Here is a 222965-nt window from a genome sequence, read left to right as displayed (position 1 = left end):
AGGAGTTCTGGAGTCGGCCCAGGTTCACCAATCGGTGTCGCAGCCGAGGAACGAACCACTACTACGCTCTATCGCCACACTGCGCGTTTATTGGCCGTGATCTGAAGCATTTGGTCTGTGACCACTATACGAAGTCACGTCGGAATACACCCTTGTGACGTCACCTAGACAACAAACATCGTGGGCACTCCTTGACCAGCACCCGATATTGTCAAGAGCCGTCACCGACCAGATCTCTTGTATGATCTAAATCGAATTCGATTATAGTATTATATATACAAGTTAATATAACTCGTCAAGCAATGACGCAGGCTCAAATTGTATCCCATGGATATGTAGTTCGGTGATGTATCATATCAATTCGTTCAGCCTATCTGAGGTTTCGTATTCTACGTCCTATATTGGCGGATAATTAAAGACTGCGAGTAAACAGCAGTTACGTATTTTAGTAGTACTACGCATTCGTGAGCTATATGCAACGCCGTTTTGCATGTATATTTGTTTCTATATTAATCCCTCGATTTAAAATATATGGTTACTCAATATGAATTTCGAACAGCTCGCAAAATGCAATGACTTAATCATGCCTCGTACTTCGAAAAGACAACTTGACTTGAATTGTGACTTGAGTCACTTTCAAAAATCGATTGACTTGACTTGTCTCGAGTCAAAATGTGCATTGTGCAATGACTCGAGATGACTTGTGACTCGAAGGCAGTGACTTGATTCCAACAATGTGTATCTCGCCGCTTAAATCGAGAATTCAGTTATAAAACATGCTCTTAGCACAATTTGCACAATATATATTCAATGCCAAACCGTCAAAAAGTGGAAGAGTAAGGTCTCGACTCTGCTCACGGCTTTACTTGAAAATCGCTTGCTCAAAGCCGATTTGAAATTTCTTTGTCCTAATCCAATCCAAATCCGAATCTTGAAATCCAGAAATTTCGTATATTCCAATCCTTATCCTAATCCTAATCCGATATGAACTTGGAATTCCTCTAAGAAAGCCCACATCTTACTCCACTCCAATGCACACTCCAAGGCACAGCGATGGAAGTATGAGCGGCCCCTCCCGATCACGCGAAATCTGTGCGAAAAATTATCGAGACGACCTTTATCAAAATACATTAGCCCGAGTTTTGTCTACAAAAGGATCTCGTGTACCATCTTAAAATAGTACATATAACGCTCTTTTATTTGAGATCTCATATCATGCTGGTGACGTCATATTTCGTGATACGATTGTTGATATACAATGTTCTTTCCAATTCTCTACTAGTTGCTGACGATTACCCCTGACGAGTATCAGCCGGAAATATTCGGGTTCATTTCAATAATCCATTGAGAAAGAATCAGAAGTCATAATCCAATCCTAATGCCACAAAATTTCACAAATTTGAGTTTCCCAAATCCTAATCCAAATACATGCTCATCTCTATTGCTCAAACGCCGCATTTTGGGTCGACTCCAACCTCACCACGATTGCATGCCATAACCGCAAAAGTACAGCTTGCGAGAGCGTTAGACACGACCTCGGGCGAACTCACACTCGTTCTCTCGCTTCGCTTTATGAATACCGATTCTTACGCATTGTTGACGCAAAATGAGTTTGAGCTCCGAGTAACCTTGAATACGGGCCATGACCTACGCCAGGGGTCGGCAACCTTTTGGTAGTCACGGGCCAAATTTCGAGTGTACAACTTTTTCGCGGGCCGGAATTTTTATAATACAATATTTTATGCTCACTTCGGTATATTATCCTACATTGCTGCAATCTCAATCATACCATTAACAAAACACATTTATTTACACTTCAACAACGCAGAATAAATGTGACAATTGACGCAGCTTGATTTGTGATATTGTTTACATACGTACGTGCTACCAAATATCGATGCAATCTCTTTTGCATTGTTGGTCAAGCTGGGATAAAGACCAATTTCAATAAGGCACTCTTTGTAAAGTCATGCAGCGATATGCTCTTTGTATGAAATTTGTCATCCAATTCAACTGCATCGCATTTCAAAACGGCCCATTTGAAATTTTCAGGAAATGGTATTGGCGTCCACATTAAACGGACTACTGAATAGTCGGAATTTATTTTATAGAGAAGGAATTTAGGAAAAGCGGGTGAATATTCAGTAATTAAATTTCATATCACAGTTACAAATGCAGTGTTGGTACTAGGCTTTCTCTCCTCCAGTATAGGAACGTGAGCATAATTTCTTTGTATTGTTGACATTCCCAGGGTCGCAGATTTGTTTCGAATGCGCCTCAACATCTCATGTATTCAGCTGTTTTCCCCCGAAGTTGCAAATTTAATTTGTTCAGATGTGACGTTAAATGTACAAAGAAAGCAAGATTAGATAACCATTTTCGATTACAAGATTATGAGTCGGCGATATTCATATTTTCGAGGAGACTTTCTATTTCATTTCTCGGTTCGTACACTCGTGCAAGCATAGCTGCTCGACTTAATGCGCCAACATAGCATATATACAGGACATCGCCACATTAATTCTCTGCTTCTAATTTATCCGGCGTAAATGTTGGTGATTCAGTTTGTAAGACCAAATCATATAAACAGTTCATCATTGTGGCCAAAACACTATTCAGGTTTGTTGTCTTGGCGCACAATGCCTTCTGTTGAATTTAACTATAAATAACTAACCTACGGAGGCTAGTCATTTGTAATTAAACAGTGTACGTTTTGAGATTTTGTCATTGCGTCTGAGATGTTCCAAGCGTATTTGGCGGGGGGCATAGCTTATAGTGGCGATAATAAGCGCCTACCAATCTGGCGGCCCGACTCGATTCCCGTCGGAGGTTTATCTGGGCTCCTCTTCCCCCGCCGTCGTCGTTCTTACGACGACAAAAAAAGCCCAGAAAAAGACGCGAGAGAAGAAAGAAAGCACTCACTAGGTACGGAAAGAACTAGTAGAAAGGGCCGCGGCTTCAACAAGATCAACATCGAAAAGAACTGTGACATCGGGCACTCTAGGCCGAGGTGGATGTTAGAATGATAGGATCGCAACTGCGTGTCGTTCGACCTCCTCCTATCTTTTCATGACATCGCATTGTGTCTTATCGCATTGCACATTCTGTATGACTTGTTCAGATGAAAAATATAACTCAACGATTGATTGATTGATTCCAGCAAGCAGAGGAAGGACACCTTTATTGTCACACCCCATCAGAGTGGTAAACCCTTTAAAAAGTATGGTACACCTTCGGTTGCGAGATACACCCGATTGATAAGTAGCCTACTGATGTAGTCTACTCTGCAGACAATCTCCATCTCCTACTACTTCAACCGCCTTCGTTTTATGGCGTAACAGTAGACTACCATGTAGGCTACCTATATCGTAGATATGCCGCATTCTTTCCAAGCAGTGCTATGCACTGCAGATTGAAACTCATTATGAAACGGCGGGCCGTATTCTTGTGATAACGAATTATGATGTCGCGGGCCGGATCCGGCCCGCGGGCCGTAGGTTGCCTACCCTTGACCTACGCGGTCTACGCTGAATCTAGAATTCTTAAAATCCAGCCTATGCAGTCAGAGAGTTGGCGGGAATCAAACAGAAGTTGGATTTGAAAATACTATAGGTCCATTTCATAAACAGTATTCCACTTATCACGCAGATAACATAACGTACACATCCATATGTTTCTACTCAATATTAGAATAGGTTCCTAGTGTCACACATTCATATTAGAGGGAGATTTGAAATTCCTATACTTCGTATCAAATTTTGAAATGTAATTTTTAGGACGATACTTCCAGTTGCGAGTGATGAAGCGCAAACTAATTATGAATGCAGACTTATGGTAACCAAGGGGTATTACAACCTTGAGGCTATACCGATGTCACAATGCTTGCTTTTATATATATGGTAGGGATGGTGTGAACGTGAGGTTTACGTTCGCGTTCTGTGCGTGAACCTCAGAAATCGGGAGGTTCACGCACACAAACGAACCTTGGTAGGTTAGGCACTGAGAACCATTTTCATGTATTAAAATTTATCACGTTATTATTACATCTATGGTTCAAATTGTTTGCATTTCAGCTTCAAACCACTATGCAAAGCGCTGGCAGGATCACTAAACGAGCAATAAGCACACATCTTGCCAATTCCAAAAGCTTTACTTGCTATGTTACAAAGGTTTGCTTGAAATATTCAGCTTTCCGGCTGTGAATATTAAGTGACGCTCTGCTGTGAGCTTGACCCGCGATCACATAACACCACGAACGAAATACACTTCGTGTAAGTAGTCTTCGAATGATGATTATTCAACCAATCATTGAAATTGATATAAAAAATACGTCGTTGTCCATTGTAAAAAATCAAACAGGCGTTCGGTATCCATCTGCGCAATATCAATGTCGCAATAGTCCGACTCCGAATACACTGTTCGGTATGGCCCGACCGTTAAGGCGTAGCTTACATTCCCTTGCAAGTCCTCGTCAAAATTGTTGGCTAAGCGACAGACGATATTGATTTTCTGGGATTAATATAGCATTTGATTGCTTCAGTCGATACATTTTGTGACGTTTAAAAAGTCAGCATGTACTTCAGTATTGTGGCATAATGTGAACCGAGTCGTCGATATGGTATGAATGTGTACATTAATATATCGCTTCACTGAAACGTAGGGCTGGAATTAGCAATGTGACGTCACGTGACGTCATAAGGTTCACGTTCGCGTTCACACAGAACCTTTCAAAAAGGTTCGCGTTCACACGAACCTGAACGTTTCAGGGGTTCGCACCGTCCCTAATATATAGGTGTAGCTCTAGCTATGTTTTATTTCAGACTAAGAGCACCATCACCGAGGTGATGGAAGTATCGATCGAAAAAAGAGAGCATCAAATATTTCAATTAAAAATTAAATTTCGCGTGAAAGTGCTGCTTTCGAGAATGTCCTGATGTCGGTATCGTCCCGATTAAGGACATTGTTCATCAGCGTTGCAGAGGGTCCTCCTTTTTTTGGTTCCTTTCGTTATCATTTTGTACCTCGTCGCAGCTTAGCGAATTGACAGTTAGTAACGTATTTCAAGTTAAAAATTTTGCTGCAGTGTCAAAATGGTCGAAAGCTTGAAGGAGAATTTTGGAGTGCTCGACTTCGCCTTATTTTTTGGTAAGTTGTTGATCAGGCATAAATCATTACCAGCTTTATAGCGAAATTCAAATACTGATGGCAATCTATGAGAACTAATGGGACATATTGGCTGTAGCAAATACGTTTTTAGTAGGCCATGCTCGTAGTCATCCTACATTTGCAGTCGCCATCTTCGCATATTAAATTATGTCAAATAAATTCCACTAGTACGTGGAAATTTATTGAATGTAATCGAGACCCGTTAAAGGAGATTACGGAATGTAAGATATAGGTGAGTAGCCTATAGGTCTTATCTTCATTATGCTTAATGATAAGGCCTGATGAACCACTTCGCGAGGACCTCAGTGCTACACCTTCTGTGATCGAATTACAGTTCAACAGTGAATTTAAGATGCAGTGACGTAGAAAATTTAAAACAAATAGTGTTCCTCCTGGCAAACTCTCTATCCACTTAAAAACGACTATAAGCGATGGTCTGTGCTTAACGGTACCGCGTACAACACGGAACGCCGCGTTAAAAGCGTGGGAAATAGTGATCCTTAAAGATGGTACAGGGAATCGTTGTATTCACGATTGTTCATATTACATTTATTACTTCTCTTTATGTAGGATTCATCGCTTTATCACTTGGAGTTGGAGGAATCTTTGCTTTCCGCGACAGAAAGAAGAAGTCAACAGAAAATTACTATTTTGGCGAGAGGAAAATATCGCCGGTCAGTATATCAATATATATATTAAGCCGCGGGTCGGGACGAAGTTGATACGTTTCACAATCTTGACAGAGATCACAGTGATTGTATCCATTACTCCAGTGAATTGGAGTAGCGGCCACCTGTTCAGATCACGACTTTTTCCTCATTTATATTAACGACATTATTAATGCATCTTTATTCCGCACAACCCTATTTGCTGATGATACTCACCTCTTCATAACCTACAACACTGTCCATGATTTGCATGCATCCGTGAAAGGGGAACTCCCAAAAGTGTCGAGATGGCTGCAAGCAAACAAACTAAGTTTGAATGCAGATAAGACCGAGATGCTCCTTTTAAACAATGCCAATCATAGCTTCACTGTGAACATCAATCATAAACAAATCTCCATATGTGACTCAGCAAAATATCTCGGTGTCGCCATTGATGCCAAAATGTCTTGGAAGCAGCATATTGAATGCACAATATCAAAACTAGCTCGGTGTGTGGGAATGATGACCCGTCTGCAATCTTTGGTTTCCAGATTAATACTACGAACCATATATTTCTCTCTTTTCCACTCTCACCTGCAATATGGAATCGTAGTATGGGGAAGTGATGCACAATATTTCTGTGCAGAATTCGAACCCTGCAAAACCGTGCGATACGGCTGATCTCATCTGTACCTTTACGTACCAAACTATCGCCTTACTATCGTATCCACCGAATTTTGCAAGTTGACGACCTATATCGCTTCGAAGTATCAAAAGTCATTCACAAATATTTTTCCAATAGTTTGCCTCCTGTGTTTGATGACTTTTTCATGCCTGCTAAAAAATGTCCACTCCCATTACACGAGATCCTCGTCTAAAGGAAATATCTACTTACCCCCACCCAATAGCAACCTAACTAAGAGGTCCATCGACTACTCGGGACCTATCATCTGGAATGCATTACCACCACATATCCGTGAATTGCCCTATAATAGATTCAAAAAAGCCCTACTTGATCACCTCTTGTCGTTACACTAACACTGTTGCCCTACCTCGCCGAGACATTGCTTCATTGATCATTTGCTACCACCGTTTAATTTTTCTTCTATTTTTTTTTTTAACTACCGTAACATTTTTTACAGCCAGACTGTTTAGAGTCAAGTGTACCTGTTTGATGCTGGTGTGATCAGACTAGATGACCTTCACGGTCTTATCGATCATTCCTATCTAATACCGAATACTGTGCATGCATATTTTCTGTACCAACACCACTGCCGTGTGTTATGTATTTTGGTTTGATGAAAATAAAGACTCTCTCTCTCTCTCTCTCTCACGGCCCAGATGACAATCCATTAAATCTTTCTTGCCTGTTATCGTTGGTCACCGGATTCATAATTTTGGAATATATGAGTACCGGGGCCTACGATACTTATACCTAAGTATCGTAGGCCCCGTGAGTACTCTGATGACTCACAGTGCCTGTCCTTCAGCAATGACATCCAAGGTACACGAATGAAGTTTTGCGTGACAATTTAATCCTGTGCTAATGCAACCTACATAGGCTCGCGGATGTATCCTGTCAGCTGGTAGCATTTCTCAGATGCATTGCATGCAGTCCATATCTGCCAGAACTTATTTCATGTTAAAATATGGATTTTCGCGGATCGAAACCTTTTTACTTCAACCCATGATTACTAAAGCATCAAGTTTTATTTTGGGTCAGCGGTAAATAAGAATTCGGGCTCACTTTTTTCTGCCTCGGCTTGGATGATTTGTTCATTTGTTGCTATACTGGTGTCTAGTTATATATATTTATAGATATGTGATGTCACAGATGATTGGCTCCATTTCCAACCAAGTAAAACCGATCTAGAGTCGCAAACTCAGTTTGACCCCTTGCTATATAGTCTGCCGATAACTCTTTTGTCAACAATATGAAGTGTACACAATTTACAATTGTACATGCGTAAAGTTTCATGACATTTGGTAGCATTCATAAAATTAGAGACTGCAAGGAAGACGACGCACATTTTGTTCTACATAGTGTAGTGAATGGATAACACCAAGACTTCATATATAATCCAATAGTCCTCCCTTGTTAATGGATTTGAAGACTATCAACCTACGAAAATGTGGGAGGGCATGGTGCGTGACTGAAATTTGGATTTTCATGTTCGAACGATTGACGGACATTTGATCAGGCCGGAATCGGTTCGGAATGTACAAGTATCTTGGAAATTAGTTATGCTGCTGATTTTGATCTTAGTTGTGATATTTATAGTGCTGCCAATAGGGTTCTGGTAACAATCGTTTTGCCTCCCATTAAAATCGCTTTTAATCGAAGCAATAATTCAAATCATTATGTCTTTTAATTTTGAGTTTTTTACTCAAAATAAAACAATAAAAACCATAGGATGAATGACGAACATGCCAATGAAGGTAATGAAGCACATCGCATCAACTCAATAATGCGCGGCTGAGAATCACCATTCCCAAGGTTGAAAATGTACAACCTCACTGGTAATAATAATGGGTCGCTAGAATCACCATTATTTTATTCCGACACATGTTGAGTAGGGCTGGGGCTGGGTTGTAACCATTAGGTCACAAGGTTCCGAGTCACACGTCAATTTCACTTTCACAGAGTCGAGTCAATTTCAATTTCAATAAAAGTATAGCCTACAATAATCAGTTATTGTTTTTGCTCTGACACTGAATTGCTGGTTTGGTGGCGGTAAGCTGCAGCCGCGTGTCATATTGAATATCCAAGAAACTATAGCCTCCTTTGTCTTCGGCAAAGACATTGCTGTAACCCACATTCACGACGATATGTTGATGTGAAAGGCAACAGCTATGGCTCGGCAATTTAATTATTATTTACCTAGTTATGTTAAGAAAAGAAAGTAAACCCAAGATCAAGAAGTAGCCTATTGCTGCAATAGTATTTTTATTAAATCTTCTTTTCTTTTCTTTTGTCATCATGGAGTAGACTTCTGGATGATTTATATTTAAAAAATTTCATACGGCTACAGGTTGGTAAAACCCCTGCTTGACTCGAAACATGGTTTTCCAGGTAGCAGTTGCTGTCTCCATATCAGTGTCCTACGTTTCAGCGGTAACCGTAATCGGCGTTCCAGCTGATGTATATCTTCATGGGAACGCATTTGGCTGGCACCCGTTGGTTGTACTTATCATTGACTTTATCGCCATTGCTTACCACATTCCGCTGTTTCATAGACTAAAGGTGCTAAGCGTGTTCGAGGTAGGCACGATCGGTCTTCCATCTAAGTTACGGATCATTTACAATATCATTGCTTCGCTTTCATTCAGTATCTGGAAATGCGCTTTCACAGATATGTGAGAAGGATTGTATCGGGACTCGAGATACTGAACATGGTAGGTCCGTTTTTCACATATTGAGTCGCCATTTATGATGAATCCAGAAACCAATATATAGGGCCGTATGCACCAACATGTTTTGAACCCAAACTGGAGCTCAAACAGGGGTTCAGGAGATATTTCCAAAGCACCAACACCGAAACGTCGATGATCTAGCGTTCACTCGCGCCGAATTTGATCGAAAAGTAAACAACCGCGGGAGGTTGTTTAAAACGTAGATCAGTGCTTTGGCTTGATTGTCGCTGATCGTGGTCTCCTGTTTTTCGCGACTGGTTGACTGTAAATTGGTTCATGGTGAAGACGTAGGTGCACTATTTTCTATCTTTCCGTAAATTAGCAGACTTTCTAAGCTGTAGGAATAGATTTTATATGTTTCCGAACCCAGTTTCATCAATGTGAGGCCGAATGGATTACAGTTTACAGTTGATCGGTATACCGGTATTAGCGAGTTTAGTGGTGAACCAGGAAATCCATATGCCTGCCTCAAGTTACTGGTAATGAAGATGTGATATTCTTGTCTTGTGCCTTGTAGGTTTGAATGAAAGACCTTTGGGTCAAAAATATATGGAAATTATGACCAAGTCTGACGTCTGTAGGTATACAGTGTACAGTTTTTGAAGTACCCTACGGGGTGCAATGGATGAGGCGTTTTCCCTATAAAGCTTGATATATTTCACCATCATTGAAGCTATGCCAGTACAGCCGATATTACAGTAGATTGTCATCATAGCCCAAATGACCGGGTTGGAATCCCGGTACGTTTAGCGTAATATATTTGGTGTACCAAGACGGTTTTCAGCGTCACACCTGTTTGTATTAGTAGAATCTTTGATGTACACGAGACACCGATTCCATATTGGCGAAATGGAAAGCACGTAGCTGCCGGCTGCCAATGTCACGGCATGTCATGAATTGCTGAATCCTCTTTTATGTAACTGTTTTAAGTTTAGTATGAAGTATGAGTACGGAATTTAGTAAAATGGACCTAATACAAAACTGAAAGTCGATTTGCTTGATAATGATGTAGGTTGTCGATTGAGTAGTGGGAGCAGAAGTTGTATGGATTTGTACTAGACGTCAGGAATCGTGGTCCTGTGATTTGCGCTCGCGGTCGGCTGTAGATAGGTTGGTTTTGGAGCCGCATGTCTTGCAAATCTCTATATTATAGTAATTTTACAGGTTTTAGGTTACATGAGTGAAATATAACTACAAAAAAGCGTTTCACTAATCTGGAGATTCTCGGAATAGGTCACAGTCAATGAGTACCGGCATTATCAAGTGATGTCGGCCAAGAGACCATCCTCAAAAATGTGCATAATATGCAAAAATATTATGTTGGAAGAAGACCCATTTACAGATATAAAAGAATCACCATCAAACTCAAGGTTATAGATTCCGATTTTGATGTACTTCGCAAAGAAGAGGGGCCTAACTATCCTGAGTAGTATGTCAATCGCTAGAGATTTGGGCTGAATATCAGTACAAAGTTATCTGTCTGAGTCAAATTCCCAAAAAGTAAATGACTGCAAGAATACTCTACTGGTAGGACCGAGAAATCAAGAAACCAGTCATGGAAATGTGCATAATATGACTGATTTGGAATTGAATCATGTCGGGGGAAGGTAGCCTACATCAACATGGACCACATTCATCTCGATTTCTACAATATCATCAACATGCAACTGAAGGTCATCCATTCTGATATGGATTTACTGCTCAAAGAGGCGACAAACTGCTCTGGGCCGAACGTCAATTGCTAGAGATTTGGGCTGAATATCATTACAAAGTTTGCTGTCTGTGTCAAATTCCCCAAAAAGTCAATGACTACAAGAATAGTCGAGTGGTAGGACCGTGAAATCAAGAAACCAGTCATGGAAATGTGCAAATATGACCGATTTGGAATTGTACCATGTTGGGGGAATGTAGCCTACATCAACATGGACCACATTCATCTCAATTTCTACAATAGCATCAACAATTCAACATGCAACTGAAGGTTGTCCGTTCTGATATTGATGTACTGTGCCTGTGTAATGATGGGACTAACTAGCTTGGTACGAAAGTCAATTTCTTTAGATTTTGACTGACCGTCATTCCGAAGTTTGATGCTTGAGTCAACTCGCCAAAAATATGAATATACCACCAATCAAAATATAGTGAATGATTAGATCGACTCTGAAAAATGCTTCGGTTGGCACTATGACAAGGGATGTACCATGACAAATAATCTTTTATCTCTAGCAAGGTGCTGACAATAATGCTTGAAAGAATTCGGTATGTATAGCATGGTATTTTATCATGTCTAGCAGAAAATGTTAGGTGTGCACACTGTGCAGTACTCATGATTGAAAGAAAAGGTTTTTACTTGGATGAGTTTGTCTTTGTAGACTATTTTCATTTCATGTGTTTGGCTATCATCATAATTTATTGTGTGATGATGAAGACCAGACCCTGGAGATTCCTATTTACTCAACAAAAATGCAAATTGAAGGATTTCAGTTCTTTTCACAAACTGTTCAAGTATACAACATGATCATGAACAATGAAATAAGTCTGTCGATTTGTGTTACTTTATCAGTTGAGAATGTTGAATATATGCTGTGCAGATATGGTAGTTGGATTGGATTGTCGGGCTATTGAGAGAACACAGTAATGGTGGAATCTCGGCAAGTTTTGCGCAATTGATTAGGGGAGCACTGATGATTTCCAAGGTGACAGTAAGGTACTCCCAAGGAATTAAGGGAGCACAGGACACTCATTCCGTTCGGTTTAGATTCGAATGTGGATAAAACAGCAAAGGTGACATTCCGCACTGTGAACATACAGAACAAGTTGTGCGTGGTGAAGACAGCGGGTGAAAAGCGCCATTGGCCCCTCGATTTTTACAGACAGTGTGGTGTCAAATATATATTCATAAGCCAGGATATTGTAAATTTTCGCCCTGTCCTTCAATTTACCTCCTGGCAGGGCATCGCCAGTAAAGTCATGACTAAATTTTGGAACTCTGAAAGCATGATGGCAAAGCTAGCCATGGTATTTGATTCGAAAATGGTTACAGATATATAGCCGGAGTTTTTTTAATGCGCTCAGCTGCTCATCATTGAAATAGACATCGCGCTAGCGACCGCTGAGTTCCACAAAAAACTTGTTTTGTTTACTATTCCGTCGGCCTTGAGTAGCTTTTCAGGGTACAAATTGAGCATCTATTTACTGAACGCTAGCTCGTCTCAATGATCATCAGTTCGTCTGAACGGCGTTTAAATATTGATGGTGCATCGCGAGAAATTTTGAACTGATGTTCCGTTTGAGTTATGTTCGAGCGAACAGACGATCAGACTTGAACGTGTTCAATGTTGGTGCATACGGCCCATAGAGTTAACAATTACAATAAAAAGGCGCTGCGTCGCTTAAGCAAACTGCTAAACTGCGTAATTGAATGTATGAGTTGTGTATATCTACAGTTTTGAATTTCCAAGATGGAGGATCGAATACGAAACCCCGAGAAAATGGAGCGAATTGATATGATGCAATACTCCCACCACTTATATTTACACATCTGTTAGGCACAATTTAATCCCGTTACTGTTGAAGAGTAATATAAACTTGTAAACTATATTCGCTCGATTTAAATCATGCAGGAGAGCTGGATACCTGTGCCGAGACCCGCGGTAACTTGCGTCACATTACGTTTACAATATGGGAAGGCCGACGCTCGCGAAAGAGACATAAAGCCATCGTTCATGATGTCGCTTCTCGCTACCGGACGCCTCCCATGAGATTAGTCTAACGAAGCCTTATAAATTGAGAATTAAATATTTTCACGTGTGAATACGAACAATTACGAGTGACAGCGTCGAAGATAAAGTTATCTACCAATCACAGAAATAGACTATATATACAGCGAGAATCCCCTACTTGCTGATCTAAAATATTTTATTGCATGATAGAATCAATTCAAGTATGTGAAGCAGATTTTATAATGAAGTAGGCCCCGAGTAGGCCTACTCGCTAAAAGGAATACCAAGCTCATGGTCATACAAGCTTCGATCTCATATCCGCGAATCAAGTGCATCACTGAAAAATGCGAGCCAGGTCTTGCTCCAGTCATGACTGAGCAATGAGCATCCACAACACTGAGTTAGTTACCAGCTATCAGTGTTGTGGATGCTCGTTGCTCACTGTTGTTCACAATTAATCCTCTTTCTTTACAGACCATATATATGGCCGTAGCCACTTTTCTGCCCGCTCTTGCCTTGTACACAGTCACGCCACTTGATCTCAGATGGACCATCGCCTTGACAAGCATAACTTGTACCGTATACACTTCCCTGGTAAGCAAAGCATTGACCCCCATATCACCCAATGTCCACCATAGTCTTTTCAACTATATGTTTTCTATATACAGGGCGGTATGAAAGCTGTAATTTGGGCCGACGTAATACAGGCGTTTGTGATGATAGCAGGAATGATCGCGATGTTCATTCTAGCCCTCGGCTACCTCGGAGGATTCCGCGCGGTTGAAGAATCGATGCAACGTGGAGGGAGGATGACTCTTTTCAGGTAGACTCTGAAGACAAAACATCATAGAAATCAACTTGTATTGGTATATTACCTCTAGAAGTCCAAGCATGGCAAGTCGGCAGAATGGAAACGACCTACTCATTTTAATAAATAAATTCCCACGTCCAAGCGCTGGCGCTTAGATATTTAAACGATATACTCACTCCTTGGGAATGAAAAATGTTGAAGTACAGAAATACAGGTGATAGTAACCATATAGGTATTAGGTCTGCTTACCGCTGGCTGTCCATCATAACCCTGATACTGTCATTAAACCCAGTGGCGGTACCGATTAGGGTTAGTTCGGATATCAATAATTTTCACTATCCGGATAACGGATATATCCGGATATTTTGGAATTTATCTAACCGGTTAACCGGATAATAACTGCCGAGTGAGACAATCGATTTCATTAGGTCTGCATGTAAAACGGATCGCAAAATCATTACACAGTGTTATTGTAGAGTAGGCCTACCTACCTACGCGCGCAGTATGAGCGAATACAAGAAACCACGCAAATTTAATGTTCACTGCTTCTGCAATGCCCTCTTTTTAAAGCACAGATGCATCAATTGTGGGATCCTGTAGCCGGGACCGGAATTTTGTAACAAAGAGTCCACGTTCATTGAATGCTTTTTCAGCTTCCACAGAAGTGGGCTGAATAGAAAGCAGCGCTTCGTATAGAGTCAAAAGGTTGGCAGGTCGTACGCCGGAAACTTCAACGGCTTTACATCCTTTTGACCATCCTTATGTTTAGGTTTGGAGTACTAGAAGGACGACTAGCTGATACTGGAATTGATGTCGACATGATACCTCGCTCTAATTCACGTGATCAGGCACGCAGCCAGCCGAAAATGTAGGGGGATTGAAATAAAATCAGGGGGTTTCGATTTTTTTTTTCGAATTAATCATCAGCGGAAATCAATTACGCTTGCACGCACGCACATTTTTGCGAACATTCGATGTCATTCAGTTTCGCGGTGTCACTCTCAGAATCACCAATTAGAATACACTTAACGGCATATCGTCAACAAGCCATCGAGAGATAGGAGCTAATGCATGCTGGGTCCGAGATGGTTAGGCCAGCGATTATATCGTTCGTAGGCCTATTGCAGATGCGATTGTGTAGGTCAACGATAATATCGTGAGCACCAAGCCAATGAAGATGCGATTGTGCAGGCCAGCGATGGAATAGTGTGTACACTGCACAGTGCACATGGCCTATTGCAGATGCGATTCTTCAATCCAGTGGAACTATCGGCTTGTTGAAGACGCGATAAATCAGGCCAGAGACGATAGCCGAGTGCGCAGCAATCAATGACCTAATTTAACGATCTTCTCAGCAGGAGATCGCGTCACATTACATTGTGCGATGTGTACAGACGCATCTCGCTAATTGGCAACACGCTTCTCGTTAATCGGCCGCGCCAACACTGAATACGACTTATTGAAGCTTACTAAAACGTGTAAAATCCATTAGCAACGATTCTTTTTTATCCGGTTAACCGGCAGAAAAATATCCGGATATCAGATAGTGAAAATACCTGCGGTTAGCCGGTTAACCGGTTAACCGTTATCCGGATAATCCAACCCTAGTACCGATCCCTGGAAGGCGGTTAGGGTTGCGGCAAGATGTAGTTAGTGATCACATCAGCCTATAATCAGAATAACTCAACTGTTTCCCGCTTGATTTAACCAGATTTGACGCATGTAACCTAATGTTTAACGTATTTACAGAACGGATCCAGATCCCAGAATAAAGTACACCGTTTGGAGCATGATATTCGGGATATCAATCAACGCATATCAGGCGCTCCTCTGCAGTCAGGCATTCGTGCAGAGATGGCTTTCCTGTGAGACTGTGCGAAAGGCTAGAATGTGAGTCAGTCACTCTCTGCCATATATCATATCTTATAGTTTTACGCACCTTATCCAATTGAATATTGCTGGTTTTGGAAAATGTGTCTTCAGTCGAGCTGGGCGATCCGGGGCTAACGATAGAAAGGAAATGACGTAATTTATTATTGTCATTGATGTTTTTTGCGGCATATACACCGACTCATGATATAGTGATGAGTGCATGATGTGCATATGCCGCTGGACAAGGAAGGTGCACATATAGCCTTGTACGGCTTTCTAGGTCTTGCACCACCCCTCCATGCTATCAAAGTAATGCATGAGCGCCAAGTGGGGGCAGTCATGGATAGCAGTGTAACTAATCAGGTCTTTGGGCTGGACCCGACCGCGGATCGAACGCACGACCTACCGGTCAAGCAGCCGGACGCTTCACCATTACGCTATCTTGTCATTCCTATTTTATTTGATATGCGGTGGTAATGTGATTACGGGCACTAGGTGTGTTCGAAATAACTTTTTTTCGGACTCCGGTGAGTGACCGATTACGGTAAATTCATAGGTTGCCTAAAAACGCTTCACAACATATTTGGCTCAATTCCAACCAGTAGAATCGGCTGCAAAAAATCGAAAAAACATGTTTTCAGACTTTACTGTCAACCTCAAGAAATTGTTAAGTTGCCTAAAAGAACGATGCATATAGGGTTAGTTCGGATATCAATAATTTTCACTATCCGGATAACGGATATATCCGTATATTTGGAATTTAGCTAACCGGTTAACCGGATAGTGAATCCTAAGTGAGATAATCGATTTCACGAGGTCTGCATGAAAAATGGATCGCAAAATCATTACACAGTGTAATTGCAGCTCCCTCCTTATTAAGCACACCACATCAATAGTGGCATCCTGTAGCCGGGACCGGAGTTTTGTAACAAAGAGTCCACACGTATTAAATGCTCTTTCTGATTCCACGAAATGGGCTGAATTATAGTAAGCAAGGCTGAATATAGTTAAGCAGCGCTTCCTTTTTGCCCATTCTTCTGTTTAGGTGTCTACTACTGGAAGGACGAGTAGCTGATACTGGAATTGCGGCCGACATGATAGCTCGCTCTAATTCCTCCATGATAAATTCACATGATCAGGCCCGTAGCCAGCCGAAAAATAAGGGAGGTGTTTTAAATAAAACGAGGTGGTTTCTTTTTTTTTTCGAATTTAGTATCAGCGGAAATCAATTACGCTTGCACGCACGAACATGTTTCCGGAATGCGAACATTCGATGTCATTCAGTTTGGCAATGCCACTCATTAATCACAATCGCTGATCATAATAATCTCAGCGGCATATTGTCTCCAAGCCACCAAGAGGTAGGAGCCAACGCATGCCAGGCCCGAGACTATGGTTACGCCAGCGATGATATCGTTCGTACCATGCCTATTGCAGATGCGATGCGATTGTGCAGGCCAACGATAATATCGTGAGCACCAAGCCAATGCAGATGCGATTATGTAGGCCAGTGATGGTGATTCTGCCAGCGGAAAAATAGGCTTGTTGAAGACTCGAAAAACCAGGTCAGCAACGATAGCCGAGTTCGCGGCAATCAATGACCTAATGTGGCGATCTTCTCAGCGGGAGATTCCGTCGCGTTACACTGTGCATAGACGTATCCCGCTAATTGGCGACACGCTTCTCGCTAACTGGTCACGCGAAACACTAATAATACGACTTATTGAAGCTTCCTAAAAGTTTAAAACACATTATTAACGATACTATTTTATCCGGTTAACCGGTAGATTTATATCCGGATATCGGATAATAAAAAAACGTTCAACCGGTTAACCGTTATCCGGATAATCCAACCCTAGATGCATAGCAATTTCTGGTCACTTTCAACGAGTAGGAGAGACGGTATTGCAATTGAAACGTGTGCATATGCAAAAATAGCACTGACGGTGGAAAATCCCAGCTAATTTATTGAAGAAAAACTCAAATAACTTCGCTTCTATGGGTTGGAATTGCGTCAAATTTGTTTTGCATGGTTTCTGTGGATAACTCGATAATTTGATGGGGTTGGCAGTGAAATGTGAAATGTTTTTTTTTCCATGATAAATTCGAAAATTTTAAATGGCTCTGCGACCGCTCCTACAGGCTGTATTTGAGCCAAATTTGGTGTGCAGTGTGTTTTAGGTAGGGCTGGGCAAAATCGAGTACCGGAGTGATTCAATTCTGAATCACGTAATACGCTTCGAGTAGAGTCGAGTATTCGAGTATCACTCGTTATGACGTCACGTACTATGTAAAAGTTGAAGTATTTACCTTTTATGCCACCACAAAGAATATAATGCCTGTTCTCCGTCACATTATAGATACTTTGGTGTTTTTTCGACCAAACCGATTTCATTGCACTTCGTGACAATGTTGTGGAATGATCATGACTTCGGAAATGTGTTATTTCCAGTAACGTTCGCAGCTTTGTACCATTTCTCGTATGCTGCGACACGGCCACTTAAGGTTTCAAGGCTTCCTCAGTGAAAAGTAGTATCTAAACTATAATTCTCGTTGGTAAATTAACTTTCAGTTGCGAGAGGCGAATAATTTCAGTACTCGAAAAAATCGTCTTTTACTACTCGACTCGAATCAATAAAATTAATACTGGATTCAGATTCGAGTAATCGAATCATTGTGCCCTGCCCTAGTTGTGGGCAAACTAAAAATTTAAGCAGTGAATCCTGGAATCGCAGCTATACTGGGCAGTAGGGACTCACTGATGATCATACGAAAGAACGATGATTCAAAAGTGGCTCTGAGAATATTTATCGGATTTCATCGAATACTCTTCAAGCGTCAAATAAGTATGTTCCCTAAACATTCCTAAACAATACTGTCACGTGCATTCCAGAGCTGTTGCATCGAGTTTTATTCCGTTGGCTTTGATGAACATATTCGCCACGCTGATTGGCTTGACCGTGTACGCGTACTATGAAGGATGCGATCCGTTGCTTTCGAAGAAAGTATCCAAGAGCGACCAAATTGTTCCGTACATGGCGGTCAACATATTCCGCAATATGCCTGGCATGGCTGGACTCTTTGTTTCAGCAGCATTTTGCGGAACCTTAAGGTAAAGTTTGCCTGATACAGCAGACAAGAAGTCTGTACATCTGCATATATTGTGTAGATATCATGAAGGTTTACAGCAGTGGCTCCCAACCTTTTCGACTCATCGCCCCCTTATCCACCTCGAGAAAAATTTTTACCGTCCCCATATCTATGGATCCAAAAATGAGGACATTTATTCACCTAACTCTGATCGCTTTTGAATTGACGAAAAAACATCATTTTTCCGAATAGGTGCTCGGAAATACGGTCTGCGCATCTATTTGCAGTTGAGGTGACCTTCTTTTCGCGTCACATGCAGAATAAGCCGTCTTCAAGTGCACTTTAGGCCATGCTAGTAAAATGTATCTCACTGGACGCTCTAACATTTTCGCAACCCATCGCTCCCCAATCGCCCCCTTTGGTATTTTACCACATTGATTCTCAAAATAACCCACTGAGGGGCGATATCAGCGACGTTGGGAACCACCGGCTCCAGCTCCCGCTACGTTGAACACCATTGTAAAACTATCCATTGAGTCAGTAATACTCAGTATCATCCGCTACATCTATGAACAGGTGACTGTTCTGCTATCAAATCTCCACCAATGTGGTTATAGTTTGAAAAAGCGACCCAAAAGGGCAACGGTTTTTAATTCTGCGAAAGGTTGCCGTTGAATTATGTGAATTAAGCTAACAATAGTTGAATAACATCTTATTAAGGACATCGGAACCGGAGCTATTCTTCAGACAACTGATTCAAGCTATACTGATCCGGCTGGATTTGAATTTTACATGCAGCACCGACTGCGGTGAAAATTAACGGCTCCGGGGCTCCTGCTCCGAGGCCTTTGGTACAGATCCGTGCTAAACCATGTTGTGGATGACTGGGCCCTGTTCCACTATGGCAAACTGATACACGTGGCAAGCCGAAACATCCACTTTATCATATAAGCGCGCATTCATCAGTCGCGTATATTAAATACTATAGTGATATCTGGTATGCGATAAACGGCTTATTCCACGGGATTATCTAGAGTGAGCGTATATAATGAGCATGAACATGCGTAGTTACATTGATTTCGTGTTATTCCATGCAGCTCTGTATCTTCGGGCATCAATGCATTATCTGCCTTGGCATATTCTGATTTCATTGTCGTCTGGTGGCCGAACATGTCACAGCATCAAAGCATCTGGATAAGCAAGGCTTCAAGTATGATAGCGCGGTAATGTGCCTTCAACGGATTCATTCGAAATTGAAAGCGTTTTTCAGCGTTCTTCTTCGGGACATTGGTGATGATATTGGCATACTTGGTCTCTCTGATGTCATCAAATATTCTGGGTATTGCGCTCACTATTTGTGGACTTTTTGCGGGACCGACGGTTGCAATCTTCATCATGGGCGTTTTTATGCCGTGGATTAATTATAAGGTAAGCGTATTGTATAGAATATAAATATAGAGGCTGCATTTGAAACAAATTGTTTCAGACCAGGGGTTGACAAATTTTTAAGATAAGTGTTAAGGAAGTCTTAAAATGGAACGGAAGAAGTTTTTCCGAAGTCATATCGTCGCCGTGGAATCAAAGTACAGTTTATGTCTATTCAACACATTTTTAGAGAATAACTTGATGTAAAGTTTTAATTTTCTGCTGGTGATATCTCGGTCTTGATTCACTTTGAAACAATGTGAGAAACATGAACATGGCCAAAAAGTAGCCGAAATGCGCGTGAGCGTGAGGTCGATCCGCATCAGAATTAACTGACACATATGATACCGTCGACGCTCTCCTCTCCTATTTATCAGCTGCATCACGCATGCTGTATATCCATTAATGCAGCGGCAGACAAATTACCCAACCTCGACGTTATATATAGTAGTGTACGGGACGCAACAATGGCGTGACTATTTGTATTCATTTTGACGTAGTGAAAACATTCCTCACAATGGTTGGATTTATAGGATTTTGAAATAGGATAATGGGGTTAAGTTCACGGATAGAGTAGCCAACTACATATTTTTTCCTCAGCATATACATTTCAGAGTGTCCTAGTTGGAAGCTGTACAGGATTCCTATTTGCATCGTGGATAGCAATTTCTGCAATGGTAGTACCGGTTGATGAGAGCGGTTGGCAGCCGCTACCTCGATCTGCAGACAATTGCACTTTTCTCGAAGATGGGAACATTACATACGCAAGCAACTACACTACTGCTGCACTGCTGACCGCACAATCACCACGGCAAGACGGGCAAATGTAAGATGAATTTGTGAATCTTAATCCCCATTCGCTGTGGCTTGCACGCAATGCCACTATCGGGTTTTGACAATTCTTTGTCAATGCTGCCCATCGCTAATGGCTCCCTAATTGCTGGACATTGTGTCATGGTGCGGACATTGGAAAATCAATTGACATCTGGTTTACGGGTACCACGTTAAAATAAATCAGGAACTTATTTCATGACACACACGTTATTCAAAATTTTCACTTCTACTCGGATCGCACAATTTCTCTTTAGGGGTCACATTTGCCCCTGACATTGCCTTTTTCTATACTATCTTCTTTACTTTTCATTCAGTGTGCATGCCTCCTCTTTACATCGCCTAGGCCAAGGTGGGTGTCGGATTCAATCGACTACCCCAAGTCGCTTCGACACCTTTTCATTGTATCGCATTTTTGTGGTGTATTGAACCGGTAAAATTGCTAATTAACCAATGATGATGACATGCAGGTTCCGAATCCTGGGCCTATAGTCCCTAGTCCAACATTATTTTAAAACGGCAAAGCGGACTAACCTTCACAGTGCTGGATGCCTACTCCGTGCTGTATCGTCGCAATCAAAACGTTTTCTTGTGATGAGAATAATAAACGAGCAAACAAATTCGGATATAATTCAAGGCAAGTGTTTTATAATCGATTGATCTATATGAAAATACAACTGAAGATTTGTGACCTGGATATTTGGTTGGCCGTAAGGCTTTAGGGTTGTAGCGGAGACCATGAACAATTGTAACACTTTTTGTATTTTCCAACATTACGAGTTTTCTCAATGAAATTTCATTTCCAAAGATTTATATAAAGGAGCCAACAGCAATAATTGAAGAAAAATGGAATTCAATCAACAACCAATCATGGAAATTATGGGTCGCGAAAATCGCTGCTCGAATGTTACGATCGCCCCGTACCTAGGGGCAATTGTAACGCCCATGCGGGGCTATTATAACAGTGTTATTTATAACTAAAAACAAACGAAATGAACAACGAAAACTGGAGCACAAATTATTTTATTGCATTAAACTAAAGAAAGAGAAGTTTGAACGCTTCCAGGCGACGGCGAGGAAAAGATATTTTAACGTGGCAAAAGTAACAGAGTGTTACAATTGCCCCTGACAGGCTCAACAATGATCAGCGTCTCAGTATGGTACCTTTCCGGCAATACAAGTCCCAATTTTCTTATCATCAGGGTAGACTATGGTAACATTGTTCCAGCTACGTATATTGCGTTGTAACTACTTGAGGTGTTATAGGGTTGCCATACGTTCGGAATTTCCCGAACATGTCTGGAATTTCACTGTAAAAATTTTGAAGGCTCGAAGTCAGCTCAAAAAGTTTTGGTAAATGGACATGAACAATATTATATTTAAGCAGATTTATGCAACATGAAATCACAACTAATTATAAATTTTACAATCCACAATATTTGTTATTAACGTATACTAATCGCGCAAAGTGTTGAAACCGTATCCGATAGAACTTCTTCGTATTGCTTTTCGCCTGAACTTGGGGCCTTATGATGTGGAGTCGGGCGCCATGCCATAACATTCCTAAAACGGGATCTTCTAGTAAACAAAGGGTTAGTATCGCATTTTCAGATCAATACTATGATTTGCATCCCATGGTGCGAAAGAATGCTTATTCTGTCGAAAATTGATACCTCCTGGAATGCATCAATACGAATCAAGCTCTCTGCACCTTCCGCATATAGCTCAATTTGCAGCTTTTGACAGTTCATGTGAACGAATTAAGACTGTTTTCAAAACTACACTCTTACTTGAGTAGATTTAAAGTCAGTCAATTCTACTTCTACTTCAAGTAGTTTTAGGTGACTTATGGAAGAAGTACTTCTACTCGTCCTTGAGTAGATATTTTCCTCGCTACTTCCACTTCTACTTGAGTAGCTTTGTTGACTACTTTGACCACCTCTGGTCAATAGTGAGAAAATAAATATATTATGAATGTGAGTTTTCGATCCCACCCAAGTGCAATTGTAAAAATATGAGTTGAACTTGACTGGAACTGGAACCGAACATTGACCTAGCACTTGAGTCTCAGTACTATGACTAGCACTTTACTCCCCGCATCATCACATGGACTGGGACTTGACTCGGCGACGAATTGAAAGTGACTACACTAGACTAGACTGAACACAAAAAAATAATATTGACTTGTGACTTGGACTGGGCTTAAGCCTTGAACATCCAATCTCTAATCGTCAATCCAGTTCTGTCCACAACACGAGCTTTGATTATAGTAGGACTACATGTATTATTTTCTCATCTTGTTCTTTGTTGTATTCATGGTGTTTGTCGACTACAATGCTCATTTACAACAGGTCGATATTCCTTATTTTTGATTCCATAGTGGCCGACTTGTGGCACTGCCCCTTCTGGGCTTTTTTCGGACACCGCTTACGCGGATGAGATGGCGAGGAGGAGCCTAGATAAACCTTCAGCACTTAGGAATTTTCAGAGGTGATCAAAGTAGTCAAAAAAGCTACTCAAATAGAAGTAGAAGTAGTAGTGACGAAAAAAATCTACTCAAGTACGAGAAAAAGTGCTTATCCCATAAGCAATTTGAAACTACTTGAAGTGGAAGTAGAATTGACTTACTTTAAATCTACTCAAGTAAGTAAGTAGCTGTGAAAACGATCGTAATTCGTTCGCATGGATTGTCAAACGCTGCAAATTAAGCTACGCGAAAGGTGCAGAGCTTGATTCATATTGATGCATACCAGGAGGTATCCAATTTTCGACAGCATAAGCATTCGTCCGCATCATGGGATAAAAATGATGGTATTGATGTGAAAATGCAATACTAATCCTCTGTTTACTCGAGCAGTCCGATTTGGAAAATATCACGGTATGGTGCCCTCCCCCATATTATAAGGCACGTAGTTTAGTCGAAGAATAATACGGAGAAGTTGTATCGGATACGGTGTAAACACTTTGCTCGATTAGTAAACGGTAATGAAAAGTATGATGGAGCGTAAAAATGGCATAGTGTGTAGCTTTCAAAGGCATTTCTACACTTGCTTTTATACTTCAACATGTATGTTCTCCAGACAAAAGAACTGAAACCAATTAGAACTCGAACTATGATACTCGGAATTGAAAGAGAAATATAAATACTACTTCTTAAAGCGGAAAATGTATTTCTTATCTTGAGTCCAGAAAGTTTCAGAGGTGGTATGCTAAAACAGGTCTAAAACTGTAAAGAGTCAGAGTTCACTTTTCCGTATTAGGACACGCCATGGACTGCTAGATTACGATATGATAAGTAAGTGATAGATTGCAAAACATCAGTTTCAAACGTTATGATGGGCCATACATACTGAGATGAATTATTTCGTATGGGCGACAGTACGGTGTGAACGGAACCACGCAACCCGCTACCTAAATTATATTCACCGATACTTTCGTAAAATCATATTGGTCACTCCATATCCACTGTGCGCGAAGCGCGACAAAAATTTTGGGCTTTACTTTTGTGAAAATTAAATGTTGAAACTCCGTGAAAATGCCCCGAAATTCCTCAGGCTATCTTCCCGATGGAAGGATTAAACTACTTCTACTTGACAAACTGAAAATAGCGAAAAGTTAGTAAGTAGATCACAAAATATTGCGTAGTAGAAGTACCGGTAAATTAGATCTACTTGAGTAAATACCCAAGTAGTGGAAAACTACTTGAGTACTTCAAAAATGTAGAAGTACTTCGTTACTGACCACCCCGGGGAATTCTTGAGCCGACCTCGGCTGGACTCGAACCCGTAATCCATTGATGTTGCGAACGTGGATTATACCGCTACGCTATCTCTCCACTGTATTTCCTCATCTTGACATCCAATATTACTTTAGAGGTTTTCTTGGACAGACTCTATTTGCGATATCGCCGTATTTCTACGGGCTCGTAGGGACGATATCCTGCATATTCGCAACGTACATTTCGTCCATCTTTACTGGTAAGTCAAATCTACCGTAGATGTAATCGCACGGTGATTTGTAGTTCATGCAGATGAACTCGGAACGATTTTTCAGGTTTCGAAAAACCTTCTTCGCGAACGAAACGACTTTCCGTACCGATTATTGGGTGGAGTAAAGCCTATCCTTTGTGGATGCGGGGATATTTCGAATTTGATGCTCCGGTAGCGCGAAGCATCGACAGCTCGGTCAAGGAGAAAATCCCCCTTACAGACAGGCTGTCGTAAACTTGATATCTAGCAATTGAGGTTCATGTTAAGCAAACTGCCACTGTCCTCATGTAATGCCGGATCTTTGAACGGACTCCTGCCTGGGTTCCTGCCTGTTTTTTTCCTTCTCTGATCACGCAGGAAATAGCGACGTGGTTTGTCGAGTAACTGTTTTCGATATCATCTAGAAAATACAGCGGTCAATGATATGAAGTGAAACATTTTCTATGTGTGCCCTGATCTGGCATCCCGACTACCGAAAAGATTAAGTTTTGCAAAAGAAGGTATTAGTAGTCTGTATTAAATTTGATGGTGTTCCATACCGAGATGGGCGCATGCGCACCATCACTTCCCGCCGGTTAGCCAAACATATTTCCGTTTTATTCTCAGTTGCAAGATGTAAGAGGTTGAAGGGTTCATCATTTATAACGACAAAACATCATATTTTAAATTGACTTTAAAATGTACATCGGTTTCTGACGTGATATTGAATTCGTGGTCATGATTTTGCGGCTTCTTCACAATACTGGGTGGAACAAAGGTGGTCAAGGTAGCTATCATCGTCGGTACGAATGTTCCTTCCAAGCAGCGCAGTGCTGACAAAGTCTGTGCCCACACAAAAAAGTTATCAGATCACTCTATCTTTCGCAGACAGCAGTGATGATCATCAGACCAAACTGACGACCATTTTAGATATAAAAATGTAACATGTGTAGTAAAATGCGATTAAAACTCGACTCCGACGCAGCGAACGTCGAAGTTTGGGAAAAATCTTGGAACTTACGAGTCTAGTAAAATTGATGACCTTTTTTTAGTCAACACATTGATTTCTGTTCAAGATCTCAAAAATGTTGCAGATTGTTGTCAAAGGGAGCCCGCGCAGTGAGTTAGTGAGTGCGCACAGACTCGAGAAAATTAGAGGGAACATTGGTTGGTACACAAGTATAGAAGTAGACGCGGCGATTTACAAGTAATAAACTAGGTATTCTAGGCCGAGTTTAGCCTGAAGAACTGAAGAGGAATAGATGTAGGCCTTAGTGTGCAATCATAAAGACTCGACGAAGTGGTGCGAGCAGGTAAAGTATACTTGACGTAGGCCTACTTTGAATAGTGGAATACTTCGCTATACTGACAACCTCAGGGGTGGAAGGAGTGGCTCTTGCATACGCAATAAAAGCGACAGCAGATCTGATTAAGTACCCTCAAACTGTTTTAAACTGCGTGCCCTCCGATTTACATGCATGCACGACGTACCCCTTTAGGAGAATCCAAAGTTGATATTCTGTCTGCATTATCTATTTTAGGGTAGGAGCCTTAACTAGGTCTAGCTGCAAAATACTTCGACAAAAATAATTTCCGGCACTGGGCGCCAATGGGGATACCATTTTTGCATTGGAAGTTCCTAATAGAGCCCTGGCTAATATCTTACTCAGTTATAATCAGGACTGTCGAGTCGGTAAATTTTTCACCGACCTGACTCCTGACATTTTCAATATACCGACTTCTGACTCTTTAAACGTACCGACTTCGGCTCTGACTCCCACTATTTTCTTAAGAGAACCCCGACTCCCACTCCAACAGTATTACCAATTTACTTCCAAAATTATACACCACAGTGACGTTTTAATGATCATCATATAACCATTAAACATATGCAAACATATGATTAACGATGGCATGCAAAATTGTTTCATTGATTAACAGCTCGAATTATACACTATGCGATTAACATGAATGAATAATGCCTTTCTAAATATATATCCTTCCTTTTCCATATGTTATATATTTTTAATATGGACTCTCTAATATCCTAATATGTATGAATCATTCAAGCATGACATATATCAAATTCTGTATAATTAAAATGTAGATAAAATAATCAAACAGTAGCCCTTGTGTATGAGTTAAAAACTAATGCAGAGATGTAACGTATTAATTTTCTCATAACGCACTATACTGATTACAAGCTCACATGCTCTCACTACTAATAAGCAGTAGTCAGAAACGAAATTTGGGAAGCAGTGAAATAGCATATGTCTAGTCTACATGCACTTAATCAAGTATAGAAGGACTATAATCATTTGTTCGACCCAAGCAGCTAAGCCACACTACAAATATTTTTTTTTGATTTTGTCAAGTGGGAAGCAGCGTTTGGTTATATCTATTTTACAATTTTACAAAACCAGACGATGTATTTACTCCGCCACAGAACCATGGTCTAATTTCAAAAATTGCATCAATTTGTGACTGCATCGCGAAGATGCATATTGCGATTTTCATCCTCCATGCAACTGAATTGTAATTTGCTAATAATGCTCCATTTTATCTATCTATATTGTTACTATTAACAGTGATTGATTGTACATCGTATTCAAGTTATCATTAGTAATTTAAATATACCTCTCAAATCAATTGTTTTCATAATAAGGAAGTTGGAGTCGGAGTCGGAGTCAGCGTCATTTTTACAAACTCCGACTCCGACTCCAGCCACTATAGTTTTCACGACTCCGACGACTCCAGCCACTATATAGCTTTCATGACTCCGACTCCATTAAGCGAAAATTAGTTAAACTCCGACTCCGACTCCACGGCCCTGGCTATAATAAATGAATAGTGGATTGGCGAAGGTGGCCCTGCTCTGATACGTTGGACAATCGGTTTGTCAGAAAATTCGCTTCACAGCGTTGATAGGCAGTTCTATGAACTGTTAAGTCTTTCTATCATTCTACACTAGGAAACTGAACAACTGAGTTAGTGCTAATTGAGTAGCCTTCATAATTAAGCAAATGACACGAGTTCCGGTCGAACTAAACTACAGCAGGCTACGAAAATTTTTATTGCCGTGGTTTGGTTTTGGTCTGATGAGGAAAAATTGGTGCACCGACTACGAAGTCATTTCGCACAACGAATCAAGGGCCCATTATATAGTTCAGATTGACAAACAATCGGAAGTATTACAAATTTACAAATTCCACTACTTTTAGGAATATTCTGTGGTCATATAATAAATTGTACATTATTACAGTGTTGGGATCAAGTCACTACCTTCGAGTCACGAGTCATTTCGAGTCATTGCACATTTTGACTCGAGTCAAGTCAAGTCACTCGATTTTTAAAGGTGACTTGAGTCAAGTCGAGTCAAGTCAAGTCAAGTCACGAGTCAAGTCACAATTCAAGTCAAGTTGCCTTTTCGAAGTATGAGGCATGATTACGTCATTGCATTTTGCTAGATGTCTGAAATACAGATTGAGTGGTCATTGATTCTGAACCGATGAACGAATATAGAGTTAAATATACACGCAAGAAGGCGCTGTATTGCTCACATATACGTAGAACTGTCACAATTAAGAAACGAATTGATAAGATGCAATGCATTACCCATTTACATATTGATAGGATACAATTCGAGCCTGCGCCAATGGTGTATATAATTATATTCGAATTCAATTCCAATAAAACAAGAGGTTCGGCTTAAGTAAGAAGAGAGAACAGAAATGGATATTTTGGTATTAAATTATTTTACTATTAGTTTGCGACAACGTATAGCTGTAAGCTTCGATCACTTCGTTTGTGATCGATGTATTTATGAGAGAACAATGGAGGCTCAGCAAACACACACGATCATTTAATGATTGGTCGTTCTCACGGGTTACGCCAGCGTTTCGCGAACAATCCGAACATATGGAAGATATATCAATTTTTATCGTCACCGATTACTTGATGACTTGAAATTGACTCGTGAATTTTTCTCCGAGTCACGAGTCAATCCACTTTTCAGAAGCGTCGAGTCAAGTCAAGTAAAATCATTTTAGCAAAGTGACTCGAGTCAAGTCAAGTCTTACGAAAAAAGTGACTCGAGTCATCCCAACACTGCATTATAAAACATATGCGTAATTGATCGGCGACTTCTTTAAGCGAAGTTCGATGGTCGTCGTATCTGTTGCACTGGACCAAAAAGTGTTCGACCGATTCCGGCCGTGCAACGAGGTTTCACATAGTTCATCCATCATGGCACCCAATACGGAGCAGGTGTCCGTTGAGCTGGTAATGGACTGCTTGGAACAGGTGAATAGCGTTGTACTATATTGCCAATTCAGCTTATTCATTTCTTGATTATTACTTTGTCTTCAGTGAAGCGTCGATCCCAGTCTCTGCCGCATTGGATTCGGAAGTATACAATCTATCAGATTGTTCATTTATGATGGTCTTGCATTCCGATGGTGTTATTTCCAGACTTTTTCCTTCGTTGACTCTTGCTTCGGCCCCGGCGATCTCCTTTACGAGGGTGTCTGGAACGTGATTGAAACCGACGCATTCCTGACCGGGTATTCATATAAAAGTAATATTAATTTCTCGTTAGAAGAGATCCAAGCACACATCGAAAATTTTGGGAATCAAATGATGTGACGAGGAGCTGTGTTGTATCGTGGCCAAAGCGCTTAGACCAGGGGTTGGCCATGGTCATTTTCGGGTTTGAAAATGTTCTGTGGCCCACCTCTTACCTTAGAGTCATAGTCCTGTTGAATGTGTGATAATCACCAATGTGCCTATTTCTCTGAAATATGCGCATTTTCTCTTACTAATCATATCTAAAGGTAAGCCTGTAGGGACATGAAATCGACGAAGCGTGACGAAAATTTTCAAGTTGAAAAAGTCTCCTACAACAAACAACCAATGAAATACTGTTAGGCCCCTTCGAGCTCATCCCGATTGGGGGTTTGGGGTGCGACAGTTGCGGCCCTCGAATATCGTATAATTCAAACTCAAATGAGCTCGCGGGCCAAGTTCCCATTTTTTGATGTCTTTCCAATGCCTCATTTGACGGGATGAAATCGTCCGACAGGAAGTGAATCGACCCAGCAGGCTCTCCAGGCGCATCGCGAAAATTTCATTCAACACTACAGCATTTTACGCCTAGCACAAAAAAAATTACATTTATAAGTATTCGAAAAAAAATAATTGTACTTGGATGAGAGGGAGCATAAATTGTCCAAATTACGATATATAGACAGTAGACACCATGCGAGAGGACAAATACATCGCATGTCATCATAAAAGCAGTCGATTTATGATTATGCAGCTAGCGTTTGACGTGCCACAACTAAATAGGATATTTTAAAATTGATCTGATATCACAGCAGTCCGATCCAGGATTTCAAGTATACTCCTGATTAATAGGTTATAATTGATAATATGTTGCAATTGTGGCTATTTTTATGTTCCGATAACACTTAGTTTACCATATTTTGGAAATCTAAAAAGAGGACACTTTTTCAACAACATTTTCAGACTTGCAATACCGGAGGAAAATCCTAAAAAATACAACATTTTCTCCGGGTTCTGGTCAGTTGAGTAAAAAAATGTCATATTTCGGGCTCAAATTCCGAATTGCCGGCTTTTTACGAGATTTTCCGTTGGTTAACTAAAAAAAGGTCAACTTTCCTGCCCAACTACCGAAATTTCCTTCATCTAAGCCGAATTTTACGCTTTATTTTACCAAAATTTTCACAAAAGAGTACAAATTCTCTAAAAAGAGGATACTTGGATGTTCTACGAGGACACTTTCAAAAAAGTCAAAAAATGAGGACGAATCCTCTTAAAAGAGAACGCATGATAACCCTAAATAATACCACCTGCCGGATTAGGTCTAGTGGCCTACCATAAACCTACATCAAATGCATTTCAGTCCGAGTTCAATGCAGTGCACACCCTTTTCAAGGGCATACGATGTATGGCCATGCCGGAATACTAGGTTCCCAGCATTACCTTCCAGTTATTATATAATCTAAATCGTTTTTGTTGCTGTTAGACGTAGGTTGTCATGACCGTGCGGACAAAAGCCGCCGTTCTCCCTCCTATTTTCGACTTGTACATTGTGACTCCATCTGTGTCACTACATTTCATCCGAGTCAGCTAAAAAGCTTTCTGTATATACATTTTCGAATATATGAATATAATAAATATAAATAAACTTTCACTAATCCTACAATTTTCTAAATAGCTCTGTGGCCCACCTCAAATTACTCCTGTGGCCCACCATTTGAGAAGTCCTAGCTTATGCTATCCGAGAGGATTTTGCATTGGAAGTTCCTAATAGAACAATGGCTAATATCTTACTCAGTTAAAACACTGGACAACAAAAAAAATCATCATGGTAGGGGAGAGCGATATTAGGGTAAATCAGGGGCGCTGAGCTCGAAAATGACCTTGTTTCTGCAGATTGCCTTTATTTGTCAAGATATTACCGAATTCGGAAGTTTTTTTATATATTATTTTTTATTGTGTTCAAACTAGGATACATTTTATCCTAACAGCCTAAGTATTTCAGTAGAGCCGTCTGTACTGAAACGACGAGAATGTGAGAAATGAAAAACACAATTAGATCGGCGGAACGAAACTGTGCTGCATAATGCTATTCTTTTCCACACATCGAATACAAAAATACCCCATTTATTAGTATTTTCATCGGATTCTCCTATTATATTGTAATTTGCGACTATATAAGCTTCGTGTACCGATAAATGTGCTTGAAGTGAACAAAAATAGCAGTAATTCGGTAAAAACAAATCAAGTAGGCCTATGCCTGAGCCTAAAAAACTACGACAATTTGTATACACAGACGAGATAAACAAGCAAGCAATATTTTGTTTAACAAGGGTCAAATCTTCTCGTAGAAAAGTATCAATATCAGGATGTGCATTAGTGAAGTTCCTTGATGCAACTCCTGTTATTAACGCAAAACAGCTTGAAGTCATCGGCAGGACAGTCCCATTGTACGATTTTGATGGGGACGGATTCGCAGTAATCAGTCATAATGCCAGCATCCCAATTATCATGATATCTCTTTTCCATTTATTTGATTTACAGGAGAACCCTTCAACCTCGTTCCTCATATTTACCAGGTTTTTGGGGAAGCGATGATACTGAACTTTTCCGTTCATGCTTATCCTTGATTCATTGACGTTCGTGAACACCACTCCCACGCCATATCCCCATAGTTTCTTTCTTTTGTCGTCTCAACCCAAGTAAATTTCTTCGTTGTTTAGCTGATCTTGGTTCACTCTGTATTCGTAATAATGTTGAGGAGTCGGTGTTAATACATTTGCTACAGCATATATTATTGCCATCTTCGTCTTCCACTACATCCTATATCGTAGCATCATTCGAAGTCAGATCTGGCAGGGACGTAAAGCTGCAACTGGAATTTCAGGGGTGTGGGTAATTCGCTGTAAATCAGCGTCCGTGTTGAGGAAGTGCTATGACTTCTTGTTTTAGTTACAACCTTACATCTCATTCAATGTAAAAATACCAATCATCATGGTGGCTCATCGGCTCGCACACAACTACGGGGATTACAAATTGCTTCATTTAGATTTTACCTTGAGTCCATAAGCGCGAAGTTTCACCGCAATGCTGGGGGACCGTTTGCGGTGCACGGCATCTATCTTGATCTCCCAACGTCACACCAAATTACTCCTTGTAAGTGAACTTGTGACATTTCATATGTTGAATCGCTTCATGTTCAACGTGTTCTCGTAACACATGCAGCAAAGCCAATCTCATTACGACACTGTCTCTGTCAAGTCATTTCACTCATTTTTAACAGTCTTAGAACACCCATGAATTGAAATTTTTGAAAATGATAGCAAGGGACAGTGTCTAATATTAAAAAGCGTCGGAAAGTGTGTTACAGTTGAGCCCACTAATCATCGGTGATGAGATAATAAGTGTCATTTGACTCTTTCTGTAGCTCAAACGAGGGGGAGGGGGTAATTGACGTAATCTGTCGTAGAAATAGTCTCCATATGATTATCAGAATCAGAATCTTTGCTAAGGGTCTCTACATACCTCATGCAGCCAGAGTTCAAAGAACTTGTTGGCAACTTTGACCGACCACAGATGCTTAATTGACTTCAACGGCTACTGTTAATAAATTCATTAAATACTGTTTTTGGTCTCTATAGTTTAATCCTAAAGTTTACATTAAATACGATTTATTACTTGTATATTTGGATAAATACACAATTAGTGTATATATTCTGTAATCCGGCCCGCCAAATATTTCATTTCCCATATCCGGCCAGCCGACCGGAGAAGTTGCCCGCCCCTGCCCTATAGATTGATCTCACATATCATGATTTTTGAAGAAATATTTCTTTGTTTGTGTTATTTTTTGGTCACATTCACATTGTATAGCGCAGATCATATGACTAAGACAACGGAATTCTGGTTATAACTGGTACCGTTGCTGTTTTATTCTGTCTAGTCTAAGTGACAACTGACAATTGATTTGCGTATGTAATTCTGCTCCCAGGCTATTATACCGCCACGATCGACTGGTGTGGTGAGTGGTAAATCGCGATGAACGCATTGGGCACCCGTGAAGTAACGGAGTATAGAGTGTCGGTGTCATAGCATAGCCTACGCGGCCTGAGCTTAATCTAGAATTCTTGAAATCCAACTTATACCGCCTGAGGGTTGGCGGGAATCAAACAGGATTTGGATTTGAAAATACTATAGGCCAATTTCATAAACAGTAATTCACTTATCTCGCAGATAAGATATCAAATACATACATATGAATCTATACAAAATAATAGGAGAGGTTGACAGTGTCATACATTTATGATAGTTGGAGTTTTGAAATTCGTACTACGTATCAAATATTGAAATCGACAATTAATTTGGTAATAACAAATAGAATGAAGTAGGTAGAATATCTTGAAACACGACAGGAAATGAAATATATTGGTAACGCCGTGTTATGCTTATCACAGACAGTATCTCGAAACGTCATACAGGAAATGAGAGCTCGACAGGACATGTTATGTGATATAATATGTGTCTGGTGAAATACGTATATATATTTGTGTGATACAACGTAAATATCAATTCATTCATTGATTCTATACCTTCATATTCAATTCCGACATTTTCACTGTGGTGCCGTTGGCTCAATAAAACTTACAAGTAGTGAAGACAGAAATTCATTCAGTCTTTTTTTATTCATTCGACATTACGTTTTGGAACGCGTCAATAAATTTACAAGTCGTGGGAGACAGAAACAGAATCACGTTGTTAGTGTGATCAATTACGGGTGTACACGTACATCACAGACTCTGTTGTACGTCAGTCAAAGTCATTCACTGCCGTTAGAAATGGAAGATACATCACAGCGAATCCTACAAGTAACCTTCTGGAGTCAGATTACACAAGTTTAACATCATAAAGACTTGCACCCTGCATAATAATGGAATATTTAGGAAGATGCCTCCAGTTGCTATTCTTGAAGCACGAACTAATTAAAAATACATATACTTATAGTAAACAAGATGTAGCCTTGAGGCTATATATGTATGCCTCAATGCTTGATTTTGTTATCATTTTCTACCACGTTACAGCTTACTGCATGTTTAGGAATGTAGAACATTGGAAGTTGTTAACGTATTGCAAATTGGAAATTTTGCTGCACTTTCGAAATGGTCGAGAGCTTGAAGGAGAATTTTGGAGTGTTCGACTTCGTCTTATTTTTTGGTAAGTTGCCGATTAGGTATATATCATCACTAGCTTCGTAGAGAAATTCAAATAATGATCGCAATCTATGAGGAGTATAGGAGAGTAATTGCATGTGATTAAGGCAGCTAATCGTCATCATGCATTGGCAGTCGCCATTTTCGTATGTTAGATTATTTCGAATGACTTTTACTATTTCGTGAGCAGCTATTGGCTGTGATCGAGAAAGGTGATAAGAGATTACAGAATGCCGGTTGTAGACGAATATTATCACAATAATCAATGATAAGGCCTGAACCGCTGTTCACTTAGCGATAATGCTACCCGAGTGCTATACCGTCCTTGATCAAAGTACAGTTCAACAGTGAAATTAGGACAGAGTGACTCAGAAAATTTGTAATCAACAGTGTTCATCCGGGCAAACTCTCAATCCATCTAAACACGACTATAGACGAGGGTCTGCCACTTAGGACCGCAACGCTGCGTTGCAAGCAGGGCTTTGGAGCAGCCGTAAATTTGCATTGCTCCAGCTCCTGCTCCGGAGCTTTTTTTTATCATACATTAGCTCCGGCTCCAGCTCCGGAGCCGCATTATTACCACTGCTCCGGCTCCGGCCCTGTAAACTATCGAAGGTGTGTCTATATCAGGGGTGGGTAACCCGCTGCCTGCGGGCCATATGGGACCGACGAGAAGGTTTTTGGTGGCCCGCAAGCTAATTTACCATTATATTATCAAAATTGAATTGCTCAGATTGGGAACTTGCAAGACCAACCAAAAATATGATTAGTCTGGCCGCGACACTTGGGATGTTGATGACTAAAATATCAGTTCCGACGCATTGGCAGATCCAGGGTCCAGTCACATTTTAGTAAATCGTCGTACATTACAGTCAACTAAAAAAGTAGGAACATTTTTCTTCACGCTTCGCGTGTTTAATTGTCCCACGATTTCATTATTTGTAGCCTACCCCCACCTGAAAATGAAAAAAACGCCCGATTTAGCCGATTGAGTCTAACTATAGATTATTCGCAATTACGGGAGAAAGTACTTTCGCGTTTGTGCTCGCAGAAAGATCGTCGACGATGATATGTAGGAACAAAATGATTGTCGTATATTAGCGGAAATTTTCGATACCGATATGTCCAGATGCCGAATAGCCCTGTCCTCGCAAACTGAGCCCAGCGGGCGGTCGACAGTCGACCAGCAATATACCCAAGTAATAATAATGGTAACTTCGAAGATTTTACGCGCCTGGCGCGGCTAGTGGGCAACGCACTCGTTCGTCAATTTCATGCGGCCCTTTAGCCAAAAAGGTTGGCCACCTCTGGTCTATATAGATTACTAATTTACCCCTAGGTTAGTCATCTATAGTAATCAAGAGTCTGTCAGCCGTCAGTAACATCGGATGCAGCAACGAAGACATAGGTGCCGCCGTGCCAGCTTGTGATGACATAATGAATACTTGTCAATTGTCGATTACATCATAGTTGCACTAGATCGCACTTTATTCCGTGCCATTGCTGTTGTACACATTAAAATTCTGATGCGGCGTTTTGACACTGATCCTGTACTCGTTAACATTAAGCCATACAGCTCAATTCAATTTTTAAATATGCGATTATTATTCAACTGCAACTGTGGTAAGAGCAATATGGGGGGATATAACGACGTGGTCAATAGAAATTCGATTCGTACCAAATGCTGGCCAATGGTTTGACCATAGTGTACTGTATGGTGTTGACACAGCAAATCTCAGGCCTCAGTGAAATTGATTCACGTCACAATTTCCATTTGGCTACAGGCAATTTGACTGTCATTTTTGACCGGCTTGCCGGGCATAAAATTTGGGATTGGCATCGGGACGCAACAATGCTGTCTGGCGAAACGAGAGAATAGCAAAAGAGCCAGCCAGCATTGTTGCGTCTCAATGCCAATCTCCATAACAATGAACAATTCGAAGCTGATTGTAGGGGTTCCAGGGCCGCGAGCGGAATAAAATTTATATTTTCGTAATCAGTGCAGAGTCAGCTTTCGATTGATACCCGTTTTACCAAATTTAATGCTCGGCAAGCCGGTCACGATAAAACGAGTATTTGCTCATCCGATTCATAGCAACGATGAGATGGAATTTCTCGGCTCGTGCCCGTCATATCGACATGTGCAACGAAAATACATAGTGATCATTATTTTCGAACCGTATACAATTGCCAACAAGGTTGTGCTGATGATGAAATTGCGGGTATGCCGAATGCCCACAATATTCACAGGCATATTTCGCATACCGATGTTCGGCATTCATGTATGAAAATTGAACATTGTACATACGACTGCTCTGCTGTTAAATCCCCAGGAACATGTTTAGTAGGAAAAGGTAGCGCCAAAGAGGAAAAGATTCTTAATTTCACGAAGGCATGCTGTTGAATTATGTGAACTCAGCAGATATGGTTGTTTCATATATAATAGCAACTTATGAAACACGTCGGAGCCGGAGCTACCCCTCAAATAACTGGCTCCAGCTCCGGCTCCGACTCCGGCTCCAGCTCCGGTAAAAATGCACGGCTCCGGGGCTCCGGCTCCGGCTCCGGGCTCCGGCTCCGGCTCCAAAGCCCTGGTTGCAAGCGTGATGGATAACGGTCCCTCAAAGATGGTGGTACCGGGATTATTGTATTCACGATTGTTCATATTCAGCTGATGAATTCAATTTTATGTAGGATTTATCGCCTTATCACTTGGAGTTGGAGGAATCTTTGCTTTCCGCGATAGAAAGAAGAAATCGACTGAAAATTACTATTTTGGCGAGAGGAAAATATCACCGGTCAGTAAATGTTTAGTAACCCGCCGCAAATCGCGACGAAGTTGTTGCGTTTCCCGGAAAGCCGCAGCCATATGTCATTTTGAATATCCAAGGCAATATAGTATCCTTTGTCTTCAGGAGAAACATTGTTGAAACCCACATTCACAATGATATATTGATGTGAAAGCCAACAGCAATGCCACGGCAATTTCATTCAAATTTGCTTAGTTTTGTTACGCGAAGAAAGTAAATTCAAGATCAAGAAGTAGCCCATCGCTGTATTTTTAATAAATTTCAATTTATTTTTTTTGTCATCGTGGAGTGGACTTCTAGATGATTTTTTTTTCAAATTTTCACATGGTTCACATGTTGGGAACCCCTGATCTATACGAAACATCGTTTTCCAGGTAGCAGTTGCTGTCTCCATATCAGTCTCCTACATTTCAGCGGTGACCGTAATCGGCGTTCCAGCGGATGTATATCTTCATGGGAACGCATTTGGCTGGCACCCGTTGGTCGTACTTATCATTGACTTTATCGCCATTGCTTACCACATTCCGCTGTTTCATAGACTTAAGGTGCTGAGCGTGTTCGAGGTAGGCACGATCGGTCTTCCATCTAAATTATAAATCATTTGCAAGGTCATTCCTTTGATTTCTTTCAGTATCTGGAAATGCGCTTTCACAGATATGTCAGAAGGATTGTATCGGGACTCGAGATACTGAGCACGGTAGGTCCATTTTTCCTAGAGTGAGTCGTCATTTATTCTGAATCGAGAAACGAATATGTAGAGTAGGGTTACCATATTTTTGTAACACAAATTCCGGATGCTCTTTGGCGCCCACTAGCGGATTTCAGATGAGGTTTGAGCACATTGTGGATCAATATGACGCCACAATTGCAAAGCTTTGTCTATCGACTAGAGGTGGTCACGATCCGGTTCAGCTTTAGAAGTGTGTGGTTGGGTGTTGTAAGTTATAACCAGGACCGAAGCCACATTTTCCAGTCCACTCCCGCCCAAATAAACACTGATCTTGAGCCGATCGTAGAGTAAGCGATGCAAAATCTGAGGGCTTACTATGCATCTGGTCCTAAAATGATTTGAATGAATTATGTCAATAAGCATATCCTGCTGGACAAGGAAGATGCATATATAGCCTTGTACGGCTTTCTAAGTCTTGCACCACCCCGCCATACCATCACAATGCGTCAAGCGGGGAAGTCATGGATATTAGCGTCACTAATCAGTTCTTTGGTCTGACCCTGCTGGGTATCGAACCCGCGACCTACCGAGTACCGACCAAGAAGCCGGACGCTTCACCATTACGCTATCTTGTCGGTTTACGCTATCTTGACGCTATCCTGTACATCGTTAAGTCATATATGTCCTAACAGCCTAAACCGATTCTATGAATATACTTTTATCTTGTAATTGCGATTACAATTAAACTTATTTCTGTAACTTAATGTGATTTTGACTTATTTTTTATCGCAGTTTTTGCGAGGGTGGTAGTCCCCATATTAAACTCAATATCTGTGTTACTAAATATAGAGTTAACCATTACTTTAGAATGGCGCCGTGTCGCTTCGCGTATACCTCCAGTCCGCAATTTTTAAGATAGAGAGGACCGAATAAGAAACCTCGAGAAGTCGAAACAAATTGATATGATGCAATACACCTACCACTTATATTTACACATCTATGAGGTACAATTTAATCCTGCTACTCCTGACGAGTTATATAAACGCGTACGCTATGTTCGTTCTATTTAAATCACATAGGAGGGTTGATTAGGTGTGCCGGGATCTTCGGTAACCTACGTCATATTAGATTTACAATATCGGGGAGGCCGACGCTCGCAAAACAGATATAAACAGTTGTTTACAGGTCGCTTCTCGCTACCATATGCCTTCCATGAGATTAGTCTAACGAAGCCGTATAAATTGACAAATAAAAATTTCACGTATGAACACAACCAATTACGAGTGACAGCTTCGATCATACAGTTATCCACCAATCACAGAAATAGACTGTTATAACGAGAATCTCCTATACTTGCTGATCTAAAGTATTTTGTTGCATGGTAAAATCAATTCAAGTATGTGAAGAAATTGCAACAGATTTTATAAGGAAGTAGGCCTACTCGCAAAAACGAATACCAAGCTTGTACTCATACAGGCTTCGACCTAATATTCCACGAATCAGCTGCTTCAGTGAAAAATGCGACCTATAATCTATATGTCTTGCTCAAGTCATGACTCAAGTGATTCCAACACTGATAGGTGGTAGCTAACTCAATATTAACTGCTGTGGATGCTCATTGTTCACTGTTGCTCACAATTCATTCCCTTTTTTTCCAGACCATATTTATGGCCGTAGCCACTTTTCTGCCTGCTCTCGCCTTGTACACAGTAACGCCACTTGATCTCAGATGGACCATAGCCTTGACAAGCATAACGTGTACCGTGTACACTTCCCTGGTAAGCATTCATGCCCATATTACCCAATGTCCGCCATAGTCGCTTTAACTATATGCTTTCTATATACAGGGCGGCATGAAAGCTGTCATTTGGGCTGACGTAATACAAGCGTTTGTGATGATAGCCGGAATGCTCGCGATGTTCATTCTCGCCCTCGGCTACCTCGGAGGATTTCGTGCGGTTGAAGAAGCAATGCAACGAGGAGGAAGAATGACTCTTTTCAGGTACTCTGAATAAAAACATCATAGAAACCAATTTATATTGTTATATTCGCCCTAGCTATAGCAGTTCAAAAATAACAAGATGTCAGAATGGAAACGACCTATTCATATTGAGAAATATATTTCCACGTCCATGAGCTAGCGCTTAGATATGCTAAGTAAACGAAACTCACGTGCTGTCCTCGCGAATGAAAAGTGTGGAAGTACAGAAATACAGGCGATAGGGACCACCTACACCTTGGCAGCTTTCACGCCGTATATTTAACGTCCACTTGCGAATGAATATAACTTTATTAGTTACACGAGCTTTCGGTGCGCCGCTCCTTCATCAGGTGTTAAAGCAAAAGTAACGTAAAACCCTGATACTGGCGTTAAAATTCAGTGCCGGTACCGATCCCTGAGACACGGGCACGGACACTGTTGCGGCAGCCTATAAGGAGAATAACTCAACTATTTTGGACTTAATTTAACTAGATTTGGCGTATATGTAAACTAATATTTAACGTATTACAGAACGGATCCAGATCCCAGAATAAAGTACACCGTATGGAGCATGATTTTCGGGATATCAGTCAATGCATATCACGCGCTCATCTGCAGTCAAGCATACGTGCAGAGATGGCTTTCCTGTAAGACTGTGCGAAAAGCTAGAATGTGAGTCAGTCACTCTCTGTCCTACATCATGTCTCATAATTTTACGCACCTGATCTTATTGAATATTTCTGGTTGATATGTAGTGTAAGTACTTTGAAAGTGTGGCTTCAGCTGGACGGTCCGGGGTTCATGATACATTCCTATTTTAGTTGATGTGTGGTAGTAATACCGTTACTGGGCACTAGGGTTGTTCAAAAATAACTTTTTTTTTCCGGATTCCGGAGAGTCACTGGTTCAGCGGTTAGGTTGCCTAAAAACGCTTCACAACAAATTTGACTCAATTCCAACCAGCTGAAGTGGCTGCATAGCTAATTGATATTTTTGCACATATTATAAAAATTCAAGAACTTTTTTTTCAAATTTTACTGTCAACCCCATGAAATTGTGAAGTTGCCTAAAAGTTGCATTACAATTTCTCGTTACTTTTAACCAGTAGAAGAGAAGTTATTGCCGTTGAAACTTTTGGATATGCATAAATAGCATTGAAGGTGGGAATGCGTTGGAATTGCCTGAAATTTGTTTTGCATCGTTTTTGTAGACAACGCAATAATTTCATGGGGTCGACATTGATATCGTTGTCTGATGTAAAAAATCTCTATTTCTTACGTTTATTGTATCATAAAACAAAATCCGTGCGATCGGGGTGTTTTCTACTGCTGTATAACTTGTTAATATTAATTGGTTAATTAATATCGGTAGCAAGTATAGAAACCCGTTTTACACTTTGCTCGATATCAGCTTAACGCTACTCAGACGCTGAATACATTGTCAGGTATGGCCTAGCTAGAGGCTAGACCGTTAAAGCGTGAGCTTATATTCTCTTGAAAGTCCTCGTCGAAGTTGTTGGCAAAGCGACGGAAGACATTGATTTCATGGGATTATTATATCATTTGATTGCCCGAGTTGATGCATTTGGCGACGTTCAAAACGTCAGAGGTGCGAGCCGCATGCGGCCCTTTGAACCTTTGATTGTGGCTTTTTAATGATTGCAATTTTGCTAGAGATGTTGAACCTGATTACAAATTGATACATTCTATCACATAGGTATTAAAAATAAGCGTATTGTTTTCCTGTTGCTTCCTTGCTTGCGATTTACCGTTTTATAATTTAGAGCAGTGGTTCTCAAACTGGGGGCCGCGCCTCCTTTCGGAAGGGGGGAGGGGCAACGTAAAAGCATCTGAAGGCGGGCGCGAAGCTGCGGTCAACTGAATTATTTTCGCACTCCGCGCTATAGTTCGAATTTCATATTTGAGAATTTACTCATCAACAGTCATAACCTTCCATGCCATCAAACCATCCGTTGGGATTGCTAGCATTCTGGTTGCATTTTGCGATATGACGATTAGGGGGCGCGAAATTTTTCACTATCATAAATGGGGACGTGTCTGAAGAAGTTTTAGAACCACTGATTTAGTGGAAGGTGGCACCACAGGGTTAAAACTTTGCAATTGAACTCTCGCATCGAGCTCACATAAATGTTCCACCCGCAACAATGATGGGTGGTTATCAATCAATGATAAATCATTGTGTTCAACAATGAGCTTGTTAAATTGATCGCGATTGCGTGGGTCACGATCATTTATATTGTAAAGGCTAGCAATAAATGCTGAGTTTGGTCAGGGAAATGTCATTGAGAGATATAATTGTAATAAAAGAAAGTATGAGCAGTATAATAGAACTTTTAAAATGGAATGGGACGAAGAGTTTTTCATTCAGTGATAACGGAAAAGCCACTGTGCCTTATCTGTCAAGATTCGCTCAATAATTACAAAGCTAGTAATTTGAAGCGTGAATATCAAACCAAACAATAAAACTTTACCACGAGTTACCCAACAAAGACATATTTACGGAGCAATAAGATCCCCGAGCTGAAATTTTCCTTAAATGCTCAGCAGCACTTACGGGAATTTATTCACTCAGCTTTGACGTCATATCAGCGTGATATCAGACACTTTGTAGCCCAGGTGGGGATGCACCACATCACCACACAATAAAAAAACTTCATTAGATAGCCTACATTATATTGTGACGTAATAAATTCGTATTTTTGAATATTCGTGTTGCGGCTCTTTCAAAACTAAGATTTTTGATATGCGGCTCGCGCATGAACCAGGTTTGCCCACCCTTGGTAGGCTATCACTGCACTGAAATGTAGGGTTGGAATTAGCAATATGACGTCACGTGCCGTCATGAGGTTCGCGTTCGCGTTCGCGTTCACACTGAACCTTTCAAAAAGGTTGGCGGTCACACGAACCTGAACGTTTCATAGGTTCACAACATCCCTAAATTGGTAACTAAACATTTTCTTAACAGCACTGTACGCTGCATTACAGAGCTGTTGCATCAAGTTTTATCCCGTTGGCTCTAATGAACATATTCGCCACGCTGATTGGCTTGACCGTGTATGCGTACTATGAAGGATGCGACCCGTTGCTTTTGAAGAAAGTATCCAAAGGCGACCAAGTTGTTCCGTACATGGCGGTCAACATATTCCGCGATGTGCCTGGCATGGCTGGACTCTTTGTTTCAGCAGCGTTTTGTGGAACCTTAAGGTATAGTTGCACTGATACAACAGACATCTGCATGCATTGTGTCCATATTAGGATGGCTTATAGCAGGGGTTCCCAACCTTTTACGACTCATCACACCCTTATCAAGCTAGGCACAAATTTTCGCCCCCTCCCCCTGTATTTACGGATCCGAAAATGAGGACATATAAACAGGACATATATTCACCTCACTTCGATCGCTTTTTAATTGACTAAAAAACAAATCATTTTTCCGGGTAGGTGCTCGGAAAACCGGTTTCCGCGTCTCTACTTGCCGGGAGGTGACCCTTGAGAGCATCATGTGCAGAATAAGCCGTCTTCAAGTGCATATTTTGGGCATGATAGTTAAATATATCTCACTGGACGTTCTAACAATTTCGCCCACCTGTCACCCCTTTGGCATTTTGTCCATTGTTTCTCAAAATCGCCCACTGAGCGGTGATATCGCCAACTTTGGCAACCACTGGTTTATAGGATCAATGATTATACCAAAATAGGGTATTTATAGTGGCTGGTTATACAGATACTGCTCGCAGATAAATCAATCAATGGACAGGTTATATTTTCATCTGCCAAACACACACACACACACACACACACTCACTCACACACACAGACACACACACAATGTACAATGCGATATGCAAGACGCCTAATGCGATGTAATGAACAGATAGGGGCGGGATGCCGAACGACCAACAAAGTTGGGTTCTCTTTGAACTGGCATCCACCATCTCACTGTTCTGCTGTCAATTCACCACCAATGTGGTTAGTTTGAATGGCGACCTAAAGAGGCAACAGTTTCGAATTTTGTGAATGGTTGCGGTTGAATTATGTGAATTCAGCTAATAATAGTAGAATAATATCCTATGAAAGACATCGGAACCGGAGCTATTCTTTAAACAACTGAGTCCGGCTGTGTTGCTCCGGCTCCATTTGAATTACCCATATAGCGCCGACTCCGGACCAGAGGTGGTCAGTAACGAAGTACTTCTACTTTTTCGAAGTACTCAAGTATTTTTCCTCTACTTCTGGTACTTACTCAAGTATATCTGATTTTCGCTACTTCTACTTCTACTTCATAATATTTTGTGATCTACTTACTTACTTCTCGCTATTTTCAGTTTGTCAAGTAGAAGTAGTTCGATCCTCAAATCAGGAAGACAGCCTGAGGAATTTCGGGGCTGTTTGCACGGAGTATTAACATTTAATTTTCATAAAAGTTGAGTAAATACCAGAATTTTCGTCGCGGTTCGCGCGCAGTTGACACGGAGTTACCAGTATATGATTTTACGAAAGTATCGGTGAATATAATATACATAGCGGGTTGGCGTGGTTCCGTTCACACCACATTGTCGCCCATATGAAATATTTCATCACAGTATATATGGCTCATCACAACGTTTTAAACTGATGTTTCGCAATTTAGCAATTACTTATCATATCGTAATCTAGCATGTCTATGTCCATTGTCCATTGTCCATGGCGTGTCCTAATCTGGAAAAGTGGACTCTGACTTTTTTTTAGTTTTAAAGCTGTTTTAGCATACCACCTCTGAAACTTTCTGGACTAAAGACATGAAATAGACGTTCTGCGTTTAGAAGTAGTATTTATATTACACTTTAAATTCCCAGTATCATATATTTTGAGCTCTAATTAATATCAATTCTTTTGTCTGGATAACATACATGTTAAAGTATAAAAGCAAGTGTGGTAATGCCTTTAATTGCCGGAAATATAGTTACACAATATGGCATTTTTACGGTACGACATATTTTTTATTAACGTTTACTAATCGCGCAAAGTGTTTACACCCTATCCTAAACAACTTCTCCGTACTGCTAAACTACGTGCCTTATAATATGGGGGAGGGCGCCATACCTTGATATTTTCGAAAACGTGCTGTTCGAGAAAACAGAGGATTACTATCGCATTTCCATATCAATACTATCATTTTCATCCCATGATGGTGACGAATGCTTATGCTGTCGAAAATTGGATACCTCCTAATATGCATCAATATGAATCGAGCTCGGCACTTTTCGCATAGTTCAATTTGCACCTTTTGACAATCCATGTGCACGAATTAGGATCGTTTTCACAACTACTTACTTACTTCAGTAGATTTAAAGTCAGTCAATTCTACTTCTACTTCAAGTAGTTTTAGGTTGCCTATGGAAGAAGTACTTCTACTCGTACTTGAGTAGATTTTTCGTCGCTACTTCTACTTCTAGTAGCTTTGTTGACTACTTTGACCACCTCTGCTCCGGACCCATCTCCGGTGAAAATGAGCGGCTTCGGGTCTCCGGCTCCAACTCCAAGGCGTTTGATACAGGTCCCAGCCATACAATGTTGAGGATCACAGGACCCTGATTCACTGTGGAAAACCCACATACGTGACAAGCCCAAACATCCACTATATCACGTGAGCGCGCATTTATCAGTCGTGGTTATTAAATACTAAATTTATATCCCAGTTGCTTTCAACGGCTTATTCCACGCGATTATTTGGAGTGAGCGTATATCATAAACATTCGTAGTTTCATTGATTTCGTGTTATTCCATTCAGCTCCGTATCTTCGGGCATCAATGCATTATCTGCCATGGCATATTCTGATTTCGTTGCCGTCTGGTGGCCGAACATGTCACAGAATCGGAGCATTTGGATAAGCAAGGCTTTAAGTATGATGGCGCGGTAATATGCCTTGTGCGTATTCACTCCGAATTGCGAGTGTTTTTCAGCGTTCTTCTTCGGCACATTGGTGATGATATTGGCATACTTGGTGTCTCTGATGTCATCAAATATTCTGGGTATTGGGCTCACGATTAGTGGACTTTTTGCAGGACCGGTGGTTGCAATCTTCATCATGGGCGTTTTTATGCCGTGGATTAATTATAAAGTAAGCGTGTTATATAGATATAGGGGCTGCATTTAAAATAAATTGTTTCAGCCCAGATGGTCTTAAAAAGAAACAGCAGTTTTTTCCAGAGCCACGTCGTAGCTATGGAATCAAAGTAGCCTATGTCTATTTCACACAATTTTAGAAAACTCACTTCATTTAAAGTTTTAATTTTCTATTGGTCACATCTTGGCCCTGAGTAACTTTGAGACAATGTGATGAACATAAAGGTGGCCAAGAAATGGCCGAATTGCGTCTGAGCGTGAGGTCGACCCGCATCAGAAATAACTGGCCCATATAATACCGTCGACGCTCTCTTCTCCGTTCATATCATCAACTGCACCACGCATGTTGTATATCAATTAACGCATAGGCGGGCAAATTACTGAACCTTAACGTATTATATCAGACCAGCCCGATGGGCGCCACAATGGCGTGACTTTATGTATTCATTTTGACGTGGTGAATGCATAGGCCTACCTCACAATGGTCGGGTCATAAGATTTTGGAATGGGATGGGGTTGAGTTCGCCGATAGAGTAGCCTACTACATATCCTTTCCCCAGCACATACATTTCAGAGTGTCCTAGCCGGATGCTGTACAGGATTCCTATTTACATCGTGGATAGCAATTTCAGCAATGGTAGTACCGGTTGATGAGAGCGGTTGGCAGCCGCTACCTCGATCTGTAGACAATTGCACTTTTCACGAAGATGGAAACATTACATACGCAAGCAACCACACTACTGCTGCTCTACTGACTGCACAATCATCACGGCAAGACGAGCAAATGTGAGATAAATTTCTGTGAATCCTAACCTCCATTCCCTGTGGGTTGCACGCCTTGCTACTATCGGTTTTTGACAATTCGTTGTCAATGCGGTCCTAACGCAGGTTTCGATTCCTGGGCCCAGTCCCTAGTCCAACACTAGTTTGATACGGCAACGCGCACCGGTTACCGCGCAAATGTCTAACCCAACTTTCACAGTGTCGGATCTCTAGTCGATACTATCGTCTCATTCCAAAACGTTTCCATAATGATAATATTAAACGAACATGTGAATTTGGCTCCAAATGAAGGCAAGTATTTTATTATCAATTGATCAATATCAAAATACAACTCAAGATTTATGACTGGATATTTGGTTGGCCGTAAGGCCTAAGCAGAGCTCTAATGACTTGAGTCATAACTCGACTCGAGTCACAATTTTTTGGTGATTTTGCTTGATTTTACTTTTGGATTGACTCGACTTGTATTCAAGTAATTGCGTGTGAATCAACAAATTCATACGACTCGGGACATTATATATGACTTGATTCCAGTCATGTATATTTTCATTGCCTTTCTCGGGTGTCTCATCTTTTCTCACACTGACTTAGAGATGCGACAATCGAACTTTTATTGTATGGCAATTCATGTTTCCTTGCGGGATACCCACAGCATGAGGAGTTCAACACAAACTGGTGCACTCATGTGCCTTGCCAATGACCATGACGCACGGTGCAACTGCGACGAAGCAACGTGGTCCACATCTGTTTCAGCAATCCAAAATCTGTGGTTGTTAAATATTTCCCGCCAGCGCCTCTTTTCAGGTATTTTGAGGGTCGAGCACCCCCATGTTGTAAGGGATGTGCTGAAAACGAGGCGTAGTGGTCGAAGTCGGATTTTCGGGGCTGACATTAGAAAATATTGTATTTGGTTTAAATCGTGCCGAAAATGACCCTTTGACCTCAAATCAAGTTGTCATTACAACCTTTGGGTACTGTCTCAGACGTGTCGGGCTCGTGCTCAATCTACACAAGTCCATTTCATCTTTACAATTGATGATAGAAAAACTTTGTACCGGAATTTGTATTTTCCTTTGTGTGAGCTACAAGTTAACTATACATGCACAGACATTAGAATAGTGTTACCATATTTTGTGGCACAAATTCCGGATGCTCTTCAGCTCCCACTAGCGGATTTTGGAAATAAGTATGAGCACGTTGTCGATCAATATGACGTCACACCAGCAAAGCCTGGTCTATCGACTAGAAGTGGTCACCATCCACGAGGTATATAGGTATCTCGTCTATCAGTAGGGGAACTTGACAAATATGGCCAGAAATGGACTTTTATCCGTTTGAATGAACATATCAAGAGTGAGAAAATCAGTATGTTATAAATGTGATTATTTGATATCACTCAAGTGCAATTGTAAAAAATGAGTTGAACTTGACTGCAACTGGATCCGAACATTGAACTAGGACTCGAGTCCAGCACTATGACTAGGACTCAACCCTCTGCATCCACAAAATGGACTGGGACTTGACTCGGTGGTGAATTCAAAATGACTACACTTGACTAGATTGAAAACTATAGACTAGACTGAAAACTATAAAAATATTATTGACTTGTGAATTCGGTACCTTGAGGCCCATCTCTGATGGTTAATCCAGTCCTGTCCGCAACACGAGCTCTGATTATTATTAATGTATGTACCTATATTGTTTCCTCATCTTGACATCCAATATTACTTTATAGAGGTTTTCTTGGACAGACTCTATTTGCAATATCGCCGTATTTCTACGGGCTCGTAGGAACGATATCGTGCATTTTCGCAACGTACATCTCTTCCATCTTTACTGGTAAGTCAAACGTACCGATGTAATTCTGCGATGATTTGTAGTTCATGCCGTTGAACTCAGAGCGTCTTTTCAGGCTTTGAAAAACCTTCATCTCGAACGAAACGACTTTCCGTACCGATTATCGGATGGAGTAAAGCCTATCCTTTGTGCATGCGGGGATATTTCGAATTCGACGACCCGTTAGAGCGAAGTAACGATAGCTCGGTCAAGGAGAAAATACCCCTGACAGACAAGCTGTCGTAAACTTGATATCCAGCAATTGAGGTTCATGTCAACCAAGCTACTACTGTACTCATGTGATGCCGGGGCTTTGAACGGGTACCTGCTTGGTAGCCGGAAGGCCATCCTGGTAGGCTCCGGTACAAACAAAAGAGGAGAATTCACAGCCTCTCCAAGTCTCCATAGACGATTAGCAGCTTGTTCCCGCTGCGAAACAAATTGATTTCGCAATTTATCGCAACTTCTTGTTTCCTATCTCATCACAGGAAATAGCGACGTGGTTTGTAAAGTAACTGTTTTTGATATCATTCCGAAAATACAGTAGTCAATCATACGAAATCGATTTCTAAGCGTCTCGGCCTTGGCAGTGGTGGGCCATTGCACCTCACGGCAATGTACCCATTCATATCAGCGATTTCAACCTCCACGGCATGATATCACCATCGTCAAATCCGTATCAGCTAGTGAGGAATAGTGATATTCCACACGTGGGAATATCTTACTTTGAACAACAACAAAAACAACAACAACAATATGTTCAAACTGAAATCTATTGTAGCATTTCAAAATGCTTTACTACTATGTTCTTCCAAAATTTTAAATCAGGTTGCTTGCCGCAAAATATGACGTCGCGGGCCGCGTGTTGGTGACCCCTGCCTAAAGGCTGCAATTATTAAGCTTTAACCCTTTTCTCGCTGGGCACGTAAACGTCAAAATTGTCTCAGCGACAGAACAATAAATTTGCTCGCGTACCCCCGTAATTTCTCTCGCATACCCCAACAGGTTAGAGAACCCCTGCTCCATGACATCCTATGATAAGACATTCTCTACAGCAATATGAGTATGGTACCAAGCGCATTTTCATTATTCACTACGACTGAGACAATATTTTGATATGCAGACATGGGCGTGGCAAGCATTTTGCAATATTGCCCCTATAAAAATACTTAAATTTTAAACATTTCATTCTGACGAAATTATCGTAGTTGAGGACGCTAATCGAAGGATATTTCACCGCAACTAGTTTTCACGTGTAAGCAGATATCGAGATTACTGAACTAGTCACGAGTCCTTACTCTGAATGCAGCATGCATGCCTAGAGTTAAGTAGTAGGGATGGTGTGAACGTGAGGTTCACGTCCGCGTTCTGTGTGTGAGCCTCGGAAATTTTGAGGTTCGCGTTCACAGCAGAACCTTGGTAGGTTCTGCACTGTGAACCTTTTTTCAAATATTACAATTTTCACTTCATTATAACATCTTTGGTTCAAATTTATTGCATTTCAACTACGGGCCAATCTATGCATGGCGCTGACAGCACAAACAATCAACACTAAACGAGCATGCACGTTGAAATTTTGAAAAATTTTACTTGCTTCGTTACAAAAGTTTGCTCGAAATATCCAGCCTTCCGTTTATGAATATTTAGTGACTCTCTGCTGTGAGCTTGACCCGCAACCACACAATATCAAGAGCGAAATACACTGCATGTAGTCAGCGAATGGTGCTTATTCAATCAATCAATGAGATTGATATCGTTTTCTGATGTAAAAATCTAGCAAGCGTACGGGGTCAATCTTGAAATATACGGTTGAAATTAGCAATGTGACGTCATGAGGTTCACGTTCGCGTTCACACAGAACCTTTCAAAAAGGTTCGCGTTCACACGAACCTGAACCTTTCAGCGGTTCACACCATCCCTATTAAGTAGGCTAGCTGAGAGTAGGGATAATTACTCGATGAGCATCGATGCGCGGTAACCATAAGGATCGGAAGTATAGGCTAAGCGAGATAATTGCGCTGCGACGGAAGCCAATGTGACAATGGATATGAGCTGCACAAAGGTATACCAACTAGTTGAACTTATTAGGTCGCTAGAATGACTGGGTAGAATTTGTCGGTATTTGGGAGCAGATAAGATGCTGATAATAGCATGCGGGATAAGTACTTTAGAACATGACAAGACCTGTGACCTGTACATTGTACAAACACATGAGCTAGTGGTAGTGGTACGCAGCGTGGTGGTGCATTTCACAACAACTGTACCTCCAATAGGTTGCCAGTTCGAGTCCGACAGTGGTAGACTCCAGAATTCCGGCCTATGTGTTGGAAGTTCATCTACGCTTGCGCTCCTTCCCGCCACGTGAACTGCGTCAGCGGTGTCTTGTGCTACAAGTCGGCAAATACCAGTGTTTGGATGACTCGAGTCAACTTTTTCGTGTGACTTTACTTGACTCAAGTAACTTTGCAAAAATCACTTGACTTGACTTGACTCGGCGCTTTTTAAAATGTGGATTGACTCGTGACTCGGAGCAAAATTTATGAGTCAATTTCAAGTCATCAAGTAAACGATGTCGACTAAATCACCCTATCTTATGTATTGCAGCAAACAATACGTTCATATTGTCATATTTATTCCACTGGAAGCTTTTCGACTGGCTCTCTTCAGCAGTGAACGCCAGTAAATGAGGTTAACCAAGTTCAAAGTATAGAAAGAATATTGTCGTTGTGACGCAATAATGACAAGTACACATAGTCGCCAACGGCAGTAAACAGGGCACGGTTACGGTACAGCACACACAAAGTCAGCTCTAAAACAGCCGAATGACAAAACAACACTAATGGAAGGTTCCCAGCGTGTAGAGATGTTCCTTCTGTCTTATGTACGTCCGAGTACGTTGATTATACGTTTCACTAATCTTGGATCGTTACATCACAAATAAATTGACCGCAAACGAAATGATCACAGCTTACGTCGCCGTAGTAGCAGTAGATTAATATCATAGCAACGTATCCTAGTTCCTTAAACGGCTCGGTGCTTACATTGCGCACTGCTCACCTTTACCAACATGATTTAAATCGAACGAATATAGTCTATGTCCTGGGTGGGCAAACTTTTGAGCTCGCGGGCCGCATTCAACATCTGAATCCATTCGCGAGGCGCACTGTATAAAATTAGGATATAAACCAGTGGTTCCCAACCTTTTTCGACTCATCGCCCCCTTTTGAAGCTCCACACCGGTCATCGCCCCCCAAATATTGGGAAACTAAAAACAGCACTTCGTCACCCCCAAACCCCACCAGACCCCCCTCAGCCAGTGGGCCTTTTGTCGCTACATATCAGCTATACCCTATTTCATGTACTGTTTGGTGAGTCACCGTATTTCGCCTAAACGCGCGAAGCGCGACAAATTTATATAATTCATGTTTGAATCGGTCAATATGGTCGGGAATTGCATATATATTGCTATCAATTTTTGGTCCTCTTTCTGCTCGCATAATCAGATTTACCGGTAGAGCTGAGTGTGGTGTGATAGAAAAGGTAGGACCATTAAATATTAATTAAACATCTTCGGGCGGAATCGTTGTTGTATTGACTTCGTTACATGATGCTATTTCGTGACCTCCTATATCTGCTATGTCAGAAGATATGGAAATCGTCAAAACGTACCAAACTAAAAGACGCACATGATTTCAAATTGGTATTTCTGTACTGGCAAATATTTTTTTCCTTGCGGGATGGTATTTGTCCTGTAGGGTTAAGGTCGCCAGGACAGGAACATTCGACGCCAGCCATTGAGGCGCCTATGGACAATTAAACATATATGTATATATATCGAAGTTTTCGGTCAGCACAAGGGGATTCCTTTTCGCCCAAGGCCTTCTCGCTGCTGATCGTTCTGGCACACTTCTCGGAGTCGCATGTTACATGGCCTCTAACTTATGTCTTGGTGCGTCGTGGCGCAGTATTGGCCGACGCCGAAGTCTCCCATTTCCATAAATCATGTGTATTTTTGTTGGGTGACTGGTACCCCAAAATCAAGATATATGATAATACTAAATCGCGCGCAGCGCGAAAATTCTTTGAAAAAGTTGCATGAATTTCTAAAAGATTACTCTATAATTAATGTTAATTCACGAAATAATTTTGGCCCCCCTCGAGTTCGGGCCCCCACCCCCAATTGGGGAGTTTGGGATGCGGTAGTTACGGTCCCGACTCCAATATAGCCGCTTCAACGCGCCATCGCCCCCTATCGCCCCCTTCGTTACTTTCGCCCCCTATCGCCCCCTTCGTCCGTTTTCGCTCCCAAAATCGCCCCCTTCGTTATTTTCGCCCCCCTAGACCGCCAAATCGCCCCCTGGGGGGCGATATCGCCCACGTTGGGAACCACTGATATAAACTAAAACGCAATATTGGTATTTGATTATATAGTGAGGACACGGAGATAATGTATATGCTTATTACATCGTACACGCGTCAGAAACAGTGGCGAGATTTTATAGGCTGGTCAACCTCAATAACCAATTTGTCAAAACTATATATAGAGAGATGTAACTCGGTTGTCCCAATTCCTAGAACAGGATTGAAATTTAAATCTGTGAGTAGCGATCTGGTCTTAGATTTACTAAAGCCACTTTTGGTTCAATTCCAGGACAGACAATGCTGACCACATCATAACCATGTTAGCTTCAAACACGCTTCAACCATGTGTACAATATAAATACTCTGATTGTACGCATACAGAGAACTAATTTACCAAGACACGAGCGAATCGTTTTTTATAAGCTCATCACTGAAATTATTAAAACTGGAGTGGCCAATCTGAAATCACACTCGAGATCCGAATTATGGCAATCTCGTTTAGGATTTCTGTGGTGTTTAGCAGTTGAAACCTTTCAAACTGCATGGGCCTTGAGATCAGGCTGTCGCGCCAGAAATTAGACATAACAAATAACAGGAAGCATTTACCTTAGCACAGTGGTTCTCAAACTTTTTAAGACACCCTCCCCCACCCTTATGATATTGAAAGATTTTGCGCCCCCTTATCGTCACATTACAAAACGCAACCAGGATGCTAGTAAGCCTAGCGGATAGTTTGATGGCATGGAAGGTTACGACTGTGAATGTGAGTTTTTTTTTAAATATGAAATTCAGACTAAATACATAGCAACAATTATGAAATGGATGAAAGTCGCACGGAGCGCGACAAAATTTCATTTGAGGTTAGTTTCGAGCCTCCACTTCAGATTCTTTCACGGCCCAAAGGGGGTTCCCCATCCCGTTTGAGAACCACTGCCTTAGAATTATCGCTAAGAAAAAGCTTAATCAAGTCCCTGCATTAATTCGATTTTTAGTACGCATTAGTAGTATAGTAGATCTCTCGTGACCTGCCATTGGTTCTTATGGGTGCACCCGACCGGTGCCGCGAAAACTCGTCCTGAACCGGTGACCCTTTCAGACCCCCCTTCCACCCGACCGGTGCCTGGGTTGGTATAGGCATCTCTCGATCGGTAACCCTTTTCGGTATAGTGATCTCTCGACCGGTGCCTCGAAACTCGTCTTGAACCGGTGACCCTTTTCGGTATAGGGATCACTCAACCGGTGCTAGTATAGCCATCTCTCGACCGGTAACCCTTTTCGGTATAGGGATCTCTCGACCGGTGCCTCGAAACTCGTCTTGAACCGGTGACCCTTTTCGGTATAGGGATCACTCAACCGGTGCTAGTATAGCCATCTCTCGACCGGTAACCCTTTTCGGTATAGGGATCACTCGACCGGTGCCGCGAAAACTCGTCTTGAACCGGTGACCATTTTCGGTATAGGGATCGCTCAACCGGTGTCATAGTGGTAATTCGTACTTTCGGGTATATGCATCTCTCGCACGGTGTTGAATATGTATCAAGTAAATAGTAACGTGATTGACTCTTAGTTAATGTATACGTCACAAATTATTAAATGTGACCGATTCGAGTTAATCCCAACGTTTACGGTGAGTACGACAATGATATATCGTTATTCTTATGGCGGGGGTGGCATGCGGCTATTGCGTTTTATGGGCGCGGCGATGATTCGTACTTTCGTTGATAGAATGCTAGCGGTATGTCGTACTTTCACCAAAAAGGGTGTGAAATAGTTTGCTAAATCTAGGAATCAGTCGCTTGGTAATTAGTTTACCACGTAGCCGGCGTAGACGGCGATTCCAATACCAACAATAGCCGCGTTCACATATTAACACTCCAAATAGGTGTGAAATAGTTTGCAAACCCTGCGATCGCTGACAAGATAATGTCTCAGACATACGCGACTTGATGTTACAGGCAGATCGATCGCTCACGCGGTGAAATTTTCGTAAGCAGTTTGTCACAGAACTTGATTTAACTCGTAAAGATTTAATAAGTAACGAATAACAGACCGCCAGTGTCGGTAACTTGAATAGCGACAAATTGTCACTTATTTCTACTCTAACCCTAATCCTTTGTGAAGTGTACGCTTATTCAAAAAGGTGCGAAATAATTCTAAAATCCTACGATCGCTCACAAGATAACACCTATAAGACATAACCATCTCTCGTGACTTGTGGTTATATACATCGCAATCGCTACAATGTAATATGTTGGTAGTTTGGTCCAGAACTGGATTTCACGAGTCTGATATAATAAGAATATTACCTATTAAGTAATAAGCACCGAATAACAGAACCGTCGCAGACGGTGACTTGAATATCCAAGATTTGATACTTTTCGCGATCGCTATATGTTTCACGTTGACTTTGGTCGCGTGATGCGAATCATGAGAATATTCAATCAATGTGTCAATTTATCAACTTGAAATGAAACTCACTACACCAACCAAGTTGATTCGTATTTGAATGTGTTGATCCGGTACAACTCTAATCCTTTGAGAAATCCATTTTCCGCGATCAGTTGATTCGAACGTAACTTGAATATTGCTGACTCCAACTTCAGTCGCATCGAATTATTCACACATTCCACGCTGCTGTTTCACACCTATAGAATCAATACCAACTATAACTCTACAAGAATCAAGAATCGCAAGTACGTGCATTATACAGTTATTGTCTTTATCAACTTGAAATCAAACTCTTAACAAAGACACGCAACTAATCATTTACCAACTCTAGCATTACCAAAAAATTCACGTATTGTTGATTGAAAATCCTTGAACCCGTATTATTAAGAGTGTTATAGTACGACGTCGGAATCCACTCGTGAGATGTACTAAAGGTAAATCCAGATAATCCGAAATGAAATATTTGGACTTTGACATAGTCTGAATTGAAATCGCGACCTGTCTTTACGTTTGTCAAACAGAGTTTCAGAAATATTATCACTATGACATCTCAACATTTTAACATCTTGCCATCAACAAAAGAGTAAAATACAAAAACCTTGTCAAGTCAATCCGTTTGTAACTCACCGAACCAAAGCAAAAAGTGTCCATACGAAAAGTAGACAAGACTACGCAAGTAATCACTACAACCCACAAACATATCAAGTTCGGTTTTAGGCATATACCACCAACTCGTCTTTTTTGTTCAACTGTAAAAGTCGTTACTATGCCGCAAGACAAAGAAATTACTATGCGGTATATTTTGTAAGACAAAAGTAATTACTTCTCGGTGTCGGCGACTTGAGATTAACATATTATATTTGAGAATACGACATTTGAAAGTATGACCATCGTAGTTTCTTACAATCGAACGCAGGTGTTATATCGAAAATTATCGTGATGTAAACATAAGGATTGTCACATCGATTTAACATACGAGATTTTGTAATGGTCTATCATGACTTGAATATTAAATTATTCGCGTTAATTAGACACGGCGTTGTGGTAAATGTTATGACAGCAACAAACTTTTCAGTACCAACGTTATTAACATATTGAGTTGTAAAACTATGTGTGTCTGAAATGTTCTTGATAGGAAAATTACTCCACCTTGGTAAAAATCACTCTGCGTATCGCGGATATCAGAAAATATTTCCAGTAACCAAGACTAAAGATGAAACGACAATATCGGTATTATTACATTCAACAATCAGTACAATTATTAAAATCTATCGTTCGCGATAAACAGCACTAAAGATGTAATAATTCCAGTATTCATACATTGAACATCCGATACAAAATGCTTTATTATCCCGATTCGCAACGGGTAATTGAAACGACTAAGTGTAGAGTCAGTATATCGCAATATCGTTACTATTGAATCCAACGATTTATTGTCGGAATTTGTGACAGAGAATTGAAACATATGCACTTTACAGAGTATGAAAATATCACTTTGAGTATCGAGTACCGTTCGAAGCTAGCGATCAATTCTTAATCATTTCAGTAACTCCCCCATTGTGCGTGCTAAATGTAAAATATCGCGAGGTTATACACTCTAAGACTTTGATTATTGTAAAAGTAAATTGTGATATGTTTGTTAGATGCATCCAATTCAACTAGAAGTGTCTAGTACCCAACACTCGTAATATCAAAAAAGTACTTGCTACACTGTTATTTGCTAAACGTGCTTTGCATTGTTGTTCATTTCTAGTATTGATTGAAATCATTCTTGAACCCTCAGATAATAATTCCCGACATGAAACCAAGCCGCTAAAAGTCGTTACCATCACGAAGATACAATGTGTACGATGTTTGTCAAATGTGTCCTACCTGGCCAACAGAAAACAATTTTCACTAGCTTGGTAATGAAACCGGAGTCTCCATTCGATATTTTGTTTGTGTCAAATACTTTACAATGAACACATTTGCGTGGTTGAGCTTTACATCATCAAGCTGTTATTTGTAAATCAAGATTTCGGTAAACTTGTAAATGTATCGTTTAACTAACCGACATTTAGTGATTGGGGAACATACCAAACGATACACATCCATCTCCGAAATACTGCATTGATCTTAATTTCCATCATCGTGATAAGCGGAGTACATTTGTTTTGAATTCATAACAATAGGCTTTTCTATGACATGATAAATTATTGACAAGTTCTGCTTAGAAGATTGGTTGCATATCACGAAAAATAATATACCACACATATTATTACTGTTACTCCATTCATCGGTATTTTTTCCGCTGTCGATTTTCAAACGAGTAAAATTTATTACTTGAGTCGCTCTGCTTACTATATTTAAATGTAAACTCCCCCGTCTTTCAACAACAAACAATGTTAAAAAAGTATGCAATCAAACACAGCAAGTTTTACGATACTAATTATTATCCCGCATAACCCATTTCTTACCGAAGACATATGAAATATATTCATGTTACACGAAAATAGTCCCTCATGCTACAAACCTATACAATGATTGGTGGTGCTTTCAAACTGTTTCGATACCTCAAGAACTTTATTGTCTGAATGGTTGTTCATGTATCGTAATAATCAAGTAGTTCAACACAGAACTAGTATTAACAGAAACACCAGAGTTGTTTACACAAAAGTTTGTATGTGTACAGTATACGAATACCATGTGTAAGTCCAGCACAATTGTGGTATCCATCCGGGTTTAGTTAACACAATTTACGACACCGAGGTCACCTCATCTTTCGTAAGACAACAAACCAACCAAGGTTTCAGGATATGTCCATGTCATGGCAATAAATCAGCTACTCCAACAACAGAGTACATATGTTTTCTAGTTACGGTGCTTACATCTTACACACAAATCAATCTACTTTGCTAACAAAAAGTGCTGGGTCATCAAGTGATTGTCCTCACTAGTAAAACATACTATCATACAAAATGGTCGTTATAGTTTGCACACCAACGATACATCGTACAAGTAACAAGTCTCGAGAATCCAGTTATTCAAAAAACGCGAAGTATTTCTACACCAAGCCGTTATGTTGACGAAAGCGTATATTGTAATATCATGATCGATTTGTATTCGTTGGTCACAAACTGTCACTACTCTAAATAATTTTTTTTCGCTCAAACACAAACGCATACTTGTCACCATTCGTTTTCATCAAGCACGAGTTCAAGAAACTTCTTACTACGACATGAATTTTTATTTTTATGTTGTGTAAATAGGTAATAATTAATTCAAGTAACACAATATCAACATCATCGAGTTGTGCTAATAGATTTACATGTGGTCTTGTGGTTTTCGTCGGGACATACAGCACGAACTAACTGTAGACTCCTCTCTGTTGTACAGCTACTCGGTAATCGAAATGCATTAACATGTAAACAGCGATCTTGTTACGTCACACCAAAAATATGTTCACTGTCGCGATACTCCGCACAAGACGTACATAGCCTTTTCACACTCGTAATAGTATACCAACGTCAAGCGATAACGTTTAACAAGACCAACGACACTGAACCCGCGACGTTTACCTATGTAAAATTACCACTTTCACTTGCCAGTCCATCGTTTACCTGACTAAACATATTATTTTCCTTTGGAGATCTGACGTTTACCCAGAGTAAGAAACCATTTTCACTTGTAAATATTTTTTTTCCTCGGCTAACAAACCTTTTTTCACTTGGAAATATATTTTTTCTCTGGTTAACAAACCTTTTTCACTTGGAAATATATTTTTTCTCTGGTTAACAAACCTTTTTCACTTGGAAATATATTTTTTCTCTGGGCAACAAACCTTTTTCACTTGGAAATATATTTTTTCCCCGGGTAACAAACCTTTATCCCTGAGCAACAAACCATTTTCACTTGGTGGTCCGTCGTTTACCCGAATAAAAATATCATTTTCCTTTGGAGATCCGGCGTTTACCCAGTGTAACAATACATTTTCACTTGAAAAAATACTTTTACCTAGAGTAACTAATCATTTTCTCCTGGGTAACAAACCCTTTTCGTCTGGAAACTATCATTTAACTGAGTACCAATACCGTTTTCACTTGGAAATACATTTTTTCCCTGGGTAACAATACCATTTTCGTTTGGAAAACGGACAACCACACCGGACAATTTGATATTTTTGTATATTGTTACAACGGACAGCGACAAAATACACACCAACAACGACTCCAATACATTTGTGTAATAGCTTATTCACTTGTTCTGGTGCATCCCATCGAAATCCTCAGTTACCCGCATGCAATGTGCTGTTGTACATCGACGTGAATGTTTTGGAAATTGGACAATAGGTTTCGACATGTCTGCGATGTCCGGGTTCGCGCTTTGGATTTTCCAGAGTCAAAATGTCTGAATAAAACACCTCCTCGACTTCGATAAATGTTTTGCACGCAGATAACGACGGTCGGACATCGACGAATTTATGTTTCCATCGGGCTAACAACTCCGGGTTACTTGTGATTTATCTCACACGTGTTTACTATGTTGTGTCGCTCTTTATTGATCAATACATACCACACCATTCAGTTTGAACTCGGAAACCCCGAGAAATCGTTAACCGGATCCGGATATCAACTCTGAATCGATAAACCACATGCCACACCCCGTGTTTCCATGAAAATAACAAGACATCACAAAAATCAAGTATACTTCGCTATTATTTGTCCGCACAAGTAATCACGTAAATAAGGTGTATGACATTACATACATCATGGATAACATCGTGTCTAGCATTACAAACATCATGGGCGACAAATTCGTCTTCTCAAGTCCCGTCATGCGCAGACTCTGTACATTCAGTGTGGTTATAGATGACTTGGAGATGGACAAACAGACATCTTTGACCGTAACATGGTTAATCGTTCAAATACTATTGGTGATATCGATACGACGATACAGTGAACAGAGCATTATGCATACCGATACATTCATAGTCATATATGCGAACCATGTACTATCATGTACCCCGATTTTCGTTGAATATCCACGACACCAACAAATCTGTACATTTCTTTTCCCTCAACCTCGACGATAGAGTCTTCATCCCAATGTACCAATCGAGTGTATGGTTCATCAGGTGTAAAATCCAAATCAAATGTAACCAAGGTATCGTTTTTCATTTTCAATATTTCCACCGCTGCGTCTTGTCTGTGTCGTAAAACAACGGTGTGAGGCCAGAGGAATCTATGGAAAGTTACGCGTAGTCCCATCCTTACTCGTGTATATGATCAGGTAACGACAAAGTTTTTTCAATTGCCTCGTGGTGATGATCCGTTTCGAAATGCAAGCGGATGAACTAGATCAAAAGTTTCGAAGATGCGTTTTATAATTGCTCTAGGTGTGAAATGGACATCACACTCTTACAGCGGGGCTCAACACGAATTTAGTCTTCACACCACAGAAACCCAGTAACTCGGATTACAAAAACTGCAATCGAATTTAAGATTTCCATACGCGGAATCACTGTTAAAGATGTCTGACTGCGACGTTGCACCCGTGTAAAGAATTCTCGTGCTAAGGCCATGTTACGGTCAAAGATGTCTGTTTGTCTATCTCCAAGTCATCTATAACCACACTGAATGTACAGAGTCTGCGCATGACGGGACTTGAGAAGACGAATTTGTCGCCCATGATGTTTGTAATGCTAGACACGATGTTATCCATGATGTATGTAATGTCATACACCTTATTTACGTGATTACTTGTGCGGACAAATAATAGCGAAGTATACTTGATTTTTGTGATGTCTTGTTATTTTCATGGAAACACGGGGTGTGGCATGTGGTTAATCGATTCAGAGTTGATATCCGGATCCGGTTAACGATTTCTCGGGGTTTCCGATTTCAAACTGAATGGTGTGGTATGTATTGATCAATAAAGAGTGACACAACATAGTAAACACGTGTGAGATAAATCACAAGTAACCCGGAGTTGTTAGCCCGATGGAAACATAAATTCGTCGATGTCCGACCGTCGTTATCTGCGTGCAAAACATTTATCGAAGTCGAGGAGGTGTTTTATTCAGACATTTTGACTCTGGAAAATCCAAAGCGCGAACCCGGACATCGCAGACATGTCGAAACCTATTGTCCAATTTCCAAAACATACACGTCGATGTACAACAGCACATTGCATGCGGGTAACTGAGGATTTCGATGGGATGCACCAGAACAAGTGAATAAGCTATTACACAAATGTATTGGAGTCGTTGTTGGTGTGTATTTTGTCGCTGTCCGTTGTAACAATATACAAAAATATCAAATTGTCCGGTGTGGTTGTCCGTTTTCCAAACGAAAATGGTATTGTTACCCAGGGAAAAAATGTATTTCCAAGTGAAAACGGTATTGGTACTCAGTTAAATGATAGTTTCCAGACGAAAAGGGTTTGTTACCCAGGAGAAAATGATTAGTTACTCTAGGTAAAAGTATTTTTTCAAGTGAAAATGTATTGTTACACTGGGTAAACGCCGGATCTCCAAAGGAAAATGATATTTTTATTCGGGTAAACGACGGACCACCAAGTGAAAATGGTTTGTTGCTCAGGGATAAAGGTTTGTTACCCGGGGAAAAAATATATTTCCAAGTGAAAAAGGTTTGTTGCCCAGAGAAAAAATATATTTCCAAGTGAAAAAGGTTTGTTAACCAGAGAAAAAATATATTTCCAAGTGAAAAAGGTTTGTTAACCAGAGAAAAAATATATTTCCAAGTGAAAAAAGGTTTGTTAGCCGAGGAAAAAAAATATTTACAAGTGAAAATGGTTTCTTACTCTGGGTAAACGTCAGATCTCCAAAGGAAAATAATATGTTTAGTCAGGTAAACGATGGACTGGCAAGTGAAAGTGGTAATTTTACATAGGTAAACGTCGCGGGTTCAGTGTCGTTGGTCTTGTTAAACGTTATCGCTTGACGTTGGTATACTATTACGAGTGTGAAAAGGCTATGTACGTCTTGTGCGGAGTATCGCGACAGTGAACATATTTTTGGTGTGACGTAACAAGATCGTTGTTTACATGTTAATGCATTTCGATTACCGAGTAGCTGTACAACAGAGAGGAGTCTACAGTTATTTCGTGCTGTATGTCCCGACGAAAACCACAAGACCACATGTAAATCTATTAGCACAACTCGATGATGTTGATATTGTGTTACTTGAATTAATTATTACCTATTTACACAACATAAAAATAAAAATTCATGTCGTAGTAAGAAGTTTCTTGAACTCGTGCTTGATGAAAACGAATGGTGACAAGTATGCGTTTGTGTTTGAGCGAAAAAAAATTATTTAGAGTAGTGACAGTTTGTGACCAACGAATACAAATCGATCATGATATTACAATATACGCTTTCGTCAACATAACGGCTTGGTGTAGAAATACTTCGCGTTTTTTGAATAACTGGATTCTCGAGACTTGTTACTTGTACGATGTATCGTTGGTGTGCAAACTATAACGACCATTTTGTATGATAGTATGTTTTACTAGTGAGGACAATCACTTGATGACCCAGCACTTTTTGTTAGCAAAGTAGATTGATTTGTGTGTAAGATGTAAGCACCGTAACTAGAAAACATATGTACTCTGTTGTTGGAGTAGCTGATTTATTGCCATGACATGGACATATCCTGAAACCTTGGTTGGTTTGTTGTCTTACGAAAGATGAGGTGACCTCGGTGTCGTAAATTGTGTTAACTAAACCCGGATGGATACCACAATTGTGCTGGACTTACACATGGTATTCGTATACTGTACACATACAAACTTTTGTGTAAACAACTCTGGTGTTTCTGTTAATACTAGTTCTGTGTTGAACTACTTGATTATTACGATACATGAACAACCATTCAGACAATAAAGTTCTTGAGGTATCGAAACAGTTTGAAAGCACCACCAATCATTGTATAGGTTTGTAGCATGAGGGACTATTTTCGTGTAACATGAATATATTTCATATGTCTTCGGTAAGAAATGGGTTATGCGGGATAATAATTAGTATCGTAAAACTTGCTGTGTTTGATTGCATACTTTTTTAACATTGTTTGTTGTTGAAAGACGGGGGAGTTTACATTTAAATATAGTAAGCAGAGCGACTCAAGTAATAAATTTTACTCGTTTGAAAATCGACAGCGGAAAAAATACCGATGAATGGAGTAACAGTAATAATATGTGTGGTATATTATTTTTCGTGATATGCAACCAATCTTCTAAGCAGAACTTGTCAATAATTTATCATGTCATAGAAAAGCCTATTGTTATGAATTCAAAACAAATGTACTCCGCTTATCACGATGATGGAAATTAAGATCAATGCAGTATTTCGGAGATGGATGTGTATCGTTTGGTATGTTCCCCAATCACTAAATGTCGGTTAGTTAAACGATACATTTACAAGTTTACCGAAATCTTGATTTACAAATAACAGCTTGATGATGTAAAGCTCAACCACGCAAATGTGTTCATTGTAAAGTATTTGACACAAACAAAATATCGAATGGAGACTCCGGTTTCATTACCAAGCTAGTGAAAATTGTTTTCTGTTGGCCAGGTAGGACACATTTGACAAACATCGTACACATTGTATCTTCGTGATGGTAACGACTTTTAGCGGCTTGGTTTCATGTCGGGAATTATTATCTGAGGGTTCAAGAATGATTTCAATCAATACTAGAAATGAACAACAATGCAAAGCACGTTTAGCAAATAACAGTGTAGCAAGTACTTTTTTGATATTACGAGTGTTGGGTACTAGACACTTCTAGTTGAATTGGATGCATCTAACAAACATATCACAATTTACTTTTACAATAATCAAAGTCTTAGAGTGTATAACCTCGCGATATTTTACATTTAGCACGCACAATGGGGGAGTTACTGAAATGATTAAGAATTGATCGCTAGCTTCGAACGGTACTCGATACTCAAAGTGATATTTTCATACTCTGTAAAGTGCATATGTTTCAATTCTCTGTCACAAATTCCGACAATAAATCGTTGGATTCAATAGTAACGATATTGCGATATACTGACTCTACACTTAGTCGTTTCAATTACCCGTTGCGAATCGGGATAATAAAGCATTTTGTATCGGATGTTCAATGTATGAATACTGGAATTATTACATCTTTAGTGCTGTTTATCGCGAACGATAGATTTTAATAATTGTACTGATTGTTGAATGTAATAATACCGATATTGTCGTTTCATCTTTAGTCTTGGTTACTGGAAATATTTTCTGATATCCGCGATACGCAGAGTGATTTTTACCAAGGTGGAGTAATTTTCCTATCAAGAACATTTCAGACACACATAGTTTTACAACTCAATATGTTAATAACGTTGGTACTGAAAAGTTTGTTGCTGTCATAACATTTACCACAACGCCGTGTCTAATTAACGCGAATAATTTAATATTCAAGTCATGATAGACCATTACAAAATCTCGTATGTTAAATCGATGTGACAATCCTTATGTTTACATCACGATAATTTTCGATATAACACCTGCGTTCGATTGTAAGAAACTACGATGGTCATACTTTCAAATGTCGTATTCTCAAATATAATATGTTAATCTCAAGTCGCCGACACCGAGAAGTAATTACTTTTGTCTTACAAAATATACCGCATAGTAATTTCTTTGTCTTGCGGCATAGTAACGACTTTTACAGTTGAACAAAAAAGACGAGTTGGTGGTATATGCCTAAAACCGAACTTGATATGTTTGTGGGTTGTAGTGATTACTTGCGTAGTCTTGTCTACTTTTCGTATGGACACTTTTTGCTTTGGTTCGGTGAGTTACAAACGGATTGACTTGACAAGGTTTTTGTATTTTACTCTTTTGTTGATGGCAAGATGTTAAAATGTTGAGATGTCATAGTGATAATATTTCTGAAACTCTGTTTGACAAACGTAAAGACAGGTCGCGATTTCAATTCAGACTATGTCAAAGTCCAAATATTTCATTTCGGATTATCTGGATTTACCTTTAGTACATCTCACGAGTGGATTCCGACGTCGTACTATAACACTCTTAATAATACGGGTTCAAGGATTTTCAATCAACAATACGTGAATTTTTTGGTAATGCTAGAGTTGGTAAATGATTAGTTGCGTGTCTTTGTTAAGAGTTTGATTTCAAGTTGATAAAGACAATAACTGTATAATGCACGTACTTGCGATTCTTGATTCTTGTAGAGTTATAGTTGGTATTGATTCTATAGGTGTGAAACAGCAGCGTGGAATGTGTGAATAATTCGATGCGACTGAAGTTGGAGTCAGCAATATTCAAGTTACGTTCGAATCAACTGATCGCGGAAAATGGATTTCTCAAAGGATTAGAGTTGTACCGGATCAACACATTCAAATACGAATCAACTTGGTTGGTGTAGTGAGTTTCATTTCAAGTTGATAAATTGACACATTGATTGAATATTCTCATGATTCGCATCACGCGACCAAAGTCAACGTGAAACATATAGCGATCGCGAAAAGTATCAAATCTTGGATATTCAAGTCACCGTCTGCGACGGTTCTGTTATTCGGTGCTTATTACTTAATAGGTAATATTCTTATTATATCAGACTCGTGAAATCCAGTTCTGGACCAAACTACCAACATATTACATTGTAGCGATTGCGATGTATATAACCACAAGTCACGAGAGATGGTTATGTCTTATAGGTGTTATCTTGTGAGCGATCGTAGGATTTTAGAATTATTTCGCACCTTTTTGAATAAGCGTACACTTCACAAAGGATTAGGGTTAGAGTAGAAATAAGTGACAATTTGTCGCTATTCAAGTTACCGACACTGGCGGTCTGTTATTCGTTACTTATTAAATCTTTACGAGTTAAATCAAGTTCTGTGACAAACTGCTTACGAAAATTTCACCGCGTGAGCGATCGATCTGCCTGTAACATCAAGTCGCGTATGTCTGAGACATTATCTTGTCAGCGATCGCAGGGTTTGCAAACTATTTCACACCTATTTGGAGTGTTAATATGTGAACGCGGCTATTGTTGGTATTGGAATCGCCGTCTACGCCGGCTACGTGGTAAACTAATTACCAAGCGACTGATTCCTAGATTTAGCAAACTATTTCACACCCTTTTTGGTGAAAGTACGACATACCGCTAGCATTCTATCAACGAAAGTACGAATCATCGCCGCGCCCATAAAACGCAATAGCCGCATGCCACCCCCGCCATAAGAATAACGATATATCATTGTCGTACTCACCGTAAACGTTGGGATTAACTCGAATCGGTCACATTTAATAATTTGTGACGTATACATTAACTAAGAGTCAATCACGTTACTATTTACTTGATACATATTCAACACCGTGCGAGAGATGCATATACCCGAAAGTACGAATTACCACTATGACACCGGTTGAGCGATCCCTATACCGAAAATGGTCACCGGTTCAAGACGAGTTTTCGCGGCACCGGTCGAGTGATCCCTATACCGAGAAGGGTTACCGGTCGAGAGATGGCTATACTAGCACCGGTTGAGTGATCCCTATACCGAAAAGGGTCACCGGTTCAAGACGAGTTTCGAGGCACCGGTCGAGAGATCCCTATACCGAAAAGGGTTACCGGTCGAGAGATGGCTATAGTAGCACCGGTTGAGTGATCCCTATACCGAAAAGGGTCACCGGTTCAAGACGAGTTTCGAGGCACCGGTCGAGAGATCCCTATACCGAAAAGGGTTACCGATCGAGAGATGCCTATACCAACCCAGGCACCGGTCGGGTGGAAGGAGGGTCTGAAAGGGTCACCGGTTCAGGACGAGTTTTCGCGGCACCGGTCGGGTGCACCCATAAGAACCAATGGCAGGTCACGAGAGATCTACTATACTACTCGCATTTTAGCAATATTTTAATAAGTTTCTTTAGACTCTCGCGGGCCGCACAGAACGACGTTGCGGACGTTATTTGCACACCTCTGGTCTATGTGTTTATATTATCACATATGTATAGTGTATTGTTCCACATCAATTTGTTCAACTTCTCTATGCTTCGTATTCGATCGCTTATAATGACTGATAATATTATACTGTTACATGTAGCTATATATGCAGTTACTCACTATTTTATTAGCAGTTATGCGTGTGCGTGAGCGACACAAAACCGTTTTGTATGTATATTTAACTTTATAATCGGTATTTGATTCAAGATAAAGGACCAATTAATCTGTCATTCATCCAGTTAGTAAAATGTGGTGACTTTGATTCATCACTCATACTTCGAAAATTCAATTTGATTAGAATTGTGACTTGACTCGTGACTTGAATTGACTAAACGTGACTTGACTTGACTCGAGTCACCTCCAAAAAATCGAGTGACTTGACTTGATTCGAGTCACCTTTGAAAATCGATTGACTTCACTTGACTCGAGTCAATGGTAAATACGGAATCAAAACAAACAATATAGGTCTGTTGTAAAATAACCAACGTAGTCAAAATGCCATGAATATCAAAACAATAACAACAAAAACAACACGGGTTGCCGGCTGAGCTCAACAAACACCGGGATACCTTAAAAATCCAGAGATAAATTTGCGCGGTATGTACTGCACGCAACTACTGTAACTATCATACTGCAAATAATATATAGGTATTTACGCCAATTACAGGCATCTAGTGACATTCAACTGCTATATACAGCTAAATCGTTGTACGGTTATACCGTTAACCAGTTATAAAGATTATATTCGTTATATGGCTTTTTATGCCTGAACACAAGGCGAGCATGCTGTGTAGCCTACCTAACTAATACGACAATGCTGTAATGTGATGCGTTTACTCCAGATTGTGTTACCGAAAATAAGTCTTTGGGGTGATACGTTGGACGTAACTTATATTCCCGTACCCATTGCCATGACTGAAAACATCAAGGAAAGCTTTCAAGCATTGGATTTCGTCCTATTTTTTGGTGAGTAAAAGAATGAATCACATGCGTAACTCAATTGTCATGATGTGATTGTATTTGGTTTCGCATCACTATCGTGGCTGGGTGTGGGCACGCTGCGATTATGAGGTGTTCACTGTTCATGTTATGACTTATAAATGTTGTTGTACTGTCTCTTGGAGTTGGGACCTTTTTTGCCTTTCGAGATCGAAAAAAGAAATCGACAGATAATTACTATTTTGGAGAAAGACAAATATCACCGGTGCGTATGAGTTCAACGTATGAAAGCAAACACGAACAGTTCGAACCAGTTCCCTCTAATTCTTCGAGAGTCTGCGCGCACTCACCAACTCACTGCGCGGTTCATTGGACAACAGTGCATAACGACTAAAAAAAGGTCATCACTTCGGCTTTTTTTTGTGCAGCTTAGATTTTCTCTGCGCAGAGACCGTGTCAGCACTACGCAATTGCGCAAGCGCGCATCTTAGAGGAAACATTGGTTCGAACATAGTATTCAATGATGGTACCGAGTCGCTGAGAGGTTCTGATTCGTGTAAACGTGAATTTTCATCGAAGGTTTTCGGTGAACATGAACTTATTGCGCAAAGTGACGTCACAATGTTAAGTCCTATTGATGGCTTATATATCTATATTCTTTACATATTAATTTATATCGAGGAATCTATAGATAAGTAACCTATGGATAGATACGCAACACCCGTTGTCACGCTCTCTTGCCCGGAGGAAATAACTGCTCAGCAATAATTGCTAATCCCATAGCTGACGACCTGAGCGCTCAAATTGAATAGAGTTAATCTTATCGGAAAGCTACTGTCGCGCTGATTCTGGAAATATACATTAAAAGTTCATTAAGGGAATGGAGCCAGCTCGAAATAGCCTTCAAAGTCTGAAAATCGGCATAGTTGCTAACAATGGCAGCGACGCAGCACAATGACCATAACAATGGCCCTTGCATTGTTGCGATTTTTTACAACAATGCAGATTTTCAGACTTTGAGGTGTATTTTGAGTGGGTTCCGCTGCCCTGATCAGATTTTAACGTATATTTTCGAAATCAGTGCGACAGTAGCTTTCAAATAAGATTAACTTTATTTAATTTGAGCGCTCAGGTCATCAGCTACGGGATTTGCTATTATGCTGCGTTCAGATTGCTGAGCAGTAATTTTCTCCGAGCAAGCAAGCGTGACGACGAGAGTTGCGAATCTATCCGTAGGTTAGTTATCTATAATAAATCTGACATCATAGGCCAGTGGTTCTTAACCTTGTCTCCAGCGCCTGCCCAGTGGGAGATTTTGAATGGGGCGGAAACTCCCATGGGGCGAAATCGGTGGCGCTGGTCTCGGGGGGCATTATGGAGTGCGCCGACGAAAAATGGCCTCGTAGTAGAGTAGATGGAGATATGGAGATATGGATATAGTAGAACAAAAGTTCTATATATCCCTGACTTCTCGTTGCAAACTAACATTCGACAAAATCTATCAAATTGCAATATTTATGTTGCGCTCATCGCGAAATATCCACCGACCATGTTTCCATGAATGCAGTGGTTTATATCAGGGATATCTCTTCTAGATATCCCTGGTTTATATTAATTCATGTAAAATGAATTTGGCGTACTTTTGGATTGCCAATTCCCCGTTACAACACTCCCGTCGTGCTAGCTACTCGACACCTTCCTATCTTTTCATTGTATCGCAGTTTTGAGGTTTTATGAACTGATGAAAATATTAATAAACTGATACTAATACTGATTGCTCGGGTTATTTTCCACAAAACTATTTGAACTAGGTTTTTTATCCTTCAGCGCACTGCATGCCGGAATCGACTAGGCACTGTAGGCCACAGTACAACTTTGGAGAGTGATGCCCTTCGTACATTAAACATGTTTTCACGCTTTTTGGCCACATTAAATAAAATTCTATTTGAGAGCTACATAATTAATTCGTCAGAATATTTCTTCAATGCATCACAAAATATGATACTGTTAGTGCTGTTACCCCCATTCATGTTAAATTTATGTGCTTGGTGCAGGACTAAATTTAATGTGAGCAAATCTCTACCACATTCGCAGTTGATTCAGTAGTCACAAAAAACAATGAAACAAAACAAAACGTAATACAATTAACTTCCCCGTATTGCCAATCGCAGAGGACAATTCGGAATGTCTACTTCGATCTCGAGCCAAATGCTATGAGCCCGTAGGCCTTACCCGATGGTTGTTATAACAACCTGGATTTGATCCCAAAAATAGCCACACAATTATACGGTTAATTTTTCGAGTGGTCTAATAGTGAAGGCCCAACCCTTAAGCGGACTTCGACCACTTGGGCACTTACCCATTGTTTTTCATACAGTCCTTAAAATAGAGGGGCGCCTGACTCAGATAATTTTTGAAAGGGGCGCTTTAGAAAAAAGGTTAAGAACCGCTGTTATAGGCCGTACTTATTGGAATTAATAAAATTAGGTAGTCGAATTGTGGCTGTTGTGGTAGTGTGTCGTGTGCAGGGGAGATTTAAGTTCGGATTCGAAGCCCCGCTGTGCTGAAATGCTGATTATATATCTCCAATATTAATTCGCTCATTTACAATTAAGCAATTGGTATCACATTGTTACGTTCCGACCGAACAATACGATGACACTATCTCAGACTACGCGTCTCATTTCAAACTGGTATTTGAAAGGGAATAGCAGAAGTCACATTGATTTGCAATGAATATTCAATATAAAGTTTTCGTTGAAAAATGATACTTTGCTTTTAATGAAAAACGTGTACGGATGATAGATGGAAGTTTGATCAAGCTAGAAGCTTTTTGTGTTAAGTCCCCAATTATGCAAATGTCTGGAAAATGAGTTGCAGATTTACGTTACTTTGGAGTGTCGCGTGGCACAGAATTACTGAGAACCGAAAGTCGACAAAGAAAACAGGCATCAGACTCGAAGTCACCACTCCTTATTGGTCCTATCAATATTGTAAAATCATCATCATCTACTGACATTTATTCTACGTGGAGACCCAACATAGGCGTGAAACAGCAGCATGCGGCTAGGGAGCCGCGAGTTACCAACCCTTATTCTATAGTATACGAAACATATTTTTCAGGTAGCAGTTGCTGTCTCCATATCAGTCTCCTACATTTCTGCGGTGACCGTACTCGGCGTGCCAGCGGATGTATATCTCCATGGAAACGCATTTGGCTGGCACCCGTTGGTTGTACTTATCGTTGACTTTATCGCTATCGTTTACCACATTCCGTTGTTTCATAGACTTAAGGTGCTGAGCGTATTCGAAGTAAGTATGGATGGGCCTTCCATCTAAATTATAAATCAGTTGCATTGGCATTCTCTCCTTTCTTTCAGTATCTGGAAATGCGCTTTCACAGATATGTGAGAATGATCGTATCTGGACTAGAGATATTGAGCACGGTAGGTCCACTTTCCACATTTATATGATATATTTGAGTATCTTAATGAATCGCGGGTGCTGGCCGGTACTCTCTAACTATCATCCGAGAGAAGATAATAATGTATGCACTGTTGGGGATGCTCCCTGTTGCTTTTGACAATTCAGTTTTTTGCTTTCAGACCCTCTATATGGCCGTAGCCACTTTTCTCCCTGCACTCGCCTTGTACACAGTCACGCCACTCGATCTCAGATGGACCATCGCCTTGACAAGCATAACTTGTACCATTTACACCTCATTGGTAAAATTAGAAGCCCATTGGCTATTGTGCCCGGATCTATCAGAGTCGTGCTAGTTATGTTTGATATATCCAGGGCGGTATGAAAGCTGTTATTTGGGCTGACGTAATACAGGCTTTGGTGATGATACCGGGAATGCTTGCAATGTTCATTCTCGCCCTTAGCTACCTCGGAGGATTTAGTGCGGTTGAAGACGCGGTGCAACGAGGAGGGAGGATGACTCTCTACAGGTGGTGTTTATAGAAAGCATTTTAGAAACCAACTTATACGTTGTTATACTTTTTCTATCCTTTGAAAAACCACACGATTTCTAACCTATAAGCATTGCCTTTTCAAAAGAGTCGGGAATTCATAATTTACAGAAGGATAGACAGCCCCCACCAAAAGCACTCAAATTCATGGATGCGGGACCATCACACCTGAAAATCGGAAACCTAAGGGGCGAGGTCCAATTGCCGGCATAAAGAAAATAACCATTGCGAGAAGGTTATTTTGCGCTCATGGCACATCTAGGTGGATGTTCCTCCCCAAGGAGTTTAGATATGTCACGGCCGTCTGAATAAAAAACAACTACAAATCTCAATTACGTTAATCCGGAAAGAAACTGTGAAGAAATCCGTTGTCTGCAGTTGAATCACGAGGCGGCTAGTGGGTAGGCTAATCCAAATTCACAGCACCAATGTCAATCAGCGGAGTGTTTTCCGCTCAGACTCTGGTATGCTTGATTAAAGTCTATGCAGCAGTTGTTGCATACCGTTGGTCATGGATCATCAACCGCATTAGGAGCTCTTTTATACATAAATACTTCCGGGATTAAAACTACCTATATTCAAGTCGATTATTAAATTGCCATTGCCAGCTGTTTGCACTAGTGCCGAGATGGCTTCGAAATTGCATTTGGCTATTCGTTTTCCTATGACTGATTGCGTAGCATCAATGCAACAACTTTGGTTGGTAACCAAACGGAGTAGCTACTCGCTAAATATACCCCATGGATAAATATTTCCATCCGAATGCTGGAATCCGGCTGCTGCTACTCTACATACACGCACAGCAAAACAACAACAACAGTAAGCTACACTAACTTTGTTTTAGAGCGCCAAATCATATAATGCTCCCTAGTGTCGAATCTCCAGTTCACCTTATCAGTTATCTATACTTTAAATCAGTGGTTCTCAACCGCCGGTCCACGGACCGGTGCCGGTCCGCGACGACTTTTCTGCCGGTCCGCGAGGTATATTTAGATTTTATATCTCAATTTGTATAGATACAAGATGTTGAAGGCTTGCATTGGTAAAATAAATAAAATGTAAAATTTTTACCTGATGCAGAATTTCGTGAGGTAAGATTACGCCCGGAAACATGCTCGATTTGACTCAAAGTTCAAGCTGTCTTCGATGATGACATCTGAACGACTCGCTAAGTAAGACCTGACTCGCTAAACCGCACAATCCGTACGATCATTCGTTCTCGATTCATTCATTTTGTGGGTGGCCGGTAACGCTGTAATCAGGCGTTTTCGTGCGGCGCATTGTACGCGTAGTAGGCTACGTCTGGTATATATAACACGGAGTAGTGGGAAATGAGCAAGATAGCTCGACAAGATGCTTCGTCCAACTCCAAAACGCTTCATCTCTGGATAATGTCAGAGAGAAGAATATTATTCCAGTTTGCCCGGTCGGTTAACGCATGGCCGTCGGCTCGAAATTAGCCATGTTTATCTGGGCACGTCAATTTTACCTCGACTCAGCATTCAGCCCTCAGTAGACACTACCGTAAAATCAAATGAATACCATCATAAACATATTTAATTACGAACAAAACCCTCAAAATCTCACTCTCTAGTATAGGGATGGTCAACCTGCGGCCGTAGAAGGAAATTTGTGCGGCCGTGGACACGTAATTCAATTAGCATGAGTTGGCGGCCGTAGACATGAAAATTGAATTTACGAATTGTCTTGCGAACTTTCAAGATATTTTATTTAATCTTGAAATTTTCTTCGCGCTAGTCGCGATTCAATGCGACTTCATTTTTCGATTTTAATATAGTCGTAGCGCCCGTTGCAATCTGAGCCCCCCAGTACAGATGGGAACAGCGGAGGGAAATGATGCACACCATATAAAAATAACAATTTGGAATCGTGCGCTCGTCACGAAAGAAATTTTTTTCTGTTACGTTTGGGAGATTCCAATATATTTCCACTATACCGACAATCCTGATGGGAGGTCAAGAAATAACAACACGGCCCAAAGTGACTAACAATTGGCTCACCTGAAGATGCATCATCTGCTCTAAATTTTCGAAAACACTCCCTCCATCAACTCTAACGATGAATCTGATCACTTTGGTTGAGTAAGAATAAATAATGATAATAGTAGTATGTGAAACTACGAATATTAATGACGAAATTCGTTCGTGAATCTGAAAAATTTTCGCGAATGTCGCGACCATAACCGATCCTAGTTGTTATTCATAACAGTACCACTAAGTAGCGATTTCGATGAGTAGGCCTATAGTAAGACGATGTGTAAAAGTAGATTAGTCCGGAGTTCACCAGAAATGAACATTGACATGCACAGTTTAAAATGGGTATGGTGTCCAGTTAGTTCATTGCGACTATGTCCTGGAATGCGACCGTAGGCTGTATAACTAATCGAAATGAGGCCGTGAATAGCCAAAATGTAGGCCACCCCTGCTCTAGTACCATAATTGCAGAATAACGGCTGGATACATTACATTTAGGGTTGATTTCAATTTGTTACGGTCCACCGGTCCGCCAAATGTCTTTTGAAATTTTACCGGTCCGCGAGGTGAAAAAGGCTGAGAACCACTGCTTTAAATGACACTCAAGGGGATGCTGTACTTTGGACTTAAACAGCAGGAGTCTAGAAATCGAATTCGTCCCTTGTTGATCATGTGTCGCGGGTTCGATTCCCGCGATCTGTACTCCAGAGCCCAGATACTGGCGCTGAAAACCAGTCTTGGTATCGAAACCGTCGTAATATTTCAGTCATATTATGTTGCGGATGACAGACCACTGATTCGCTCTAGCAACCCCTCGCACGGGAGAAACCAAAATATCTTCTCTGTCTCTGGTAATTATAGTTCTCTTTATGAACATGCATAGCTAGCCTACAAGCAAAAAACACCATTATTTTCAACTTTATTTCACTCGATTTGACGGATTTATTCTAATTTCGAATGTATGTACAGAACGGATCCAGATCCCAGAATAAAGTACACGGTATGGAGCATGATTTTTGGCATATCAATCAATGCATATCACGCGCTCATCTGCAGCCAAGCTTACGTGCAGAGATGGCTTTCCTGTAAGACCGTGCGCAAAGCTAGAATGTAAGTAGGTCACCCTTCGTCTGCATTAAAAGCTACGTTGCACGTTTATCTTATAGTTATACACATGTTATCTGATTGAAAATCGATAATTGATTTGTGCATCAGAGGAGTGACTTGAATCAAGCTGGAAGATCTGGGGTTCTCAAAGGTGGCATCTCAAGACATTTTTCTGATCTCATCGTATCTTATATATGGTTCAGATATTTCATCAATCGTTGTCTTTAATATTTCAGAGCTGTTGCATCGAGTTTCATCCCGTTGGCTCTGATGAACATATTCGCTATGCTGATTGGCTTGACCGTGTACGCGTATTATGAAGGATGCGATCCCTTACTTTTGAACAAAGTATCCAAAGGCGATCAAATTGTTCCGCACATGGTGGTCAACATATTCCGAAATATACCTGGCATGGCTGGACTGTTTGTTTCTGCAGCGTTTTGCGGAACCTTGAGGTAAAGAGTTCACTATTATAGCATGACACAAGCGAGTCGAAGTGATGAATTAATGACAACGCCTTTCAGCGCCAATAAGGAAGAGATATTGGGTCTAGCGCAGTCGTTTTGAACCTCTTCGTCTTCGTGGACCCTCTTTGAACCGTTACGGACCCCCGCGGACCCCCTCCAGCTCTAGATCAAATTTAGCTCAATTTTTGTGCAATCGTCATCTGTATTGTGCAAATATCAACTTAGGCTTGTGTCAAACAGCAACAAAATGACCTTTCTTAAAATGCTATCATGCTATGCAGTCTAGGTATAGAAATTGGGAGGACTCTTAGTATATTAAAGCGAATTCTGTAGGTGCATTTCTTGATATATACGGTCGTCAGTCGTGTATCACAAATCCGCGACCTCGATATGATATAAATTCAGTAGTGCCGAAAATCCCTTTCCACAAATATATGTGGTGGCGAATGTAATTATAACGCGTAACGCTTCTGACGACACATTTGGGTATGATCGCAACATATACACCACTGAACTTGTGGAACAGATCTCTTAGGAACATATAACGTTCAACCCATTCATTTCTATAGCATCTTTAAGTTATTCTGCATGGTATAGCGGTTATGTATATCACAGGAGAAAATAAACTTTTAAACAATTTTTTTCCAAAACCCGAGCAAATAATCTGTAAACCGTTGTTGCCATCACCGAAGCCATTTCAGCTAGTGACGAATAGTGATGTTGGGCACAGAGAAAAAGTTTATTTTGAACAGTACCAAAAACAATGTTTTGAAACTGAAATCAATTGCAGCATTTCAAAATGCCTTACTACAATACTACCAAACTCTAAAATCAGATCACGGGACGCGTGTCGGTGAACCCTGTTTCAAAATAACGAAAACCTCACGACAAGATGGTGAAATTATCGCATGTTACATTCGATAGTTAAATGCTTGCGTATGTTTGAAAATCTTTGAAGAGCTGCTGTCAAAGGATCAGAGAGCCGCATGCGGCTCGCGAGCAGTATTGCTATAGCTGTGTTAACGTTGTTATATTCTGTCCAGCTCCGTATCGTCAGGCATCAATGCATTATCGGCCATGGCATTTTCCGATTTCATTGGTGTATGCTGGCCGAACATATCACAGAACAGAAGTATTTGGATAAGCAAGGCGTTAAGTATGATGTCGCGGAAACAAATCCATGAATGAGTTCAAATTTCGTGTTTTTCAGCGTTCTTCTTCGGGACCTTCGTGATGATATTGGCTTACCTGATATCGTTGATGTCGTCAAATATTCTGGGTATTGGACTCTCTATTAGTGGACTTTTTGCGGGGCCTGTGGTTGCAATATTCATCATGGTACGCAATACGCATACTGCATGATTGGACGAAATTTAAACCAAGGCATGTTTCATTATGTAGTCTTTAAAAACGTTTTTAAAAAGTTCTTGAAAAATCAGGCTATTCTAAGCCCGTATTGTGTATCGCCCTTTTTAGGCCTAGTGCTCCACGACACAAATTCCATAATATTCACGGGCATTTGATTTCTTGTCCTGTATAATTGGTAATGGTTGGGTTAAGTGCACCTTCGGCCTCTCTGGCCACGCCGCCCAAATAGTCAGCCAACTTATAAAGAGTACGTTTATATCTTTAAATCTCAGTCAGATTTATTTCTACGGAAAAGCACTGTCGTTACGTAGTCATTTACTTACCGAATATCATTTGCTCGGTGTATGCATTTCAGAGTGTCCTGGTCGGGAGCTGCACAGGGTTTCTATTTATATTGTGGATCGCAATTTCTGCAATGGTAGTACCGGTTGATGAAAGCGGTTGGCAGCCGCTACCTCGATCTGTCGGCAATTGTACTTTTCCTGGAGATAAGAATAGTACATACGTAAATACCTCTACTATTGCTACATTGCTGACTACTCAATCACCACGACAAGGCGCTGAAATGTGAGATAAAATTTTGAAGCTATAGCCTCTTACCCTGAATATATATACGTAATGCTTCTTCATTAAGACATGCAATATTATTTCATAGAGGTTTTCTTGGACAGACTCTATTCGCAATATCGCCGTATTTCTATGGGCTCGTAGGAACGATATCATGCATATTTGCAACATACATTTCATCCATATTTACTGGTAGGTGAAGTGTACTGTAGGCTAATTGGAAGGTGATCTGGAACGCATGCGGTTGAACGCAGTTCGTATTCTTAGGCTTCGAAAAACCTTCTCCTCGAGCGAAACGCCTTTCGGTTCCGATTATCGGATGGAGTAATGCCTATCCTTCGTGCTTGCGACGATATTTCGACTTCGATGGCATGTTAGAGCGGAACAACGATGGTTCGGTCAAGGAGAAAACCCCACTTACAGATAAGATGTCTTCGGCTTGATGTCCAGGGTTCCTTAACCATTAATTAAGATTCATTTGGACCAAATGACAACGAATTCCATGACCCATTGCGCAATTGTAAAGGGGAATGCACAATAAATATGATGTGCTTAAAGTTGTCGGTGTGAGAAAGAATTGCGCAGCTAGGCGTTATTTACCTCAGACAGCTATCGTTCTGCAACTGCAACAAAGAGATTTTCATGGTGTGGACACAAGCAAATGACACGGTTCACTGCGATTACTCTACGTCACACTTTACCTTTGGATAAAGGCCATTTTACGATAATTTTTGACCGGCTTGCCGAGCGCAAAAATTGATAAAATTGGTATCAATTGAAAGCTAGCGCGGTACTGATTGCGCAAACATAAATTTTATTCTACTCGTGGATCTGAAACCCCCCCAAATCAACCTCGAATGTTGCATTGTAACGGAGTTTGATATTGTGACGCAACAATGCCGCCTGGTATAATACGGCACTGCTCAGGAGCTAGTCCGCACGAGAGTGAGAGTGTGAATGCTCAATCGGTGGGCAACAATGGCCAATACGCTTACGGTTTGCGCTGCTCCTCACCTGCTCCCTGACGGCATCATTGCGTCGCAAAATCAAACTCCGTTACAATGCAAGTCGAGTACAAGTCGAGTAAGCAAAAAAATTGACTCGAGTCGAATCGACTCACTTCCCGCTTTGTGCAATATAGTACAATGCTCATATCAACTGTACGCAGCTTGTAACTTACATTCTTTTTTGAAGCCATAAGCAAATGTTCCTCCTCATAACCGTTAGATATGGACTTATTGGTTCTATTTGGAATAGAACAGAATGGAGTTTGTTTGTTTTGGGGTATTCATGGTGTTTGTCGACTACTATGGTCATTTACACCAGGCCGATATTCTTCCTATTTTCCGTAACTGTCGACTTATAGCACAGCCCGCCTCTAGGCTTTTGTAAGACATCGCTGATGCGGAGGAGGTGGCGAGGAGGAGCCAAGGTAAACCTCCAACACTTAGGTGTCGGAATTCGGAAGTCGACCTCGGTCGGACTCGAACCCGCACCCATTAGTGTTGCAGCCGCGGATTAAACCACCGCGCTATCTCGCCACCCTAACAGCATGGAGTTAATGTATGTTCAGCTGCGATACCAGTCTATATTGATTCGCAAGGAAACCACCGCGATGGCTCGTACATTCGGATTTGGTACTTCCTACCAGATGCTATAAAAAGCGCATTGTGTATAGTTGCGAGGGTGAATCTCACTGAATCACATTTCTTTAGGACCGCGAAGCTCGTTCCAATAAATTCAAACAATCCAAAAAAAAAATCAGGCAATAAATCGTTAATATACAATTATACATTTTGTAAAGTGCTTTGGCGCAGAATTATTCAATTTTAAATTTGAGCCGCTCTTCGCGCGCTTTAATGTCACCATATGTTTTTTGATTTTATTGTGCCCATAACCATATCACTTCCAAAGAAAGTAGGCTACGCATATGTCTGCAGAAATAACTCTACAATGTATGTTGAGTGTACATATATTCGCAATTGTGAGAGCATGGCATGTGACCGCTGAAATACGTTAATCTAGGGGTGCGCAACCTGGTGGTGCATCGGCATTTTGGCGCTAACCATTTCCGCGCAAGCACACTCCAAGACATGAAGGTTTGGCCAATATATACGCTGCTAAATAGATCACTGGCGATAAAGCCCTGGCCCAATATGATCACCTTATGCTGGCCGGAACCTTGATATGGTTAACCACCGAATAGCCCTAATTTAAGACCCGTGCGGAACAAATGCGACCCGCGGAGGAAAATAATGTTTCCCGTGACAAGATAGCGTATAATGGTTAAGCGTCCGGCTTCCTGATCGGTAGGTCGTGGGTTCGATTCCCGGCCGGGTCAGACCAAAGACCTGATTAGTAACACTGGTATCCATGGCTTCCCTGCTAGGCGCTCATGCATTACTGGGATAACATGGAGGGGTGGTGCATGACTTAGAAAGCCGTAAAGGCTATATCTGCACTTCCTTGTCCAGCGGCATATGCACATCATGCACTCATGTTATGCATATGCGCAGATCGTGTGTAGGTGTATCATGAGTCGGTGCATATGCCGCAAAAACATCAAGGACAAAAATAAAATACGTCCTTTCCTACGTCCTTCCGTGTAGAAATGTGAATTGATAAGGAATTACCTGTATTTTTGTCTTGTACGTGTGAGCGATTCCGAAATCTTTCGAGTAGCGACAATCATTACCTGAGTCCACGAAATAACAAGTTGCTTCAAGAAAGTAATAAATATTTTGTCTATGCAATTAACATTGAAGAATGCATTTCTAAATATCCTTCCTTTCTTCATATTTTATAAGTTTTTATAACATATTTATCTAATCCTGTATAATTAAAATGTAGATAAGGCAATCGAAGTGTAGCTCTTTTATATGAATCAGCAACTAATACGGAGAGGTAACTTTCTAATTTTCTCATTACATACTATACCGGTTACAAGCACATACACACTCTCGCTACTATTAAATATTGGTGAGAAACGAAGCTTAGGAAGTAGTCAAATAGCATGTGTCTACTGTCTAGCATGGCTCACCCGCGACCTGATTTTAAATTTTGGAACAACGCATTGTGAAATGCTGAAATTGATTTCAGTTTAAGCATGTTGTTGTTGTTGTTCAAGGTAAGCTATTCTCTTGTGCCCAATATCACTATTCCTCAATATCCGATACGCATTCGGCGATGGTAATATCATTTCATGGAGGAAGAATTTGATGATATGAATAGGCATATTGCGTTGACGTGTAATTCTGCAATTGGCAAACAATTGTTGGATAATCCCGCCTGTGCGAAAAATTATCGAGACGACAGATTTCGCATACTCGGAAAGGGTCGCTCACACTTTCATTTGTGTGCCTTGGAGTCGACTTTTATCAAAATACACCAGCCAAGGCTGTGTCAACAAAAAGAGTTCCTGTACCATCTAAAAATAGTACGTTGAACGTTCTCGTATTCGACATTTCGTGCTGGTGACGTCATATTTTGTGTTACGATTGTTGATATACGCTGTTCTTTTGAATTCTCTACTAGTTGCTGACGATTACCCCTGACGAGTGTCAGCCGAAAATATTCGGGTTCATTTCAATATGAACATACTATTCATTTGAATCTTTAGGGACAAGGATTTAAATCGAATCGCGGCTTACGCAACGCTTTGCGCGACTTACCTCCAGCTAGTAATTATCACTCTGTGTACTGTACAGTCTTAATTCCATATTCGAGAGGTCTCAACTCAACAGTCATTAACTTACATGCCATCAAATTATGCGTTGGGAATTTCAAAAATTCTGGTTGCCATTTTTAATACTTGGGTTATGGAGATTAGGGGACGGGAAATTTCCACTATCATCAAAGGTTGTGCGTTTCACAAATGTTTGAGAACCACTGCCCCAGTGTGTGTCAAAACTTTTAAAGGGCCCCACGAAATGGGTGCCCCACGAAATGGGTGTACCTGTGTGTACCTGACCCCCATTTATACAATGGGCCAAGGACTAGCTATCAGTATAAATAGGCAAAATTATGTTTCGTTACAAGTTGACCGGATTTGCAACATCGTACAATGTCCATATCAACTGTACGAAGCTTGTAAATTACATTCCTTTTGCGATGTCATAAGCAAATGTTTTCCACGTAATTTAACCGTTGGTTTTCGAAAAGAACAGGATGAAGTTAGGATGTGTTAAGCTTGCTATATAATATATAATGGTTCTAGATAAACCCGTGAGATAGCTCAGACATTTTGAAAAGGTACTTCCTGCGAGATGCTTATAAATAGCGTAATGCACATAAGGGCAGGGGCGTAGCCAGCGGATCGATTTTGAGAACCACTGTGTTAAATTGTGGTGCGGTAACCTCGAGCCGTGATTGGTAATTAGTAGGGATGGTCAGAACCAATGAAAGGTTCAGGTTCGTGTGAACGCGAACCTTTTTGAAAGGTTCTGTGTGAACGCGAACGTGAATCTCATTACGTCATATTGCTAATTCTAACTCTACATTTCAGTTAAGTGATAGCATATATTAATGTAAACGATACCTAGCGACGACTCGTGCCACACTGCTGAAGTAGATATTGACGTTTTAAACGTCGCCAAATGTATCAACTGGGGTAATCAAATGATATAATATTCCCATAAAATTTTAATATCTTCCGTTGTTTTGCCAACAATTTCGACGAGGACTTGCAATGGAATATAAGCTTACGCCTCAACGGTCTAGGCCAGACCGGACAATGTATTCGGCGTCTGAGTATTGCCATTGCTACGTTGATATTGGGGAGAGTGTGTAAAACGGGGTTTTATACTTGCTACCGATATTAGCCCATTAACAAGTTATACATACAGTAGTAGCCTATACCCCAATCGCACGGATTTGGTTTTTATGATACAATTAACATATGAAATCAAGAGTGACCCCGTACGCCTGCTAGATTTTTTACGTTGGGCAATGATGTCAATTTCATCGATTGGTTGAATAAGCATCATTCGCTGAGTACCTACCTTACATGTTGTGTATTTCACTCTTGATTAGACAACCTCACGTCGATGCTATTTCAGACAGTCAATCGCAGCAGACCAGTAACCCTTTCTTGCGCGACTATGACCAGACCATAGCATGTAACTCTGCAATAGGTAAGCACCTTCTTATGCATCCAGAGTGTGCAAAATCGTATAACGATAACAGATTTTCAATTCTTGCTCGTGGTCGTAGTCTGCTCCATTTAAAGGTTCTCGAATCGACTATAATAAAACTCGAGCAACCGATTCTTTGTCGGCAAAAGGACCGACTCTATTCTCTCCGTGTATTTCATTAGTGTTGCGTCTCTGGCTATATATTATAGCTTATTTGTATTGCACTAATTGCATTTTTGCTTAACGCTCTCGTTTTGTGAAATCTCTCGTTGTTGTTGTTTTACCATTCTTACGTCACACTACCTATTTCATCTTTACATTTCGAATTGCAATCTCCGCATTATACTGACGGCCACTACCGACGAGGGTCAGTTGAAAAGCTTATAGTGAATAAATTGGGAATATGAATGTGTTGTTCGTTGCAATATTCTTGATGTTGTGTAATTGCGGGTCAAGCTCACCGCATAGAGTCACTAAATATTCGAGCCAACTTTTGTAACAAAGCAAGTACAATTTTTGAGATCGTCAACGTGCATGTTCGTTTAGTGTTGAATTTTTATGTTGCCAGCAGCTGAATTGGAATGAATTTCTACCAAAGATGTAATAATGAAGGGAAATAGCATTTTATGAAAAAGGTTCACAGTGCAGAACCTACCAAGGTTCGTTTGTGAACGTAAACCACTCAATTTCTGCGGTTCACACACAGAACGCGAACGTGAACCTCGCGTTCACACCATTCCTAGTCATTACGCTTTAAACGATTTCTGTACAGTACACCACAGGGCAATTGAAATGGTCGCATAACACTCCTAGACAGTCATGCAAATTATGGTCAATGTCTTTCCTGCATTTGATTTCTTTTCTGTTGCTTCTTAGAAGCTCATTGAAACTGCATCCTCTTCATTTTTCTTTTATATGCTCGAATTTTAGCTCCAACCCTACACATTTTAGGCTGTTGAATGAGCCGCATGAGCAGCTCAGACAGCGATGAAGAGGCCCGAGAAAGTTAAGTGTTAGATATTATTTGAATTGAATCGTGATTGAGGGACTCGCATAAGATTGTCAACTCGCGAAACTGAAGATATTATCAATCGTCAGTGACTTTATGATAGAGCAGTGGTTCCCAACCTTTTTCCACCTACGTACCATTTCGAGGTTTTATGCAGTGCTCGCGTACCACCTACTCGCGCCGAAGGCGGTCAAAGAATGTTACCACCATTTATGACGTCATAATCACGTATTTGACTTGTATGCGAGGTGTCCTAGGGCAAGTTTTTGTTGCAGTTAAATCCGTGGAAAGCAGAGTTGAATCAATTACAATATTTAAATTCAATTACAATTAAAATTACAATTAATTCCTCGTATGTTTCAATTACATTACAATTACTGTTGAACATGTAATTAATTACAATTATAATTACAATTCAAATTACTTTTAAACAGGTAATTGATTCAGTAAAGAGGTGTTCTTTGACAACCGTAGTGACGTAATTGGCAACAATCTCAAGCTCTTCATGTTTCATTCCTGATATGTAGAATACCCTTTAATTAAAAAAAACTCGAACGTATTCGAACTATTCCTAATCATGAGTACTGAAAACTTCAAGCACATAATTTTTTTTCAAGCGACTGTTGAGAACCAAAGGTTTGAGCGAGTAACAGCGAATAGGCTACAGGTAAGTCGATGAAATGTAATCAAACGATTAGGCTACTCAGATCTGAGTCGAGATAATGAAATGTAGGCTAATTGGTAAGGCGTCAGCGATAAGGATGATACCGATAAGGTGCGTAAAATTAAAATGAATGCAAAAAAAGAACCTACTGATAACTAAGATTTACAATATTTTGGTTCGCATTTACATTTTCACTTGCTCGGAAACTGTTAGATTGCATTTGATGAACATTAGGGTGCGAAAAGTTTCTGGCCCCAATAAATTTGGCCAAGATTGGAGGTAAGATTGGGATAACATCTCTACAAATAGGTGATCAAGTTTGATGAAGCCTTGGTTGGAAACATGAATTTTATTTTGCTATTGTTGCAACAAGCCTCGGTACTGGTCAGAGATTATAAAAAAAACTTTGACCGTGGTGTAGGAAATGGTTCAGCACAGCTTTCAGAAGAGTTTATTTGCTGTTCATCCATTTTTGAAATAATAATATTTAGTTTAGCCCACTGGTTCTCTAACTTTTTTAGTCACGCCCCCCTTTATGCCAGTGAATATTTCGTGCCCCCCTTATCGTCATAGCACACAATCAAACCAGAAAGTTAACAATCCTTACTTATAGTTTGATGGTATGGAATGTTATGACTGTTGATGAGAGAATTCTCCAATACAAAATTCAGACTATACACCGAGCAACAACCATAAAACGGAGGTGAATCGGACCATGCGCAGAAAAGATTTCAGTTCACTGGAGCGTCGCGCCCCGTTCAGATGCTTTCACGCCACCCAAGGGGGCACGCCCCCAGTTTGAGAACCACTGGTTTAGCCTATATTGTAATTCACAAAGTTTTCTGTTGCTACTGAAGTATGGGAAACAGTTTAGCGTGACTGAATTATCTACTTATAACGTAGCACGCACAGAACACCGATGTAAATAGGCTAATTATTACATGTGGTGACTGTTTACTAAGCCCATCATCGTCATCCTGGTTCGTACCGGATTTTCACTGGTGCCACGAATAAATGATTGATGAAATGATTATTTTATGTTGTGATTGTCAGGTTTCCATGAAAATGTAATTGAGATTGTAATTGAGCAAAATTTTGATCAAATACCAATTACAATTACAATTACACAAAATAGAAATGCTTCAATTACAATTACAATTACAATTACATGAAAAAATGTCATAAATTACATTCAGCTCAATTACAAATTACAATTGATCCAACTCTGGTGGAAAGTTGCATTTATTTTTGAAAAAAGTTGCAGAAGTTGCATTTATTTTTGAAAAAAGTTGCAGAAGTTGCATTTTGACCACATTTTGCTCGGTTGACTAAAATAAGGTCAATTTTCCGGCTCAGCTCCCGAAATACCCGTAAAAGCCTTACTTCGGTGCTGATTTACGGTGTTTCAGTCGAATTTGGCCGTGTATTTCACCAGAATCGAAAATACTTTCATGAAAAATCGAGTAGGTTGAAAATGTTGCAAAAAGTTGCATGAAAAAAAATGACAAAAGTTGCAAAAAGTTGCACTATAAGATTCCTTCAAACAGCTTGAAACAGCATTCTACATATCTTACGAGTATTTAGGAAGCTGCCGGAAGCTGTAAAAAAAGTTGCAAAAGTTGCAAAAACTTGCCCTAGAACAAATTCTATAAAACTAGGCATTATCAGCCAGGGTTGATGGGATGCATGGAACTGTTTTTTCACCACCAGTCACAAGAAGAACAACATAATGAAATAACAACAAACAACAAAAGTCGGACTCATCATCCTCCACCAGCTCTACTGCTAACTCTGATCATGTGGGCGGAGAGTAGTAGCCTAACTATATAGTAATATCAGAGGTGGTCAGTAACGAAGTACTTCTACTTTTTCGAAGTACTCAAGTAGTTTTCCGCTACTTGTGGTATTTACTCAAGTAGATCTGATATCCACTACTTCTACTTTTACTTCGTAATATTTTGTGATCTACTTACTTACTTTTCGCTATTTTCAGTTTGTCAAGTAGAAGTAGCTCAATATTCCAATCAGGAAGATAGCCTGAGGAATTTCGGGGCTGTTTTCACGGAGCATCAACATTTAATTTTCATAAAAGTTCAGTAAAGCCCAGAATTTTCGTCGCGCTTCGCGCGCAGTGGATACGGAGTTACCAGTATGATTTCACGAAAGTACCGTAGAGTATAATTTAGGTAGCGGGTTGGCGTGATTCCGTTCACACAGGGATATCTAGAACTAGATATCTCTGCGTTCACACCACATTGTCGCCCTCCGCCCATATGAAATAATTCATCACAGTATATATGGCTCATCATATCGTTTGAAACTGATGTTCGCAATCTATTATTTACTTGTCATATCGTAATCTAGCATGTCCATGGCACGTCCTAACCTGGAAAAGCGGACTCTGACTTTTTTGTTAGTTTTAATGCTGTTTTAGCATACCGCCTTTGAAATTTTCTGGACTGAAGGCATGGAAAATGTGTTCTGCTTTTAGAAGTAGTATTTATGTTTTAGTTTCAATTCCCAGTTTCATATACTTTGAGTTATAATTAATATCAGTTCTTTTGTCTGGACAAAATACATGTTGAAGTAAAAAAGCAAGTGTAGCAATGCCTTTAATTTCCGGAAATATAGCTACACAATATGGCATTTTTACGGTCCACCATATTTCTATTAACGTTTACTAATCGCGCAAAGTGTTTACACCGTATCCTATACAACATCTCTGTATTGCTCTTCGACTAAACTACGGACTTATAATATGGGGGATAGCGCCTTACCATGCTATTTTCTAAAACGTGCTGTTCGAGAAAACAGAGGATAAGTATCGCATTTCCATAATAATACTATCATTTTCATCCTATGATGTGGACGAATGCTTATGCTATCGAAAATCGGATACCTGCTGGTATGCATCAATATGAATCAAGCTCTTAACCTTTCGCATACCTCAATTTGCACCTTTTTACAATCCGTGTGAATGAATTAGGATCGTTTTCACAACTACTTACTTACTTGAGTACTTTTAAAGTCGGTAAATTCTACTTCTACTTCAAGTAGTTTTAGGTTGCTTATGGAAGAAGTACTTCTACTCGTACTTGAGTAGATTTTTCCGTCGCTACTTCTACTTCTACTTGAGTAGCTTTATTGACTACTTTGACCACCTCTGAGTAATATATACAACTACCGAAATTATTGACAGAATTTATTCCAAAAATTTAACGACCAGATGCATATAGAAACCAGATTCATATAGCAACCCCCCCCCCCAGAAGTTGCATCGATTACCCTATGGTGGGATCAAAATCATTGTTTATTTGGGTGGGGAGGGGCTGAAAATGTGGTTTCGGTCCCGGTTACACAGCCACATACTCCTGAACCGGATCGGGACCACCTCTTGTCTATGAGCAAAGCTTTGCTAGTGTGACGTCATAACTTATTTTGAAATCCTTTGGTGGGCGCTAAAGAGTATCCGGAATTTGTGTCACAGAAATATGGTAACCCAAATCTATGAGCTCCTCTTGCACCCCAGTCCCGATAGGCAGGTCGGCTGGATCAACGGAGAATGGATCGGTCATGTAGGCACAGCGATCGCTTCAAAAAACTCAAAATGAACCCCACATGAAATAACTCGCTTCGGTAGAAAAAAAAACAGAATCTACACGCGTACCATTTGGAAGACCTTCGCGTATCACTAGTGGTACGCGTACCACAGCTTGGGAACCACTGTGATGGAGACTATACAATCCAACTGCTCTCAGCCGGTGTGCCGCGGCACACTAGTGTGCCAATTTGACTGCTCAGGGGTCCGTAGGAAAATGTGGCAATCCAGGTCTTCGCATAACAAGAATCAAGAAATTTAAATTTCTGAGTGTGGCATAATCGGTGGTTCTATTATTTTTACTCACTGAAGACAGGCAATGGACAATGCGATGCAGTGAGCAGATAGGTGGATGTCGAAACGACCAAGTACGGTCATTCAATCTGGCATCCCGCTTAGACTAATGCCAGTGTTCTATCTTTATCTTTCTGTTTAGCCTTCATCGCACTTTTCGTTTTCTTCCTTGGATTGGTCCTTGATCTAGTCTTCCTCTGGACTTTTAATCAAGTCGCTGTCAGCCGAATGCCAGTGCTCTCTTTACATCTTTTATTTTTATGCTCTCTCGGTCTTTTTATTCTCTTACATGGATTGGTCCTTGATTGGGTATTTTTTTGGATTTTCTATTATAAAGAAGCTGTGAGCGCAGCGACGTGGGGGAGGAGGAAGTCAGATAAATCTGCGACGCCACTTAACTTAATGTATCGGATGACGAGGAGGAACCTGTAAACCTCAAACACTTAGGAAGGGATTCTGTAGTCGACATCGAGCCCGTGGCGCATTTGTGTTGCAGCGATTCAAAGCAACCGCTACGTTACTCGCCACTCAGGATATTCGAAGTGCTATTGGGGCCGACTGCCGAGATTAATTTTTCTCTATGAGAGGGTGCCGCGAGGTCAAAAAGGTTGAGAACCACTGCTATACACAACAGTGTTGGGATGACTCGAGTCACTTTTTCGTATGACTTGACTTGACTCGAGTCACTTTGCTAAAATGACTTGACTTGACTTGACTCGGCGTATCAGAAATGTGAATTGACTCGTGACTCGGAGCAAAATTCCACGAGTCAATTTCAAGTCATCAAGTACTCGGTGTCGATAATAATCACTGTATCTTACATATGTTCGGATTGTTCGCGCAACGCTGGTGTAACCCGTGAGAGCGACCAATCAGTCAATCATCGCGCGTTTTACTGAGCCTCCATTGTTCTCCCACATATACATTGATCGCAAACGAAGTGATCGAAGCTTACAGCCTACTTTATCGTAAACTATAGTATAGTAAAGTAATTTAATAGCAAAATGTCTATTTCTGTTTTGTGTCCTTAACTTAACCAAGCCTCTTGTTTTATTGCAATTAAATTCGAAAATAGTTTATATAGTCCTCAACAATTGGCGCAGGCTCGAATTGTATCATATCAATTTGCAAATGGGTACTGTATTGCATCTTATCAATTCGTTTCTCTATTCTCTATTTTGGCTGGTAACTATAAACTGAGGCTGTGCAATTACTTACGTATTTTATTAGTTATACTTATATGTGAGCGATACAGCGCCTTACTAGCGTGTATATTTAACTCTATATACGTTCATCGGTTCAAAATCAATGACCACTCGATCTGTATTTCAGACAGCTAGCAAAAAACAATGACGTAATCACACCTCATACCTCGAAAAGGCAATTTGACTTGAATTGTGACTTGACTCGTGACTTGACTTGACTTGACTCGACTTGACTCGAGTCACCGCTGAAAATCGACTGACTTGACTTGACTCGAGTCACCTTCGAAAAATGATTGACTTGACTTGACTCGATTCAAAATGTGCAGTGACCCGAAATGACTCGTGACTCGAAGGTAGTGACTTGATCCCAACACTGATACACAATCGATCCAACGTCCACAGCCCATGAAAGAGGAGCGAGAGAAGCAGATTGTTTCGCAGTATACAGATGCCCATTTTACTCTTCCATCTGATACAGCGACAGTTCTCGCATTTCAAGTCATGCCTCACAGATATCCTACCACGACTATGTAGCTATACTATTACGGCGATAGACGTCATTACGTGATAATAACTGTTATAAACAGTTCACTCGTTATATAGTTGAACTGTTAACAATTTCGGCATCCATGGGGCTCATATTGTTCGTTTATCCTAAGGAGGGTACACTAATGTTTTCATAACGGGTGATCCGGTTTTTCGTTTAATCCAGATTTACGTTTACACATATAAAGTCTTTGGAGGTGATACGCAACGTTATATGCCCGGATTGCCGATACCTATGCCTGAAAACATCAAAGAAAGCTTCAAAGTTCTGGATTTCATCCTATTTTTTGGTGAGGGAAGAATCCCATGCATAACTAACATGCGGTAATCACTATGACGTGATTAAATGCAGCAACTTATCTCTATTATTAATGATGACGCTTTTCGGGTGTCAGCTGAATCTTTTAAACAGGTTTCCCATGTTATGATTTGTAGGTGTCGTTGCATTGTCTCTCGGAGTTGGGAGCTTTTTTGCCTTTCGGGATCGGAAAAAGAACTCGACAGACAATTACTATTTTGGAGAGAGACAAATATCGCCGGTGCGTATGAAATGAATGTTGAATGCATGGCATACGTGAACATGTCGAAATCATGGAAAGTTCTGGCTCGTAGTAACATAACTTTCATTAAAGCTCGATGTGAGCACGATCGTGAACATGAGCCTACAACATTAATGGTAACGTTACCTGTTAATTTTAAAAATTGATACCAATCGAAAGATGCCGCGGTATGAATATTTATATTATTCTGCTCGTGGTCGCGGATCCCTCCTCCCCTCAGCCTTGAATTTTGGATCGTAACTGATTTTGGTATCGTGACACTAAAATGCCGTCCGGAATAACGATGCTCACGAGCAACTGAGCAGTAGCGCGACGAGAGTGCGAGTGTGGGTGCTCAATGGCTTGCGCAACAGTGGGCAGTACGCTTGTGGACCAGGACCACGAGCAGAATAAAAATTTTATTTTCGTACTCAGTACCGCGTTATAGCTTTCGATTGATACCATTTTTTAAATTTCGACAAGCCAATCTATAAATACTGCTGTAAACTGCCTTAGATGAAATGGCGAGAATGCCGTAATCCAATCTCAGTGAACCGCGCGTTTCGGTTGTGCACACACAGGGCACTATGGTAGGACAGTATGGTGGTAACGGTGTAGCTTCTTAACCCTTTATGAAATTCCTGGAACGTATGAAATCTTACTGAACTAGTTGTCATTAGTCACAGTACGTTTGGCGTCATTCGTAATATTGTCAGTGGACAACCGAGCAACCGGGCAACCGAGCAACCGGAATATGATCAGAGTCGGGAATGGTGCCGCATAACAATTTGCACAACTCCCAGCCCGGCATATCGACAGTTAATCGATGAGCTGTACTGATAGACGAAACATTCATTTCGTTCATATCATGTAATTAATAAACTGTCGCTTACTAACTCTGTAACTCTGCATCTCGACTGAGAGAATATATTCATTAATATTATTAGTAATACTGACAAATATCCTTGCGTGACTCCGGCCTTGGAGATTTCAGTCATATCGGGTCCACCAGTCTATATCATGTAATATATATTCAGACAAATATATAAACCATGACATTATTGGAAGTGTATGTTTGTGAACATTACCTATACTTTATTTCATTTCATGGTTGACAAGCCAACAAAGTTCTCGCCTGGGACGATGGGGTCACGTCCATTTCTTACGTCCAAATAGATTTACACTGACGATACGTAGAAGTGCGAACAGGTCTATATAGGTACATATATTAGTTTTCACCATATTGCCATACGTCAGTGGTTACCAACCTTTTTCATGTCGTGAACCCCTTTGGCTCGAATTCGAGCCAAAATTCCCCGCTTGGAAAAGTCAGCCCGTTGATTAAAAAGGTCATTTTTCCGCGCAAACACCTGTTAACTGAAGAATAAGACGGACACTATAAAGGTTTGCTTCAAGAAGGGCCGTAAAAACACTCCATCGACCTCCAATTGACCTATTGGTGCCAATCAACGCAACTTCTGGAGGGTTTCGCTCCACAGACTCCCCATATTATTTCCATTGATACAGACAATTCTCAGTAAAACAAATACATACGGGCGCTTTCGCAGCGAGCTAAATCCGTTATCACGCGATTCGTAGATGTGGCCTTGTTAACTTACAACTTACCCATTTATGTTTGTCGGCTTACCATGCACCGATCGCTAATATACTTACTGAGGAAAATCAGTACGCATAAATTTACAGGTCGCAATATTTTTCCAAGTTTATGTCTGAATTCAATTAATAATGTTGGTACTTCCATATATAGCATACACTTGATCAGATTTCCTGCTGTAGCTGATGCGAATGGTGTCTATGGAAATTTGGGACACCCATACCACACAGTTGAGACTATTAATGAAGTTTCGGGTGGATCCGCACATTACTTTGTTCAAGCATGTTGTTATTCCGGGACCTCCGGGACAGATTGTTGCTATATAAACTACTTGAAGGATTCCAAATTCGTATTTCTTGACTGGGTGATGTGTTTTCCTGTTCGGATCGCATTTGCTCAGATTTCAAAGGCAAAACTGTTCGTTGCCGTCATTTTGGAGCCACGCAGTTACATCAATATCTACTGCTTCGGTAGGCTAAACATGTGCCGGTCATTTTGGATTCCATAGGTGTTATCACTAGGGCGATTTGTTTTTGACCTAAAAAACTGAAGATTTTGACCTAAAAAATCGAAATTTTGACTTTTTTTGACCTAAAAAAATGAATTTTGACCAAATTTTGACCTCACGTATGCAAATGAGGTGTTTTCGCACATAATGTGAAAATTGTACTATTTATCTTCATTTCTGGTTGGAACTGTCTGTCCTTACGAAGTATTTTGACCTGAAAACACTTTTTTGTCTTGAAAACTGACAAATGTTTACATGAAAAAACTAGTATTTCTACGAAATCTGGCCCTATGGAGAATTCCAGTAGTTACATCACGAATTATGGTAGAAATAATTTAAATTTGTTGTAGTACAACGAAAGATACTTTCCTACATTCTCGGGTAGAAAGTGTCTGTCCTTACTAAGTAGCGTGCCAAGAATGGAGAAAGAACGTTCAACAGCAGCAGTTGTAGCCTTTTTGGCTGACAACACTGAAATTGTGCGTACACTGCTGGTGACACACCGTGTTGCTTCATTTTGAAAATGCTATCTACATCACAATTTTTTATCATGCGATTCTTGATATAAGAACCATGCAATGCCCACGCAGTCTTGCTTCAGTTAGGATAATGAGGCACATTGACCAAACACCACGTCAGCCTATTTGTTTCATTTGAATGTTTATGATTCACAATGAGTAGACAATGGGCCGTCTACAACGGTAGGCCTATAAAGTAGGCTACAAGCTGTAAAATGTCAAATAATAAGTTCACCGACAGTGCAAAATCTACGATACAAATGAAATGCAGGTTGCAAAAAAGTTTCAACTTTTTAAACAATTTTGACATTTTTTGACCTAACGCTACAATTTTGACCTAATTTTGACTTTTTTTGACATGTCAAAAAAAAATCGCCCTAGTTATCACCGATGATCTTTCTGGGAGCACACATCGCGTAGTCGCATATGTGGCGAAACGTTTACATGTCGTGATGTGACCTAACGCGTATACATGTGTCTAATGGTCCCACACTAGCCTACTATGCGCAACTATAGACTTATGCATCTCTACGGCCCCAAGCATCCTTTCATGATTGCGAAAGGACTGTTTGACTCAATTCTGCCTATCAAGCCTATTTAGTGCGTTATTTTCTGCATTTTTGTTTTTAGTGACACTAAAACGCACGAAGCGCGCAAATATATATATCCCAGGTTAAACGAATTGGCTCAAAAATAGGCAATTTATTGGTCATTAAAAATACAAAAGAATTTGAGGCATGGTCCCTTTCTCCCTCTGGCTAATAAATATAGCACAATAAATTAGTTCGCCACTTTCCGTTTTGGCCACATTGCACCGAGTTTAGCATGTTTTTTCTCACTCGGGTAGCTGTTCACTAAAAATAAGCAAGTTCATTTGGGATCACTGTGACTCGAATCTATGGCGTTGGAATGTTTTGTCACTATATGAAAAATGCTGACTTGAAAACAGACATGGGGTAATCGCGATTAGTAATCGTAATCGATTACGACGATTACAGCATTTTCAAGTAATCGTAATCGCAATCGATTACATTCGAAAAAATCCCGAAGTAATCGTAATCGTAATCGACTACTTCCAATATTTAATCGATTTCTTTGTGAAAGAACGATTACTTTTTATTTGTACAAGGACTGTTACATAAACTGAACACTCGTGAACAAGGAAGAGATATTATGCCAGTTATTGAGAGTGTAAACGTCTGATGTTCAAATGCTACTGGTCATTATTACGTCAGAGGTAGCCTATTAGCTTTGCTCGCCTTTGCGTAAGAAGTGTCTGTCCACACATAGTAAATAGATATTCGACGTACATTAGTGCGAGTGTAAGAAGACCCACCGTGCTGTATATCGGGTTATCAATACATTTCAGACACCACTACCTCGTAACAGGATAATTAATCACCTCTCAGCCTAAGTTAAAATAGCAACTTTTTTATTAATGTTTGGTTCTGCTGAGTTAAACTATAGAATGTAATAGTTCTAATTCTATAGTTAAATGCAGTTTCACCGTTGCTGCTTGGCGAGCAGTAGGCCTATATGGTACGAACGTACACCAGACAAAGGTTTGAAATTTTGTACTCGTCAAATAAAACAATACGGTTTCCACAACGAAGCAATAAAATCAACAGCTGCTAATATATATCATAACCAAGCCGTTGTTTTACCGTTTTCGTAATGGAAGCTTGCATTACATTATCTGCATCAAGTTGAAGGCAGAATTTTATGTTCACTTTCTCGTATTCGCTATTTCACAATTCTTTATTGAACATTTGGACCTGCCGCCATAGACATCGGCTTATATACCATGTTAGCGTGGGTTGTAGCTATAGAATCAGGATCAAAACAGCAAACGTTTCCTCCGCCCAAACATTGGTCTTGGGCCCCCATAGAGTAGTCAATTATGAAGTTGAAGATTAAATTTAATCAATAATATTGGTAATTGCATTATATTGCGTTTTTAATCCTATTTCAGCGCCCGATGGCCAGATTTACCAGGGGGCGCGTAATTCATAATTATAACATCTGGTATCTTGGAATAATTACTTTATTGTATGTTGTTAATTCGTGACCTCCGGATGGACACATTATCTTTTGAGTACCCTCCAACCACGCTCCCCGCCCTATTGGGGAATTTGGGGTGCGGCAGTTATGGACCTGGCAAGAATGCAAAGCGTTGTGTGCGATAAACCGTTCAGAATGGGCAATGGGTACATTATGACGTAACAAGGAAATGTCCCATCTTTTGTATAGACAGTTGTTATATCATTAGGCCTTTTCAGCGCAATCCATGTATTGTCTTCCAATATAACTATTACGATGCAAAATAAATGTAATTGTGAGTAATCGTGATTACTTTTCCAATGTAATAGTAATCGTAATCGACTACTTCCTGATTTTGCTGTAATCGTAATCGTAATCGTAATCGTAATCGCGTGATTCAGAAGTAATCGTAATCGCAATCAATTACATTCATGAAGTAATCACCCCATGTCTGCTTGAAAACAAGATTAATACTTTCACTAGAGGCCTCGTTGTGATAAATTCTGTACGGTGTTTGTTCACTTAGAAGAAATTTGGTTGAGTGCCATCGCGGCACAGTAGATTGATATTCATATCATTCTTATAAACTCAGTAAAACTGATTGATTACGCATAAATATTTAGGTTGCAGTCGCCATTTCCATATCGGTTTCCTTTGTATCTGCTGTAAACATGATCGGCGTACCCGCAGATGTCTATCTTCACGGCAATGCGTATGCTTGGACACCAGTCTCCATACTCTTGGCGGACATCATAGCCGTTGTCTATCACGTTCCACTGTTCTATAAACTGAAAATCTTGAGCGTGTTCGAGGTATAACAGCCGATGTAACATGGATTAAATAAAGTGACATTGAGAATACTTCTGACAATTACAGTATCTTGAGATGAGATTTCACAGATCGGTGAGAATGCTCGTGTCTGGACTGCGGCTGATGAGCTACGTAAGTAGTCTACCATTCTACGTGTGCATGTCAGATATACAGAACTATATTAGAAGTGTACGAACCGCGGTTGTTGGGATTTTGATTCGATCAAGTTTAGCAATACTTAATCTTGATCCGATTCGCAATCTGTTTTCGTCCATTCGATAGCTTGATGCAAAGATATCCTGTACTCGCTGAACCATCAATGGACCGTCTCGAAGGTCATTCACTGACCCCACTCTGACAAGGCATTAACATTTTTCAGTGAATAAGCGGTGAAGAAATGCTGCGCTGCAGAAACTCGTAAAATATGACGAATTATTGTTCGATTACAATGCAAAAGTCTTGTAACATAGCATAACCTATTTACACGTGCTCCCCATCATGTGGCCTACATAAGTCACATACCGGTACCTTCGTTATGCGATGGAGGTTAATAGTTGAAATTTCGTTATATCGGATCGTGGTGTGCAATGAAATCCCTTTATCTTAAAGGCGAGATTGAATTTGGGATATTTCTAGGCATTATATCTGGCGGTTGCTACATTTCTACCAGCCCTTGCGTTGCACACAGTCACTCCGCTGGATTTACGATGGACCATCGCTCTAACAAGTATGATATGTACCATTTACACGACACTGGTACGTATTGACAGCTAAAATACATTGCACTATATACATTCAAATAATAGTTCATCGTGGTGTTGTGTTTGGCACAGGGTGGAATGAAGGCAGTTATTTGGACCGATGTAATGCAGGCGATTGTGATGATCGTAGGAATGGTCGTGACGTACATAGTTATGGTTCAGTCGCTTGACAGTATGGACGCGGTTTCGGAATCTGTGGCTAGAGGTGGACGGGTGACGATGCTAAAGTAATATATTGTAAACAACAAGCTTTTGGAAGTATATAAGTGTATACTTCAATATAACAATAAATAAATATTGCTAAATGTATTCCACTCAAAGCCGTTCGACTGACTCTCATCAGGAGCGAACGGCAGTAAATGAGGTCAACCAAATTTGAAATACAGAAATTGTGTTGTCGTTGTGACGTAATAATGACAAGTACACAGAAGCGCGAACCGCAATAACAAACGTACAGTTACGGTAAAACAGGCGAATTCCGCTATATGTTTGACCGTAACTGTAGCCTACGTTTGTTATTTCCGTTCTCAGGTCAGTGTAATTGTCCTAATTACGTCACAATGACAAAATTCTTTCTATGTCTGTTGATTGCATTTTTGCAAGGGCGGTGGTCCCCATAGTAAAGTCAATATAACTTACACTAAATCGTGCGCAACACGAAGAAAAATTTCAGGTGGCATGAATCTGCTCGAAAATCATATTGTTTATGTTGATTTACGAAAAAAATTTGAGCCTTCAAAATCCCTGATATTTAGGCACATTTTAGAAATTCTCCCCGGAAGCATTTTTTTCAGTGGAATTCCGGACATGGCCTGGAAAGTCCGGACTTACGGCAACCCTGACCTTAAGAATATATTGTTTGCTGCTATATTGTAAACAGTCCCGCGTATAAGACCCTGAATTCATGAACTGATACACGCATTAATGTGATGAAATAGATAAATTCAATCTCTGTTCCACAATCATTACCAATTGTTAGGGATGGCACGAAGCCGTAAAAGGTTCTGTTTCGTTTGACCACGAACTTGTACATAAGGGGCGTACATGAACATATGACCGTATGTGACGTCACCATGTTATTTGCAACATAGACCGTTTTTTGTTTGCCTATCTGCACCCCTGTCTGTAAAAGATATTGCCGATTGTCAAGCTTACGAGTACGCCCGGTGTGACTGGAGCGCAATGTCCAATCATTGTCTTATACTTATAACTAGGGCTGGGCAAAATCGAGTACCTGAGTGATTCGATTCTGAATCACGTAAAATGCTTCGAGTCGAGTCGAGTATTCGAGTATCACTCATTATGATGTCACAACAGAATGTACTATGCCAAAGTTCAAATATCTACCTTTTATGCCACCACGCATAACATAATGCCTGCGACCCGTCACATTAAATATACTTCGGTAATTTTTTGACCATACCGACTTCATTGCCCTTCTTGACAATGTCGTGGAACGATCATGACTTCGAAAATGTGTTATTTCCAGTCACGATCGTAGCTTTGTACTATGTCTATTATGCTATAGCTTGTTATGTGCTTGCATTTGACATTTGCAAGCTCATAAAGCCTGTATCACGCCAAAGCAAGCTCGGTACAGGCTATTTACAACAATAATTTTTACAGTGTACGACGCGGCCAATCAAGGTTTCAAGGCTTCCTCAGTGGAAATATTATCAAAAATAGAATTCTCGTTAGTTAATTAACTTTCAGTTGCGAGGAGCGTATAATTTCAGTACTCGAAAAAATCGTCTTTTACTACTAGACTAAAATCATTAAAATTAATACTCGATTCAGATTCGAGTACTCGAATCATTGTGCCCAGCCCTTCTTATAACTAGGGCTGGGCAAAATGATTCGAGTACTCGAATCTGAATCGAGTAGTAATTCTAATGATTCGAGTCGAGTAGTAAAAGTCGATTTTTTCGAGTACTGAAATTATACGCTCCTCGCAACTGAAAGTTAATTTACTGACGAGAATTATAGTTTTGATACTATTTTCCACTGAGGAAGTAGTGAAACCTTGATTAGCCGTGTTTCAGCATACCAGGCACAGTACAAAGCTGCGAACGTTACTGGAAATAGCACATTTCCGAAGTCATTATCACTCAAAAAAATTGTTAAGAAGTGAAATGAAATCGGTATGGTCGAAAAAATACCAAAGCATCTTTAATGTGATGGATAAATGGCATTACGTTCTTTGTGGTGGCATAAAAGGTTCATATTTGGACTTCGACATAGTTCATCCTGTTGTGACGTCATAATGAGTGATACTCGATTACTCGACTCGACTCGAAGCATATTACGTGATTCAGAATCGAATCACTCAGGTACTCGATTTTGCCCAGCCCTACTTATAACATCTTGTCGGTTAAATTTTGTTATGATCCTGGGTCAATTTCCGGCCCACAGCGACCCTTATTCAAACTATAAGTACTGATGGGCTGCTCAAATAATCTATTGAGACCAGGACCGATTTTGCACCCCAGGACTCGGATCTCACTTATATAGTTTCATCGGGAATGACCAACCTGCTGTTGTGCGGGAGTAGAAGTTGAACTCAAGGAACTTCGATCAAACATCCTAAACGTATTGTAAGAGTCTGTAATTTCACGGAAATGTTCACAATGTTGACCTTCCAAGGTTCGTCTGGGAAACAGAACGTTTGCGCTGTCCCCACTAACAATACTTTGACGTTGATAATTGACCATCGTTGTGTGGCTGATTCCCACAGCAAATCGTTTTGCACCTGTTCATGCGTTTATGCGTTTTGAGTTAATGAAAGCCTTACTCGAGGTCTTCACACTACGCACCATTATATTATGGTATTTCCAATAACAGATTCGATCTAGACCCAAGAGTGAAATACACGGCTTGGAGCATGTTCTTCGGGCAGTTCATCAATTCCTATTACATCTTGATTTGCAACCAAGTGTCCGTGCAAAGGTGGCTTTCATGCCGAAAAATACGAAGCGCGAGAATGTAAGCCATACTACGAATAAATTTAGACCTTTATACCAGTGCTTTGGAGCCGGAGCTAGGAGCCGGAGCCCCGAAGCCGTGCATTTTCAGCGGAACCGGAGCTAGAGCCAGAGCTCTAGATAAAATTCAAGTGGAGCCGGATACGGAGCTGGAGTCGGTTGCTTGAAAAGTAACTCCGGCTCCGATGTGTATCATATAAGATGCTATGCCACTACTAATGGATGAATTCACATATTTTCACGGTAATCGTTCGTAAAATTAAGAATTGTTGCCTCGTTTGCAACACCTTTTCTAGCTAACCATGTTCAATGTTCATACATTGGTTATGCGCCAAACCTGAGTAGGCTGTAGTACAGTGTACATGTGGCCGTAATTACTGTATTATGGGTATTAGTCACACCCGCAATTCGTCATCAGCACAACAGCGATTGGCCAATTGTGTGGTTCGAAAAATGATGATCACCATGGATGTAACAAAACGGGATTGATGCTTATTTGAACTGAGCAATTTACCTAATTAGTAATGAGACAAATATATAAGCGATGCCAGAGGATAAAAACGTGACCTTGCTGCACATGTTGATTTGGAGACGTACATGCCGCACGCCGAGAAACACCGTCTCATTTCTGAATTGGACGAGCCAATGCACGTTCTTTGTTGATAGTTTTTTAATCGTAGCGCGAAATTGGACATTGTGTTATTGTCTATGCCTACGAATTGAAATTCATTCCAGCGCATGGTCGTTTACTTCAGAAACGATTTACCAATGTAGACTGATGGGAAATGCACCGAAGCAGTCCATAGCGCCATTACAGGTCACATACAATTGTCACGATGCGAGCAAGTCAATGCGATGTGCGAACCCCCTGCCCCTGGTGTTGGATGTAAGAGGGCAATTTGTAATCCAATTTGTAATCATCAATTTTGTGTATTCATTCTTGTCTACTTGATTCCCTCGTATTCTTAAATTGTCGCGCAATGCCACTGGCAATCTTATCGTTTTATTCGTTACTGACTTGTACAATGCACCACGTCGAATTAAGTTGTCAAATATTGATGCAACTCCATATTCTCAGTGGTACCAATTCTGAGTTTATTCGATTCGTTTGATGGGGAACCATCTATATTCCAGTAAACTTGATAGACTATAGCGCACAAATATCTAATTTCAAACCATTGGTTATTTGGTAGAAAGTGGAATTCTGCTGATAAAGTCACGACATGGGCTCATATCTGCAGTTGCACTTGAATAAATTGCCCATTGCAATATTAAATTAGACCGTACGCGTAAGTCGTGACGTTACGACAGGCGACATGAAGTATTTATCACGTCACAGGACTTTGTATACCCACACAAAATGACGGTTCCTTGCGACGGCTACAACCTAACCATTCGTTAGCCGGAGCAGTGGTATCAATGAGCTCCAGAGCTGGCGCCGAAGCAAATTTATGATAGAAGAGAGCTCCGGAGCTAGAGCTAGAGCATTTTAAAATTTACGACTGCTCCAAAGCCCTGCTTTATACATTGATCAATTGCTCATATGTTCTGCGGTTATCAAGTTAAGACATACGGGAGCGAGACGAATGCACAAACGGGTTTGTGATATCGTCAGAGGTGGTCAGTAGCGAAGTACTTGAAGTAGATTTTGCCAACTAGCATTACTTTTTAAGTAGTTATGATTTCAGATTACTTCTACTTCTACTTGACAGTTTTCAGTTCTGTAAGCAAAAATAAGCGTAGAATACCTACTCACTTACTTACTTGTAAATCACCACTCCTACTTCTACTTGAGTAGAAATTCCAGCGTTTTTTCTACGTCTACCTGAGTAGCGACGGTGACTACTTTGACCACCTCTGGATATCGTGATAGCTCGTGGGGTTCCAAGATATGATGCATGAAATATATATTGTTCGAGTTCAAGTTGCAATACGTCCGGTATAAGTAGCCTACTTATTGTCCGTGGATAATTTATTCTTGCGAATACTACTTTGGTGTGTCGTGAATCGCTGTATTGTGTAAGTAGTTTAGTTAGAAAATCCAATATATTGTCTGTATTTCTTGCCAGAGCTACTGCAACGAGCATCGTGCCACTGGCTTTGATGAATATATTTACTGTGCTCATTGGGTTGGGCGTCTACGCATTTTACGAAGGATGCGATCCTCTTTTGATGAAAAGGATAACCAAACCAGACCAGATCATTCCATACACCATAGTCAAGTTGTTTAGCGACATTCCCGGTATGGTTGGATTGATGGTTTCAGCAGCATTCAGTGGGAATCTGAGGTAGGCGATGCATTTATATTCGTTTCGCTTATTTGCTATAATTGTAAATGCTAAAAGCATCTTTAAGTGGAAAATGTGCTATTATGACAATCGCTGTTTTGAACTCCTTGCTTCGAAAGTCACTAATTTGAACCGGAGTTTGTTCTGATACATCGGTTGTGAAAACGAGCTCGTCTTATTCCTTTCTTTACCCGCCTACATTTCCAAGTATCGCGGCTAAAAACAATCAATCGTATTTTGCAACTAGTTTGCTGTGCTTACACTGCTGGGTATCAGCGTGTGCTCTCTTTCCTGCAGCACCGTTTCTTCGGGAATCAACGCCGCAGCCGCAATGATCCTATCCGATTTCGTCGTCATCTGGTTTCCAAGAATTAAAGAAGATAGAAAAGTATTGTTAAGCAAAATCATCAGTAAAAGCGTCCCTCCACTCGGTATTTATATTAGTGATGTCTAAGTCAGTTTTGCAGCATTTTCATTCGGATCACTGGTGATGATATTGGCATATGGAGTGTCTTTTACTTCCACAACAATTCTTTCGGTCGGAGTATCAGTTACTGGACTTTTCGCGGGGCCGATTACTGCAATCTTCATGATGGGAGTGTTTATGCCCTGGATTAATTACAAGGTTAGTAAATTTATATTGGGAAGTGGTAGTTTGCATTGCCTTATGCAACTAATGAAATCGTCACATGCTGTCAATATTTTTGGCAGAGTGTCCTAATTGGCTGTACAATTGGTTTCCTGTTTCTTTGTTGGATACAAATATCAGTGTTGGTGTTGCCTGTTGACACAACACGATGGGAGCCGCTACATCTCTCAACAGATAATTGCACCTTTCCTCAGCAAGGCAATTGGACACTGCCAATGAATTCTACCGCGTGTCCGATATCTTCCAGCGATAACCGAACGATGTAAGCATCAATATTTAGGCATTCGCTATAAATGTGTAGGATGCTACACTATCGACTCTATTTTTTAGAAGCGCTCTCGGTAAAAGTCTGTTTGCAATATCTCCGTACTTGTACGGAATATTCGGAACTGTCGCGTGTATCATCATGACGCATATCGCGTCACTTTTCATTGGTATGAATGACCAGCAAATAGATCTTGATTTAGAGCGTGTACTGGTTGATGTAATTGGCGACGACTTTGATACAGGTTTTGAGAAGCCGTCTGATCGGATAAAGCGCCTTGCAGTACCTCTATGCAACTGGCCAGGAATTTATCCACGATGCATGCGGCTACACTTCGATTTCAATAAGAATCGAACTGAAACGGGTGAAGATCTCGCGGAGAACGACATGCACATCACCGATGTACCGAAACTCTCTTGACATGATATCAGGCGTCCTATGTGTTATGTTCGTGCATTTTACGTTGGTATCGTTTGTTTCTTATTTGTCTAGGATTAGTAATTACCGCCAATCATTATTTCCTCGTGTGTCGTGCTTTGTATTTATACCCTGTGTTCTGTTGTCTCGTGGTCTTTTCATTTAACTGGACTCTGGATCGTGTCGCCTGCCTTGAAGTTATTCTGCTGTTAATATATACTGATTTCGTATTGCAACCTCGTCGTATTTAGTTATTGTTCAAACAAGATCAAGAACATAACAATTGGTGTCAGAAGTCGGATTCAAAGTTTTTCTGCGACGAAGATAAAGCATGGATTCAGGTACACTGAAGCTGCTCGAGAAGCAGCAGGCAATGATGGCGAGCCTACATGAAACAATGGCAATCAAAAAGCACAGCGTAAAGAAGAGCTGGAGCAGCAAAATGCTCGGCACAGAGAAGATTTGGACCAACAACGCGCACATCACAAAGAAGATATGGCACAGCAAAAGCTGCAGCACGAGGAAGCTATATCGCAATTAGCGCAGAGGTTGAGTCCCGGTGCGTCAACATCTGAAGCTACCGCTCCCAAGTTTGATTCTTTCGTAAAATCAAAGGAGAAATGGGACCAATATCTGCAACGATTCAACCATCACCTTGCAACTTACGGCATTTCCAACATGGAGAAGAAAAGAGCGTGTCTACTCTCATGGGTCGGACCTGAAACGTACTCGCTCCTACGTAATTTGTTTGGTGCTGCTGATGTCAGTGCGCAAACCTTCGACGCGTTGACTGAGAAGTTGTCTACACACTTCAAGGACTCCATTCATGTGCAAGCACTACGTAGTGTTGAATTTTTATGCGTCTCCATTCCAGACTCGTGCAATAATTCTAATCGCGACTCTGACTCCGACTTCAGACGCCATGTAATTCCAAATCGTAACTCTGACTGCGCCTCCCCGAATCCGCAATATTGAAATTCACGATTATGACCACGACTGACGACTCACTCACTTTTGCAGCAGAGGCTAAAACTTCGACTACGGCTGTTACTGAAAACTGTGACCCTACCGACGACCCCCACACTATGAAATTATATTCCCATTAGTAGTACAGAGTATTTTACTGCGACTCAGGCTCCCGACTCTTCCCAAAAATTCCCTCAATGTTGCCAATTAAATTGTGTGACTCTGGTTTAGATTTTCCCGAGTCGAGACGCAGACTCCCTGACCCCGATTCCATGGATTCAGCAAACGCCAATTGTGAATTGTAAGAAATGTAATATAAATTTTAATGATTGATAAGTCATAAGCAAATAAAAGAAAATGATAGGCAAGACTGCAATTTAAAAGTACTTTCAATGTCAATCTTTTATGTAGAACTGGAGTTCGCGATGCATGGGCGTGATTTAATCATATGCATATTTTCAGTCTCCATTTACCACAGAACATATCGAATACAACCAGTCGCACAACAGAAAATCGTACTTTAAGACTCGAATAAGCGCAGAGAGCACCAAGAAGCAGTGAAACGCGAAGAAAAATCATTTGGTCGATAAGGACACCCAATTGCCCCGTTTTTAGTACGTTGTAGTCTCTCATTTACGGCTCGCGGCGATCTCCTTATATTTCAATGCCTTACTTATAGTCTTGGACAGTTCTGAAGTCCACTATTGAAGCAGTATACTTTTACAACAGGTATTCAGTGATACATGGTTTATTCCGCTCCATTTCGTTAACAATTCCACTCGTAGCAGCGACGTAACCCTATCCTATGTAAAAGCGATGTACACCTAGCTTCTCATACTTTACCAAATCGAAACTGTAAATAAAAGCAAGTATAGGGTAACTAGAGCAACCGTTCTATGTATGTGGAACTGGGTTGATGATTCAGTTGATACGATGCTCGATATGGAGCGATCACTGCATCAAATAAATCCATTGCCGTTATTTATGAAACGCGCTTCTAGTAACGAACAGATAGGCCTATCTATCCTTCAATCCACATAATACTGATATGGCGAGGCACCGTTACGCATAACACCAAAGAACTTGGTAGCGATATCAGCAATCGTTAACGATCTCTAATGATTTTATGTCTAACTTAATCATGTTTTATGAAAAATGGTAGGGATGGTGTGAACGTGAGGTTCACGTTCGCGTTCTGTCTGTGAACCTCATAATTTTAGAGGTTCACGTTCACAAACGAACCTTGGTAGGTTCTGCACTGTGAACCTTTTCATACATTACAATTTTCACTTCATTTCAACATATTTGGTTGAAATTTATTGCATTTGAACTGCGGGCCACTCTATGCATGGCGCTGGCAGTAGAAAAAAATCAATACTAAACGAACATGCACCTTGACAATCTCGAAAATTTTACTTGCTTTGTTACAAAAGTATGTTCGAAATATCCAGCTTTCCGTTTGTGAATATTCGGTGACTCTCTTCTGTGATGTAAAAATCTAGCAGGCGTACGAGGCCAATAGCGGTTGCAAGAATAGAAACCCATTTTACATTCTGCTCAATATCAACGTAGCAATACTCCGACGCCGAATACATTGCCCGGTCTGGCCTATAGACCGTTAAGGTGTAATCTTATATTCCCTTGCAAGTCCTCGTCGAAATTGTTGGCAAAGCGACGGAAGATATTGAGTTAATGGGATTGTTTATATCAGTGGTTCACAACCTTTTTCGACTTATCGCCCCCTTTTCAAGCTCCACACCGATCATCGCCCCCCTTAATATATGGGCATACAAACTGTAATCACCGGCGATTTAACTAAAAAAAGGTCATTTCTCCGACTTGACTCCAAAAGGACCGTAATATCTCTCGTAACAGCCCCCTCAAAACGTTGGTCTTGGGCCCCCATATGGCGATAAACCAGACTTCTGGGGGGCTTCGCCCCTCAGATCCCCTTCCCCGATACCTCTTTACCGCTACTTCTCAGAAAAAATTGTTTGACTCTTTAATTAGTCGACTTAATTCACGTGAAGCGCGAAAAATTTCTATCATCCATGATTGAATCGGTCAATATAATCGGGAATCGCATATATATTGCTGTCAATTTCTTATCCTCACTCTGCTCATATATTCAGATATACCGGTAGAGCTGAGTGAGGTGTCTTGGAAAATGTAGGGCCCGCAAATAATAATTGAACATATTCGGGCGGACCCGTGTGTATAATGACTTCGTTACGTGATGGCATTTCGAGGCATGTCTGCTATATCAAAAGATATTCAAATCACCCATACGTAGTTAACTAAAAGACGCACACGATTTCAGATTGGTATTTCTACACTGGCAATTAATTTTTCTCTGCGGGATGGCATTTGTCTTGTTGGGTTCTGATTGCCAGGACAGGTACATTTGGTGCCAGCCATTTAGGCGCCTATGGACAATTAAGCATATATGTATATCGTATATATATCGAGGTCGGTCAGCATAAAGGCAGTCCTTTTCATCCAAGGTGTTCTCGGAGTCACATGTTACATGGCCTGAAATTTGATATGTCTTGCTGCATCATGCCCTGGTAATGGCTGACGCCGATATGCCCATTTCTATAACACATGCGTATTATTTCTTGGGGGCCGGGTATCCAATAAGCAAGAAATTTGACACCTTTAAATCGCACGTAGCGCGGAAATATTTTGCAAATATTGCATAAATTTCCAGAAAATTCCACTATACTCTATGTTAATTCAAGAAAAATTTTGGGTCCCCTTCGAGCTCGGGCCCCCATCCCAATTGGGGGTTTAGGGTGCGGCAGTTACGGTCCAGGACTCCAATATAACCGTTTTAACGCGCCATCGCCCCCTATTGCCACCTTCGTCCGTTTTCGCCCCCCTATCGCCCCCTTCGCTATTTTCGCCCGCTGGACCGCCAAATCGACCACGTTGGGAACCACTGGTTTATATCATTTGATCTCCGCAGTTGATACATTCGGGTACGTTTAAAACGTCAATATGTATTTCAGCATTGTGGCAATATGTGGCCCGAGTCGTCGCTAGGTATCGTGTACAATTGTACAATAATATAGGCCATGACTTCACTGAAATGTAGGTTTCGAATTAGCAATATGACGTCACGTGACGTCATGAGGTTCACGTTCGCGTTCACACAGAACCTTTCAAAAAGGTTCGCGTTCACACGAACCTGAACTTCTCAGAGATTCACACCATCCCTGGTATTCGGCTTATACTTCAAAATGTATGGCTTCAAATTACGTTATTCGTTCAGTGATTGAACACTGAACAAGTTAAAATTATATCACTAGGAAACCTGTTTTGGCCTCGCTGCATGCCCATCGATTAATAGATATGCTTGACACCAACAGGGAATTAGAATATGGTGATATCACGGAATGGTATGAATAACGTAAATGCCGATTCCATGAAAAGGTGCACAAATAGGCCAATGATGAAGCATGAATTAAAGCGTATCAAAAGCAATCATGAAAAAGAGAAATGCAATCATAGACGCGATCAGATAGACATCACATAATATGTAATATATGGTATTCACAATATCAGAGAACCATCACGTAATGTGTTGCAGCATTCATGATCTCTTTAACCAATACACTGTTTGAAATGATTTTATAACTAGAGGTATCTAATATGAGTGTTGTGGCGGGCCGGACCACCTGTCCATAGTAGGCCAAAGGTTGCTATGGCTTATTCAGATTGTTTGTTTGTGGTGTTCGTGGTTTATGTCGACTAATATGGTCATTTACACCGGGCCAGTTTCTTCATTTTTATTACGTAACTGCCGACTTGTACCACGGCCCACTTCTATAAGGCTATTATAAGACACCGCATACACGAATGATATTGCAAGGAGGAGCCTAGATCAACATATAACGCTTATTCAGAGGCGACATCATTGGTTAACCTACGTGTATACATTAGGGCTGTTAAAAAACATATTTTCCCCAAATCTTTCTTGCTACGTGATTAAATTGTCAGGTTGCCTAAAAAACGATGCACACCAACCAGTAGAGATGCCGAGTTCTTCCAAATTGAAATTTCGGCCATTTTTTTAAGTAATAGTATCTATACGGTGGTAAATTTCGTCACTCCGACATGACCAAAAATCGTGTTCAAGGCATGCCTGAAGGTGCAGGGATGCTTTTTACAACCGTTTACATCTTGACAAGGGCCTATGGTAGAGTTTGGATAGAGACATCACCATGAAACGAAAAAAATATATGACACGGATTAGCTTGAAATTAGTCGACTTCATTGAAAGAGCCACGTTCAAAGGATGGTGATATAATTTGCAAATTAAGTACTTTTCACACTAAAACTAACGACCACGAAAACGAAATAAACTGACAAGTAGGTAAAACACTGGTAAATATATTTCTCAAGTGATAGTTAATGCCTATATTTTTTGTCGTTCCCATGTAGATTTCACGGAGCCTTAACGAAGCTTGTAGCTGTATTCTTCATAAAACATTTCGATACTATGATATCGTATTATTTGCTCTCAAGCACTTTATATTACTCTCTCAAGCTAATTAAGACGAATGGGGATTGTTTTCGACTTTCAGTGGATACACAATATCGTTCAGTTAATTATAAGTAGATGAACTCGGGTCCTGTACCGATAGGATGCTCGAGAACTATCACCTTTGGTTGACAATAATGGTGACAGATCTTATTCCTATCAAAAGCTGTCGTCCTCCCTTCACGTCATTCTCCATATTTGTTTTATTATTCTATGACAAGAGGTAGTTCCAGGTGATATTAAAAGACTAGCAAATGACTAATGTGCTTTTTAAGCTCGGCGGGTTACCATTTGATTTCCCTGAAGCTCTCAATGTTTCGAGCACATAAAAAGCTCTAGTACAGTGCTCTTCAACCGGGGTTTTCGTACACCCTAGGGTGTACCAAAATTTTAAAAGGGTGTACCACTCACATGGGGTGTACAGGGGTGTACCAGATCAGAATTTAAATGGACCGATGACTATATATAGCTATCACAATAAACAGGCAATTGTATGCTTCAGAACATCAATATGTTTGCCGGGCGTGCATTATCGCAAAATATGTTCATATCAGTTGTACGAGCTTGTAAGCTATATTCCTTTTGATGTATCATAAGCAGATGTTTGTGCACACCACTTAAATGTTGGTATGTACTTTTTGATTCTTTTTGGAGTAGAAAAGGATGAAGATGACATGTGTTCCGATTGCAATATCCGTCTATATTGATGCTTGAGGAAACCACTGCGACGGTTCAGAAATATTGAATTTGTACTTTCTGTGAGCTCCTTATAAATAGCGCAGTGTACATCATTACAGGAGCATAGCCAGGGTGTTTCGAAGGGATCTGGTTTGAGAACCACTGTGCTAGCTGGAGCCCTGATTAGTATTTAGCATTTCAAATACGTTGCAGCATTGTTCATCCTTATTTCAACAGGCCAGCACCTGCAGACATAGGGTCGCATGCAGCCGTGAAACAATATTTATGCAAAACATATTAATTAAATTAGAGCATGTTTTGGCGTCCGTTTATATGAAATTTGAATTAACGACTAGGTTCTCAAATCTTTGAGAGATTTTAAACTTGAAAATTTAATTTACGCTTGCGCGATTCAGGGGACCAGGATTTTTCGTATTTTATATATAGTGTAATCTGAGTCCCACCGAACAAATGCAAACCGTAAAGGAAAAAGATGCACCACATAAAGAAATACCGAGACAGATTCGTATGCGCGTATGCCCCCCCCATCCCCAATCCATCAGCTCCATCGCTTAATCATTCACGTGTGCCAAGAATGGATAAATAGTTGACAGTAATATATGAAACTACCCATATTATAGACGAAATAAATTTCCCACATGTGTAAAAGTTTTTAGCGCCTACGCGACTACTATTACAATTAAAAACTTCTATACGCAAGGTATACATCAAGAAATCAGTGATGGCGCAGAACACCACAAGCGCTCTCCGCGGTGTGGGGTTGCCAGTAGCCAATTTAACATGAGTATATGCAGAGCCGAAACAGCACTTCGTCAGCTCCCCTACAAAAACGTTGGTCTTGAGCCCCCATAGCGTCATAAACCAAACAGTAGACCCTCATTACGGTCTACGTTTTAACCGCTACTTTGTCAGCGAAATTTGTTATACACGTTAGTGGGCTAGTTTATAGCGTAAGATCGCGCGAGGCGTGAAAATTTCTATAATTCGTGATTGAATCCGTCAATAATATCAGAAATTGCATACATATTGTTATATAAGCCTACCCAATAATCAAGAAATTTGACATTAAATCGAGCGTAAGGCGGAAAAAATTGAATGAAGTTGAATAAATTTTTTAAATAAACTTGATAATTTATGTTTATTCAAGAAATGATTTTGGGACCCCTTCGAGCTCGCCCCCCCCCCCAATGGACGGGTTTGGGGTGCGGCAGTTAGAGTCCTGATTATAGGACGTCCAGATGGGCCATTACGACTCTACGCTGGAAAGCGGTATAGTATGCTATGTAAGGAATCGAAGCACGGTCGTGAATTACAAGGAAGTTGAATATCCCTGGTCTAGGCTTACTAAACGGATTCAATGAGTTATCCGGTCAGGGGTGTACCAGTTTCAAGTAAACCTCAAAAGGGTGTACCACGACGAAAAAGGTTGAAGATCACTGCTCTAGTATCAACGCTTATGTGAAGTACCAGAAATGCTTTTTCAATTCATAAATACTGTGCAATCAGTAAAAACTTGGAATCTAGGCTGAGAGACATCGGTGCGTCCTGCATGACTGGGATAGGGCACAGCAACTTCAACATGTCATAAATTATGCTCACAGCCATTCCCACACCCTTCTAGTCACCGTCTACTTCATTGGTTCCCAACGTGGGCGATATCGCCCCCCAGGGGGCGATTTGGCGGTCTAGGGGGGCGAAAATAACGAAGGGGGCGATAGGGGGCGAAAACAGCGAAGGGGGCGATAGGGGGGCGATAGTGCGTTAAAACGGCTATATTGGAGTCGGGACCGTAACTACCGCACCCCAAACCCCCAATTGGGGGTGGGGGGCTCGAAATCGAAGGAAGCCCAAAATTATTTCGTGAATTAACATAGATGATAGAGTAATTTTTTAGAAATTCATGCCACTTTTTCAAAAATTTTTCGCGCTGCGCGCAATTTAATATTTTCATGTATCTTGATGTTGGGGTCCCCGTCACCCAACAGAAATACGCATGACTTATGGAAATGGGAGACTTCGGCGTCGGCCATTACTGCGCCACGATGCACCAAGACATATGAAGTTACAGGCCATGTAACATGCGCCTCCGAGAAGTGTGCCAGAACGATCTGCAGCGAGAAGACCTTGGCCGAAAAGAAATGCCCTTGTGCTGACTAAAATCTTCGATCTATATACAATACATATACGTTTAATTGTCCATAGGCACCTCGATGGCTGGCGTCGAATGTTCCTGTCATGGCGACCTTAACCTTACAGGACAAATGCCATCCCGCAAGGAAAAAATTATTTGCCAGTAAAGAAATACCAATATGAAATCATGTGCGTCTTTTCGTTTGGTACGTTTTGACGATTTCCATATCTTCTGACACAGCAGATATAGGAGGTCACGAAATAGCATCATGTAAAGAAGTCAATATAACAATGATTCCTCCCGAAGATGTTTAATTATTATTTAGGGGTCCTACCTTTTCCAACATACCACATCGACCATATTGACCGATTCAAACATAAATTATATGAATTTGTCGCGCTTCGCGCGTTTAGGCGAAATACGGTGACTCACCAAACAGTACATGAAATAGGGTATATCTGATATGCAGCGACAAAAAGCCCACTGGCTGAGGGGGGTCTGGGGTTTGGTTTATCACCCTATGGGGCCAAAGACCAACGTTTTTTTTTCGAGGGGGGGGGGGCTGACGAAGTGCTGTTTTTCAGTTCCCAATATTTGGGGGGCGATGATCGGTGTGGAGCTTCAAAAGGGGGCGATGAGTCGAAAAAGGTTGGGAACCACTGCCTACTTTGAACTGCATACTAGGGATGGTGTGAACGTGAGGTTCACGTTCGCGTTCTGTGTGTGAACCTCGGATAATTTGAGGTTCACGTTCACAAACGAACCTCGGTAGGTTCTGCACTGTGAACCTTTTTCATATATTACAATTTTCACGTCATTATAACATCTTTGGTTGAAATTTATTGCATTTCAAATTCGGGCCAATAAATGCATGGCGCTGGCAGCATATAAAATCAACACTAAACGAGCATGCACCAGCACCTTGACAATCTCGAAAATTCTACCTGTTTTGTTACAAATGCTTGCTCGAAATATCCAGCTTTCTGTTTGTGAATATTTAGTGACTCTCTGCTGTGAGCTTGACCCGCAATCACACAACCCCAAGAGCGAAATAGGCTACATGTAAGTGTACTATAGTCAGCGAATCATGTTTATTCAACCAATCAGTGAAAATGATATCGCTGTCTGATGTTAAATATCTAGCAAGCGTACGGGGTCCATTTCGATTTCATATGTTCATTGTATCATTCAAATCAAATCCGTGCAATTGGGGTGTTGGCTACTGCTGTATAAATTGATAATAGGGTAAAACCCGTTTTACACTCTGCTCAATATCAACGTAGCAACACTGAGACACCGAATACGTGGTCTGGTCTGGCCAAGACCGTTAAGGCGTAAGCTTATGTTTGCAAATCCTCGTCGAAATTGTTGGTAAAGCGACGGAAGATATTGATTTTATGAGGTTATTATATCATTCGATATCTCCAAGTTAATACATTTGGCGACGTTTAAAATGTCGGTATATACTTTTGCATTGTGGCATTATGTGGCCCGAGTCGTCGCTAGGTATCGTGTACATTATTAGAGGCTATCAGTTTACTGAAATGTAGGGTTGGAATTAGCAATATGACGTCACGTGACGTCACGAGGTTCACGTTCGCGTTCGCACAGAACCTTTCAAAAAGGTTCGCGTTCACACGAACCTGAACCTTTCAGAGGTTCACACCATCCCTACTGCATACCAACAGGCTACATACGATGTCTAACCGGCATTTCTGTTTCTTCACTCAAGTGTTCAATACATATATGTACAAAACTTATTGGACAATTATTATTTTATCGCAACCTGGAAGATGAAATCAGAATGTGGTACGAAGACATTTAACATACGTAAAACAGCTTAAAGAATCAAGTTAGTTAGGGAACTGTCGTTATATGCTGGACCAGCGGTGGCCACTTTTGGCTAAGATATCCGCACATGCTACCGTTTGCATATCAATATAGAATTGTGTTTAAGAGTCATGCAATCATAGTTAAGCCCCTCCAATGATATCGTATATGCTGTTGGCGTTTTGTAGGAGGATAAATCTTCAAGCCTACTGAGTAGTTCTTACAATTCATGTCAAGTCATGGCAGAACGCTTCTAGAACACGAACGCGAGAGCTCCCGCCTATACCACCGGTTTGGAACCAATGGTATATAATTTAAGCGGTTGGCTTCCCAATCATGTACGCTACATATGATCAGGGATTTCTTAATACCTGCATATGATGGTCTCCAGATGGTTGGAACTATTTTGAGATATATGAACAAAATGAGTGCAATTGCTTCCACCGGATCCCGCGACAGGAAATCACGACTAGCGTTTCCTGTTGATAGGTATATTAGCCGACGCAGTGATTGAGTCGATAACGATGTTGTGGTGAACCACAGCCAACAGCCTTGTTGGACGAAATTCTGCTATGTTTTAGTTTGGTAATTGAATATAAATATATTCGCCATGTTCGCAACTTTTCATCGGATAGATCGAAGACGCCACTGAAGTTAGGGTATTATTTTTTTGGCTCGTCTAATTGTGGGCAGCAAATATATATATATGATACCAGTGACGTGCAGCCAGGAGAGGTAAGTGACGCAGTGCTCACCTGTCGCCAGAATGAGGAAACGGAAATTGTGAAGACTTTCAATTATTATTGATACTTACCGTCGATATTCATGAATAAGTAAAGTTGAACATTTTTTTCTCATTCAACATCACCAATTTCCACATTTATCTTTCAAAAATACAGCGGAGAGGTCGTGCCACACCGGCGACAATGCAATTCATCGTAAACAGCTCAGAATTCATAATAACTGGTATCAATCAAATGCTATTGTCGCACCAATTCCGAAAATCCGAATATTAACAATCATAGAACACATGAACCCCCTCAAAATCGCCATGGAATGTGAAACTCGGCTATTTTGCGTGCAATGGAAGCGCAGAGAAACAGTAAGAAGGTGAGGATGATCGAATCTGCTTCACTCACTATTCGCTAACAATCGGACAATTGTAACCCAGTGAAATGCGCTATCTATTTGAAAAACCGACAGTGCTGTGTGAAAATGAATTGGATACTAGCGACGGCCAATACCTAATGCGGAGCAAATGCATTCCCTTGCTGATGTCGCTGTGATGTATTTTCCTTCCATACCTGCCTTAAATTGTGGTATACGATAGCTATTTACCTAGCCTGCGTTGTCGTTGTTTGTGGCCTTTACGGTGTTTTCGACTGCAATAGTCATTTACACCATGTCGATATTCCATGCTATGATTCCACATTTGCCGACTTGCAGCCCAGCCCACTTCTAGGCTTTTGTAAGGCTTCGCTTATACGCGGAACAGATGGCGAGACGGGGCTCATATAGCATGCGTGTGAAGATGGCTAATATGATAAGAAACGGGTCGCGAACTCAATTAGACAACCCTTTAGGTTTTATATTTTCGCGAATCTTATTCTCAGGAAATCTGTTATAAAAAGTACTGATCCGACTCCAATCCGGCTCCGGCCGCACCGTAAAAATGATGATCCGGTTCAAACCGACTTCGGCCAAAAATGAGAAAATCCGGCAAGATATCCAATCCGGCTCCGATCCATGCCCCACTCTAGTGTCTTAAGCCACTCAGAAGGGTATCCAGCAAACCCTGACAGAGTTTGTTCGTTTGATTGGTGAGGAAGCAGACTGTGGTGGAAGTATATTTTCTGTGATGATGCGTAAAATAAATCGTTTTAATTCAACATGAAACCAGAAATAATCACAATTTATAAGATTAATAAGATAAATTATCACCAAATAACGCAGTGTGCCGCAACGAATCGCTGACATCAATCAGCAGGCTGTCGGTCTCAAAGTGTCCACTGTCCAGCGTACAAACCTCGCGGTATCGTTTCGCTATCACAATCACAGGTATATAGAAGCCTGTCTTTGTGGTGTAGCCTAATAATGACAGTAAACAGAATTTTGAATATTTACAGTTTACAGGGACAAAGGTAAATTGGAGGTTACGGTTCGTGGCTATTAGTTCTTTAGGTTTGTACTGTATAAAATACACCGCAATCAATTATTGTAATTTGTAGGTTAAACAGGATCAAATAGTCCCGTGGTTCCTGAAGGATGGGAAGTGTTACTTGGGGGATATCTGAGTCAGATGGGGGAATTTGGATTGAAATAATTTGTTTTGCAACACTAGTCAAACCCAAGTTGACCTCTGAGGCCCTATCTCCCTCTCAGATGTCGGGAGTATCAAGAGGTAATGTAGGAGTACCAATGATCCGTGATACCACATATTTTGCACAATATAGCTTATGTTTACAGCATGATTGTGAACGTGAGCAGTAATATAATCTCAAAGGCGATTCAGTGTTCCAAGTTATAACGTTATCATAGGGCGCAATTGTGATGTAAAAGAATTTTCGAACACTGCTTCGAAACAGCTGTGATAATTTCCTTTCTACAGTTGGGCAGTAGGCACGTTGGTGTTAGATAGACAGTTAATGTTTGAGAATTGAGATAGACTGGGGATATATATTTATCGCCAACGGACAAACTGTCTGGAATGTCCTACCATTTGCATTTACTAAACATAACTATATGTGAATAGTGGCATCAAAAAATAGAACATAGAAATAGAATACACGAGTATAATGATATTCACTCTTTACAATGCGCCTTCACACGCTCATTACTTATCGAGACAGCTTCAATGACTGACCCCATACAACCGGGCAGTCGATATCCGTGGATGTCTTGTTAGTTATTGTGCTTTGTAACTTGCAGGGAATGACACTGATAGATTATTTGAATAATATTTGCTCGGTTACGTTCAACATCGAACTTGGCAGTAACCATAGATATATTATTTACATAATTACATAACATAATTATAAATACCCTCGGATCAGCCAGACCAAATTTCCTTATGTCTAGGAACGCAGAAGACAACTTTCAAGCTTTGGATTTCATCATCTTTTTTGGTGAGTCAAGTAGTTTTAGGTTTTGCTATATTACATGACAAAATATACGTTATGCCGATTTAGGTATCATTGCAATATCCCTTGCAATAGGTAGCTTTTTTGCCTTTCGAGATCGGAAAAAGAAATCAACTGACAACTATTATTTTGGAGAGCGGCAAATATCAACGGTGTGTTTATAGGATAAGGTACCTTACAATCTTTATCGACAATGCACAGTCGAGTCAAAATAGTGGCGAAAGCGTCTCAATTATACTGTATGATACATGATGCCAGGTGCCGATACCGTTGCAAGGTTTACCTTGCGGTTCTCTATCGCAGTAACTGAACAAACTTTCGGTAATTGCACCAATTGGTATCAATACCGTAATAGCCGTTTGCGTTATTCGCGTCAGCAGATACATCTTGAAATTTCAATCGTTACCCACCTCCGATTGACTAATAAGAATTATCAACGCCTCGACTAAAGCCACTTCTCGCGACCTCTTACTGGAGAAGGCTTATAGCCTACCTTTCAAGATTTTCATGCTCTACATCTCCTGGAAGTCGTGGTGGTATGTCGTAACAATCATTACATCGACTTGTAATTACGTGGAAATCTGCGGCAATAATTCTACTTCAACTTTTGACCAGACCAGCTAGCGATGACGCGGTCTCGATGTGTCTCGCATATGAGTTTTGCCAGTCCAATAGTAGAGCAGTGATACCTGAGTGTATCCAGCAGGCTACCTTACATTGCTAATTTCAGCACAAAGTGACACCGATATGCGTTCTGAATTATTAGATTGCTGTCGCGATTTCCATATCTGTCTCCTACAAATCTGCCGTGTCTGTGCTCGGTATCCCGGCAGATGTCTATCTTCACGGAAATGCAATAGCATTGGTTCCGGTAACTTTTCTTCTGGCGGACATCATGGCGATCGCGTATCACATTCCGCTTTTTCACAGACTGAAGATGTTGAGTGTGTTCGAGGTATATGGAGAATTATTCAGGTTTTAAGTGAACCAACATAATAATTCGTTTTCTTACTCCTTTCAGTATCTTGAGATGAGATTTCACAGATCAGTTAGAATGCTCGTGTCCGGATTGCGCCTGATGAGTTACGTAAGTTACGACAACTTGTTCTATTTTATTGCTTGTACACTGTAAATCCGTGGGTGGAAAGTTAGCTGTATCATTCAGACTATCAATATAGCGTGGAGTGTAGGCCTAACTAAGGAAAACGGCACCATCAGGTATAACCATCTTAAATCCGGTGTTCTAAATTTCCAAGTATGTCAAACGAATACAATAATATACTTTGTCGTATAATATTTTCAGAACCCAAATAGAGTACACTTGTCTTTTGGTGGCAAGTTTGGCAGTTACAGTTAAAAAACGAATAAATTCATACAACAAATTTCTTGACAGTTGAATAAAAACAAATACATTTCATTTATTTAATACAGTTGGTTTGAAATCTTCAATTTCACAGGAAACAATTGCTTCATATGGTTTAGCGTTATTATGAAATTATGTACCCCAAATGGCTTGTTAAATTCTTCAATTGCAATTGCGATTGCTCCAACTTTATTGCAAATGCCGCTGTGCACTGTGCAATAGTGTGAAGCGGATCGACAAATTCTCTGGTCCTACTCCGATCCTGCTATTTAAAGCCTGGTCCGAGTCGGTCCCGACTCCCAGGCCAGATTCTAGAAATGACCGTGATCTGGTCCGAAAAACTCCGTTAATAATTATCTACTCACAGGATGGTATTGAATATTGATTGAAACAATGCAAACAGGAATTAAAACTCAAAGTGGAAACCCCACCCTTATCTGAAGTGATTATGCCGTCTTGGACTTAGCATGTTTATATCCATGAACGTTTCACTTTAACTATTGATTCGAGGCTGGAAAGGGTAAGGCTGTCATATTCTTAGTAAAAGGTACTGATCCGGCTCCGAACCGGCTCCGGCCAAAAATGAGAAAATCCGGCCGGGTATCCAATCCGGCTCCGGTCCATGCTCCGCCGTATACTGTGCATAGGCATAGTCAGGATGAAAATATGATGGGCGTGGTGGATTGTTTTAAATAATGATGAGGTGTCACCAATATGAATTATGGCATATTGAAACGAAATTACGTCATATTGTTCACGTTGAAGGTTCGCAGTTCGAATTCGCGCCTCTCACCAGCTTGGTTACGCCACTAATCCTATATGACTTGCCGGTAGCAAACGGCACCTGCTCAGGGGTCGCCAACTCAAAATAGGTCGCGGGCCACTTTTCCAAATTTCTGGAGGCCGCGGGCCGCATGACATCAATATCGATATAAAAGTAGGCAACGCAGTTCAACAACCACGTCTGATAACTCTACGTTATTACAACGCTGTGCTTTCTAACATAGGCGACGGTTAAAGTCACCACAAAAGAACTAATATTTTATTGAACAAACACAAATACAACAAAAAGTATCATGATCATCAATGTCATTATATTTTGGACTATGAGCTGTACACGATACCTGACAATGACAACACTCTTTAGCCGCTAAAACAGGGGTGGCCAACATTTTTGTAATTCACGGCCGCATTTCGCGTACTCATGTAGGCTAGCCTGCGGCCGCATACCGGTGGTTAGTCGTGACAAACTAGCTGGGGCCAAATACCCACGTTATCATGTCCATGTCCATTGCCGGTACACTCCGAACTAATCTATATGCACATATCGGCTTACTATGCGCACCAAATCGTTAGTAGTTATGTTGTTAAGAGCCACAGAGAACCAATGTGTAGTCGCGCGAAGCGCGAAAAATTTTTCATGTTCATGAGTGAATTTCGTCAATAAATATTAGTATAGTTTCACATATTACATAAGATATTTATCCTTTCTCGGCCAATGTGATCAGATTCCCAGATACAGCTGATGCAGGGGGTATCTGCGAAAACTTAGGGTTGTTATTACAAGTGTCGACAGCCGCATAATTTTCCTTCTACTGCTGCAGATTGGCCACCCATGGATTGAAGAATCAATATTGGGGTTAGCTATACACGGTAGGCCTACTTGCTAGACAACTATCTCCTCGTAAAGCATGGTCTTTTGGAGCGCCCGAAGTCGTTTTGCAGGCGTCTCGGTCTTGGCAGTGGTGGGCCATTGCACGTCAAGGCAATATGCCCATTCGTACCAGCAAATTCTTCATCCATGGAATGATATTACCATGCCGAAGCCGTATCAACTAGTGAGTAATAGTGATAGTGGGCACATAGAATGGCTCACTTTGAAAAACAACAACATTATGTTTCAACTGAAATCAATTTTAGCGTTTCAACATGATTTACTAAGCGTTTTTCTGATTTTTTTTCAAATCAGCTCGCGGGCCGCAAAATAGGACCTCGCGGGCCGCACGCGGCCCGCGGGCCGCGTGTTGGAGACCCCTGTGCTAGATAGATTTTGTCCAAATTATAATATTGTTTGTCAATACGACGCCCTGTATTATGCCGTTGAAATTTTTGCATAGACGCTGTACATGGCGGTGTGTACGTACTTGCCTGCTCTTGCCCTGCACACGGTCACTCCTCTCGATTTGCGATGGACGATCGCCCTAACGAGTATCATATGTACAATCTACACGTCTCTGGTGCGTACCAACCCAGGCAAATTTCCTATCCATTTTCAGTATTCATTATCCCGGGTGCGTAAACTTTGGATTTATATTTCCTCGCAGGGTGGCGTGAAGGCGGTGATTTGGGCTGATGTAATGCAAGCTGGCGTGATGGTCGCGGGGATGCTTGCTACGTATTTTGTTACGCTTCAATCGCTCGGCGGATTCGACGCGGTTATGGAATTTGCCGCGAGAGGAGGAAGACTGACAATGTTCAAGCACGTGACAGAGGCGTCCCGCTTACAGTTTAAATGCTAATATTTTAAATTTCACCAAAATACATTTGTTTCCAATGACAGATTTGATCCTGACCCTAGAGTGAAATACACGGTGTGGAGCATAGTCTTCGGTATGGCGATTAACTCGTATTACGGCTTGATTTGCAATCAAGTATATGTGCAAAGGTGGCTCTCGTGCAAGACAATACGCCAAGCAAGAATGCAAGTGATGTTAATATAGGCCTATATTGCTTGATTGCGATGATGATTGTGAGTGTTCGACTCATACTAACTTTACCAATTTCTATCAGCGCTGTCGCAATGAGCTTCGTACCGCTAGCTTTGATGGATATATTAACCGTACTAACGGGATTGGGTGTCTACGCCTTTTACGAAGGATGTGATCCTCTACTGTCGAAAAGTGTGAACAAGCCAGATCAGATTGTACCGTTCATGATGGTCGATTTGTTTCGTGACTTACCCGGTATGGCGGGCTTGATGGTTTCAACAGCATTCAGTGGCACTTTAAGGTAAGTTTTATCATTCCTATATTCGTTCAAATCAAACTGTGAGAATACCAATGGTTTCAGTATTTGTTTTAAACCCTAATCCAGTGGTTCCCAACCTTTGTGTTGTCACGAACCCGTTTAGACAATTTATGTATATTCTGCGTAGGCCTACCCCTGCCTAAATTTTGCCTGAAACCCAATAAGATACTATTGACTAACGTAATATTTATGCTGATCAACTACTGTACCGTGTCAAATTGTTGTTGTGGAAAACAAAAGAAAAACAACAAATTAACGAAGGAACGGATTGAAGAACAAAAGGTGAAAACGCCATTGGCATAAAATTGAATAAAGAATTGACGTAATACTAAAATAAAGAGACTAGAAAAAAGTGGGGGAAATATAAAGGCAAGATAGGCTGAAGACCAACCCGCTACATCTGTACAGCAGGGAAAGAGTTCAGTAGGTTTTTGGCGGGAGTTTCGCCTCGCACTGTTAGGACTTAGTCGCCTTTCGCCAATCGGGCTTCCTCAGAGATATAGATTTTAAAAAAAGGTGACCCAAAGTGACATGCAGAAACTTTTTCAATGTAGGCAAATGTATATAAAGAGCTGCTGTGGCCACTGGCGTAGCAGCCACTTGGCGGTTCTGGCTCTGCGCCAGGGGCGGCAGGCTCCAAGGATGCGGCAAAATGAGTCTGCACAGTGATTCTTTTTCGCCTGCACCATCGAGATGCTTTGACGACGGAGACGCGATACGGACTTTATAGTAAGGTCATCTATACTGCACCCCCGTTTTTTTCTCCTCCGTGATTGCTGAGCGCCTATCGGGATAACCGCGGATACCAGTTTTCGAGTCTTTGGTCAGACCCGGCAGGGGATCGAAACCACGACCTACCGATCAAAAAACCGAACGCATCACCATTACACTATCTCGCTCGGCACAGTGTGCTGTGCACATTGCACAGTCGGCTAAAAGAAGCGTAATTAGTAGTCCTATAACTGGCGTTCCGTGAGCTAAAATTTAATCAAACAGGTCTCAATCGAAGGCTAGTGTCGCGCTGATTCCAAAAACACGAATTAATATGTTAACATGGCGACCGAGCCTCTCCGAAATAGCCGTCAAGGCCGATTTTTCGGAGAGTTCGCAGAAAAAGGAGAATGTCTGACGAACAATCAGAAGATGCTGGTCTCATCAGTGTTGTTGAAGAAATTATACGATGCATGTTTCAAGCTTTGGACAGATTTAAACTTGAAGCTGAAACTAGGTGTACCGGCATACACCACATAAATGATATGTTTGGATTCTGGAATTCCCACGCGCTGCTGCAAAGCGAAAGTCACAATTTATTCACCAGCGCTTTTAGAAGCACTTATGACGACGAGGTGGACTTTTTGGAGTTAGCTGCGAAAATTGCCATGCCTTATACCTTCGAATTAGGGATCATATAAATCAGAAGATTGCTACCTTTCCTACAATCACAAACCAATATGAGACGTCTAGGACGAACACAAATTAAGTTATGATCATATGAAGTTGTTCAACTTGAGATTTCAAAAAGTTTAAGAGGTTGGTGCGGAGCAGTGAAACCACGTTTGATCGTGTGGTGCAACAGCGTTTGATGTTTTTTAGTATGGTTAGTTAATGCAAAGCTACTTGATTCGACACCTTATTTATGCTCGTGTCTGAAACTTTATCTGACCATTGGTGTTTCAATTGCGAGCTGTGTGAGGAACTTCTCAAAGCTCCAACTGATTAAGTCTTATTTACGTTCTACCATGAATGATGATCGGCTATCAGCTCTATCCATTCTGTCTATAGAAAGAGACTACGTTCAAAAACTTGAATATGAGGATATTATTGCTGATTTTTCTTTGAGGCGGCTATTGATTTTCTATTAGCACAATACATTCGTTCGCTATTTCTTGTCTTTATTATTTTTGACCTTATTAACGTTGAGACGGTGAGGCTGAGACGCGGCATATTATTTGTATTTATTTTTATTGACAAGATTGCTTGAACGTGAATCTATGTCGAAATGTGCTGCGGTCTACTTAGGGGTGGGCGGCATTTTAAGCGGGGCCAGGGGCGGCAGCACATGCTGCTACGCCTGTAGCTGTGGCATTTCCTGAACTAAATCGCATGCTTTCTATTAAATAATAGAGGATCGAGGCAATTCTGATTTGATTGTAATCGATATGCGTTGTGGTAGATGTAGTATTGTAGTGTAACGTCAATGTACACAGCTGTGGGCAGCAGCATCGATTTATCCTAATGCATGCCGGCAGGGCAACAACTTTTTTATTCTGAATCTTGCTGGCTATGTGATTAAATCGTTAGGCTGCCCTAAAAAACGGCGACCACCAAATTTGAGTTCATTCCAACCGGTAATCGCGGATTTCGTACAGTTTGAAAATTTCAAATTTACCCAAAGATGCAAAAAATAAATCAAATTTTCCTGTCAACCCGATAAATTGTTGCGCTGTCTTCAAAAACGATGCAAAACAAATTTGACTCAATTCCAGCCCGTGGAAGCGGAGTTATTTGAGTTATTCATTGATAATTCTGGGATTATCCTTGATCGGTGGATAGAACCCGAAAGATAAACAAAACGCACGTTAACGACATGCTATACAGCAGCACTCGGACGTCACAACCTCCGCCCTGAGTTCACTATGAACAATACAAAATTTTGAAGCTCACAAGAAATAGGTGTCTTGACAGCTTTGCCCTTTATATTCATGATTTAATATATATTAGACCAGTGGTGGGCAAGTATTTTCCTTCGCGGGCCAATCAAAAAGTAAAAAATACGTTGGCGGGCCGAGAGAAAAATTTTAGATGTATTCTCCAGTACATTTTAATTTTATTTCTAAATTACATTGTTATTAAATGCTGCTCTGTGAATGTGTTGATTCTAGGTAATGAGAAACTGACGGTTAATTGAAAAAATATTTATTTGCCGTCATGATTCGAAACATAATACGTTTTGACCTCTCTTCAAACCTCTATCCACGTTCTTTTATTAAGACTCTGAAACAGGCACGCCTCCCTTTATGACAGTGAAAAATATCTCACCCCCCTTATCATGATATCACAATATAATAAAAAATTCAACCAGAATGCTCGCAATCCCAATGGATAGTTTGATGGCATGGAAGGTTATGGCTGTTGATGAGAGAATTCTGAAATATCAAATTCGGACAATACACATGGCCATAACTATAGGCTGGGGTGAATCGCGCGAAGCGCGAAAACAATTTGCATTTAACTAAGGCTTCGTGCCTCCTTCTGATGCTGATGCCCCCCAGTTCGAGAACCACTGCACCAAAATGTATATACAATAGTACACAGCTTATTATCTTGGTCGCTGCCTTCCGAGCAGAGTGCAGCTTAAATAGCCTTGATGTTAAGCGAAGCTTGCAGTCACGTTGTCTTCCACAAATATTCTTTCCGTTGTTGTATCTATTACGGGACTATTCGCCGGACCTGTGGTGGCAGTGTTTATGATGGCCGTCTTTATGCCTTGGATAAACTACAAGGTAGGTTGTTGTTGTTGTTGTTGTTGTTGTTTGTGGAATTCATGGTGTTTATTCAATACAATGGTCATTTACACCAGTCCGATATTCCTTCTTTTTGATTCCGTAACTGACGACTTGCAGCAGAGCCCACTTCTAAGATTTTGTGAGACGTCGCTTTCGCGGATGCGATGAAAATATCCTATTACGCATAAGAATTAGTAATTTCGTCACGGCGTTATATGTGCATCTGTCGGGAAACAATTCGGACACAATAAACCTGCATCAGGCTTGACGTGTTATTTACCCTATGGCGTGGAATGATGAATTCGACGTATTGTTGCATATACTCTGTAGGAGTGGTTCACCAACTAATTCGTCTCTGCAGACTGGTACACTAACGATTAGGGATGGTGTGAACGCGAGGTTCGCGTTCGCGTTCTGTGTGTGAACCTCGGAAATTTAGAGGTTCACGTTCACAAACGAACCTTGGTAGGTTCTGCACTGTGAACCTTTTTCATATATTACAATTTTCACTTCATTATATCATCTTTGGTGGAAATTTATTGCATTTCAACTGCAGGCAACTCTATGCAAGGCACTGACAGCATAAAAAATCAACCACAAACGAGCATGCACCTTGACAATCTCAGACATTTTACTTGCTTTGTTACAAAAGTTTGCTCGAAATACCCAGCTTTCTGTTTGTGAATATTTTGTGACACTCTGCTGTGAGCGTGACCCGCAATCACGCAACATCAAGAGCGAAATACATTATATGTAGGCAGTCAGCGAATGATGCTTATTCAACCAATCAATGAAATTGATATCGTTGTCTGATGTGAAAGATCTAGCAGTCTTACGGGGTCATATGTTTATTTTATTATACAAACCGAATCCGTGCGATTGGGGTGTGGGCTCCTGCTGTATAAGCTGGTAAAGTGTAATAATATCGGTAGCAAGTACATAAACTCGTTTTACACTGTGCTCAATTTTAACGTAGCAATTATACTCAGACGCAGAATACATTATCCGGTCTGGCGTAGACCGCTAACGCGTAAGCATATATTCCTAGGCAAGTCCTCGTCGAAATTGTCGGCAGAGTGACGGAATATATTGATTTTATGAGATTATTATATCATTTCATTGCCCCAGTTAATACATTTGGTGATGTTTAAAACGTATCTAGGTATCGTGTTTGTACATTAATTAAGGGCATAGGCTATCACTTCACTGAAATGTAGGGTTGGAATTAGCAATATGACGTCACGTGACGTCATGAGGTTCACGTTCGCGTTCACACAGAACCTTTCAAAAAGGTTCGCGTTCACACGAACCTGAACCTTTCAGAGGTTCACACCATCCCTCGATGCTTATGCGCTGTGGCCCGCCAAACAAAGAGGATGATATCATTTTTTTAAACGTTTCCGAACCGTATATGAAGGGGTTTGGGGTCAATTGAAGGGGTCGATAACTGAACGAGACACCCGAGATTGTCTATCCACCCCGATGTGTTTTCATTTGAACAAAAAAGGATATGACTAGTGACTACCTTGCTTGTGTACTTTTAATGGGCAACAAGCAATATCTTTCTAGTTCATTGAGAAACGAGCAGAAAGTTTTTGAAAATCTATTTTCTACGCCGATAAATTGATGTAGATTCTAAAATGTGTTTGGAACGCGGTCAAATACATTATCCTGGGTAAATTGAATCATTATTTTTCAGAGTGTTCTGATAGGTTGCACTGCCGGTTTCCTGTTTCTTTGTTGGATACAAATATCGGTACTGGTTATGCCGGTCGACGAAACGGAGTGGAAGTCATTGCATCTTTCCACTAGCAATTGCACTTTCACAGGGGAAGGCAATTCGACGATTATCACAAATTCAATGGTAGTCTCAAAACCATCGAATGAAAATAGAAAAATGTGAGTATACAGTATAGGCCTATACACCAGATTTATTTGCGTACCAGTAAAACTTCAGGAGCAATAATGAAGTAAATGGAATTTTTAGAGGCACACTTGGCGCGACTCTATTTGCAATATCTCCCTACTTATACGGACTGGTGGGAACTGCGGTCTGCATCTGCGCAACGCACGTTGCATCCCTGCTTACTGGTAGGCAAACAGCAGATGCCTGTATAGCCATTTGGCGTGATGTGTTCGATTTGGCGTGGTATGTTCTCTTCGCAGGTTTTGAGCAACCGTCTCAGCGGATTAAACGCCTCACAACTCCTTTCTTGATCTGGCCTCAACTTTATCCGACCCGCATGCGCCAATATTTCGACTTCGATCAAAATACGGAAGAAAAACGTCACGATTGCGAGGAAAGCGACATACGACTAACTCATGTGCCCAAATGCAGTTGATTTTCTTCATTTGATTATGGTGGTACTGAAATACGTCTTTTAATGATCATGCAGTGCCGGAGTTAGTGGCATTAAGACATTTTGTTAGGAGGCCCAAGGTAACTTATATACCCAGATATAACTGCTATATATTTCTGCGTAACTTTATTGAATATGTCTTTGTAGTATGTATAAAATCAAATCAATGATAATCTCATTATGATGACTTATCACTTGGATTAGGTTCGTAAATAAATGAACAATTCAAGCAATGTTTCCTCTAAGCTGCGCACGTGCGCAAATTGGCAGTGATGACATGGTCTCTGCGCACAGAAAATCTAAGTTGCGCACAAAAAATCCGAAGTGCTGACCTTTTTTTTTAGTCGTTACGCACTGTTGTCCAAGGGTCTGCGCAGTGAGTTGGTGAGTGTGCGCAGACTCGTCAAAAATTAGAGGAAACATTGACTTCAAGATATTCGGTGTTATATTATTTATGTTATGCCATGATGTCCGAGCATTGAAGGTGTAACACATCAGTTCTGCGCCGAGGATGCCCACATCCTCAAAGGGCGTGAGACGTCCGACTTGGGGGTATCATTTTGGCAGGTTAGAAATCGAATGAGAATTTCTGAGTGCGTTTGCAACGTCGCTCTTGTTATCAATATTCATGACCAATAGTTAGCTAAACTGAGCAATGGTAAGGCGGTGTTGGGATCAAGTCACTAGCTTCGGGTCACGAGTCATTTCGAGTCATTCTGACTCGAGTCAAGTCAATCGATTTTAGAAGGTGACTCGAGTCAAGTCAAGTCACTCGATTTTTGGAGGTGACTCGAGTCAAGTCGAGTCAAGTCAAGTCAAGTCACAATTCAAGTCAAGTTGCATTTTCGAAGTATTAGGCATGATTAGGTCATTGAATTTTTCCAGCTGTCTGAAATACAGATTGACTGGTCATTGATTCTGAACTGATGAAAAATATAGAGGTAAATATACAAATACACGCAAGAAGGTGCTGTATCGCTCACATATACGTAGTACCATTAAACTATAAATAATTGCGCTCAGTTTATAGCTACCTGCCAAAATAGAAAATTGAGAAACGAATTGATAAGGTGCAATACATTATCAAAACCATATTTACAAATTGATATAATATAATTCATGCCTGCGCCATTGGTTGATTAATATATAAACTATATATTCAAATTCAATTTCAGTGAAACAAGAAGTTTGGTTAAGGTAAGAACAGAAAACAGAAATAGACATTTTGCTATTAAATTACTTTACGGTACTAGTTTACGACAACGTACGCTGTAAGCTTCGATCATTTCGTTTGCGGTCAATTTATTTGTGAGAGGACAATGCAGGCTCAATAAACGCACGATCATTGAATGATTGGTCGCTCTGACGGATTACACCAGCGTTTCGCGAACAATCCCACCATATGCAAGATACAGTGATTTCTATCGACATCGATTACTGGATGACTTGAAATTAACTCGTGAATTTTGCTCCGAGTCACAAGTCAATCCACATTTCTGATACGCCGAGTCAAGTCAATTCAAGTCATTTTAGCAACGTGACTCGAGTCAAGTCAAGTCATACGAAAAAGATGACTCGAGAGTAAATTAGCTGTGAATGAAATCAGTTTATCGAATTACGTGTTGTCGCACAAGACCATTGACTAGGGTTACCATACGTCCACTTTTAAGAGGATTTGTCCTCTTTGTTGACTTTTTCGAAAGGGTCCTCGGAGGACGCTCTTTTGTCCTCTTTTTTGAGATTTTAGGTCAAATTTACGGCCAAAATCGACTGAGGTGGGTATTTCGGGGGCTGAGCCGGAGATGACCTTTTTTTATTTTTATTAGTCAGCCACCTGAAAATGTGAAGGGAAAACTGTATTTTAGGCGGTGAGCGGGAAAGTTTACCTTTTTTTTAGTCAACCGACTACAAAGTGAGAAAAATTTAGCATTTTTTCAGGATTTTCCACCGGTTTTGCAAGTCTGAGAATTCTGAAAAAGTGTCCTATTTTCAGATTTCCAAAATGTGGTAACCCTACCATTGACCAACCAGACTCAAATATTTGCTCTGATGTGCACAGTGCTGGTGGCGGCTCAGTCACCATATCAACAAAACGAAATCGTTCCGACAGCGGCCTCCAGTGGATGTGGTAGCTTTCCCTGTCGACAGTGCGTGTGATTGCTGAACACCCTATAGCGTATTGGGTCTGTCGAAAACTAAAACATCGAGAGTTGCTTAGTATCCAGTCAAAATTTTCCGTAATGATACTGATTCGGGGACGTGCGATCTGAGGCCCAGTCGCTTGCGAATGGAATCGCCAGGTAGTAGTACTTGTCTACAGTTTTCATGATCGTGAAGACTCTATTTTTTCTACCTTGTCCAGCCAGTTACATAAATTTCTTGGATCAATCGTTTTTTTCACTACAGTATATCGGAAGCGATACCAGGAATTTCAGAGACATACCAAACATGGACTTAAATGTGTGACTTGACTTCCTCAATGTGAACGATGAGCACGAGGCTATGCTGATCATTTTCCTCGAGCTTTTCGAGAGTTGCACACAGTAGAAATTCAGAATCCATCAAACAAATTGGCAATGTCATTTACATACACGTCTTGGAGCAATCGGTTTTCTGCTGCAGTATACCGGAATCGATACCAGGAATTTTGAAAAACTTATTCGAAATACCTCACTGGAATGGGTCGCCGGAATTCTCGAATGTGAACGATGAACAGCCTACGTTGCTACGCTAGTGATTTTCCACAAGCTAATCGAGGTTTTCCCAGAGTAAAATATCAGAATCTTTAAGACAAATATGCATGTGGAAGACTAGATTGTGGCAGTATCATCAGTTAAGTGTAAGATGATTTTCTAATAACACTACAGTAAACGGGTTCGAAATCTTATGTCATAGGAATCTGCTCATTCGTTCATATTGGAAGGAGTGGGAAATTGTCTGCTAAGCAGATCTGGCAATGAATTAGAATGAAATGATTTCCACCACTGGAGTATGAGTGCAATTAGACCCGCCAAAATGGCAGGCCGACTGTTATTCAGCTACAAAAGCTTGTAAAAACAAAACATCCATGCAGTGACGTCTAGAATTGCAACTCAGATAGTAATCGACCAACTGTAGGCGAGCCCGGATTTTCGTATGATGGAACACCTTAAAGAAAATTTCCAAGCGTTGGATTTCGTCCTTTTCTTTGGTGAGTCAAAAGACTTGACTTCTAATGTCCATATAGATTCAATATTGAGATAATGCGATCAGCGTGGCGATGGAATTATTATTTGTTAAGTCGGGATTGTGGCGCTTGTCGCATCACAAGTAGGCTATTTGTGCGTCGCTCATAAGGGGTATTGTTTTAGGGCAATCCGTATCATGTCTATTTATAGATTGTTATTTTTTTACGCTGATGTAGGTATCGTTGCACTGTCCCTTGGAGTAGGAGGCTTCTTTGCTTTTCGAGATCGCAAAAAGAAATCTACTGATAATTATTATTTTGGAGAAGGACAAATATCACCGGTGCGTACACAAAAACGGTATGGTTAACGGCTGGCCCATACTCAATTCGACACAAAACCTGTCGGGCTTAGGTGTATAGTCTATATCTGCGTCATGAATGTTTTTAGGTGGCAGTCGCCATTTCCATATCAGTTTCCTACACATCCGCCGTGTCTTTTATCGGTATCCCCACCGATGTCTATCTTCACGGTAACGCGATAGGCTGGCTCCCAGTGAGCATTCTTTTCGCGGATATCATGGCTATCGTCTATCACATTCCACTATTTCACAAACTCAAGATATTGAGCGCATTCGAGGTATGGACAAAATAAGTATTTTTCACGTGCTGAAAATGGTTGAATCGCTTTTTAACAATTCCAGTATCTGGAGATGAGATTTCACAGATCAGTCCGAATGCTCGTGTCCGGACTGCGGCTGATGGGATCTGTAAGTGGAGTCAGGTTATTTCGATTCGACATTTTAGACATCGGTTATTATACAGGACTTTTTTGCATTTAATGGTGGGGCGGTCAACCGAGGCATCGCCTCAGCTATAATTCTACGAAAATAACTGTATTATCTGTGTTTTCGCCTGTAAATGCCTAGTCGGGACATATATTATCTTATCCTTCATAAATAACTTTACTGATCTATTCTCTCAAAGCATATCACAATAAACAATAAATCACATGCATTTTTTATTTATGTTTTTTGGCGAAATAATGAGCGCAGATGATAACTTTTGATTGAGCTCAGTTCATTATTTCCGTATGACTATAGCAGGGGTCTCAAACACGCGGCCTGGCAGAACATTTAAGCGGCCCGCGTCTAAATTTTGGATTATCAAGCATTTGGCAATTATGGGGCCATATCTTTCCGGATTTCAGAAATATTCACTCTGAAATCGCTCCAAAAACTGAAAATACTCATCAAACTTCATATCCCACCACTTTCAAACGCTACCATGTGGCGGAAGATCTGCTGCTGCATCAGGTTGTATTCATGATGATAAAACATGAACCGTATACATAATTGGTGACTGAAAATTGTGGCTTGGACTTGGATGCGATCTTTCGCGGAATTACTCGGACCGGCTCGGTGACAGAATAACAATGACTCCAATTTACTCGAGTCAAAATTAGAAAGGACTTGCGCGTCGGAAGGAACGCCCTGACTTGGTTACAACCAAGGACGAAACAAACTATTCTAGAATAGTATGTTGTGGCACGTCAGATGTCCGCGAGGTGCAAAATTATGTCGCGACAGATTTTATGGTGGTATCATGCATGGTGTTTATATCTCATATATTGAACAAACATTACAATATTGGAATTGGTGTGCAATCCAAAACGCTCCGGTTTGATTTGCTGTGTGGCAACTATAGGGTTGCATTCAAAACAATAATCAATTTAAAACAAACGTGTTTTTTTAGTATTTTTTGTTTTTGTTTTTTTAAGCCATGACGTCACGAATATTCAATTGTGACGTCATAGTGGATTGTCATTAATAATTGAAAATACAGGGTAAATATAGCTCCTTTGACGAAATATCTGTACTAATAATGCTGAACCGACTATTTTAAAGGGTTTCAACCTTGCCGTATCGATATACGTCGGCTATATCGGGTGGTAATTGTCCGTAGGCTCACACAAAAAGTTTTTTAGAAAGTATTTACACAATTATCGCATAATTTTACAACTTAGAAAACACATTTTTTTAAAGGCCTTTGTTTAAAACACCGTTTAAAACATGTTTTAAACAAAGTGTTTTGAAACACCGTTTGTTTTAAATGCAGCCCTAGTGGTAACTATAGGTAATTTCCACTACTGGCAATTCTAAAGTATACAAAATATTTATCTCGCTGATATCCGCAAAATGAGCATAGACAATATATATATATATATAGTATTATCTTGTCCTCTGCTGCGATATGGTACCTATTCTTCGGTGTCATCTTATTTCGAAATTCCAGATACTACACTTGTCTATTTCTACGTATTTACCAGCTCTCTCATTGCACACTGTCACACCGCTGGATCTGCGATGGACTATCGCCCTGACAAGTATAATATGTACCGTGTATACGTCCCTGGTGTGTACCACGAACATTTCAAGTAATAGCGGTACCTTGCTTCGGGAAATTTCAAATAAATTTTACTCAGGGTGGTGTGAAGGCGGTGATCTGGACTGACGTAATGCAAGCTGTTGTGATGATCGCAGGAATGCTTGCTACGTATTTCGTGACGCTTCAATCAATTGGTGGATTTCATGCGCTTTCAGAATCCATCGCAAGAGGAGGAAGAATAACGATGTTCAGGTAATAGGGTGCAGACATATTCCTCAAAAATAAAACCATTGCGTTCCACAATAAATTGTTTTATGCATCAACTTTTGTAATAACAGACTCGATCCGGACCCAAGAGTGAAATACACTGTGTGGAGCATGCTCTTCGGGCTGTCCATTAATACATATTTCGCCTTGATTTGTAACCAAGTGTATGTTCAAAGGTGGCTGTCGTGCAGGACAATACGCCGAGCCAGAATGTGAGAGATTGTGGCAAAGAACGCTGACGGGTATTTCATTAAAGTTACGATATGTTCTCCAGCGCTGTCGCAATGAGCTTCGTGCCGTTGGCTTTGATGAATGTATTCACGGTACTGATTGGTTTGGCTGTCTACGCATTTTACGAAGGATGTGATCCTCTGCTGCTTAAAAGAGTCACTAAAGCAGACCAGATCGTGCCGTATCTGATGATCAATTTGTTTCGTGACATTCCCGGTATGGCCGGCCTGATGGTGTCAGCCGCATTCAGTGGGAATTTAAGGTAAGGAATTGCTTCAATTAGTTTAATAGTTGAAGGTGCCTTCGGTAGTTTTCATAGTGTTTCAAGTAGGGTTGCATTTAAAACAAAAATCTATTCAAAACAAACATGTTTAAAACAAGGACCTTGTTTAAAACATGTTTTTATTGTTTTTTATGTTTGTTTTTAAAGTCATGACGTCACAAATATTCAATTGTGACGTCATATTGGATTGAGATTGCCAATTAAAAATATACGGTTATTATAGCTCCTTTGACGAGATATCTATACGTACTATAGCTGTTGAACCGACTATTGTGAGGGTTCCAATAATCCCATATCGTATACGTCGGTTATATCGGGCGGTAATCGTACGCAGTTTTTTGGAAAGTATTTACACAATTATGGCATAATTATACAACTTGAAAAACACAATTTTTTTTAAAGGCCTTTGTTTAAAACACTGTTTAAAACAAGTTTCAAACAAATTGTTTTAATCCTAGAATGCATAACAGGGGTCAAAATGACCCAGACGGTGCTATTCATCGTAATCGCTAAACACATATTGGGAATTGAGTCCTGAAATTTCTTGACTTTGTTAGTCTTTTATACTTATACATGATGAGCAAAAAGTCGTTCTGTAAAGTTTTACCTCTGACAAGAAAAATGCACTTTTTACTATATACCCCGAGAATGCATAACAGGGGTCATTTTGACCCGCATCAAATTGAAATAGAAAAATACCTGAAAAAACAGGCATGAGATCATCAGATTTTATAACCAGACAATGATTGGTGTAGACTTGATTGACGAAATGATTCAAACATATACTTGCAAACGACAATCCTGCCGATGGCCTCTAGTTCCTTTTTACAATCTGCTCGACATCGCAGCTCTAAATGCATATACCATATTCAGACAAGTATAATCCATATTCAGACAAGTATGACCCGATTATAAGATTGGATAAGGTTCAAAGCAACGAGGTTACATTCATATCTTTCTAACTGCCTCATTTTGCCCCAAATGATGACAATATAGACAATAAAACACCACAGAGCCACAAGAGAGGATATGGGGAGATGCGGCATAGCTTTTCGAAGTTCATCCCTGCAAACAGCAAACACGTTGCAGAAGAGAAAGCGGTGTTCCTTACTTATGTCCAGACGCAAAGGTTAAGAAACTTGCAAATTTATGCTCCATATGTTGCATACCCGTGTGCCCAGAATACAGCGTGACCATAATCACAGGCAATAAGTAAAGGGAATGAATCAGGCTGTTCTTTGTAGTGTGAACTGTTTTGGACATTTCTTTCATTTTATCACCGACGTCTTTACACTGTTTTTCGCCGGCTGTTCAATTAAAGTGCAACAAAAACTCTAGATATGTCGTCATTACACCAATGGAAGATCTCTGGAAAGCACAAGAAGAAAAATATTCAATGTCTTTATAGTAGAATTGCACGTGATAGCAATACGGGTCAAAATGACCCCTGTTATGCATTAGCGTAAGTTATTCCGTGTATACATGCTAAGGGTAAACAACCATTTGTTTTAAATGCAACCCTATAAGTTTTAAGTATATGTAGGTACGGTGTCAACTAGGGATGGTGTGAACCTCTGAAAGGTTCAGGTTCGTGTGAACGTGAACCTTTTTGAAAGGTTCTGTGTGAACGCGAATGTGAAACTCATGACGTTACGTGACGTCGTATTGCTAATTCCAACCAGGGCCGTAACAGCACTTCGTCAGGCCCCCCCTAAAACGTTGGTCTTGGGCCCCCCATAGGGTGATAAACCTAACTTCTGGGGGGCGAAGCCCCCCAGACCCCCCTCAGACTGTACCCTGTTTATCGCCACTTATCATCTACATTGGGGAGTTGTTTAGTGAGCAAGCTTTTGTCGCCTAAGCGCGCGAAGCGCGAAAAACTTCTTGAATTGAAGATTGAATCGGTCAGTATGATCGGGAATTGCATATATATTGTTATCAACTTTTATCTTCTCTCTGCTCACGTAATCATATTTGCCGGTAGAGCTGAGTGACATGTGTTCGAAAAGGTAGGGCCACTCAATAATAATTAAACATCTTCGGGCGTATACCCGTTGGCAGGAACGAAACAGCACCTCATCAGGGAACCCAAAAACTTGGGTCTTGGGCTCCCATAGGATGATAAAACTACCCCCCCCCCCCCCAATCACGTTGTTCGCGTTTGTCACGCAATTAGCTGTACCGTATAGTGAGCCAGCGCGATGCGCGAAAATGTTCGGTAATTTCTGATAAAATCGGTCAATCAGATCGACAATTGCATATATATTGCTATCACTTTCTTGTCCTCTCTACTCACGTAATTAGATTTACTGGTAGAGCTGAGTGAAGTGTCTTGAAGACGGGAGGGCCCGTAAATAATAATTAAACATCCTCGGGCGGGCGGACCCGTTGATATGACTTCGTTACATATATGATGTTATTTCGTGACTTCCAGTCTGCTAAATCAAAAAATAGAGAATCGCATGAACGTACTAAACTGAAAGACGCACACGATTTCAAATTGGTATTTCTTCATTGGCGTAAATTTTTTCTCAGCGGGATGGTATTTGTCTTGTGAGGTTCAGATTGCCAAGACGGAAACATTCGCCGCCAGTCATTTAGGCGCCTATGGACAATTAAACCTATATGTATTTTGTATATATAACGAAGTCTTCGGTCAGCATAACGGCATAGTCCTTTTCGGCAAAGGTTTTCTCGCTGCCGATCGATCTGGCACACTTCTTGGAGTCTCATGTTATATGGCTTAAAACTTGATTGTATGTCTTGGTGGGTCGTGGCGCGGTTATGGCCCAATACCCAATAATAAAGATAAATGGCATCTTGAATTCACGCGCGGCGCGAAAAAATTTTGAAAAAATTGCATAAATTTTCAAAAAATACTCTATGATTTATGCTAATTCACGAAATAATTTTGGGTCCCCTTCGTGCTCGCCCCCCCCCCCCAATTAGGGGGTTTGGGGTGCGGCAGTTACGGTGCTGATTCCAACACTACATTTCTGTGAAGCGAGCCTATGTCTAGCGACGATTCTGGCCATATAATGCCACAATGCTGAAGTACATATTGACGTTTTGAACGTCGCCAAATATATCAACTGGGGCAATCAAATGATATAATAATCCCATGACATCAATATCTTCAGTCGCTTTGCCAGCAATTTCGACGACGACGCCTGAGCGGTCTAAGCCAGATCGGACAATGTATTCGGCGTCTGAGTATTGCTATACGTTGATATTGAGCAGAGTGTAAAACGGGTTTCTATACTCGGCACCGATATTAACCCATAAGCCAACATACCAACACCCCGCGCGGATTTGGTTTTTATAATACAATACACATATGAAGTCAAGATTGACCCCGTACATCTGCTAGATTCTTTACAGCAGACAACGATATCAAACTCATTCATTGGTTGAATAAGCATCATTCGCCGACTACCTACAATCCTACATGTAGTGTATTTTGCTCTCGATGTTGTGTGATTGCGGGTCGTTTGCGGGATTGCGGGTGTAACAAAGCAAGTACAATTTTTGAGATTGTCAAGGTGCATGCTCGTTTAGTGTTGACTTTTTTACGCTGCCAGCGTCATTCATACAGTGGTCGCAGTTGAAAGGCAATAAATTTCAACCAAAGACGTCGCAATGCAGTGAAAATTGTAATATACGAAAAAGGATCACAGTGAAGAACCTATCAAGGTTCGTTTGTGAACGCGAATCTCCAAATTTAAGAGCTTCACACACAGAACGCGAACGTGAACCTCACGTTCACACCATCCCTAGTGTCAACCCCATAAAAAGGTCGGTGCTAGTGTGGAGCTGTGTCATAAAAAATACATAAAATGTTCTTTGGTTTATTGATAAGTTCAGAAATGCATAAAACACCATGGTCCCTTGTTAAGTTCAACGTAAGCTATGGATGTTGATAGAAAAGCGATTCGGTTCTTGACTAATCTCAGCCCGCCAGGGTTGCAGAGAATCAAATCTGGGTAATTTGCTTTACATTAAAATATAGTACCGATAGGTGTAAATTAGGACCCCATAATGCATGTTTTCAAAATGTGAGGCCTGGGCCGTGAGATGTCAATAAACTTAAGATTTGGGTAGTTTCAGAGCCACTACATTCTGTATTTTGAACTTGTTTATGACTTCGCTCAACTTCGTAGCAGCCGCAACTTCGTAGCATTCAAAAAACCACCTATGCTAATATTAGTTTCTACGCATCAAATACCGTTGGAGTAGAGGTAGATATACAAGCAAGATTACTTGAGTAAGTGGAAATAGTCGACAAAACTGCTTAAGTACGACGAAAAAGTATAAGTATTTCCTTGCTGATGACATCTAGATTTTATGGAGGCAATAAACATATGTCGAGTTTGATAAAGGGTGATGAGTAGGTCTGGGCATAATGATTCGAGGACTCGAATCCGAATCGAGTATTAATTTTATTGATTCGAGTTGTGTAGTAAAAGACGATTGTTTCGAGTACTGACATTTTACGCTTCTCGCCACTGAGAGATAATTTATCATAGAGAATTATAGTTTCGATACTAATTTGCACTGTTGAAGCCTTGAAAACTTGGTTGGTGATGCGCGTAAGTTATCATCAAATCAATATTTAATTTTTTCTCAATATAAATATGTTATGTCCTCCGTTGCCATAAAGCAAACAAAAGATTACGTTTTCGCTTATAATCCCAATGGTGCTATAGTGCAGCCCGCGAATGGTTTTAGATGTTGAATGTCGCCCTCGAGGTACAAGGTTTGCCCGCCCCTTCTGTACAATCTACAATCTAATCTGCATCATGTTTCTATACTTATTTCAGTACTGTGTCTTCGGGAATCAACGCTCTTTCCGCAATGATCCTTTCTGACTTTGTAGGAGTATGTTTCCCAGAATTGAAACAGACTAAAAGAGTTCTATTAAGCAAAATATTGAGTATGAAAATAAACAAGGTTTCGCTATCTACATAAGTGATGTAAATGTGAGTTTTGCAGCATTTTCGCTCGGAACAACAGTGATGATCTTGGCTTATGCTGTATCATTTGCTTCTACAAATATACTTCCCGTTGCCATGTCTATTTCCGGACTTTTCGCAGGACCCGTGGCAGCAATTTTCATGATGGGTGTCTTTATGCCGTGGATTAACTACAAGGTCAGTGGGATTATGTGATTACATCAAATTAAAAACAAAACTGTTGGGGAAATAACCATTTCGCCAAGACTACTCAACCCTAATATTTCATTATAATAATCTTGCGGCGATAAGATAACTACGATCATGCTCATTGTATAATTAAGCATTGGGTTTATAACTATTGGAGATGGTGCGAACGTTCGGCACACGTTCGCGTTCGCATATGCGAAACTCAACGAATCAAAAGTTCGCGGTCGCAAACGAACCGTGGTAGGTTGTACCCTGTGAACCGTTTAGTGCAGTGGTTCCCAACCTTTTTTCACCCACGTACCATTTTGAGGTTTTACGCAGTGCTCGCATACCACCTATATAAGTTACGTGAGCCGAGGGCGGATAAAAATGCTTCCATCGTGTTGAGCTGCCGAATGCAGCGAAGCAGAAAATAAGGCGCAGTATATGATTTCTGTAGTGCAGGGGTGACCAACCTTTTGGCTATTCACTGCCGCATTTCGAGTAGTCATATAGGCCAAGCCTACGGCCGCATTCTAGGACATAGTTCGTAATGAACAAAGTGGACGCCAAATCCCCAATTTAAACTGTCCATGTCCATTTTCAGTGAGCTCTAGACTAACGTATTTATTCATATCGGCTTACGAAACGCACCGAAATCGCGAGTGGTCAGGTGATGAATATATTATTGATTACGTCATGGTCGCGCCAAGCGCAGAAATTTTTTAGATTCACGAATGAATTTTGTCCTTAATATTCGTAGCTTCACATATTACTATCAAACATTTATCCTTTCTCGACCAATGTGATCAGATCCCAGGCAAAGTTGATGTAGGTTGTGTTTTCGAAAATGTAGGGCAAGTAATAAATGATGATGTATCTTCGGGTGGACCAATTGTAATAAGTCACTTTGTTGCATGCTGCTATTTCTTGACCTCCCATCAGGATTGGCGGTATATTGGAAAGATATCGAAATCACCCAAACGCACCATAGAAACAAATTTCTTTCGTGAGGAAGACACGATTCCAAGTTGGTATTTCTACATGGGGCTCATCATTTTTCGTCGCTATTCACATCTGTACTGTGGTGTTCAGGTTGCAATGAGAGCTACTACACTAAAATCGAAAAATGAAGTCGCGTTGAATCGCGTGAAGCGCGAAGATTTCAGGGTTATTCAAAATCTCCTAAAAATTTAGGAGTAAATTCGTACATTCAATTTTCATGTCGACGGCCACCAACACATACTAATTGAAATACGTGTCCAAGGCCGCACAAATTTCCTTCTACGGCCGCAGGTTGACCACACCTGTTGCAGTGGATCCATTTGGAATTCTTGTGGTCAAATATTTTAAAACGAAATTTGGTTAGGTAAGAATCCCAATGCTTTACGACTAGATCTCTTACCCGTAGGCCGTCATTGGTGGGATTGCCCATACCCACGACGACGACCTTTAACCACGACGACGACGGTTTGAAAACAAAACTCAAAATTAACCCCACTTGAACTAATAACTCCCTTCGGTCGAAAAAAAATAAACAGAATCTACTCGCGTACCACCGGGAAGACCACAGGTTGGGAACCACTGGTTTAGTGGAATGAAAGAAATATCCGGTAGTCTCCACTTCTGTGATCACAATTCCCCAAAATTCAACCTACTATTAGGGATGGTGTGAACCCCTGAAAGGTTCAGGTTCGTGTGAACGCGAACCTTTTTGAAAGGTTCTGTGTGAACACGAACGTGAACCTTATGACGTCACGTGACGTCATATTTCTAATTCCAGCCCTACATTTTAGTAAAATCATATAATGTACGCCTACACGATACCTATAGTGACGACTCAGGTCATATTAGGCCACAAAAATACATGGTGACTTAGCCAAATGTATCAACTGGAACAATAATATGCTATATTTATTCCATAAAATCAATATCGTCCGTCGCTTTGCCAACAATTTCGAAGGGGACTTGCAAGGGAATAAAAGCTTACGCCGTAACGGTCTAGGCCAGACCGGACAATGTATTCGCCGTCTGAAATTGCTACATAAATATTGAGCAGAGTGTAAAACGGGTTTCTATAGTAGCTACCGATATCATCCCATAAACAAGTTGTACAGTAGCCAACACCCCAATCGCACGGATTCGATTTTTATGATACAATATTCATATCAAATCAAGATTTTTTTACATTAAACAACCATGTATTATTTATATCAATTTCGTTGACTGGTTGAAGAAGCATCATTCGTTGACTACCTAGAGGTAGTGTATTTCGTTCTTGATGTTGTATGATTGCGGGTCAAGCTCACAGCAGAGAGTCACTAAATATTCACAAAAGTAAAGCTGAATATTTCGCGTAAACTTTTGCAACAACGCGTGTAAAATCGTTGAGGTCGGCATGCTAGCGGTACATGCTCATTTAGTGTTGATTTTTTTATGCTGCGAGCGCCATCCACAGAGTGGTCTGAAGTTGAAATGCAACGAATTTCAGCCAAAGATGTTATAATGACACGAAAATTGCAATATATGAAAAGGTTCACAGTGCAGAACCTACCAAGGTTCGTTGGTGAACGTGAACCTCTAAATTTCAGAGGTTCACACAGAGAGAGAGAGAGATATTTATTGATTTGTCCAACCGTAAAGAAAACATCATTGGCACATGAAACAACAATAAATGAACTTAACGGTATAGGACAGGGTGTGACCGATATGACTCTGGGTAGGGTCAACTAGTCTGATTACACCCTGCATTAACAAATACAGATATCGTGTCATAAATTTGGATGCATTGGTTGGGATCAATCAATTCAGCTCAGCATAAAAATAAAATACTGAAGAAACTAAAAAAATTGGTGTGAGACAAGCGGATCATTGGTAACGGGAGATGAGGTGACTGAATAATTCCTTTTTGAAGGAGTGGTATGGGAGGTCCCGTATTGATGAGGGTATAGCATTCCATATGACAGGACCGGCATAGTCGATCGATTTCTTTGTGAGGTTACTTGTGGGTCGATGAAAATAGATGTTACCTTGGAAAGAAAATCTGGTATTATGTGAGTGAACAGTTTGAGCAAGGGCGAAGAAATCATTAAACACAGGAGGCAATTCATTTGAAAAATATTGATGCATAAATTTAGCTACTTCAAATGTAAAAATATCGTCAAATTTTAGAATTTTGTATTTGCGGTAGTACTGGGATAATCTTGTTCGTTGGGGCAAGCCATCCATCACAGAACGCGAACGTGAACCTCGCGTTCACACCATCCCTACCTACTATCTCTCGCTGTGTCATAATGCTGGAACTAGTGAGAGTAATAATGGAAACTCAACACAAAACCGAGAGGAACCTTGCGTCGCAAACAATTTCACTGATTTTAAGACCTCTGCCCCAACCCCTAAACTATTACGCTCTTCTGTATGCAAAAAACAAAACAATCATGTCCGTCATGAATAGGCTACACTCTTTGCCAGGAAACGATATGGATCGACAGCATTCACATAAATTCCCCGTAGTGGTAGACAGACATGGGGTAATCGCGATTAGTAATCCTAATCGATTACGACGATTACAGCATTTTGAAGTAATCGTAATCGCAATCGATTACATTCGAAAAAAATCCGAAGTAATCGTAATCGTAATCGACTACTTCCCATATCTAATCGATTTTTTTGTGAAAGAACGATTACTTTTTGTTTGTACAAGGACTGACATAAACTGAATATTCGTGAAGAAGAATGAGATAATATACCACGTTAGCGATAGCACAACGTCTGTTTTCAAACGCCACTGACTCATTATTACGTCAGAAGTATTAGCTCCGCTCGTCATTGCGTAAGAAGTATCCACACATCGTAAACAAACATGCGATGAACATTGTAGTGTGATTGCAGGATATTGATCACCACTCTGCCTATAGTTTCAAATAGTAACTTATGTATTGATGTTTGGTTGTGCTTAGTTAAACGCAGTTTACCGTTGCTGCTTGACGAGCAGGTGGCCTACGTACGCACTACGCACGTGCACCTGACGATGATTCGTAATTTTGTACTCGTTGAATAAAACATTGCAGTTTCCACAACGAAGCATTACAAATAAACAGCTGCTGATATACATCATAATCGAGCCGTGCTTAGCCGTTTCTCGTAACAGCAGCTCGCAGTATATGTATTAAGTTGAAGGCAGAATTTTTATGTTCACTATATCTTATTCTCATATAACTACTTGAAACGGGCGTCAATCGTTATTTCACAGTCCGTTACTTAGCATTTGGACCTGCCGCCATAACCATCCGCTTATATCGCCTGACATGTTAGCGTGCATGGGTTGTAGCTAGAATCAGCAATTCAGCCAATTCAGCCAAAACTGCAATTCGTCCCCCTGTCCAATCGTTGGTCAATTTTCAACACTGAATTTCGTCAATAATATTGGCAATTGCATTATATTACTATTCATTTATAACCTCTCTGAGCCCCAAGTGTCAGAATTACCTGTAGAGCTGGGGCACGTAATTCATAATCATAGCATCTGGTATGTTGTTATAATTACTTTATAGTATGTTGTTAATTCGCGACCTCCAGTCTGTTGCATAATCAAAAGATATTGTACTCGCCCAAACGTAGTAGACTAAAACAATATCTTTTGTGATACGCACACACAAATTACCATGGCTTTATTCCTTTGTGGATGCGCCGGGTGGCATTCGCATTGTGGGCCCAGATTGGAAGGACAGGAGTTATTACTAATAACTTATTAGTCACGCCCACCCAGCGCGGCTAGTGACAATGGACGAATACCCTATAAGTTTCGGCCAAGATATATCTTTGGTATCACATCCCGTGGAGTTGCGTGTTGGCCGAAACTGCATATGTCTTTTGGTGTGTTGTGGGATCGTGGCGCGGTAATGACCGGCTCCGAAATGCCTGTTCCCATAAAATAGCCTATGCTTGTTTTTTCTTGAGGGGAAGAGGTATGCATTTCAAACCCAGCTATCTACTGGAGCAGGGGTCACCAACCGTTTTGAAACAACAAGCTACTTCTTGTGTAGTGTGTACTGATTATTGCGACGACCGACGGATTGCCACTTATTCCCGCCGTTTATCCGTGTTCAGTTGGATTTCTTCACTTAGAGTAAGACAAACAGAGCACTGGGCCGGGTTTCCGCCCCTTACCAAGAACAAAAAACGCTCACTCGCCGGGACTCACACCAGCTCCTCCGGGCTCAGTTGCGTTGCTGCAGTGCGCGCCGAAGCGCCAATCTACGCATCGAGACTCGGGAATATTAACTATAGATTCCCGTTGAGCCGCCGCGTGCGGGCGAAGACAAGCAATGCCCCGAGCGACTGCGTTCATATCTTCCTTGGGGTCTGCCTACCCATGTTCAACTGCTGCTCATATGAAACCAGCTTCAACTTTCAAATTTATCATTTGGATATTAGTAGTAATAGGTTTGGGCGGAATGTGCGCATGCAAGGATTATAATAAACAAACAAAGATTATCAATATAATAAGTAATTAAAGAATTAGCTCCTTCTCAATTTTGCAGCAATACTCGAGGGGAATTCCCTTCTGACTGTGCGGCAATTAAAAAAGGGGAATAATTACCAATAGAGAGAAAACGAACAAAGAATCTTGATTGACCTTTGTACTCAGACATGAGACTTGAGTACTTCTACTTGTACTTTTCCACTCCTGATTCTGCCTCGCCTAACCTCTGGACACGAGACCTGGGCTTGGTAATAGTTGCCTGCCGACAAATCGCCCTGGCCTAGCGTTTTGTGGTCCTCGTCACGAGGCTTTGGGAATAATTGCCTGTCAAACCACCCTGGTTGACTTGTCGTTTCGCGATTGACTCGATTTCGTGGGGCATAGGAATAATTGCCGGTCGTGACGTCAATAAAGTTTTCTCCTGATCGGTGAGATCATGGTGCGTGTTTTAGGTGTCTATACGTTCGGCTGTGCATAGTGACGCATGTAGTCTGTTCCATACTGTCGTACTTGCTCTTGCTTTGTTATCGACTTAAATAGTAAGGAGAATTGATCTGGTTATAAATATGTGTGTCATTTTGAGTCATATCGAGAACCAGAATGTCGTGTATTAGAAATAGGTATTAGGCGCCCCCGACATAGATTAACTTGAATAAAGTACCATTTAGAATATAATAAGTAATTAAAGAAATAGCTCATTCTCAATTTGACTCGCATCAACGTGTTAATTTCCGATATTGTAGTAATTGGTGCAAGCAAAAACTGCTGTTCCACACCTTTACCGCTTTCTAGCGTATTAGGACAGACAGTCCCAACCAAACAATGTGATGGGTTCTTTTACTGCTTCACGTCTGGTCAAGCGTAATCATGCCGGTGTCTGTAAATGATGTGTAATTTACCGCGGTATATTATTTTTGTATGCTGTACATGATGTACAACTTGAATCGATCAGTTGTCGAACTAATGCTTTACCGGTATGTACGATCGATCACCAGCTCACCACGTACTTGTCGTTCGAGAGCGACTCATTTCGCTATAGGCAATCAGTTGTGTTCGCGTGTACCGTAATATATCCTCAACACTTGTTATGCCAACACCTCCAAGCATATTTACAATATCATGCTAAGGAACTATTGCTTCGGCAGCCACGCCCTATCGCTCGAAGTCGACAAATTTCGCTACAGACAGTCAGTTGTGTTCACGTATGTGTCGTAAATATATCCTCAACACATGCTATGCCAATACCTCCAAGCATATTTGCATCATACTTAGGGTTCTGGTCAGGCTGATTTAAATCATCACGTGTCGACAATCGATCGAAGCCCGTCAACTGGTATTTTGAAAGCTCCCGGTATGGTGTATTATTGTGTATGGATTGTTGCGGTATTAGAATTGTGGTTACGGCTCGTTGGCGGTGCGAGGATCAGGTTTATAGTATACTATAACTACTTAGCTTAGCTCGGATATTATACGACGCGCTGCTATCGTTGCTTTGTCCAAGACCTAATTCACGATAATCAATCTCGCTGTCGAAAATGACATGCGGCCGCGTAGACTGCATAGCGCCATTTTGTTTTGTGATCCATCCTGCTGTGCCGAGGATCGAAACATATCCTCAACACATGTTATGCCAACACCTCCAAGCATATTTGCAGCATCATACTACGGATATATTGACTCGGCAGAGTGTTACCGTCAGAGAATTGCTGTGTCACGCCTTCGGGCCTTGCATTTTCCGCTCGGTAACTGCGAGTACGATGTCAGATTCAATTGTATAGTGACGAATCGGGGTAGCTCGCTTCATCGGGGATCAGTGGGCTGACCTTATTTGGCTGAAACACGCTCGGTGGTGCAATAATGGGAATGAATTGTGGTAGATCATATTAATTTTGTATTCTGTACAGTGTACATGATGCACATTGCACAACTTGAATCGATCTGTTGGTGAACGAATGCTTTGTCCGTCTGTAACATACACATATCGATCACGAGCTCACCACGCAGTTATCGTTCGAGGGCGACTAATTTCGCTGCAGACAATCACTTGTGTCCGCGTGTCCCGTAAAACATCCTCAACACCTGTTATGACAACACCTCCACACATATGTACAATATCATACTACGGATATATTGCTTCGGCAGCCACGCACTGTCGCTCGAAGTCGACAAATTTCGCTGCAGACAATCAGTTGTGTTCGCGTATGTGTCGTAAATATATCGTCAACACATTTTATGCCAACACCTCCAAGCATATTTGCGGCATCATATATCCTCAACACATGTTATGCCAACACCTCCAAGCATATTTGCGGCATCATACTACGGATATATTGATTCGGGGGGAGTGTCCCCGTCAGAGAATTGCTGTGTCACCCCTTTGAGCCTCGCATTCCCGTTCGAACTCGGTAACTGCGAGTACAATGTAAGATTCAATTGTACAGTGACGAATCTGGGATAGCTCGCTTTATCGGGGATCAGTGGACCGACCTTATTTTGTTGAAACACGCTCGGTTGCGGTGGTGCAATAATGGGGGATGAATTGTGTCAGATCATACGTGATGCGATCTAGCCTGCTTTCGGTGAGGTGTAAAGATGAGCGAGAGATTTCGAAATCTGACTCCACCCCGACTCGGGTTGCCAAATCAAAGTCCAAAAAATCCGGCTAGCACGTAAAGTCCTGTTATTTCCACATGTTGTGCGGGCAAAATACAGCATAAATCCGACTCTCAAGGCCATTTGGCCGCATCCAGTCTGGCTTCGCTGAAAACTGATGAAATCTGCGCCGGGTCCGGAGATGTTTCGTCGCCTCCTCCGTCCAGACAAGATTGTTCTGCTGTAATATGGGTGTCGTTGTATAATAATTTACGTACAAGGAGACTTGGTATCGCCCCTTTGGCGGAATTCTGTTTGATTCGTCTGTACAGGTGTTATTAGTGCGATCAGATTTGGCACCTCAAGGAGTATATTGGTAAAAATCACACAACGATGACAATAACTTTACCGGTCAACAACCCCGACGGGATATAACCATGTAGATTTCATTCATATTATTATTAGGAGGTATTCCACCCCGTTCACACGATTATCACGTACGATTCCTTTGGCATGGTTGTTTTTGTTAGTATTGTAGCATGGTGATCACTAACAGGGGATGATAATCCATGTCCAAAGAGTCTGGAAATACGTTAGCAATACATCCGTCGGCGGCGGGGTATTAGAGAGAATCGCATATTTTTTTCGACGGGAACGGTGATCACACTGACTGGTTCTCATCACTCGTCGTTGGAATGCTTGTAATTTCGATGCGGTGTGATGTACGTAAATCAGCTGTGATCAATCGACCGTGACACAATCGCTGTCAGTCATCAATCTACGACTTGACAAAACTCGCGTTTTCGGGTTGACAGCAACACAGTGCGATATATTTGATGTCCCCGTCGACCCTCCTACTTTAATAGGGTTACCATACGGCCTCCTTTAGGGGAGCATATGTCCTCCATTTTCCAGATATGTTCTGCCCTTCGACCAAATGTACTCTCTTTCTGTCAATTTGTCCCCCTTGTTAGCTTAATATAGCCAAAAAACACCACGAGTAACGCAAAATGTAGGCCTAGATTACGAAAGTCAGGTATTTAGGTAGCCAAATCGAAAAAAAAAAATGACGCTATGATGGTATTGTGAAGGCTATTACGTGGATACGGGGCCGTAGCCGGGTGGTGGTACATCATTCTCACAAGATGTACTTTGGAATGCGTGTGAAATCGACATCGTCCGTTACTCGACTGAAGCAAGTCGCCACTGCAATCCCTCTCTGTGTATACACAACGTACTAGGTACTGCAGATCCAGACGAGACTACGCATTCTGGCGAGGTTATCGAGATAGCTGGATCGCTTTACAACACATGCTACATTTGCTTCAAATGAAAGCACAAAATATAGCTTTGAAGTACTCAAGTAGAAGCAGTTTAAAAGAAATGTCGGTATCGTGAAATCGCTTTCTATCCTAATTATAAAGAGTAGGTTCCCATAAAACTGTCGAGCCAAAGGTAGTTTCGAAGCAATCCAGTAATTTGTAAATCTTATTTATGGGTTGAACGGTGTGTTAATTGACTAGAGAGAAGGAAACACGGCGGTGCCTGTATAACAAGGCTGTTCTCAAACCCACATTGTCTTGGTCATTATCGGCGAGATATGGCTTTGTAGTGACATTGCGGTCGTTAAAATACGTTGATTAAATACGATTTATCCCTCGTATATGGGGATCAGTGGGCGAATAATGTATCGATTCAACAATTCGGCCCGCCAAGTACCTAATTTTCTCCGCCCCGCCGACTGAAGAAGTTGCCCGCCCCCTTGTATAACAAATATGTAAATGGTGCAATAGCGACAGCTAGCGGTTGTCAATCATCCATAAAAATACTAACCAGTAATACAGTCCTCAAGGATAAACTAGGAATATCTGTGTGAGTCGCCTCGATTGACCCATGCGGCAAGTTTAGACAGGAACGTATTTTGAGGTGTGATATAATCCTAGTAATTGTACTGTATTTTTCCACGCACACATACCACAATCGAAAACAGGGTTCACTGACGGGCTCACTTGTCGTACGAATGCTTGTAATTTCGGTGTGATGTGCGCAAATCAGCTGCGATACTTGTCTATTCACTTCCGTTGACTGACTTTTATAACACATTTTACACAAATACACGTGTTCAGTTTATTTGAAGTAATAACGGGCAAGCACATTAACTAATCGTCCAGAACAAGGTGTAGAGCTTCTTTCAGACCTTGGCATACTTTCTTGATATCAGAATCCTTTTTTTTTGATTTGCGATGTAAAAGCAATACTAGCTTCGCATACATGAGCATATGATTGCGTATAAACCGATATTGAAGTCTTCTGAGAGCATCTTCATTATTCTCCAGTCTACACAATATTATTTTCCTCTCAGTACGTTATGTCTCTCAATCCAACAGAACAGTTGAATTGCTATTCGAAGGTATCTGATACAGACAACTGTAAACTAATTCTTTAAGTTTGTTCACCGTAGCGTAACGACCATAGATAGAGAGAGTCTATATTTTCATCCAACCAAAATACATAACACATGGCAGTGATGGTGGTACAGAAAATATGCTTGCACAGTATTCGGTATTAGATAGGATAAGACCGTGAAGGTCATCTAGTCTGATCACACCAGCATCAAACAGGTACATTTGACTCTAAACAGTCTGGCTGTAAAGGGTGACGGCAATGCGATATATTTGATGTCCCCATCGATCCTCATACTAATGGGGTTGGCGTACGTCCTCCTTCTCCCGGAAAATATCCTCACATAAATGTACTCCTTTTTGTGAATTTATCTTCCGTTTTAGCTTAAAATACCCAAAAAGACCGTGAATAACGCGAAATAGGGACCTACGAGAAGCGGGTAGGGTCTATCTTGTTGTTTTCGCATAATCCTGTTATTCAAATGTAGGATTTTGGTGTAGGTCTGATTTATAACTTTGTAAATTACTTTACAAAATTACTTTCTGCTTTTAAAGTCAAACGTGCAAAGAGTAAGTAATTTCACCTGAAACGATTGAGGAGTAAGTTACAACGACTTGGAATAGCACTAGTACCGGGTACTCGAATCAGTAGCGTCTTTTTACACCATTACTCAACCCAAGTCCACAACATACCTAAAACGTGGTATTGTTTTGTGTATTTCAGTGAAGCAAATTCAATTTAAATCTCAAACCACTTTATCCTGTGCCCGACCTCATTAAAAATCGATCAACACCTGATCACCACCTGCGTAATCAATCCGCTGTGTGTAAAATGGTATACCATGTTCGTGTCGATCGTATATTAATTTTGCGATTTGCGTCGATCTGCTGTCGAACAGATATACTTTTGCCTACCCCTGAAGTATACAGTATTACCACGTTGTCTATATTACGACTCTGTGGTTAGACAATACAGATTAGAGACGCCCCGGACTGATCAATATAGTCGGATACTCCCAATCTGCTCAGTCGTGGTTCTTGACCCTGCAAGACCTCTGTTAGCATCAGTCTATCTCACTGTTTGTAGTACCAATTTCAAACGTCGTAATAGCGATCACTCGGTCATGTGTAGAATATAGAAATTGACGCCTGTCCTATTTGCACGACCTCGTGGCTTTGGTAAACTTACTAAAGCGGAAAGTCACTACCAAGTTGAACATTGACTGATCGTTTTCTTGTTAGCGTCGATATTCGTTCGTACGTTCTTTCATGCCTTAGAATTTTTGTTATCATCGAGTGAGGTCATAAATAGACAGGGGGGGGGACAAATTCGATGCGTTCAACACAATACGCATTTGCCACATCTCAGCCCGGACCGTAACCGATCGTTTACCGCACCTACGATAAATGTCGCTTTTTACTCATAGGTAAGCCGATGATCTGTGAAAACACAGGCGCTAACGTGCCATTTCGTTATTCCTTCAACGTCACATGACCGCCTATGAAGGCTTTTTGGGTGCCCACCAATACAGTGTTGAAACGTGATCCATAGGGCCCCCACTGCGTGCTATACGCCTCAATAAATATGTTTACTCGAGTTTACACCTGGTGTGGAGCAGTGAAGTGGATGCAGAAAGTAAATTAGACAACGCAAACCAGTTGACAACGTCGATTAATATACGGGGGTTGATAAATTTTGTCAAGTGACTTTTGAATGGATGTTATTTGTTTGTTGTTTGATGGATAAGATTGTATTCATTCATAAACTACTAATATACTTCTTGTGGTGCTAAACCTGATTATACAGATGAATCAGACAGTATTCCGCCAATTGGGACTAGTTGCCCGTCGTCGTGATTGATCTCCTAGTTCGCGGTGGTAACAAAAAAAAATGTATAACACAAAGTGTAAATCGTACAATAGCGACAACTAACTGTTGTCAGTCGTCCACAAAAATACAGCTAACCAGTAATCTATAGAGCTTTCAAGAATAAACTAGGGGTATAAGCGGTTAGCCCTAACTTATCGTTCCACAACTGATTAATCCTATTTCGTCACGACGGGGCTAGGCAGTTGTAGCCTGTACGATATAGTAAATCAGTCTCAAAATCTAATGCAATCCTAATCCAGCAAAATTTCACAAATACGTTTTTTTCTAAATCCTAATCAATACTCATCTCTGGCGTATACGTACAAGTTTTGTCAAAGCAACAGATTGATGGAGCGTGGCTGACATTGATTGCGACACTCGATAACAGCTTCTTCCGGTGGAGTTTTTCGAACGGTAAATCCAAGGCTAGGTCGAGGGGGTCAAACAGCATTTCTCTCACGGTAGCACTCCGCCGAGTCAATACGTTCATAGTATGATATTTTTCGCAACTATGTTTTGTTGGGGGTGATGAGGATATTTTGCGGTACACGTTTTTCACAGGTTGCAAGTTACGATTGGGGAAGACGTATTTTTATATTTATACCGCTAATTTCATTAGATTGACTAGAAAACAATGTCATTTCTTCTGACTTGACTACCGAAATACCCGTGCGAGTTAGCTAAATGAAAGGTCACACACCGAAATCGACCAGACCTACATTTCGCATTATTTGTGGTGTTTTTTGTTATTTTAAGTTGAAAATGAGGACAAATTTACAAAAAAGGAACACATTTTGTCGAAGGCCACACCAGGTGTAAACTCGAGTAAACATATTTATTGAGGCGTATAGCACGCAGTGGGGGCCCTATGGATCACGTTTCAACACTGTATTGGTGGGCACCCAAAAAGCCTTCATAGGCGGTCATGTGACGTTGAAGGAATAACGAAATGGCACGTTAGCGCCTGTGTTTTCACAGATCATCGGCTTACCTATGAGTAAAAAGCGACATTTATCGTAGGTGCGGTAAACGATCGGTTACGGTCCGGGCTGAGATGTGGCAAATGCGTATTGTGTTGAACGCATCGAATTTGTCCCCCCCTGTCTATTTATGACCTCACTCGATGATAACAAAAATTCTAAGGCATGAAAGAACGTACGAACGAATATCGACGCTAACAAGAAAACGATCAGTCAATGTTCAACTTGGTAGTGACTTTCCGCTTTAGTAAGTTTACCAAAGCCACGAGGTCGTGCAAATAGGACAGGCGTCAATTTCTATATTCTACACATGACCGAGTGATCGCTATTACGACGTTTGAAATTGGTACTACAAACAGTGAGATAGACTGATGCTAACAGAGGTCTTGCAGGGTCAAGAACCACGACTGAGCAGATTGGGAGTATCCGACTATATTGATCAGTCCGGGGCGTCTCTAATCTGTATTGTCTAACCACAGAGTCGTAATATAGACAACGTGGTAATACTGTATACTTCAGGGGTAGGCAAAAGTATATCTGTTCGACAGCAGATCGACGCAAATCGCAAAATTAATATACGATCGACACGAACGTGGTATACCATTTTACACACAGCGGATTGATTACGCAGGTGGTGATCAGGTGTTGATCGATTTTTAATGAGGTCGGGCACAGGATAAAGTGGTTTGAGATTTAAATTGAATTTGCTTCACTGAAATACACAAAACAATACCACGTTTTAGGTATGTTGTGGACTTGGGTTGAGTAATGGTGTAAAAAGACGCTACTGATTCGAGTACCCGGTACTAGTGCTATTCCAAGTCGTTGTAACTTACTCCTCAATCGTTTCAGGTGAAATTACTTACTCTTTGCACGTTTGACTTTAAAAGCAGAAAGTAATTTTGTAAAGTAATTTACAAAGTTATAAATCAGACCTACACCAAAATCCTACATTTGAATAACAGGATTATGCGAAAACAACAAGATAGACCCTACCCGCTTCTCGTAGGTCCCTATTTCGCGTTATTCACGGTCTTTTTGGGTATTTTAAGCTAAAACGGAAGATAAATTCACAAAAAGGAGTACATTTATGTGAGGATATTTTCCGGGAGAAGGAGGACGTACGCCAACCCCATTAGTATGAGGATCGATGGGGACATCAAATATATCGCATTGCCGTCACCCTTTACAGCCAGACTGTTTAGAGTCAAATGTACCTGTTTGATGCTGGTGTGATCAGACTAGATGACCTTCACGGTCTTATCCTATCTAATACCGAATACTGTGCAAGCATATTTTCTGTACCACCATCACTGCCATGTGTTATGTATTTTGGTTGGATGAAAATATAGACTCTCTCTATCTATGGTCGTTACGCTACGGTGAACAAACTTAAAGAATTAGTTTACAGTTGTCTGTATCAGATACCTTCGAATAGCAATTCAACTGTTCTGTTGGATTGAGAGACATAACGTACTGAGAGGAAAATAATATTGTGTAGACTGGAGAATAATGAAGATGCTCTCAGAAGACTTCAATATCGGTTTATACGCAATCATATGCTCATGTATGCGAAGCTAGTATTGCTTTTACATCGCAAATCAAAAAAAAAGGATTCTGATATCAAGAAAGTATGCCAAGATCTGAAAGAAGCTCTACACCTTGTTCTGGACGATTAGTTAATGTGCTTGCCCGTTATTACTTCAAATAAACTGAACACGTGTATTTGTGTAAAATGTGTTATAAAAGTCAGTCAACGGAAGTGAATAGACAAGTATCGCAGCTGATTTGCGCACATCACACCGAAATTACAAGCATTCGTACGACAAGTGAGCCCGTCAGTGAACCCTGTTTTCGATTGTGGTATGTGTGCGTGGAAAAATACAGTACAATTACTAGGATTATATCACACCTCAAAATACGTTCCTGTCTAAACTTGCCGCATGGGTCAATCGAGGCGACTCACACAGATATTCCTAGTTTATCCTTGAGGACTGTATTACTGGTTAGTATTTTTATGGATGATTGACAACCGCTAGCTGTCGCTATTGCACCATTTACATATTTGTTATACAAGGGGGCGGGCAACTTCTTCAGTCGGCGGGGCGGAGAAAATTAGGTACTTGGCGGGCCGAATTGTTGAATCGATACATTATTCGCCCACTGATCCCCATATACGAGGGATAAATCGTATTTAATCAACGTATTTTAACGACCGCAATGTCACTACAAAGCCATATCTCGCCGATAATGACCAAGACAATGTGGGTTTGAGAACAGCCTTGTTATACAGGCACCGCCGTGTTTCCTTCTCTCTAGTCAATTAACACACCGTTCAACCCATAAATAAGATTTACAAATTACTGGATTGCTTCGAAACTACCTTTGGCTCGACAGTTTTATGGGAACCTACTCTTTATAATTAGGATAGAAAGCGATTTCACGATACCGACATTTCTTTTAAACTGCTTCTACTTGAGTACTTCAAAGCTATATTTTGTGCTTTCATTTGAAGCAAATGTAGCATGTGTTGTAAAGCGATCCAGCTATCTCGATAACCTCGCCAGAATGCGTAGTCTCGTCTGGATCTGCAGTACCTAGTACGTTGTGTATACACAGAGAGGGATTGCAGTGGCGACTTGCTTCAGTCGAGTAACGGACGATGTCGATTTCACACGCATTCCAAAGTACATCTTGTGAGAATGATGTACCACCACCCGGCTACGGCCCCGTATCCACGTAATAGCCTTCACAATACCATCATAGCGTCATTTTTTTTTTTCGATTTGGCTACCTAAATACCTGACTTTCGTAATCTAGGCCTACATTTTGCGTTACTCGTGGTGTTTTTTGGCTATATTAAGCTAACAAGGGGGACAAATTGACAGAAAGAGAGTACATTTGGTCGAAGGGCAGAACATATCTGGAAAATGGAGGACATATGCTCCCCTAAAGGAGGCCGTATGGTAACCCTATTAAAGTAGGAGGGTCGACGGGGACATCAAATATATCGCACTGTGTTGCTGTCAACCCGAAAACGCGAGTTTTGTCAAGTCGTAGATTGATGACTGACAGCGATTGTGTCACGGTCGATTGATCACAGCTGATTTACGTACATCACACCGCATCGAAATTACAAGCATTCCAACGACGAGTGATGAGAACCAGTCAGTGTGATCACCGTTCCCGTCGAAAAAAATATGCGATTCTCTCTAATACCCCGCCGCCGACGGATGTATTGCTAACGTATTTCCAGACTCTTTGGACATGGATTATCATCCCCTGTTAGTGATCACCATGCTACAATACTAACAAAAACAACCATGCCAAAGGAATCGTACGTGATAATCGTGTGAACGGGGTGGAATACCTCCTAATAATAATATGAATGAAATCTACATGGTTATATCCCGTCGGGGTTGTTGACCGGTAAAGTTATTGTCATCGTTGTGTGATTTTTACCAATATACTCCTTGAGGTGCCAAATCTGATCGCACTAATAACACCTGTACAGACGAATCAAACAGAATTCCGCCAAAGGGGCGATACCAAGTCTCCTTGTACGTAAATTATTATACAACGACACCCATATTACAGCAGAACAATCTTGTCTGGACGGAGGAGGCGACGAAACATCTCCGGACCCGGCGCAGATTTCATCAGTTTTCAGCGAAGCCAGACTGGATGCGGCCAAATGGCCTTGAGAGTCGGATTTATGCTGTATTTTGCCCGCACAACATGTGGAAATAACAGGACTTTACGTGCTAGCCGGATTTTTTGGACTTTGATTTGGCAACCCGAGTCGGGGTGGAGTCAGATTTCGAAATCTCTCGCTCATCTTTACACCTCACCGAAAGCAGGCTAGATCGCATCACGTATGATCTGACACAATTCATCCCCCATTATTGCACCACCGCAACCGAGCGTGTTTCAACAAAATAAGGTCGGTCCACTGATCCCCGATAAAGCGAGCTATCCCAGATTCGTCACTGTACAATTGAATCTTACATTGTACTCGCAGTTACCGAGTTCGAACGGGAATGCGAGGCTCAAAGGGGTGACACAGCAATTCTCTGACGGGGACACTCCCCCCGAATCAATATATCCGTAGTATGATGCCGCAAATATGCTTGGAGGTGTTGGCATAACATGTGTTGAGGATATATGATGCCGCAAATATGCTTGGAGGTGTTGGCATAAAATGTGTTGACGATATATTTACGACACATACGCGAACACAACTGATTGTCTGCAGCGAAATTTGTCGACTTCGAGCGACAGTGCGTGGCTGCCGAAGCAATATATCCGTAGTATGATATTGTACATATGTGTGGAGGTGTTGTCATAACAGGTGTTGAGGATGTTTTACGGGACACGCGGACACAAGTGATTGTCTGCAGCGAAATTAGTCGCCCTCGAACGATAACTGCGTGGTGAGCTCGTGATCGATATGTGTATGTTACAGACGGACAAAGCATTCGTTCACCAACAGATCGATTCAAGTTGTGCAATGTGCATCATGTACACTGTACAGAATACAAAATTAATATGATCTACCACAATTCATTCCCATTATTGCACCACCGAGCGTGTTTCAGCCAAATAAGGTCAGCCCACTGATCCCCGATGAAGCGAGCTACCCCGATTCGTCACTATACAATTGAATCCGACATCGTACTCGCAGTTACCGAGCGGAAAATGCAAGGCCCGAAGGCGTGACACAGCAATTCTCTGACGGTAACACTCTGCCGAGTCAATATATCCGTAGTATGATGCTGCAAATATGCTTGGAGGTGTTGGCATAACATGTGTTGAGGATATGTTTCGATCCTCGGCACAGCAGGATGGATCACAAAACAAAATGGCGCTATGCAGTCTACGCGGCCGCATGTCATTTTCGACAGCGAGATTGATTATCGTGAATTAGGTCTTGGACAAAGCAACGATAGCAGCGCGTCGTATAATATCCGAGCTAAGCTAAGTAGTTATAGTATACTATAAACCTGATCCTCGCACCGCCAACGAGCCGTAACCACAATTCTAATACCGCAACAATCCATACACAATAATACACCATACCGGGAGCTTTCAAAATACCAGTTGACGGGCTTCGATCGATTGTCGACACGTGATGATTTAAATCAGCCTGACCAGAACCCTAAGTATGATGCAAATATGCTTGGAGGTATTGGCATAGCATGTGTTGAGGATATATTTACGACACATACGTGAACACAACTGACTGTCTGTAGCGAAATTTGTCGACTTCGAGCGATAGGGCGTGGCTGCCGAAGCAATAGTTCCTTAGCATGATATTGTAAATATGCTTGGAGGTGTTGGCATAACAAGTGTTGAGGATATATTACGGTACACGCGAACACAACTGATTGCCTATAGCGAAATGAGTCGCTCTCGAACGACAAGTACGTGGTGAGCTGGTGATCGATCGTACATACCGGTAAAGCATTAGTTCGACAACTGATCGATTCAAGTTGTACATCATGTACAGCATACAAAAATAATATACCGCGGTAAATTACACATCATTTACAGACACCGGCATGATTACGCTTGACCAGACGTGAAGCAGTAAAAGAACCCATCACATTGTTTGGTTGGGACTGTCTGTCCTAATACGCTAGAAAGCGGTAAAGGTGTGGAACAGCAGTTTTTGCTTGCACCAATTACTACAATATCGGAAATTAACACGTTGATGCGAGTCAAATTGAGAATGAGCTATTTCTTTAATTACTTATTATATTCTAAATGGTACTTTATTCAAGTTAATCTATGTCGGGGGCGCCTAATACCTATTTCTAATACACGACATTCTGGTTCTCGATATGACTCAAAATGACACACATATTTATAACCAGATCAATTCTCCTTACTATTTAAGTCGATAACAAAGCAAGAGCAAGTACGACAGTATGGAACAGACTACATGCGTCACTATGCACAGCCGAACGTATAGACACCTAAAACACGCACCATGATCTCACCGATCAGGAGAAAACTTTATTGACGTCACGACCGGCAATTATTCCTATGCCCCACGAAATCGAGTCAATCGCGAAACGACAAGTCAACCAGGGTGGTTTGACAGGCAATTATTCCCAAAGCCTCGTGACGAGGACCACAAAACGCTAGGCCAGGGCGATTTGTCGGCAGGCAACTATTACCAAGCCCAGGTCTCGTGTCCAGAGGTTAGGCGAGGCAGAATCAGGAGTGGAAAAGTACAAGTAGAAGTACTCAAGTCTCATGTCTGAGTACAAAGGTCAATCAAGATTCTTTGTTCGTTTTCTCTCTATTGGTAATTATTCCCCTTTTTTAATTGCCGCACAGTCAGAAGGGAATTCCCCTCGAGTATTGCTGCAAAATTGAGAAGGAGCTAATTCTTTAATTACTTATTATATTGATAATCTTTGTTTGTTTATTATAATCCTTGCATGCGCACATTCCGCCCAAACCTATTACTACTGATATTTGCTGCAGCGACCGCGGGCGACTCATTTGGTCCGCGTTGATGACCCCTATACTAGAGATATTTGAATCGCAATTCTCGAAGAACATTTTCAAGAATTAATTAAATTCTCGAAAATACTCTATAATTTATGTTGGTTTACGAAATACTTTTGAGTTCCCTTCGAGCACGCTCCCCACCCTTTTAAGGAATTTGGGGTGCGGCAGGTAAAGACCTGGCAATAATGCAAATCGTTGGATGCGATAAATCATCCACCATAAAGTTGGGCGATTGGTATATAATGACGTAATAAGCAAATGACACACGATGTATGAAGTGAGTTGATATCTCATTTAGCCTTTTCATCGCAATCCTGGTATTTGAACAAGTGATTTGTGGTACAGAACTTCAGAATAACGCGAAACAATAACTTCATATTGTTAATTTATTCGCTAAAAGCTTTTCGACTAACTCTCATCAGTAGCGAACGTTCGCTACTGTTGAGAGTTAGTCGAAAAGCTTTTAGCGAATAAATTAACAATATGAAGTTATTGTTTCGCGTTAATCCTGGTATTGTCTTCCAATATATCATTTAAGATTATAGTCCTAAGAAGCAAAACAAATGTAATCGTGAGTAATCGTGATTACTTTTCCAATGTAATCGTAATCGTAATCGATTACTTCCTGATTATGCTGTAATCGTAATCGTAATCGCGTGATTCCGAAGTAATCGTGATCGCAATCGATTACATTCAGAAAGTAATCACCCCATGTCTGATGGTAGAGTTAGCTATTCTCCTGATGCAGCCTTCTCTTATATTTATGTTCCGATGTGCAAGATTGTTCCTGCATGGGCTCATAAGACTGCCCCGACCGAAGCTGTTATGGGCAGCCCCACAGTACCGGCCCCGGGTAGATTGAATGGCTCTTGCAGGCCGAATAAAAGTCACCTCAGATCTGAAGAAATGTCACTAATGACCTTTTTTCTTCCAGCGCCCCTTTTCAAAAATTGCCTAGGTCTGGCCGGTATTTTCAGGTTGGAACTTTACTGTTGGAAGCATTCCGCGCTTGAATAGCGCACGAAGACCACTCGATTAATAACCGATATCATAATTGTATATGTGCTATATTCGGGGATCGAATCAAGGTTGTTATACAAGTTACAACAGCCATCGAGTACGGGCTTATATACGATCTGATTCGAGTCCGTTACATCCCGAATTTACATCTGCGAATGGCAATACGGGAAAGTTAATTCCATTGGCTTTTATATTATTGCTTTGTGTGACTACAGTAAATCAACTGAGAATGTGGTAGGGATCTTTGCTTGCTCACATTGAATTTAGTACTGCATATAGGGTTACCATTCGTCCTCCTTTAGAAGGATTTGTCCACCTTTTTCGGGTTCTTGAAAATGTCCTCCGAGGACTCCTATATGTCCTTCTTTTTGAGATTTTGTCTTCTTTCTTGAGAATTTTGGTTAAACACAGGGCAGAATTCGACCGAGATATCATAAAATAGCACTGCACTAACGCTCAGGCGGGTATTTCGGGAGATGAGCGAAAGCGAGAAAGTTGACCTTTTTTTAGTCAACCGACTACGAAGTGGGAACAATTGACCAATTTTTCAGGATTTTCCACCGGTATTTTAAGTTTGAAAATTTTAACAACCTAGTACTGCACCCAGTTAGATTTAACATGAATGTATTACAAACAAAGCCATCCATACTATATACATAACATTCACGTGCGGTTGTGGGTCACAACATTAAACAGTATCATTCTTTTTGATACGATGAAGAAACATTCTGAAGATTTAATTTTGCAGCTCTCAAATACAAATAAATAAATACTAATCACTTTGACCAAAGAGCTTCAAAGCATCTTTATTGTACAAAGGGCTCTTCCTTCGATTTCGACACGCTGTGCGCTACGGGATAAACTACCTAGTTCGAAACATTTTGTGGAAAATAAACAGAGCTAGCGTGACGGGAGTATTTTAACGTACGCGCAATTAATTTTACATGAATTATAATAAACTCCTGCATTCATGGAATCATGTTGCAAACATCGTAGGCAAACATTTCGCACGTAGCGCGACGAAAAATATCGGGAATTTACCGATTTTGTCGAATATATAGAACAGTTGCTCAACTATAAAATCATAAGTCTGTACTGCACCCTCTACTGCGACGCCATTTTTTCTTCAGCGCCCCCCCCCCCCCCGCATACCGCCCCTGAGCCCTGAGCCCTGAGCCCTGAGCCCTGCGTCCCATATCGCCCCCTGAGCATTTCCTTTCCTTCAAAATCCAAATCGCCCCGTGGGGGAGCTGGCGACAAGGTTAAGAAACACTGGTATAATATAACACCCTGGGATAAGACGTTCGATCCAGTATAATATCGACATCTATCATGCTACGTATCACTCCAAGAGCATTTGGATTATTGACTATCACGAGTACAATATCTTATTACACAGACAGGGTCGTGGAAAGGAATGCAAGATCGCGTCCCAATATTACTTCATTCAAAAACGACGATTAAACTAACGTAAAACTCTTAATCCGGAATGTTATGCGGAATGTAATGCTAATTTCGACCAGCGGGTTCAATAATACAATATATGTCAATCTTACACCGCTATGTACATTTGTACATATATGAATGTAGTCAAGGGGAAGTTGATGAACTCCAGATTCAGGCCGTCTCAGAAAAAAGTATGGTTCCGGCCAAAAATTCCTGCCAATATCCACCCCGGATCTAGCTTAATTCTGCACACTACTCCCTGATATTTCGGCCGTATCAGAAAAAGTATGAATTCGAATCGCCCGAAGATCCGGTGGATATCCAGTCCATGGACTATCCATGACCCGCTCTAGCCACGACACACCAAGTCATATGAAGTTTAAGCCGAAATGCGATTACGCGAAGTATTCTGCCCAAAATATCGGCAGCGAGAAAACTTGGACCGACTGAAATGACCGCCGCATCTTGACCGAAACCTTCGATATATATATACGTCAAATTATCCATTCGCCTAAATAGCGTGCAGATTACTTCCCGTCCTTGCACTCTGAGGTTCATTTCCATTTAGTGATTAAACTACAATCCTGAGGTAGGTCAACGAATAACAACACCCAACAAATGAATACTGAAAATTACCTGCCAGAAGATGTATAATTATAATTCAATGTGCTAAATTTTCGAAGCCACCACCAATGTTCCCTGTAATTTTTCACGAGTCTGCGCGCACTCACCGACTCACAACGCGGTCCCTTAGATAACAGTGCGTAACAACTAAAGAAAATGTCAGCCATTCGGCTTTTTTTGTGCGCGGCGACGTTGTCGCGTGGCTGCGCACGCGCGCAGCTTAGAGGGAGCATTATGGCAAACTTCGCTCTCATCAGCTATACCGGTAACTCCGATTACATTGGTTGAGAGAGGATAAAAATTAATGTCAATAGAAGAATCACAAACATGACAAAATCAATTGATGGATTTGAAATAAATTCGTGCTCAGACCGTCGCGTTTCAGTCCGGCACACTATCATTGGTACGGACATTAGGATACATAACTTCCGCCAATCGCAACTCTACTCTGATTCCCATCCGAGCAAATGATATGTAGCATTACACGAATAATATCGTCTCAGCATTATCACTTTATATTTACTTAATTATACCTCGCAAATCGCGTCTCTAACTTACAGCACATTCGCAAAAATATGCCTGATTATAACGCGTCACCAGTAGGCCTGTACACGAGGGCGGAATTACTTGCAAAACAATATCGATCCATACTGTTGTGACAAAGGCTTTTTATGTTCGAAAGCCGAAAAAAAGTATGGCCGTACTGACAGATGGCAAAACCGGGCAAAAAATTCTCCTTGTGAAGTAATTATGAAATCCTAATGCATTCTGGCTCTATCAAACCCTGGTTCTACTCAGAATCCTGAACGCGATCGTGATTGGAAGTTACGCACGAGCAATTTATCCTCGTTACTTTTCAGAGCGTTCTAATGGGTTGCTCCGCTGGTTTCTTGTTTCTCTGTTGGATACAAATATCAGTCTTGACAATGCCAGTTGACAAAACAGGATGGGAGCCGTTGCATCTCTCTACAGACAATTGCACTTTCTCGGACGAAGTTAATCGGACAGCAGTTTCAACTGATTTCGATATGATTTCACAACCATCGAGTGCTGGAAGTAAAGAGATGTTAGTAAACTCGTTTTCTCAATCTTACTGTAGGCGGAAAGAGATCATTCACGAATAAAAATGATGATTGTTTCAGAGGCTTGCTTGGCAGAACGGTATTTGCGATATCTCCATACTTATACGGACTTTTTGGAGCGGTGGCTTGCATCATCGCAACACACACTGCATCGCTGATTTGTGGTAATTGAATCTCTAAATTGACTAGTAATTTACTAATTGAGTATTCAGTGTTTGGAAATAGCGTGATACGCCCTTTGCACAGGTTTTGAAAAACCCTCCAATCGGATTAAAAGGCTCGCAGTACCACTATTTTCTTGGCCTCAGCTGTATCCGATGTGCATGCGGCAATATTTCGACTTCGATCAAAATACTGGGCGGAAACGCAACGATAGTATGGGCAGTTTGGACACTGCTGCACGCAGCGGACAGTGACATGGATAAATCTAATACGCCCATATCCATTCGAATTTGAGCATTTGAAAGTGTAACTGTATTGATGTGATACTGTATTCGTCAATAATAGTCATATTGCTATACAAGAGAGAGCGTCACTGCATATTTATTCGCCTGAGCTCACAAGCTTGTACCAAGCAACAGATTAAATATGCACGATCGGCATTACCAGCACCGCTATGGTACTGGGTACTGCGACCATTGAACTAGGGATGGTGTGAACCTCTGAAAGGTTCAGGTTTGTGTGAACGCAAACCTTTTTGAAAGGTTCTGTGTAAACGCAAACGTGATCCTATGACGTCACTTGACGTCATATTGCTAATTCCAACCCTACAATTCAGTGAAGTGACTTACAAAATACCTAGCGACGACTCAAACCACGTTATGCCACAATGCTGAAGTACATGCTGACTTTTTAAACGTTACCAAATGTATCAACTGGAGCAATCAAATGCTATAATTATCCCATAAAATCAATATCTTCCGTCACTTTGCCAAAAATTTCGACGAGGATTTGGAGGGGAAATATAAGCTCACGCCCTAACGGTCTAGGCCAGACCGGACAATTTATTCGGAGACTGACTATTGCTACATTGATATTGAGCAGAGTGTAAACAGGTTTCTATACTTGCTACCGATATTACCCCCTAAACAAGTTATACAGTAGCCAACACCCCAATCGCACTGATTTGGGTTTTATCATACAATAAACATATCAAATCAAGATAGTTCCCGTACGCCTGCCAGATTTTTTACATAACACAACGATGTATTCTTTATATAAATTGCATTGATTGGTTGAATAAGCATCATTCACGGGCATAGGTGTATGGGAGTAGTATGCGACGGATGCGGGCGCATCCCCTATCCAAATATCTGAGATTGTCACAAATTGAATTTTTTAGTTTCCTTACTATATTACAAAATCAGTGACAGAAACTTGTTTAACAATATACAAGGAGCATATATTTAACGTAACGGGCATATATTTAACGTAACGTGCATATTTCTGTCAAAACTACATTCATTGCAGTATTGAGTTATCAGATCAATGACGTTAACGGCACCATGACAAGCGCACGAACAGAGAATCGAAGTCTTAATTTGAATTCCAGTTTTAGCATAATATTATTATGATCAAATGTCCATTATGTCATCGATCGGCATCTTTCTCCAGATAAGCCTGGGACATGCATGGTTTGCATTTCTGTTTCTGGGAAATGTTTTCCCCTCAACTATATCCTGGTTTCTGTATATTATGACTACATTACTGTCCAGTTGTCCACTGTGTCATCAATCGGCATTGGGCAATCTTCCTCCAGATTAGCCTGGAACACCCATGGCTGGCTTTTCCGCTCTGGCGCTCTTTAGAAACATTTTCCATATATGTAGATAGTAGATCCTGGTTTCAGCATATTATGACCGTTTCGCTGAACGTGAACGCTATGTCGGAATGTCATCTAAGTTGGATGGTTGACTTTCCGCTCTTAGAAATATTTTCATCTTGTTTCGATCCCAGATTTCGTTATCTGAATCAAATACGCCATCTTCTCGATGCGGCAAAGTCCATATTTTCGGCTTCTTCCACGTTTCAGAGTTGCTATCCAACATAAAAGATCATTTGCCCAATTTCCCGCCTCTTCTTTTTCTATAGCATAAAATACTCATTTGACCTGTTATGAAATTCTAATGATTTATACTGTGCTTGAAATTGAAACCTAATACCTTACTCATTCGGAATCAAACCACTCAGAATTTGCCCAGCTTGTTATCATGCTGAACGTATGTCAGTAGATTACGTTAATTATCCTACATTTTCTTGCAAAGCAATAACTTGAAAATCCAAAGTAATTCAAATCATTGACTAAATAAATAACTCATCAACTTTTATATGCCATCGCCAAGAACGACACGACAAGCTACTAGGATTACCTAGTATATCCCTATCTACTAGCCAGAGTGCTAGACGCTACCGCAGCTAGACGCAGTAAACTTGTCATGGTCACTGGGTTGAAACAAAACATTGAGGTCATAGGTTAACATAGATTCGGTTTATCAGCAACTTTTATCAGTGCAATACACCACAAAAATTGCGATACAATGAAAAGATAGAAAGGTATCGAAACGACTTAAATAGTATTTGAAATCAGACACTCACCTTGGCCTTGGCGATGTAAAGATAAGGATGTGCAGATTGCACACTGCATGGAAAGTAGAAAGACTACACGGCTGATAGACGATACCACGAGGTAATCGCGGCACAGAATAAAATATGAGGCACATTTTAAAATCATCTCTCGTACATCGAAAAAGCAATCTAATATCACCAAGCTCCGAACTACTGCCATAGCTAAAGGCTTTGCTACTGCGATCTCCGGCAATGTAAATTGACGTCATCGCTACATACAGATGCATTGTGGATAGTACCCTAAGTGATGTCATAGTGATAGCGTGTCGCTACGTTGATTTAGTACAGGCATGGGAACATGAATGGAAATCTGTTTTCCATGGTACGGGAAGTTATGGAAAAGCGGGTACTGTTAAAATATATTTGATTCGTGACAGGTTTGTCGTATTATATGCGCCACTCGCTTCATACATAGATTTTGCTACTTCAAGAAAATATCGTGGTCTGTGGTGTTGGCTGAGTGAGAATCAGAATCAGCAGTATCGCTCTGTCTCCTGTCTGGAAGTTTATGAAAACGAAATTAATGCACAAAACCGGTAAGTTATTGCCTATAATTTTTTCAAGTTGATATTTTCTAGGAAATAAGTTCACTTGAAATTAAGTTGATAAACAAACTACGGCACCGTTACGGTAGTTCGTGTATACCGTATCACAGTTGCACTCTAACTTAGCAAAAAGCAGGGTTGTAACTAAGTCACAACGTTCCGAGTCGCAAATTTTGACTCGAGTCGAGTCACTTTCAATTCGTCATCGGGTCAAGTCCGAGTCCAAGTCACGAAATGGAGTTTCGAGTCCGAGTCATATTGTTTTGACTCAAGTCCTAGTCCAAGTCAATGTGTTGACTGTTCAGTTCCGAGTTAATGTCATGTGAAACCCACTTTTTACAACTCTGCTTGGTGATACAGTATGCTTCGCATTAGCAATATATATACCAATTTTCTCCCTTCTGACGGTTTTAGTAGCATTTTCAAGTATCAGTATTGACAGACGAAATGATAGTAGTGTGATAACTTTACTATTTTTGGAAATTACAATGAAATGCGCCTGTCCTAGTAGACCCAGCCTCGAGTCATGCAAGTCGACTCAATGGACTTTATCGAGTCGAGACATTTTTTTTTATTTTGAAATGACTCGAGTCAAGTCGAGTCACCAGACAATAGCGACTCGAGTCATTACAACCCTGGCAAAAATCACTATGAAGTAGTGTAACTACTAGATAGCCAGTAACGATTTTGAATTGTGTGCAGGTAATCCAATGGAAAAGAGCCGAAAGAGAAGTTCTCGGACAAGACTGATCTGCAAAAGCTGTCGTCGATCCATATCTTCGTCTTCCAAAGAAGATCACATAACGGCTGCTCATGGGGGCGATTGTTCAATTGAGTTTAGTGTGGAAGATCATCTTAAACAAAGCAAGCTAACTTTCAAACCCATTGCTCGGCCCATTGAAGTTGAACAGTCTCAGCAGTCAGTACTGGTGCCAATCGACAGTGCACATGTAAACTCCTGCTCTCCTGAACTTGATATCCCTACTGTGGCAGTGTCTTGTCCTTCAGTGCCAGAAATACCTGTGATAGCGCCTAGTGATGATGCTTCCTCATCTGCTCCAAATTACAAAACCATTGCAATGTCAAATGTCGATCTTAGATCTAGTAGTGATTTGCAAACATCTGCTAATGATAACATTGAACCTCACCAACCAATTCTACAACGGTACAATCCGAAGAAGTATGATGATGAGAAAAGACCAAGAGATTTCAATCCGAAGCTTTTTAAAACTCACCCCTGGCTAACATTCAACGAGAAGGACAAGACTATAGAATGCTTTCCATGCATGAAATTCAACAAATCGAAGGAGGCATTCAAGTATCTACAATATAGGATGCCTCATAAGTTGACTATTCATGCAAAGTGTAAGTCTCATCTTACAGCAATGGAAAAATGGGTTAATCTCAAAATCAATTGCTACAAAAAATCTTCGATTTTGACAAAAATGCGTGCATGCCACCAAGAAGAGGTAATGCAAAACAGGCGCTACTTGAAAGTGATAATAGAATGTTTACTTTTCACTGTGCAGCAAAATATTGCCCTACGTAATCATACTGAAAACCGACTCCACATTGATGAAAAATCAGATAGCAACCGTGGTAATTTTCTGGAGCTCCTCAATTTCAGGTGTAAAGACATTCCATGGCTAGCGTCAAGACTGGAGCATTCGTTAGCACTACATAAACAGTGGACATCCCCAATTATCCAAAATGAAATCGTCGATATAGCAGCTACTCAAGTACAGAAAGCAATTTGTAGAAACATTGCTCAAGCTGGGATTTTCAGTCTCATAGTTGACGAGACGACTGATGTTAGTAATGATGAGCAATTGTCACTTTGTATACGTCATCTGATGCAAGGTCAAATCAAGGAAAGTTTCATTGGTTTTTATAATCCAAAAAACACTGAAGGCGAAACTTTGTTTCTTCTTGTAAAAAAAGTTTTAAAAAAAAAATTTGGGATTGGACATTGAGAATTTGGTTGGACAGTGCTATGATGGGGCTTCTAACATGAGTGGAAAACACAAAGGTATGGCAACCAGAATACAGGAAATTGTACCACAGGCAGTATATGTACATTGTTATGCTCATCGTTTGAACTTGGCCCTTCAAGATACTCTGGAAGCAAATGCCATTTTGAGAAATGCCCTTGGTTTGATACAGTCGTTGCATAATTTTTTTCACACACCAAAAAGGGAAACTATTCTATGTAGTTTTTCTGCTGAAGAGAAATTTGGCAAATATGTCAAACTGAAAGGAATTTGTGTGACACGCTGGGTATGTCATTATAAAGCGGTGAAGTCTATAGACATTCAAACCTGCCGAATAATATTGGCACTAAAAGCTTGCTCAAATGAAAAAGATTCGAAAACCTGTGTTGATGCTGCTGGTCTACTCAAGGCTGTCTGCAATTTCCAATTCCTTTTGGGACTTAAAATTTTGAATTGGATTTTCAAATTTACTGACAGCCTTTCCACCCATCTTCAAGGGACAGAAATTGATGTAGGAATTTCACAACAACTGGCAACAGCAACCATTTCATGCTTGCGTAATGCAAGGACTAAAACGGCATTTCATGGAATCTGGGAAGACGCTTGTAAATCTGTTGAACATCTGAAACGCCAGGATGTTGACATCGAGGTGACTCTACACCAGAGACAGCAGTGGCCATCTAAAAGGTTCCAAGCACTGGTTGGTGAGGATGGTGAGAGGGACGCAACTAGGGGGTTTTCTGATGAGGAAAGGATGTGCTATGAAGTGTACTTCGACGCGATTGATAGAATCACTACTGAGCTATCTGAACGGTTTGCCAACAACACGTCGAAAGTTCTTCTGTCGCTAGCAGAAATGGTACAAGGGAAAGGAACTATGGATGACTATAAAAAAAATATCAGCCTTTTATTCCATAGATCAGGAATTGTTGGAATCTGAGTGCATTCTGTTCCAAAACTTAAATCCGCAAGGTATGATCAAAAGTGCTGGAGAATGTACGGAACTTCTTGTGTCTACTGGCATTGGAAAAACCCTTCCCCATTTCTCGAGGGCCGCACAGATTTTTGCCACTATTCCTGCGACATCTTGCACTGCTGAAAGGTCTTTTTCAGGGTTGAGAAGGCTCAAGACCTATCTGAGATCCACTATGGGGCAGCCACGTCTCACTAACATGGCGGTATTATACCTTGAAAGAGAGATGACAAATAATATTGATATTGAGAATATCATAGATGTGTTTGGTATTCGCCATGGCAGAAACAAATACTTTTTTTGAATGGCCAACACTACCCATAAATTGGGAAGCCTGGAGAGACTCTGTATCAGTGTGTGTGTGTTTGTATCAGCCATTTGCTTTCAGTGTATTTCAGCCCTGAATATCCTGAATATGTGAAAAGTTGTTCCCAGTGCGACATCGAAACAAACAAATGCATTATAACTGCTTTTGTGATTCATTGTCTATTTGGGCGATAAAAATATTTTCGCATCCCTAAAAATTTTTGCTCCCATACACCTATGTTCACGGGCTACTTACATGTAGCGTTTTTCAATCTTGATGAGTTATTGCGGGTCTAGCTCACAGCAGAGACTTGCTTGTTGATTTTTTTGCTGTTGTCAGCGCCATGCATAGAGTGGTCCTGTATATAGTTGAAATGAAAATAATTTTAACCAAAGATGTTATACTGACGTGAAAAATTGTAACCTATGAAAAAGGTTCACAGTGCAGAATCTACAAAGGTTCGTTTGTGAACGTGAACTTCTAAATTTCAGAGGTTCACACACAGAACTCGAACGTGAACACCATCCCTACATTCATCTTTGTCAGTGGTCGGGAACATATGACTCGCGAGCAATGTTCCCTCTAATCTGCACACGTGCGCAAATGCGCAGTGCTGAGACGGTCTCTGCGCACAGAAAATTTGAGTTGCGCATAGAAAATCTGAAGTGATGCCTTTTTTTAGTCGTTACGCACTGTTGTCCAAGGGTCTGCGCAGTGAGTTGGGGAGTGTGCGCAGACTCGTCAAATATTTGAGGGAACGTTGCTCGCGAGCCATATATGACTCTTTTGGATATAAGATATGGCTCTTTGCAGACTATTTATTTTTTGCATTGAATTCATCAATATTGCAGCAACATGTTAGTAAATTTTCATCACGGCCAGAATAATTATTCTCGTGACAGTATAAAAGTGTCCGAGAAAGGTAAAGACAATGTCGTCCTCAGGTTTAGGGGCTCGGACACCCTCTTTTCAGAATCCTCAAATTTAAGATACTGTCGCGCCGGCGACCAATATTAATCGCGAATTCGATGTAAGCCTACCCGACTCGAAATCTTGGATTGCACGATACGCTGATTGATCAAAGAGAATAGTAGTCATGGTGACGCCCATATGACGACGCAGTTTTCAAACACACCTTATCTTCCTGATCTAGGCCGCAAAATGAACTATCGTGGTGGTTCCATTCACAATTATTAACTCAAATTACCAGCAATGTCATAGCTATCCACGTTCTTAATTGGTAAGTAGCTCTGTAGTACTAATACTTTGAGAATTAAGAATTTGATCAGTATTTAGATTTTGGGAATCAGTGCGACAGTTAGATTCGATAAATACAGAGGTGGTCAAAGTAGTCAGGAAAGCTACTCAAGTAGAAGTAGAAGTAGCGACGAAAAAAATCTACTCGAGTACGAGTAGAGGTACTTCTTTCATAACCAACCTGAAACTACTTGAAGTAGAAATAGAATTTCCCGACTTTAAATCTACTCAAGTAAGTAAGTAGTGAAAACGATCGTAATTCGTTCGCATGGACTGACAAAAGCTGCAAATGGTGCTATTCGGAAGGTGTAGAGAGCTTGATTCATATTGATGCAGGGACTATAAAACCATAGGCTGTATCAACCAAACAGGTAATTCCTATACTTTGAAGCATGTTCATTCATATGCCACGATTACGCTGCATACGTACCTCGCATGCGTAATCCAGATTCAAATAAAGGCAATTTAGCAAAATGAGTAACAATTATATGCACAAGAAATCACTATTTCCATATGGTTTAGGTCAGCGGTTCTCAACCTTTTTGGACATGCGCCCCCTTGGCGATGGTCAAAAAATTTGCGCCCCCTGACCTCCCCCCGCACTTATCGTCATTTAAAAAAGAGCGCATGATCTAATACAGTAGTGGGCAAATTTTTTGCTAATCACGGCCGCATTTCGATTAGGCCTACTTATGTAGCCTAAGCCTAGCCTAGCCTACTATCAAATATTTATCCTTTCTCAGCTCATGTGATCAGATTCACCGGTAGAGTTTATGGAGGGAGTGCTTCCGAAAATTTAGGGCAAGTTATAAATGATAATGCATCTTCGGGTGGGCCAATTGTTATTATTGTTGCATGCTGTTATTTCTTGACCCCCATCAGGATTGTCGAATGTATCGGTAGTGTAAATAGTGAAAATACATTGGAATCGCCGAAATGTACCATAAACAAATTTCTTTCGTGAGGAGCACCTCTATTCCGATTCCGGCTCAGATTGAGAAGGACGCTGCTATATTAAAATCGAAAAAATGAAGTAATGTTAAATCGCGCCTAGCGCGAAAAAAATTTCAAGATTATTTAAAATCTCTCCAAAATTCGGGAGGGAATTCGTAATTTCAATGTGCATGAAGACGAAGGCGAAGACCGTCAATACATACTAATAGAATTAGGTTTCGATGGCCGCACAAATTCCCTTCTAATACCGCAGGTTGCCCATCCCTGATCTAATAGTATACATATGGTATCTCTGACGCCAAGTTTGAATCCTCATTCCAGTTACAGAGTCTTTAACATTTCTGACGAATCTCCCCAAACTAGTTTGAAAATAGCAAAGGACATTGAACAAGACATCAATTTAGTTCAAGGTAGGTTGCACTGAGGTTAATGCTAATGCTAGTAGTGACTACAGATATCACGGCATCGTTCTGTACTGCCATGTTTAATTTGATAAGATTTGGAATTAAATTGTGTTGAGTTAGGGTAGCCTAATCGAGGGCGAAACCGGGTAACCTATATTGCATCTAAGACTGTCTTAAGCAGTGCAGTTCGCCACCTATTAACAATAGGCTTACCATATTTTGAAAATGCAAAAAGAGGACACTTTTTCAGAAATTTGCAAGATACAAAACCGGAGTAGAATTCTCAAAAACCGGTGAATTTTTCCCACTTTGCGGTCGGTTGACTAAAAAAAAAAAGGTCTTCATTTCGCTCAGAGCTGAAATCACCGCTTTTCCTCCGAAATACCCGCCGGAGCTTCACTTCTGCGCTAATTTGCGCTAATTTCCTCTATATCTGACCTAAATTTTCAAAAAAGAGGACAAGATCTCAAAAAAGAGGACAAAAGGGCGTCCTCCGAGGACACTTTCAAAAAAGTAAAAAAAGAGGACAAATCCTCTTAAAAGAGGACGTATGGTAAGCCTAATTAACAACAGCTACCCATCGAACCGATCTTTAGGCTTTCATCTTCAATAATCGTCTTCTCAGAATGGTTGTGAAACATATGTTTAGTCAGAATTCACACAGACTTTGTCAATTTTTTGCGCCCCCCCCCCTGAGAGCCTCCTGCGCCCCCCAGGTTGAGAACTACTGGTTTAGGTCAAACCTTCTTTGTTGCCATTGTCACATTACGCATTATACGGTACGTGTTTCAAATTGGACAGGTCAAAAATAGAAAGCTGAAAGCTGAAATTCAGAGAAATGCTTAGACCACTAAATATTTGTATACTGGAGTTAGGGGTGAACCCGTCCTTTTGGTTTTTGCCGAGCACGAAACATTCGGTCAAGGAAGGGCGAATTTAAGAAAAACTGCAAACTTCGCTCAACATCAAGGCTATTTGAGCTGCACACTGTTCGGAATGCAGCAACCAAGACAAGCTTTGTACTATCCCATATACATTTCAGTGCAGTGGTTCTCGAACTGAGGGGCGTGAATGCATCTGAAGGGATGCGCGAAGCTGAGGATGAATGAAAACTTTTTTCGCGCTCCGCGCGATTTAAACATAATGCTTTATTGCTATGTTTATTGTCCGACTTTGATATTACAGAATTCTCTCATCAACAAGCATAACCTTCCATGCCATCAAACTATCCGCCGGGATTGCTAGCATGCTGGTTGCTCTTTCTAATATGTTGTGTTATAATGATAGGGGGGGATGGACGCGAAATTGTTCACTATCATGAAGTGGGGCGTGTCTAAAAAAAAGTTTGACAACCACAATTTCAGTGTCCTAATAGAAGAACGTGGATAGGGTTCTAAAGAGAGTTAAAATGTATTATGTTTAACATTGTTTTGAATCATGACGGCAAATATATATTTTTTAATTAACCGCCACTTTCTCATTGCCTAACATCAACACATTCACCCAGCAGCATTTATTCACAATATCATTTAGAAATAAAATTAAAATACGCTGGAGAACATAGCTAGAATTTTTCAGTTGGCCCGCCAACGTATTTTCTACTTCTCATTTGGCCCGCGGAGGAAAATAATTGCCCACCCCTGATATTGATGCATCCCAGGAGGTGTCAATTTTTGACAGAATAAGCAGTCGTCCACATCATGGGATGTAAATGAAAGTATTGATATGGAATTGCGATACTATAATCCTTTGTTTACTCGAACACCCGGTTTTAGAGAATCATGCTATGGCGCCCTCCCCCATATTATAAGGCCCCTAGTTCAGTCGAAGAGCATTACGGAGTTGTGTCGGATACGGCGTTAACACTTTGCGCGATTAGTATACGTTAATTAAAAATAGGGCAGATCGTGAAAATGCCATATTGTGTATAGCTTTATTTTCGGAAAATATAAGGCATTACTACACTTGCTTTTATACTTCAACATGTATGTTCTCCAGACAAAAGAACTGAAACTATAATTAGAACTCAACGTATAATACTCGTAATTGAAAGAAAAATACCAATACTACTTCTAAAAAGCGGAAAATATATTTCATATCTTTTGTCCAGAAAGTTTCAACGGTGGTCTGCTGAAACAGGTCTAACATAAAAAGGTCTAAGTCCACTTTTCCAGATTAGGACACGTCATGGGCTGTTAGGTATAATAGGTCATTGCTAGATTGCAAAACGGTAGTTTCAAACGTTGTGGGGGGCCATGCTTACTGCGATGAAATATTTGATATAGGCGACAATGCGGTGTGAACGGAACCATGCAACCCGGTATCTAAATTATATTCAGCGATACTTTCGTTAAAACATATTTGTCGCACCATATCTACTGTGCGCATAGCGCAATGAAAATTCTGGGTATTACATGACTTTTATGAAAATTAAATGCTGTTACTACGTGAAAACAGCCCCGAAATTCCTTAGGGTATCTTTCTTATTGGGGGATTAAACTACTTCTACTTGACAAACTGAAAATAGCGAAAAGTAAGTAAGTAGATCACAAAATATTTGGAAGTAGAAGTAGAAGTAGCGAAAAAAAGATCTACTTGAGTAAGTACCAGAAGTAGAAGAAAACTACTTGAGTATTTCGAAAAAGTAGAAGTACTTCGTTACTGACCACCTCTGTTTGTTTATGACTTTCTGTTTCGGACAAAAATTAAAAGCTGGAAACGAGAGTAATTCGTCGGAAATTAAGACGAAATTCGGTTACAGATTTCAATACGGCAATATTGTTTAGACTTGTGGAGCTTGACACCATCCGCAAAATCTTACATGATAACGGTCACCTGAGGCTTGATTCAGAACAGGCAGAGGCCATAAAATTCTGCAATTATGGCAAACATTTGTTTGATAATTCTCTTTGTGCGAAAAACTATCGAGACGACAGTTTTCGCGTTATCGGGGGACAAGCTTTCATTTGGGTGCCCTGGAGTCGACTTTTATCGGAATACTCCAACCGAGTCTATGTACCATCTAAAATGGTACATTGAGATTAAGCGCTCTCTTTGCAAAGATTATTCGAAATTTCATGCCGGTGACGTCATATTCTGCGATGAGATTGTTGATAAACAATATTATTTGGAGTCTCTTACTAGTTGCTGCCGTTTACCCTTACGAGTGTCAGCCAAAAATATTCGGCTTCATTTCAATATGAATATACTATTCAATTTTATATTGATATTCTGTACATCGAAGTTCCAAGAAACTTTATCAAAATTTGTTTATAATTCAAAGTGAACCTCACATCTGCAGTATTGATTATTGCCTTTCCAAGAAATTATTGAATCTTCCTCGAAGCATCTGCTTGTAATATTCGCTCTTTCATCTCTGCTACGAGTTCATATGTCGTTGGCTCGGAAATGGACTGATTCGTCAACCACTGCTACTCAGAATCGTGCTTAAAGCACTGGAAGATATAGAATGCGTAGAATTATATCACAACGTATGGTTTTCACGACAGTTTTAGTATTTGGCGATGTCAATAATGCCAGAATATAGGCCTATCTTCACCGTGTTATGGGAAGTATGGTTTTGTACTGTCAAAAGGTCATCAGGTTTTCAGCAATAGACGTGTCCGTATTCTGTATCAACTTTTGAGCATTTAAATAAAAGGACACGCTCACGAGTGTAGGCTGTAGGGTATGCAATTGATGAAATTAAGGTAGTCTATCATAATGTACCGAGGTACATCTTCCATACTCCATGTTTACATATATGTACAAGTACAAGTACATGTACATTGTACATACACACAGCGTTGTTTACAAATCTAATTGTATAGTTCGGATGATAACATTAACTACTTATTTATGTCTGAAAACGTCAAAGAAAGATTCCAAGCGCTGGATTACGTGCTCTTTTTTGGTGAGTAAAAGAAAGGCTTCATCTTCTGCGAGTTTGAATTCGTCCACGTTCTGATGTAGGTGTTGTTGCATTGTCCCTCGGAGTAGGGAGCTTTTTTGCTATTCGAGATCGAAAAAAGAAATCAACCGATCACTACTATTTCGCCGAAAGACAAATATCACCGGTGCGTATCAGTTGAATGTTGCAATACTATATTGAAATGAAGCATTCGGAATATGGAAGGTGTAAATTATCATATAGTGCACATTGTGTAGTGACAACACAAGGGTTTTATTGACGTCAAAACGACGGTGACAGACACAGACAACCCTTGAAGCATATATATTATCAGGGGTGTCCAAAGTTTGGAAATTTTACAAATTACTATTACTCCAACTCTGGTCCATACTGTCGCAAGCGGCTCAATTCATTTGGGTGCACAAAAAGTTCAGAAATTATCACTGGAAAGGGTTCGCAGATGACGGATGTTCAGCTTGAAAATATGTTCAACTTGACAGTTTCTACATTAGATTATGGAAGTCAGTGAAAAATGGCGTTAAGCACTCAGTAATTAAAATATAATTAAATAAATATATAAGCCAGCCTGCATTCACATATTAAGAGTTTCTCATCTGCTTCTATGACGCAACAAAAATCGTCAAAATACGCGTCGCCTATGTGTAGTAGGTTTGAGGTCTGCGCAGTGATGTACCTGTTCACCCTTAATCTCCCAAAGGAATGGGGCCGGTGCTCAAAAAGGGCATCACATTCTTTCGTAAATCCCAAAAAAATATAGATTATGGTATGGTTATCCCCCAATATGCATAATTTATTTAAATTAGCATTTCGGTGCCGACCATTATCGCATCACATCACATCACACCAAGGCATATAAAGTTTCGGCCAACATGCGACTCAGCGAAGTGAGCTGCCACAAAGATCGGCGGCGAGATCGGTGGCGCCAGAAAATGATCACCGCATGTTGGCCGAAACCTTCGAGATATATTTGTCCAATGGTCCTTTGTCCATATGCGCTAGAGGTTCATAGATCCTGTACTTGCAACCTGAACTCCGCGGTACAAATGCCAATAGCGCAGGAAAATGCTGCGTTACCTGGGATGATGCGTCCCGTGAAGAAATACTAATTTAGAAGCGTGTGTCTCTAATGAAAGAAGTTTTTCTTTCAGTGTAGTCCGTTACGTTTGGGCGATTCCAATATCTTTTGACTATATAGCAGACGGAGATCACGAAATAACAACACGCAACATAGTGTAGTTAGCATCACATCCCCCAACTTTACCGGCAAATTTGATCCATGTGACCTGAGAGAAGGTCGATAATAAACAGTAATACATGCAATTATACGAATATTATTGACAAACTTCAGTAACAAATTTGAAAATGTTTTCGCAAATGGCGCAATTTGACAACAAATACATTTATGACAAGTCATATCATTAAAACAAGCGATTTTCGTGTACTGTTGAAAAAGTCCTTCGTAAAAGAGGTCAGGTGGCTATGTCCCCCGGGAGATTGGTGGGACATCCTTTGGGGATCCCAGACCAGCGTTTTTGAGGGGAGCTGACGAAATGCTATTCCGCTCCTGAGTGATCCCATTCGATGTCGGCGACTGGCGTAGGCCCTATACCTCGCTATGATTCAGAGGTGGTCAGTAACGAAGTACTTCTACTTTTTCGAAGCATTCAAGTAGTTTTCCTCTACTTCTGGTACTTACTCAAGTAGATCTGATTTTCTCTACTTCTACTTCTACTTCGTAATATTTTGTGATCTACTTACTTACTTGTCGCTATTTTCAGTTTGTCAAGTAGAAGTAGTTTAATACCCCAATACGAAAGATAGCCTGAGGAATTTCGGGGCTGTTTTCACGGAGTACCAACATTTAATATTCATAAAAGTCAAGTAAAGCCCAGAAATTTTGTTGCGCTTCGCGCACAGTAGTTATGGAGTGACAACTATGTTTTCACGAAAATATCAGTGAATATAATTTAGGTACCGGATTGCTTGGTTCCGCTCACACCGCATTTCTGACATTATGATGCCATATGTTTTTATTGCGTCACGTTGGATTACGTCACTTCATTGTTAAAATATTCCCGCGCCGTAAAAAAGCCTTCAAGACCTACACTTTAGTAACCACTGACAGAAGCAAGAAAAACATTATAACAAGTATTTTGTATTACTGAGGCGAGTTAGTAATAGACGTATAGTAACTACGGCGTAGCGAAATAGTATGGGATACAGAGGATTTTTGTCTCGCCGGAAATTTTGAGCTTGCCCATTTTGACGTCATATGGGTTCGACAGGACAATTTTTTCACCCCCATCCCAAAATCGTTATCCTGGCTAGGCTTATGCAGAGACCCGTGGAAGAATCAAGTGTCAATATGTCTCCTAATGTAGGCAACCTCCCTGTGATATCATTGCTACTTGCACACAAAAATTACGGATCGGCACGGCTAACTGCGTTTTAAAATTTAGGTGGCGGTCGCTATTTCCATATCTGTTTCTTTCGTATCTGCTGTAAATATGATCGGTGTCCCTGCAGATGTATATCTTCACGGCAATGCGTATGCATGGGTCCCACTATCCATACTTCTGGTGGATATCATTGCCATCGTCTATCACATTCCACTATTTTTTAAACTGGAGATCTTGAGCGTCTTCGAGGTAAGAATAAATTTGACAATTGAAAATGAAAACCAGCGCTCGATCATACTTTCTTTGCGATTTCAGTATCTTGAGATGAGATTTCACAGGTCGGTGAGAATGCTAGTGTCTGGATTACGGCTGGTGTGCTACGTAAGCATAAGCATCGATGCATGTTCCTAACATTCTCATAATATTATATATATGACCCATGATCTATAGTCATTTAAGAATCGTTGTGTCGAGGGTAAAATTCAATTAGCTTAGATTTAGCCTATATATTATAGCACTGTTACTCAAACGTTTCTTAATAGCATCCTCGTATTACCGAATCAACTACATACTGTTCCCTCGACAAACATAAAAAACAGAGGTAATGTTTGATCAGTCGCAACTAGAAGTGCATTCGCAATGACACAAACCATGCCAATGAGATGAACGGGGTAAGATTTAATTTCCTATCGATCGTAACTTGGAGAAATCTCAATCATTCCCATCTTACTCTTCTGATCCACATGGTAAATGTACAGAAAGGCAGCTCTCGGCTGTGTTGCAGGGCGGAGCATGGACCGGAGCCGGATTTGATATCCGGCTACATTTTCTCATTTTTGGTCGGACCCGGTTCGGAGCTGGATCAGCACTTTCTATTAAGAATAGTGCAGCCGTACCTCTTCCGCCCGCGAATCAATGGTTAAAGTGAAACGGTCATGGAAATAAACCACATGCTAAGTCCAAGTTGGCATAATTACTTCTGATAAGGGTTGGTCTTAATCTTTGAGTTTTTAATTTCATTTTTGCATTGTTTTGATCAATATTTAATACCATCCCTTGAGTAGATCATTATCATCGGAGTTTTTTGAACCGGATCCTCGGTCATTTCTAGAATCCGGGCTAGTAGGAGTCGGACCGGAGTCGGACCAGGGCTTTAAAAAACAGGAACGGAGTATGACCAGAGAATTTGTTGTTCCGCTCCGCATTACTGTGTTGTTGTTGTTGCTGGTGATATTCATGGTGTTTGTCGACTATTATGGTCATTTACACCAGGCCAATTTTCTTCATATTTATTCCGTAGCTGCCGACTTGCAGCACGGCTCACTTCCAGGGTTTTTATAAGACAACGCTTCACAGTGTTTCCCAATTTTTTTCGAGCTACCGCCCTTGGACTCCGAATAAAGTGTCAGCGCGCTCCCTCCCCCCGACACCCCTCACCACGCCTAAATCATAGAACCAAAGTTGGTCTGCATTCATTCTAAAATTTCCAGTGTGCACGTCCCGTACGGTCAAGTCGGTTTCTGCTGTGTGCCAGAAACTTTGTCACGGCACTGACAACACATTCTGTCCAAATATGAGTGGGAAAGGGCAACGACGTAAAAGTCAACCCGACCCAGATGGGAGTATTTCTGGTTGATCAAATTGTGAATCCAAAACGAATGATTGGAGATATGAGACTTTGGGTCGAACTCAAAAGTGTTCTGCACTACAATGTAATCAGCTCCTCAATTATTTCATGATCGAGAACTTCACAGAGAGGATTGATTTTATCCAGTAAGGAATTTCTAATTGGAATATATCCTGGAATCAAATCACGATATCATCTTGCAATTTTCTGAAGTGTTAGATTTATGTTTCTCCATCAAAATCCTGGTATTCGAGCTGAACCGGTAGCTCATGCGAGCTTGAGAATTGGAACAGATTACGAGTCGTGGGCTTATCATTGAATCTGGACGGTACCATTTTCACCTTTATCAGGTTCCATCATTACTAAGAACGGATATTGGCTATTATACTTATACATTTTGGAAAATATGCCCGTCCAGTAGAAGCGATATATCGTTTCTCGCAACCAGAACGCCGAGTCGAATGCCACAATCACAGCACCGTGGAAAATCGACGATCGTTTGAAACAGGATAAGATAACGCAAGACAGTTTCTCGTAAAAAGCCATCACATCTTGCAGTGAGCAACATCTGCTCAACTGCTAAAATACTCCGTATAGTTCTCACAGTATACAGTGAACCACACTTTTCATGGATACTGCCGACTACCAAATTAGTCCATTGATGGTCAGGATCAACATTGTCAAGTAACACCCTAAATTGCCCTGACTGAATCGATTCTGCATTTTTACTGCGAATTCAACTGCTTTATTCATCAATCGTTTCAACACTACGCAGCAGTTGCCATCTCAACCTACCCCGCCCCATTTGCTCTCAGTGACCCCCAAACCGCCCAATTTTACATCCAGCGCCCCCAGTCGCCCATTTCATGGCCAGCGCCCCTTTACGCTCGCGAACGCCACCAGGGGGCGTTGGCGCCCGCTTTGGGAACCACTGCCTTACACGGATGACATGGCGAGAAGGAGCCTAGATAAACCTCCAACACTTAGGTAAGGATTCTGGAGTCGACCTCTCAGCTGTGTGTTCAGCTGATTCACCTTGGTTCTATATACAATATACATGACGCCGAGGTATTGAAGTTCGGTCAAGCCCATATGGTATTGTGGTTAAACCTCGAGATCACTTTGTTATGTTGGTTTCTATACCATGGATCTCAAATCACGATGTGGATGAAGATCCTTCTGACTCGAGACGAATGTGAATTTAGAATATTTTTAGGCACTATACCTGGCCATTGCTACGTTTTTACCGGCTCTGGCGTTACACACGGTCACTCCTCTAGATCTTCGATGGACCATCGCGCTAACTAGCATGATTTGCACCATTTACACAACACTGGTACGTAATACTGCTGAGTTTTTCATAATCAACATGTAGACCCTGTTTCATGTATATTGTGTGTTTTGGCGTTGTGTATCGTACAGGGTGGAATGAAGGCAGTTATTTGGACGGATGTAATGCAAGCTATGGTGATGATCACGGGGATGTTGGTAACCTATTCACTTATGGTTCATTCGCTTGGCGGATTTGGCGTAGTGTCGGAATCTGTGATTCGAGGAGGAAGGATGACGATGCTGAAGTAGCCTAATTCATTTTCTAAACAGTCCTGCATTATAAACCCACTCGCCCTTGTACAGATTCGATACAGATCCGAGAGTGCAGTACACGGCTTGGACCGTTATCTTCGGGCTGTTCATCAATTTCTATTATGTCACCATTTGTAATCAAGTGACAGTGCAAAGGTGGCTTTCGTGCAAAACAGAACGCAGCGCTAGAATGTGAGACATATTAGTAATCTTAAGCGGTACACACTACACCAGTGATTCCCAACCGCGGTTCTCAGTGCCGCATACTGCTCCAAGGTAGCCTTCTTGCTGCCAAATAACCCCAATTACTCACCGTATAATCCCCGCAAACTTGCGCATCAAGTGCTGGAATGTATGAAGTGAAGAGCTAGGCCTGGTTGGTTGAAAATAAAGACTCTCTCTCTCTCTTTCTCTCTCTCTCTCTCTCTCTCTCTCACACACACATAACGACATTTTAGTATGTTGTATTAATGATATGCATTTTCAGTTATTTCAATGTATAGCACTCGCCAATCTGCGTCTATCAATGCTAAAATAACCGATGTAGAATCTACAGAAGTCGATGTGCATTGTGCATGCTTTTGAATTAGCTGCTGGTGAGATCCGGAGGTATAGGCTAGTTACCTTTAAATTGTTGTTATAATTAGCCTACTCGAGTGTTTCCAAGTGACATCCAAAAAGATTAGTAACCACGCGCAGTGTTCACAAATCCAGCCGTCATTAAGTCCCTGCACGAGTGATTCCTGGGCAATGATGATGAATGATGAAATTTCTAATATTTCCGGGTATGACTTAAATGTATCTTCCCAGGGCAACCGCGATGAGCTTTATACCAATGTCTGCAATGAATATATTTGCCGTGCTAATTGGTTTGGCCGTCTACGCATATTACGAAGGATGCGATCCTCTGCTGCTAAACCGAATCACCAAAACAGACCAGATCGTCCCGTACACGATGGTTTATTTGTTTAGTGACATCCCCGGCATGGCCGGGTTGATGGTGGCAGCAGCATTCAGCGGGAACTTGAGGTAGGCTGCGTTTAGGTTGGTTTGTTATTTTTTTATTACCGTTTTCAAATTAAGTTTATTGCTAATTGTATGCCTCTTGCTCATGAAAAGGCATATCATTTCACAATATATAATATACATTCGACTCATCCTAATTCGGACACTCCCTTTCTGCCGATTTTAGCGGGGATGCGTTTTTAAGCGAAAAATCGATCGCTCAGTTCATGGTCATGCGTAAAGGCAGACAATGCATCGAAGTAATGGACTGTTGTGTAATAAATGAATTACAGCTATGCTACGCAACTTGGGTCGCATTAAGAACAAAAATCAATTTAAAACGAACGTGTTTAAAACAAGGCCCTTGTTTAAAACATTTTTTTTTTTATTTTTTTTTATTTGTTATTCATGACGTCACGAATATTCAGTTATAACGTCATCGTGGATTGACATTGACAATTGAAAATACAGGGTAAATGTAGCTCCTTTGACGAAATAGACTTCCAACCCCTGTCATATACGGACCAGAAATATCTTTAACCAGGACTACATCGTCATGCAGCATTTTTACGGTCGGCGGTCATCATCATCATAACATTCATTCCGTACTAATGATCTATATCTATGTACGCTGCTGAACCGACTATTTCGAAAGTTCCAACCATCCCATATCGTGGACGTCGGCTATAACTGGTGGTAATCGCCCGTAGGCTTATACAACATGATTTTGGGAAAGTATTTACACATTTCTGGCATAATTATACAACTTTGAAGAACACAATTTTTTTAAGGCTTTTGTTTAAAACAATGTTTGAAACATGTTTTAAACGAAGTGTTTTAAACAACCATTTGTTTTAAATGCAACCCTAACGCACCAGTAATTGCCACTGTAGGGCCTGATCTGAGTTCACTGTCGATTGTAACTGCACCACTCGTCTCATGTCAAAACAAACGCAGTACCGTTAATTGAGTAACTAACTAACTAACGGTAGGTCTTGTGGAACCTGTGTCCTAATTAAGCGGAGAAAAGTCCGAATTACCGAGAGGGTTTTATGTTCAATTTTGACTTTTGTTCTGTTCCCGAATATTTGGCCGAATAAACCGGCTGATCGGGTTATCTGGTGTCCGAATCAAGCGGATTCGATAGTGGTTCTTACCATAGTTGGATGTGCCCGTTCCGTAAGTATTTCATTGCACACTTCTTGAAGTTGTGCTCTATCTTCAACATGGTGATCTAAACTCTGACACGCGGGATGTATGCGGTACCCAGTGGCGTAGCAGCCTATATGTCCGCCCCGTTTGCTGAAAATGCCGCCCTGAGTAGATGTCAGCAAATTTCGAAATAGTTTCATGTTCAACCAATCTTTTCAATAAAGACAATTACAAATAATGTGTCGCGTCTCAAACGTTCTATATTGCTTGAGAAAGAAGCATCACTGTCTCAGTGTCAAGGCCAAAAATAAAAGACATAAAATGGAGAAAAAATGTATTTGGCAAACAAAAGACCAATAGCCGCCTCCAAATTTAACTTTTCGAGCTTTCTCCGAAGCAAAATCAGCCGTAATATCTTCAGAATTCAGCTTTTGAACGTAGTCGCTTTCTATAGAAAGAATCGATAGAGCTGATACTGTAGCCCAGTGGTTCTTGAAGTATGGGTCGCGACCAATGTTCCCTCTAATTTTTCACGAGTCTGCGCAAACACGCCAACTCACTGCGCAAGCACTTGGACAACAGTGCGCAACCTCCCCATAGCGTGATAAAACTAACTTCTGGGGGGGGGCTTGGCCTCCCAGACCCCCCGGTCTGTTATAGGCTCTTTTCTTGGGCTGTTATAGGCTCGTTTCTCGGTGCTTATCATCTCCATTGGGGGCCATTTAGTGGTTGTGGGGCCTGAACGCGCGAAGCGCGAAATAATTATATAATTCATGATTGCATCGGGCAATATGATCGGGAATTGCATATATATTGCTATAAATTTTTATCCTCTCCTTGCTCACATAATCAGATTTACCGGTAGAGCTGATCGAGTTAGGTGTGTTGGAATAGATAGGCCCTTTAAAAAATAATAAAACATCTTTGGACGTACCCGTTGGTATAATGACTTCGTTGCATGATGCTATTTTGTGACCTATCTGCTATGTCAAAATGTATTGAAATCGCCCAAACGTACTAAGCTAAAAGACGCACACCATTCAAAATTGGTATTTCTTTACTGGAAAATAATGTTCCCTCGATATGGCATTTGTCTTGTTGAGGGACTCGGATCGCCGGGACAGGAACATCCGGCGCCAGCCATCTAGGCGCCTGTGGACATGGACAATTAAACATTTATGTATATATATCTCAGTTTTCGGTCAGCACAAACAAGGGCAGTCGTTTTCGGCCAAGGATTTCTCGCTGCTGATCGTTCTGGCGCACTTCTCGGAGTCGCATGTTACACAATATCCAACTTCATATGTCTTGGCGCGTCATGGTGCGGTAATGGCCGACGCCCAAGTGCCCATTTTTATACATCACACGTACTTTTGTCGGGAAAACGTAACCTACCCAATAACCAAGATATGCGACAATATTAAATCGCGCACAGCGCGAAAAAATTCCTGAAAATACCAAAAAAATACACCATGATTTATGTTAATTCACGAACTAATTTTGGGCCCCCGTCGAGCTCGGCTCCTTTAATTGGGGCGTTTGGGGTGCGGCTGTTACGGTCCTCAGTAAATCTTACACAATGTTCATGCCACGCGGAGAAGATATTAGTTAGTTTCTCCCAGATTACCGTCGAGCTATAGCCCATTGTTATTTATAACTTTGAAACCATGTCATATTTCGCCATTCCCAGAAAACAATGCGCTGTTGAAATGATATCAGTATCATTATCATATTGGTTGAATGTCTTGCGACGAAAGAATTCTTTGAGCAATTATCTGTAGTTAGTTTGTACAGTTGTGCACGTTCGAGGTCACTGTATTGGGTAGAAGCAAGAAACGCAGAAAAGTCGTTGCTACAATATGGCTTGATCATGAAAATGTGTCGACCTTATCGTTACACAAATTAGTTTGAATTCATGATAAGGTTTGTTCGACATTGGTTTGTCTAGAAAACACCGCCGGAAACGTTAAAAAACGTCTGCTTTACTCTAGGGGTGTGAAACCATGTGACACAGGTATTTCGAGGCAAACTCCTTCTGCGCCGGAGCACGTGGAGACATGATTTTTTTTAATTTTGCCTAATAAATTAATAATTTCAATTGGCTCTGCGGAGGCTTAAACTTGTTAGAATTGAACCAAATTTTGTGTGCAGAGTTTCTAGGGTAACCTGACAATTTAATCAGTGAATGACTGGAATCCGTAAAAAAAGTTATTTTTGGACAGCCCTTGCCGGCGTTACCGACCCCTGGTATATACAGTGGGCTACAAGATGTAAAATGTCAAATGATAAGTTCACCGACAGTGCAAACATCTACGATACAAAAGAAATGTAGGTTGCAAAAAAACTTAAGAATTTGTAAACTATTTTGACAATTTTTTGACCTAACGCTACAATTTTGAAAATATTTTGACTTTTTTTGCAATGTCAAAAACAAAATCGCCCTAGTTAGAACTGATAAAATGCTATCACAAATAAGTTTGTTATTAAACTTGTTCAACGCGGAAGCGTTAGTGACCGCCAAAACGGGGAAATCTACCACCCACACGTTCTTGATAAAATATAGACACTATGAATGAATGACTTGGTTGGATTCCCGTGGGATACGAACAACGAGCAGCCTCCGAACCACAGTATATTCTAATGGGGTGTACAGCTTATTTTTCTAGTCACCAGTTTGACAGACCCATGTTACATTTTCATCCGTGAAGTATAGATCGAATCCCGCCAAATAGAGATCACCTTTGTATAAACCAGTGGTTCCCAAATGGTGGGGAATTCCCCACTGGTGGGGAATTCAATGGTTTCTAGTGGGGAATAGACGCATTTGTTCAAAATTATATACAGGACAGTCTACATATTCACGGAGACCCATGCGCAATTACCGTTGCCAGTTAACTGCTCTGGAATGTATGTATCGAAAATTATATTGCGTGTTGTTCACAAAACCTCATTTTTAACTCTGGATGGCATTTCATGGCGTCGCAAACGCATCCAGCACGACTAGTTTGACGTGAAATAACGCGTTCGCGAAATTTTGAGCGTTACTGGTATCGGTACTCAATGCGTTTTATGTTGCAGTTATAGGCGATTGTCTTGCGTACTGATGTGGTTGTGTGTCTTGTGTAGTCAAACCAGCAAATAGCTGCTCTGTGATGACAAAAGTAATGGGTAGTGGGGAACAGGACCGTGACTGCCCCGCCCCAAACCCCCCAATTGAAGGGGGGGGAGCTCGAAGGGGCCCAAAATTATTTCGTGAGTCAGCATAAATTTTAGAGTATTTTTTTTGGAATTTATGCCACTTCTTCGAAATTTTTTCGCGCTTGTGGTGCGATTTAATATTTCCAGATATCTTGATTTTTGGGTACCCTTCCCCCACGAATATACGTAGAATTTGTAGAAATGGAGACTTCGGCGTCGGCCATTACTGCGCCACGACGCACCAATACATGTGAAGTTATAGGCCATGTGGCATGCGACTCCGCTAAGTGTGCCAGATCGATCAGCAGCGAGAAGACCTTGGTCGAGAAGGAATGCCCTTGTGGTAACCGAAAACTTCGATATATATACAATATACATATCTTTTTAATTGTCCATAGGCGGCTAAATGGCTGACGCCGAATGTCCCTGTCCTGGCGATCTGAACTCCATAGGACAGATGCCTTCCCGCAGGGAAAAATTATTTGACAGTAAAGCAATACCAATTTGAAATCGTGTGTGCCTTTTAGTTTTGGCGATTTCCATATCGTTTGACATAGCAGATATAGGAGGTCACGAAATAGCATATTGTAACGAAGTCAATATACCAACGGGTCCGCCCGAAGATGCCTAATTCTTATTTAAGGGTCCTACCTTTTCCAACACTCTTCACTCAGCTCTACGGGTAAATCTGATTACGTGAGCAGAAAGGGGATAAAAAATTGATAGCAAAATATATGCAATTCCCGATCTTATTGACCAATTCAAACAGGAATCATATAAATTTTTCGCGCTTTGCGAGTTTAGTCGACATGAGGTGACGCACTAAACAGCAGACCCAATGCAGCTGATAAGTAGCGCGGGGGAAAAGCGTACATGTTCATGGGAGCTGATGGGGCCCAAGACCACCGTTTTTTTGGGGGGGGGCTGATGAAGTGCTGTTCCGGCCTGGTGGGGAATGAAGGCTCGGAATAAATCTGAAGTGGGGAATGAAGACAGAAAGGTTGGGAACCACCGGTATAAACCAATAAGAGGTGAGCGCCTTGCTCAGACCTACTTATAGCCTGCTCGGGAAGCTGATTACTAAAAATAAGGTCAGCCTTCTCGCGACCACCAGATTATAGAACACTGCCCTAATGATACCTTAAACACTACGGTTTGGCCGTAGACATTCGATCCTCCATGTACATTGTACAATGTACATAAATGGTATTACGATTGTCATTACACATTTTGTAAATCTGTTGTCAAAAACGTTACCCTGCGCAATCAGCTCTTCTTTCCCACTATTTTCAAATATCTCAAGTAACATACAATATAGTGCAGGGCTCATTGCAATGTCCACAATTTGCGTTTGACGGAATCTCATCGATGTTATCTTTTTAACAGCACTGTGTCTTCGGGAATCAACGCCGCTGCTGCAATGGCCCTCTCCGATTTCGCCGGTGTCTGGTTTCCGAAGATGAATGAGAGCCGAAAACTGTTCGTGAGCCAGATCATAAGTAAACAAAACCCATAGGGATGAGGCGAACCTTTAAAACAAGGGCGGGCAACTTCTTCGGTCGGTGGGCCTGATATGGGAGAATAAATTACTTAGCGGGCCGGACTCCTGATACGAAAAATTAATGGTGTATTGGAATAAACCGTATTTAATGTAAATTTCAAGTTGAAAGCATAGAGACCAAAAACAGTATTTAATGAATTCAATAACGTAATATAGCTGTCGAAATCAATGTGACATCTCACATCTGTGATCGATGAAATATGTCACCAAGTGGGGGAGACCGGGGACAATTGTAACAGTTTTTGTATTTTCGAACATTGCGTATTTTTCTCGTGGATATTTCATTTCCAAACTTTTATATAAAGAAGCCATCAACTCGATAGTTGGTATAAAAACTAAAATGGAACTCAATCAATAACCAATCATGCAAATTTTGGGTGGCGAAAATCGTCGCTCAAATGTTACAATTGCCCCATACCCCGGGGAAATTGTACCGCCCATGCGCCGCAATTGTAATAGTGTTATTTATAACTAAAAACAGACTAAATGAACAACAATAATGGGAGCACAAATTGTACTATTGAATTAAACTAAAAAATAGAAGTTTGAAAGCTTCCAGGCTACGCCCCATCGCATTTTTGGCATCTGAATAAATTATCATTCTTCGTGCTTTCTGCATGAGCTCAAAGTGTACAAAAAACACATTCATTCCATCATCTCCCTACACATATTCGGCCTCTTCTAACAAGGTGCTGTAGTTCAGCGTGCATAATGGGTTGGGCATTCGGTTACCTGCGAAGGTGCAAAACCGACCTGAATAAAATGTATTGGTTGAATGGGCCGATGATAGTGTAGCAAAACGAGGACACAACATTGTGTGGCATCAAAGCTAATGGTAATCTTTTGTTCCGTACAAAATTAAAATAAATAGTTCACACCAGATGACAAAATGTAATTGGGCCATGCTCAAAGTCAGGAGATGAGGATTCAGTCATGGGCAAGTTCTTAAGTGACCATTGAAGGTCGACACAGCAAAAGTCGATCAACATGAGATAGGGTAGTAGAATCACGGAAATAACCGGACCCTAAGATTCACATCACCACTTCTGTATGGCCGTTCCGACAGCGTATCATGGTAGCATTGGTAGACCAGGTAGAGTCTGTTGTGGTATTGAACTTCTGACTGTTGCAAGATTAATCTGCAGTAGATAAATGGTTATACCAACGTATGAACACATATATTTAGCATTGGAAAGATATTGTAACGGGGCAAAAGTAACAGAGTGTTACAATTGCCCCTGACACGCTCGACCATGATTAATGTCTCAGGATGGTGCCTTCCCAGCGACGCGAGTCCTAGTTTCCCTATCATCTCGGTAGACTGTGGTAACATTGTTCCAGCTACATATATTGCATTGTAACCACTTGAGGTGTTTACTCGTCAGAACAAATTATTTCAGGTCAGAAAATATATACTCAAGGGTCCAAAATTTCGCTTTTTTGAAATTATTCCGGGGTCTCGCGTCGTAGCTCATATAACTCCAGGTATATCAAAAGACATAACTACCGCATGCGCACTTAAAATATGAAGGCGATTTCTTCATCTTACTAGCGGTGAGGTCGATTGTTACATTTGTCCCCGGTCTCCCCTGCTCTGCACTCTGACTGCATGTCGGACGTAAAGACCCTTAGTAAAGACTCCACTTGAATATCAGTTAGAGAGAGAGAGAGAGAGATATGGTATTCTTTTTCGCCTGCACCATCGAGATGCTTTGACGACGGAGATGCGATACGGCGTTTATATTAAGGTCATCTAGTCTGCACCCCCGGTTTTTTCTCCTCCATGCTATCCGTGATTGCTGAGCGCCTAGCAGGATAGCCACGGATACCAGTTTTCGAGTCTTTGGTCTGACCCGGCCGGGGATCGAACCCACGACCTACCGATCGAGAAGCCGGACGCACAACCATTACACTATCTCGCTGCTTTTTATCGAAAGAATAGAATCTTAAAACACAAAGAAAACAAAGAACTATATAAACAATAACCAAGATTCACCATTATTTGTGTCCGTTCCGTGTTAATTATTAGTGTAATAATCGCTCCAAATTTCAATTTGATCCATTTTTTCGCCTTGAGGCAAGGTATGGGACTGAAGGAAAAAAAAGGGTTTTTGTGACGGAATATAACATGGTTGACACAAGACTAAGAACCGAAAACAATAACAATCAAAGAACCCAAAGAAAACAAGGAACTAAAGAGTAACTTACACCCACTACAATTTGACGTAGTAAGCAAGTATGTAGGCTAAGGGATTACGGCAGACTGTGGCCGCTGGCCACATCATCCTGTGAGACCGGAAACTATCTGTGGGCCGCCCAAAATACCGTCGAACCGCAGGTCACAATAATGCTAATTCAAAGACAATTAAATTTTCGCCTTCGTGTTTACGCCCCCTGTCTATTGAAGGAGTCGTGTGTTTTCATTAATAAGAGTATACACCCTGGGTGTCAGTAGTTGAAGCGAAATGTCTTATCCTGATCTTAGCAAGTTTCTGGTGAAATTATATTACATATGGCGTTGGTTTTCGTCACGCTAGAAACATTTATTTACACCCAGTATTGTCGGACCACATGGAGAATTTATAGATAGCCTTTTTTCAAGTAAAATAATCGAAAATCAGTATAATTGTGACCAAAGAGAGTCTATTCTGTTTTTATAATAAATTTCCTATTTTGGTGCTATCGTCATGACCAGGGGCGGGCAACTTCTCCAGTCGGCGGGCCGGATATAGGAAAATTAGGTAGGCTACTTGGCGGGCCGGATTGCTGAATCGATACATTATCCACATATACAAGGAATAAATCGTATTTAGTGAATGTATCTAAACGACAGCAATGTCACTTCAAAGCCATTTCTCGCCGATGATGACGAAGGCAATGTGGATTTGAGAACAGCATTGTCATACAGGCGCCTCCATGTCTGCTTCTCTCTGATCAATTAACACACGGTGCAATCCTTGATTAAGATTTCAATGCGTTCGATAAGCCCGGTACCCCAAATTTACCAAGATATCAATTCATTAGGGTTGAGTACAGCGCAAATGCCGATAATGTAAGTCTTCCCGCTTCTACGAACCTACGCGTGAGCTCCACTCTCGTACGCTGCGCACACACAGTGGTGGCCCTAAGAACGGGGGGGCTGGGCGAGACTTACCGGGGGGGCCCTATAAGTATCTAATCGTAACTTCTGGGGGGCTCCGCCCCCCAGCCCCCCTTTCGCATCTGTTGTTATTATCTATCTATCTTTCGTCACGTCAAGGTTGGGCCAGGTGTTGGATTCGGCCATATCTATCTATTGATGATGATTGATACATCTGTACGGAATCATATTCTTGCTTGGTACACGGATTTCCATGTTTATTCGCTACTATCCTTGAAAAAAGCGCATAAACCAAAGAGGGGGGCCCCTTCGACCAGGGGGGCCCGGGCGACCGCCCACCTTGCCCACGCCAAAAGCCACCACTGCGCACACACGTATGCAATAACATACAGTCAGGGACGAAACAGCACTTCGTCAGCCCCTCCCCCCAAAACGTTGATACTGTGCCCCCCTAAACGCTAAACGAGCGAAGCGCGCAAAAATTTATATAATTAATGATTGAATCGGTCAATATGATCGGGAATTTCATATATATTGCTTTGATTTTGATCCTCTCTCTGTTCACATACTAAAATTGGAACGATACAGAGAAGATTAGCATGGCCCCTGCGCAAGGAAGGGTGCCCAATCATGAAGGTAATTGTCCAAATTAAATCCTGCATAGCACGAAAAATTTTTGAAACAGTTGCATAAATTGCTAAAGAAATACTTCATAATTCATTTCAATTCGCGAAATAATTTTGGCCCCCTTCGAGCTCGGCTCCCCCAATTCGGGGGTTTGGGGTGCAGCAGTTACGGTCTTGCATACAGTCACTAAAATTTGACGTTTAAGCAAGAAGTGGGGAATCTCAGCAGACTGGGGCCCCGGGGCACATTATCATGTAAGACGGGAAACTGTCCGCGGGACGGACAACATCCCGTCGCGGGCCGGATCCGGCCCGAGGGCCGTATGTTGCCCGCCCCTGGTCATGACGATAGGAAGAGATTCACGGATTTTTTATCAAAAATGTGAAAATATCTGTGAAATTCTGATATTTCTCAGAAACCTACGCAGGGTAGAACATACTAAGGTTCTTTCACAAATTGTAGTATCAGAATTATCAAAGATCTCATACCGAACACGACATTGAACAGAATGTTTGCGCCATCCCTAATAGTGCGCTTATTACTATTCATGTGTAGTGATGCAGTGAAGTTTCGCAGGCTTTTCATTCGGTACGGTCGTGATGGTGTTAGCATATGCAGTATCGTTTGCTTCAACAACAATTTTTTCTGTCGGAATTTCCATTACCGGACTTTTCGCGGGACCGGTTACTGCAATCTTCATGATGGGTGTGTTTATGCCGTGGATTAACTATAAGGTTGGAATCTGAATAGGCGAAAAGCGTCACTTTATTTTTCAGTAATAATAATAAAATTAATAATAACTCGGGAGGACCTCTACTTCGAACATTTGGAATAGCCAATAGATGATCCAATCTAGTTGGATCTGTCGTTGTGTGTACAGCTCACATACTGGGAAGTTAAACGAGAAGTGACATTCCCTTGTATATGTAAGCAATGGTGCTGAGCTTATGACATTGGTTATATTATCTACAAGATCATACTCGAGTTTAGTCAGAATTATGGAAAATATATTGCTTGGACTCCGGGCCCATTTACCGCACCGCGACTCATTCGACTTGAGACAGGCTTTCAGATTTGAGGTCGGCTTGTGATATGCGTCTCGAATCCTCATGACTTTATTAGAACTACTGTTTAGTAGGGCTGGGCACAATGATTCAAGTACTCCAATCTGAATCGAGTATTAATTTTTATTGATTCGAGTCGAGCAGTAAAAGAAGATTTTTCGAGTACTGAATTATACGCTCCTCGCCACTGAAAGTTAATTTATCAGCGCGACTTATAGTTTCGATACTAATTTTCACTGTTGAAGCCTTGGAACCTTGATTGGCCGTATCGTAGCATACGAAACACATAGTACAAAGCTACGAACGTGACTGGAAATATCACATTTCCGAAGTCATGATCATCCCACAACGTTGTCACCGCAAGTGCAATGAAATCGGTATGGTCGAAAGAATACCAAAGTATTTTTAATGTGGTGGATAACAGGCATTATATTATTTGTGGTCGCACAAAAGTTACATATTTGAACTTTGACATATTACATTATGTTATGACGTCATAATGAGTGATGCTAATTGCTCGTCTTGACTCGAAGCATATTACGTGATTCAGAATTGAATTACCCCGGTAATCGATTTTGCCCAGCCCTGCTGCTAAGTTATAGCCGCGATGCCAATCATTTACGTGGAAATGGTATTGCAATTGCGGTTATTGGTCGCGATTCGCATTCAAAAGACCGATTGACACATTAGTAGGTGTGAAAACTGCGAGTGTCGTAAGGGGAAGAGATTTAAAATATCGAGTGCCATAACAGCGAGGCATTAAATATAGCGAGTCATTCAAGATACACAATGTCAAAACCCGATATGGATTTATTCAACTTATTAAGTTCCTAAATAGCGACTATAATCCAAGTTAGAATAGCTAAAAACAAGCTAATGTCAAAATATACCCCCAACTCAACTTTAGCCTTTAGCGCAGTGGTTCTCAGCCGGGGCCCGGGAAGCATTTCCGGGGGGTCCGCTAAACCTCCAAATTTGCAAAATGGTTGATAACCTTATTTGTATTTTTCTAATTAGAGGAATCACGAAGCAGTTTCGCTTTATAACTGCTCTAAATCTTCATGACTCACATCAACAGAATGACCGTCTGAGATGAAAAATTATACTGCGTGCAAACTAATTTTAATTGCCAAATAGCCAATAGCCTACTGATACAAACATATTGCGGTTTTGTTGGGATTTTGAAAAAATTTGATTGCAACAATCCATTTTCTGCTGTCATATATACGTAACCGCTATTCCAGAACAACTCCAAAATGAGACCATGAGCTGCTAGATAGACACGACTTAGCTGTAGATATATGTTTCGCAATTCTGGTGCTAATATATGTTGCGATTATACCCAAAGGTGTCGTCGGAAGCGGAAATTGATTTTCGGCACTCGTTCATATCAAATCGACGGCGCGGATTTGGAAGACACGTCCGCGTATTTCAGAAAGTGCAACTACATAACTCGCTTCAAAATCATAAAAGTCTTCCTAATTCCTACATTAATAGTATGGTATTGAGTCAGTCGAAAAGCTTGTGGCGAATAAATTAACAATATGATGTTATTGTTTCGCGTTCTTCTGAAGTTCAAATATTTTCAAAAATTTCACAAATAATTTTGTTGCTGTTTATCACTAGCCTATATAGAGTTGATATTTGCACAAGACAGATGACGGTTGCACGATAATTAAGTGAAATATTTGGACTAAAACTGGGGGTCCGAGGGGGTCCATGACGGTCCAAAAGGGGTTCGCGAAGACAAAAAGGTTGACAATCACTGCTCTAGCTTGGTGAACTGCTCGCTGTAACGACACTCGTCGCCGATTTAACACGCGCTGTAATGCCCGGATACCATTAGTCGCACATTTACCTAGAGACCCTAATGACCAGACACAGTTTTCATTACTTTACAGAGTGTCCTCATAGGTTGCTCTACCGGATTCCTGTTTCTTTGTTGGATACAAGTATCGGTGTTGGTAATGCCAGTGGATAAAACGGGATGGAAAGCATTACGTCTTTCCGCAGACAATTGCACATACACCCAGGCAGGGAATTTTACATTTTACATTAATACCACTGCAACCATGGAACCCGCAAATGAGAACCCGACTATGTAACTATTTGGATTTTGCTATTCATAATTGGATGCGAAAGTTGACAGCCTTATTTTTAGAAGCACGCTCGGTAAAACCCTGTTTGCAATATCTCCGTACTTGTACGGACTAGTTGGAACCGTGGCATGTGTCATTTTAACACATATTGCTTCAGTATTCATTGGTATGATGAACAAGTATAGCTTGCTGTTCATTTATAATGTATTATTTCACTCTTTGATATGCTTTTGCTCTACAGGTTTCGAAAAACCGTCTGCTCGAATAAAACACCTTACAGTTCCTGTATTCAACTGGCCTGGACTTTATCCACAATGTATACAGCAATATTACCACTTCGAAAAAGCTCGTAATGAGAAATGCGAAGAATATGCCGAAAGTCATCTTACCAATATGAGGAGATCTCATTGATTAGTAAATCTGGCGTGTTCTGTTTCGCCTTAACGCACACAATGGTTCTTAAACTTTTTAAGACGCGCCCGCTATCATGCATAATAATAATAATAATAATACATATGGCGTCGGTACTCATAGATATTATCATCACAGTCTATTGGGATAATAGCATTGTCAGGGGCTACCAAATGTAAATAGATATCCGCTCACTCCAGGTGACTACTTGTAATTGTAACGACTTGATTTTGACGACACATGATGGCGAACAACACGATAAGAATAATTCAGGAGGCTTATTCATGTTGTGAAATCTGTAGATTCGCATGAAGTAGGCTACACTACAGGTTCTCGCGGAAGACTGCCCCGCAACTTATTGTTGGATGTCACATAACGGCATATCGTCATCATGATATAATCATTATAGCACTTCAAAAATCAAGAATGTCATACAATGAAGAAGTTGTTGATATAAGTCTCTATATATAAATATTAGTCATGAATACATAAATCGAAGACTAAACGGGGTAAAAGCACATATATCTTGAAAACAGTGTTGCAAGAAATCTGACAATCTCGCACATTATTGCGGTGACATCGGGTCTGTATCGCCAAAAACGCCACCAGCACCTACATCACCATGGGATACGGGTAGCCTAACTCGCTGTGTAGACAAAGCAACTTACAAACACCAGCGATATAGTTAGCTGGGATCCAAAGTCGGCAGCAGAGAACATCGAAGGGCCGGAAGGGGACAGTGATTGAAGAACGATTAAAAAGAACAGCGGTCCCGAATCCTACGATTTCAGAGAAGCTGAATATACTTTCTCGTGGACCACAATGTCTAATCAAACGATAAGCGCCAACCCTTAGAGCATGCAAATAAATATTCGGATAGGAGGTCATGAGTCACACAGTGTCTGTTAGTTCAGCGTACCACTCTTTTCTCCCGAAACTCATACCGGGCATCAACTTATATTCTTTCCACGAAGAAGGATTTGAACACCAGTAATGCAACCTATTTATTTTTCCCTTTCGATTTACTGCGGTTTTGCGTAACGCTGGCCCGCCTCGCGCCTTTGCTGCTCCCGTTCCGCCTCAACGATGTTGAAGGAGGCGATTGTTGCGCGGAAAGAAGGTCAAACCCAGACTTGTCGAGCGAACTGTTCAAGGTTTCGGTGTTGCGTTCTTTGCGTCCTTTCCTGCGCTTTTTGTCCTTTGCACCGTCGGTGGCAGACGGGCTTCCACGGTTCGTTAATTGCTCTGCGTAAATCGAAAACGATATTTATCTTGATAGGGTTTCAATGTCATCTGCCGGCTTACTTTTAAACGAAGGTGTGACGATGTCTTGGTCGTTTAGGAGAGGTATGTAGGTAACGTCCGCAGCGTTATGCGGAACTTCCAACAGATGTTTGACGCCGTCCGTAACGTCGTCCGTCTGTGCTGTATTTCGTCTTATTTCGATAGGGACCAGTTCCTCTCTCTCCGTGGTTAAAATCTCGCTCGCGTATTCGCACGTAGTTGGGGATAGGTTTTTCAAATTGCCGGTTTTGTTGGAAAGGTCGATTTCGACTACAGACAAAAATAAAAAGTTTGATGGAGTGGTCATGACCAATGAGTATTGCACGTGAATGCGATCAGGAAATTAGAAGATTAACATTTCACAAGCGTGGCGTAGGGCAACTCCGTGGATGTTACTGCAAAGCCAAATCTTATGAAAACTAATCATGGTAATGGTGAGGCGATATCGAGGTACTATTTAAAGGCATCACACTAAAAATAAGGTTTTTGTTTCAATGCGTACTCAATCGTTTATATTGTAGTTGAAGAGCCAACCGTGTCCAGATTCGGAGGTTGACAGTAACGAAGTGCACTTTTTTTGCGGAGTATGTTAATATAGGTCAAGCGGGTATATTTTAGACTACTTCAGTTTTTGATGTGAAACAAACTACTTACATTATGTCATTTGTACTGTAGAAAGTAGTTTTGGATCGGTTTCCATTTCTTTTCTGTGCGGAATCCTCATAAAAACTGGGGAGAAAAGAATTTATTTTCGGAAATCACTCTCATGTTGTAGTGGCATCAGTCGTTTTGCGTTGTCGCTAAGATGTAGGCCTACCTTCAAACTTGGAATGTGGTCAATCTGGTCATCGTCGATTTACTGCTTAAATTATGCGTATACTTTTCGGAACTCTCATTTTATACTTCTATTTCACGTAGTTTTCGAAATCCATACTTGTACTGCGTACTTTTGGAAGTAAATCGGGCCGAGGTGGTTTCAAAAAGTCGACTAAGGCACAGCATTGGGCTTACGCCAAAATCACTCTGACCTAAGTCCGTTTCAAAACTGTGACTTAACGGTACTTCCCCTCGAGCGAAAACTTAGTTAAGCGCACTGACCGGCGAACTTGACAGACCCCGGTGCCAAATTGAGGTTTGAAACAGATTTAAGACCGTCAAAGTCAGGTGACTTAAGCAAGTCATTTACTGACCTCAAGACAGGCATTACTTAAGGAACTTCTTGAAACCCACCCTGAATCAGTTCCGATCCAGGCGTTATTGCCCCGCATCTATACTAGAATAGTGATTAAGTCGCTGTGTGACATCGTCCCCAATCAGGACATTCTTCTCTGTTTTGAGTGTGTGCATCTGCGATGGATACGGAAAATTAACGAACTAAACACTGGGAATTCGTTGCAACGAAAATAAATATTTCGATCGTTACTGAGTTTGATACTAGAGATTACGTCAAGGGGGCGGAAGTTACAAAACATGATCTCGTGTCCTTACTTTCTCGTGGAAACTGGCATCTGTCTTTGATGTTCTCCAGCAACAATCTCGTTCTGCAATTGGGATTGAAGAGCGCCTTCTCCTTGTCTGTTGTTTTTAGAAATGTGTAGAATAATAATAATACGGAGATGATAACCTATAGCAGAGGTCTCAAACACGCGGCCCGCGACGGTATTTTGGATTTCGAAGTCTTCGACAATATTTAACTGCCAAATATCTTTATATTTGAAAACTGGAAATTCGCCCCAAAACTACTCCAGAAGCCTGAAACTACTCATCAAACCTCACTAATACATCACTTTCAAAAGTTACCATGCAGTGGAAGATCAATGAATACTTCGGCGATTGGACATTTCTAGTGCTATGGCACAGTAATCATTATTTTCAAGTTGTTATAGATCTGTTCCAATATTCGAAGGTAAATCTAACGCTGATTTAATTTGACTTGGGCAATGACATGATCAATAGCCTTGTTGTCAGGAGTATGCCCGAAACCCGGATTACGCTGTACTGCTGTAATGTGCTGATATCAGATCAATATTTCTAAAATTCTAAAATATTCTACCTATAATTGTGACACCGCTAGCTGCAAAATTATAACGCGACAGCTTTTACGATGTCCTGATGCATTTGTACTCTCGCATGGTGTCTACAACTAAATATACAGCAATATGCCAAGTACAGCAACAATTTGATTCAAATATTTTAAAGTGTGATTTGTTTCGTGCCAAGCGTATATTCACAATAGTAAATCACATTTTCAAGATGCGTGTGGAATGTCAGTCTGCAAGGTCCCGTCAAATAAGGCCTACAAGGAAATATTTTGAATTCCGCTATTATTGGTGCTGCGGCCCGCGGCGCCATCAAAAAGCAGGACATTGGCCCGCGAGCACATTTGAGTTTGAGACCTCTGACCTATAGGGATGGTGTGAACGTGAGGTTCATGTTCGCGTTCTGTGTGTGAACCTCAGAAATATAGAGGTTCACGTTCACAAACTCGGTAGGTACTGCACTGTGAAGCTTTTTCATATATTAAAATTTTCACTTCATTATAATATCTTTGGTTGAAATATGTTGCATTTCAACTGCGGCCCACTCTGCATGGCGCCGGCAGCATAAAAAATCATCACTGAACGAGTATGCACCTTGACAATCTCATAAATTTTAGTTGCTTTGTTACAAAAGTTGGCTCGAAATATCCAGCTACCCGTTTGTGAATATTTAGTGACTCTCTGCTGCGAGCTCGATCCGCAATCACACAACACCAAGAGCAAAATACACTGCATGTAGGTAGTCAGCGAATGATGATTATGCAACCAATCAATGAAATTGATATCGTTGTCTGATGTCAAAAAATCTAGCATGCGCACTGGCTTAATCATGACTGTTTATTGTATCATAAAAACCAAATCCGTGCGATTGGGGTGTTGGCTACTGCTGTATAACTTGTTATTGGGGTAATATCGGTAGCAAGTATAGAACCCGCTTTACACTCTGCTCAATATCGACGTAGACGTAGCAACACGCGTACGCCGGATACACAGACGCCGGATACATTGCCCGTTCTGGCCTAAACCGTTAAGGCGTAAGATTATATTCCCTTGCAAGTCCTCGTTGAAATTGTTGGCAAAGCGAGCGAACATAGTTGATTTACGGGATTATTATATCATTTGATTGCCCCAGCTCATACATTTGGCGACTTTTAAAACACAAATATGTACTTCAGCATTGTGACATTATGTGGCCCGAGTCGTCGCTAGGTATCGTGTACAGTACAATAATAGAGGCATAGACTATCACTTCACTGAAATGTAGGATTGGAATTAGCAAAATGACGTCACATGACGTCATGAGGTTCGCGTTCACGCAGAACCTTTCAAAAAGGATCGCGTTCAGACAAACCTACCAGAGGTTCACACCATTCCTACTAGTCTATACGCACTGTTCAAACTGTAACAGGCCGAATACTATACGAGTGTCAACCACGGGGTGATAAAACATCTTATTTGTGACTGAAGCTTATTGGGTTATGTGATTCTATTTCAGTCTGGAGGAGTTCCAAACCCTGTACATCACAAAAGTGTGATATGTCCCTCCTTCCCGTTATCGTGAGAATATTCCCGGAAATTTGTGAACCGCCATCACAATATAGTTATATCGGATCTGAAGTGGCACTTACCTCCATAGTTGACGACGACAAACATGCCCATAAATTTTCCTGTCCTACAATGACGGATCTCGGTCTCTACAATTCAACGATATGATTTATATGGTCAACTGTAACTGTAAAGTGTATAATGCTGAAAATGGAAATGTCTTAGTAATTCCGCTGAGGTTGTCAATTCCAACATTGACATATACATTATACACATTGCAAATTCGAATCTAAATTGCATACATATTTTATTACTGACCGACATACTTCCTATATGATATCTGTATTTACTATCGATCAAGTGTGCAATATAAATGCGCAATACTCCATTTTCTCATGTGCTGCTGACGAGACACAGTGGCACAGGTACACTCGTCGGATTTCTGTCGACGCGCTATTATGTAGCGGGCAATGATAACCTGTCAATTCCAATCAATCTAATTTCAGCTCATTGATTGCAAAGCGATCCCCCCTAAGATCTATCTATGCTAGTCGGATATATAGAATAGATACATGCGCGCGAGTTGCCTGGCGATGTATGAATGTTCATTATGTTCATGATAAGTATACAGAGAAGCTACTTGCGTTATTGAACAAAGATTCATCGATCACATCCAAAAATAATAATACGACAAATCGTATACCGCATCGTCGTCATTTACTTTGCGAATACCATTCACTTATTCGTTTGGAATAGATCATCGTGTTTACTTTCGAGTCGGTGTTATGGCAAGCAATAAAACTTTCCGTGACAGGAGACTATACTCGCCATTGCTTTATTTCCTAGCTCTTTGGATATTGAGCGCAAGTAAACCATGGTACGACAAACTCGATTGTGACGATACGATTGCCCGTCATATGTTGCACGCTTCTATTCGTCGAGCACGTTTATCGTACCACATTATCCCTCATAGCGAACAAATCTAATATCAGCATATAGTCGAAATATAAGCCTGTGGCTATCATCCTAACCGCCGTTGTTGCCTAGCAGATGAGGATAACCACGTTGACAATACAACCAATTTAATTTATAACTTCTATGATCCACGCGCCCTGAAGAAACCACTAAAGCATCTCAGCGTCACCGCGTAGCTTAGAATTCGTCATTTGTTGAAGTGGCTTTACGGGGATAAGGGTGGTCATAGAGCTTGAATAAATATTCTTTCCTTTTCTCAAGGGCCACTGTCGCAACCTCAAATATTTATTATTCGTTTCATCCAGTTATACGATCCTTTTCTTGTGATTGGCAATTCGCAGAGGCTAGAATTAGTTCTTACATAGTACAATAAATGTTTGGATTTACTTTGCTTGTTGCATTTAATACGGACATCCGCTCAATACCTTGATTAGAAAGCTTTCCACGCAGTTTCACTTGTCGTCAAACCATGACTAATAGTTGTCAGTTAATCCTCGATAGTTGAGCCCATCATGATAATCTTGTAACGAACCACTCCTTTGAAAAGACTTACCCTGTATGATAACATTCTACCAGTGATCAAGTCATTGTGCGTAAGAGAAAATATCGTTTAGGTACAACAATACCCTATTGAATGACCCGACCTAGGCGTGGAAGGGTAGATACGTCCTTTGTTCGGGACAAGCGCCGTTGTTTCGGCAACCAGCGTAGTATCGACTTATTCTGTGTAAACTGTGTCCAATCCTTCTTTCGTGATCTTCGAAATTTTGTCTTTCTCGTGCTGTTCCACGGACATTATACCATTGTGTGGTTTAACGATTACTCGGTACAGTCCTGTTTGAATTGTCAGTAAATATATTTATATCCTCGGTCACCTTTTAACGAGCAGACCTATGGTAGACACGCATCGTCTTAATAGTTTGAATTAGGAAGCGGAATTTTGCTTTACATTTATCCACAGTAACGCCCTTCATTATAACTTCAGACGTAGGACCCGTTCTACTTAGCAAACCAAACCTGCCCCAACCGAGCGTAAACACACTAAAGCCCTATTCATGTTAAGTTACTGCGTCCAATTTGTATTGTCCGTTACAATACAACCGTTATTTAGTACAGATGTAATTAAGTGACGTCTTTGTTTCGACGAATCCTGCTGACAATTGACCGCGATAGAACAACAGACCGTTAGCAATTCAAGTTTTGAAGTGTTATAGATCCGAAATTATATCACAATTCAGGCGACGGTCAATTATCAATTAAATCTGTCACCGACGCGATCGCGTTTCGCAACTCAAGGGGCTGCGCTTTAAATACGAGATGGTCTTTAATTAAAAGTTGAAGTCTGATAAACATTCTGGCATCAGCCTTAGAAGACAACGCATGCGAACTGCAGTTAAAAGAGGTCACTCCTCACCGCTTGTCAACCCTTTGCATATCTAACGCCTACTTACCATAACTAAAGCTAGGTGTTTCGTGAATCGTAAGTCATATTTTCTTCATAATATCGACTGACAACCATATAAAATAAATTCCTTCTCCGCATGACTGCTAGATCGCGTCGAGGACGTGACAGAGTCAGTGTTGCCAACTCCGGATGGACAAAAATCGCTAAAACTAGTGTCGAAAATCGCTAGATGTCGCTAAATCCTGAAAAAATCGCTAGAATCATTGGTTTATTAGCAATTTTATCAGTTCAATACACCACAAAAATGCGATACAATGAAAAGACAGGAAGATGTCGAAGCGACAAGGAGTAGTCTATGAAATCTGACACCCACCTTGGCCTAGGCGATGTAAAGAGGAGGCATGCACACTGAATGAAAGTAAAGAAGATAGTATAGAAAAAGAATGCGACAAGAAATAGGGCGGCATGTCATGGGAAGCGAGATCGATAGGTCAGTCGTGGTCCGGTAATCTTGAGGATGGACTGTATTTATTTAGTAGTAATTGCTTGTATTTCGACTTGAATGTGGACATGCTCGTCGATTGTCGGATGGCCGGCGGGATACTGTTCCACACATCAGGTCCGGCATATTTGATGGAGCGATGATCTTTTCGGTCGATCATATGATATTTGGACGACGTGGACGCGCGTGTGTTGTACTTGTGCGCTTTTGATTCAGAGGTAAAGAAGTCATTGAAATATTCGGGGCAACGACCGCAGTGAAAACTGGTACATAAACTTGGCGATTTCTAGTTTCCGCACATCTGCTATGTTTAGGACGCCGAATCTCTTCAGCAGCGACTTATTGGATGGGCAGCCAGGACCCTTTGGGGCCCTAGCTATGATTCGGAGTACTTTATGCTGTAGTTTCTGCAGTGGCTTGAGTGTAGTTTTACTGGCAGCCCCCCAACAGAGGATGCCATAATGTAACTTCGATTGGATTAAGGATTTAAAGAGTATCAGAAGAACCCATGCTGGCATGAAGCGCCCAAGGCTGTAGAACAGGCCGCACTTCGGTGATAATTTAGTTTCTAGGGACTGAATATGACTCTTCCAGGACATGTTCGAGTCCAGTAGAACTCCGAGATATTTGGCATTATCTGTGTTGGAAACGGGCTGACCAGCGATATTAACGGTTAGGTCAGTGGTTCCCAACGTGGGCGATATCGCCCCCCAGGGGGCGATTTGGCGGTCTAGGGGGGCGAAAATAACGAAGGGGGCGATAGGGGGAGAAAACGGACGAAGGGGGCGATGGGGGGCGAAAACAACGAAGGGGGCGATAGGGGGGCGATGGCGCGTTAAAACGGCTATATTGGAGTCGGGAACGTAACTACCGCACCCCAAACCCCCCGAAATCAAAGGAAGCCCAAATTTATTTCATGAATTAACATGAATGATAGAGTAATTTTTTAAAAATTCAAGCGACTTTTACAAAAGTTTTCGCGCTGCGCGCGATTTATTATTTTCATGTATCTTGATGTTGGGGTCCCCGTCACCCAACGAAAATACTCATGATTGATGGAAATGGGAGACTTCGGCGTCGGCCATTACTGCGCCACGGCGCACCAATGCATATGAAGTTACAGGCCATGTCACAAGCGACTCCGAGAAGTGTGCCAGAACGATCAGCAGCGAGAAGACCTTGGCCGAAAGGAATGCTATTGTGCTGACCGAAAACTTCGATATATATACAATATACATGTATGTTTAATTGTCCATAGGCGCCTCAATGGCTGGCGTCGAATGTTCCTGTCCTGGCGACCTTAACCCTACAGGACAAATGCCATCCCACAAGGAAAAAATTATTTGCCAGTTAAGGAATACCAATATGAAATCATGCGCGTCTTTTAGTTTGGTACGTTTTGACGATTTCCATATCTCCTGACAGAGCAGATATAGGAGTTCACGAAATAACATCATGTAATGAAGTCAATATAACAACGATTCCGCCGAAGATGTTTAATTATTATTTAGTGGTCCTACCTTTTCCGACATACCACCATATTGACCGATTCAAAAATGAATTATATATATTTATCGCGCTTCGCGCGTTTAGGCGAAATACGGTGACTCACCAAACACTACATGAAATAGGGTATAGCTGATATGTAGCGACAAAAAGCCCACTAGCTGAGGGGGGTATGGGGTTTGGTTTATCACCCCATGGGCTGACGAAGTGCTGTTTTTCGGTTCCCAATATTTGGGGGGCGATGATCGGTGTGGAGCTTGAAAAGGGGGCGATGAGTCGAAAAAGGTTGGGAACCACTGGGTTAGGTTATTTTTTGAATTTACTGTCAGCAATTGCGATTTCGAGGCGTTTATGCAAAGGTTGTTCTGGGCCGTCCACTCATGGACTTTGGGCATTTGGTCACCAGTCAGGGCATCCAGCTCTGCCGTCGAAGATGCGGAAGAGAGGAGGTGAGTATCATCAGCGAACAGTGTGGTGTTCAATGAGGAGGTTTCAAAAATGTCGTTGACATATAAGGTGAAAAGGACCGGTCCAAGTACTGAGCCCTGGGGCACACCACAGGTCACCGGGTGAGGAGAGGACAAGGTGTCTGAGATCGCAACCATTTGTTGGCGTCCAGTGAGGTAACTTTTCATGAAAAAGTCGCTAAATCTGAATTAATTCCTAAATTCCTTGAATGACCCACCCGTACATCCGCATTACAGATTTCGCATCATTTATGACGTTTTTATTGTGCCTGTCCACTAATTAACCTGGCTGTCAAAGCTATAAAGGATGACGAATTACCATTGAGGCGTTCTCGGAAGACATTTTCGATTTTCCGAAAACATAATATGGTAACCCTATCATATTTCGAGTTCATAATACGCAAGATACATGTCGGTCATCTCAAAACGGGAAAAAATGTGCGGTACATTCAGGGATATCTAGAAGTTCTAGATATCTCTGGGTACATTTCAACAAACCATAGATCCATCTGCGTGACCACTGACCAGGTTTGCAGTCATACCACTCACTATATAGAGGCGTTAGACAAACGGCCGCTGATAGTGGTTACCTTACGTCCTATTTCATGAGAATTTGACCTCTTTTTCCACCAAATTGAAATTGTCCTTGCAGGACGCCTAAATGTCCTCTTTTTTGGAAATTCGTAATCTTTTTTCAGAAAAAGTATGAAAATGGCAAGTAAAAGTCGATATATCCAGGCAGAATTGTAGAAAAGTGTGGAGTAATGCGGAAGTTGATCAAAATGACGACCTTTTTTCAGTCAACATCACTAAAGTATCGTAAAAAGCAGGTTTTTCGGCAGTCGAGAGAAAGTGATGACCTCTCAGGATTTTCGGTAGAAATATTTTCAAATCCACCAGTTTTCTTGGCCGGTACTACAGCTTTCATAATTTTTGAAAAGTGTCCTCTTTTTCGGATCGCAAAATATGGTAACCCTAGCCGAGAGGGAATTGAGTGAAGCCATCCTCGATGTACAAACGTGTGCCTTGCTGGCTTGCTCGATGCGTCCGTGAATACGCAATGCGATATACTGATAATTGCGGAAAATTGCTTGCCTTTGCTCAACTAGGTTGGTGTACTTAAACACGACCTGACTCGCACAGGGTTTACAGGCCACACAAGTAGCGACGTGCACTTCAGAAAATAATAGGAGGGCAAACGCGCTAAGTATATATCACTACTTATAGCGGCTTACTATCCAATTATATTTTTATTTTACTGTCCATCCATTTGGTCAATGGTATAAATCAGTGGTTCCCAACGTGGGCGATATCGCCCCCCAGGGGGCGATTTGTCGGTCCAGGGGGGCGAAAATAGCCAAGGGGGCGATAGGGGGCGAAAACGGACGAAGGGGGCGATAGGGGGCGATGGCGCGTTGAAATGGCTATATTGGCGTCCATGACCGTAACTGCCACACCAAAACCCCCAATTGGGATGGGGGCCCGAGCTCGAAGGGGGCCCACAATTCTTTCGTGGTATCATATTTCTTACTTATTGGATACCCGTCTTCCAAGAAATAATATGCATGAGTTATAGAAATGGGCATCTCGGCGTCAGTCATTATCACACCATGACGCACCAAAACATATGAAGTCTCAGGCCATGTGACATGCGACTCCGAGAAGTGTGCCAGAACGAGAAAACCTTAGGGAAAAGGACTGCCTTTATGCTGACCGACTTCGATATATATACGATAGACATATATATTTAATTGTCCATAGGTGCCTAAATGGCTGACACCAAATGCTCCTGTCCTGGCAATCAGAACCCCACAAAAAATGCCATCTCGCAGAGAAAAATTAATTGCCTGTGCAGACATACCAATTAGAAATCGTGAGAATCTTTTAGTTTAGTACGTATGGGCGATTTGAATATCTTTTGACATAGCAGACAGGCCACGAAATGTCATTACGTAACGAAGTCATTATACCCACGGGTCCGCCCGAATAAGTTCAATTATTATTTACGGACCCTACATTTTCCAAGACACCTCATTCAGCGTTACCGGTAAATCTGAATACATGAGCAGAGAGAAGATAAGAAATTGACAGCAATATATATGCAATTCCCGATCATATTGACCGATTCAATCATAATGATGGAAATTTTTCGCGCTTCGCGCGAATTAAGCCGACTAACTGATGAGTCCAACAATTTGTGCTGAGAAGTAGCGGTGAAGAGGTATCGGTAGAGTTGGGTATGAGGGGTGCAGAAGTTTTCTTTATCGCCCTATGCAGGGGGGGTCAAGACAAACGTATTGGGGGGGGGACGAAGTGCTGTTATGGTCCTTTTGGAATCAAGTCGGAGAAATCACCTTTTTTGTTACTCAACTCACCAAAATTTAGCTGGGAAAGTGAAATTTCGAATTTGAGCCGAAAAGTTGACCTATTTTCTTAGTCAACTCGCCGGTGATTTCAGTCTGTATGCCCATTTTTCGGTTCCCAATATTTGGGGGGCGATGATCGGTGTGGAGTTTGAAAAGGGGGCGATGAGTCAAAAAAGGTTGGGAACCACTGGTATAAATTATTACGTATGGCATTTCTCCGCATAAGTAGCCTAGCGTGTTAATTCTCATTGAAGCTTCCTCCGAAGAAAGTTATTTCCAAAAGTATATTTAATAATCTTTTTCTGTTATCCGGCAGCACGCATACAAACTCGTGATTTCATTTTTTTTTGATTATTTGAGTATTAAAGTATAGAAATTAAACATGGAACGGCAACGACCGATTTTGCAGCTTCGTTCCGCTTCGCAGAGGCTGGAGAGGAGAATTGTTTTGCGTAAGCGACTGTAGGATTTCTGGCAATCCAAAAGCTATCTTCCCGAGCGCAGAAATTATTGAATCTGGTCTTGATCAAAACCTACTATTGCACCGATTCCGAAAATATAAATTTAAATATTGATCAGGCACAGATCCACCTAGAATCTGTCCTCCAAGTCTGAAATATCGGCATTGCTCAGAACAATCGGGTAACCGCAACACAATGACCATAACAATGACCCGTTGCGACTCTCCGATTGTTCGAACAATGCCGATATTTCGACTTGGAGGACGGATTCTATAGGTGGATCAGTGCCTGATCATTATTTTAATTTATATTTTCAGAATCGGTGCAACAGTGGCTTTCGATCAAGACCAGATTCAGTAATTTCTGTGCTCGGGAGGATAGCTTTTGGATTGCCAGAAATCCTACAGTCGCTAACGCAAAACCACTCTCCACTCCATCCTCGGCGAAGCGGAACGAAGCTGCAAAATCGGTCGTTGCCGTTCCATGTTTAATTTCTATAATTAAAGTGTTGTTACATCTTGTGTTATTGTCAAAAGCACGCGACGTAGGCCTACTCGTTAATTTTTTTCATTTATCTGACGTGAATCAGATATAAAACTCCATATTCGAGCAATTGGGGGGAGGGCGATTTAAACCCGTTCCCTGTTGCATCTCGATATTGGTACAAGTAGTGTTAACATATAACATAACATAACATGGTTGGGTTATATTTTTATCTGAACAAGTCACACGCAATGTACAATGCGATAAGACACAATGCGATGTCATGAACAGATAGGAGGATGTAGAACGACATGCATCAGTAGCGATCCTCTACTCTAACATCCACCTCGGCCTAAAGTGCCCGATGTCACAGTTCTTCTTCGATGTTGATCTCTTTGAAGCCGCGGCCCTTTCAACTAGTTCTTTTCCATTCATTGTGAGTGCTTTCTTTCGTCGGGTCTGTTATCGTAGGCCTACTGTTACGTCTCGCGTTGGTGTCAAAAGTCCGATGCACAATAGTTTTATCAGTTATCTTGTAACTCGCGGTTTCTATTTTGGAAGGAGGGGAATCCTATATATTCGTCCGGCGTGGGCGTAAAGAATTAATTCACATATCGGACCTAGTATAACAAATTTCATTGGGCGAGCATTATTGTGATTGCTCGTATTGGGGGTCAATTGGTCAGGATATGGACGAGTTCGCCGATTTTCGTGGCTGGAAAGATATGACCAACTTCGCTGCCATGACCAGGAAAGTCAGTAGAGACGTTCATGTCCAGTCCATACACGCGATCTGAATGCAAATCGGCGATGCGTGCTGATGCTGTGGCGCGCATAGATATGGTGAACGTGCATGAAATTTGCTGTTCAAAACTGATTGATGTCAGGTATTTTCGGAAAAAATCGCTAGAAAATCGCTAAATAGTTTTCAAAAGTCGCTAGATTTATCGCTAGTCGCTAGATCGATATTTTTTGTCGCTAAAGCGAACAAAAAATCGCTAGATCTAGCGACAAAATCGCTAAATTGGCAACACTGGACAGAGTGAAGTCATGTGCGCCAGAAGCTTGCTAAGGGTTAAGAAGCGATCACGCGTGACAACGATACCCGAGTGATAGAGTAATGGAACGGTACATTTCGTGAAATTATTTTAGCTGCATTAAGAATGAATGGCTGTCTGAGGATAATGGCTGCTGCAAAGTGTTTTCACACTTTTAACTGCAATTTGCGTCCGCTTCATAGAGCGTATTCTGCAGAGCGCATTCGATCTGGCTGTACGTGAGGTCATATCTTCTTCACAAAATCGACAGGAAGATCAACTAACCACAAATACCGCTGTACCAGTATGTTCAATTCCACATGTAGCCAAAGTATACACGATATATCCAAATTCACACGAATCAATACCTATAGCTAAAAACGGCAGTCATCGGCAAATTGTGTGTACCATAAGGAATGTATTGTAGCTTTAGAGAAAATTTTGAACATATAGCACAATATCGTGATCGTTAAGTAGCTTATCATATAGTTCGTTCTATTGTTCAATTCTTAAAAGAGTTTAGACTCCTAAAGAGATAAGAACGAACCGAAGGCCCGAAGAATCCAGCGCAAAATTTACTGTCACCCGGAGATTAACGCTTATAGTTGTACCAAGTGGGTTATATTCCGTTAGTGTCGTTTCGATCGCAATCTGGAAGGGACTTGGTTTTATCTACCGGCATCCATTGGCAAACTTCGAATATTTCTGAACTTCAAAGTCGGTAGGTATGTCGTCACTTTGGTACACGCGAGAATGCCCACTGTTCAGCATGCTCCCATCGTGGCGTGGTCGATGAAGTCTCTGTAATATGCCACGTTCGTGTAGATGCCTGGCTTCAGATCGTGACGTTCCGTTGAGCACATTTTCGTCCCGGCAATAGCCACGCCCACGATGGTCCACGTGTTCTTGACCGTCTCGTGAACTAGAGGTCCGCCCGAATCACCCTTCGATGGAGAAAGATAATTATCGACATAGCAAACTAGCAGATCAAAGTAGTCGTCGCCGATACTTAATATAGGTAGAAGTAATGTCAATGTCTATAACAGTATAAATAGATTTTTGGTAGCGATTTCCACGTAAGTAAAAAGTAAGTACTGCAGGCACATACTTCTGCCTAAAAAACTGAAAACTGTTACAAATTTAAGTCCTAACTAAACCTACTTGAGTACTCCGAAAAAGTAGAAGTAATTCGTCTCTGGCCAACTCTGGGAACCAATTAGTTGGTTACACTATATTACGTTGAGAACGTCTCGGCCTATTTTGAAATCGAAATCTCGCGACTGCGAGAAGCTGGTGTGGAAATGACCGCGTAATTTTACACAGCAGTATCGTCGAGTTCATTGGTATTGCGGATGGGGGTTTAGTAAGACGCCATAGCCAGCAGTATATATTATATTGTCAAGCCCAGCGATTAATACCCGGTATTCTATGGAACACTACGGTTACGTGAGCCAATCTCAGGGGTTCCGTGGAGGTGAAGACACACACTCAACATAAAATAGGATACATATGATTTGTGATGAATCGCCCGTATTGGCCATAATTGGTACAATTCGGCCTGACCAACAGTCGAATTGTGACTGCTGTGGTGGTATACGTCTTGTGCAGGGTAAGTTGGGGTTCAAAATCGAAACATCATCCTTCTAGAATTCCAATTCAATTCTCATTCGCTATAAGCTCATCTGGAATTAGGCAATTTATATCACGCTGTTGCGTTCCGACCAAACTATACGATGTGTCTTTCCAAGGTGAAGCCTGGTATTTCTGAACTGTTATCTGACAGGGGACTGCAGACACTGATTCGCAATAAGTATTCATTATAAGGTTTTTGTTTTGTGTCGAAATTGAATATCAATGGTCTTATTCTTTCAACAATTTGTTGATGCATGGATCATTTTATAATCTATCATTATAATCAATATAGTAATGTATTATATGTGTAGTTATATGTGCATTGTCACCATTGTGACGATGTTTATCATGATTCACCTAAGATTTAAGAATACACGAGAACCTTGCAGATTATTGTAAGTGTTTCGTAGGGTAAACGTCCAGAACTCGTGGTCTATCCAGGCACTTTCCATAATACAGTGAATTGTGGCACTATAGCATCCATGTTAGTCATTAATCCGTTACCGTGCACGCATCTTCCAGGTAGGCCTCCTCCGTACATATCCAGTCCTTGCTCTGATACGTGTTCCAATGCTTCCTACAGTTGTCGAAACTTATCAAGGGAAGAGGCAACTCTTTCAACTTCAAACGATTACCGAATTCGCCGACATCTGCAACGAAGTGAATGCTGCGCCGTGTTAACAGAACAAGGCCCGCTGTCAGATTATGTCGCGATATGGTCACAGTTTTAATGTGCAACAATTGATGGGGGACAACGTATTTGTAGTAATCTCGAATTCACTTACTCAGTGTCTCTCCCCACCCAGTCACCCATACTGTGTTTCCCGCTGTCAGATAGATATTTTTGGGCGGTAAGCATGCAGGTCGAACGAAGGGAGTGATGAATACATCTTCCTGATTTTGAAAAATAATGTACTGTGTACTTGCGTAGTGAATTTATCACCAACGACACCACTTACCCTTAGCTTGGCGACAGCGATATCGTATTCCAAAGAATCAAAGTCATATTTTGGATGGGCGACGAACCGCTCCAAGAGACCAATTTGTGATGTAAGCTCAACACCCGATCTTAAATATGTGCCAAACCAAACTGCGAACGACTTGATCTCTGTTCTGAAACAGATAAAATGATAAGATAGGATGAATTACCAAGAATGTGAGGGCTAACTTCCATATTTATAACAAATTTGGATCACGCATAGCCTTATTCAGGATATGCAATGTATAGTAGTTTGTTTTTATCCCATTGATGATTTGTGCTGAACGCGATAGATCACTTCCGGGGGCAGGGAGTGGAACATTCAATTTACTTCTTTTTACTCCTTGTCCACGTACGGTCTGTATGTTTTTAGCTATGCAAATTGTAACCGCGTGCCCACGAATCTATACACCGATATTTAGTCAATGCCCACCAGGCATATTGGAAAGTAATTGAAAAGTAGAAAGTATTTTGTGAGTGAAAATGAGTTAAATTTCAGGGTAACTGTATATATTTTCGGAGATTGTTACAACTTGAAATGTTATAAGTAAAGCGATTGTTTTTTGACATGTCAAAAAGTCAAAGTCAAAATTGTCAAAATCGTAGCATAAACGGTCAAATGAAACAAATAGGTTGACATGGTATTATTTCAACGAACCGCAAGATCCTAACTGAAGCAAGACTGCGTGGACATCGTTTCTTACATCAAGACGCGCATGATGAATAATTGTAATGTAGACAACATTGTAAGAATGAAGCAACACGTTATATCACCAGCAATGTACGCACAACTTCAGTGTTGCCAGCCAACAACTGCTGCTATTGAAAGTTCTTTGACCATTATTGGGAAGATACTTAGGAAAGACAGACACTTTCTACCAGAGAAAGTAGGAAAGTAACTTTCGTTGTTTTCAACAAATTTTAATTATTTCTACCACAGTGCGTGATGTAACTACTGGAATTCTTCATAGGTCCATATTTCGTTAAAATAAAGTTTTTCATGTAAAGCAGTGATTCCCAAGTGCGGCCCCCAGATAGCCTTCTTGCGGCCCCCAAAATATATTAAGAAATCGATTTATGACAAAAAATAAAATTTAGATTTATAAAATACTCTTGCTTGGCTTGGCCTCTGTAGTTTTTAATTATAGAATTGCAGGAAAGTTATTGTCAGTATAGACTGCTAACGTTACGTCACTGCTGTTTCAATGCTATGTGCCCTAACTTATTCCAGATGGACGAACTGTAGCCATAGATATAAATAGGTATTGATAACTTTCAAAACCGGAGGAAAATCTTGAAAAAATGGTAGATTTTCCCACTTCGTGGTCGCTTGACTAAAAAAGACAAAGAGGCTCAACTCCCGGAAAATAGAGTTTTTCTTTCACATTAACAGGTGGTTGGCTGAAAAAAAAGGTCAACTTTCCGGTCCAGCTCCCGAGATAGCCGCCGTAGCGTTCCTACAGTGCTGACTTGATGTATGTCAGTCGAATTTGGCCCTATATGTAACCAAAATCCTCAAAAAGAAGACAAAATCTCAAAAAAGAAGACATTTGGGCGTCTTCCGAGGACACTAAAAAAAATCATAAAAGAGGACAAATCATCTTAAAAGAGGACGTATGGTAACCCTATGATAACTAGATGTGCAACACGTGACTCACGGTTGAATACGCCGAGATGCATACTGCTTAGCTGGCAAAAAGCAGCATAATTGGTAGTCCCATAGTCAGGGCTGTAACTGCCGCACCCCGAACCCCCAATTGAGGGGGGCCGAGTTCGAAGGGGGCCCAAAATTATTTCGTGAATTAGCATAAATTATAGAGTATTTTTTGAAAATTTATGCAACTTTTTCAAAAATCTTTCGCGCTATGCGCGATTTTAATTCGCCACCTATCTTGATTATTGGGTACTCTTCCCCAAGAAAAAATACGCAAGATTTATAGAAATGGGCATATCAGCATTGGCCAATGGCCATGACCGCACCACAACGCACCAAGACATATAAAGTTTTAGGCCATGTAACAAATGACTCCAAGAAGTGTGTCAGAACGATCGGCAGCGAGAAAGCCGTAAAGGACTGCTTTTATGCTGACCAAAAACTTCGAAATACCAAAAGCTTCGTTATATATACAAAATACATATAGGTTTATTTGTCCATATAGGCGCCTAGATGACAGGCGCCGAATGTTCTTGTCTTGGCAATCTGAACCTCACAAGACAAATACCATCCCGCAGGAAGGAAAATTATATGCCAGTGAAGAAATACCAAGCTGAAATCGTGTGATCTTTCACTTTAGTAGATTTGGGCAATTCTGCATTTTTTGATATAGCAGACAGGATGTCACGAAATAACATCATGTAAAGAAGTCATACCTACGGGCCCGCCCGCCCGAAGATGTTTAATATTACGGGGTCTGCAGTTTCAAAGACACCTCTCCCTCAGCTCTACCGCGCGGTAAATCTGATTACGTGGGCAAAGAGGACAACCATGCAATTCCCGATCTTATTCACCGATTTTATCATGAATTATCGAAATATTCGCGCTTCGCGCTGTCTCACTAAACAGTACAACTTTATTTTCGTGGCAAAAGCAAACAACGTGATGCGGGGTCAGTTTATCACCCTATGGGAGCCCGGGGTCCTGACGAAGTGCTGTTACGTTCCTGCCAACGGGTATACCCCCGGAGATGTCTAATTACTATTGAGGGGGCCTATGCCTTTTCAAACACGCCTCACTCAGCTCTACCGGTAAATCAGATTACGTTAACAGAGACAGGACGAAAATTGATAGCAATACATGCAATTCCCGATCATATTGACCGATTCAGTCATGAAACTAAAGAAATTACTCGCGCTTCGCGCGTTTAGGCGAGAAAAGCTGATTCGCTGATTCACTAAACGGACACCCAATGCAGCAGATAAGTAGCGGTAAACAGTGTACAGTTTTGAAATCTTGCCAGGGCAATAAAACTACTCCGAAATAGCCATGGTGACTGTTTGGGTCCGTTCCATAGCCGTAGTATTCGTGCGGCCCCGACCGTACTCTGAAATTCTAAATTTGGCCCTCACACCGAAAAAGTTTGGGAACCACTGATGTAAAGGTTTGTCAGTTTTAAGTCAAAAAAGTTTTTTTCAGGCCAAACCACTTCGTAAGGACAAACAGTTCCAACCGGAAACGAAGAGTAGTACAATTCTAACATTATCTGCGAAAACACCTAATATACATACGTGATTTCAAAATTTCGGAAAATTAAGTTTTTGAGGGTCAAAAAATCTCAAAATTTTGATATTTTAGCTCAAAATCTTCAGTTTTTAGGTCAAAGAAAAAATCGCCCTGCACATTGCCAGTTCTAAAGTATCTCCTTTCTATGGACTGCTAAACCCGTTCGATCGCTTCACCAAATCTACTTTTGACGATACTTCCTTGAGTACTAAAAAGACCTTTAAATTTATTTCCACTTTCACGTAAAGTAGTTTGGATACGTCTTCGAAATCGCTACCACGACTCACAATCCAGTAGAAGGTTAGGGCGTAGATTATACATGTACTTTAGTAGCGACAACGACTGCTTTAACCAGATCTGGGCATGTATCCCATTACAATATATCCACATGCAGGAGGACACTTACTCGACTCGTCCTGTGATTTTCTCCGACTTCGACCGGTAAAACGTAAAGCAATGCCCCGCCGTGATGATCCATCGTTTCGAGATTAAAGCCGCTCCGCAGACGTGCTTGAAACTCCAGTCGTCAGAGAAGTTGCGTCGAAATGATGCCATCCACGGCCAGTAGTGGATTTGCCCGGCCGGCTGGCCGCCGACTATTCTCTTGGAAGCTGGCGGCGTGTCACTGAGCCCTATTGCTCCGCAGTGTTCTGTAATGCGTTCAAGAGACACCGAGTCATAAAATTCACGACTTCTCTATATATGGAGCCGTGACTGTCTATGCACTTGCACATTGTCCAATAGGTATGCATTTTACCCAGAGGTGGTCAGTAGCGAAGTACCTTTTCGGAGTACCCCTGTATATTTTGCATGCCTGCATTACTTACTCAAGTGGCTATATTTTACCATTTACACTTCTACTGCAAAGCATGCGCTCACTCCCATCACGTTTCTATTCAGTGATAGAGAAATATATAAAAGGTTGAGGTCTCGTAGAGTGGGGAACATTAAAATTAAAGCAAGTGGATCCAATTTCTATCGCAAAATTTACATCCTAAACAAAAAAAGTGTCGCCTCGTTACCATGAACCTCAGAATCAATCCAATGGTGGGGGGGGGACTTTTCAAATCAAATTCAATGAGTTATTCAACATTCTCCAAGAACATTGTTGGTGAGCACAAATTGTTGAGCGCCCGGATACATGGGATTGGTAGCAGGATTGATCCCCGGCGTCCGGCGTCTTATTTTACTTGGACATATATGAGGTTAACTTATGCTTAGGGCCCATGCACTGTCACAAGCGAAGTCTAGTAATACTATCAAAATATCCGCACATCCTAGAAGTAACACACAGTTCGAGTGCAGAGTATATATTTCTACACCTGTGATCAAACGTTATCATCGGTCAATACCTAAACAAATCCAGCTATTGCGCGTTTTGAAACCGCGAAAGCGTGCATACATTATCACATGCATGACTTAAATTGGAAACGTACGGCACAAGGTCGACTGACAACCTTCCAAAAACGAACCCTTGATTGTTAATTGCACTTGAACACAATGATCAACTGGAGTGTCCGAAGAGTGAAATCACACATCGCACATTTAGACAGCTTATAGATGGGGATGTAGCTCAAATGGTAGAGCGCGCGCTTTGCATGTGCGAGGTACCGGGATCGATCCCCGGCATCTCCATATCAATGTTTCTCGACAGTTCGGAGGAAAATTTTGCTGTATGCGGATCAGGCAAGTGTTGCTATCAAATGAGACCTCCGACTTTAATTTGGAATTATTTGTAGTAGATAAAAATAATGATTGGAGATTTCTGGCTTGTCGATTCCTGAAGTTGTTGTTGTATAATTATATTTCGAGCGGGCCAGGATGTCAAAGTGTGGTTTTACTGGGTATACCGACTATATTAATCGAGAAACCTTATCAAAATCTTGACCTACCAGGATAACAGGTGTCTTTAATTTTGTAATAGGTAGAGTTTTCGTGATAGATCGTGACTCCGTCCGATACGCTTTTGCCGCTGTCCGACTTATTTTCTTGATCCGGTTTGCCTTCATCGCTTGTATCAACGGTCTTCTTCGCCTGCTGCGCTTTCGAAGAAGACTCGAAAAGCAGCTGCTTCAGCCGATCCATCACACTTATTCCGCCCTCGTTTAGCGACGATCCACCGATTGAATTCGTCATTCTATCGGGAAACATGAGCTGGCTAAGAGAAGGCAATCCAGGCAAATGCGTCCCAACTCCCGGCGCGATGCTCCCAGCGTTCGGCCGTCTTACAAGAAAGTTTGAAAGAGGGTTGTTTCCTAATTGCTGTCCGAATTGAAATTGTCCGCTCGAATGAGCTCCGTTGCTGCCAGAACCGAGGTAGGTTTTTAACGCATTTATATGACGATTGCCCGTATAATATTGATTTGACCCTGATGCAGTGTTGATGCCTTGATGTGTACGCCCAGGTCTGATATTTTGATTGTTTTGCTGGTAGTTATTTGCGAATCCGGACATGGCTTGCCCGTGCATATTCCCGGGTCTGGCATGATCATTACCGAAGTTGTTTTGTATCGGATTCGACTCCTGCGTGTCGATCGCGGAGTTCAGTAGTATTTTCCACAAAATCTTTTGAATATTAGTGCCAGTATCGCCTCCGTCTGTCATCGCGACATCGCTCTGCAACTTTTTTTTGATGAGTGATTCTAAGTTTAATTGATTATTGTTTGCAGCCGCCGTAGTTTGAAAGGGATTTCGAATTTGAGACGACCCGAAGAGACTCTTCAGTTCTTGTCCTTGGATAGATGTTGGATTTGGCTTCTTCCGGATTTGAGATCCGAATCCCACGTTTTTGATCATTTCTGTCCAACTAGGTTTCAGCGACCGGCCTATGGAATAGATGAGGTCTCGTGATGTTAAAAGATAAATTAGTATATGCGGTGTACTGGTTGTCTGTACTTGTCTCTTGTACGTTTCGCTTCGCAGATGGCGGAGACGGTGATTTGGATGTCTCTTTTGTTTTGTAACAGTAAGGTACGCCACTTCCAACCGCAGAATGATCATAGCAACATCCAAGCTGAGGAAAATAATAATATTATCCGCATTTAGCGTAATATCGCAAAAAACTAATATGGTCTAGTATCGACGATCTTAATGAGGCATTTTGAAATTGCAAAAATTATGATGGCATCGTTGATTTGGTTACCGTGAGGTAAACCTGCTGTATTTAGGGTTGCATTTAAAACAAAAATCAATTTAAAACAAACATGTTCAAAACAAGGCGGCCCTTGTTTGAAACAAGATTTTATTTTTTGAACCATGACGTCACAAATATTCGATTGTGGCGTCATCTTGGATTGACATGGACAATTGAAAATATAGGGTAAATATACCTCATTTTACGAAATATCCACGTACTATAGCTGTTGAACCGACTATTTTGAGGGTTCCAACCCTCCCATATCGTATGCGTCGGCTATATCGGGTGGTAATCGTCGGTAGGCTCATACAACACGTTTTTTGGAAAGTATTTACACAATTAAGGCACAATTATACAACTTGAAAAACACACAATGTTTTAAAGACCTTTATTTAAAACAGTTTTAAACTTGGTTTAAACAAAGTGTTTTAAACAACCATTTATTTTAAATGCAACCCTACCCGTAGTCATCGATGGTAGACAACCAAAAAGTCTAACCCGAATTTGTCAAATTTCCAAGTCCTGGTCGAGCATGGGTGATGCGTCATTTGTGCCTTTATTCATAAAACCGATGAGACTATAAAATTCTGATAACTTTATAGATTTATATATATTTGGAAACACGAAAGGATAGACATCTACATTTCGCGAATGGATACGTCTACAAGTCTAAAACTGAATGCTTGCTTAATCACCCATTTTCTAGGTTGACTTATATGTTCAACATAGACATTTCAAGCATTGCACTCACTGCAACGATAAAAAATAGTTAAATGAGATCGGTTGTCATAATTAATTGAACGCAGTTGATGGCTTGTGGTAATGTTTTTCAGTTCTTTATTGATTATCCTGATATAGTGGATTACACAAAGAAGTATTTTGGTTACATAATTGCTCCTACCGGACATTAATATACTGGCAATGCTGATATCGTTCGAATGCGCCAATGACGACAGAAAGCCAACGCCGGGCGGGACGTTGCGAAAATGAGTACAGGCGTGCATGTCTCTGATTACAGGCATAAATCACACTTGCGGACGTTTGTGATATATTATGTAGTAATTAAAGTGATATGGTTGACTGATTTCATAGCAAAACTAACTCTCGGTTTGATAATTGCACTTGAAAACAAGGATCAATGTGATTGTCCATTGTTTAAAGAATGTGAATCGACATTAACACGTAAAGGGCATGGGGCTGTACAGCTCAAAAGGTAGAACGCGCACTTTGCATGGAATCGATCCCCGTCGTCTTCATTTTACATATTGGCTCAAACAATTTCATCACGAACCGGGTAAACATATATATTTAGAGATGAGGCGGTATCAAATATATTGTCCTGGAATACCCAAAATAATAGCAGGTGTATGGGACACCGACTACGGGCATAGAGTACACTCGCCCACCTTGGTACATGTGCTACATTTGTTCAAGATGCTGTGCTGATCTTCACCTGGCAAGCAATTGAATCTCCTTTTCGTACGTATCGAGCATTCGCGATCTCCTGTAGATATCAATCAAGTCCGATAAGGCGACGCGAGCGTCATGTAATTGAAAAATGATTCGCTACCTTTCGATGTTAGAAGGTACAATTCGTATGTCTTGAGGCACGCATTTTCATATTTCCCAGCCTCTCTGTCCATTGCTGACCTGTGACATACGTGGTGTGACTTAGAAAGTTACATCCCGGCCTCAGACAGCCAAATAAATCAAGGAACATATCTTGAAATCTGTTTACCCGGGTAGTGTGTTTGTATCTTCGTGTTGCTTTACTACTGAGCGATAACATTGTCCTGTCTCGGTAATATCACTAGATTGATAACAGCATCCTATCGCTATACATTGTTGACGAGTTATTCCCTGATGTCCACAGCCTTTCCTATAATTATAACCGAGCGATAACGATATATATCTTCCAGCCAAAGCATCGCCTCACTTGTCTGATTCTCTTGTTGGACATCTAATGAATATGTCAGCTGAAAAGTAAGATTGGTTGAGTACATCAGCGACATCAACCAGTAAGGGTGCGCAGATGAGGTACTCATATATTATAGCCCTTCTCCAAAAATTTGTTGCACATAACGGTTGAAAATACTTTGGATTATGAAGATGAAAATTACACACGTCGATATCATCAAACAAGCCCCCTGGGATATAGTATTGACAATGTACAGACGGGAAAAAGATCGTCAATATGGGTTGTTATGCCATGCGGAAAGACGGTAGAGCAAGAAGACAGCCTATAACAGATTTTTATGATCCATACCAGTGCTTTTCAGCCTGTTGGATGGTACGCACTTGTGCGGATGGAAATGATTGCAGTGCGGATGAGTATGGATAAAAATTATGCATATTTTTCACTTTTTCTGGCGTGGAATAATTCAAATAAACGTGATAATAGCTCTTCAGCGTCTGTCACTGGACGCTGGACACCGTTATAATCGTTGTTTTTAAGATCTTTTGATGTGCGCACTATTATTAAAATGATTATTAAGTAATAAAAAGTCTGTTCGAAAGCGGGTCTAAAGACCTGACCATCCAAGCACTTGAAGCTCTTGTACAAAACTCCACAACAAATTTGGCCGAAAAGGGCTTTAGTGCACTTTGGCATCAAAACGAGGATGAGGAGTTGTCTTCTTCATGTGACATTTGATGGCCTAATGAGGGGAGATTTGGCGCAAGATATTTTGCCTAACTGGTGTGAAATTGTCAGCAATATTCAACAGCAACCGAGTCGTTAATAAACCTGTAGCTTGCTTGTTGGGAATCTGCATAAAGAAGTGTTAACTCTCTCCATTTTCTTTTTGTGTACAAATTTTCGGTTGTGGCTTGTGCGCATGAAGTTTTTCAAATAAGTCCGGGTTGTTCTCAGAAAGGCGGAAAAGGACTATGGTCCATGGTATGTAATGTATCGATATAAAACGTGCGAGTATATAGTATAGGGATGGTGCGAACCCCTGAAAGGTTCTGGTTCGTATGAACGCGAACGTGAACCTATGACGTCACGTCATATTGCTATTTCCAACCCAACATTTGCGCAAAGTAATATATTAATGTACTTGTACATGATGATAACTAGCGACGAGTCAGGCCATATTATGCCCCAATGCTGAAGTCGGCCTACATGCTGACTTTTTAAAAGTCCCCTAATGTATCAACTGGAACAATCAAATGCTATAATAATTCCACAAAATCAATATTTTCCGCATTTATCTCAAAAGCAGGTTATAAAGTAGCCAACACCCCAATCAGACGGATTTGGTTTTTATGATACAAGAAGGTTATCAAATCAAGATAGATCCCGTACGCCTGATAGATTTTTTACAATAGACATCAATGGATTCATTATATCAATTTCGTTGATGTGAATAATTAATTCACAGAACGCGAACCTGAACCTCACGTTCACGCCATCCCTCGTAAATAGCCTACCATCTTACCTTGTGTAACTATGAAAGCTTGCGATACCACAACCAGTATAATAGGGTGCATGTTTGAACTTGTTATCTTCAACGGATTATTACGTCTTGCGATATCTGATTTCTCGAAATTGAATTTAGCAATCCTTTTCTTTCGATAATAATCCCTATGTGTAGGGCATCCACGTTACGTGGTTATTATAGATCGTATTTTCTGTAATAGCAAAAATAGACTACATCACTACGGCATTGTTTATTTGATATAGGTGTTACCTCATTAATCACCTGCTACCTATTTGAGTAGATAATTGCAACTTCCTTGTAACGCCAATTATATGAAACCGTTCAGGAATGATCTCCATGGGAAAAAACTTTCCAAGCATATGCTAAACTCAACTGTGTAAATAATACTTGCTTCATGAAAAAGAATAACCGCACTTGACGTCGATGTATCATTGTTTAAGTACGTGGTTTCATCGTCATGTCCCAAGACCAATGATTATAATCGATTGTGATATGTTTCGTATATGGCCCGCGCGAACTCAATGCTTTTATTAACATTTTCATTCTAAATGGATCCAGCTGGAAAGCATCGAAGACTCTACAATCAATCTGTCTCGAGTATATGTCTGTTTTTGTTGTTGG

General features: G+C 41.0%; 10 protein-coding genes, 1 long non-coding RNA gene, 2 other non-coding genes and 1 pseudogene across 21 annotated transcripts; 12 read left to right on the top strand and 2 right to left on the bottom strand.

Annotated features, from left to right (window-relative positions):
* Nucleotides 1-4112: 4112 nt before the first annotated feature.
* LOC145450914 (sodium-coupled monocarboxylate transporter 2-like) lies at nt 4113-25411 on the top strand. The gene is made up of 13 exons (XM_080329409.1): nt 4113-5145; nt 5737-5840; nt 8887-9075; nt 9144-9209; nt 13424-13543; nt 13618-13772; nt 15510-15650; nt 18526-18744; nt 19820-19932; nt 19993-20150; nt 20762-20973; nt 24852-24955; nt 25032-25411. The coding sequence occupies exons 1-13, from the start codon at nt 5091-5093 to the stop codon at nt 25199-25201; spliced, it is 1806 nt and encodes a 601-aa protein (XP_080185535.1). The 5' UTR covers nt 4113-5090; the 3' UTR covers nt 25202-25411.
* A 9167-nt stretch (nt 25412-34578) lies between these two features.
* LOC145450913 (sodium-coupled monocarboxylate transporter 2-like) lies at nt 34579-78717 on the top strand. Of its 5 annotated transcripts, none has more exons than XM_080329406.1 (13): nt 34579-34717; nt 37408-37511; nt 37898-38086; nt 38155-38220; nt 39852-39971; nt 40041-40195; nt 40706-40846; nt 43180-43398; nt 45965-46077; nt 46240-46295; nt 77936-78147; nt 78236-78339; nt 78415-78717. In XM_080329406.1, the coding sequence occupies exons 1-13, from the start codon at nt 34663-34665 to the stop codon at nt 78588-78590; spliced, it is 1710 nt and encodes a 569-aa protein (XP_080185532.1). In that variant the 5' UTR covers nt 34579-34662; the 3' UTR covers nt 78591-78717. The 5 variants fall into 5 exon arrangements, with proteins under 5 accessions (XP_080185532.1, XP_080185530.1, XP_080185533.1 ...); XM_080329404.1 differs by having other exon boundaries at nt 46138-46295; nt 78415-78715; XM_080329407.1 differs by lacking the exons at nt 77936-78147; nt 78236-78339; nt 78415-78717 and adding exons at nt 46875-47086; nt 48819-48922; nt 48996-49480.
* On the top strand, nt 71625-77574 carry LOC145449913 (sodium-coupled monocarboxylate transporter 1-like). The gene is made up of 8 exons (XM_080328351.1): nt 71625-71982; nt 72051-72116; nt 72276-72395; nt 72469-72623; nt 75608-75748; nt 75982-76200; nt 77256-77368; nt 77423-77574. Exons 2-8 carry the CDS (start codon nt 72060-72062, stop codon nt 77572-77574), a joined length of 957 nt encoding a protein of 318 aa, XP_080184477.1. The 5' UTR covers nt 71625-71982; nt 72051-72059.
* A 5972-nt stretch (nt 78718-84689) lies between the features above and the next one.
* Nucleotides 84690-105322, top strand: LOC145450157 (sodium-coupled monocarboxylate transporter 2-like). Of its 3 annotated transcripts, XM_080328655.1 has the most exons (15): nt 84692-84955; nt 90762-90885; nt 91031-91134; nt 96439-96627; nt 96692-96757; nt 97262-97381; nt 97459-97613; nt 100228-100368; nt 102437-102655; nt 102953-103065; nt 103123-103280; nt 103367-103566; nt 103635-103738; nt 103814-103971; nt 104861-105322. In XM_080328655.1, the coding sequence occupies exons 1-15, from the start codon at nt 84866-84868 to the stop codon at nt 104912-104914; spliced, it is 1995 nt and encodes a 664-aa protein (XP_080184781.1). In that variant the 5' UTR covers nt 84692-84865; the 3' UTR covers nt 104915-105322. The 3 variants fall into 3 exon arrangements, with proteins under 3 accessions (XP_080184782.1, XP_080184781.1, XP_080184783.1); XM_080328656.1 differs by lacking the exon at nt 100228-100368 and having other exon boundaries at nt 84690-84955; XM_080328657.1 differs by lacking the exon at nt 90762-90885 and having other exon boundaries at nt 84909-84955.
* An 11816-nt stretch (nt 105323-117138) lies between these two features.
* On the top strand, nt 117139-122585 carry LOC145450798 (sodium-coupled monocarboxylate transporter 1-like). Its single transcript, XM_080329305.1, has 8 exons — nt 117139-117283; nt 117347-117450; nt 118065-118253; nt 118320-118385; nt 120779-120898; nt 120986-121140; nt 121222-121362; nt 121452-122585. Exons 1-8 carry the CDS (start codon nt 117229-117231, stop codon nt 121672-121674), a joined length of 1053 nt encoding a protein of 350 aa, XP_080185431.1. The 5' UTR covers nt 117139-117228; the 3' UTR covers nt 121675-122585.
* A 2491-nt stretch (nt 122586-125076) lies between these two features.
* On the top strand, nt 125077-127787 carry LOC145450800 (sodium-coupled monocarboxylate transporter 2-like). The gene is made up of 4 exons (XM_080329306.1): nt 125077-125191; nt 126894-127093; nt 127182-127285; nt 127361-127787. Exons 1-4 carry the CDS (start codon nt 125156-125158, stop codon nt 127534-127536), a joined length of 516 nt encoding a protein of 171 aa, XP_080185432.1. The 5' UTR covers nt 125077-125155; the 3' UTR covers nt 127537-127787.
* Nucleotides 127788-130621: 2834 nt separating this feature from the next.
* Nucleotides 130622-163650, top strand: LOC145449690 (sodium-coupled monocarboxylate transporter 2-like). Its single transcript, XM_080328103.1, has 13 exons — nt 130622-130744; nt 130958-131061; nt 131169-131357; nt 131422-131487; nt 133013-133132; nt 133203-133357; nt 133444-133584; nt 133647-133865; nt 138707-138819; nt 138879-139036; nt 162829-163034; nt 163111-163214; nt 163297-163650. The coding sequence occupies exons 1-13, from the start codon at nt 130690-130692 to the stop codon at nt 163464-163466; spliced, it is 1800 nt and encodes a 599-aa protein (XP_080184229.1). The 5' UTR covers nt 130622-130689; the 3' UTR covers nt 163467-163650.
* On the top strand, nt 134463-135102 carry LOC145449912 (uncharacterized; annotated as a pseudogene).
* A 12245-nt stretch (nt 163651-175895) lies between the features above and the next one.
* LOC145449593 (sodium-coupled monocarboxylate transporter 2-like) lies at nt 175896-195980 on the top strand. Of its 3 annotated transcripts, XM_080327982.1 has the most exons (13): nt 175896-176019; nt 176079-176182; nt 178497-178685; nt 178752-178817; nt 181280-181399; nt 181486-181640; nt 181699-181839; nt 182458-182676; nt 188389-188501; nt 192867-193024; nt 195256-195455; nt 195516-195619; nt 195695-195980. In XM_080327982.1, exons 1-13 carry the CDS (start codon nt 175965-175967, stop codon nt 195862-195864), a joined length of 1794 nt encoding a protein of 597 aa, XP_080184108.1. In that variant the 5' UTR covers nt 175896-175964; the 3' UTR covers nt 195865-195980. The 3 variants fall into 3 exon arrangements, with proteins under 3 accessions (XP_080184108.1, XP_080184107.1, XP_080184109.1); XM_080327981.1 differs by having other exon boundaries at nt 195516-195980; XM_080327983.1 differs by lacking the exons at nt 178497-178685; nt 178752-178817 and having other exon boundaries at nt 195516-195980.
* LOC145451396 (U6 spliceosomal RNA) lies at nt 192211-192315 on the top strand. The gene has a single exon (XR_013918895.1). It is a non-coding gene; the product is annotated as a U6 spliceosomal RNA (small nuclear RNA).
* LOC145449600 (uncharacterized) lies at nt 195937-200938 on the bottom strand. The gene is made up of 4 exons (XM_080327992.1): nt 200816-200938; nt 198637-198723; nt 197170-197418; nt 195937-197109 (listed from the first exon to the last, which is right to left on the bottom strand). The coding sequence occupies exons 1-4, from the start codon at nt 200844-200846 to the stop codon at nt 196865-196867; spliced, it is 612 nt and encodes a 203-aa protein (XP_080184118.1). The 5' UTR covers nt 200847-200938; the 3' UTR covers nt 195937-196864.
* Nucleotides 200939-203888: 2950 nt separating this feature from the next.
* Nucleotides 203889-205609, top strand: LOC145450880 (uncharacterized). The gene is made up of 2 exons (XR_013918623.1): nt 203889-204291; nt 205426-205609. It is a non-coding gene; the product is annotated as an uncharacterized LOC145450880 (long non-coding RNA).
* A 4617-nt stretch (nt 205610-210226) lies between these two features.
* Nucleotides 210227-222559, bottom strand: LOC145450665 (uncharacterized). The gene is made up of 12 exons (XM_080329174.1): nt 222342-222559; nt 220838-220877; nt 220640-220780; nt 220472-220551; nt 220308-220405; nt 218661-218778; nt 217658-218590; nt 216172-216415; nt 212526-212679; nt 212352-212460; nt 212071-212216; nt 210227-210878 (listed from the first exon to the last, which is right to left on the bottom strand). Exons 1-12 carry the CDS (start codon nt 222391-222393, stop codon nt 210699-210701), a joined length of 2295 nt encoding a protein of 764 aa, XP_080185300.1. The 5' UTR covers nt 222394-222559; the 3' UTR covers nt 210227-210698.
* Trnaa-ugc (transfer RNA alanine (anticodon UGC)) lies at nt 217328-217400 on the top strand. The gene has a single exon. It is a non-coding gene; the product is annotated as a tRNA-Ala (tRNA).
* Nucleotides 222560-222965: the final 406 nt, after the last annotated feature.

This window comes from Botryllus schlosseri, chromosome 11 (assembly GCF_051294905.1).
Source record: "Botryllus schlosseri isolate E-star chromosome 11, Bs_hap1, whole genome shotgun sequence".
Lineage (NCBI taxonomy): Eukaryota > Metazoa > Chordata > Ascidiacea > Stolidobranchia > Styelidae > Botryllus > Botryllus schlosseri.
This window is presented reverse-complemented; position numbering and strand designations above follow the sequence as displayed.

Bases quoted from the DNA above. Each gene is read 5' to 3' on its own strand.
- LOC145450798 (XM_080329305.1), top strand. From the start codon at position 117,229: ATGTCTAGGAACGCAGAAGACAACTTTCAAGCTTTGGATTTCATCATC. The intron at 117,284-117,346 runs GTGAGTCAAGTA...ATGCCGATTTAG, and splicing joins GGATTTCATCATCTTTTTTG to GTATCATTGCAATATCCCTT. The intron at 121,141-121,221 runs GCACGTGACAGA...TTCCAATGACAG, and splicing joins GGAAGACTGACAATGTTCAA to ATTTGATCCTGACCCTAGAG.
- LOC145449600 (XM_080327992.1), bottom strand. From the start codon at position 200,846: ATGGGCATGTTTGTCGTCGTCAACTATGGAG. The intron at 197,419-198,636 runs GTAAGGACACGA...TTTTGTCTGTAG, and splicing joins ATGCCAGTTTCCACGAGAAA to TCGAAATCGACCTTTCCAAC. The intron at 197,110-197,169 runs GTAAGCCGGCAG...CGATTTACGCAG, and splicing joins CGTCACACCTTCGTTTAAAA to AGCAATTAACGAACCGTGGA.
- LOC145449593 (XM_080327981.1), top strand. From the start codon at position 175,965: ATGTCTGAAAACGTCAAAGAAAGATTCCAAGCGCTGGATTACGTGCTC. The intron at 181,840-182,457 runs GTGAGACATATT...GTATCTTCCCAG, and splicing joins ACAGAACGCAGCGCTAGAAT to GGCAACCGCGATGAGCTTTA. The intron at 195,456-195,515 runs GTAACTATTTGG...CCTTATTTTTAG, and splicing joins GCAAATGAGAACCCGACTAT to AAGCACGCTCGGTAAAACCC.
- LOC145450914 (XM_080329409.1), top strand. From the start codon at position 5,091: ATGGTCGAAAGCTTGAAGGAGAATTTTGGAGTGCTCGACTTCGCCTTA. The intron at 9,076-9,143 runs GTAGGCACGATC...GCTTTCATTCAG, and splicing joins AGGTGCTAAGCGTGTTCGAG to TATCTGGAAATGCGCTTTCA. The intron at 13,773-15,509 runs GTAGACTCTGAA...ACGTATTTACAG, and splicing joins GGGAGGATGACTCTTTTCAG to AACGGATCCAGATCCCAGAA.
- LOC145450157 (XM_080328655.1), top strand. From the start codon at position 84,866: ATGAGTACTGAAAACTTCAAGCACATAATTTTTTTTCAAGCGACTGTT. The intron at 96,758-97,261 runs GTAAGTAGTCTA...GGATATTTCTAG, and splicing joins GACTGCGGCTGATGAGCTAC to GCATTATATCTGGCGGTTGC. The intron at 97,382-97,458 runs GTACGTATTGAC...TGTTTGGCACAG, and splicing joins GTACCATTTACACGACACTG to GGTGGAATGAAGGCAGTTAT.
- LOC145449690 (XM_080328103.1), top strand. From the start codon at position 130,690: ATGATGGAACACCTTAAAGAAAATTTCCAAGCGTTGGATTTCGTCCTT. The intron at 131,062-131,168 runs GTGCGTACACAA...GAATGTTTTTAG, and splicing joins GAGAAGGACAAATATCACCG to GTGGCAGTCGCCATTTCCAT. The intron at 163,215-163,296 runs GTAATTGAATCT...CCCTTTGCACAG, and splicing joins CACTGCATCGCTGATTTGTG to GTTTTGAAAAACCCTCCAAT.
- LOC145450913 (XM_080329404.1), top strand. From the start codon at position 34,663: ATGGTCGAGAGCTTGAAGGAGAATTTTGGAGTGTTCGACTTCGTCTTA. The intron at 40,196-40,705 runs GTACTCTGAATA...AACGTATTACAG, and splicing joins GGAAGAATGACTCTTTTCAG to AACGGATCCAGATCCCAGAA. The intron at 40,847-43,179 runs GTGAGTCAGTCA...GCTGCATTACAG, and splicing joins ACTGTGCGAAAAGCTAGAAT to AGCTGTTGCATCAAGTTTTA.
- LOC145449913 (XM_080328351.1), top strand. From the start codon at position 72,060: ATGCGCTTTCACAGATATGTGAGAATGATCGTATCTGGACTAGAGATA. The intron at 72,117-72,275 runs GTAGGTCCACTT...TTTTGCTTTCAG, and splicing joins GACTAGAGATATTGAGCACG to ACCCTCTATATGGCCGTAGC. The intron at 75,749-75,981 runs GTAAGTAGGTCA...TTAATATTTCAG, and splicing joins ACCGTGCGCAAAGCTAGAAT to AGCTGTTGCATCGAGTTTCA.
- LOC145450665 (XM_080329174.1), bottom strand. From the start codon at position 222,393: ATGCACCCTATTATACTGGTTGTGGTATCGCAAGCTTTCATAGTTACA. The intron at 220,781-220,837 runs GTGAGGCGATGC...TTATAATTATAG, and splicing joins CCAACAAGAGAATCAGACAA to GAAAGGCTGTGGACATCAGG. The intron at 220,406-220,471 runs GTAGCGAATCAT...TGATATCTACAG, and splicing joins GTACCTTCTAACATCGAAAG to GAGATCGCGAATGCTCGATA.
- LOC145450800 (XM_080329306.1), top strand. From the start codon at position 125,156: ATGATGGCCGTCTTTATGCCTTGGATAAACTACAAG. The intron at 125,192-126,893 runs GTAGGTTGTTGT...ATTATTTTTCAG, and splicing joins TGCCTTGGATAAACTACAAG to AGTGTTCTGATAGGTTGCAC. The intron at 127,286-127,360 runs GTAGGCAAACAG...TTCTCTTCGCAG, and splicing joins CGTTGCATCCCTGCTTACTG to GTTTTGAGCAACCGTCTCAG.